The sequence below is a fragment of the Accipiter gentilis genome, chromosome 14 (assembly GCF_929443795.1).
Source record: "Accipiter gentilis chromosome 14, bAccGen1.1, whole genome shotgun sequence".
NCBI classification, from domain to species: Eukaryota; Metazoa; Chordata; class Aves; order Accipitriformes; family Accipitridae; genus Astur; species Astur gentilis.
Window position 1 is genome coordinate 14,816,734 of NC_064893.1, and position 230,827 is coordinate 15,047,560.

The 230,827-nt window shown below is 41.5% G+C and overlaps 1 protein-coding gene across 1 annotated transcript; it reads right to left on the minus strand.

The window, feature by feature from the left end:
* Positions 1-81,194: 81,194 nt before the first annotated feature.
* Positions 81,195-227,968, minus strand: BMPER (BMP binding endothelial regulator). The gene is made up of 15 exons (XM_049817188.1): positions 227,822-227,968; positions 226,840-226,925; positions 203,357-203,456; positions 193,096-193,178; positions 191,462-191,552; positions 190,556-190,638; positions 152,525-152,624; positions 149,072-149,181; positions 148,313-148,453; positions 145,949-146,053; positions 140,393-140,438; positions 131,051-131,380; positions 124,854-125,190; positions 87,839-87,969; positions 81,195-81,609 (listed from the first exon to the last, which is right to left on the minus strand). Exons 1-15 carry the CDS (start codon positions 227,931-227,933, stop codon positions 81,428-81,430), a joined length of 2,037 nt encoding a protein of 678 aa, XP_049673145.1. The 5' UTR covers positions 227,934-227,968; the 3' UTR covers positions 81,195-81,427.
* Positions 227,969-230,827: the final 2,859 nt, after the last annotated feature.

The window sequence follows — 230,827 nt, forward strand, 5'->3', positions numbered from 1 at the left end:
CCAGTAATAGCAGGGAATGGGGGCACAAGCAGTGAAATTCAGGTCTAGGGTTTGACTCTGAACCCTTCCAAGTTGGGACATGTCTGGATCTGGGGTTTTGGACCAGACTGCTGTAGGGACTGGAAAAACCTCTAAGTGTCTGAGCAATATTCAGACATCCCCAGGAGATGCTGGAGTCATTCAGAGGAGGGAATGGGTTCAGGCCCGTACAGATAATTAGTACCAGTCATGATGAGAAAGGATCAGCACTGATTCATGTGCACCAGTGAGCACTATTAAACAGCAGCAAACGATGCATAGGTTGGAGTGTCATCAGATAAAAAGAAATGTCCCAGAACCGCTATGTTTTGCTGAAAACCATTGGGAAAATGCTCAGTAATATATTATCCAAAAGACAGCAGGAAATATTTTTGAATTTTTTTCTGACTGATCATACAGGTTGATTCTGAACCTCTGCTATGCAGTATTTAGGTAGCATTCAAGCCTCTTATAAGCATCCTGCCAGGGTTTTTTTTGCTGCTCTTCTCTCTTTTTACCTTGCTTTCTGATATTTACAGGATTCTCTTTCTTAGAGTTAAGATGTATTACACTGACTGTTTTGGGTTTTCTGGCACTCTCATTCCTACAGAGCTCTTATGCTTGAGCATATTACAGGTATTAAGAAGCTTTTCAGTAGTTACATCACACACCACATCATGCATAGCTCTCAGAATAACCAAGAGTGACTTCTCTTGTGCCTTTGCTAGATACTTGCTCTCAGTAGTGCTTATGGTGCTGTAAAAGGCTATACCATGCCCCACTCCGGCACTTTGCAGTCTACAGAGGGGTAATTCAGCTCTTCCATTACTATTAGCTTTTCTGTCTTTGAGTATTGCTCAGTCACTGTCACTGCCCTGGTTTGTTGATGGCTGGTTTTGCTAAAATGCTGTTTTCTTTCCATTTAAGTCACAGAATTTGAAGCCATGGGCTGTCTATGGTACCACATCTAGAATTAACCTAATTCTCTAGGATACAACATTTTGTTTTTAAATCTCTACAAAGTCATGACAGCTCTCCAAAAATTGGTGTTTGGGGTTTGCTCCCCACCCCACTCCCCACCCTGAGATTAAGCAAGCTGTTTGAATACCTCTAAAATGAATGGCGAAATAAAAGACTTTAATGATTGAACCTCAAAAGCCTATAAAAGGCAAGATCAAATCCTAGCAATTCTTCTTTGGAGAAGGAATAGCTGATCGATTCCTACAACTGACTTTGTTGTTTTCCTCAGCTAGGACATTGAAAAGTCTCCGGGAACTTTCAGTGGTTGAAGAGATTAAGACAGTTTTACAGAAAGAAATTGAGTCTTCCCTCTGCTTTAATATAAAATGCTCTCAAATTATTATTCAAAGACAATTTTTTTTCTACTGCATAATAAAATGTGATGCTGCTTTCTTAACCTTTTTGAACTGCTCTTTTTTAAGTCACACTTTAGTATTGCACCACAGCATAAGCATGCTTCATAAGTAGGACAGATTAAGCAATTTTGAAAATAATTTTAAGCAAAAAGAATGGATTATCTGGAAGAAGAATAGAGAGGACCAGTTTTAGAGGCCACTTCATTGGCCATTCCCTTTATCTTGGTCTCAAAAGCTACACAAATTTAGTTTTCTTAAATAAAGCCTTGAACCAAAGGACCAGAAAACCTAAGAGCATAAATGGCTTCAGTGAAAGCTGAAGAGAATACTCTGCATTTGCAGCATGTAACAAAACTGATATCCTCCATGTGCAGGCACGTGGGGGAGACCTGCAACACATATCTTGTATCTCCCCACAGAGCTATATTTTTCCTGACTGGAAAGAAGAGGAAACCTTGTACAACTGCAGAAAGTGAAACCAGGACATTCATACAATGAGATAGATGAAGGTACCGCTGGAAAAAAAAGAAGCAATGAGTCAAAGTTTTTAAAGACCAGGTACAAAATAGTGATTTTGATTATTGAAGCCAGAAATTTCTCATGCGGAGACTCTGGTCTTTCCTGCACAGCAGCTGTGAAACACAATAGGTGGAGATGGGTCATTTTGTACACCACAGCGTGGACACTCCATGGCAAGCAGAGGTGCCGTCACAGCCATGATGGCCATTGCTCTCCAAAACCCAGCAGCAGTAGAAGGAGGGACTATGCAGGAATACACAGTTCCTCCTATGCTATGCATTTCCCTATTTTGTCTTCCCCAATAGAAAGAAACTGTTGTGTGGCAGCATTTGTTGTGCATGATAATTTGCCAAAAGTCAGCCAATCTAAATGTTCTGATGTGTCTGTTTAAAAGTTTAGGTACATCTGACATGGACAGAAAAAAGATCTGCTCAAGTATATTCTATTTTTACAGAGAATTTACAGTAGATTTCTCTTTGCTGCATTTAGTCAGTATTGGGAGTAAATTGGAAAAATATTTGGATTTTTGCTGTTTGGAGTTTCCTGCACCCTGGAGTAGTTGGGCATAATCATATTAAATGCAAACAAGAAATAATGCTATCAGACTGCAGGAAGAAAGAGATATTTCTTGCTTCTAGAAGAACAGCAAGTTAACTGCTTTTCTGTAAAAGACGCGCTTATCCAAATCTGTATATGCTGGCTTTGGAAGAGGAAGGTCAGTCTGCTCTTCCCAACGCACAGCCCTTCTCCCCAGAAGCTGAACATCTGAGCCCCGCAGCGGGGCTCAGCTCCCGACTCTGGCAGCGCAGGACCACTGTAGAGCTGCGTTCTCCCCTCCCCGCTGCACAGGAGAGCAGCAGAAATTAGACATTCCTGTTGACTGACGTAAGCTCATTTTCCTTTAACTTACAAGCCGCTTAGCATGCACGTAGTTTTCCTTTGGCGCCGTGCCTCCAGAGTAGTTCGTATCTGTTCAGCACAGGTAGGCAATACCCAAAGTGCTGCCCTCAGAACTGGAACTGACTGAGGCTGCAAGCGGCCCCAGAGCCTGGGCTGTGGCTGGGAAAGGTCACCTGTGTTTCTGGACCCTTCTAGGTCACTGCCGTGTGCGAAGCAGGGGGGATCCATATGTGCTTTAGCTAGGATGTAACTATTTCCACACCACATTTGCACTCACATTTTTACTTTTTTTTTTTTAGACCCTCCAGGTGAAGACGCCAAGTTTCTATATCTTCAAAGACTTGAAAGAGCGATGATCTTTTATGAGCTAAATATAGAGTTACTAGGTTTTCTTGACAGAAACCTCTAACTCCCATTCTCCACCTTTCTGAATGAAGTGGCTGTAACTTAGGATTTGAAGATTCAGGGGACACAGCAACATTTCAGAACCTGTTTACAACCTCACTCCCAAGCATTTTATTTCAGGATCTGTATCCCAAAGCAGAACCAAGAGGTGCTGCCTGGGAGTCTGGCAGCAGCATGCTGACACTGCCAATATCTCAGCCCTTCCCAGGCTGCTCTTTGCAAGTGTGTGAATCTCAGCTACACACTGCAGAGGGTCCCAGGTTGTGACTGTCCCAGCTGTGCCACGTGGGTCACCTCAGGCCACGGGGCCGACAGCCCACTGTGCTCACCAAATTTCTGAGTTCTGGCATTAGAGGCTGGCAGCTGGAGCTGAAGAGCCTTTCCCTTTTATGGAGAAATTTGTGTTTAATTTTCATCCAGAATCTGAACAAACTCAATTTTGAAATATTAGAAGTATCGCAGAATGAGATAACTGCTCTCTGCTGGACACCAGCCTGATCTCTGACCTGTCAGTGTCTATCCAGCTTTGAATCGGATCCCTAGACTGCCAGCAAGTAGATTCTTCCTATTAAGTTTTGGATCAGATCTTTTACAAAAATCTGATTTTACCCGTAGTAAAGCACTGGAGTTGTAGAAATCACAGAACATTTTTATAATAGCAATGATAAAATACGAGCATGTTATTTCTCTTCCATAGATAAACAAATTTAAAAAGGAGGAGATTTTTTGGCATCTTCATTACTGTTTGTAGTTTTAATTCAGATTGGTCCATTTTACAAAAAGGATACACAGCCATTTATCTGTTTTTGCTAAGAAACTCTTGCAGGAGAATAAGCAATCCTTAAGGAATTATCTTTGAAAAGAAGCAAGCAGATGAAGAAAACACATGGAGGACTGCCATTGAATATGAATAGCATGTTAGTGGAACTGTCAGACACCCTGAAATTTCAAATCCCTTTGCTCTGTTCCCCTCAATATAACCATCAAGAAAATCACATATTTTGCAAGGGCCTGATTCTCCATTCATTCAGTCTGTCGCAGAGCAGGATCCCTTCCTGCTTTGTGACTGGAATTGCAAGTAGCTTTAGCAAAAAAAGAGCCGAGCCCTGTGAACTGAAACAGACACCTGATAAATGTGCATTCCTATAAAATATTGAGTCAATCAACATAGTCACTTGCAGTATTCCTACTTTTAAGGAGCTGAGCAGGTAGCCAACATGTATGGCATCCATCAGGTCCTGGCAAGCAGTTATGCAGAGGGATGCCCATAGGTAGGGAGAATAAATTCACATCGTCACCAGAAAGATTTTTCCTTCAAAATCTTTTGCTTCCAACTGCCAAGGCACCGTCTGCCCTTCTCAAAGCACTGCAGCTGGAAAGCGAAAACAGCTCAGAAAGCAAGCTAGGCTGCCAAATGGGAAGGGTGGCTTCAGGTGAGCCCTGGCTGGCTCCCAGCCTGCCCGGCCGGCGCGCAGCCAGCCTGCCGGACTGCATCACCCAGCAGACTGTATGCTCATTAACAGGACAGCCGCAGAGAACAAAACACCAGCCATATGGATGTCCTGTCCTTCTCCTCCCTCCACTTAAGGTCCTAGTTAACTACAACGAGCACTAATGCACATTGAGAGGGGGGCAGAGAGGCTCTGCAGACACAGGTACTAGTTCCCATTTTGTCTACAACTGGCATCAGCAGCTTGTGCATTTACAGTGTTCTGAGCTACAAGCTAGAGCCTCAGCAGGGCCAGAGCTCTGTTTTGCACAGCACAGGAAGGCCATTGGAGGAAAATGGGGTTCAAGGTTTCCACAAGCCAACCTCTTGCAGTGTTTTGAACAGCAACCACCGACACATATTCCCTTTAACATACATAAATAGGAATTCTTTTCAATGCAGTTTTCCTATTGTTGCTTAAAAGCATTTTTCTTCCCTTTGCCCATGTTTAATTGCACTAACAGACAGTTGGACTAGATGATCATTGTAGGTCCCCTCCAACTGAAAATATTCTATTCTTCTATTCTATTCTATTCTATTCTATTCTATTCTATTCTTCTATTCTATTCTAACCAATTCTATTCTATTCTAACCAATTCTTAGTCCATCTTAGTCTGCAGTATATGGATATCACATCATATCCGCTTTCGGAGAGAAATACTTCTCTCCTCCTGTTCCTTATGCCCTTGTCTGCTACCTCTGGTGGTTGCGCACAAAGCATCATTTCCATTATTTCCATTCAAGCCTGCACTGGTTTAGGAATTGCTTCCCTGTTAGAGTGCAGATGATGCCTGGCACGGATAAACTTCTCTCCTCTTCCACAGGGGATGAAGAATAATCCAATGGCTAAGACACAGGCTTGGAGTTCAGGGAAGATATTAAGTTCCTTGCTTCTCTGCACATTCCCATTCTGACCTTGGCCAAGAGATCTCCTTTCCCATAGGGAAGAGCTTTTTACAATGAAGGTGTGACACAAACTCACACCCTTCTGACTGTCATTTCTTATCCACCTGGACTCTGCTGTCTGCATAGTTATCCCCAACTCTGGGCACACAGAACAGAGTATCTAGCTGGGTGTTCAACTGTGATTTTTGACAGAGCCTCTATAAACAGGGACGTAACCCTCTGTTTAAAGAAGGATGCACCCTTGCAGCACCATGGTCCCTGAGTGCCAAATCTGAACCAATGAAATCAGCAGTGAGCTAAGACTGTGCTGAGCTTCCTTTGCAAAGCAGGGGTAGGCAAACCCACACAGTGAGCAAGCTGTTCGTTTCACAGCAAGCTGAATTTTTGCTATGAATTTCTGTTGGGCAGAAGATTTAAAAAAATACAGTTCTAGGTAAAGTTTAAAATTAAAGTTCAAAACATGGCAAAAAAACATAATTAATACATTAGAACATGTTTTAAGACTATATCGCCAGCATTAGTCTCCAATTAAATAGTACTACAGATGCTACAGAGAGAGAAGAGGGTGATCTGGAGAAATTAGTCTAATGCATCAACACTAAGAGCTTTGGAAAAGACCAGCACAAACCACAATGTAGGTCAAAAAAATGGAGGAACTCTGTGCCCACAGGGAGGTAGGAGAATAAAAGAAAGTGTGGGAAGAAAGAATTTTAAATGCCTGCACCCCAGTTCTCCTTTCTATGGAAGAAGTTGTATCTGAAGTAATGAATACACTCTGTCTTTTGGTGATGAGCAGCGGAGTAGAAGTACAGATTTACAATGGAGGTGGAAAGCCGTTAGATGAATTGCAGAACTTTTTATTGCCAATTACAATTTCATGGCAGGGTTATTATTTATTAAATATAGAAGCAGCCAGTTGAATTCTAACTGCTGTTAGGCTTAATTCCAGTTACAAAAAGGCTGAAGAAATTATACAGAGCTAGAGGAAAAATCCTCTGCAGTAGCAGACCTGCTTCTGACTGCTTGCACATGGGGACACACACACACACAGAAATAAAAAAAGCCACTGTATTGAAGGGGAACAAGTTACACCTAATTTCCCTTTAATAAAGCCTAAAGTAGAGTAAAATAAATGTACTGCACTGCTACCACTAACAGGCACCTGAAGAACAGTTTTAAAATTGTAACTTCCTCAATTACTGAAGCTCAGTTTTTTAGGACCTCCAGAAAAGGAAAGACTTCACCCACTGCCCTCCCTTTCAAAAGCAGTTTGCAGACAGAAAAAAAAATAAAATGTTAGCAGGTGAAATGTGTCCCAGGTCAGAACTGGTATGTGGGGGGTCAGAAGATAATATTGGCCATAATATGTAATTGCGTCACAGGTCATTTCCCTAAAGTAGGATGATGAATATTTTCAGGCAGTAAGAGGGATAAGTTATTCAAATCCTAGCAGCTTTGTGCCAGCACTTAATTTGAATTCACTGGATTGCAGAGCAGGGGAAAGGGAGAGGGACCAGAGAGAAGTGAAGAAATACTCACCAAAGAAACTGGCTCAGCTTCATCAGAGAGCTTGTGTGGATAAAGTCATTATTCCTTTGTTCATGCTGATACGTGTCACTGCATCCTGCCACGAGCAATGTGTTTCATAACATACATTGGCCACAACAGCAATTCGGATCTGGTATACTATACAACTGGTTTTTAGTGTTACACAAATAATACAGAAAAATAGTCTTCTGCAAGCCAGCTCTTCCTAGAATAGAATTCCCAGACTAGAACACAGGTGGAAATTACTCAGTCTGGCATGATTCAAAACTTCATTTCCAAAATACCATAGTGTTTTGTTAACACATTTTTCAGGCATACTTCTTTGGCTCTTATCTGGAATTCTTTAGAATATCAAAGGCAGTACATTAATGTTGCCAATCACATTTAGTTACATTAAAAGTGGGGAAATGGACTGCATTTCTATTTCTGCACAAATAAAACCATTTGATTACGGTTCCAATTCAATGAATAAAGAGGAGTAAAACAGGACTGCTTCACATGATGATTTGGAAGCAGAAAGGACAGTTCAAGAAACAATGCTGTCTAAAGAAAAATACAAAATTTAGCAACTGACAAGGTTTTAGATACACTTGATGTAAGCGTTCACATCCCCTAGTGACCGAATGTGCAGCAAATGGTAACCAGGCAAATCAACCTAGTCCCGTATTTTTAGGTCCCCACGTTTTAATAGACTTTGTGGCTTTTCGACCACTGACATTTCAATAAGATGTGCACAATGATTTGGTTATCTTATGCTAATGATTCTTTGCTCACCATTGTAAATGTGAGTATTATGATACAAATGCTCAGAGAAATGTGAAATAGTTTGTTGTTTTCAGAATGGGTATAATTACCCCACTGATCATATTACCCCTAGGCAGCCTTTGCTAGCTAGCCAGAGATGACTGCTCTATTTGCAATAAGTTATGGACAGGCAGTCCCAGATCTTCATGGAAATAAATGGGCGCAGCTTTCTTCAGCTCACAGGCTGTGCCCAAGCATGTGAGTTGATGATCCGGCTTGCTGGTTCCACTTGGGAGTAGGTCATTGAGTTCTTCATGTTAGCAACTACATGCTTATATGTATAAACAGAGCTGATTTACTGTTTATACAGATGGAACAACATCTCCATTAGTTAGCCAAGAAATTTCCAGTCCTTGTCCAAACACACCTCTGAAACAGGTCATATTGTTCTTGTAATAAAGTTATACAGGATAAAATCGTAAGTATCATCTAGGAAACAGGACTGCAAAAGGTTTCCAGTGCGTAACAGTGGTGTGGGTGGAATACATAAAAGAGCAAATAAAATGCCTAATTTGTTAGGGTCATTAGAAACAAACCTGAAAGCAGTGTGGGAGATATTTGTCACTCCTGCTGCCCAGAGCCAAGTTTTCAGAACTTTTTAAAAGACCAAAATTGTTGAAGAGTTCCTTAGTTTTCCTCTTTGGAACAGAAAGATTGGGAGAAAAAAAATTATTGTTATGCATCTACATGTGTATCAAATCAGGGAGAGATTAAATGAAGGAAAAGCAAAACATCTCTGCACTTGAAGCATTCATACTTTTTGTAGCACAATTTGCTTTAAGAGAAAATAATGTTTTTTGTGGTTATGAACATGCAAAATTATTCTAGACTTTATATGAACTGCTGCTTGGGGATTAGATGAGGATTTAATATCTTTCTCAGAGAAAGGATTAATTAAAGTCTCTCTTTGTGAAGGTGATGGGCAAACCAATTTCATAAGTACATAGAGTTTTTGATTTATTTCTCTACAGAAATAAAACGCGTATGATGATTTCTCATTTCATACATTTCTCTTTAAAAAAAGGAATAATTTAAAATTTTTTTCATAGGAGTTGCTGAAGGGATTTTAACATGCTTTCAAAATGTCACAAGAAATTGAATCATGGGAGTGTCCTTTAGAAAACTTTGAAAATCTATTGTTAGGAGCTAAGTAAATACTGCTTAAACATCACTAAGAATCTATCCTTTTGTTTAATTTTTTCCCATGCATAACAGTGAAATTGGTTAGGAAGTCTATTGGTTAGCTGATAGACCTAACTGCATTTCCCATTTCCATGATTGTCTCACGAAAAGTTTTGCTACTCTTTTTATGAAAGTCCTCGATTGTTATAAAAAAAATGAAGAGTGCTCACACACAGTCTTTTTGTTGGTGAAAATTTTCAGGTTCTGACTTTTGTGATGTAATTTTTTTCTAATGCAAGCATTTGCCATGAAAAATGTGTTCTCATAAAAATTCCAATGCTACATCAAAATAATTTTCAGTAGGTTTTTTCTTTTGTCCATTTTTACTTGCTAATTCTAGGAATCTGCTGTTGGATTCTTTCAGACTCAAGTGCAATTTGGATTGTTTCATTGTTAATGTACAGCTGTTATTACCAGATCAGATTATTTGCTGAATCTGATCTGGAATGATGATATAAGAATGATGTGATGTTTTTCTGGACATGGCTGTGATTTCATTTCACCTGTAATAATGTATGGGATTAAATGTCCTATATTTAATAAACTCTGGAACAAGATTAGTGCCTAACATTATTTAACTCATTTATGTGTGCTGTACCTTTATTGTCTCTGCAGCAAACTGAAGACAACAGAAGCTCCTGATATTTGGACTGTAACATTGACCAAAAAAATAATGAAACTTTTATCCAAATGCAGGTACATTATCAGTGTCTGCTTTAAGGCATGGCTCACAAGTGAACTGATATCTCCCTTGTTTGACAGTACAAGTTTTTATGCTTATTTTTTAAGCAAACACCCTGGAAGGGTCATTCAAAGCCAGATATTCTAGATAGCTAGAGCCCATTTTCGGATGCTCGGATTTGGTCCACGTATTGATACTCAACTGTGATGACAAGGTATTTACCATCAGTCAAAGCCCCAAGCAATTACAAGAAGCATATCCACCTCTCATTTTCACAGTAGGATTTGTCTTGGCAAAGTACTGTTTACACACTCTCTCTAGCTGAATTATAACCCATTTACAGGTTAACTGGAACACTTTTATATGAATTGCTGTGGCTGCTCTGAATGCACAGCTGCAATGTGCAAGTGTTCAATATGTTTCAGTTAACTGAAGGCATGTGCAAGGGATGCTTGTCCTGAAATACTTAACAATTTAAAGGAACGCAAAAAGTAGTGATAGACATCAATAGGCTGCTGAGAAGAGGTGCTTCCTAATTTGCACTGATTTCTAGCATTTGTTGACTGTGACATTGATGGAAGAAAAAAACCAAGAATTTATTTCTGCGTTTACTCATTGCCCCTCTGTGCAGAGTTTCAGCTGTCCATGCTGCTGCTGTTTAAATGACTGAATGAACAAAAGAATGAAAGAAAATCAGTCTTTTTAGTAATCATAGGGAAATAATATGGGAAATTTTCTCTCCTTAACCCACATTTTCCATTCCAAAGATCTTAATACATGGCTTTCTAAGATGCATTTCCTGTTATCAGTCATCTTGCTATCAACTATCTGTCACCACAGTTAGCAGCAGGCGCTACAAATAGCATCTGAACTTTGGTGAAATCTGTTCAGGTAAAATGCCTTTCACCAGCTTCTGTTTAATTTACACGAAGATGCAAATCTGAGGATCTATGCTAAGTCACAGAAGAGTATGAAATTATATTTGCAGACCTTAGCAGCTGGTGTTTTAGAGAACTCAGATGAAAATCCAACTAATCTGGCCCTGCCTTAGGGTCTGAAAGTCTGGAAATGGCTTTCACCACCTTGTGTCGGGAATGACATAAATTAGAGCATCTCACAGGAAACCTGCCGGTGCCTGGCCCCCTCCATTCTCTCTCTCCACAAAGCAGCAATCAATGACAGTTGATGGGGGGGGGGGGGGGGGGGGGGGAGGGGGGGGGAGAAGAAAAGAGAATTTAAAATCCTCCATTATTTGTTTCATGATAAAAATGCCAACAGACACGTCTGAATTCCTCCAGCACTAATACAAAAGTCTAAAAGAAACAGATATTTTACTGAACAAATGGCATTTTAAAAAAATAAAATTATCCATTTTAAATCATCAAGACAAAAAATTCCAATTCTTAACTTCTTTTCAAAATTATTTGACCACAAACTAATTAATTTTTCTTAAAACAAACAAGCATTTTTGTGAAAGGTATTTTACAAGAATAATTTTTTATTATGCTTGTAAATATTATTCTATTTGATTAGTCATGTAACACCTTCCCTTTTATGAGTTCAACACCAGCAATCCTTAAATTGTATCCTTTTTTGGATGAATTATCTAGCAAATTTTATGCTCTTTCTTTCTATAGCTGGGAAGTAAGGAACCATCCTGCTTTCCCTGATTTATTTTTCTTTCTCAGTAGATATTTTAAATGGCTCAGGCCAAATTCCAGAGCTTCCTGCATATTCATTTGAAACCCAAGAAATGGATATGGGAAAGCAGAGTTAGTTTACAAAAAAAAAAATATAAAAAATTCTGTGCAATTGATGCATATCCCATACCAGCAGGGTAAAAAGTGATGAATGGCAAACTTAGAGTAAGATCAGAAGAAGCAATCAAGAATGAAGGCTCCAATGACAAACCTTACAAACTTTCCTGTACGGCCTCTCCCCATAAAAGCCCAGGACCTCAATTGGATTTTCGTGCCTTGCATCTGGCTCATCTCTTCAGTCCCAAAACACAGCATGTCTAAGGCAAAGTTTGTCAACTTCTGCTACCCTTTTTGATGAGCATCTCTGTCTCTTGCTCAGGGGGCCAAAATCTCTGTCCTGCAGCACAGCATAGGTAAGAAGAAAAAAGCAGGCAATACTCCTACCGATGAGCACACCTGAGGAATTACCAAATAGTTAGCATACCAGGCACAGAGTGGAGCACAGTATTGGATGATCTGGTCTACTGATTTAAACACCGCTCAACTTCAAGGAGTATTTGCCTGAACTTTATAAGGCAATCTTAGCCCATAATTTTATTATAGATCTTTTCCAAGGAGTTCAAGAAAGGATCGATGGCCTGCAATTTTACAGTCACTGCCATGGTCCTGTAAGATAAATATGGATTAACTGTCCCAGATTAAATATTTAATGTAGTAAAATGCTTTTTTAAAGGTATGGAAGTGTGACTTGGTCATGCATTTTAATTATGCTTAAAAAAAGTCATGTCAGCATCTAATTTGTTCTGTTCAAATCCTAAGATGATCCAAAGATAAATCTCTTCTGTTTGAAGAAGGTTAAGATAGTCAAGGGAGCAGATCAAATAATTAGGAATAGGTGAATTTAAAATCACTGTTCGAGGCTGTCAAATAGATTAGACTTCAAAGACTGAGCAGTAAATTATACATACATATATTATATATGTACAATTTCTCATCCCATTTTTTGTAATTGAAAAAAAAAAGAAGAATATATGTTTTATTAATTCATTCCAGAGTCTCTAGATACTCAGTCTTAGGTCACAATTACATTAAATAAGTTATAGTGAAATCTTTGGGGTACCTGTACAAAATAAACATGAGACTGTATAATGTCATAGCGTACCCATAGCTTAGTCTAGCTGAGACTAGGTACACGTATCCTTTCATACCTCTTCTTCTATGCTACCTTTTGGAACGATGAAGAGAGGAGGTGTGAGCTCACTAACGGAGTGAAATGAAAATAGAAATTTTCACCTTTGTTGCTTCAGGTCAGGTAACTTTTTTTAGTTTAATTAAGTGTAGATGAAGCTATCATGTTTCAAGACTTGCAAAATTAAGAGAATGAAATATACTGTGGGGAAGGTGCTGAAGTTGTAATTTCTCTGACCTTTTATTTCAGATGACACTCTGCTAAGTTGAACACTACTTCTGAAGGCAAAAAGCCATAAGGCTTTACTACGCTGGACTCCTACTGGTTCTTAGTGGTTTGCCTGCAGTCAAACCCAGATCTTAGCTGTGTGGCATTGTTCAGGAGCACCACCCTTCAGCTCAGGACAGAGGCAGACTGTTTTTTCTCCTCCCCTCTGTTCCTGGTATCAGCCGAGCTGGTGGGTAAGAAGAGCCAGGTAACCGCAAGGAGAACATGCTCCCGCCTCCCTCACCTGGGCTCAGCTCCTTTGCTCACAGTGTAAAAGGGCTCGTCTCCAGTCCTGGGTGTCCCCCGGCAGGGTCACGTTTTCCAGCCCAGGGAACACAGTCATGTAGGGTTAGGGACATGGTTCGAGTGGCAGGTAGGTTAAGGCTTTGACCACCATCTGCAGCACAAGCGTAGTGCCTGGGGTTTTAAATGCTTTTTTTACAGCATAGACCATTAAACCACACGGGACCGTCCCTCCTGAATGCTATAAAGTGGATAAATAATTTGTTGGGCGATCTGTGGTTTCTGCACCTGCACTTCTGCTTCTCAAACGGAACTGTTAACCCAACAATTTAGCACCAACAATTAAAATGAAAGAGGTGCGCAACAGTTAATTTCACAGCATGGAGCACCCCAAAGGCCACCCAAGGTAATACATGCTAGGGCAGCCAGCTTATGAAGTGACCGCACTGCCCAAGTGGCTGCGTCCTGATGATGGACTTACCGCCATAACGGCACCTCATTACTGAACACATTTGCATTTGATTGCTGCTAAGAGGGTTTCAGTTGCAGCAGGGCAGACACTCTGGGGACGGGGAACTTGCTTGTGGGTCCGAGCAAACCAAATCCACTTATGGAGGTGAATTGCCAAGCTTGCCCTGGTGCATCCCGTGTATCTGTGCAGTGAGGAAAAGGTAGCACTGTGTGACTTTAAAATGAAGCATCACACCCCTTGACACCTAACTTTCTTCTGGAGAACAAAGCAAACATGATTTTTTTTCCCCAGGTCACAGTGATAGCTCAGTGTGATCCCCAGCCTGAAGAGACAAGTCTAAATTTCATTTGCACACAATCGTTGTCCATAACTATATTTTAAAAAAATCAATAGCACAGCTGTTCTGTGGTGTGGGTTTTTCATAAGGTACATTGATGCTACCAAAACCAGACTTTCCCAGAAGCATACTGCCACAATCAGGTATAAGAAACTTTGAATACGGCAGCTTGCAAGCGGCTGACCGGATTCTAGCATTTTGCAGTATCGTGACCCTTTTTTTCCCCCAATAGCTTTTCAAAGACCACTTTAACACCATGCATTCTATGAAAATACAGCATGCAGTACAGGGCCCAGACTTTAAAAGGCAGGAATCAGCTGCTACCTGTGTGTGAGGCATCACACTTGTTTCCAAACGCAGGTGGAAGTTTGAGGACAAAGCCAGCATTTGGAACCCAGGTAAACTTTTACGGGTTGCCTTGCAAAATTAATAGGGGCTTGATAGAGCATCAGTGACTGCAGGGAGGATCTTGAGGAAGAGCTCATACTCCATGACTCTTACCACAGGAACCCGTGAAAAAGAGAAATGAAAACTAACTATGCTGTTGTGTAAAAATCAGGACCAGCACTTGGCTAGCCAGAGCCCAGCACCCCCGGCAGGAGCCCCAGGTACTGCCCATTGGAACCAGCAGAAAATTCCCTACCAATGCAGGAGGCAACAAGATGGGTTTCTCAAGGTGATTACAGGTGACTGACACTGCACTCCTGCCCACGCAGCTCCAGCAAAAAGTTGGAGGAAGGACACAACCGACAAATTACATAAAGCTCACTGCAGTATTAGTCAGACTACTGCAGTTTCCCTGTACCATTGAATTTTCCACTGTCTCATATCCATGAGTATACCCAGCTGCTGCACAGACACACTTCATTACCCCACGTTGAAATGGAGGAAGTTAAAAGGCAGGATTTCTAGCTCATGGAAACTTTCTCCCCTTCACTCCCACAATCCCTATTCTTCCACTTCACCTTTCCAAACTTTTGTACAAATTGACAAGCCAAAGGTGAAAGGGCTCTTCTCTGAGCAGCTGTCTGTTGAGAGCCAAAAATTAATGAGCTTTCAGTTTCCTAAGCTCAAACAGAGATGCTGCAAGCTCTGGTGTTGCTCTGCAGGAACTGCCCGGGATTCAGAAAAAACACACTAAGCCTGACGTGTGTGAGATCCACACTTCCATACTTCAAATAAATCACTGCCTTTTGATAAAAGAGAATCCTATCTCCTACTTTATCAGCAGCCGCTTTTTCAAGTTCTGCCTCTCAGTCAGTAATGATCCTCTTTACTGTCCATAACATCTCAATGCCATAAAAGGCAGTGTCTCCTAAATCAGGGGTTTACTGGTAACATCTGCTCATCTATAGATCCTACTCAGTGCAGCGATAAACCAACTTTGTCGGCGCAATTATGAATTCACAAGAGGACTTAGGCTTTGCACCGGTGTTCTCCATCACCCTATATGATGCCCAGATAGTAGAGCAGATAGCACTGATTTAGGCAGGTAAGTTCTGTATATAATGTGCCAGAAGAGTTAGATGCTTACAGCAAAGGTCTTAAAAGTCGACAAGCAGAATGAGGGAACACTGGAGCTAACTAAGAGGAAACACAGTGTTGCTTAAACCCCAGCTACATTTACAAATTCAGTATTCTCAGCTGCAAGAAACTTAAAATTTACAGCCCCTCCTCTAGCTGTAGATGGGCATCACAGCATTTCCACACAGCAAGGTGGGTTCTCCATCCAGAGAAGCTATGTAATAGCGAGGAGCAAAGCAAGACAAGCCCATCATCTCTTCAGTAAAAGCTCCAAACTTTAAAAGTCTGAAGCATTTGAAGCCATAAAGCAACTGCCCTCTTCAGTGTTTTCAAATAGCTATTGCAGCCATTCTTACTCAATAACACCTCTGTTATTGAGCAAAAGAGGAAAAACAATGCCAGTGAATAGAAGATATATGATACATAATGTGAACATTATTAAGTACCTTATTGAAGCATTAATCTTTAACTTTCACAAACATAGTGACAACATACAATGATATTTGCTGGAGGCAACTGTACTTTCATACTCACACAACAGCATTATTTATAGCAGCAGTGCATATCTGAACAAGAAAGGAGCACGAAAGGTAGCGATGAAAGATGCATCGTAACAAGCAATAAATCAGACAGCACTGAATTGTTGAATGCTGAAGAAAAGGAAGCCACCTGAAAATAACATTGTGATTTAGCAAAAACCCTTTAAAATATGCTTAATGCTAAGCACATATTTGTTTCTTACTGAAGCAGTGAAACTGAAGATTTTATTCAGAATTAAGTATGTTCTTAACTGCTTTGCTGAGTCAGGATCTAAAGGAGGATGACATTTATGATGATTCATCCCAGTCTACAGGATAAACAATGTTTTCAGGGAAACTGATAAAGCCATCAAACACATAGGCACATCTCAGTCGATAACAACAAATATCACTGACAGAATAAACTCTATTAGCATTCATTTCAGATTGAATTAGTGCCACTCCTGTAAATGTTCATATTTCACCTTCCACTAAAGTGTTTTTGCTCATGAAAAACTGCTTTAGGAGGCTTAAATACATCTAGGAGATGTTACAGGTAAACCTTTCTTCTTTACCCATCATTTTCATGCAGCACTAGGGCAACAATTCAAGAAACTCAGGAATGAAACACTGCATTCATATCTTTGGTCTCTATCTTTGCAGACTGTCTATGATTTTCATTTATGTGGGGTTCTTTAATATGTATATATATGTGAGTGTGCCTGCATATGTATTACCTTAAATAACAATTAAAAAATTTATCTAAAGAAATCTCCATATTCAGCACTTTCATTAAAAAAATGATGTTCATCAAGCCATTAGGATTTGGTCTTTCCAATATTTAGCACAACTATTTTATTAAAATAATTACTTTTTCACTGATTTTAAATAAAAACTTGCTACAGTAAAAATGATCAAAAGCTTAGGGTATGTGGCCTATGCAAAGACATGAAAGAACTGATTAATCAGGAGAGGAAATGAGTGAAGAAAGACATGGAGCCATTCTTCAAATCCATCAACATGGGATGGGACAAGACATGATGGACACAAATTGCAGCAAGGATTTTAAGGTGGACATTAGGAACAAAAATATTCTCTAATTGTAAGGCAAGGGAAATCTCTGAGACAGATTGCCTGGGGATGTAATGGAAGCCCAACCCAGGGGGGTTTCTAGTTACGTTAATGAAACATCCATCAAGAAGGGTTTAGGAATAAATTTGTCTTGCCATGAATAGTAGACAGGTCCCTTGACATGGCGTTCATCTGTATTTTTTTTTATTCTAGGGTAAAAGCTAAGTAGAAAGTATTAGAGAAAAGGACAACAGAGGAGAAATCATTCTAGTTTCTCTATGCCAAACTGAAAAGTCAGATGCTACATTGTTCTCTTACAGCTGTGGCTCCCCACAGTACCCCTCTGTGATGCATACATTTTTATCACCTCAGCAGTAGGAATCAGCTGCCTAGATGCCCCAAAGTCTACAAAACACCCCACAGAGCTGGCACAGGCTGAGATACTTCCCACAGACAACAGATGTCTAGAGCCACTAGGTAATTCCCATTTATTAAGATGAATGCAAATGCACCTGCTCTGTCTTAGTGGAAGTTTGCTCTTTGCTCAAGAGGGACCATAAATTTCATTCCCATTTTCATGTATGTACATGCTTTGGCTTAGCAAAACTAGCTCCTGCTATTGGTCTTTGGTGATATAAGGTAATATATCTGTCCATGGGAAGCAATCTTTGATACAAACAGAGAGCATCTTCATTCATTAAATTAGTTTCAGTCTGGGACTGTAATAATGCGACAGTGTCTTCACAATGAAATCTGTTTGACTCATACTCTCTCTTTAAATACTGAGAATCCGAGGAGCTGCAGAGGTCAGCATCAAAGTGTGAGTCATAAAATGAGTTTCAAACTCAGTTATGCAATGAATCTGAGCATATAGCCTCCTTTGCACAGAAATAAAGCAGAACTTTATGAATCAAATGAAAAATAGCCAGAAAGAAAAAACTGTTTTCTAGTCTTTGATGTAAGTTGCTGGTCTTTTTCAGTTTGAAGACCCCATAAAAGTTTTCCAGTGAAGCTGTGTGTTGTCTTCAGTGAATTTAAGCCTCTGCTGATAGCTTTGCTTTGCTTAGTACTCACACAGATCCCTTAGAAGTTGAAAAACACAGGCATATGTGAATTTCCTGAATCCAGTGAAGTTTAAAAGGGAATAAAAATTATGTTCTTCACAAGCCTGCCTGAAAATGTTTGCAATTACCTAGCTGTTCTGGTTGCAGTTAAGGAAAGTGCATCCTGCTTTGTGTAAATAATCTGAAATGAACAACCTTTCCCCTCAAAGACATGACACCAAAGGATGTTAAGAATTCAGAGCAGAAACAGGCTCCAAGTAAGGTTTCTGTTGACAGCTTTTCCAATGTCTTCATACTATATTAATTTCAGAAGGTTTTTAGGTGACCGTTCCAATATCAACTGAAGTCAATGACACTGATATTAATGAGGAATAAAGACCAACTAGTTGCAGTTTTAGCACGTTTTCAGTTTTCTGCGAACAAATAACTAAAGACCAATAAACACTGGCCAATTTTGCACATCTGCTCTATGCTAGGTACTTCTCCAGTTAACTCATTCCAGCTGCAATTAGAACTAGGCCAATTTTAAAATTATTTCAGCAAAGTTTGCTTAATTCAGTGTGCAGGACTTTCACCACTGATGCCTGGAACCTTGTCTGCAACTCTGGATACAATCCAACACAGCATTTGGAAGGGCTTTTGCAACAAACAGAAAAGTCCACAGTTCAAGTATCGACTTTATCTCTCTACCAGTTGGTGCTTTGATCAGTCCATTACACCGATGCTACAGAAGTGATGTAAAACACAGCCAGGACTGCATGCTAGCTATTTTTACATGCTCTGAACAGCTGCACAAAACAACACACTGCAAAGAGAAGACAATGAGATCTGCTGTATCCTCATCTGGGGCTTTTAACCACCCATTTATTATTTATTCCAAGCTGTAAAAATGATCTGTGCTTGGCAGTCCTAACAGGATTGAAATTATCTAGGTGAAGCAACACTGTTCTCAGCAGGTGACCTCCCTGCAAGTAGGGCATACCTGACAGATCCTGATTTTAGTTAAATAAATAGTGTTTTATTTTCCAGTAGGAAAAATGTCATAATAATTTTCTCCAGTTATATCTCAGGATACATTTTATATGTGGTGCCATTTTATTTAAATGTCACAACCTATGTACATATTTGACTTTTTTCACCCAGAAGCAGCACAGAAATATTAAAGATCATTACAGAACTATTTCATTTTTAGAGTGAATGATGTTAATATAGCAAAAATATGATGGGCTACTAATCCTTATTTATTGAATTTCTCTGTCTTCCACTGAAGGCGACGTGCTTTTCTAACCCTTCTTCCCTCTTTAGGGATTCACTTCAAATTTATTCAATTTAGAGCTTTTCCATTCACATATTGGGTCAGACTCTAAATGGAACAAACCATCAGGTTTATATCCAAGCCATAAATTCTACTCTTAAATCCTCCATCTTTCAATCTGTGTTTTATGCTATAGCAAATCACCTTCATAACCACTTCCTTTCCTCCTTTTAAAAAAAAAAAAAAAAAAAGCTATTTTAATCCATGGCACCATGTAGGTCTTTTCTGTTTAAGTAAACTGCCCCATCCTTCTTCTGGGTCTTTTCATCGGTAGGGTTTGGGGGCTTTTTTTGCTCTTCCTTATCTGCAACTTGTGGGAGATCTAGAATAAAAACATGAATTATCTTCTAAAAACAAAAAAATTTAAAGGGCCTTCTGAAATCTATGGAAAAATTCCCACCAAATTCAGTAGGGTGCAGATTTCATCCTCCAAAGACCAGCAGTTTTGCTAGTAGTCCCAGGTTTTAGACATACATATCCTTCTGCACATCTCCATGTACATATTATTTTAACTTAAAACAGTAACAGGCACTGGTCAGGGAAATATTAATCTCCTATGCCAGAAACCAAACAAAATCCACCATTAAAATATTTGGAAGCACCATTTAACACTAGTTAATGTACTGTTTACAGCAACAACTGTGCGTGTCACAAATTCCCTCTCCTTCCACCTGGTACAGTTACTGCAAAGTAATAACATAACACCTTCTCTGATGATACAGGGAATCCCGTCTTTCTGTACTTGGACAGCTGTAAAAGGCATCCTTATTGACTGGCCTGCTACCTCACTTTTTTTTTTTTTTGTAAGGGTAATCACATAGTCCGGACCCCCTTAAAGACCTTTGTATACTGCTGCATTGGCATCCATTATCCTTAGTGTGGGCACATCCCACACTGCAACATCTTGGCATGTTGGCCAACATCTTGGCCATCATCAGAATGTCCTAACTTCTAACCCTTGCCCTGCCATAACGTCATTATTATACAGTTGCTAGTGGTGAAAGACAGTTTTCCACGAGAGCAGTACAAGAGGCAGGTATAGGTTTTTGACTGGGGAAAGACAACTTCGGTAGCATTTTGGTTTCCCCAGAACTCACGTCAATTGTGTAAGCTGCAGAGCTCTTCATCAAAGACCATTCATTCGCCATGAAACTATAACAACACTGTTACAGCACCAGTATATTGCGTAGTCGTGCAGTAGTTGGTGTACAATTGCCGTCATAACTGGCAATCACCCAGTTACAAAGTACCACATACTGGCAATTAAAAAAAAAAAAAAGAAAAAAATTGAATACTTTTATAGCATTTCTTAAATTGTTTTTATTTTGCAATAGATTTTTGCACATTCCTGACAATTTTTCTCTGCCTATCTTTGTAGCCAGTGTGTAACTTTTCACACTTACCTTTCCCAAAGAACAAGATGTACGGTTATTCAGCTTCCATTTTCCTATTTTGTTCTTCTCTCCTTTCTGAAAAGTCAGAGAGAAAGAAAGAGCACAATGAAAACAGTATTGACAGAAAAAGGGACTGTATTTTTTTAGAAATAGAACTGCATTTCTGCCATTAATTTAAAAGCTACTTAGTCATAATTTTAAAATTTAATCTAAATCTAAAATCATGAAGCACTATCTTTTCACTAGTCTTCCTGACCAGTTCTTTTTACTGAGTTTCTTCAGAAGCTTAGAACTGGAAATCAATTTTAAGGTAAACTTATATAGCAATACCCTCCCGCAGCAAAGAAACAAAAAATACCCACATGGATTCTGTCTAATCACATTATATTTTCAGTATTTTTTTCAAACAAAGACTTGTTCCACCAGCTGTGTTGGGTTAAGAACATATTCAAGAAGCACCTTTTACTTTCAGGTTTTTACTGTTACATTAGTTTTGGAGGCATTTTATTTTCCCATTGTTTTCTCTTTCTCACTGCATTCCTGGTTCACTTGGGGTGGGGGGAACACTTTTTTTTTTTAATTAGTGTGTCACAGCAACTGTCCTGTTCCTATTATTTTATTTACTGAGCATCTTCATCAAATCAAGTATCCAGAAGTTTATTGCAAATATTTATTCTTTGTAAAAAAAAAAAAAAAAAGGGGGGGGTCGGGGGGGGGCAATTTTTAAAGTTAAACTGACATACCCAAATTACCTTGGGGTAAACCAAGCAAAACTCAGGAAATTCTGAGAGTTCAGTCCCTCAGATTGAATCACAAGACTTCTGGTTTCTTAAGTGCTTTGCTTAGTCCTGCTTCTAATGAAAGACAATGCTTTTTAATGAATGAGTAATAGGAATGACATTCAGAAAACTTCAACTGAGTAGCCATGGCATTGTAACTTTGGCTCAGTGTCGCTGTACAGTTTTAGACCTTAGCTGCTTAAAAGTTGATCTTCTCATGAAATGGTTAAGGTATATGCAGAGCATTCAAATTGCACTGTGTTGTCGTGCAAATTTAGCTTAGTTATAACTGAAACAATATTTTATTTAACTGTTATATAGTTTTCCCATTTTGTAAACCAAATGCAAAATAAATGTTTTGTCATTGTTCTCTTCTTTTCCATTTCCTTCAAATTCACTGATATAAGCTAATCAGTCAGTAGGTAGTTTATTTATATGTTCATGCAAAGGCGCAAGAGAGAGAAAAATCTTAACGCTCTGCACTCCTTGCTACATTTCAACTTCAGTTCTCTTTTAGCTCACAACTCTACTAAATATTTCCCAAAAGTTTTCAAATGAGGATTGCCTGAGAGGCAAGATAGCCCTCCTCTTCCTCTTGTGGAAGCTTTTAGGGTATTTATTTCCTCTGCCCACTCATTTTAAACTTCTAACATGGACACCCTCAGCTGCTGACACTGTCACCACTTAAAGTTCCTGAATTTTATCTCCCTTTTGATTCAAGGGGACATGTTTTTAATACAGCCCTAAATGCCACACTGATCCAATCTGAATTGACAGATGTAACTCATTTTCCTTTCAAGCAGCGCATTCCCACCAGTGGCAGAAAGAGAATGGTACATCGTTCCAACAGCTTTCCAAGGTCTGTTTCTAAATACTCTGCTCAGAGAGTATTCCAGCAGGATTTGCAGCCCATGGGGGACCCACCACACTGGAGCAGTCCGTTCCTGAAGAACTGAACCGTGTGTGAAGGTCCCACATTGGAACAGTTCGTGAAGGACTGTCTCCCGTGGGTAGGACCCCATGCTGGAGCAGGCGAAACGTGAGGAGGAAGGAGCAGCAGAGATGAAGGGTTATCAACTGACCACAACCCCCATCCCCACGTGACACTCGGGGAGTCGGGGGGAGGCAGAAGAGTGCGGAGTGAAGTTGACCCTGGGAAGAATGGGATGGGGAGTGGGGGAGGGTGGTTCTAGTGTATTTCTCACTATCCGCTGTTCCTGTCACTAAATTAAATTACTACTCCCCAAGTCAAGTCTGTTTTACCTGTGACAGTGATTGGTAAGTGATCTCCTTGTCCTTACCTCGACCCATGAGCTTTTTCATTGTATTTTGTGTTCCTGTTCTGCTGTGGGTGGGGAACAAGCGAGCGGCTTGGTAAGCAACTGGCAGCCTGGCAAGGTCAACCCACCACATGTAGACAAAGGAGTGGAGGGGTGGTAGAGGGATCCTGCTTTACCTGGAGAGTCATCTAGAGATGTGAGGGGCTCCTTTTCTCCTTTTTGCTGAGTGGTCCCGGTAAAGCTGTAAATGTGCTGGTGGGTCTTTTAAAACTTAGCTTGTTTGCTGTTCATTTCTTTAGACAGCAAAGTTAAAAAGATATAATCTAACCAAATTGATCTGAAACACAAATGGGCAAGTTCATTGAACAAACCTTTTGAACAAACTGGTAAAGATCAGATATTCTTAGTTAGCGTTCTTTATTTTTCTGTGAATTTCTTTATACATATACAAGTGTCCCTTAACACCAGGAGAAATATTTGACTATCCACCTGTGATGGAAAGGACAAATTCCTGGAAGGCAGCAAGAGCACATCAAATCCCAGCTCCACCCTGAGAGTTTGTGTAACACAGCACCTTGTGCCCTGTAGAGAGGCATAATAAAACCAGATGTGCTAAGCATTTCATAGCCTTGAAAGAGAAGCAAGGGTCCTCCCCGTGTTATGACAAGTATTTTTGGAAAAGAAATATAGTTAAAATAACCTTTAATTTTGTGAGAAGCAGCTGCACTTAAATTTTACAAGGAATTTGGTAGAGGCCACAGATTCGACCTCTACCTCACACATTGGTCTGCATGATTGAAGGGATGCAGGCTGGACCAGCTGGGAGGCATGCTGCACTCTTAGTTAATATGTGTTACTGTTGCCAAGTAACATAAATTCAGTGCAATAGTCAAATACTGCCGTAAGTCAACAGCTCCCCTCCAGCTAGCCATCAGTCTTGAAATAAGTTGCTGAGATGAAAACACAACCTTTTAATCATTTCTCTACAATGGAATATTGCTTTTTTCCTCCTATTTTCTCCCCTCTATTTCTTCTTCCTCTCACCCTATTATGGGCAAAAGAGTGTGACAAAAATGTTTGCTGGGCTGTCACCATTTCTTTAATATGAAGTCAACAGCTTGGTCCAATGTTTTGGCATGTTGCTCCCTAATCAGCTGGAAGAACCCAGAGTCAGGCCTTCCAAGAGTGTCCTTCCTTCTCCTGCCACAGTCTACCCAACCAGTTGTGCTTACACAATCTAGGGGCTGTGAGGTTTTGAGTCACTTGTCTCAGGTGTTCAGAGAGAAAGTGTCTCCATGCTCACAATGTACAATGAAGTTGGAGGGAAGAGGACAGGATGTCCTCCTGGACTGCAGAGCTCTGTAGCTTTCCAACCTAAGGGCCGTAAGCAAACCCAGATATAAAAAAAAAATAAAAATTAAAAAAATGGAAAAACAAGACCCTGTCACATACAGGGGTTTGGGATATGATTGAGTAAAGAACTTACATATATAGATTCTCACACAAAGGCCCATTGGGATCAGTGAAAATACAAAGACATGTCCATGCACCCTGACAAGGCAAGGCCTTTGTGAAAGTTACACAAGGTTTGCTAAGCGCTCCGAGAGCTTCATGTGGTGGCACTACAGAAGTGCAAGCCGCAGGCAACATCTTACCTCTGCTGAAGTCAATGACGCAGTTTCCACTGGAGAATGACAGATGTCAGGATGTCTTGAGCCAGGGTATCCAGAGGCTGGGCTTATAAAATGTGTCTTAGTCTCTCAGAAGGGAGGAAAGAGTTCAACTATTATTTATTTAGATTCAACTCAGGCTTTAGTTCATTCATATTTAGTGGTTCAGGTTCAGTCCCCATTCAACCCAGCAACAAAGACAGATAGAACTTAAAATGGAAATATTAGAGGTCTTTTGACTATTTTTAAATTTAATGAGTTACAAGACTTTTGCAACTAAAAATGTATTTGAGAAATTCATAGATAAATTAAGTAGCCTGACGCAACACATTTTTTTATTTGTTCAGTTGTTTGAGACCTCAGAAAGACTGAAACACTAGACACCAGCAACATGTATTTACATAGGTGGACTAGACAGAACAATTTTTGCTAGTTGATACAGCCGAGACATGTCATTTCAGTGATGGCCCCAGAGAGTTAGTGTGGTTTCTTGTTTATTGAGACTTGGTCCATCTCCAGCGCATTAGTCAGATTCTTCTTCAGAGCATTCCTCCATCCAGATCTCTGTAGAGTTCATGAAATCTTAAAATTGGAAGAAAGAAATTCCAGTTCTTCATCTGTACTTTCAAGGTCAGGTATGTTTAACATGGATTCTCTGATGTCATTATTTTTGTTTTCTGAGCAAAGGATGTCTCTCTATTTATGTGTGTATTAGACAAAACTTTATGCTACCATTGCTCAAATTTGAGAGTAGGACTACTATCTGTGACCACTATACGCATCTGAAGAATTACATATGTTCATACAGTGTTTGCTCTTCATCTTTTTTTCAATGACATTTATAAAGCTTCATGAGAAGAAACAACCCAATGGTTATAGCTGATCTTTTAATAAAATACCATGAGGGTCCCCCTGGCACTGCTCATATTGGAGAGTCTTTGTTGTTGTCTTAGCGGGTTTCAGCACTACAGTTTTTCCTTCAGTGACATCCCATGCTCATTTCTGTTTCAGGATAAGTATTTCCGGTCATTTTATGTGGCAGTTGACGTGGTGGCACAGGCTCAAAGAGTTCCTTATGCATAGTTTAAATTGAATGTCATTTGGTAGGACAAACTAAGACTTTTAGACTGCTTTTCTAAAATAACAAAACTTACATAATCACACTGTCTGTCTTTCAGATTCCCCTTAACTTTTGAGCCCACTGGCCACTTGCAGTAAAATGTGGCAGAGCACAAGACAACGTTCAAGACATTAAGCTCCTACATTTCATGAACATCAGCTGTAGAAAGCACTAGTGTCACTACAGAGGACCCACAAAGAAGAATGCTTTTTTTCTGCTGGTGTGATTTTCCATCTTCCTGGGCAACAGCAGGCCACCCAATATATACATACAGGCATGCACATACAGAAGCCACCAAAATGCATGGTACAGCCACTAAAATGCATGAACAATCCATTGCACATGGTTCCTTCTGTCCAGCCAAAGGTGCACAAAGACAGAAAAGAACATAGGAGACACTGTAGCCATTACAGTATGGCGTTTTGCAATTTTTTTTTTTAAGAAGACATACATATCATGCCTTAAGAATTATAGGAGAGATTGCACTAATTTTAACTTTGAAAAATAAAGGAAAAACACCTCCCTCTTATCTTAAATGTGTAATTTTTAATGTCCAGAGAACATTCTGTTCTGCAAGAACCCATTTGTGGCACCTTATTCCTTCTGGTCTTGAGGTAAAAATGCTCAAGCAGTAAAATTTGTCTTCCCTTAATTTTTCTTGATGGTAATGACTGTTGCCACTATTCCTATACATCTCAAGTCCTAGAAATTTTCAGCATTTACTCAAAGTTTCAAGTTCTAACAGTATAGGGCTAATTATTTTGCGGGATACTGGTTTGTAAACACTTAAGTGACCTTAGGAGAGGACATAGGAGGTCATTTGTTGCCCATTTTGTAGTAGTGACTGAAATCAAAGAAGAGACCACAAAATACAAAGCTTGTGTTGCAGTAGCCCTCCTGGATACGGATTTAACCGAGAATGTGTTGTTGAAGGAAGAAGTTACTTAGGATTTGAAAGCAAGGCAAGTGCAGCAAGTTTCTCAGGTTCACATATTTGAGTGAGTTCTCACACTGGCAGACTGCTGCTCTGGTTCCCTCACTTAACCATTTTATTTGCTTCTTTACTTTAGCACTGTCATATCTCAAAGAGCATTCCCAGGGAATGTTTTTATTCCATTCTCTCCTTGACTGCAGCTCAGCTGTTGCTATAACATACACCGCAAGTATCATTTTATGAATTAACCAGAGGCAGGAGAGATGTCTGCTTACATTTTCCCAGAACTGAATTAATGCTTTTTTTGAAAAATAACAGTAAGAGCTCTGAGACACTGCACAGCAGTCTTGATCTGTGCATGGTCCTTCCACTTCAAAACCCAATGCTGTACACAAGACTTCTCCCACTCTTGCATGGCCAAGGAAGTGGACTGAGGGAAAAATCCCCCTCCCAGCCCCCAGATGGCTAAGGGTGGCTATGTACTTTTCTACATCACCAGGGGCGGGGGTGATTCCAGTTGTCACTCCTCACGTAGCTGTATAAGTCACTCTTTACTAGATGTTATTACAAAAAAAATCCAAACAACAACAAAACCTGTACAAAAAAAAAATGCTTTCAAGCATAAAATAGTTTCAAGTGTTTTTTTTCAATGTGTCTGAGAGGTTCTTCCCTACACACACATGCACACATACACACACACTGCTCCTTTCTGGTTTGGATTTGGTAGATCTGCAGATTTTCTGCTTTAACCCCCTGCTGGACAGTAAGCTCAGGAGCATTTGATAACGACTTCTAATGCCATGACTCAATGAGCCCTGGATACAGGGTTGGTTTCAATTTCAGCAGCCTTACCAAGGTTATCTCAGGTGAGCAACCACCACCTGCCCAGGCACGTGGGAGCCCTGCAGGCAGCCTGCTCAGTGCCACTTTAAACTGCGGCACTCCAAACTCACCCTTTACTAAGCCATGCAGCATCTTACCTGCTCTGCTGGTAGTATGTATCCAGGTTTGCTGCCTAAACAGCCCTCATTTTCATATCCCTCAAAGGGCAGCCTAGACTCACTCCAACAGCCTGCTCAGAGCTATCTGCTGCTCTGCAGCACAGCAATTCCCCAAAAGGACCTGGGGTCGCACGAACACCCAGGATGGGAAGAGGCAGCACTCCCCTTTTGCCCTGCTGAGGACCCACGAACACGCACGCTCATCTGTCCCCCTGCCCTTGGCAAGCCTGAAGAGTGGGCTAAGCAGCCAGCATGCCCTTCTGTGGTTGTGACAGCTTGCAGAAGCCTCCCCCAGCTGATGCACTTGACAGCTCTGGCTGTCAACGTTCCTCCTGGCCCGGAGGCTCTTGGTACACCCCGACCTGTTCCCCAGCTGGATTTTGTTCCCTCTCTGGCTCCTCCAGCAACCTTCTGGGAATATAATCCCTCAGGTGACTTCTGCCCTTCACCTCAGGGAACGTCCCCCAGTCAAAAGACCACTGCAGTGTAACACTAATATTGTCAAAGTCCAACAGCTGCATTGACTCTGCTGGGACACCACCACATTCAAACTTGTACCTGTTGAGGTCCTGCACTATACTCATCTGAAACTAATATTGGACAAAAGCTTTGCATCTTTTTGTTTGCTTTTTACAAGCCATGCTGACCATTAAAATTTCCACATGATTACTTTACTGAGCAATTCTAATCAAAGGAGTGCTTTCATTAACAAGGTTACTGAGTTGGTTTGTGTTGTGCTTAAATCACTCAAGTCTTACCTGTGAGCAATGTAACATGCTAGACTGTATTTCCTCTACTGTCAGAGGTAAAGGCTATTATCCTGCTTCAAATAGTTATTTTTTCACTCTTTCCATGGTACTGATCATGGAAAGACCTCTCCAGTGTAGATTAATATTGTATAAGCTTCTCTGCACTGTATATGTGGTTTGAGTTACTCTTAGAACACTAAGAGTGCAAGATACTGCTGATATCTTGGAGGGGCAAGGAAAGACATCTTTTACAATAATCTACTCTTATTAAACTAAACACGTATTAAGATGTCCTTTTTAATGTGTATGTCTCTTCCACTGTGTCTCTTGGTGCTCTGGAGTCCTTGGAGCCAGAGAAGCTGCATAACGGGGGCTGTTCCACAAGCACTTACCCACTAGCCACAATTAGTAGACTAATTATCTGTCTCTCACTGACATGGGATCCTACATCCTCAGTCCCCTTTAATGACAGTCTTCTCTCAAGATCATCTTCACCTGTAAGACCTTGTCTGCACAACATCTTGCATGCTTGGTTGATCAAAGAGCATGTAGGATGGTCCAGCTGTAGCTACCCAACAGAGAAACCAGATTAGAGCTCCTGCCTGCACATATTTAATCAAATCTTCAAGCACTGCATCTTGTACTTTCCCATTAGTTAAAGTGCTTCATTTCATTAAGCACATGGTCCAGCCTCAGTCATTACCAGTGGCACGTGTTCAACTTAAACCATGTGTCTCTGATTGCTATATTTGGCCATTTCCAGCCTTCACATCCCCAGCGCACAACCCTGCAGGCATCTCGCATAGACCTCTTGGTTTTCTGACAGGCTACAAAATCTTGGCTGTTAGTTTGTTGTCTACCTGTTCACCAGTTGCTCTCCTGACAGTCACGCACCATTACCTCATCCATATTGCTATAATAATTAGCTTTCCTGTTTACAGGCATGCATAGCATTGCTACAGCATGTACTTATCTCAAGCAAAATTCCAGGCAAGTAAAAACGGGCGCAATATATCCAAACCTAATGCCCAGGCAAGAACATAATCATTTGACCTCTGTATTGGATAATGCATTTCTATCAATAAAGAATACATCACTGCCTTTACTTTGATGGTATCTGACATTTACAACATGATCCTAAGGAAGAACCTGAATTGATTTACTTATTTATTTATACAAATACATGGTTTTACATGAATTGAATTTTCCCTTTGTTTTCTTTAGTGTATTCCTACAGCTCGTGTCAGAATATAGAACTTGAAGGGACATCCTAAAGAGTCACTGTATCCTGTCCCTTCCTCTTGCACGCACAAGCATAATGATACTATCCCTTTCACGAAATATTATCCAGATCTGTCTTAGGCACGGTTTTTTTTGCCCCTGTTATTATCAGAAAGCCAGTCCAGAACCTCAGGCTTCTGAAGCTTGGAAATCCAATTTGCATATTAAGTTTATTCATGGCTTTTTACTATCCATTTGTTCATGTGCTACTGCTGTCACTTCACTTAGATTTGTCCTTCTGACTGGGATGTTGTCACTCTCAAGTATTTACAGACATCATGTTCCATGAAGCTATTTCATTTGGCTAACCAAACCATGCTCTTTTAATATCCTCTACATGGACATTAGGCTCCCCTCATCATCCCTCTGTGACTGCCCCAGTCTGACTTTGTCTTTCAAGAGGAAAGACTTTAAGTTTACACAGTTGTCCAGATAAGGTCTTACAGGGTCTTGTTCCACAACCCAAGCACCTTCTCTGTCTTTGTTGAAAAGCAATCCCTGAAACTAGATTAACTCAGTTGCTTCTTTTCCCAGCTAACTTGACCTTTTTCCCAAGTCACCATAGGGTGACTGAAGCCTCTACATTTTTGCATGAGATCCTGGCTTTACGGATGTCATTAGCAAAACCCTGCTGAACTTCCAGTAGGGAAATTACTTCACATTCTGAATCCTGATCGGTGGCTTCAGCTTCCTCCCGCCACCCAGACCACGGCACACAAGGAACACAACTTCTGTAATCATGCACGAAACTCCAGCAAGCTCAGCACAAAAACATTCATTCACCCTTGCAGCCCATTCACCTCCCTCAGCTCTTACACCTTTGAAAGACTGTTCTTCACATCTATTCACTTTCAGCTGGGGGGAAAAACCCCACAATATAAAACAGATGAAAGCTTCAGTCAAGAAATGCTAGTAGGTGTTTGAGCTTGTGCTTCTGCTCCACAGGAAAACACAGCTAAAGCTGATCCATTTGCTTCTGGATCACAGTTCCGTAAGACCCCCTTGGCAATTTAATTCCAGAAACAGGGCCATAGAAAACATAGGCCATAATTTTCCTCCTCTGGCAAATGTCATTAAATGCAGATTCTCTTCCCCATGTGCCTTAAGAAATTCCTTCAGTTTTCACATGTCCTTAATGATACTTGAATAAAAACAGTAAGTTTGCTTTCAAGCAACCTCTCTGTGTGGGCTGCTAGACTGTGGCAAATTGGCCTTTTTAAAATCCCCAACACACAGAGTGGGTTTTATTACCAGTTAAACAAACTACTTGAGCCATAACTGGACATCTAGCTTGGGAAAAATACCACCTTTGCCAGCACTGTGATAAGAAATAAATGTGAGCCCTCTGTAGGGCTTTCAGATTTGGGGAGCAGTTTCCTGAACCACTTTACTAGAAATCCAGGACAGACTGGAAAAGATGTCAGGGACATCTATGTTAGCCTTTTAGTTCAGATCAAGACTGCCCTCTTGAAGTGAACTTCCCAGTTGTTCCCACTTACCATGTTTTGGTTCACATGGCAGAACAGTCCCAGAAAACACAAACTGGATGCCCTTCAAATGAAACTTATCTGGAAGAAGCTTTCCACAACTGCCCCTATGGCACTCCAGTCGCTGACAGACATTGACTCCACAGGACCAAACTAGACTAATCCAAACTAAATCCCCCTGAAATGTGTGTATTTTGGTTGTTGGGTCTTCAGTGCCAGCTGTTTTGCTCTACAGATCCACTCCTACGGGTCCACTGTACTTACTGATGCAGGAAGACAGCCCAGGTCAACCCAGAAGTCATCCTTCTCAGGCACCTCCTTCTGCTGCTTAGTTTCATTGCTGTGAACTTTCAGAAGTTTCAGGGCTGGAATTCAGCTATGCCTCAAAACATCTGGATATTTCTTCAAATGCATCTGTGCCTCTTAAGGCAGCAAAAAGGGGCTAAAATATTGTATATATTTTCTCACTTGCCAGAAATGTGGTGTTTCTGCTGGAGGGAACATAATGCAGATTCTTCAGCAGTTTGAGCAATTCTTCTTCCACGACTGGCTGGAAATCAGTGAGGAAAAGGAATAAACACAAAGCAATAACCCAGAAATAACTAACATCCCTCAATCAACTAAACTGAACCTCTTTCGCTAGAATGAATCATAATACACAGTGAAGTTAGAGATGCATAAGCCTGCTCATGTTCTGGCCCCAGCTGAAAAATACATGGCCATGAAGTGCTAAAGATCAGCCTGAAGTCTTCAAATGCCAAGAAGACAGTGTCTATTTAAGTCAGCCAATTCACTTATGGACAACTCTGAGCATCCTTTTGGGTTGTGCTGTGTCACTTCTTGGACCGCAAGGCTCAGCGGGATAAATGTACCGTCTGGTGGGTGTAACACCATGGCAGGGACACTTTTATCAGAGATTGATGAGCAGCAGTTTCTGGGGTGAAGCAGTACAGCAGCTTAGTAGTGTACAGCAAAAGGCAACAGCTGGGAGCAAGCAGTACAGCCTGATAATCCTTAGACTTAGAAAGGCAGCATTATAAGGCACTTTCAATACTACCAATGTGCCAAATTCAATGCAAAAGTAAGGGCTTATTCATTTAAGCAAGAGAATACAAATATAACCACAAATAAGCAGCTCGCCACTATTTCATCCTGTCATGTCACACACTCACACGCACATACACACACACACACAGAGTATGGCTACACGCATCTATCCCCTGCCAAGAACAGTCTCCAAGGAGAGATTACCATGTGCTAGCATCCTGAAATGAATTAATTTGATCAAGGGAAGTTATTAATAGTGGCCAACTTCTTTAGCAAATTTCAACCTCGTTTATTGCCAGTATGTTACCCACAAACATCCATAAATCCTGAACTACTGATGGCTCTGTGAGCCTTGCTAACATTAGAGCTGCTGACAGGGCCGTGAGGGCATGAACAGCCCTTTGTGTCCTTGCCTGGCCTCCCCTGGGGACACCCCTACACCTGCCTATGGCCCAGGACCCCATTTTACCCCATGCCCCAGCGTGCAGCAGTACCAGTCTCCAGCTCCCCCCAGCCCTCCCCTGCCTGGCCACAGGACCTGCTGATCCTGTCCCCTACCCGTGGGCTGATGTCCCAGCCTGGCCTCAGCCCACCACCATCCCCAGGGAGGTGCCCGATGCCCAAGGCTGAAGCCCACTGTGATGCCCCAGCCCTGTGAGCAGCAGCCCTGGCAGCACATTGGGACCACTGCTGCATCCAGCACTCGTCACTCACAGTCAGGGACTCGCTCCAGATGGTTCATATGGGTGACTTCTGCTCCCTCTCAGGGTCCTCTGTGAATACAGCTGCTGTAAATGCATTTGTTAACACATCTTTGCAAGATTACTTGCACAGCAGGGCCATGTGTCTCTTTGTGCAGCATGTGATAAACTTTCTTAAAATAGCTGTGCTAAAAATAAATGTGTGGATTTATTTACAAAACACTGAAAATGCAAACAAAAACATAACAAGTCAAATTCAAGGCACTGGGTCCAACCAAATATCATCCAGCTGAAAAAAAGTATCCAAAAGACTGAAAAATAAAAATGTCTCTTTCACATCTTAGAAGCCACTGTGTAAGGACATGGCAGAGAGGAAAGCTTTCCACAAACGAAATCTGGATGTCAGTCTGAGAAACCTGTAGGAAACTGGATACTTCTGTTTTCCCTGTTCAGTCTGAGCTATCAGGGAACAGCCTAATTCTCCAAGAAGCGCTGCTAAATGTTGAGAATTAGGTCCTTTTAAAATGTCATCCTAAATTCAACCCACATCATTCAGAAAGCACTCATCAATTCTGAAAATCCTGGCTTTTAATCTGTGAACAAACAGTAACACATAGGGGACGCAAGCAAAGTTACCCTCTGGATGGCAGAACCATTAATTCAGAGATTTTTTTTTTATGGATGCCTAATCTTTTTTCAACTAATAACGTGAGTGGTGATGCGTAGTTCCAGGACTTGGTGAGACACAGGTAGGGTCACTGAGTAAAACTACTAAAACGGTGGCTCAGTAAAGGTTGTCCATTTGTATTTATTTTGAATAAAAGGAAGGATGTCTGCCAGAATGCTGCACACAAGCTTTGCCATAAAGCAAAGCTTTCTACAAATTCTGCAGCAGGATGCAGTCCAAGAAAACATATAGCTTAGGATCAAATTATCAGGTTCGGTAAGCGGTGAAACAGATGAACACACTAAAAGACTTTTTGGGAATCAAAGGCCAGCTAGCCTGTATTTAATTACCTCTCAAAATTTATATTTAGCCAATGCTCTTCATAATTCTGCTGTCGTAATTAGTGTATGTAATCAGGAAAAAAGGTAGGTAGGTCTTTATGAGAAGATATTTCTAAACTGCTGAGTATCAAAGCAATGATGTTTGGGTGAAAGAAAGAAGGGGACTTTTCCCATGCCAAGTCTGTGACCTCAGCGCAGAGGCAGCCAAATGCCCATGGACAGCTAGGATCTGCTGGACACACCACCTTTGACCTGTCACTTGGCCTTCTCCTCCACCCCCATCCCCCCCTCCTGCTTTTTGCAGGGAGTTCCTAGCAGTATCCCTGAAGGATATATCCATCAGCCCATTCTGAAGGCAAGAAAATAAGATGTCCCTTAAACTGCCAGCATCTGGCAGGATTATAGCAGCTGAAAAGGAGTCTTTAAACAGAAAGAGGAGAAACATTTCATGGAAGAGTTGTCTCCAAATTAATAATGTCTGCACTAAAAACCATACCTGAAAAAGAGAAAGTTAGCTTAAACCAGAACTGTATGCTGAGGAAAGCATGGCAGTCTCTGCTTTAACAACCCCATGCAGCTCCCGTGAAGCCATTCCCAACTGGATAAGGACCAGGCGCAGGTGTGTGGAGAAAAATTTCTTTTCCCACGTCCCTCCTCATCCCTGTCCAACCTCCAAGCCAACCCATGGTAGTCCAGAGAAACCTACATAGCACCCACCAGCCTGGTCCCCTCCTGCCCTGGGGATGAGGAGCGAAGAGGGTCACACCAGTGCCCTCTTTCCCTTGCCTTCCCTTTGGCAGCGAGTACCAATGCTCTTGTGCCCAGGAGCCGTAGCTCCCAAAGCACAGTGCCAGCCAGCACTGCCCTTCCTACGGGGCCCGTCCTGCGGGCTCTGGGTGTCAGCAAGGCGTGCAAACTGGTGCTCGGGGAGAAGTACATCAGTCAAGCAAGAATTCTGTCCCTATGGCATTCACATTCATATCAAATTTTACAAATAATTCAGGGTTTACAGAAGGTGAAACCACTTACCCGAGGCAGGATACCACAGACTCTGTACCTAAGCTTTGGCTCAAGCAGTGGAAAGAAACAGTCTCTCAGGGATTACTAATCAGACTCACTCTGTGCTTGATTCATTTAAAAATATATATCTCAGTCTTTGTCGTAAGCTCCCGCGATGAACATGAGAAGAGAGTATTTCCTCTTCCTATACAAAGTGTCATTAAAACTGAAATCAAATCTGCAAAGATTTAGTGTGCTAAACACAACATATTCTGTCCAAGGACAGAGTTGTATAAGAGTCTAAATTCACTGTGATGTTACCTTAGGCAGTAATTGTAACTAAGATACTTTACAGAGAGCCATACAATCATCCAGCTTATGTTCTCTGCATGCAAGGATGAATTACGTTTGCAGAAGTTACACGAACAGGGGTATACATGGAGGTATACAACTTCCTTGTTCATATTCTCCATAATCACTCATTCCCCTCTCATAACCAAGTCCATAAACTTAATAAACTGAAAAAAAGGACTGGTGCCGCATAATATAACTTTGCAGTCAACCAACAATGTACTGCACTTTGGATTCATTTTCATCAGAAGTGGTGGTCATTCCACAATGAGGCTAGATTAAGCAAAATATAAAATGTTATTGCTTCAGACTTGTCTTCACTGTTGTATTAACACCATTAATCCTGCCATTATTGCTACAGGAACTCCAACTCCTGCCCATGCTCTGAGATCTCAAATTTCCATTTAAACTCTGCCTCGCAAATCCTTCAGACAGGTAGAGGAAAAGCAAGCTGATAAAACTTGCAGGACTAGAGGCACAGGCCATGGCTTGTGTTAAGACTAATTAATCAGCTGCTAATACAAGTATTCTTCCTATTCCTTCCAAATGTAGCCCTTCTTTCTCAAGTCAGAGCACCTCAAGTATGGCAAGTGCAGGATCAGGTCTGGAGCACCGCAGTGAGATGAGCCCTGTTCTGCACCTCTCCAAACATAGGGACTGCAACCAAAGCTCACCTTGAACGAGATGAACAACCATCAGAAAGGTTAGCTGCTCCTTCTCCAATCTCTGGTAAATATATCTGACTAGAAGGCAGCTAACGAGTTTGTATGTTATTCCTTCTGATACAAGACAACATTTTTAAGCTAATAAGCAAGATTTAAAGACAAATCTTTAGGCTTACACCACCAAGGAAAGAAAAGTCAATATACTCAAATGCAGGGTTTAAATCTGCCGTATTAACTCAAGCCTTTAAATATTAATCCACCTATCTCAGTGTACGTTTTAGTAGTACAATAGTCTTCATCCCCAAATTGGTATTTATGAGTCAGTAGGTAACCAAGGGATACCATCCAAAGGCATCTGTTTCAAGGAGGTGAACGCATTGTTGATTCCTAATCTTGATTACCAGTGATGTGCTTCTGCGAGACTGCATTCATACACGGGAGGAACAGGCGGTTTGCCCTCCTCTGAGTAGTTTCGTCTGTTTGCCTAAAGGTAGGATAAACACTCTGTAGAGGATTACAGATGAATGCAGAGGTATTACAAGGGCAAAGGAAAGCTTTATGCAGGTATGATCCACCCATCCCACTCTCTCTGACAGCCAGGAAACAGGGGCAGAAGACAGCCTACATCTATAATAGCAAGTAATGTGAACCATGGGGGTAGACCTGTAGAGTGAAACACTTGGTGCTGAGAACCTAATTTCCAGACTGTACTGTGCTTGGGGTTTTTTTTCAGACTATTTCTAGTCTGGCCTCCTGGTCTGGATGCCCATTTGCGGCTGAAGTGCTGCACTCCAGTGTATCTTCCACCTTAATTTCCTCTTAAAACAACGCAGCTCGTGGGCTCTGAGACCATTCCACGGTACAAAATGAAGCACAGTAAGTGTGGGCAACCAGGAGTTTCACTTCAAACCTGCACTCTGATCCAAACAAAAACATTAATCTAAGCGTACCCGCAGCGTTTAATTGTTGCTACCAAAATGCAGCTTTAGTCCATGACACACAGTAAAACAGGGGAGAAAGGGTAGATAGAGAGTGAAGACAGAAAAGATGAATCCACTTAGAAGTCTGGCCAACTTGAAAATCCTTCTTGCCAAGAACTGAAGAACTAATCAAACAGGTAACAGTACCATGTATCTTTTCTTCCGCTGAGCTGTCCAACATTTTTCTCTTGTCATTTATTACACTGACTATTGGTTATGCTTTATATAGAAAAATCACACCTGATTTCAAGCATTTGAAGACTGTCGGGGCCCAGCTGGGAAGGAATAAGATTACTTTTGGTAATCACACTGGAGGAAAGGGACAGCTAATTCTCCACCAGAAACAAGAGCTTTTAAAGTAAAAGATGACACTGGGACTAGAGCAAAAGGACACAAAATGGCAACAAGTAAACAGAGTCTGGAAAAACAAGAGATTTATAATCATCAGGGAATTGGAAACGTGGAACTAGTTTCCAGCAGAACCCAGGAGACATTGCTAGACATTGCTGCCTACAATGCTCAACTACCACCAGAAAGTCCCTCCCAGTTCCATAAAGACCGCATCAAATCCCAAACACAGTAAAGACCGCAAGGGACCATTCACCCCCATGCAGAAAAACGCAAACTTCCTGCTTTCACAGCAGAAGGGTGGTGGGTTTGCATCCTGTCAGGATTAGCATTAAGGACACTCAAAGCAGCAGCATTATACAGAAGTAGGGCTCCACATCTCAAAAGTCATTGCCTGCACCCTTCTTTGGCATATATATAGATGATCATGTGCTCAACTCTAATTTTGCATATACATCTCTTAACTCACAGTTTATTGCTCCGGCTTGCCAAGCAGCAGAGCTTATTGTCTGGGTATGATGCTATTATCCTGTGAACACGCAAATGCCTTTCCTTCTGTTAAGTTTTAGACCAGCCTCCTGGTAATGTGAGTACATACCAGGTCAGTGATACACAATATCTCACAGCGTGTTCAAGCAATCCTGCCTGAAGTTTAATTCATCTCCAATGTCCCACTTGTTTTCAAATGCCCAGATTCTCAGGTTTTAACTATATGGAAAGCTACTAACTACTGTATATGAATTTATAAAAAACCAACCTTTTGTTAATGATTTGTTGCAGTGTTGCTTTGGAAATGGAAAGAGATGTGCCCTTGTGCTTGGAATTAAGGAGATGCACTGAACTGTTGTTATGGAAATCTTTTGCACTTCTTTTAAATGCCAATTATATGAAAACAAAAAGCAAGCAGAAAAAGTAGAAAATTATTTTCTGCATTGTACTATTTCAAAGGGATATATTGACAGTCCCTATGTATGCTCACACTTCAATCTTCTTTCAATACAGTTTGCTTTTAACTACCTTTCCTCCCCACTTCCATAACTGCTTATCATTTATCATTTGAAAAAACACTTATGCTTTTAAGAAGCCATAGCGTTTACTGGCATCATTATCAGCAGAGCTTTTTGGCTAGCATTAAATTTCATATTTACAGCCCAACATTTGTTTTACTTCCTGCAGTAGCGGAAATACCATATGCAAGGGAGCTCCCTGGGGAGAGAAAAGGATGTGTGCGTGTCTGTGTCTGTGTGTGCGTGTGAGCATAAAATGAACCATGAATACGGGTGAGGGCAGACAAATTTCTCACAGCCTCTGGTTACAGGGACATCCAGACCTCTCTGCCCCCTTTGGCTGACAATGTGTCTCTTTCTATAGACTACCTATTCTTGCTCCTGACCCATACACAGCTGGGCCCATATATTTGTGGCACACAGCTCACCATGTGAAGGTGACTCTTTACTAGTAGCTTCATGCACTGGGAGATCTCAAAATACCTTCCAAGGGAGAAGATGTTGGACGGGGAAGGTGCCTGCAGTCTAATGCCAGCTCAGGTGCTGGGGCTGAGCCCTGGTTCTCCTGGTGCCAAGTCCAGTGCCCCATGTGCTGAGCCACATTACACAGTGTTGCCTTCAGGCCACGGAGAGGAGACTCTTCAAACCTGAGGTCCACTTTTCCTCTGACAGCAGCACGAACGCACAGGTGGTCCCCACAGCTGTCTCGGAACGAACTCTGGTGTTTGTTGTTAAATGCTACAATATGCACTTCCCTTCCTCCTCACTCACACATATGCAGTTGCATAATACCAGCCCCTATCTGCAACATAATTATTTTTTCGGACAAACTAGAAAACCCTATTTTTTTCCAGATTGGCTATGCAATGAGAATGCCATAAGCACACTAAAAGGTCAAAGGCATCAATACAATCTACGGATCATTTTAATGTCAAATCAGTCTTGTAATGCTTAAATAATGAAGCCTCATTTTCAATAGTGACATCGTAGCAGATTTGTAAAGACCGTCCTGTGCTTTAAGCTTCACATATGTTCCTATCAGGCATCTTTGAAATAAGAAGGCACATAAGTCTCATTAAAAATAATTGGAGATGGGCATACAGCTAATCTGGAAAAAACTTGCAAGTACCTACCTGTATCTTTAAGCACCAAAGTACCTTTAAAATCTGGACTGAAGTGAACACAAGTCATTCACATTTTCTGCCAAGCACCATTTTTATTTTTAATTAAAGTGATGCTATTTCTGTTGATCCCACCAGTCCTTTCAGTGACCAAATGCCAGGAACAGCAAGTTCTAAATTAGCGCTGTGAAGGTGGGATGGAGCAGCACCAAAAACTTGCCTAATGAAAACTTGCCCAGCCCAATACCCTCGGGGCATGCTGCAATCAGCAAAGGCGGCAGACAGAGATCCGACCTTTCCCTCTGCCTCATTATCCTGCCTGAAGCAGCCCTGCAATATTCTGGGGTGTCATCTGAGCCCAAACCCACAGCCTTACAACCTGCCGATGGTCTACTTCTAATGTCTGAAGCGGGGCAGACTGCCTGGACTCCACTGATAATCTTATTAATTTTGCCTATGTATCTAATTATCAGCACTGACACATACCTTCACATTTTTTGATCAAATTACAGAAGGATGATTTGAGAAAGGTAGTTTACTTCTAATTTGCCTATGCTCAATTACACCAGCATATAGCCTTGACAAAGGAAGAGGAAAATCTTTTTCGGGGAGCAGATTTGCATTTATTTCTAATGAACAAAAACCACCTTGCTGCAACAAGGTTTCAGTGGGGTTGCCTGTAACACCTGAGTGTTGGTAACACATCTTGTCCCCAGGGCTATACTAATTTCTAGAGGCCCATCTTTCTAGGTTGACCCAGCAGCGTGCAAATAGCGCGCAATGCTCATATTACCTCATTTTAAAAGACCCCGAGTACAAATTCTTTAAGAGAAAGAAATACTAATAGGGTTTTTTATACTAATAGGTTAATCACATTGTTTAGGAAGGAAAGAGAAGAAAGTTTTAATCTTTAAGGAGCCAAGAGCTCAGCTTGCAGATGTCTGCTGCCGATGGCAGCTACTGCTCTGAGAGCGTGCTGTGCTGCTCCTGCACAACAGCTCCGGCTATGCCATACTGTGGCAGTGTAATTTTTTTAGGCAGTTGGTATTAGAAAACATCAACTTACCTTCCTGACGTGTTCCCAAAAAGTTGTCACTCTCCTCCCTGCCCCTGACATCAAAAGAACACTAGCATTTTTCCTAAGCAAACACTTCAGCACCAAACAATTCCATGGGGCTCAAAAACTTGGTAAATGCAAGAACAGCTCACACCGATGGCCACAATATTCCTACTTCAGAACTGTTACCAACAATATGCTGCTGTGGTGGTCAGAAGCACATATCCAGGTGAAAGCTTAGCCTTCTCACTGCACAACTGTTGCGGATAGTCTAGCTGGGAAAGGATCAGCCCAGTGAGTCGTGCCTAGAAGCATTAAGTATCTCCAATATTTGCACAGCTCCACTAGCTACCAAACAGCTTTGAGGCCGGACTCCTAAAAAATTATTTATCTCAGCTGTTGGAAGTGTATTAATAAGTAGGTTCAGATTTGTTCTCTGAACTTCCCAGTCAATTTAATCTTCTTGCAGTGCGATAAATTTAAAACTAACCTGATATCTATCCCTTCATCCTGGTTTTCTTACCTTTGCTGCAAATATCCTTCCCTGATTAGATAATGAATTTTGCAGGCTCAACTTCCTGTAATCAGTAAAGCATATGCCACAGTGTAAGCTGCAATGCAAAACAAAGCATGAATTCACCATATTCAGAAAAACAAATACATAAAATGAACATATGTTTCCTTTCAGAGACTTAGTAGCTTACTTGACTACCTCTGCATTTACCTTGGCTTTTAAAAACCATCCATCCGAGACATTCCAGTGCACATAGCTCACAGACTTCAGCAAATCCAAATCCACACCTCTTGGAGAGCTGTATAAACTATCTCCCTTTCACAAGTGGACACTATACACAAACAGATTTAAGTATTCACACTATACACAAACAGATTTAAGTATTCTTGTGCTGCACAATAGAAATGTGCAGCGTATCAGGGAACCAAATGAAAACCGCCATTGTGCCATGCAACTACTCGTTAAACTATGGCACATCTGCACCTCTGCTTGTACAGATCTCCTGGTTGTACAGATCTATGCTTAAAAACTCTTAGTCTCTTCTTTTACTCCACTGGCCTCGAGACTTCCCCTCTTCCACTGCTAACACTCCTGCTTTATACCAGTGCCATGTATGTCTGCAGCTCTCCTGTCAGAAGTACATTATTCCCAAAGCAACTTCTCCTATAATAGTTTAGCTTGAAATTTGTGGCTTTGAGAGTGAAAGAAGGGCTTGTGTGCCCAGAAGTCCTTTCCACTTTTTTTTCTCTTCACCTGTTCATACAAACCTTTCCTAGGGCCTTCATGACTGCAATGCAGCCACTAATCATTACAGTGTCTTCTACTGGGAGAAAAAGTTTGATCTGAAACCAAACATTGAGATCCCAAAAGTGAACTGCAGAAAGAAAACTAAGTCTAGAGTTGAACTCGGCATTTGTTCCTTCACCTCTGAGGTGGTCTGGACCCAAATCTCCAGCATGAAAGCACATGGAGAGAGCACCATGTAGCTGCCAAAGACATGAGGGCTGAATAAGCACTCTTTCCATGTCAATTCCGTATTTTAAATCCATCCCTGTTTTCCTGTCTCATAGCCCTGCATCACCATGTGGAAGTCTGCTGATTTGACTGAACTACTTATTTTTGTGTCTTCACAGCCAAGGAAGGCCTTTGTGCATCAGGATGACCTTGTCTCAAGAGTTCCATAAAGCAGCCTATCAGATTTACTGTTTTCATCTCTTATGTATTGTTGTTTTAACATTTTCTCAGCCTCAATCAATCTTTCTACTTTCTTGCAGATATCCCAGTCAGGAAATCCAATCCTCACACTCTATTAAACTAGCACTTTAACTTATCAGTAATACCTTAAAATGGTTTTTATTGTACAGTAAGAAAACTTCTGGAAAAAAAGAGAAAATCTTAACCCAGTGGATTTCTCATCTCTAATAGTCTGTGTTTGAATGTACAAACTTTGCTGAACTGTATTAATCCCCCAAAACTGTGGTAATAATTGAATACTAATACCTCCATTTAGGTAAGGAAAGAGCAAGGCTAAGAGCATTGAGCTGCAGGGATTTTTGTGATGCTGTTGCTGATGAGTTTATACAAACTCCCATTTTGATTGCACTGATGAAGGTAGTGGTGCAAATTCAAGAGAAACTTGAACTGAAAATCATGAACATTCCTTTTTTCTATCACTCTTTAATGTAATGCTTATTTTTCCACTACTAAGGTAGTCTCACTTATTTCTCTTTTCATTTCAGCTAGGGCAGATCTAGCCTAACAAGGCTTCACTTGAGGACTGCAGGAACCGAATAGGGTCATATTTCTATTTCCAGGAGATGCTGGCTCCTGAGCAGAACTTAATTCTGCTTAATTCTAGCCTGATAAGAAATGAAACCTCTAGACTAAGAAAACCAGTCATTCAGTTGGTTTTGAGTAAAGAGAAAGAAAGTTTTATAGACATTTTTCCCCCTCTTCTAGGATGCAGTGGAACACCCCTGAAATAGCCTTTCTCTGCCAAGCCAGGGGAGAGAGTCTAGATGACAACTCAAACTGGACATCCAGCTTTTAAATGCTAAACTGAAGAAGATTAGTCTGTTCCTTGGATTCACAACAACTCGTTCCTTCCAGGACAGCTAAAGAAATGAATAGCCACTGGGCATATCTCTCAGCTGCAGTGCTGGAAAAAAAAGGAGTGAAACTACCTACTAGAAGAAAGGCCACTTGACAGCTTGGCTGCCTTCTTGTTTTGTATTTGTTCTGAGACAATACTGACAGAGGGAGAGAAAAGAAAAATACTGTGGCCTGCTAAGCCAGAGAATGAGCAGGTATTTCACTGTTGTCAAAAGGAGAGCATGAAATAAAGAGAGCGAGCTGCAACAAAGAGAGGAATCTGATGACAGACAAGCAGGGTTCATGAAAAAATACACATTTAAAAAACTTTAACATTAAATCTAAATATGCGCACATTTCTGTTAATATTTTCTTTCACCGACAAGGATGCAGCTGCTCCACTGAAGCAAATCATCTGCCAAAGGAAACGGGCTATGGAAACCCTCTCCCAAAAGGCAGGTTTAAAATCAGAAAAGAAGAGCTGATGTCTAGCTGAAGTCCCTGATGAAGGGTCTGCTTCCCTAGTCTGAAGCGGCCATGGAGACCCAAGCACTAAGCCCAAACACTACAGCTGCCCACAAAGGCTGTCACCATACCTTAATTGCTCTGACAGCATGACTCCTTTCCCCCCATGCATACAGCAAGAACAACTGCCACCAGAGAAGAGCTCCACCAAAAAAATACTGGGTTGACTGGATCGCTTACCTCCTCCTGTGATTTTAACCTCACATTTTTGCAAATTGAGCAGAATCCTCTTGACTTCAGCAGGGACCAGATGAACCCCATTCGAGAGAACAGTATCCGAGTGTCAAACACCTGCCTTTCCCAAGTTAGCTTGATAAAATATAAAAGAGCGTAGGGACAATTTATTCAAGTAAAAAGTGTTTCTTTGGTTATAGATGTGCAGCTGCCTCAAGACTACCTAGAAATTAACTGTTCAGAATTTGGATGACATTAATTAGCCCTCCAGAAAGGAAATGTGTAATGTACCACCATGACCATGAATGGGAGACTTCAAGAAACAGCAATTTATACAGGGCTACAGCTGTAAACATAAAAGCATGAGCGGATGTACAACAAACAAACATTTGGGGTTTATATTTTAAGCCTTTGAACTTGGTGAAGACACACAAGCAGCAGAGAGAGACGTCAAACACCTTAGCTCAAATCGTTGCAGCTACTTAAATTGGTTTCAAGCGTCTGTTCAATTTGTTCTGAAATTACCTAACAATACATTGAATACTTAAAAATGACAGCTGAAGATGGGTCATCTCCTTCTCCTGATGTACATGGAGCAGTGAGCTGTTTTTAAAAGTTCCCGTGGACTTTGAGAAGATCCTTGTGGCAGGCAGAGACAGGGAAGAAAAGGACAGGAGTTCCCAGGGACCATGACTCAGGTGGGCCACGGGCAGGCTTGTTCCACAGTTTTGTTTCCCTTTGGATGTTCAATGTTATTAAGCTTTTTGTCAGGTGGACATTTCAGTGGAATTATCTTTATGCCATAATAAACAAGGCAAGGATGGGGAGCACAAACCCTACATATGTTTGGGAGCCAGAACTCTACCCACTGTGACTTAGGCGAGACAAAATCAGTAGTATTACTAAACTCTATTTTTCAAGACGACTCATGGGTTTTTTTGACATAAAACTTCACAGAGGTCTGGAAAGTGGGAACATTTGGAAATGGTAAAACCTAGGAAAGGAGTGCAGTTGTTAATTTCTGGTTCAGGTAATGATTCCAGGTCCTGGTCTCATTTCCAGACTTCGAATTTTATCATAATTTTTAAAATTGGCATTTTACTTCATCTGTAATTGTGATTTTCCTGTAATAACCTGCATCCAGCTTCTAGAACTTTAAAAATAACACAACAAAATACTACACCCAATACCACAAGACTAAAGGTTTTAAAAAGGAGACCCAAGTCAGTTTGCCATAGGGTACATTGGTTGCGTTCCTGACACAGCACTGTACACAGCACTGCTGCTGTATCAGGAGACCCCTCTGCCTTTCAGTCCCCAATCCTGGCTGAGAGGAGAAGTTTCTTGGTAAGAATGTGCCAGATGAAATTTCCTCTTCAAAAGAGATGTCTCTGCTGGACATAAGCAACTTTTTCATGACTGATCCACTGGGAAAATCTGTTTCAATAAGTTCCTGTTGTAAACTCTGAATTGTTATCTAGTCCAGGAAGGACATTAAGATTGCATTATAATGAGCTGTCACAAAATCCTTTTTCCTGAACTCAGAAACTCCTGGCAGCTCTAGATCTTAAATCCAGTTTTACAAAAGAGTTTCAGAACATCTATGAGTTAGACTGTTCGAAACACAAAATCCCCTCCACCCGCATTTCAAATAAATTTAATGTAAAAATTAACAAAATGTGGCACCTTTATCTTGTTCATATAGAAGCTAAGTCAAGGAAGGTATTTAAATCAGCATGATTACAAGTCAGTTTAGGACTGATCCTTCCCGTTATTATTGCACCTATGCAAACTGTTGGACTTCAGCAGAGTTAAATTAGTCTGTGGTTGATAACGCAAATTCCTTTCCAGAAGCTCCTAATATAAACAGTCTGGTGTCTGCCTTCCTATTCTCTACAGGTCCGAGTCACTCCTTATCAGGGACTGCTACCCTGAACTGCTTTATTGCAAGGATTCAAGGTTCAAAGCGGTAATGCTGAGCACAGGCAGATATTCAAAGCATGTAAAATCCACCTGGGAGCTGAGCATTCAACTCGTTAGTTCTTTTGCTCCCTCAAACATTCAGGGCTGCATTTCCTTCTTTTCAGAGTTCAAGGCAGAAGTTAATTTAGTAAGAAATCAAGGCATTACATTACCTACCTGCTACAAGCTACAGTGGTCCCAGGCTGCTCTGACTTGCACCAGGGGCAAGTGCCACCGGCCACCCCTGGCAGCAGGGAGCTCGTAAAAGGTGCCGAGAGCCACTTCTGCATCGGCTGACCGTCACATGCAACACATGCATGCTGATGTGTCTCCGGCACACTTGCCGGGTGATCCTCCAGCGATTATTGCTCGCTCAGATGCTGAAGTTTCTCGTACCACATTTTCAGTCGAAGGTGATCCGAGAGGAGGGGGGCTCATTCCTGCAATGTATTTCCCTGCAAGGTAGCAAAGGCTGTTTGCACTTTCACACCATCTGGAAAAGGCTTCTGGAGACTGAGCATGACCTTGTATGTTAATGATGGTTTGTAAGAACACTGAGCTGTGAAGTGTGAAAAGTAAACACACACATGCATGCAAAACCATGCCTGCACTTCAGGCTTCAAAAACATGGAGAGCGTTTAACAATTTATAGAGGAAACTTCAAAGATTAAACTGCATTTCTTTAAAGAATTACCAGAAGAAGGAAATAACAGATATAAGTAGTAAAATGTTTCCAACTGTCCGAATCGTCTCCAGCACCCTCTCTTTGCATGACATTGTACAACCTGGTATTTGCAAGCACTTCCAAAAACCTGGAGACACAGGTAAACACTGTTTACCTCCTGACTTCCCCCTAGTTCATTCTGCTCAATTTTCTGATTACCAAAACCACATTTGGGGTTTGATGCATTTCGCATGCACAGAAAGTCTTGCTGGAGCTGAAAGCACGTTCACTTAATTAAATCTGCCTGACAGATGTGATGCAGTGAGATAATGAATACGCAGTTGACAGATGTCTACGCTATGTACATACACATATTAGGAACCAAGGACACAGATTTCCTGCTATGGAAAACAGAGAGAGCGCTGCTCATTGGAGTTGAGCTCAGAGTTGTTGCAGATCTGTTTTATTTAAGATAATTACATAGTCTGAGGGAGAATTTGGGGGAAGTTCCAGACCACCAGCTGAATGAATTAATGCCATCAGATACCACTGCTGGAAAGGGCCTTTGCTTCCTGCTTGGGCCAGGCAGCCCTCCTGTCTCCCTTGCAGTGGTTCAGGGGCTCACTGCACCCCTCCAAGCCAGGGATCGGCAGGCAGCAGAGCCAGGGCAGGGTTTCCCTGCTGCCAAAAGCGGGGAACGATGCTGCATCCCCTTTATCGCACTCCAGCTCATCGCCTCCTGTGCCTGCCCAGACAGTCCCGCTTCCTCCCCAGCCTCGGCTCTGCCACTCCTCAGGCCCTTCCAGGAGCAAATTCAGCTCTTTACAACAGTATGCTTTACAAGGGTATGGCACATGGAATATGCCAGTCTGGCTGCAAACAGCAGCGATCATTTTATCACTCTGATTCTGTGCCAGTGAGCACTGATGGGGTGTTCTGCGATTAACACCAGAGCCAACAGAACAGCACAAGAGGGACTGATGGAGGATGTCACTACAGGTGATGGTGGCAATGGGAATTTGACTGGCAAGTGTTGCAAACCCAGCATTCCAGTCCCATATATCATTGCACAAACTGGAATAGCCATAGAACAGCCATAGGAACCAGGCTCAGGCAAGGACTGCAGATGAAAGTACTATTTTAAACATCACCAACAACAGAGTAGAGCCCCTGCTAATTTCATACAAATTTAAAAGCTTAAGATGAAAACTACCAATGGGAGTATGATTATCACAGTACCTGGTAATGAATTCCCCACCTGATTCCTAAACAGTGGTGTTTTGATTCTTGCTGTGCAAAAATTATGTCCACAGACTGGCAGTCCATACATCTTTTGGCTGTGTGCCAGCCCAGAATTTCCTCTTGGACTCTCCGCAGGACTCAGAGCCTAGGCCAGTTTATTGTGCCAATGTCAAAGGCATGAGAAACTTGGGAGCTTCTCCTGAAGTGCTAGTTTTCAACTGAAATTAGAAACTAATAAGAAATTCCAAGTGAAAAAAAACCCCAAACTTAGGTCTCCATCTGCAGCAAAACTGAAGATTATGTGAACAGAGGCTGTGATGGGCTGGTCTCTTTCCCATACACGTCACAAAGTGGATCTGAGTTGATGCCACCCATGTCTCAGCACTCCCAAGTGCCCACAGCGTCCATCAGCCTCACGAGGATCAGAGGCACGTCTCCTTTTTACCCCAGATCAGATGCTTGCCATGTGCCTTGCAGAAGCCACATAGAAAGCACGGGAGATTCTGGGGCCATTTGCCATGTGGTTTGAAGTCCCTGGCAGTGAAGGCAGTGAGGTGTAATGCAGTCATGGAACACCAAAACTGGGACTTGAGGGGCTTCTTGTGAGTCATATAACCAACTCCACCGCATGCAGGGAGGTAGCTGTGTGTTTCTCAAATATTAAAACCCAGGCACATAATTCTGTAAGGGGATACAAATCCCCCCAAAACAAGCAAATAAACAAAAGAGCAAAAGCAAGAGAAGCACACGATCTCCTTTTTTTAGATGGGAAACTGCAGCAGAAAGGTATTAGACCTGTATCAGGCCTTTTCGCACTACTAAATCCGTATCTCAGCCTCCTGCACAGTGCAATCCTTCCTCACACCTGTCTGTTTTGGAAGCTGTGAATCCCAAGGAAAACCAACACTAACCAAAGGAGAGAGCTGTCAGTGGGTGAGCAAGAGGTATAGCAGAATTCTATGGATTTTACCGCTTTCCCCATCTGGAGTGCAAATGGAGGTTGCTATTTACATGGCCCCATGTGAGGTAGGTGAGAAAAGCAGCCTCTCCTTGTTAACCTTGCTTCCTGCTGGTGTCTATGTCTTTTTGTCCTTTTGCATCTGTGGGTTAGAGGGAGACATTGCTTTGTGGGTTTATGGTCTTAGAAGATCCCTCTCTGTGGAACATTCCAGTGGGACATCATGCTATCTGAAGGACCCACACTAACTATGCATGGAGAAGCGTACACTTACTTGGCAGTACCATAGTAGGAACACAAGAGTTAACATCAGGACAAGGTACTGAGATACCTATATCTGTATCCACACTTACACACAGGCATATACATACATGTATACTTACACAGATAGACATATTTCTATTACAAAATTGGCCTAAACCCTTAATGTTTGTAAATTAATTTTGAATCTCAGTCATAATCTGAATCACAGATTATCAATTATTCAGTCACTAACACCTTCAGCTGCCAACTTTTTCCTATGGTTTTCCAGTTGAAACCAATACAAAAAGTTATACAAAATACTGATCAAAGTTTGATCATGTCTGATTAAAAATGGTTCTGTGCCAAGTTTGGCAAACCTATGCAAGAAACAGATCCAAGGCATGTCCAGAATGTCATACTGGACCATTAAGGCAATTAAAATGATATAGCTACATAAAATTAAATAGAAGCTCAAGCAAACTGGCAAACTCAATTCAAATTAAAGAAATGCTGAATTACACAAGCCCAGATCTACTTATTGAACAGCTGTGTAGCATCACTTTGTATTGTTTAATGACAGCATCACAGAGCAATTTCATGAAAGGCAAGGAATTTCCTCATACATCCCCAAAAATCTCAGTTTGGTGTGTCAGGCACTTTAACACCATAAATACAAGTAAGGCAATAATGACAGTAAAATGCACAGACCCTGACTGTAGTAGTTAACAAACATTTGCATACATAACTGCCATCTAAAATGTTTTTGGATGTGTTCGGAGATTAGAATGGAAAGATCTAAACTTGTACTTCGTATAATTGTTTTCAAAGCTTGGTAGCATCAGGAATTAACATTCTCCAAAACTTCATACTATTAACGTTTCTCAAGTTAAAATTTGATGGTAAAACAATACTATGTGTTAAAATGTAGATACCACAAGAAAACATACATGGGCCTTCCCTGTTGCATTTCTAGAAGGGACTTCAATCATGTTACCATATTTGCAATATGTGATAGGGTTTTTTTTAATTTGCCAAGGATCATTAGAATTCTTTCTATGAGCAAAGGACTTGCACTAAAACAGTTCTAATTAAATGTTTGGTGAATGTGAACTGTTAGAATAGTCACCAAGTATTAAAAGCCTTATAATTAGGATTTTGCAGGTGATAAGCGGACATGCCTTGGGGCTTTCTGGAAAAGTCAAATGATAGCGAAGCATAGATAGATGACATTTTCTCTCTCAGAACTGTCCCATTCTGACAAGAACCTGAGTCTTAAAAAGGGTTAGCCTAACTCCTCTCCTGTTGAATTTGACAGGCAATAGACAATCAAGACACCACCACAGAGAAGAAAAAAAGTGAAATTGGCAATAGCCAGACTTGGCAAACAGCAAGATGCCACCCAGAAGTTGCCTGTAGTGGCTAGCAGTAAATAACGAGTGGGCTCAGAGACAGAATTTCCAAAAGCACATGTCCCCATCTGTTTTTGCACATGCAGCACTGAAACAGCAGGTACCTTCCAGCTGTATTTCTTGGCAACCATTCAACTTGTCAACTGGAGGCTGTGCACCTGGTGCTAGAAGATCAATTAAAAATGCTGGCATGCTGTCAACTGCCAACTGTTTTCAGTTGTGAAAAATCCACCCAAAGTAATTATTTTTTCAATTAAAATTTCTATATATTGTTTAAAAAACCTACCATATTAGTGAATAGAAGAGAAGGAAATGCAGTTCAACAGCTACAGCATCCTTCCACCTCTCCCAATGCCTGCCTCTGCAATAGGCACAGACTTTCTACAATTCAGGGTTTCTTATATTTCAGATGAAATATCCAATTACAGAAATCACAGATCTATGAAAGCAATAATTATCATTACAGTTATGCCACTCAGAATACACGTTTATATGCAGTGATCACCCACTCCATAGATAATAATACAAAACACTCAAGTAGCTGATTGAAGGATACTACTTCTATATGAGACAGATGCTGCTGGGCTTGCTGCTCCCACAGCCTGGGAGGTGCTTTGAGGCAGCTGCCTATTTCATCTATGCCGAATGGCCTCAAGTATTTATGGACATGTAGTGAAATGACCTTGCTAATCATCTCTGGCATGGTACCCTTTCAGTACTCTGTGTCAGATCTTTGGCATGTAACACCATGGGTATGACAGAGATCTCATTTCTATGTCCCAGAACCAACAGAGAAAGGAATATACACGTTTTTGGCGATGGCGTGAGAGCTTAGCTGAGATTATGGATTAGACGAAAAGTCAGAAAAAGGAATTTTATACAAAGTTCTCCCAATAAGTAGGTAGAAATGCTCTTGCGGTAAAAATGCTACAGCTCTGCTAAGCAGTATTTTCTTACCTAAAAAGATACATTCAATGCATACGTCCTTTTCGCCTGGATATTATTATCATTTCTTTCTGTCTCTCCAGTAACTTTCAGGTTGCACAAAAATGAAAAGACATGGACACTATGTAGACAAACTTTCACATCATACATGGCTCCAAAGAACATTAGTCAAGCATATGAGTCTAGTCAGGCAGACTAGAAGTTATCACCACCTTAACTGCCAATTAATAACCATCCACAAGGTATTTTCATCATGAAGGCACCCTATAATCTATTTAATCTTCACAAACACCAGAAAAGAAAACACACACAAAAACAGTTTTGCTTGAAGAGTGAGGAAATTGCAGGAAGAATAAAGAATTCACTCGAAAGTCAGAAGGAAATCCACATAAGTTTTCTTGTAAGTGCCCCCTATTAAATTGATTTCTGGATATGAAAAGTTGGTACGTTACAGTCAGTTGGGCTACTGAAAATTTAGCAAAACACACAGAATCTTTTAACAGCTAGAGAACCAAGAGATGCTTAAACTGATCAGTATTTCAGAATGTTTAGATTTCCTCTTTCAACAAATCTCTTTAGCTGATGAATGAAACCCAGAAAAAAACCCAGTATCCACTATGATTCACATGGGTACAGGAAGGGCACCTGATTTACATCTCTTGTCTGCAGAAGCACCAAATGAAGCTTTGGCACCAAAGTCAAGAACAAAAATAGTGAAAAAGGTCAAGGGCAAAAGCAGGCAAAGTCTTCACTTCAGAATTTTTGTGTGTCAAATCATGTGCACAATCTCTATTAACAAAAAAAATCAACATCTGTTCATGCAGAGAAGGGTTAATGCTTAAGCCTGTGAAACCAGCTGTCAGCAAATGGGACAATAAACCCCTGCAACTCACTGGTAGCAAAACTATTTACTGATAAGATATATTTTTTACCCAAATACTGCAATATTTTGGACGCCACAACACAGCATTTCAATAAGCTGCTTGAGGGGAGGAAGCAACTCCCAAAAGACTGCAGTGCCAGAACAAAGAAATAAGCAAAAGAACATGGACTGGTTTGTGGTTAGAAATAGCATTTCTTGAAGCATTTCTTATGTGTAAGAGAAAAAACTTAATGAATTATAACATCATGAAAATTTACATTATGGTTTATTCATATTGCTTAACAATAATAACAATAGCTGTTATTATTAGTATTATCCAAGATAAAAGTGAAGATACATTTGGCTCAAACATCTTGTCAGAAGAGATGCTTGTCTCTTCCCAGAAGGTGTGCAAAATCCAGTGAAGCCCATGGTGTTGCACAAGGAAAACTGGCAGAAAGTCAGCTGTTTTCCACTATTATATCAATGTGCACAGGAGCACCCTCTGGCAATAAGGTCAATTAATGCAGAGCAGTCTGTACTTACACTCTCGATTTCCCCTACCCTCCAAAGCAAGGTAGCCCCATCTAAACTGCCTACTGAGCGTGGCCCATGGCCCAAGCTAGCTGCTGGCTCTCACTCAGGAACAGTTTAGGGGAGCTCCATTTCCCACCCACAGCTGTCAAGGACCTTTCTAAGAATTTAATAGTACCACAGTCAATCTACAGTGCCCAGGACTAATCCCTGGCACTATGCACTGGTAACCATCCTCCTTCCTGCATAATCAGTGTCTGATTATGAAATAAATCTGCAACTTCTGGGTTAGATGGTATTGATCTTAGAAGAGATGACCAGCAGTTTTAGAAGTATTAGTATAGACTCTACCACAGCTTTCACTGAAGGTCTCTTTCAGTTAATTTATGTCTCCAAAAATCATGTTCATGATGCCTTTGAATACAGGGTAAAAAAGTCTTCTGTAGGCATTTTATCAATGTTTTATAAAACAGAATTTACCTTATTTTTTCAATTAAGATTTGATAATATAGATCAAGTTTCAGCCCCTCTCCTTAGAAAAGTTTTTCAGATCTGCTTTGTTAATAAGGAATCAGATAAGTTGAGTGGAAATTCATACCTTGCTCTGGAGAGAGGTTCCCCCATGCTTTGATGGATAAGTTGAGCTAACCATTCAGGTGGTGAAGGGGGCTATCCAACCTGTCAAAAAGTTCCTATCACAACACCATTTACTCCTTCCTAATATAAATCTCAGATGTTAGCAGCTACAAAGCCCTTAGATAGTGATGGCTCTCACACTGAGAACTCTCCTTCCATGCCCAGCAGGTCTCATCCTCTCTGATCCCCACCCAATTTTCTACATCGGGAACAAACAGCTGTGTTCCCATACAGCAGGACACAGCACCTCTTCCATATGACATTTAACAGACATGTAATGGGAACACCAGCTTCAGCTGACAGGGGAGAGGGAAGTAAGTCTGGGGCATGTCTTCACCTTCTATGAAAGGAGGTATGTCACTCCTTTAATTGCCAAAGGTCCGTATTAAAATAAATTATCCTCTGATCTACCTAACTGTTAACATCTTTACCTCCTCAAATGTGTCTAACAGAAAACGAGAGATGTAATACTGTAATCAGTTGTTTTTCCTCCTTTAATAGCAATTACTTTTATTCAAGACACTATTAGAGGAAGATGACAATAATGGATGACTTTAGCAAATACAGACAAGATTTTTATGTTTCCAGCCAGTACATGGCAATACCCCAGTTTAACTGAAGGTAGCCTATTAAGCCTCTGGTAAGCCGTTTACTCTTCTGGACAGACTCCAGAATTCCTCTGCACTTAACATCTGAAACTACACAAATCAAAGATTTTCATTTTCCCTCCCCTCTTAGTCTGAGCTCATTAACAACCTTGTAGGATTGAGCTACCTCTGGTCCCATGATGAGCCAGCACAGTCCTAACAGAACAATAAACTATGCCCTCCACATCTGGCATAAGCTGATCTAGCCGCGAGTACTGCCAGCAAACTCATCCTAGGTAACTGAATTTGGTTTTGCAGCCAAGTTATCAATCAGATAACTAAAGGTATGAGCTGGGGGCAGTGCTGTGCAGCACAATTCAATGGTGCTTTCTTATGGTCTCAGTGTTAATTGTACCACAAGTCCCCACAAGCAGTGAGCTTGAGCCAGACGTGCTGGTGCTATAGACAAAACCCCTTCCAAGTGTAATGCAGAAAGCCAGACAGTCTGCTTCCACTTACTTCTATTTGCACACAAGTTGATACTACTAGCTCATAGAAACCCTAGAACTATTGTATTAGCTATCCTCTAATTAGCACTCATGCGTGTCAAGAGTAACCACCGAAACCACTTAAGTTGCACACGCACAAACTTTGCGTTAGGCAAAAGGTTAAGTGCTCTTGTTCAGCTTTTGAAATTGTATGAAGATATCAAGTTGTGGAGCATGTGCCCTGCAACATCCTGTATTAAAATCCTATTTGTACATGTAAGAAAAAAATCAGCGTCCTTTTTCCTTTCAGCATGGTTATTTATACTGCCTTTCGGGTGCTTTGCCGGCCTATTACTCTCCCCAAAAGAAAACAATCAACAAACACCTAGACCTGGTCGGACATATATCCAGTTTGTAAGACAATTCCTTTATTCTGGTAAATGTTCTACAATGCAGCAAGGACAGAGCAATAGCCAGTAAACACAGAGGAAAGCTGCATGTGTTCTCTGTGTTATATATTATTAATCATTTTAAGAGGATCAGGCAGTAAAGAAAGACTGTAGTACACCTAATCCTCATCTCATTGGTGTTAGATTTACACAAGTAAAAAAAAAAAATCACAATTAATTGCAAATGACATCATAATTACTTTACCTCTTGAGATTGGGAATTTGAGAATATAAACGCATGATCATTTAAGCCTTTCTGGTAGAAAATCCATTCTTCTGCATAAACTTTTTTCTTGTATTAGGGCTGAGAGACTAGACAGTACTTTTTCTCTCATTGTGCAAGAATAGCCTTCCCAGTGTTGCTTAGGTCATCAGTCACGTGTGAAACTTGCATTACCATGCAAGACTTACAGACCCAGCAGAGACAACCCCTGTCACTGCCCTCTTCCTCAACCAGAAATAAGGGAAAAGAACCTGAAACTGCTTGAAAAGCAGTGTGAATGAGTGCTTGAGAAATGTGCTCATTCAGCATACCTCTTCATATCCTTCAGGGTTATCTTCTTGGATCCAAAGTCAGACAAGAAATGTTATTCAGAAGCAACATAAATCAGGAGTCTTAAGCCTGATTTCTTCTTTCAGTATGAAAGGAAATGGTAAATTGACAGATCTGTAGATTTTTTTAGTACTCCTCTGCGAAAATTCATTTTTGTCACTTTGTTACCATTATTTAAAGTACTGTTGGAGACAAAAGGAGATAAAGATCTAACATGTATCTAAGACATATTTACTGCGTCTCATCACCACACACGGTGCAGTTTATACCTTTCACTACTGTCTATGGGGTATTTTACTATGCCTTAAAAAATGGTCTATTCTTAAATTAAGATGGCTGATAAATGTCAACTGGTATTTGGCAGAATTTTACTGACGTATTCTATAAACTCAAAACTCCAGTCTCATGGCATAACAGAGAGATATCAGTGGCCTTAAAAGGCTTATTTTAAATGTATTAACTCGTATGAGGAGAGAAGCAGGCCTCTGAGGTTCCTCCGGTAAGAAACTACAGTATCAGGGAAAACATATTTTTGTGATAAAGACAAACACGTTACACACGTTGCCAAGCGGAGATGCCACAGTGCATCTGTGCCGCACAGGTCCTCCAGCGGGGCAGGAGGCTGCTCTGGAAGGAAGGCTTTGGAAAGTCTTTACAAAGAACCAGCCAATGAAGAGAAGCTTTATAAAGGGCTGCAGAGAAATCTGGGGGAGAAAAAAGAGCAGCCACTTGTGTGCCTACAAGGATGAATGAAGAAAATTTTGCAAGCTGCTGGACTGTTTGGACATTCACTAATACACTCAATAGTTCAGACTGCATTTTTTCTTCATCAAAATAGTTACCTTTAGCAGAGTTTTTCATCTCATACCAGCTTCAAATTCATTTTTATTCAAAAGCATTCAAGACTTCAAGGAGACCATGACTAACAAATTATTGTTAGAATAGCAAGCCTCCTAAAGCTACCAAAAACTTTTAAAACATTCCTCCAGAAGGATGAGTGGAAAACAGTAATGAAATCTGCTGGGAAAGAAGAAAGCTACAACAGCAGGAATTTTAGTTTAAGCCCAAAGCATCAGTGTTAAACATTTGGTAAGTCTCATGGCTTTGTTCTGAAAATAGATGAGAAAGAGTGTTTTTGTGCATGACTAGCTCCACAGCAAATAAATTCATGCTTAAAAATATAGCTTATGCACAGATGGCTGCAGAACAATTACTATACATTAGTGTTTCTCATTCCGTATTAAAACTTCTCATGTACTAGGAACTCCCTCTTCTCCCACTCCAAAGATTTCTCAGAGAGATTTTATTGCATCATTAGTTCAATAATTATGACATGGTTGCATCGTATTTAACCTTTTTTTTATTTCTCCAAATATGTAATAATTGTCTTTCTTTTTAACCAGTTGTTTTCATCTAACAAAGTTAGAGTCGTCTTGTACTGATAAAAAACTAGGGAATCAGATGCCATCTGGCAATACAACAGCCTGCAACAAACTGAGAATAGCCAGGCTTTCTATCTGCAATTTAAATGGTAGATATTTCAAGATGCCATACATTAACAGCAGACTGTGTTTTTGGTACACGGACCATTCATTCAGCTTGACAAGGTATGCTCAGCCTGTAGTGAGGACATACCAGATACACTCCAAAAAGGATTCCACTTCTGAAAACAGATACAGTAATGCTGACAAAACACAGAGCTGACACTCAGATTACAGTCCCTTCAGCTCAGATTGGGTTTACAATCAGGGAACAATTAGTGACACAAGCAGGCTTGAATATATAGACTCATTTTCTCTTGTTCCCTTCTAGAACTGTGTGAAAAGTAACACTTTTTCTTTTAATGCTATAATGCCATTTAATTCTAGAACATTTCACTTTTTGTGTCACAATTTATATCTAGTTGCAAAAACATATGCTCGGTTATGGGATCTTTTTTTAAATTCATTTTTCACTTATCAGGACCATTCTGGGCACACAATCAATTTATGTCAATGATTTTGTTTCCATGTCTTCAAGTTATAACTATGCCTAACTACTGGTTTCCCCACCTGTCATGTTCTCTCCTTGTATGATTATAGGTCTTAGACATAGGAATGATGTTACGTACATTTAGAAAGGCACCTGGAAAACGGCATCCATTCATACCTTTTTTGAAAGCTACACAAACGCAGTTTATTCTCCAAGACAGCATTACCAAATAGTGTTTCAGTTTTGTAAAACTGAGTCATTTTTAGATCAAATTTTAAAATAAAATATCTATTTGGCTACTTATACCTCCATCACAATGCTGTCTTCCCTCTCCCATTTCTCATGGAAGTTGAGCATTAAACTCACTCTTGAGTACCACCTGACACAGCTCTTGTCTGACCCAACTGGGTATTGCCTGTTCACTCAGGCAACTCAACCTTTACCTGTGAGCAACCCAGACACCCTCCTGCCAGGGTATATATTCACATACCAGACTATGACATGCCACTCATACGTTGTGAAGTCCACAAATGACACCACACTGGGAGAGGAGGCAGTTCTGCCAGAGGAAAGAACCACCTCAGCAGCTTGAAAGAGCAGGCCAACGAGACCTGCCTGAGGTTTAACGAAATGTTAAATCCTGCACCTGGGATGCTGGAATCCCACACAGCAGTAGAAGGGATGTCTGACTGCCCGAGGCACAGCCTGGGGGGTCCTGATGGATGGCAACCTGAATGCGTTCCAGCAGTGCACCCTTGCACCAATGAAGGCAAACTTTGTCATGGGCTGCATCAACCAGAGTACAGCCAGCTAATCAAGGTCTGTGATTATTCCAGTCCATTTAGCACTTGTTAGGGCTTACCTCTAATACTAAGTCTAGGTTTGGTCTCCCCAGTTCAAGGGAAACACTAAAAAATTGCAGAGGGTCCACTGAAGGGTCACCAAGATAATGAGAGGGTTGGAGAACTTGACAGATGAAGAATGGTTGAAGGAACAGGGTTTGTTCAGCCTAGAGAAGGCTCGGGGAGATCTGCTCACACTTTACCAATACCTGAAATGTAATTACAGAGGAGAGGCAGGAACTCCCTTCACAAGGATGCACAGTGACAGAAAAGAAGCAATGGGTGCAAACAGCTTTAGAAGAAATTCCGTATGGATACGGAAAAAATTTGCACCATAAGAAAAAACAAAACATTGGAATAGGTTGCCCTTTGGCATCTCCCTTGCTGGAAATATCAAGACATGACAGGGACCTGGATAACTCAATTTAAGGCCCTGCTTTCAACAAAAGGTTGGACCATACAATCTCCAGAGGTCCCTGCCAACCTGGACTTTTATATGGTTCTGCGGTGCTGTGCATATATGCTGACTGGTCCATGTTCAACCCTGACAGAAGTAAACTTGAGGGATTAAAACTCTGCAAAGAAACAACTATCAAAAGCAAGAAGATGCTGCTCCCATCTCTAACAAGGAAGGTGAAGCTCCTTGGTATGATGAAATACTTACAGTTGCTATCTATGGCATTCAGCACCAGTAACTTGTGATACAGGGTTAGAAATAGACCAGTAACTATTTAGAAGTTGGCCCATATCTCAGAATAAAACATTTTATGAACTTAAGTACAAAAACCATTAGGACAAGCACTTTCCCACTTTCCCCGCCTGTGAAAATCTGTGTCTTACCTGCTTCTACTTCTGTGACTGCTACCTTCAAATTTCAGGGGTTTGGGATTGTTCTGAAACCAGTGTGGGGTACAGCATTTGCTGAGCATTGCACGAGTAGCACCACATCCCCTTCAGCTTGCCTGCACACCACCAGAGACAGAAATCCTAAGAGAGAAACAGAAGCTGGGGAGGTCACTTAAACAGGTTAAAGAGAGAGTTCCATACTGGTAAATCACTAGTTACACAGTTCCCCCTGTCTGCTAACTGTAGAAGAGCGGCCAAAGAAAGTACAGAAGTCTGTCTTGTGAAATCATTCATTGCTATTACTCAGGCTCAGCATTACACTGATAAATACACGAATAAAATTGTATTTCAGAGGGTTGGGATTATAAAGAGAAAAAGAAAGAACAGAAAACACTCAAATTAGCATTATAGCTGTGGGTACGTAAGATTCACACTTCACACAACCACCAAAAGATGGAGGGAGGGGAAAGAAGTGGAGTGAAATAAAAATTGGTTCGCAAAAATACCTCTTCCCAAATATGTTTACTGTGAGGTTTTCAACCAAGTGAAAAAAAGTATTGTGACAGCTACTCCTATGCCTTCCCACCAGCACTGTCCAGATGACTACATGCACTAAATGGTTCCTACTCAGTGCCCAAATTTTTACAGATACTGTTTGAATGCATCACTTCTTCCCCTAGCTGTATGTAGAGTGTAGGTACCCCCCACCAGATTGTCAGTTCTACCACAGGGCTGGATGCACACATAACCATCATAAATACTTAGGCATTGCAACGCCTAAGTCTCTTCATCAGTCCAGGCACTCTTCAGAAGCTGCCTAGGTTTTTCATCGACATCTTACTAACATTGAGCTGCTTGCTAAGAAAAAAAAAAAAAATCAAAATCAATTCAATTGAAAAGAACTATTTCACCCTGAGATACATTTTCTCCCTTCCAACTACAAATCATTTCAAGCCCAGAGAGAAAAAACTAAATATCTAACTGCCAACACAATTTTTAATTCCAAGTCCAGCTTAAAAAAACTGCTTCTGAAGATCAGGACAACATTTTTACATACAAATCTTACCCATGAAGGAAAAAACCCTTACATTCCATCCCTAAGTCACTCCTGGGAGCAACTAAAGCTCATTTTATCAACTGAAAATGCTCTTCAGTACAGTCTTTCAACAATGCAGTTATGTAAGTTAGAAAGGAAGCATCAGCTTTTCTTCAAGACCATTTTATCCGAAGTATTTCCAGAGCACTGAGAAACCCTCTGATTCCTCATTTAGTACATAATAAGGCTTTCAGAAAAGGCAGGAACCAACTCTTTTCTTAGTGCCCCAGATTTACACGAACGCTAGTAAAGCAATTTGTTTAGCATCTTCAACGTTAAAACATTATCACTACTCCCTCTAGTGGGTGTCCTAAGTGAAGCAAATACTCCCTGCTGACTTCCGAAGAAAATAAAGTTACTCTGAAATTAAGCATGTAAGCATTTGCAGCTATCAGAAAACAGGGCATTACAGAGTATCTCAGGACTTTTTGTTTCTGTAGAAGTTGCAGGGAGCCAGCAACAACCAATACTAGTCATTTCCTGGAACTGGTAGGAGCAAGCCACACAGAGAAGACCACCGTTCTGCAAGAAGCAGAACTCAGACTGGTTTCCTTTGGATGTGCATCCTGCATCCCTGCACAGCCCCTCGCAAAGCCGTCAGTGCTCTCTCTCATCACAAACACTCCTCCCTGCCTCGGTCCCTCCCAAACACCAGAGGCTGGGCTGGAGAAAGCATATGCTTTGGCTTGCCTTTTGGTTTATTTTCTCTTTTACTGGTATAACATGAAAAACAAACAGGAGGATGGAGAATATTTGAAGACCCCCAATGCCAAAATCTGAAGGTGGGAGATTTTAGGGAAAAAAATCACCTTCTCCCACCTCCCAGATGAACAGCAGGCACTATTCTTTGACAAGATTTACTGTCCATGGATGAAATTCTGACTGGTTTAACTGACCAAAGTAAATAGTAAAACTCTCACTGAAATCTTCGCTTTCTCGTTAAGAGCCAACGATGAGGAAAGTGATGCAAAACTAGAACGACTAATTGGAAGCCTAGTATTTATATGCTGAGTCAAAATTTACCTTATTTTTCCTTCTCTAATAGGAAAAGAATTAGAAAAGCACACCATGAACAGAGACCTTCTGCATGTAAATCACTACCAGACGAAGCAATGGCAGCTATTATTTATGAATACATTGCATTTTTCCCATGTTTTGTAAAACTATGGCTTAGACCAAAGTTCTGCTGAAAACATCTTTTCAGCTGATTGAATAGTTTGAAATGTCATCTCTAAAAGATGCTCAGTTTAAGAGGGTTTAATACATGCTTTTAGAATAGGAAAAATTACAGGCTACTTTTAAAAAAGAGCTGTAGAGAAAGAACATACTCATGTTCTACATTTCAGGGCTCGCATGGCATTATCTCATCATAGAAAACCCACTTAAACCTAAAGCAGTGTGTTCAAGAAGCTTACATATTTGTGTGATGTTAGTTTCTTTAGATTCCTTTCAAAATTTTGGGGGAAAAAATATGTCTGCATTTACTGATGAGGAAACAATCTTGTTTTCTCTGGGCTGCTACTAGTCTCTTTTTTGTTTACCTTGCACCCATCTGCTCACCTCTAAGGACTCTTTATTTAATAGCATGGTTTGCACAGCCACAGGCCCATTACAGATAAGACCCTAGGAGGGCACTGGTACTGGAACCTCCCTCACACTTCCTTTTTCTAAAAATGAGATGACAGAACTACAAATACAGATATTATCTTTTTTCTAGATGAGCTGCTAACATGGCTGCCTCAGCCACAATTTCAAATATAAACATAATGTCCTTCTCTTCCAGCACACCCTAAGGAAAAAAACAGCACAGTTTATCTGACCATGTAAAATGGGAGGACACCAAAATTAAAATGTAAACCCAAAAACCTTCGCTTTAGAAAGCTGATGAGCCTACACAGCAAATAGTCAGGCATACAAGGGGAAGGGAAGATCTACCATGAACTGCTGAAGAAAACTGCTGTGTTCGTTTATATGTTATAGAAATTGGAGGTAAAATGGCAAAACAGGAGATTAAAACCCTTAAGAGAGAAACCAAGTAAGTAAACAGAAGGAAAAAAACCATAGGAATGAATTATTTTGAATGTGAATGATTTCTAAAATCAGATCCAGAGTCTTTCACTCTTTAATTATCCCAATTATCTACGCATTCATCCTTCATTAGTCATTGGACCATTACCATAATACCTAGATCTTTTAGTTAGTTTTCAAGAATAACCATTTGATGCCAAAAGACATGAAAACTACTACTCTTTTGTACAAGTGCTTCTCAAATTCTGTTATACAGGTACCTGCACATGTTGAGCTACGAACAAGAAAATCAAAGGTATTGAAAACCAGACTTTTTAGTTCTGGCGTGGTTCTCTCTCTCCAGAGGCTACAGGGCCTGCTGCACCTCTCACCTGCATGAGGAAGGCACAACTGTGCCCATGTCCGAAACTGGAGAGAAGAACTGGTCTGATCATCATCATGGAGTTCCAGCAACTGCAACACCAGAAGAATGATTTATTTAAAATTCCAATAAGAGTGACTAAAAAAGGCCCAGTAACCTACTAACAAAGAAAATGCGATAGACCATTGAGAATCTTTTTCTAAGCCATATTTGTCCAAGCTGCGAAAAGGTATTTGCCATTTAAGCATGCACAGTCGAGATGCTAAGTTAGTGAAATGTTGTAAAACATATGTCAGCATGCTAGCACATCTGAATGTCAAGAATCAAGTAAAACCAGAACTGTTTCATGAGCAAAGTGGTGGCATTTATAGCATATCTCATTAATTACAGACCATGGGGCTCTTTGCTGAAGCTAAGTGTGGGAAATGCTAAGACAAATTTGAGGCCTTTGGTCACAGAAAACAAACTAAACAGATACAGCCTAAATAGAGTTTTTTACCTTTCCAAATGGCCATTCTTCTGACCTTTTAAAGACACCTATGCCGTTAAAGCAGATTCAAGACTGAAAAAAATAATTAAACCAACAAAACAGAAGCAGGGCACAGTCTCCATCAGGTCTCTGAATTATTTTTTTTAATTCTTCTTAATGATCCAGGAATTCACAGTGAGGGACAATCTGACTGTATGCTGGCATCTGAAAAAAGATGATTTGGAAGGGTTTCCCAACAAACAGGACAAAAAGACTGCTGGATATCAAGAACTGTGAGACAATGTGTGGGTATCCAGGTCCCTGAAGCCCACAAGAAACAAGTCACAGTCACTCAGAATTAACTCTACACCAAAATGTGAAGACACCATTCATTTCCCGAATCTGAGCATTTCCTGAAACTGAGCAAAACTCTGTGAAAAAAACCCAGTGAAATCAGTATGAAATTGTTTTAAATAAAAGGGCTGAGTAGTAAACTCAGGACTGAAAACCTGATTCACTAAAGGAAAGAATATCATGATCTGTCACTTACACTGAATAGGTAGAAAATACCTACATACAGCTATGAGTACACACATATATATACACTCACTTACACTTTTAATATTGGATGAAGACACTCCAGTGTAACCAGCATATACGCATATATTGTGAAAGAATTATCCAGTTTAATATTAAACCCTTTAAACTCGTATTTCTAAATGCTTTGTGCTTTTTGCTGTAAAAGCTAGACTACTTTTTTTAAAAAAAAAAAAGTTCCATGTTTAGGGATTTTTTTAAAAACAAAAAATAACTCTCTGTATCAAAATGATCGCAAATAGAATAAACTGTAATTCCAGATTGTGAATTTCTTGTGTTCTTGTAACAGCGATGAGTGATTTAATATTTAGGCGGTCTAGTATTTCTAGGGAACGCTTGTTATGTTTTCCTATATACTACGTATGTGCACACCTACTGTACATATTCCAACAGCTTTATATCAAACAGGAACACTTTATAAGCGGTGTTTTATTTACAACAGTGAGCAAGTCGGCCCAGACTTGAAAGACCAAGCTAAATAACCACAGCGAAGTTTAACTAGTTACCACTGACAAGTTATTCTAGTTATTCTTCATGTGCTTAATTGCCACTTAGAGCTATAGTTTCTGCGATACCACTTTTCTCCACTGGTGAGGAGGGTCATCATGCTGCTAAACCAGGGAAAACCTAGGTTAGCTACGTAGGAGACTTTGCCACAAGCACTGTTACAGCTGGAGAAAAGTATTGCAAGGCAGTAAGAAATCATTACTGAAAACATGGTTTAGAGAAGCCATCCCTAACAAAGTCCCTTGACACTATCTTTATGCACATGCATTTGCCAAAATAAATAAATACATAAAAATATATCCATACATGGTACCCATTTCATTCTGGAAACCATTTTTTTCTTTTACTTCAGACATTTTGCTGTTCATAGCAGCCCACCCCACTGGAGGCTTTTGACTGAAAATAAAATCAGTCACATTGAAATGCTGTAACATCCCTCCACCTCTACGGAAGCACTTAGGTAAAATCTGTCCATCTGTATACCACAACCTTTTCTTTTCGCCCTTAAAGAGAAGAACATTCAGCAACTCGCACTGCTACACATATTCACAGTGACCCCAAGGTGAAAGAAAATAAACACGTGCTGTAGCTGGTAGCTTTACAACTGCTGGTCAAAAGTCCCCAAAACTAAAACTGCAAGTATATTGTCTCTCTAGAAAGAGGTTCAGCTCAGTCTTCTCCCCTGTGAGGCGTCTGCTCAAGCGCCATATTTCAAACCTTAGCAGCAGTAGAAACCGGCAGAGACAGCTGGAAAAGCAGACCATGAGGCCTCTGTATACACGGGGAAATAAAATCTTATCGACCAAGAGAAAAGACAGAGTTTTATTCAACATAATCAGAATTTTTAAAATCTGCACTCCAGCTGAAAGAAGGAGGTTTTGTTAATTTCTTGCCAGAGCCTTCAAATAAAAACGGTTGAGCTCAACATGACCGAGGAATCCTAAGCAAGCTGGGAGAAACCGCTTGTATTTTCAGACCAGCAGGGGAAAATGAGCCCGGCAATTATTCTGCATGCCCTGATGGAGATCGCAGCAAAGCAGATCGCAGTCATTAAAAGAGAAAATGATGGATTTTAGCTCTGAGGACAGGTGGGGAAAAAAAAAGAAAAGCGTTAGCACAGCAGGAAGGAGCAGCTCAGTACGAAGAGACAGCGGAAACACAAACTCCTTTCTACGGAGATAACCGGTAAACCCAGCCCGCGTTGTTTCTCCGGGTGGATGTTTCTGTCGGCGTCGCTGGCCGCCGCCGCCGCCTCCGAGACCTCCCACGCACCCTGCCCCTGCCCCTGCCCCCGCCGCCTCCCCGGCCCAGCCAGCATTCCCCCAACGGCCGCGGCCCGGCGGGCAGGCCCCGGCCCCGGCCCCGCCGGCGGCGTGAGGGCTCCGCGCCCGGCTCCCCGCAGTGGAAAGATGCCACGGCGGATGGTTACCGGCCGCGGGCGCCGCCTCCGCCCCTCGACGAGTCGCCGCGGTGGCTGCGGGGTGCGGCCGCCCGCCGCCTCCGCCCACCCCTCCCGCGGCGGCGGCGGCCGTCCGCGGGCGCTGAGGCGACCGGAGGCCGTCGGGCTGCGCGGCCTCGACGCCGTCTTCGGGCGGCCGGAGCGGCTGCCTGCGGGTGTGGGAGCACTTGGCCTTCTGCCGGGTGGCGGGGCCGCGGTAGCGGCGGGCCGCGGGAGGCGCAGGCCCGCCTGGCCGCCGCCATGTGCTGGATGCTACGCGCCATCTCGCTGCTGTACGGCACGTACAAGCAAGCGCGCCGTCGGCCGGCAGCAGTCCCGCCGAGCCGGAGCCCTCCCCGCGGCGGGCCCGGGCCTGGCAGCGCCGCGGAGGGATGGCGACGCCCGTGGCACGCGGCCAGACGCCATCACGGGTTCCGTCCAACGGGGGAAACGTCTGCCCCTCGCCCGGGATGGCGGGGAGGCGAACGCCCTGCTCCACAACGGGCTTCTCCCCTGTCAGCCCCCGCGTTAAGAGCGCGGCTGAGGAGGGTGTTTCTGACCTGCTGTGCTGGGCGTAGCATCCAGCGTGTCCCTTCGGCAGGCTTACATCCCTTCTCCTGCTGGTAGACATGCCTGAGGGGAAATGCTTGCGGAACCGAGAGCTGCTGCAACTCGGGACGCGGCCGTCTTTGCCCGACAGTCCTCAAAGACAAAAAGCTTGGACGCTTGGTGTACAGCTGAGGATACAGACTTCAAAATGGAATAGCTGAGGATACAAAGTTCAGAATAGATGCCCTCAGCTTACTACTGTCAAAGCAAAATCCTTTTATGTATTCGCCTCTTGTGAATGAAGACATTCACACACAAAAAACCCACTCGAGTTTAGGCCTTAGAACTCTGTTAGCCGGTGGTATTACAATTTACCCCCCTTGACTGTTACCATTTGTTGAGAACTAACGGGTTTGTGAAGAATTTAAATTGCTTTGCAGTAGTCTGAGCAAAATCTCTGATAGAATTTTACAGCTGTTAAAGGCAGTTTGCATAGATACGGTCTTCAGTGTTACCCATTTAAAATTTTGTTTTGGTTATTTTTTCTATCTAGTGAGTAGAGGAATCCTTAAAACCGAATGCCTGGAGGAACTGTGTTCTAAAGATGCACTTTTACCCTACTCTAGTCAAACTTTCTGTACAACTAAATGCATGGGTTTGAAATTCTATGTATGATGTGACTTGTTTACAGCTCATGGAAACAATTTGCGAAGAGTAATTTGCAGAGTTGTTACTTGTCTCCAAAATAAGCAAAACCCCTTTAATTTTTGTTTTAAATGCTATAAATATATATAGCTTTTTAGAAATGTGCTATTGGTGTCTTACAGTCCAGGTAAGAATTGTTCTGGTTTATTTCCCACTAGTATAGGTAATTTATTAAAAGTTCCATAGAGCATGTTTACAAATTCTTACAAAACCCATAGTTGCTGTGTAGAGTTTCAGTTAAACTTGCCCATAGAATTACAGGAGGAAATACATTTGTAAGGTGTTTGTAGCCAATATTTCACATCACTCTGATAACATAATCATTATTCATTCCACTATGGAGATGAACATTCAGCATCGTCTTAGTTTTTCATCATTGCTTGTAATAAACTTGAGAAATCTCTTCTCATGGATTTACCCAGAATTATGAAAAGCCTTTTGTCCCTTCTTTCAGTAGGGGCTGATTTTTTACACCATCTAGAACTCCACTTTCTGGAGTTAAAATAGCTGAGTGTGGCTGCTGGGACGTACTGCAATGCAAGAATGACCGAACTTCCTGTAGAATATATTTTTTATGGCCAGTAAGTTAATATTTTTAATAAAGAGCTCAGCTTTACCAGGAATCTGGGGTTTGTGCTTTGCTTGTCCGTGGTATAGCAGCAGGGTATTAAAAAGCAAATGGACGCGTTAAGAGAGTGGCTTCAGAACTGGATGTAAACTTCCTGATATTGATTCAGTGCAGCCTATAGAAATTGTATGGAGTCAGTTCCACAGCAATATAAGCTGGATTTTTCCATTAAGTTCTCATCAGACTGGTGTCCAGGTCTGGCTCAGTTGTTTGAAGTTTATATCTGCTTTTTTATTTTACCTATTAGTCCTTAAGACGTTAGACACAACAAGAAGCTTTGCTTCTTAGAAGTGGTTGTGTAGGTCAGGTTTGTCCACCTGGAGTAAGGAGTTACTGGCTTTGATACTGTAGTCCTATTTACACACAAAGACAACAGAAAGTAGTTTTTCTAAACACAATTAGCGTGGATAAAGTCCTCCAAGAAGTCCCTAAGCACCACAAGCTTTTCTTACCCCTCTTCAGTCTCATTCTCACACTGTCTTCGCTTGCTGTTCACTCACTTTGGGATTCCTGTCACACACAACTGCAACGAAACCAGTGCCCCAGCCCCTGTGTTTGCTGCCAGTTTACAAGGACCCACAGCAGCATTCCTGCTCAGACCTTAATCATGCCACTCCATGCCTTGGGATGGTGATTTCTGTTGATCCAATTGACATTACACAAAGAAATGTAATTGCCTTTCTGTTTTCTCTGAATAAGAAGGACATGGCATACCTGTTAGGGTCAGTGGGAGCCAAGCTTGGATGTAGGTTGAATAGCCTTACAGGACACCTCAAGAGATAGTTCGGTGTTCAAAGCAGTAGATGTAAGAATTTATTTCTATATTATGTCTCCAAGCCAGCTGGAGCTTATGCTTGCTTAACTTCACTGATGTAAGTTGCTTTCTTTCAGTTCGATTGGTGCAGTTCACAGTGGTAGAGGTAAACCCAAAGGCAAAAATCAGCAACACTTAAGTCTTTAAATGATATAGCACAATAACTTCTGCTCCTAGGGGCAGCCTTATTGTACCCAACTCCAAGTTACCATTTTCACTTTTGAGAAAAGAGGGTAAACTTGTGAAATCTAGCCATATTTAGGCAAGCATAATGGAGACCTATCTTCTAAATTACAAAACCCCTTTTATACCTCCTTTCTAAATTTCATATGTAGCCAAGCAGTTTCCCCTCTCACAGTGTCTGAAGATACCTTTCCCTGGCTAAGGGGACAAGTTTTAGAGTGAAAGTGGCGCTGCAACCTAGTTTGGTTTCATTTTCAATTTTTCATCTTTTTCACTGAAAACTGTGGCAATGAACACACCTCCCTTTAGATGGATGGCAGCTTTGAAATTTTCTAAATATGCAATTTTACAGCACAAGTTCTGATCAGCTACTGGTAGATACAGCAGTAAAATTCAGTCCTTTCAGCTTCATCAGGGATTTGCTCAGTGTTTCTTCTAAAGTTATTTGAGTCTTAACCATCCCTTGAAGCAGGTCTGTGGAGCGCCAGAGCTACATTTCTGTTCAGCTCGCAGTAAGACATTGCTGACTGTGGTAGGGACAGAAGTGGGCAGGAGGACTTTGGCTCAAGGTGTGACTCTCTCCTGATTACCTTGGGAAGACTCAAGGTAGAGAAACACTGTCATTCTCCAAGGGATATTCTGATTTGGGGAGGAAAGGAGAAATTGCCTTCACCATTAAAATGGACAATGCATTCTGCGTCTATGATACAGTCATAGTGATCCTCCTTCTTTTGTGCCTTCCCCCCATCACACCTGCATACACACATGTGCGCGCACACACCTGACTCCATGCCCAAGAGCACACCCCTTCCAGGACTGGGTAAATCATGCTTTCTTACTGCATCCCATAAAAGATGGTTTTTTTCAGTCTGCTTTGGCATTTGCCCAGTACTCTGCAAAGTGGGACTGGTGAAAGGGGAGTAGATGCTATCCATTTGTGACAGATTAATGTATCAATGAATCTTTTTCCTACAGCTTTATAATTGTAATGAAGTTGCAACTTAAACAACACAGGCAAACTTCAAGATTAAACTTGGCTTTCTCAGCGGCAAGCGAGTTAAAATGAGAGCAGTATTGATTATTGCATCAGCAGCGCTGTGATCTGCTCACAGCGGCCTGTGGAGAATAGAAATTTAAACAAAGGGAGAAGGTGGGCCAGCAGCTGCAGATGGTGGTTAAACAGACACTCAGTTGCACACAGGCTCCCAACAATCTTGGCTGTAATTGCATACTCCTCAAAATGTTCTTAGGATCATTAAACAGAGGGTCCTTTAATTGTCTGTTGTTATAATGGTTTCAGAGAGGATTTGGCCATTTCTGTTTGGCTACGCCTCAGATAAATTCACATCATTTCCCATTGCCCGTAAACAATCATGCCGTCATATGCCAGAGAGAGCATTCTCATTCCCTCTTCAGCTCCAGAGCAAGGAACAAGGGCCCATTCACACAGCTTGCACATGTAAGGCCCTGGTAGATCTTCAGCCTCTTTGCTGAATTAGTGGCAGTTTTTCCACTGAGGTCTCAGGGGCTCTGAGTCATTAGTGGACTGCTCACCTTTGCTCTAAAACCTGGACTTTGGCTTGGTTTAATCAGCAAAGCTGATGGGTTTTTTTTTTCCCTATCTGGACTAGTAGGTATGATTCATAACATCTCATGGCACCATGTATTTTCAAAGTTAATCTGATCAGGCCCGTATTTGAAATCACTGGTTTTGAATCCTAGTAAATCTACTGCAGATGTGAGACTTCTGTATCCAAGTCCAACTGGCAGGTCATCATGTGCATCCCTATGCAGATGTGCTGGAAAAGCATCCGATTCATGTGTTCAAGGTCTTAAAGGAGTCTTAACACCAGCACTAGGCCTGCAGCTGCATTAACTTGACTTAAAGGCTGGCTTGCCTTTAAAATTGCTGTAGGCAAGGATGAGGACTGCATCCCCCACAGCCACCCTCAAGATGTATGCATTCCCCATCCCATGCCATGGATGACCAGTTGTCTCAGTTCTAATAGGGAATCAAGTTTTAACTCTAAATTAGAGAAATTGGGGCAGCACTGTGGCATGACTGGCTATTTAGCAGGCAAGTAGAGCATCTAAAAATGTTCTGTTCTTTTACATCAGTGCAACTCCAGAGTTTTTAGGCCAATTATGTGAGCATGAAAGGTCTTCTCAGTGGGTCCTGCATGGCCATCACTACAGCTTACAGTCTGCAGCTAAGTACCCTTCAGGGTTAGGAAGAGATCCAACAAGGTTGGGGTTGATACACCACTACTGAAGACTGGTGTAAATGTTTGTGTTCCCGCTGTTTATACCTTATAAATGTTTGTACAGGAGGAATTTCCCTCTCTGAGATGTTCATTGTGAGCCCTTTCATCAGTAATGAAAAAAATGCACTTTTATATAAAAAGAAATTATGGTTTTTTGGAAAAAAACCCAAGCCTCAAAAGGAATAAAGTTTAGTTAAAACTTTACTAAGCATGTCAGTAAATTCTCTTTAGCTTTCTGACTCATTGTCCCCCTTCGTATTTTTCTCTTGGCTCACAGTAGCTTATGCTTCTATATAATGACAGCTGCCTTATTACAGATAAATCTTGAGGTTTTGACACTGCAAAATGTAAATAGCACCTTGGAGTCACAGCACCTTTCTTATCTCGCTAATAAGATGCCAAAAGGGGAAACAGTGATGCAAGTTCTGGTTTAGTCCCAAGACAGGTCCCACCCACGCTGAAAAAGGATTGCCTGGAGCCACAGCACAGGCTTATCTCTTGGTGCCAGCAGAAGAAAAACTTCTTGCACTGACAGGTGTACAAATGGGAGTTCGGGGACATCAGACAAGGTCTCATCACATAATTTTCTTCATATTCTTTTGTCCATGTGGAAAGTATTACTTGGGAGCTTGGATCTTTCCCGTTAGTTAAGTGAACCATGATGACTCTGGAGGGAAGGGCAACAATCAAGAGAGAAACAATCCTGCTAATGCCTAATTCCTTTCCAAATGTATAGTTCCTGTTTTCAAAGAACTGTTGTTGTATCCCCATCCTTCAAACATTGTGCACATTGTGTATGTTGAAGTAAGTCAATCCTGTTGGGGGCCGTCCATTCAAATTTCTGTTTTTTCAATTAGAAAAGACCAGGAAGCATGATTAAAATCCAAATTGCCAGGCTTTGCTGTTTTCAGACATTGCTTGTAAAGCACATTTGTTAAGCACCATCTGCTGTACATTCAGAAAATAGCAATCAAAATTGCTATTCTCTTTGCAGCTTTTAAGTCAAATTAAAATTATTTAAATTCTGTCTACTACCAAATACATTATTTCAGCTCTGGAATGTTACAACTGCATTTATATAGTCCTCCAATTGCATTATCTATGTACAGTTACATACAGATCACAGACTGCAACAGACACTTGGGGGAGAAACTGCGTTACAAAACACTATGTCCTACAACAGGACAGTTGAAGGAGATGGGGAACTAATAGCAATGTTGAGCCTGATTTCCAGATGTACTAAATAAAACAGGATGAGCACAACTGAAGACAAATCATTGTCTTTCAAGGGCAAATTTAATGTGTGGTAACCACAGGACACGATGATAAAAACAGCAGCTGTGCATCAGTTCAAAATCCTAAATGGTCATTATTAGCTTTTCAGTATGGTTTAATTAGCAGAACAATTATTACCAATACTCCAAAGCATCACAGCTCTGTTGATGGTGAACTGTAAGCAAAGAAGAGAACTCCAATTAGCCTGAATTAAGTGAATAGCCCAAAAGGCATAAATAAACCTAGAGACCGTTTAAATAAAAAACAGCTATCAGACTTTTTTCTCAGCCTCCATCTAAGGCCTTCCTTCCGTATTTTTCTTAATGAAGACTTTTCTCTTTGAGAAATGAAAAAAAAAGGAGTTTCAGAAGCTGTCCAGCTCAGAATGGGTTGCACAGGAGCAGGGAGGGAAGGATTGCTGCTGTGATGTGCAAGTCACAGGCTGCCCAAATGAACAAGACAGCAGAAGCGGAGGAGGCTGAGCCTCAGAAGTGCTCTGCTGGAGGTCCTTGTCCTCTTTTCCTGTCCTCCCCGTCCCCTTCCTCATTGCCCTTGCAGCCCATCTGCCCATCATGCCTTAAGAGAGTTTCTCATTTTGTACCTCTGCTTCCATCTCAGGGCATTTATTGCCCAGCGGGATCTACCCAGTAGTGAATGTGAGCCTCGTAGGTTGGAGGCCGTCACAAGCAGGACCCATAAACCACATGTTGAAGGGGCCAGCAGGTGAGGGAGGGACTGCAGGACATGGTGTTTCAGGGACTGGGGCTGAATGCCATCCTGAAGCTGTGGATTGTAGCCTGGTCTTTTCCAGAGGTTTCCTCTGTAAAGCTGGACATCTTCATTATTTGTGTTGTTCAACCTTCGGTACTACATCCTAGACACTTGGGGTCAGAGCACCCCAAGTGCTCTGCTAGAGGTGCCCGTGGGACCTGTACTAGGTCTAGAGGTGCCAATGGGACCTATACTGTGCCTCCAGGAACAGTGCAAGTGCTCTGAAAAAGGTCAGTCTGTAAAGCCCTTATGTTGGGCAGACAAAAGGTTGACTGTTTTGGGGCTTAATCTTACCAAAGGCCAAGTGAAGTCTGGCAAGAGAGAAGTGAGGGGAAAGTCCATAAGTGCACCCTGCTGTGGAGGAGAATGAATATTGCAGCATTCTTGGTGACAAGGCTGCATCCAAAATGAGTAGGAAAAATAATACGGAATAATTGTGACCACCAAGTGGTTATTTGGGGTAGAAGTTACATGTGACCATGTAAGTAGTCACCAGGTACACTAGCATGCAGGGTGTGATCACCCAGCCTTTGAACTATAGACCTTGCCACCTCTGCCATGCCCTCACATCTCAGCAATGGAACAAAGACTGGTGAGACAAGCCTGCCCTCCCCAAAATGAACATTTAGTGTCTCATGATACCGAAGCAGCCTCTCACTGGGGCTTCGTATCCATATACTTAGTACAGACCAAACAAGGAGTCTCACAGCTACAGAGCTTGCAGCAGCAGTAGTCCTATGAATTTAAAGCAAACAAAGTCCTGAATCTCTTACCTTCTGTGGTCTCGTCATCTCGGTCCAGGAGGGACAGATCCACCAAACAAGGTCTTCTCCCTCAGCGCAGAGCAAGGCCTGCTGTCAGGCCTGGCCTTTTGGGTTCATGATCTACTTACCCTTTCAGAAGTAGGGCAGGTTCCTCTTTGCAAACAAATGTAAGTACTTGGCAGTTGTGAGGCCTGAGCCCAACGGACATTAACAGGAACCTTGCCCAAACACAGATCAGTGGATTTCTAACAAATTCACTGTTCCTAAAATTTCTGCGATTTTTGTAAAGCATTATCATTTCTGTTCCACCAGTGGGAAAACTACAGCCAATAGCAGTGAAGTAACTTGGCCAAGTGATACCACATAAACAAGCCACTAGCTGCACAAAGGGTCCCAAACTCCCTGCTCCCAAATCACAGGTAGAAGTAAAGGAAAACTTGCATGGCTTCTCCCTCCTCTCCCAAGAAATAACAGTATTTAACATCAGTTCTTTGGAGAATACAGTATCAATCATTGTGTTGGGAGACACTGCTTTTCTGATTCAGACCTTGCAAATCAGAACAGCAGTTTTCACTGATAGCTATGAAATAATCAGGCATCAATATTTATCTGCATAAAGATAATAAATATTAAGTTTATAAGGGAATAAATAATGTCTTTACAAACACACTCATCACAATCCTACTGTTACAAAATTATATTAGTACAATATTCTTGCAAAAACTGTATAGACACTCAAAGACAAGCCATGTCAAAGTTACTGCACGGTTTTGCAGTTCTGTGAGATACATTAGACTACATAATAATTTTAAATTCAACAAAGGTATAAATTGAGACATACTGAAGACAGAAATTTAGTAAAATTTAAAATAGATTCCATATTTACATGAATGCACCTCAGGTGAAATCTGTTTAAAATTTAGCATGAGTAAGCAAAGCAATTCTAAACATTCAAATGTAAACATTCTGCAGTGATGCTCTTGAAACTACAGAGCATTCTTGACAAATTGCATATAAAATATTTCAAGTGACCCATCCATACATTAATGGCTTCAAACATCTAATATATGTGATACACACTGTAATTTTCCCTGCAGCTTCTCTTCCCCTTTGTCATTTGCAGGGTAGCAGTCAATTATAATGAACAAGAAATTAAAAAAAAAAAAAAAGCACATCTTGTTGTTTGACATAAGTATTATTCTATGGGTTCCTATAGAGTTATTCTTGATGCACACCAACATGAAGAAGCTCAGGGCTCCATATCAGTCATGGTGGGGTTCAAACACCTGCATATTTACACCCCAAACTAGCAAACAAACATTCAGGTGCCTAAGATGGGAGAAATACTTTCCTCCAAACTCATTTATTTCAATCCCTTCAAAACAGAGTGAAATTTTAACTATAGAACTGCATCAGCACATACTCACTTCTGGGTTTTGATCCATATTCTGTAGAACCCAATCATGTTTTTTCTATGGGTTTTGAATGCCACTCAATGATACTCATTAAAGAAGTTGAATACTTGCAGTGAATATTAAAAAAAAATCTCTAGTTTCTAAATTCTCTTTTCTTCATCAGTTTCTATATTCACTCTTCCTTATTAATACCATTTATAAAAATTATTGTGAAATTAAGTACAACAAATTACTTTTTTTTTCCTCTTCATTTATAAACTGTGATCTCTTGTCACAAATCATTTATACTGATTTGGGCTGCAGATGCTTTTATTCTAATACAGTGTTATCAGAGTTTTGTAATGAACTATAGCTGGAAGCAATTACAAGTCTATGAGGGCAGCCACACCAAGACTGTGGATTACTTCCACAACTATAAAGCCAGGAAGGTGCTAGTATGATCTCAAACCAGTTTAAAACTAGTATAGCTAGCAACAGTTAACTCACTGAAATTGTCCCCTACTTTTACCAGTGCAAAAGAAAAAAAAATCAAGTCCAATATGTCCCTTTCTTTTAACAATAACAAGTAATAAAATAGGGTAGGAAATTACAATATAATGTAAGAAATTATATGTTGACATTGGAAATCAATAGAAAAAAATTCTCCAATCTTCTAAAGTCTTAAAAAAGAAAGCTTCAAAAAGCCTTGACTTCTATGATGTTCTAGCAGTAGATAGCAGCATGATCATAAAATAGATCTATGTATAGAAATCATGAAGAAATAGGAAATATCATGAGGTTTAATATTTGATCCTGCCAGATGCTGACCTCCCTGGCCCTAACCCAGCAAACGATTTAAGCATGTGGTTAGAAGTCACCGTGTATGTTGCCCCATTGAAGCAAACGAAGTTATTCAAAGTTTAAGCACATAGTTAAGTGCTTTGAACGATTGGGTCATTAAAGTACCAACCACTTACTGCCAGAGTATAAGGCTAAATTACCACTGTGAACAGGTTGTCACATAGCTGTCCATTACGAGGCTTACATACCTTGCAGCTTTGACGCATGCTTTGAAGCATTTCTTCACCACTGGATAAGAAAAAATGTGGGTCTGTCTGGGCAGGAAATGCCTACATTCCCATCATTTCACTTTCATGTGCAAAACCAAATTATATTGATGGCCAGGTATAAGCATCGCTTAGGGAAATACAAAGCACTATCAATGATAATGGTAATTATGCAATGCCACCCCCCTCCCACCACACATACACTCTCCATTAGAGCCAACTTCCTCCTGTGTGCAGGGCTAGCATTAACTCATAACTTGCAATGAAAAGGGTAAAGTCATGCAAATAGCCAATGCTGCATGTCATATTTAACATTGCTTCGTGTTTCTAAGATGCTGCTTGATGCTGAGCAACGTTGCTGCCTGGTAAAAGTGGTGTCAAAAAGAAAACTTGTGCCCTCCTAGTAGTAGGTAGGTAGAACTTGCAATTTTATCTCAAAGCCAGCAACAAGACTAGTTACAAAAGTACATTTGTAGCCTTTGTTCTGACAGTTGTAGACTGGGAAATGATGTGTATTCACTAAAACATATATCCTGGAAGAAACCAAACAGGTTTGTTGTGCTAGTGGAAGCATGAGAACCAAATTCTGCAGATGTTTGCCTCATCTCAGCCCAGGAAATAAGATCCCTTGCCTTAACTTTGGTGACTTCTTCTACTGTGATTTAAGGGTTATGAGAGAAGTAGGAATATAGGCTTATAACTTTATTTTAATTATGGATTTCTATACCTACCAATATACACCTGTTCTATTCAGCTCTCAACATACGATTCTGCTGTGGTTGGTTTGGGGTTTTGGGGTGGCTGGTGGGGGTGGTTTTTGCTCATAGCTGTACTTTGCCTTTGTCAGAGAACAGTTTCAGTTTAGTTCTTACCATTTGAAGGGAAAATATCCACAGAGAAAAAAAATCCTATTACTACTTTCTTCTTTCTCATTTGCCTCTTCCCCTTATTCTGTCATCCTGCCTCCTTATTTCCTCACATCATTGTACCATCTTCATTCAAACACCATGCCATGGCCATCTGACAGATCAAGAGCTACGTCATGTTCATAGGAGAACCTTATTTTGTTGTTATAGACTCTGGTGCTCAGATGTCATAGTGATTATTGCACTAGAAATCCTAAGCTGTGCAACCACCTTTACGCAGAGAAAGAAGGAATTCTGTAATGGCAGCACAGTTAGGCCTTTGTCCTGAAAAATTTGCAGGCACAGACTATAAATTTTTCTGTAAGGAAGCAGAAACATCTCTCTTGCCACAGGGCTTTCTACAATGGTAAAATCAGGGATAGCAGAACAAGCATTAGATCAGCGTTATGTAAAGTTGCTGTTTGTCAGATACTGAGACCTTGGCATAATGCCCCTTTATTCGGGACTGTTCCTGAAATACCTGAAACATCTCACCACTTCAGTGCTAAATGCTATTGACTGCCTCTCTTTCCAGTCTGTCCAGCTGCAAATGCATGGGCTGTTATTCTCATATCCATTAGTTCTGATATAACCTTGTCTGCTTTTAATGAAGGCAAAAAAAAAAGTATCTCTGTACAGTCATTCAAGATCAGTCCAGCTATTGCAAATGTCAGGTTCTGTTGGGGGAAGCCAAGCAATGTCAAACCGTATTTGAATCCTCTGTTCAAAAAAAAGCAGAAAGCCTCTGATGAGAACTTATGTATTTTAGGTTATCTACTGGAAACTGCTTACGTGATGCAAGGATGGGGTCACATTTGGGTAGGATATTAAGAATCTTTTCATTTTTTGCTCCAAGTGCATACCTTACTCTATAGAAGAAAGATGTTCTTGGAAAATGTGGAAGTACCTACAGAGTCTTGGGCTACAACTCAAATTGCTCTGCTTGGCTATGGCTTGTCTCCATTGTTTATAAAACTCAATATATATGACAAAAATAGACACAATTGAAAGTAAATGAGGAGGAAGTAAATGTATTTGACCTCCACATATGCCAGCTAAAAGCTGACTTTGAAGCAATGATGGTATGGGAGATATGGGACAACCTGATGCAAAGCAGACCTGAGTAGATTGGTAAAATACCATCTGACATTTCCCTGGTGATGTATGGCATTTTAGAGCATTTTCTATCTGTAAACTTAAAAAAGGTGCATAAACCCAGAGCCTCATTTGCCCAGTGAAGTATAGAATATTAAATGACTTGCCAGGGAACACATAGCAGGTTAATGGCAAAGCTATTGATCCAAGTCTTTCCTTCATCCTGCATTACAGAGCTGTTTCTTAGACTTTCGTTTTGGATCATTCTTTGGTTGGAACCTCTGCTCCTTCAAATATATTTCACCTTACAAATTGGCACAAAGTTATATGCACCAATTGACATAAGCATAATCAAGACCAAAACTTACACAACTATCAGTTTTGCATGGTGAATATACTATATGTATTATCAACCTTATGCTATTATTAAAAACACATTACTGCATACTAAACACATTTAGCATACTAAAATTGGATTATCAGTGAATTTTGTCAAAAATAAATCCCCAGTGATACGCAGGAAGTTTCCAGGTCTAGCATCCTAGGGATAATATTTCATGAGCTCTAGCATCCTAGGGGTAATATTTCATGAGCCAAGACAGCAGAATTAGAGAGAATGCTGCACTAAAGAGGAAGATGGGCTGCAACCCAAGCTGTATGAGGCCACTGGTAATGCTGTTATTGATGTCATTGGGCTAGACTTTCAACTTTTGAATAACCTGAAAGTAGAGAGGCAAACAGGAGAGCGGAGTGAGACAGCCCCAGCTGGGACTGATCTGGTCTGAATAGCTCGGCTGGGCACACCATAACTACAGATACAGATATAAAACCTGTGCCAAGTTGAAACTTGGGAGCAATTTCTAGAAAAGCAGAAATCCTTTACCTTAGACTGTACATGTGAACTGAGAAGATGATAGCCCTTACTGATGCCTTGAAAACTGCGGAGTTTGGAGGAAAAAGCTCTGCAGCACCAAAAGGGCACAATCAGACAGCTTAGAGATAAAACCACTTTCCTCTCTTCCTCAGTCTACATCACTAAAGCAAAAAGCAGGGGGCTACCCTTAATTAGGCAGATGTGAAAAAGCTAAACTGAGGAACAAGTGCTCATTTTGAGATGACCTGTAGGTCAGGTTTCAAACTGAACCATTTTAAGATTTAAAAATAGAGTCTGTCCTACAGATAGATGGAGTCACTTCTTCACCTGGCATCAATTAAGCATTGCTTGAATGCAGTCAGTAGGCTGAGAGATCTGGAGGGCTCTCCCTTCACCTTTCACTCACCTTTATCAGTCAGGAGAAGAAAAGGGAAGGACAGTTCTATACACGGTTCATGTATGCAATTGACTTTGCCTGTATTTTTATTTTGGAAACTCTGAGCAGTAGGTAATGAAAACCTATCGCTAATGAAAATCTATCCTAAACTAGAGCTAGGTAAATAACCTTTTTAATGGTTTAGACCCCGTATGTCAGCATCGAAAGCTCACAGGCTGAAATGTTCTTCAGTCTAACTGATGCTTTAAATTATTTTAATGACTACCATTTTATATTTTAACTCCTTGGACCAATTGCAAAATTGTTCTAAATTTCAGCTTCGCCATTCAATTATCACGAGCCACATAAAACTCTTCTAGTTTCCTGCTCTGATGGGATCTGCACATTTGCAATTCTCCTTCCCAGTGCACTTGTGTGTGCAGCTTTCAAACTCTCTCTGCCAGTAAAACCGAATTATTTGATTGTTCCAAGAAAACGAACACAAAGGGGACATAAAAAGATCAGGCTGAATTTATTTAAGATTTGGATAAACATCCGTGGAACGCTCTGGCATTATTTGCCAAGCTCTTTTTAGCGCTGTGGTGGTACAGCATTTTGGATAGTGTGATGCCTAAGCTAACCAGGCTCACTCAGCATCTTCCTCCAGGACAGGATTGCAGAGAGGTTGTATAACCCAAGTGTGTTGCACCCACTCACTCACTGTAAACTCAGACCCTGCAAAACTTCCTGGAGAATGAAGAATTAAAGGAGAAAATTGTTCAAAGCATTACAATGTGCAATTTCAATGGAAGGCATAATAGATGTAGCCGTGTAGGAGGATATTACTTCATTACAAACCTAAATCAGATGCCCAAAGATTTCTGTCATCTCCAGAGACCATTCCATCAGGCTTTACAAGAGGTTTTCCAGTGGAAGAAAAATAGCTCCCCCCTCCCTTCAGGCTTGAGAAAGTTGTATGGCTTTTTTAATGGTTTCTAATGAAATTCCGTATTATTGCTTCTCCCCTGGGAGACTTCAAAAGTCATGCAAACTTCACAGAGCCCACATGTTCGTAAACCTCAAGCAAAAGACCAGTAAGGAAATAAATTGCAGTTCTCCAATTAGCATTTGACATTCTCTACTGTTTTTTGCTGGGTGAATTTGTCTTTCTTTTAAACCATGCTGATAAATTAAATGAGTTACTAAACCCGACATTATTTCATGTTTTAAGGCACACTGAAATCAAACACTCCAATTCACAATGGGATTTGTTTTCTGCATAATATTTGGGGGAAATATGAAACAAACCCAGCAGTTTCCAACATGTTAAAGGGGCTAATATGTACATGAATATTTTCTTCAAGCTCCTTATTGTGTATTCACAGCTTCTGCCAAACACAACAACAGAGACAGGGCATTAGGATATGAAATGGGAAGTGGTCAAATTTTCAAAGTGAGCTGCTGGGTGCCAAACACTTTTGAAAATCTGGCCCCTGACTCTTTGGTGCTGTTCCAGAAAGAAATATCTCTATGTTGGCAGCTGGCCAACCAGCTTTGGAAATCGTTTTGCACAGTTATTTCAGTAAAGCATAAAAGCTGATCCTCAGCTTTCTCTGCCTGATTAAGCACTGTCACCAATCACTATGCAGCTCCAAGGTACGCATGAAATATTCCTAGATAAATCCTCCATCTCCAGAGAAATGTGTTTCCTGTACAACTGTAAATCCAGGTTCTGTGTTGAAACTAATCCAGTCTGGCAGTGCTATGGCCCTAGAAAAGTTTCCTCAGAAACAACAAACTTATGCAATGGCAAAGTCATCCAATCTTTTCATGCCACTATATTATATTAAAAACACCTGGTTTATTTATACAATGACTTACAGATCAGGGACCTAGAAATAATCATACATAAACTTTATAGCAAAAAATATACATATAATAATTCATCCTTCTATGATATATAGAAATGATGTATATTTGTGTGTGTGTACATATATATAAATATATGGGTTGTACTTACGTTTAGGGCACTTGTGTATAGACGTGTATCTACATACACACAGTATACATTTATATATCTTTCTAGGTGCCATGTGTGTATACATAAACACACATAAATACACACACAGGAGTATATTTACACTCTGTGAGTAGATGTGTACTTTGCAGAATCGGCACACAAACAGCTGGAGTCCTTCGCTGGCTGTGAGCATTAAAGGGGTCAGTGACCACCCACATCAATGTCCGCAGAAAGAGAACTAATGTCATCGCTGTGGGCACAGGACTGGCTTGATGCATCTTCCTTTGTGAAGAACTAAATTTGCTGGACAGTGGCACCCTGCAACGCAGGGCTTGTTGCATGGGCCAATCTCATTCCAGTTGTCACATGTTTTGACGCATCCTGGACCACAGGTATCATAAACTGCACCGTGTTTACACTGGGTTGCTGAAAGGCAGTTAAAAGGAAAAAAATATGCATATTACACAGAGTCACACAGGGAAAGTTACGTATCTCTTTGCTTGGTTTCTACTGCAAATATCGAAAAAGCACATTTTGGTATGATGCTCATTTAGAGGAAAAAATTACTTGTAAAGAGATTCCACTATATTAAATGCAGCACTACTTTACATCACAAATATAAAGGTAGCAAAATTTCTAATAAAAAAGGCATCAAGTTCCTAGCAGTCTTGAACTTTTTGAGAATTTTGACACAGCTGACGGTATATAAGGCTTTGGCAAGGTTTCTATCTACAAGCAGAACTATACTTTATATTTAAGGCTCAACTTTGTTTATGTATTTGTTACAATGCCTTTTATCAAAGATTCCTGAAACATTTACAAGGACAGACAGTTATTATCAGTCCCACTCCTACAGAAAGAAGAGGAGAAAGGAGAGTCATTCACCACATCAGACTTCCTATTCCTAAGATTATACATTAAATATTGCAGCAAATCAAAACAATGCTGTTAATTCAGTAGCACCATTTCAAAAGCAAAAAAATTTCTTAAAAAACCAATTATTTCAATGCTTTATGCTATTTTTACCAAGGGATCACTGAAAATAAGGATTCTTACACTTAATGATTCCAGTATCTATTCACTGATTTATGTAGTTGACAGTTCAATGCATTTCCAACACAAGAGACCACTGAGGCCTCAGCTAAAAGCACTATACCCCCTCCAGATCAATATTTAAACTCTTCACATTTTATATCCTGCCTTTTTAGTATGGAGAATAATATATGGTTTGATAGTGAATGAAAGTCTGTTATTCTCTCTAACGTCTGTGCTGATGGCAAAAACAAGTACTGATAAAATGGTTTATAGATGGTAAGGGACTCTCAAGCATCCAGAATCATCTCTTGCTATTTACAGAGAGGTGGTTGCATTGAGAAGGTTTCTTCCATTTCGAGAGAGATTGAAGGTCCAGATTTTTTAAGGAACAGTTCTGTTATGGATGGAAAAATGCTGTTTTGTTGTGAGGATTGGTCTTAGAGTACCATTACAGTACTGTTTGTATTCATAAAGAGAAAATAGGCAGAAATAAATTGATTAAATATGTATAAGAGTGCATCACAGAGGATGGAAGTCTTAGTGCTAAGGCATCATAAATTTAAGGGGTTCCTCTACACCAGTAACAAAGTGATCTTCAAAACAGCATCAGCTTCTTGCAAGTTTTACTTCTTATGCATTTTATCACATTTATATGTATGTGAAAAGTAGCCCTGAAGAAAGAAGTCTGGCAAGAATGCATACAAAGTTCTCAGGACACAGATATTAAATAAGCAAACAAAAAATTGGATAGTACAGCAGAAAATGACCCTGGAGTTACAGAGAATCAACAGCTGAGTATTAGATAGATATTAGATATTAGGAAAAAAAAGCTTTCTAGCTTTAAGCATGAGAAAGCACCAGAGCAAACTACCTAAAAACTCTGTGAGACATCTTTTACTGAACATCATTTTAGAATAGGTTTGAAAAAACATCTTTCAGCAATGTTCAAGATAGTCTTATTCAGCTTGTGGGTATAGATCTTTTGAGAACTTTTGTTCAGCTTTACATTTCTGTCTTGCTCGGCATGATAACTTTCATGCACATTGAAGAAGGAACAAACAAAAGGAGTAACTAAAATGAAATTTAAATGAAACAGGAAATTTAGAAGGTGGGAAAAACATGCAAGCAATATTGAGTGTACAGTAAAATGTTAGATTCACAACAAGCTCTGCACCTATGTTGTGTGTTAAGAATAGAGATTGAAACTCTGTAAGAGGGGAAATGAAAATGTGCAGAGCTCCCAGGAGCTTTGCAAACAATGTATTAACTGTCTAGAAAAGTAGACCAAGATGTTCAAAGATGGATAGCGACTGTCCACACACAGAGTGAATTACCTTGAGTGGGCTCTTTACTAGAAGCTTTCGTCCCTCTTCTGTGAGAATGAGTTTCCCTTAAAAGGATCTCTAATTGACCAACCACAAACTGAAACACTAGGCTTCAGTACATGCAGTTTCCACATAGAAAGGTCTGCAAACTTCAGTTTTTAGGCTGCACAGGTTTCATCCCACAAAGCTTTACTGTAGTAATAGCTGGCCTGTTTGTTCCACCTGAGCTCTGTTTGGTGCCTCAGCCAGTGGGTTTGAGGAAAGTTGGCCAAGGTCTCCTTTCCACTTCCTCATCTCTGCCCCAGAGCAAATGAGAATATATTACAGCCTGCCCTTGGCAGCCATGGCATCTGTAAGTACTCCCCAGCTCTGCTCTATCACACATGGATGTGGTATGTCAAAACACCTCCTTCTCCTTCAGATGATGCCATGTAAAAGATATGACTTTTATTTTCTGCTGTAGGCAGTCTATAATAGCATTATTAATTTGCTGTCAAGGGAAAAATTAGAAGAGTACAATGGCTGCTGTTTAAGTTCCTTGGATGGCTTTTATTGTTGAGTGCTTCAGTTGTTAACATGTGGTGTGATTGATCCAGAACATTCCACTTCATCAACAGTTTAAAAAATAAAAATAAAGACATTCTGCAGCAGGCTTCCCAGGGACTGCTGAAATGAATCAGTACCATGTAAACATGGAAAACAGAAGTGATGCCTTTGCACCCGTCTTTTAAGGCAAATTCCTCTCTTAAAGAACTGAGCTCTGTTAGTAATAACTTCCTTAGTGCACTACCAAAAAAAATCAAAAACCCAACCCCAAAGTACAAAAGTTACTAATAATACTGCATTTTGCAATGTTACCAGTCCCAACAGGATTTTTCCACTCTTCTTCTAGAACATGTGTTTGGCATGACAGATGTGAGCTTCCTCAGACCGCTTTCTGAGCTGGCAGGATGATAGCCAGCTTCAGTCCAGAAGCCATATAGTCACATAAATACAGCACTGTGCCTGAGTTAATAAACCCTGCCTAATAAGGCTATACAGTTTTCAGACCAGAGCTGGTGTATTCTAGCCAGTTTGGCAGTTTCACAGAGAAGGCTTGTATCTGTCTGCTCCTGTCTTTGTAGACATGGCTGTAATTATTTAGGAGGAATTCTTGTTCCACAATACAAAAGCCGAAATACCTAGCATGGAACTGCTGAAGGATTCCCTTGGTGAATGATATATCTGGTAAATCTGATTCCACAGAAATTTCTGAGCTAATATTTGTGCATCAATGAATCATCCTGCTGCTTCTGATGGTGTTGCACCATTTGGGCTTTTGAGGTGTTCTGTAGGACTTTCAAACTGAATGTCACTCATGGTGCTTGCAATTCAAAACATCTCTGTCTAGCACAGTAGAAGGCAATAGTTCTGGGCACTGACCTTCTAATGATACACTTGTGTTAATCTTTTCAACTTTCAATTTTTAATGAGTTTCCACAGAAAAGTCAGAATAGCCTTCTGACACATACTCACATGGAATAAAGCAATTAAACGAAAGCAGCATATAACAGGGAAAAAGAGTGACTTTGGCCAAACAATTCTACAGCAGAGAAAAGGGGACCCAGGAGAGAAGAATCAAAATCAGATATACACTCATCCTTCTCTAGTTCAACTGATCACGTAGCAAAAAGATAAAATTATTCAGTTTTTATGAGGCTGTTGGAGCATGTCAGCACATCAGTGCTACGATGTGAACCTTGCACTTTATTATAGTCCATATCTGCTTTTTCTTCTTGCCTGTGTAGTCATGCCCATGGCAGGGAGTTATTGCCCTCTGCCATCCTTGAGTCTTCTTTCTCTCAGTGCCCTCAGAAATTCAGTGTTAAATTACTATGGCCCAAGGCCTTTCACCACTTCAATTTACTTAATTTCATTTTATAAACTGCTTGCTTAACCTTTCTTGGGCTAAAAAGAAAAATCTTTTTTCTATCATCTCCTTTCCTTTTCAGACCTCTTCCTTCCATTTGTATCCTTTCATTTCCCTCTTGCATGTATCAATTTTTCCTATTTCTCCTTTCTCTCACACTGTCTCTCCTGGGTTTTTTTTCTTCTCCTTCACACATCATATTTCTTCCTGTGCCCATCCTAACAGGTCTCACTCCCCACTACTTCCCATGGAAACCCATATTACTTTCCAAACCTTCTCAGTTCAGGTGCAGATCTCACCAACCCTTTCCTACCCTAACCATTTTCCTTACTCGTTAGCTTCTTCTCTTCACCCCTCCAGTTAAATGACAGCTGACATTCCCCTTACCAAGCCATCCTCAAAAGACAGCAAACCTTGAGCAGCAGTATTTCACAGAGGACTTAAGAGGAGGGTACGCTGCCGCACTGGGGGAGGAGGAAGACCATGTAGGGAACACAACATGTAATTCAGCCTCCTGAGCATCTTGTTTGGCTGGGTCTCCAGACAACACAATCTTTCTAAAGATTATAAAAATGAACTAAAAGTGTACAGCAATCAGAGTAGAGGAACTGCTAACCACACAAGATCTGGTTTTATTACACACAAAAGAATAATTAAAACCTGACTTTACTAATAAGGATACTTCATTTGCATCAGAACACAGCTCTTCCAAGTATCAACAGCTATGAAATGTCAAGCAGGAAATGAAAGTCACAGAACACTGAAGTTTTATTACAGATATATTGTTTCATACCCAGGAACTTTCATCGGTAATTAGGACACAATAATTGTAACTACAAGTTTTGGGGAGAAAAAAGTAAGCTAAAGATTAAAATCTTGATGCTGGCTACTGGTAACATTGCAGTGGAAGCACTTAAATGCTTACTGTACAATTTACAGTAGAAGATGGTGCTACTTGTTTGACATTGGATGCTAAAGTAAGTGTTTTGAGACTACTAGACCATATACAGCTTATCTATATTTTCTGCTTAACAAGATTTCCCCTTTCCCTTTAGCAGTCTGCACTGAGATTAAAAACTCATGTAGATTTAAACACTTTTCATTAACTTTAATGGAGGATATATGTTTAAATTCCTTCGTAATGTTCTGTCAATGACTGGTTTTGCCTTAGAAACTTTTCTTGTCTTTGGTAAAATGCCAGAAAAAATTGTGAAAAGCCTCAGTTGGTTAAGTCGTGATATGCCAACTATAAACTCCTTAAAGCAGGGATTGGAGTTTTTATTCTTTTTACAGCATCTGCCACAGTGAGCTCTCAGTCTGAAGTGCTTTGGTCAAAAAAAAAAAAAAAAAAAAAGTTAGGATGCTTGTTTCAGGTTCTGCATGGATCTGCTATCAGCTCAATAGATTAAAATTACATACATTATTAGTGCTGTCTGAGACCACATCCTTGAATAGGGCTTTCACTTAGTGACACCCTGTTTGGATTGTTCTGTTCCTTTATAAGAAAAAAAAAATGAGCCTTTCAGGAACAGTCAATCAAATGCAATTTTCTCTGTCACTCACTGATCTCTGCTATTGTGCCTTCAACAGAAAAGGAAATTGAAGTTGAGAGAGTAGACCCTGAGCCACATGCAATCACCAAAATGGACCACAGAGTAATAGCTCTTTGACCAGCACTGAGTATCCTTCTCTCATTTTTTTTTCCAACTACTGTCAATTGCTTTACATAAATCTGAATACATTTCCAGGCAAACCGATGCCATTATAGAATGTCCTAAATTAATGAGACCATCATCAGGGGAAATATTCATCTGCAATATTGCATTTTATTTCAAGTGCCCATGACCACAGGCCACCACTTCTCATGGAAACAATTACTCACAGTTACTTGCAATTAATGCAGTCCTAATCACACAGGGAATCTAGTCCAAGTACCAAAATTAATGCAGGTTTGCATTTTAATATTCCCTTTAAATACATTGTCTCTTCTTCCCTTGTTGAACCTACTGCAGTGATATATGCATGTTGCCTCTGGAAATAAAACTGTGCTTTAACAGGAGGTCAAAGGAGTTTAAACATTATCTGTAATCAACTGTTTACATATCCTGAAAGAAAAACGCATTTACTTCTTCCTGGAAGTACATAAAATTAAGATAGGCATCATTAGAGGTGAAAAGTTTTTCAGTGAAATAAACATTTCTAGTATTTGATGGTTGAAAATCTTCCCTGGTAAGGTCTTTCTCTGTAACTCAGAATGCCACTTCCCCACTGGTGCAATCCCAGTCCTTTCTGGGCAGTTCATTTTTGATCTCCGCTGCCAGTAAAAGGATACTAGCCTATTAGCCTATGCACTGGCTTACAAAAAAGCAGTCCCAAAACACTTTACCTGCACAGTTCTGCTCCGGTACCCACTGGACTTTAAGCCCTTCCCTCTGACAGGCTCGGGTGTATGCCAGGAACGACTCACAGTAGCAGTTTTTATGGACTGGGCACTCACACATGTCTGTCACACAGGACCTGCAGAACAAAGCCCCAAAACAAATAAGTAAGGAAAGCTTTGGCAGATATCTGTCCAAGGTTTGGACTTGTCTACTTTCCGGTCACATGGAGTTCAATACCACAGCAACTTGTGCTAAACAGCAAGAAAGTTAAACATGTCTCTGCTGTCACATCCCAAGGACTCATCTCTTTTTTGATGTGCTGCTCAGATGCAGAGAAGTCTCAAGAGCACCGGGGAGAGAACCATGCAGAAATAGGGAGGTGAAAAGACCAAAGAAACATCAGGCAGAGAGGACCAAGACCACAGTAGGAGAAGGCAAACTCCGTTTTTGCAATGATTTTGTGTGAACACTTCTTTCTTATTCCCTGGAAAGTAATAATTTAATAATTTTACCAATAGTAATAGCAGCAGTGTTAAGTGGATGACTTCTGCAGGTAATGAGCACATGCCCTTCCATGCAACGGATGAGAAATGGTGCCTTCTCTCCAGGTTACCTCCAGCATCTCCCCACTTTGAAGGCCCCAAAATAGCTATATGCCTGTTTTCTCAGCAGCATCACTACTAAATACCTGACTGTAAGAGACTCCAAAGGAGCAAGGGTGATGCAGCATAACTGAGCAATTGTCATGCTAGGAAATCCCCCAGGCGCTTGTTCATACCACCATATTCTTCCATTGCATAAGATGGAATCACCACAAAACATGGCAAGGAGCAAAGCTGCTAGCATGGCCCTAAGTGAAACTGCTACTGCATATGTCACCACTGTATTTCAAGTTAGCTCATCCAGAATGTGTGCCCATTTGGCACAGACCTAAAATATAACTGGCAAGAGCTGGTGAATTTGCATTTGGCAGTTTCTACATATGCAAAGTGCTTAGAGGCTTCTGCAAATGCAGCAATGCAAATTCAGAAATGCCAAGTATCTACTGCTCTGAGTGGAATCATTAGAAGGCAGGGACAAAGGAGCAGGGAAGACATACTCGACCCTCTGAAAATCACGCCCTCAGTTCCTCTGCTTTCCACTGAGGGTGCTCTGTGCATGCACCTTGAGTGTCAATGGCCCCCCTGCTCCACGCACATTCAGGGACTTCTCCGTTCCTGAGAGGACAAGGCAACTTTTGTGGGAGGCATAAATCCTCCAGAAAGAACAAGGGCTGAAGTAAAAAATGAGCTCTCCATGTTAAGTGCTCTTGCTGTGGGCCAAAAATTCGATTGTCTATAGGAAAACGATGGATATAGGCTTAATTTCTCAGAAACTTTCCCCACAGCTGAATAGGTAACAGCTTGGAAAAGGTGTAAGCACCTTAGTCAAAGTAATCGGGAGCCCTAATGCCCATAAAATGCTTTAGAGTCATTGGGAACCCTTTATTCAAAACTAGGAGAGAGGATTAGTGATCCTTCAAACACAGACAAGCTTGGTTTTTGCATATCCACCAGTGCCCCTTAAGGAGGAGTATTTCACCTTGCCGAAGTCACTGGATATTTCAGCGACCATTCATATGGTTAAACCTGACAGTTCTGCTTGACATTTCCATGAGCTTTCAATCATTTTACTTTCAGTGGACCCGCAACATGAAATTACCTAAAAATTCACTGTGACAAATAAGCAACCTAAGTGCTAATGTAACAAGGTTACCTGTCCTGCATTTACTAATATATATGTACTGTGGATAAACAGAATTGCTTTGGATCAAATATATGATATGTTCATATTTACAGACCAGTGGTTTTCATCTGAAATAAGTTTACTTTCTAGGGACAATGTAATTTTATTTCACTTTAGTTCTGCGGTTGGTCCTTTTACATCTTTCCCAGTAACAGATGTTGCTGTATGGGTATCACAGCTGATAGGCTGCAAGGAACAGATTAGCACAACATCCTTGGCATTGTTTAATGTTGTTAGCTGATAAAACACCTTGTATAAGCACAAAGGGTCACCTTTTTACGTAACACACTCAATAACTTTACACTGTTTCCTTTGGCCACAACATGTTTGTGATCTTTTGCTAGCATCCCTGCAACAGGCATTGCTCCATATACCCCACACCGTTCAGGAGGTGTGTGTCTCATTTTACATTGAAGTAGATCCTTGTTTGCTGCTGCAGCAAATTATTATCACAGTCTGTAATAGTCTCCACAGATAGAGTCCATTATCAAGATACCATTTCATCATCTTTTTGTTTCTGTGCTAGCCTCCTTCATCAATCACATTTTACTGCTCTCCACTGAGATTTAGTTATTATTAATGCCTGCAGTGTTTAGGGATGCTTGCCAGTGCCAGGCTGGCTACATGTTCACTGACTTCCTGCCTTAGAAATTACAAAATCCTAAACCTGAGGTACTTCCTCTGCTTTTTAGAGCATAAATACATTTTTTTACCACTACTCAGAGGGGGACACCACCTCCTGCACTGAGTCAATGCACCTACAGCTACCTCAGGTTCTTGCATCAGGTCAGGAAATCTCCAGGCTCACTGTCAATCACCCAGCCTTTTTAATCATTAACATGTTCATGGCAAGGCTAGCACTCACTCTGACAAAGCCTGGGCATGATCTGGGAGATTAGGGAGGCCAGGGCACCGTTCCCAGTCTACAAGAGGGCAGCAATGCTCTTTGAGGGTGCAGAGAGTTTAGCCCCTACGTACACGTGAACAACACTACACCATTAACCCTGGGCATTGAAATGGCCTTGGACATCCAGACAGGCTCCAGAGTGAAACATCCCCACTTTGGCTGGGATCAGCACTATTTGCAACAGTGTTCAGCATGGGTGTCCACTAAGGAAGGTAGCATGCCACGTACAACACAAACAATCCTCTGATTCATTACACACCTAATTGCTTGTGTAACTTTTATTTTCCTGAAGTGTTTAATCCTGGTGACAGCTGCTGGGCTCAAGCCCTGGGCTTGGCTGAGGACCAATCATCAGACTGGAGTGGTTTTATTAATGAACTACAATTGCTAATGGTTTGTAAGGTTTAATTAATTAATTAATTAAGGATAAATGAAAGATGAGTGTAAAGGAAACTATATCCACAGCTGCCAAGCCTAGTCAATCAAAATAAAACCTTCTTTTTTTTTCCCAGTGAAATTCCTTGCTGGCAAGTTTAAGGCATTAATATTAATTGTAGTTAGATGGATTGGCAGTTGGGGGAGGGGGATTATTTTATATCACTTCTGAAATCAGCAGGGAGCAGGTATGCGGTTGGTTTGTTAGCCACTGCAAGAGTCAAAGGGCAGTTCTGGGAAAGGATGTGGAAGCAAAAATGTTTGTCCTCTGGGGGCTGGCTAGTGAGGAGAAGCTGCCCATGGCCCATGGGCAAGCTTTGACTTTGGGTCTGTATTTTTTTCAAAACTTCTTGCATTTAATTACATTTCTTACAGTTATTGTTGTTACAGTTGTATGAGAGGGCTATTACAGGATGCTTCACTAGGTAAATTTCAAAACTGATTCTTGTGTGCTGTCCTAATCCTTTCCCCTTGCAAAAATCTTTGGTATGCCCATAGCTTTTTTTTTTTTAACCCTTTCCAGTGATTGATACATTGCAAAAATTACTCTGCTACCTGATTCCGCCTCCTTTTCATTCCTCCTTTGAATCTGATAAATAGATTCGGTGGCACTAACTGCCTCTATGCAGAGGCTTACCTGTAGTCTAATCTGACTGGACTGTACAAGCAACAGAAAAATATACTTTTAGTAAAACTTTGGAGTTACACCGATAATGAAACCATACTGACAAGTTACCATACTGCACATTAACAGAGACTTCAGGTCTTCCAAGGTATTGTGACTCTACCAAGACCAAAACATTTGCTTAACTGAAGTAAAAACATATCGGAAGCTTAAACACCAAAACATTACAGTAATATAGAAATAATCCCACAGGAAAACTGCAGTGCAAGTTACTTATAAAATGAAGCCATTTTACCAGCTATGGAAATACAAGATACTTCAGGCAGCCTTTTGCTCTACCCTTAGTGAAATCATATAGAGATGCAATGATGTTGTGGTCCAAAAGAAAATTACATTTCTTTTAAGGACATATTTACATTTCTAAAAAATACCTGGCTGTGATGGTGCACTTTATCTGGAGTCTCTGCTCCGAGCACAGCCAACCTCTCAGTCCTCAACTGGTATATCAAGTGCCTCACTGTGATTCCTTCTGATGCTGTCTTATGCTGCCCGGAGGGTGCGTGTCAGAGATGGCACTAATTGGGTGTGTATAATCACAAACTGTTGCAAGGGGAAATCCATGAAAGTGAAGGCATCAGGCAGCTGTGGGACACACCCTTGAAGGAGACACACATACATACTCTGTTGCCACATCTTCAAAGCGAACTCTATGAGTACATTCCTTCAGCAACTGCCCTTTTTCACATTAAACCATGGAAAGTCTCCAAGTCCCACAAAGGGCAAAGAACTGAGTCCTGTGCTACATGCACTATTAAAAAGAAGAAGAAAAGTTCACAGTAACAAAGCCTACAGCCTTAGTCCATGCCACACAGGATTAAAATTGCAGATGTTCACTTGCTGAACATGAGCAGTTCCTTTTCCTTTGCAGCTCACACAAATCCAAAACCAGAATCAGCCATTTTAGAAAGGACTATTTCTTTTTGCCTTTTTTTTTTTTTTTCATATTTCAAAATAGGAGTGTTATACAGTGCATTTTTCAAACCTTTTGGTACTTTCAAGAAGTCGCTCTATGCTGATGGAAAACACTAACATCTTTCTCTTTCCACCAGTAAGTCTCAACAGGCTTTACAAAAGCAATTAGAGATACTGCATCACTACATCCATTTTATGTATGTGAAGAGGCCTAAGGTGGTGAAGGGGTTTGTCTTCTATACCTGGGATAAGCTGTACACTTGCAAACTGCAAAGTCTGAAGGATCACCTGCCTAGAGAGGAGGCTTAATTTCCAGCTCCATCATCCTGTGAGGCAGACTTCTTGTGGTAACTTCTTCTTGGGTATGCCAAATCAGAGTTTTTGTACAAGCTTGGCCTAATTCAGTTTTCCTGATCCAAAATTAGACCTCCTTTCTCTTCCTTTACAGGAAAAATAAAAGCCAATGGCTTTTGTCAGTATTTATATTGTTACAGGAAAGTTTGTTTAGGCTGTTTTTCCTACAAAGTTTCAATGACTTGCCATTATTTATGGCCGCAGCTAGAGAAGTCATTTCACAAGGTAAGAAGATGAGAAGATGAGCCACATTCCGATGTATAATGGAAAGGCTCATGCTGTTGCTATTGCAGGCTCTCTCTTGTCTGTATATGCATGTTTAATCTTACTGAAGTATTGAAGCATGGTATGTAGAGCTGGAGACTTTTTATGGCTTTGAGGCTTGGGATCATTCTCTCTTTCTCCACAATTTACTAGTATTAATGCAAAAGCAGCAAATAACTCAGGAGGAAGGTAATTTTGGAGGCTGCTGAAAACACAGAAGCCCTTACATCTATTGCATATTTGTTCAAAGCACTTGCCTGGGGAACAGACTGTTTCATGCAGCAAAGGCAGTAATTTTCAAGGATCATTTCTTCCAAGACCAGGTAACTTTATCTGTACTCTCTCTGTGCTCTTCCCACACATTATAACAATGGTAATATTGCCATTAATAAACTAGGGATCTGGTAAAGGCATCCATAACAAAGTTAAATCATCAGCGCCCTGACCTGTTTTTCTGGTAAGTGGGAAAATGCCCAGAAAAAGTGGCAAGCAGCATACATGCACTTTGTATGGAGACTCCCCCATGGTACAAGAACTCCCACACTGCTGAACTCGCTCAAAAAAAACCCTAAAAATGTGGGAGCAGAAAGGGAACTCACAGCTCATCTTCGGTGAGCAGTGCACAGCAAATCTACTGCAGGCATATGCTTTCCATGGGGAAATCTTGTTCCTATAAAGAGAGCATTGGCCATAAAGCTTGAGAATATCACAGTTGGTTCTGGCAGATTGCAGAAGAGGAGGTTGCAGTAGTAGGCATTTGAATCATGTGTTCAAATTTCACCCTGATCCCTAATTTTTGTGCAACTTTGAGTCAACCATGGACTGTATTGCCACATGGAGTCAAGCAGAAAGAAGTGATAAAATATGCAACTCCACCAAAGGGCAAGAGCTGGATGTGATCTAAGATTTCTAGGGCATAGCAGTCACGTTACACGCACATTGAAGAATCCTAATTCAACTCTGAGTGCCATTGTTCCCACTCCAGTTATTGACTTGGCACTCGGAGATAATTAAACAGAATCTTACAAGATATCTACATCCATCCCTGCTTTGCCAAGGCACCGTTCCAAAGCAGTTATTTAGAGTTCAGTCAACTTGGGAAAATGATACTTTAAATACAAGTTGTAATTATTGTTGGTAATTTCCAAAATAGCAGACAGACAGCAATTCAATTTTGATTTCTTTGCATATCCAGCTCCTTTAAAAAAAGTCAGAACCCATACTTTCCTCACAAAGGGTAAGCAAAAATGTTATTTTCCAGACACTGAATAAATGAAGGTCCGCATAGACCTCTGAAAAAGCATACTGTGCTGCACAATATCACCATAAGCCTATACTATGTACTGCTAAAAGTATTATCCCAAAGCCTTTGGATAAAGCCAAAAAGAGTGTTCTATGTGTATTTTTAACCTTTATATAAAGAACACGCTGTGCCAGAATTGTGTTTTACTGCCTTAACCAACATTACCCACAAGAATATGGTAAAATGAACAATGAAACGTTCTGGAACATTTTCTTAAACTGCATAAAATTAAAGTTCTTGGGACAGCACTACACTACCCTGACACCTATTTATAATCTCTCAGAGTATGTGGTAGCAGTGGTAAAGGCACTTAAAAGGAGGGAAGGAGGAAGAACCAAATAAAGAATGAAATAGCACAGCAACCTTCCCTACGTCTTTCTTCATGATAATTCTCCTACTAATCTGTCGAGTAAGCTTTTTGTATCTTGTGCTTGGATCCTTACAGGCATCTGTGGCTTTAAATGTTCTTTCTGGTCCTGAGAATGGAAAGGTTGGCTAAAATCCCTCCATGGGGAAATAGCTGAACTATGACTGAGGAAGACAATGAAGCCCCATGCTGGGGTCCAAGAAGCATCTGGTATGACTCAGAATATTTCCTAGAGCTGAAGGTTACAGTACAGTTGAGCAGCTGACTTGCCACCTTTAGAGAGAGTGTATTTTTGCTCAAGAAACTCCAGCGGAATCTGGAAACGCCACCCACATCCCTGGAAGAGCTCTATGGGTTTAATATTCAGAAAAAAGTGACCTCCTAAGGGATCTTCTACAAAAAATCCCATCTTTCATACACCCAGTGGTCTGAGTTCTACAGCCTACGTGCTCATCACTGATTTCCTATGGCAGAGTGTTTTGGCCAAATTGACCTACTTTGTGTCTCCAGAACCCCATCATTTCCCCTCAGAAGCCACAACCTAGAAAAATTCCTAAATTTCAGAACTTCCTGTTTTGAATTTCTTAAGCCAATAAGATTCCTTATTACAGATCCTGTTCTGACATAATGCAGCAGTATTCAAGCTACTTCAACAGACCACATCAGGTGTGTATACCAAGTCTTTCTTATAAGAGGAAAAGAAATGGAGGATGTCTTAGTGGAAATTCTTAATATCCACACTAGGATTCTACATTTCCATTCACTGCATCCACACACTTAGCTTAGCACTTACACTGCTCATATGAATTTGCCTTATGACAGAGACACTCCATTGTAATGGAATTTTCAGTGTCCTCTGGCATAGCTACTATGGAAAATCCATCATTATTTTGAGCTTTCATGTTATGTAATTGACATAAAATTTTATCTTTTTTCTCCATGTCTAGACTTGATTTTTAAAGAAGAGTCTACCCAGTCTCCACTTCTTCAGGCACAAGTGGAGACTGAACTGTCATATCTTTTTTAGAGAGAGGAAAAACCTGTCATTTCAATTCAATTTCAAAAAGACAGACATGTTTTAATATCTTTTACCCTTCAAGTGGTACTTTCAATCAATAGTTAAACTTTGTTATTATGTTTCATGCAGTGCAAATTAACATGGCATAGACTAAATGAATCGAATATGACTGCATCAACTTCCACTCTAGTAGACTGAGAGCCCATTAGTGTATTCGGTGTGATAGTCCTCATCTAAGAAAAGCCAGAGGTTTTTGAGGAGCTTATAAATATCCTGGACAGAACTTCAAAAATTATTGAGAAGTTTTGAAGTCATGGCCCTACAGAAACATAAACCATGTAGATATACCAATAGCATATTGCCATAGTCATGAGATAGACCTATAAAATAATACAAGATTTAAATCTTCTAAAATAAAACCAGATCATCTCCTTCTGTCTACTGACAAAATATATCGTGGCCCTGCTATGCTGTGTCATAAAAATATGTCATATCCAATAACAAGCACAATGAAAACATGAAGCAGGAAATATTTCTGAAGTGTAAACATAAGCTGAAGTTATCTTCAGCTTTTGATGATGATTCACTGTATATATTTCCAAGGAGGTCTTGTGATATAATAATAAACAGGCTGGCTAGTTTAGAAACTCACATTCTTAAACTCTGCAGAGCCCAATCCCTGGCTTAACCCATATAAAATTAACTCCAATCAAGCATATTTTTCCTCTAGGTGGCTGCAGAGCGTTTTAAAAGTTGCTGGCTCCAGATGGAATACGGAAGAAAGAGAGCAAGGAAAGAGGAGATAGGAGACCACTACTTAGAAAACAGCTCTCTTGCTCATCTTGCTCCCTTTACAAACCAAAAGCCAAAATCTCATTTCAGCAAAGTCAGGCTCACTGAGCATGCCACCTTCCAGCCTGTCACATGCTCACAGTGCATTTCATCTCAGAGGTCTCCCTGTTTGCTCTTCATCAAAGATAACTGCTAAAACTAGGACTTGCAAGAAGTAGCGTAAAAGCCAGCTTACCTGAATTGAAAAATTAAAAAAACCACTCTGTTCCTTCTTTTATGGCTTCCTGTGTGGTCCTGGCCCAGACCCATACAGACATAGGCACGTAAAGCATGATTTAGGCAGGATTCAAACACCTGAATGCAAAACTGCGGTCCTGGCTTTGTTGCCCTGAACCCCATGAGGCTGACCTTTTCATGCTAGATACTTAGTTCCTTCCTTTACATTTCCTCAGGCACTTCTGCTTTTGCTCTGCATGTTCTCAAGACCATGTGGGCACTGGCAGGCATAAGCCTGATTGGCACCCTGACAGTGAGCTCCTCCTGCCCACTGAGGAGGGCTGTCTTAAAACAGCGGCAGTGCTGCTGTGGTCCCATTCACAATTCAATAGACAAGGGGGAGAGGGTGAGTGTAACAGTTTGATAGTAATATAGGACTCAGCCAGGAGGCAGAGACCTGGTTTCTGGTCTGTGGTCAGTTTGACTTAGCCTGCTACTTCATATGCAGAAAGCTTCGGATAAAAGATGCTCTGTGTACTACCATGGCTCTTTAACCTTCCTGAGTGCAAGATCTTAATTGCAAAACACTGTACAGAGCCTGAAAATACAGTGGGTGAAACACTGGCTCCAGTAAAATGGATGAGGATTTTCCTACTGGCAACACAGGAGCCAAGACTCAGAACTGTCATCAGCCTTTTTTTGCAGTTCTGTACTTCAAGGCTTTGAAGGATCCAGACTCTTTCAGGACACAACTAAACATTAAATTCAAGGTTCCTGAATTAAAATGCCATGAATTAAAATTTTCTGTACTAGACATAGTGACTCCACGACATACCAGCCTGGCCTGGGAGCCACTGGAACCCACATGGATGTTGTAAAGTCAGAATGACCTAATTCTGGGTGAGGTGTGTTGAGATGATATGAGCAGATGGAGCCAAGGTTTGTTCTTCACGACAAACTTACCTTTCAGTATGTTGTTTTGGGCACAGTCATTTACTCGGCTAGATACAGAGAGCCCTGATGTGAATCAGCAGTCTCTAAAGAGAAATGCTGGCCACAAGCATGAGCAAACCCTACTTATCACAGAACGATCATGATCATGGGTTATTTTCCTCCTCATTTGTGGGTGATGCCCAGTGGCAAAGATGCTAAGATAAATTCTGGGCGTCATCTTGTAGACAAAATCCTAAACATCTGAATTTGACTTTGCGTCTTTTTGTTGGCTAGGCAGAGAGTCTATGGAGCAGATCAGTGCCCCATGTTAGCCACCTTGAGTGCACTGCCTGATGGAGCCATAAAGCCATTCATTCTCTCTCCATCACTGTTCACTCCATAAAATCTTCCTTGGCGTCCCTACAGAAGCAGTGGACAGATCTCAGAGCTGTACCAATTTGTTATGAAGCTTGCTGTCAAACTTGGCAGTGGTTGCAAGCTACTTTAAACTTTTCTCACCAGCAAAGTTTGCGGGTAGAAATTGTCAGTGCAGAGTGTGCCTTTCAGTCTTCAGGAAGAGGGAGGCGGCACAGCTGCAGCGAAGCAGCCCATACAGCTCGTCTCCTGAAGAAGCCCAGATGACAGGAGAGAGAAATCCCAGAAGGCAATACAGAAGGAAAAGCTGTTGCTGGAGGTTATGCAGGATTCATAGTTCATGTTCTCCATGGGTCCTCAGGAACCACAATGTTTACACTCTGTACCTCTGGGAGGCCACTGATTTCTTCCCTTTGAGGTGAGCATGTGGCACCCACTCAGTAGTTTTTCTTCTCCCATGGATCTTTCCACAGGTGGGGAGCCCGAGGGCCTGTATGAAAGCATGAGTGGATTAGCTCTGTCAAAGCAACAATCCTGTTTTTGTGCCAGTAAGGAAAAAAAGGAGGGAGAAGAGAAAGCATAAAAAAGAGCATATGATATATAGAAGGAAAATTAGTTTTTAATAGAATCTTTTCAAAGTTTTCCATTAAACTTTGGTCGCCTGCAGTGCAAGTTTTGGAATGCAACTCCCTCATCCCCTTAGGATGGTCTGCGTTTTATTACGTTCATAAGGAAGCCAAGCTTAGTCCTAGCAGAGCTACTGATGAAACATTTCAATCTCAAGCCAAAGTGGCAGGAGTAAAAGCCCCTCCTGATTGATTTTCAGCCACTATTCTGGGGCCAGTGATTTAGTGCAATTTTTATCAAGTGCAAAAGAAACTTCTGTTATCAAACAATAGTAAATCACAAATGATCACATCATAATGAATGAGATTATATGCATCCAAATGTTACCCATCTTATGACTACATTTCAGCTGAGATACCTAACTAGAATGAGCAAAGGAATACATCAGAAGAGGGGAGGAGGTATTGGTCATTAATCAGGGGAGATGAATGGAGTAATGAAAGAACATTAGAAGCTCTTCCTTCCCTCCCTCCTTCCTTATTCCCTTCCCTTCCTGCTCCCTCTGCCATTTCAGTGATGCAGGCCACATGAATATCAGAAATAGCTGCACTGAAAGAAGAGGAATGACTGCAGTACCAGCAGTGCAGGAGAAGAAAAGATGGGGATCTGGACAAGTGGTAGTACCATAAGTTTGTCCCCTTGGAGCAGGCAATGGTGGGAAGTAAGTTGGAGTAAATCCTGTTACACATACCTGTAGCAATTGTTACAGTTCAGAGACATTAGGGAGACAGAATGAAAGCTATGCCTACCAAGATGAACCCAGAGAAAGGATGAGACACTTCAGTAGGATCACAGGAGTATAAAGAAACTTGTATATATCTGCATGAGCTGTATCAGTTCTGCATATTAAAAGTAGCTATGGTCTCCAGGGATGTCATTTAGAAGATTTCATGAGCACTGACAAATTGTTACACACTTAAAAAATCAGGGGAAATGACCAAGTCTTTAAGATGAAATTCACCTCACAATATAGCCTTGTAGTCTTCTCAAGGTGTCTCACATTCAGATCTAACTTTCTTGGGTAAAGACTGAGCCTTCTGCTTTGATTCATGATGAATTCTGCAGAAAGTGCTACAGAAAGTGATGTGATATATCCTTTCTCTCTGAAGTTATTTGTCTGGATGCAGTCAGCTTTAAGCCTCTACTTTCTCACAGTATCTCCCAGAGGTATGTGGCCAGGGCTCATTCCTCTGAGTTGAAAGACAGTGGGTCTTGAATAAGCTGTCGAGAGAGATCTGTTCTTCAAAACACTTCAGAAGAAACACTCCAGTATATTGTACCAAATCTTATCCCTGTCTTCCATCTGAAACTTGTAAATAAGATCTATGTTAACCAGAACAGGTACCATTCTGCTGTACTTTCCTCCTTCTCTGTGTGTCTGCGTGTGTATATACAGATTTGCTCCATTTCTGTTCCTAGGTCAATAATGCAGTAGGCTATGCATTGGACTTCAAGTTAGACAGAAGTCTTGTATTGCACTGGATATCTTGCCATTTGCTAGAATTACAGCAAAACAAGAGGAACTTAAATTTTAACATTAGTTCCCTCACCAAATAGGTTGATGAAATCATATAGTACCTCCATGGAGATTTGCGCATGTTCAGCACACCCCACATGAATTTCAGCTGCAATCAGACCTTACCTCTCTCCACTTACAAGGAAAGAATAGCACCATACATGCAGAAATTAGAGTTTTGTCTTATCTTGAAATCTTCTCAGAGAGATTATATTATTGTGAATGGCAAGCCCAGCAGTTCTTAGAGATCCCTTTATGTAACAGTAGCAGCAGCCATGGAAAGAAAGAATCAAGAGGCAACAAAGTTCTTGATCCCATCTGGGTAAAGAGTACAAAGGGAATCGTCACATCTGCATGAAGAGAGTGATGGTGATGGAGTATTAACAGAAGAGGCAGAGTCCCCAGAGTCAAACACTGTGGGAACGAGTAAAAGCCACAGAAGGAAATAGAGGCTAAAGAGAAAGGCCCACAGTAAATATCTGCAGATGCTGTCATTTGCAATGGGGGCTGAACCAACAGGGACATACTCACACACTCACATAGCACCTACTAGCTTTAAAAAAAAAAAAAAAGAGAAAAAAACCCCCAGCCTCACCAGTGGAGGAATATTCTTTTCAAGATCAAAAGTCAAGCAGCAATAAAATCCGTGTCAAAAAACAAGGCAGAGGAGGTTGTGCATGCTCACTCGTGAACATCTGCACTAAGAAGCCACTTAAGTAACCATGCAACAGCATGGAAGAAACATCTGCAGTGTGTAGACCACCAGCTGTGCAGTAATAATACTTTGAATATCCAGAGTGCCTTTCATCTGAATACTGCAAACCATTTTCCAAACAAATTAAGCTTCACAACACCACTGTGAGCTTCTTATTTAATAGTAGGATTATTTCATCCTGCACCAAAATGCCGTTGCTGCCAGAATGAAAAGTAACACCTGTTTATCATCTCACAGAAATGTTGTACAATTTTCATGATGGGAAATGACAAAAATGGTGTAGTTAAGTTAAAGTGCAAGAAGACTTGAGGTGGTCAGAATTAAGTGTTTAGAAATGAAACTCAGAAATACAGAGTATTACCCCCCCTTTACTTTTTCTGCAAACTGTCACATTAATTTTTATGCCCACATGCTGTTACTCTTTGGTCTTTATTTCACATTGGGAAGGAAGAACTTCCTCAGGTATATACTTGTAGCAGACAAGTATATACAGACATGCTCAGAAGTACAGAAAAATACCTTTCTTGGTTGTGTATGCTCAATAAAATGTATCGCTGTGCATTGCAAATAGCTTTCCTTTGTAGTCCTTCAGATCTGTTTTTATAAGGCATCCTGATGATTATACTACAGCACTGCCTTCCAAGTCAGCATGCCATCTAGTAAGTCCTAAAACAAATTTCTTGCTGTGTGCACTTTCAGCCCCACAGGGTACTCCATGTAAGCAGCATTCTGATCTGACTGTACTGTGTTAGTAAGATCTGTCTGTATGTTTCTCAAGAGCAAGGAGAAAGGCTGGAGAACATGACACTTGAAGATAGGAAATACTGCAGACACCCCATTATGATTTCCTCTCTCTGCTTCTTAATATACCCACTTTCCAATCCCATTGAAAGGTTACTGGAGGAAGGAGTTTGATGGGGAAGCTGTAGCAGCAAAGCAGGCTGCTTCTTTATCAAATGAAGCTTAGTACTGGCAGAACAACATATAATACTGTATGAGACAGACTGTCCTGATCTCTTCAAAGCTAGATAAACATACATTTTTAAAACGGAAACTTTCTGAGGGCAGCAATGAGTTTCTGATCTGTGCTTGATAATAGCACCCTAGGATCTTCACCTGTGAGTAAGGCTTTTTGATGTTATGGTTAAATAAAAAGAGTAGCTAGGACTTGGAAATGGCTAATTGTATTTCTAAGAAATTGTTAAGGGTGTTTGGATATTAAGCAAATAACTCTAGCTTTGGCTAAGGAGTTCATTTTAAGCATTTCTACATTCACTATCCCTGAGCTGGTCCCAGCTGGGCATGTGGTGGTTAACCTTAGGCCAACTCCTCTCTTCTCCTGAAAAGCTGGTTACAGGACGACACAGCCTGGCTTGAGAAAAGAAGGCTCTTTCATGGTTAAGATTTTCCAGAAACACTTGGTGTTGGTATAACTCCATCCTTGTTGAAGCCCAGGGTAAAATTCTGTTTGTCTGTAATGCCAGGTATGGTTGGCCAGCACCAGCTGCTTTTGACGTCTCATCCTACACGACCAGCTCTGAAAACGTTCTCTCATACTCACATACTGACTTTTCTCCAGAAAGAGCTGTTTCTTTTCTCCATGGATGCAACCGAACACATGTGCCAAGTTGCTCACTATCCCGCCAGGACTGGCTACTTCATTTCAAATAAACCATAAAATGGCATGAATTACTTGAGGAGAATAAAATGTTCCCTTTCAGTATGTACGTTCATTAGTTTTTCTCTTCTATGCTGGTTTTGTCTGTTTGTTTCATATAGGACTTTCCTTAGCCATATTTCAAAATAGTGGATAGGAGGATTAAGTCTTAAAAAAAATATATGTCATTTTCAGTTCTATCACATGTAGGATAAGCAGTTCATCTACTTTTTGATATGTGACATTGAGCTGCCCACACAGTCTGACCCATTTAGAACAACAGCAGTAAAGTGTGAGGTACTTTGAAAGGTTTCTGTCCATAGGAGTATCAACATTTATTACCAAAATCTATTTCCATTTTGGTTTTCTGAGATCATAACATTTGAATTGTATTTTGTGTTTCAGTTCCGATAAACCTCAGAGCTTGGAGGGTAACAAAGCTGAGACCTAAGCCACACACCAGCTCCAGCTCTTCAGCTGAAATGATAGCATTGCATTGTTTCCACAAGACAAGGAGAAGAACCAAAATCTCCCATTCCAGATCCGACATCTGTTCCAATTTAGTAACAAACTAAACTCATTTTCCACCCCCCCACACCCCCCCATATGCACAATGGAACACTCAATTTTAAGGACATTTGCCTCTGGATCTGGATCCATGTTGGGCCACTTCTAGTTTCCAGACACAACCATAAATCAGTCCAGTCTTGCTAGAGAAAGCAGAGATTCACAGAGAGCCCCAGGCAAGGATTTCTACCCAACTTTCCTAGCCCCAAATCTGTCTCTGCAGTAATATATTATATTTGTTTTCAGCAGTGGAATGATATTACATATGATCATAGTCTCACCAGTGACAATTTATGAGATTGTTCCCCCTAACCATCCTACATCTGGTCCCTCACAAAGCTTGCATCCATCTTCAGAAATCACATGAAAACCATGCCTTTTCCCAACTCTGCTTTGAACCTCACCATTTTAGAAATATGGTAGCAAGGGGAACAAGAACTGTGAAGGACAGCAAGGTGGAACCTCTGCTCTGGGGACACAGGAGCCCATTAGCCTGCCTGAACACGTGCCTGGACTCAGTCCCTTGCAGCCCAGCTGTGGAGCAGCTTGGCCCAGCAGCACCAAGGAGCTGGGGTTGAAGCATCTTCGAACTAGGCAGCTGGTTGGTCAGTTTGGGAGGCTCCACAGGGAGCCATGGTGGTCTCATATTTAACTATCCTCAGGCCTCAACTTGACTGCTTTTGTGGTGATGCCAGATAAAGGAGTCCCCCTGCCCCCTTCTTGCCTCAGCTGCCCCTTCCCACCTCAGAAAGTGCTCTTCTTCCTTCTCATTACATCCAGATAGAATTTTCAAAAGTTGAGGAAATCGGAAATACATTGCTGATGTGCTCCAAAGATTGCAAACTGCAAGGCAGGGAGGGAGCTGGTCACCCACAAACATGTTGCTGTTTTGTACCATGAACTCCACGAGGGTAACAGCCAACTTACCACTTGGTGGTTTTTAGGCCAATCAGAAGCTGCAACGATAGCAAGCAGCCCTGAATGCCTGAGATCAGCAGGTAAGCCTCAGAAGCATTTCATTTTCCCATGGTCTGTTTTCATACTTCATTTCACACACAAGTACATGGGCAATTTGGAGCCTTGAAAGTGAATGTATAGCACAAGTCAATGCACTGTAAAAAATATTTACAGCCACAAAGTATAACTACATTAATGTGCTAATACAATAAATATTCTTAAAGTCAAAGTAGCTTGAAATGCCATTTTCCCCTGTATGTTTCCAGCTAAGCTTGTGCAGCTTGTATGCTTTTTAACTTCCGAAAAATCCTACATTTTGTATTTACAAAACACTGGCAGGGTGAGAGCCCTGGCATTAAAGTCTCCTATTTAACTAGAAATTAAGTGAAGCAATGTATTTCCACAGAGTATTGACAATGATCCTGCTGTACAGGTGGGGAAAGACTCCAGCATCTTTCCATAGCTTCTGCTGAGGATACTGCTTTGCTGCTAATTATTTATGTAAATGTCTGATAACAGAGGGAAGTCACTATCTCATTTAATGCAACTTGTGTACTACTCACTGAATGCAAACAGCTTTCAGCCCCAGGCTCTACTCAGTTGTTAAATTATTTGCATTGATGGTCAGATCTCACATCTGTGGGGATGGAAGAGAGAAATGATGCCAAGTCTTAAGTTTGTTCTTTGCAAGATCAAGGCAATAGGCAGATCCAACCAAGGAACCTCTACCTTCCCCTTAGGGACCCAGTGGGGAGGCAAAGGACTAGCAATAATTTGGGAAGTAATTTGTCCTACATAACACCCAAGTCATGTCTTCAGCAGGGGTAGAATGGCAGAGCTGGCTCTGACCCCATCTTCCATCCTCCCCATCGCTCTGGCTCGCAAGGTGCTTCATCACTATCAAGCCTACTTATTAGACCATCTCTGCATGGTACGCAGAGCCTCTTTCTCATTTTTTATTTTTACTTCCAGTGCGTTCCTGAGGATGAACAAAATGTAGAGATCACACCCTGTGACCACAGAGTGATATATAAATCATGTTTCTGGGATACACATGCTTCCTAGGGCTTCCTCTGATGCTGCCTGGAGCGCCACAGACATGTGCTATCTATCTGGCCTTTCCAAATCCGAACCGTCCGCAACGGCAAGTGTAGCACACAGTCTGCTGCATCTGACTTACAAATGCAGTGGGGAATATCTGCAGAGGTGGAAGACGCCCCCACCTCATCACTATTATCGTATTACTTGTCTAGTATTTACTATATTTTCTAGACATACACTCTCCTGGCACAAGGTCTTGGCTGCATCATTTTAGATTAATCAGGCCTGAGCTATCCAGGTCAAAAATGGGGTCATGAGGGGTGACATTCAAAATGGAGAATTTGTCTTGACAACAGAAGAAACAAGTGCTGTCCCATATTATAATCCAAAATAAAACAGCAGCAGTTTTCCAGCAACTTTGTGAAAAATCTGTTAAACTGACTACACTCCATCGGTCATGATGACAATCCCAGCATGTATTTTCTTTTTCCTGTTTTTTGTGCAATAAAGTGACCCAGAGATGTTTTTCCATTCATGAAACAAATAGGGAAATGTCAGGTTAAAGGCTGAAAAGAAAAACTAGGCTAAGAGCAATGCTTCTTTACTGTTATAATTATTTATAATTATTGTTAATATTACTGTATTACCAAACAAAATAGCTCTATTGTTTTATGCAGCAGAAGTCACAGGCCCTATGATTCATTGCGAGCAGTTGCACAGCACTCTATGGCAGGCTTAAAACACACTTCTGTATTAATCCTGAATAGACGTGTGAATCTGCACGTAAAATTTCCTGGGGTGGCCTCAAGAAAATCATCTCACCTGCAGTGAGACAGATGAAAACTGGGCCATTAAGGTCTGACCCTGAGCTGATGTAAAGTGGAGAAGAGCTATAGAAATTGCCATGCCTCAGCTTGGACTGAGAGCATCCCCTGGAGCCAGTAACAACCAGCAATACGTAGTCCTAGCTCTCTGCATGTACTGCACCACAAAGGGACAGTCCCTGTAAAGACATCCATTTACATAGCAACAGTCAAGATAAATTTCTCCATTTAGATAGCTCATTTGCACTGTCAGTCACACTCATGGTCTTATCTCTAGGGAACTTCCAACCGCTTCATATTCTGGTTGGAGTGCAAATTCCTATGACATGAAGCAAACACCTCTGGCCCCTGAAGCAGCCATTTTCCCAGAAACCTATGTAGGAAAACCCATGGCACTCTAAAAGACCACATGGCAGAACTGAACTTTTTCATTCTAAATCCACTTTTATTGCTGTTTCCAACCATCACAGGAATCGCACAGCATGTGAATCAGAAAATGCAGACACCAGAGATCAGCTAAGTGGCAGATACCTTTCACTTGTGAGTTGCAGATCAAGCACCCAGCTCCTGCCCTCAGCACTGGACTCTCTCCCCAGCTCATAGGGACTCTGAAATCTGGTGCTAACCTCACCACTCCAGTCATCAAACTGAAAAAGGTGCCAAATCTAACCTCTACAGCCTGCCTCTTCAACCTGTCTTCCATAAAACAGACTACCCAGCAACGCTGCCATAAGCTCAACAGAGAATATTGATGTTAGCAAAGCTGTTGGGTTCATTGGAGACCTAAACCCAGCAGAGCAAGCCCCTCCACAAGCACATTTCTGCTTTCTGCCCACTAATTGGGCAACAAAGACAAAGTGAAAACCCCAGCACTGAGCCAATGGATAAGCTGCCAGGAAATTTCAAACTACTCCAAGCATGATGGCCAACGGAAACCATGATGTAAAGTTCAGAATAAGGTCACTGCTTCAAAATCTCTTTCTAAAGAGAGATTTTGTTATGGTTTTTCTTTTGCAAGCATGCATCAACAGAGCTAGAGCACCAGAGAGAGATAGAGAAGAAGGGTGGATGTGTAAAAAAGATGCAAAATAAATTTTAAAGTACTTTTTGCCTGGGTGGTTCAGGCACATGTTTTCAGCCTTTGGTACAATGTCTGCATGTGCAAAACTCTGGACTGATGGGCATGGAAGTGGTTTAAATGGCTGCCCACATTCTGAACAGCTGATAACCCATCTGCACCATAAGGTCAGTGGAGTTGGATAGACTCTACAGTAGCACCTAACAACCATTTAAAAGGTTCTTTCTGAATTTGGAGGCTTTATCTTGCATACTCACATATTAAGACTTTGACTGAGGTATCCCTGGGTGGGTTCATATGTGACACAGGGCAGAGCTGGGACCAGACCTCACACATCCCATTCACTCAGCTCCAAAACACCAGCCACCTCCTGAAGGTGTCAAAAAAAATTTATGCTTACAAAAAAACTTTGGAGATTCAAAATGAAAGCCCTTGGCTACCTGAAGAAAAGGTATTACTTCCTTGCAATAGGACCCTGATCTTCTCTTGTCTAGCTGGGCTACAGCTGAGTGTATCACCACACTGCTTGCAGGTTTTCTGTTTAGTGTCATAATAACACAGAGAAATATTACATTAAAGTGGGTACTGCTCTCCTTCATTAGGACTGGATCACCTTTGTATTAAACAGGGGAAAAAAACCCCAACAACAAAAACCTCTGGGTTTTCTGCCAAAAGCTGTGTACTCTGCTTTGACTAAGGTCCTCCAGGAGCTCTGCACAAGCTAAGACAACAGATTTAAGGTATTTTATCTTGTGCAGTTTGGCTATAGACAAGTTCTTCGGTTGTAAAATAGAAACATGACACCAGTTCAGCCAGGTGTTTTCCTCTCTCCTCATGTTCTGTTTTATGGCAGCTTTCCATATATGAAGGCTATCACACATGGGCACCTGTCTCTTCTAACAACCCACAATCATTTCTGTGACTCTCCAGATCAAGCCAACATAAAAACCATGTGGACAGAGACAGAAAGCAGGTTCAGAGATGATCCAAACAACCAGCATGGCTACACTGCTGAGAGAGCTGTCAGTCTGAAGGTCGCTACTAATCCCACTGGCTCTAAATACATTAATCTGCTAACTGGCTGCTAAAGAGTTCTTGCTGGGCTGTCAAAATATTTGCCTGTAATCTGCTGTGTAGTCTGCAGTAGGGTCCACTTCTCACGAGGTGATCACTTGAAGCTTCTCTAAAATACAGAGCAAAAACATGCCATTGAGTGTTTTCAGAAAAATCAACTCAAAATGGAAACCCAGGAGGAGAGACCAGCAGATTGCTCCCTCATGCCCAGCACATGTGCACCTCCAATGTGGAGTCCTCTGATAAAGAATTAAATAACTCGTGGGTAGGAAATGACAAAGGGCAATTAAAATTATATTAAACTTCCTCATGGCTTTTCTCTGGTGTTTTCTGCAACACAAATGTCAGACGATTAATTTGTTTACTGTCCACAGACGCAACGATAACCACAATTGCATCCCGAGGAACATTCAGTACAGCAACACTCCAGGTCCCTCTCTGCCACCACAACATTTTTCCACAGCATCTACTGGGGACTGCCACCGCTGAGAATGCCAGTGCATGGTCCTGAAAGCACAAGGCACCCTGCCTGAGCTCAGAGAGCCAGGCCCACTATTGGTAGGGGAGGAGAAAACCCATGGTACCTGCTAGAAACAGACCAAGAGAGACATCGTGCAACCATAGGCTACAGTGCACCCTATGCCACTAAAAACAAAACTCTTGCTTCTCTGATTAAATCAGTATTAAACTCATGACACTATTCCTGACTTAAAAATATTATCAATGAAAGGAGAAGCAGGTTAACAAGATTAGCCGTAGAGATGTTGCCACACACTGAACTACATGACTGCATCCTTACACACGTGCATAAAAACTGACACAAGGGTTTTCACTGAAGCCCATCAGTGACTATTCACCCAAGCAGCTTTGTGTTGCTGCAGATAAAATGTTTATCACATGGCAGCCTGGCCCACTGCGTGTGAAGCACATTCAAGTGAGAAGGCAAGTGATTCATTTGGGTTACTTCCATTTTTGGGACACAACTTTGACCTCAGCCATTTGTCTGAGCTGTTCCCATTATGCTTCCCTTTTCTGAGCGACTATCAAAGTTCTCAGAGTAGCGGGAGGAAGATCTCCTCCCAGGCATCGCAGGAGCTTAGGATGTGTCAGATAAATGCATCAAAGAGGAGATTATTCCTGAACGCTAAAAAACCACTGGAAATATATATGACAGCCCCAAGGCAGTCTGACACTAGCATCCCTCAGCTGGGGCTGTTAAACAAACAGCTCATATTTTACCCAGAGTGAAAAAATCACACACATTATGGTTCTCTGACACTCTTTAATCTTAACACAGCTGCAAGCTTCTTGCAGCAGAGAAACCTTCTGGGTGAATGTGACCTTTGGATAAATCCTTGCATGTTCTCTGGTGATATTTATTGTTACGGTCAGGCTAATGACTCACTTTGTGAACAGCCCTGGGAGGGATCTTTTTTCCAGCAGCCCCACAGACCTGTAAACGTGTTCCTCCATCACTGTCACACCTATACTGCAAAAGGGGAAAACAAAGAGTCAAAAAAAAAAAAAAGGTATTCTTTCACACTTCCATTTGGATTACTGCACAGAAGACTGCATTCATGTTTACAAGATATATAAGGGAACACTAAAAATTTTTAACGTTGAGGCAACTGTCTTCTGGTAGACTCTGTAAGAAGTTATTACTGTTTTCTGAAAACACCAGCTACTAGGACATAATGCATTTTCCTGAGCCAAAAGCACAAGTAAGGCATCACTGCGCTTGCAAAACGTTGCCATTCAAAGCAGGCAGTGGACACTACAAGAGAGGAGGACAAAGCCAATACAAGCCTTGAAAACTAAATCATGTGTCTTTTTGCCAGCTTTCAGAAATACCATCTTAAGATAAAGCTAGTTTTCTTGGAGTTGACACCCAATATTACAAAAATTGTTTCTGTTCCTATTGCATATAAGCATAGTAATCCTCTCTTGGTCATTCCACACTCAGCTCACAACACAATCCTTTTGCTGAGCCACCAAGAAGCCTGAATTCAGTCTGACTGTGTAATTTGACAGGCTCCAAGCTGCCAAGGAGTCATACAAAACTCCTGGGTAAACTACTTCTCTGGGTCTAACTGTTGAGTGGGTTATTGGGCTACTTTGTGAAATACAATTCTGTCTAGAGCCCTGACAGCTGAACTAGCCCCACTCTTGCCCCTGACAAAAAATGAATCAAAGAGTTGGTTCATGTCAAAGTGGAAGGCTTTCTCACATCTGAACGGAAAGCAGACTTAAGAATTTTATTAGTACCTTAAGCTTGAAAATAAAGGATGCTGCCAGCCTCGAGCCAGCATCTGCAAGAGATTAATTTCATAGAGACTGTTAAAAAAATAGCAGTGTTCTGATCTTCAGCAATGTGTATAATTCAGGCAACAGTCAGAAGCAGGCAAAAATACATATGCTGTATATGTAGGAGTGATAGTCACATAATACGTTGGTTTATGAGCTCAGGCTCCGACCTCTGACTTTCCTGGCTCAAATTCTCCTCTTTCAGGCATCTGATGTTTTTAGATGATAAAACTTCGAACACAAAAGCAAGAGTAGTGGTGACTTGGAATGAGTTCAGCTGCATTTTCTTGCTTCCCAGGAAGCAGCAGTCTATGTCGCAAAAGTCACCAGATTGTTTGCAGTATTTCTGAGACAGTCAAGGACTGGATAGATACAGGGATGATACCAACTGTGGACTTCAGCAAGTGATGCTGTCACAGCCTGAGATGGAAACATAATGGTAGGACACTGCAAGAAGCTCCTGTTGCTGCTGTTCATGTTGTACTCACTCAACACACAATGCTCCATCCCTTAGGCTACCAATCCAGCATTTTCATGCACTCTACATAACCCCAACAACTGTATGTGAAAGGGGCATATCCACAATTAAAAGGCTCTTTAAAGCAACACTGTAATGCGAATTTCTTCAAAGCATTGTAACAAACATTATAACAAACTTCAGTGTCATTCTGAAAGTCAAAGAAACAAGTTCCTATCCATGGAAAAGGTTGCTATTGGATGTCTATACCATGCAACCATCTGTTTTCAGTCAACATCCAGACTTGGTAGGCCTTAGGGGAAAAATCAAGCTTAGTTTCCCCTCAGTCAATATTGGTTCTCAAGTCAATAAATCTCAATATTGACCACAACATAGAAACCAGTAACTATTTAATATCTTTTTCTGGGTTTTAATTATAAACACGGAGGAAATGTGTCAAGTCCTGACTTTCTAGTCATATGGAAAAGCTTTTAAACATTTTGGATAGACCACTGTCGATCAGGCCCATCACAATTATGGAACTCAAACATACTCCACCAACAAGTCTCTAAGAATGTACAAGGTCACGCAACCTTGGAATGACTTTCAACCCAGTGCCTGCATCTGCTGCAAGGACGGTAAAGATAACAAATAGCATCTTTTTATGTCACAAGAGTTATTATTTCCAGTGCCACAGTTAAATTTCCTTTGCCCATATAAAACTGTAACTTCCATAGATGGGGAATGTTTACAAAAATCCCTGTCGTATTCCATAATTAAATAGCATTCCTGGCCAAGTACTTTATCATTTGGAAAGAAATATGAAGGGCACTGAGAGACAAAGAGAAGTAAAAGAGACAGGTGAAGGAAATTCTGGGGGCTATGAGACAGCACACAGTTTGCACACGGCTGATAAACAGAACCACGCAGTGCAAATTCCTTGCCTCAAAAACCAGATGGGAATCCTGGACAGGGATATTGCCTGGCTACCCTGTAACACAGGCTATGGCTATCGAATAGATTATGTCAAGTCAGGCAGCAGTCTAGACATATTGGGAGAAAGCACAGGCTTGTGAGAGAATACCCTGCTGGAGAAGTTTGTTCCCTCATTGCCTCTCTGTCACCGTGTTTTGTGTGATCTCACCTGGCTGTGCCGAGTACACTTTTCACAGATGCCTGCTAACTGTGTTCTTCATCTGCAGGGAATGAATGGACACCAGTTTGAAATGACTGTCTAGAGATCAAGCTAACCAGAGAGACACACTATCTGGACATAAGCACAGGTGAGTTAAAGGAGGGCTGGAAGATGAACCAAATATCCCTTACTAATGGGCTGAAATGTCTGTGTACTGTATTTCAATTTTGTGCTCATGGGTATTTTTGAAATCAGATCTTTGCTGCTAATGATTGCAGTGAAGATCCGGATCTTCTGTAAAGTGAGGAATCACGATGCAAATAGTGGGAACTACGTATTTCAGATGGTGACAAAACACAGCCTAGTTAATGTAAAGTCTGAGGGCATGTTAACAACCTCAGTGGCAGATAAAATAGCTGCTCATTTGTGGGATCTGTGTGGTTCTCTGATTACAAATCAACCTTCAACCCCTTCAGGTGTATCTTGGTGATCCTTCTCTATATTGTCAAAAATCATCTTTGCCTTTGGAAACAAGGCCAAGTCTATTCCTCATGCCACATAGTTTATAAGCCTTTTTTGAAAAAGTTTTCTGTACCCACAGAAAATCTTGAAATCATTGAAAGTTTATGTCACCATTTGGGGACCTCTAGGGCATCTATGATCTATGTCATCACCTTGCCATGATGAAAAATATCTGTCCAGAGAATATGGGAACTTTTTTCATGAACAATGCACTGAGAAATCAGTACAACAGAGAAGAACCACATAGATAGATGAGCAAAACAACAAAAATGGGCTTTCAAATCTCAGCCAAATCCTTGATATCTGAAAACAGAGTATGGATTTTTTTCTTGCATATTGACTCCTCCTGCTCCAAAAGCAAGTCTTTTAAAGTCCATACCTCAATCCATTACTACGTTTTGACTTGTTTTAAGGTTCTTACTTGCCAATGACACATTGCTGGATGGATTATTAATGAGGTTGTCATCTAACTGGGCCTTACAGGAGCAAAGAAGATTTAGTACCTTCTTAAAAAGACTAGCAATACTTTCTTCTGAAAGTTTGAGAATAATTTGTGCTTTGACAAGACTAAGACAATACACTTCTTGTGCATGTGAAACCTCTTAAATTCCATCAGAAGGACTTGAGCTTGAGGCCAGGAACCAGGCACTTTCACATTTTAATCTCAACTCTGCTCTTGGCTTCCTGAACAGCAAAGAACCCTTTCTTCATTTCAACAACTTTAAATCAGGGTGCAGTGAGAATTAAATGTTTACACTGCAATTTGAAAATGTAAAGTGCTAAGAAGGAGCACTTAGGAAGTGAACTTTGTAAACTTTTTTTTGCTGCCATGGTATCCATCATCCTCAACAGCTTCTTACTTCGTGTACTCATAGACTACATAACCTTAAGCACTCTCTGTAAACTACATACCTCACTTGAGAGCTGATGTACAAAAATCAGCTGTCTGAATACCTTAACACTTACAACAGCTTCCTCTGGACTGATCATAAGAGAAATGACTTATTAATTTTCACATGCTGGATTTATTTTAGCTTTTATGTTTCAGGAATATTATATAAACAGAATATTAGTTATAGGAGTACCCAGGAATGCAAGAAAACATATGGCTCCAACTCCCTTCAGTATTCCCAGCACATTCCCCACCAATTTTAATTTCAACTGGCTTAAGTGAGGGAGTCAGGGAGAGACTTAAATGCCCTCACCCTGTGCATATCACGATGAAGAGGTGAAATCACAGCACCTGCTCTCACATATGTAGAGCCCTCCAACTAGGTGAAAATATAACCCTACCACTCCCTTTGGGTGAGGAAGAGACTGTTTATGGTGCATTTTGGATCCAGTGGCATTTTAATTCTACCCCTGCTCCAAGATGGCACTGGCAATGTCCAGTTTTGAGATGTCACCATGTTAGCATAAGTCTACACCTGCTCTGACGAGTCCACCAGAGACAGAGTTAATTATGAGAGCAGAGCCACTCAGGTGTGTTTCTAAGTGGCATCTCAACTGTTTAAAGGGTGGGTGAACCTGACACACATACCCATGCATCCAGCCTGTGCCACGTATCTTACCCAAGATTAGGTATTGTGATGGTAAATATTTGAGATGGATAAATACATATTCCTGTATAAGCACAAGTACCTCCACCCATTCTTACTTCCCACAAGTCTGCTCTTTGCTGTGGTGTTGTGATGCCCTAGGGTACAATAATCCTCAGTGCCAAGATTTGCCATGAGGTGTCATGAGCTTTTGCTGTCACGCCCCAAGCCCTCATCAGCACTGGCCCTGCCACATACAGCTGTGTAGGACCTGTGTGCTTGCAGTTAAATGAGGGCTGCTCCTGCCTCTCATCATGCTGGTGGTGCCTGGTGCTCAATCTGCTCTTGCTCTCAGTGCTCCACTGCCCAAGGAGCGAACATTTTGCAGGTTGAACAGCAGCAGTAGAGGCCTCCCAAAACAGCTTATGCCGCACTTATTTGTGAGGCTGCGTAAATTACCAGTAACGTGAGGTGCTGATTCCTTCACATGTTGTGAACACTAAAGGAAAAATTAGGCTTGAGTAATTAACAGAAGTTAATTGCTTTACATGCTAGCACTTTGCACACTTGAGAGAGCAAGTGTGGAGTACAGGACCTTCACATGCCTATCAATAGAGCAAGCCCTTACAGGAATGGACAGGAGACGAGCAGATTTGCCTTTACACCAGATTGCTACTTTATACCACAGAGAGCTACTAAAAAGCTGACAGAATGCAAAGGTCCCCAGAGGTCTCAAAGACTGGGAACACCCCAGATTTTTTGGATGCCCTGTGAGATTTAGGAAACAACAGCAAAACTGGAGGAAAAACCTTCAGCTATTAAAAACACCCACAAGAAAGCTTTCCGTTAAATCTAACCTATATAAAGCTTCTAGAAAGGACCCCTCACATGCAGCAAGTCAGGTCTCCGAATAACAGCATGAGCAAGCTCAATAAGCTGCTCAAAGCTGTCAAAACCTTCCTAAGGCAAACTTTCTACAGAAAAGTTTTTTGTGCTGGTCACAGCTCATGTCCTGCTTTGTCTGGTTATCCTGCCAGAAGCATAAATGAACTCATAAGAATAACAGGAGGATTAGGTTAAGCTTATTTTTAAAACATTTCCCACAAATTCGTCTCATTTGCCTGCTTATAAACACCCTCGTTCATCTTTGCTGTGTGTCTAATTAGGCAGGATATACTGCAGGTGGCTTTAAAAAGGAGCTGAAATATAGTAGCTTTGCAGTTATGCATGTTAAAGGAAAGGTAATTAAAATTTCATGCTATGAGATGTAAACTGATCATCTCAGAGGCCTGAAAGCGATTTCTCCACCATGTATGACATGGCACAGTTGGCCAGCTACAGTATGGGTGGGTTTCCTCTTCCTTGCGACAGTTAATAGCCTCTGCCCAAGGCAGAATGTGAGATCCAATGGGTTGGTTTCTTGCATTATTTATTCATTGAAATAGACATATTACCATCAGCTAAGTATCTCTGGATTTTATTTAAAATCAATACTGCAATAAATTTTAAAATGTAAGAAGCTAAAATTAAATTAAAACAAACTAGCAAAGAAAGCCCTGCTGTGAACATGTCTTAGAGGTTACTTAAAAAGAGATTGGACAGAGGTCTTGGATTTTGTAGCAGCTGTAGTTAAAATTCTGCGGTACCTGACAGGGACATAGGGTGGTTTCCTCTGATGATGCTGACAACTTTTCTGAATAGCATCTCTCCAAAAAATGGGATTTGTTTTCAGAGCTAAAAAGAATACTTCAGTGTTGCAAATATTTTTGCTTTGGCAATAGATCAAGCTGCACAAAATAGCGGGTGGCATCTTTTAAAACATTTCCACAAGGGAGGATATCACTCTGCTTTTCTACCAGTTCCTCCTCACACCTGCTCTCCTCTTCTTTTTAACAATCCTGCATTGTATTATATTACTGAAACATTAGGGGTGTTTTCCAGAATGTGAAAGGGCCCTTTCCAAAAATACATATTAGTGTATGCAACAGTGATGTGCTTGTATTTTGCCATAAAAGTCCTAGGGCACACTCGTGCTTACTGTGAAATAGTGGCATTTTAAGACTGCAGCTTTAATAAGGATATTTGAGATGGGGGTCTCTATATGAAAGAATTTATGCCTAGGGCATGTTGAAAAGCCTATCAGATAAGCTTTGAAAAATGTGAGGGACAGCAGACATAGCATTGCAAGTTTTTTCTACAATTTTTTTACAGCCAAGAAGAAAGATCTTGAGTGAACTCAAGTTAGCGAAACACAGAAAGGATCTCTCAGTTTCCTGTGGCCAAATTAGGTCTTCTGCCTTGGAAAGCCACTCCTTAGATTTCCCCTAGGAAAAAAAGTGGAAAGCAGACAGGATCTGGGAGCACCGATCTGAATGCATTTCATTTTGTCTACCCCAGTAAAGAATGGAACCGCTGTCTCTGAACCAGCTGAAGCGTTCTTAAATTGTCTGTGGTACAGCAAATAGTGGGAAGGCTAAGCAAAGATTACTAACTGATGTGAGAGATTAGCGTAATAAACCTGCATGGGACAGGAACAGTCACAATGATGAAAAACTGTCACCCAAATACAGCAAAATTCCCATCGACTTCAATTAATGAGGATTTTATCCAATGACTCCAAGGCACTGTAGAAAAACAAACCAAACCACCCTACCAAACTTCTGTTAAAGGTAGTCCAGGAACAAGAAGTTATAAGAATGCAGTTCATATTGATAAATGCGAAGGGCATTTATGGTACCCTGCTTTTCTGTTAGATGTTTCCCCTCTCCTCCCTTCTCCATAGTTCCTACCATCCTTCAGGATCATTTTTGTCTCAAACTGACCTTACATTTTCATACGCAGAGTCTCACATCTGTCAGACACTGGGCAATGAGGAAGACAGTATTTGGTTATGAAACACCTGACTTGAATTTCATTGAGCCAGGTAATAAACCAGAAAGAAATTAACTTTTACTAGGCAGAAGCAGGTTTTTGTAATAAGTCTCTATATACCTGCATGCATGATAATCACAAACTAAGTTCTTGCCTGGAAAAGAGAAAAGAAGCCTCATATTGCACTTGCAACCACTAGGAAATAACATTTCATTCAGTGTATAAGGACAGCGTCAGGTAGGCTTGTGATTAGGTAAGCAAAACAAACACATTCCAGACATGCCATCCTTTGAAGGAAAGGAAACTTCCCTGGGTTTTAATCGCAGAGTAGTATGTTGCTTCATCTGGTTTTCCTACAAAAAAATCTTTCCTTGTTAAAAAGAAGATCATTAACTTTCCATATAGGGAAGCACAAAGTGGGTCCTTGGGGAGGCATGCGCTTCTCGGCTGGAAGCAAGCCACGGACGGTCCCAGGTGAATGGTGTCTGTCCAACACCATTGTCTTGTCAGATTCTGGAGCTCTCCCCACCCTTATCCCCCCCTTTCCCAATACCTCAACAGGAAAGGAGACATCTGTGAATCCTCTGGCACTGCTTCAATGTTTTACAGCTGTAATAACCACTGATACAAAGAGAAGAATGTTTTCTAGCCCCAAATTCCTGAGGTACTTTTCTAAACAGATACAAGTGTATGGGGCTTGGTTACATGAAAAATACCCCACCAGGGGCAGGGGTGTGGGGAAAGATGATGAGGAACCATGATCTGCAGATAATTGAGCTCAGCATGGATTCAGATTTACCTTTTCTGACTACTCAATCTATTTGTCCAAATCCAAACTTCTAATCCTTAAATCTAAGCAGTATTCTTCTGGCAACTTGCACTCACTCTTGGCTACATCAGATGAAAAACACTTCAGGGAAAAGGCTTAAAACAGTGGTGATCTATAGACTTACATACATGTGGCATTTTTGCAGTACTCCTTACCATCAGCGTATAGGTAGCAAAGTTTGATGCTTGCTGCTAGAAATCCCAAAGTGCATCAGAGACTACAAAGTTCATTTTCTCTCATTTGTTAGCACTGTCAGTCACCAGCAGCGTAAGTCACGGTGCCTCTTACCTGTTATGTTGGTGAGTTCATCACAGCCTTACACAAGATGCACAGGCTGAGATTTAGAAGTGGTTTGGGTAACCATGTCAATTTGTATAGGGGCATAAAGTATAGGCAGCAGGCAGCCTGGCCAGATATGCGTGGAGAATGTGTTCCCAAGCACCAGTGCTCTTGTAAGTGTTGGGAACACCAACTCCCTCAGTGCTTATGCATTTAGGCACATTTCTCCAATGCAGATCTGCAAAGAATCACCTTGTATAAGTAGAATGATATAAAACAGAGTATTTCTGGACAGAATGCCTGAATTAAGCAGCACATAACAATGCAAGCAACTAAAGCTCCAGTGGTAACTTCAAATGGATGGAAGACTCAAAGTTGCTGAATGGAGCAGACTGGAAAGTGGAGCATCTAGCTCATAGGAAATTCAAGTCCTAGTGCAGATTTGCTTAAAAAAATACAATTATTATTTCAAATATTTTTTAATTCCTTTCTAACCAGAAGCTCCCTGGGTTGTACAGCTGCTCAGTGACAATTGGCCCAAGAAGCTGAGTAAATTGTTTCAACCTGAGCTCCTCTCTGTTGTGGTTACACTGCTGCTAGTACCCAGACTGAGGGCCAGCTTCAGACTGGCAGTCTGATAGGCACAGGAACATCCCTACCTTAGCATAAGGGCAAGTGGGAGCAATGGCCCCTGCTCTGTGCCAGGTCTGCAAGGGGACCAGCCATGGCTTTATGCCATCAGTCCTTTTCTCAAGCCAACACCACTGGCACTGTCTGGGGGACAGACAAGCTCTGCCCTGGGGTGGGTGGAAAGACAGATGTGGAGGTTGGTGCAGAGGCAGGAGCTGGGACAGCTGGAGTCACCCTGGTGAGCAGTCAGAGCTACAGCCACCCTTCGGCTATACCACAGACAAGCCCTAGAGCAGCTAAGCCTCAGCTGGAGCAGCGCAGACAACTGCTGCACCCACATGCACAGCCAGGACCAGAAAACCTTGCAGTGATAATTTTGCAATACGCACCCTTGGCGGCAAACAGAGGGCTTCAGAGATCCCAGTTCCACCCACCCTTTTAACTCTTGAAAGAGGCTTTTCTGAAGTCAGTCTTCAGCCTACATTCCATAGAATCATAGAATCATTTAGGTTGGAAAAGACCTTCAAGATCATCGAGTCCAACTGTCAACTATGCCAACTAAACCATGTCCTGAAGTGCCTTGTCTACGCGCTTTTTAAATACCTCCAGTCATGGTGACTCAACCACTTCCCTGGGCAGCCTGTTCCAATATCTGACAACCTCTTCAGTAAAGAAATTTATCCTAATATACAACCTAAACCTCCCCTGCTGCAACTTGAGGCCATTTCTTTTTGTCCTATCTCCAGCCACCCGACAGAAGAGGCCAGCACCCACCTCACTACAACCCCCCTTCAGGTAGTTGTAGAGAGCGATAAGGTCTCCCCTCAGCCTCCTCTTTTCTAGACTAAACAGCCCCAGCTCCCTCAGCCGCTCCTCATAAGACTTGTGCTCCAGGCCCCTCACCGACTTGGTTACCCTTCTCTGGACACGTTCTGGCACCTCAATGTTTTTCCTGTAGTGAGGGGCCCAAAACTGAACACAGTACTCGAGGCGCGGCCTCACCAGTGCCGAGTACAGGGGAACGATCACTTCCCTGCTCCTGCTGGCCACACTATTTCTGATACAGGCCAGGATGCCGTTGGCCTTCTTGGCCACCTGGGCACACTGCTGGCTCATATTCAGCCGGCTGTCAACCAGCACCCCCAGGTCTTTTTCTGCCAGGCAGCTTTCCAGTCACTCTTCCCCAGGCCTGTAGCGCTGCATGGGGTTGTTGTGACCAAAGCGCAGGACCCGGCACTTGGCCTTGTTGAACCTCATACAATTGGCCTCAGCCCATCCATCCAGCCTGTCCAGATCCCTCTGTAGAGCCTTCCTACCCTATTTCTTTCGCACCATCCTGCTGAGTGAACATAGGGGCATAACTAGATGAATTTTACAGCTGTAGGACATCATTGTTAACAGGGAAAAAAACCTTCAAACCTTCTGCTTCGAAGTCACAAACCCTTGGTCCCCATCTTTTATATAGAGCTCTTAATTAACTTAGCAATGCTACAGCTCACATGCTCTCTGCAGTCATTCATGGCGTATCTGTCAAACTTAACAGGGAGCTGATGGACTACACAACATTGTGATTTATGCTCTTACTCTAAACAATAATATTTTCTCTAGTTAAGTGGAAAAATTGCAAGGCTGCAGCAGTTAACTGCATAAAGTTAATTGGTTAACTGAAACAAACTCATTAACTGATTAACTGGGAGCTAAGATGGAGGAATGTCAGCACAGTCACAAGGAACATTTGAGACAAGAATTGCAATAGATTTGCAATTCCTGATCATATTTGATTAGCAGATGAGGCTATTACTACATTAATTACTGCTTGCCATGAAATACTGAATATAATTAAATTTGAGTGTTCGAGAGAAAAACATACCTCTTAGGACAATTACAAAAGAGAAAAAGAGTAACTAATTATTTGGTATGCTGTTATCTGTTAAAAAAGTCGTAGTAAGAATAATAATAATAATAGCAACAATAACAAAAATATATAATAATAATAATAATAACAGTTATAATAATAGGAAGAGTAATAACAATAAAAATATTTGTCTCAAGAGTTACGAGCACAAACTTCCCAATCTCAAATGGGGAAATCTACTGCATGGCAAAAACAAGGCATTGAATATTTTTCCAAAGTTATGGCAGTAGTAAGTGTCTTGAGCAATGTCTAACTAGTCATTTATGAACTCAGCTGCTGTGTAGGTGTATTAGAGATGGGTGATATACTGATATCACATTGATGTCATGTTCCAAATCTGTTGGTGATACCAAACTATCAAAAAAAAACCTACTAGAAAGCCAGGGATGCTAATGAGCGCAGGTGTTACTAAGAGCATTCCTGTGCCTTCCTTTATGGTGTCTCCTGTAGCTCAACTTGCCCCTGTATGGAGCAGCACTGCTATGCCTCTCTCACTGCAGTCCCCACACCCCTCTTTGGGGCTGCCTGCTCCTGTGCCTTCCAAGGAGGCTCCTGAGAGGCGTCAGCCATGGCCAAACAAAGCAGGCATGGGGGCACACTGGGGACCTGCCCCCATGCCACGTTGCTCCCTGGCCTCACCAGGGCTGGAGTTGCCTCCAGGCCCCTGCTCCAGCACAGCTCAAAGATATACGAGATCAGCCATAAGGTAGGGCTTGGTGAGCACAGAAAGTCCTTTTCTTCCCTCAAGTCCCCTAAGCTCCCCAAATCCTCATCCAGGCGCTTAAATAGTACCATAATATTTCTTGATAATGTGATAGAGCTTTTTCTGGTAATAGCAGCAGGAGAAATTCAGATGGTATCACCTATCTTTAGTGCTGCTTATATTCAAGAGCAGCTTCAGGAGTCTGAGTGCAAGCTTTATTTCATACATGGTCAAAGTATTCCCTCTAAAAACCTGCTACTGAATAACCTTGATAACTTTTTCTTTTTTTTGGCAAGGACTAATCCAGGATGCTTGGCCATATTAAAATATCAAAATAGACAAGTGTCAATGGTGATGACTGTCGCTGCTAAATCTCTTCTTCACCCAGACTTCACCAAAATTTCATGGAAATTCAAAATTGTTTCCCTGCTTAATGAACTTGCCTCCCTAAAGTTCAGTCCTAAGCTTTATTTTTAGAGCATTACTCATGAGTACTGAACAACTAGCAATGCATTAAAGACAAACAAAAAATACCAACCCAAAACTAAACAAAACAAACCACAATTAAAAGCCCATAAAATGTGTCTAGTTACAAAACAAAGAATTATAAGGCTGGTGTAAAATTAGATGCTAAAATTGTTAGTTTGCAGTCTGGAGTATTTCAAAATGCTTTCTTGTTCGCTTATATTGTGCTTTCTTCTACCATATCCTTTGCATAGAAACAGAAGTCACCAAAGTCACAACATCAAAAAAAGGGTTAAGGGCAAGGTGCACAACCATTTCTCCCAAGGTGTCACAGATCTATCAACGTGAAGCTCAGGAGTTAGCTGTTCTTCACCCCATAACCATGCAGCTAAACCTCTACTCTTTAAAACATTAACCATATCCTTTTCACCTAACAATCATGACAATCTTGCTGTATGTATATGGTTTTTGGATAGCTAACAAAAGGAGAAACTACAGCTGTAAAAAGAATGAGACTTCAAATTAATTTGAGATGTCTTCACAGAAATCTCCTCAGTAACACAATGTCAGACAAAGGTTTCTAATGCATTGTTTGCTGCCTTTTTTGGTATTTGGAGAAAACACACCCTACTTCGTAATGTTCCTGCTGAGTTTATTTCTATTTCTGAGAATTCTTATTAACAGCAGGTCACTACCAAAGCAGCATAATGAAAATGAGGCAATGTTGATAATACAGGCAAGAATGACCAAGAAAGGTTAACTCTTGAGAATGGAGTATTTCAAATGGAAAAATTCCATAATACATGATGTTGGAGGGTAAAAACTGAGAAGCTAGTCAATTCAAAGAGGAAATTAATAGAAAAATTAAAGAACCTGACTCTACCATTCTGCCTCTTCACTTCTCTTAATGCTAGAAGCTTGTTCATAGTTAGAAAAGCAGAATTGGAAAAATTTTAGTTAAACCTAGCCTGAAATTAGAAAACATTGACTAAATATTCTTTTCTAAAAGACCTCAGTAAAAAGCTGCAAATGTTAATTTAAATTTCTTTTAATGGTAATTTAAATTTTCCGCAGAAGTACACCACCAGCAATGGGTTCTTTGAAAAAAAAAAAAAGAAAAATACAAATCTCTTAAGTACTCATATTTATACTTATGTACACACACACACACACGTATTTATATATACAAAGATTTATGTTAGAAGGGTTCCCAGAACTTTCTTGAATGTATGTCCCATAATCATTACCTCCTTGCAGGAATTTCCTAGTATGAAAAATGGCCATGGTCATTGAACAAATTGCTTGTTACAACATTGTCAGTTTCTAACAAGACGTAGCATCTACTAAATACCATTATTTAATTTTAATTTATATTTTATCTTTGATTCCTCTAGCTGAGCATTCTAACAGCTAGCAACATCTAAATGGAAGCAAACGAACAGCTACTTCTGACACAATATAACAGTCATTTCAAAATAAAGTTTCCTTAGTGAAAAATAAACTTTTCTACAAAAGGACCTAATCAAGTAAAACACTTGCTTGATTTCATTGTCTTTCCAGGAGAAACAGAAGACATCATTTTAAAGGAACAGAAATGCTCTACGGTAATTCTTGTGTACAAGCACATAGAGCTTTTTTTTCTGGCTGCTGTAGCCAAAATATAAATCATTTTCTGCTGTGGTGTCAGGAAGTATATTGCACTAAATTAATCACAAGCTACTTTAAAAAAGGGACTAAAAATCCACTGCAAAATGAAACAAAACTCTCTGTGCCTGTTTTCCATTTGCATTGTCATCACTTACCTTTAAAGGACCATGGAAGTGAGATGGGAATGTTGCTAAAATGCATTCAACAGACCCTATGTGTGTGTGTTAGCATCCCTAGTGCTCTCTGCTGTGCCTCCAGCCATTGGAAAAGACCAAGTATTATAACCTGCACACAACATGATCTTCACTCTTTGCCAGGCTCCTAGCACAGGGATACACTATAGCAAACTAAATGCAGAAGCACACAGACTCCAAGCCAAGCTGCGTGTCTTCTAGCATTTCCCAGTCCCAGACGTATTCTGCTGGGGTAGATAAAAGTCTTTCTGTCTCATAAAAGAGGAGGAAGGGCAATTCATAAGGGAAATTGAGTCATTTTAGAAACCTTTTCCTAATAAGCCCAATAGTTCAGCAGATGTGTGCAAGTGGGGAAAGCTGGGAGCGCAGAGATCAGGCAGCTCCATCCGCCATCATACAACTGTGACTCAGCTTGCTTTTATCTTTTATGTCAGGCAATCAAAAGAAAAGCCAATTTTATTTACTGAGTGAGGGGCAAATAAACTCATGCCAATTAAAGAACAGAAATGATGTCTCTGTGGTTTAGACTGGAAGCATTTTAAAGATAAAAAATCTTAAATAATTCACTCAGACAAGGCTTCTAATCCTCGTCTGTCTTCCTTTGCTCCCAGGGCAGGATGGGCATGCACTGAACTTTTTCTTAACTCCTTCCTTTCAAACTCTCAACCCACAAACTACACCATCCAAGAGGCACTAGTAATATTTAATATCCCTGCTTTAATAAAGTCATTTTCAAAATGCTTCTGGGAAGACACACTTCTCTAGACCACAAGCAACAGCAATTAGTCAGCCTCAACTTTACAGCTGACTTTGAAATCAGAAAGATCCTACCAAAATGTTTTGAAGGCTCTTCCCCCTCTCTCCTCAGTCTCCAAAAGTACTTTTTCTCTAGGTGATCACAAGCCTGCCTGCCTGCCTTTCTCACTGTTGGCTGCTCGGGTCTTTATTAGCTCAGGACCATCTTCTTCTGATTCCTGACTCAGAAAAGCTCATCATAATGTAACTCTGTATATTAATTATTAGCAAAAGAAGCTCAAAGCATGTGCTCAAATGCTACTGAAATTGGGCCGTGTGGTTTTTCACCTCGCACAGTAACTTACTCTCGCCTTCCACAGCAAGCCATGCTTACCGGTAAAATGTGGTATAATCCACCCTTGAATGACAGCTCCGAAACTCCCATGCTTTGAGTTTCTGGCATTCCCGGTGAGCTCGGAGTTTCACCCTGACCGTCCCATGACAGAGCTCAGGCACAGGTTTTCTCTGTGGGCGGCTGCAGAACTCGTTGGACTCCACGCGCCAGGATTCGGCAAAGTCATCCACATCAAACTTAAAATTCCCGTCCCCCCCAATCAGGTCATCTCGCTTGTGCCCATTGTAATTGCCACACAGACCACAGAGTTTGCTTTTCAGATGTGGCGCAGCCATGACTTCCACAAAACTGTCTCCATCCCATGAGATTTCCAAGCCTAATAAAGAGAAGAGACAAAAACTCACACACAAAAAAAAAAGAGAAGAAGAAATCAAGGATAACAAATTGTGCCTTATGTTTGTGAAACAGTGTTCATGGGAACCTAAACAAAGCCATTGGCTTCATTCTGATAATGTTGTTAGATTTCTATATATGTCCCATTAAGGGCCTCTGACAAGCATAGTGTTTCCTAAATCACAGTCAATTACAATACACTCATGCCTGTCTCTGTTTATTTTTGTTCCTCCTTGCTAATGAATGGGGTTATCCTAAGAAATCTGGAGCCAAGGCAGAACTACTCTCAACATTGAAAGAGGGCACTTGCAAAATTCTGAAAATTGAATTTGCTGGGGCAAATTTCTAGCTGGTTCTGCAGGTGGCCCAGAATTTCAGCCACTGTCACCCATTGCACAGGTCATGGGCATACAAAGGTGTTCAGGCCCCATGAGACTCCCCCAGTGACCACCGTATGGAAAAACATCCTTTTCTTGCCTGCAAAGCTGACACTGATAACTCATTTGGGTGAACATAACAGCTCCAATACAAGTACCTTATTTTGTGCAGGTAAAGAGAGTTAAAAAGATGACCTCAAATGTATGTCAGATGGATAAAACTGTTGTAGGAAGGCATTCTGAACTGGATTCAAACTGTTCATTCAAAAGGTGTTAATTACCAACCTTTTGAAGTTGTCTTCATATGTCAGCAACACTGAGGAATGATGGTAAACACCTAACCTTCATCTAGTGGCTGGGATGTAAGTGCTCTGCTACAATCTGTTTTACAGTAAGGTTTTGCGCTTCCAGTACATCAAAATCAAAATTGTTTTCTGTGGATGAAGTCCATTTTATCTCTCTACCCATCTAAAAGCTAGGTGTCTAGCTTAAGTCAGCTGTCTGGGCCCTCTCTTTGATGGAGAGAAATAGGCAGCTCTAGGTCACAGAATGGGTGTCTAATGCAGAGGGAATAAATGACTTTCTGAATGCCTTTCTGTTTCCAGTGATACTCTAGGGGGCCCAGAGGTCAGGTGGAGACTAAACTTCTAGTGTTTACCTGGGTGATTGCAAATTAAATGAATTCCATCCTTTGAGGAGTAAAAATGTATTTCATAAGAGAAAGCAATTTTGGTATCATATGGCATAAAAACAACACCAAGAATCACTGCTGCTTAACTTCTAACTATCCACTTCTGATGAGTGCTACTACTTCACATCTCTGCAGTAACCCTGCATCTGAAGATCACAAATAATTTTGCTGATGTTAATTTATTTCCATAAAGTACCTGTGTGCAGCAGTTAGTTAAGGATAAACACAGGAACCTGCTTTTAAACAGGATAATCCAGATTTTACCCTCTTCTCCCTACCTGGCCAAGAATACCAAACAGCATCACTCTGCGGTGCAGGACCAGGGCTTTGCTCCAGCTTTCTGCATTTGCTGTGTGGGCTGGCTTAGCACCACCCTTTCCTCTTGTAAATCAGTGCTTGTCACTATGTGATCCAAATCCTGCCCTATCCTCATGTAAGTAATTAACATACCAGTGACTCAGTTCAAAGCTGGAACCCTTCCTCTAGCAACACATCCCATTGTCTCCTATGACAACTCCTACCCGCACCGCAGAGAAACAGGATGAGGCTCAAACAGCAATTATGGCTGTAGAAGGGGTGTTTTGTCCTCAGTACGTACTGTCCTGGTGCTAATGTGGTTTACACCATGTCACCAAGAGTTTGGGGAACGATTTACCCAGCAAGGTTGTACTGACAATTCTGCATCACTAGTCACTACAGTCTATTGCATCATGTTTTCTTATCACTACAGGTTAGCAATGATAGCACAAATATGTCCTGAGCTGGCTATGCCTGAAAGCAGTTTCAAATTATCTAAAAACCCAGCAGGGACAGAGCGACTATGTCCTCCTCCAAAGGCACTTTACAACCAGCCAACTGAGAAATTGTGCAAGACTACAATTGTTAACGAGGCCAGCACAGTGGCAAGGGGGGAAAGCTGCCTTTTAAGCTGCTTCATACATTATCATTGCTGGACAAATTCAAATTCCAGCTGTCTCTGCTTCTGACAACGCTGAACAAAACAAAACACAGCTTGATTTGCAGACACCAGATTAATACTGCTGTGCTGGCATTTAGAAAAACGTTGCCATTAATTTATAAACTAAGATTTCTTCAGACTTGAGAATCATATAAACTTTTCAAAGCTTGAAGCATCAAGATCCAAATTCTCAGACAGTTATCTTCAGACAATAATTCCATTTTTTAAGGCAGTGTTCAACTTCTTCCCCAAACGAGCTCCCTCAGAAGCTGCTGACTTAAAGCAAAGTCACAAAAGACTGGCTAATTATTCTATCTTAATTTTCCTTTTTCAGCTTTTTGTCTCAAGCCAAGACTTACTGACTTTCAGTGAAACCAGTCACATTCACTACAAAAGGTTAACTCTAAAATTATCCTGAATATTTGTGTGTACTTTGTGAGAGTTAAGTTAATCTACTTGCTACATGTTGCTCTGTGAACTCTAGGTTTGCAGATAAGAACAACATAAAATTATGACTTTTCATCTCAGCATATAAAAATGCACAATTTTAAATCCAGAGAGTTCTGCTTTGATTACTGGATTTGATTCAAGAGACTCACAGTTTAACTACCACAAAATGATGTACTTTCCTCTACCTGGGTATTGTTTAATTGCACTATATTCTGCTGTAATTGCTCAGATGGAAGGGTAATTTCTAGGTTTGATGAACAGCCTAAAGGTTTCTGTCCATAACGGAGCTTACTCCCTTTTGGGGTAATGAGGAAGGGTACTTACTCCTACATGCATGATAATTTTGTCAGAGCCTGATCACACTGTGCAGTGTGTGCCTTTGTTGTTTCTTCACAAGCAGAAAATTCAGTTGGTTTCTGTAAACCAATGAGAGCTGTGACAGACAGGATTATGCTACTGACCAATGTTTGAAATGGTCTCCTTCGCAGACAGAAATTGTTTGGAAGAGTTTCTTGGTGCCTATACCCCCTTTTCCTCCCCTCTCTCCCCTCCCCCCCAATGGATGAGTTTCCCATTCACTTGGACAAGAATCAGAATCCAAGAGATGTGAAGCCAAAGGATGCAGCTTCTGTCCCATCTGTGGATGTGCAGAAAACGAATATTCTGAGTTACTTTTTAGGGTTTTCCAATCTTCCCCTTCCTTTGAAGAATGCTTATCCAACTGATTACTTGATTTCTTAACTTGGCACACTATGTGCTCTGCTGCATTTTAAAAAATTTCTTCTGGATTTATGCATATCACATACTGAGTTCCCCACACTGGGAACTCCCATCAGTTGTTCTGTGTGATTTTTCATAGTAAAGGCATCCTCAAGAACTGGCAGACCACTCTTCCCTAAAGATTTAGTGCCAAAGTGGTACAGAAAACCTCAGCAAAGCAGCTTTGTGCAAAAGATCAGCACAGAAACAACAATAGCAAATGCTCCTGCACTAGAAGGACAGGTAAGTAACACCAGCCCTGTGATCTTCCGCTCTCTTGTCTTTTTAACACACAAATTTTAGACAAGGACTCAACACCATCCCAACCACACCCGTGATGAAGTAGCTGCAAGTGCAGGGTGCCAGAATTGCTGCTGCATGGCATTCAGGGGTACAGCTGGTGAGGAATTTAGCAACAAAACAGGTTTTCACTGAAAAATGCCAATTCATCAGAACTGAAATGCTTCAGGGAGACATATCAGATTCAATGAACTTCCAACACAGCACAGGCAAGGCTCCAAGCTGGTTTCCTGCCAGCTTGCCTGGTGGGCTGCCTGGAACCCTGGACTCTCAGGGTATGCAACTCCAGGACAGCCCTGCCATGCAGATTGCCCAGAAGCCACGGACCACAAGGCTTCCCGAAGCTTTGGGCTCCCCTGTTTTATCCAGGGCTCAGCTCCTAGCTCTGCAAAAGGAAAACCAAAAGCCGTGGGAATGCTGGCTAAGCTGTAAGCAGCAGACCCTGCATTTCCCAGTCCAATTTTACTTTGAATTTTGCTTCTAGTGCAGCATTTTTCATTACTTCCTCCCTCCCCTTCTGTTTTCATCCTACACTGGGAAAGCATATATTTTTACAAAAATCTATATTTCATTCTGAAACAGAGAAAATTCTCTGATTTTCCCCCCAGAACTTGGAATTTCCTGTGGAACAAAAGGTTTGTCTTTCAACCAGTTCTACTCAACACATTCCTCTTCTCTCCAGCCTCTCTGCTGTTTGTCCTCTCCCAGCAAAATGGAGCCATGCCATTCTGCTGCTTTCCAGGCCTTATGTGCCTAGGAAAAGAGGACTTGGCCCATCGTGCTGCATTCAGTGAGAGAAACCTGATCCTGCTCCATTAAGGGGAGGAATTATTTAGGCTATAATTTGCAGTGATTACACACTGTTTGGTATGTTGTCATATGCCATGTTTGCACTCCCTCTGCCAACACATGGACAAAGATGTGTGTAGTCATTTATTAGGCTTGCACCAGAGACAAATGGAATAGCAGCAGGATTAGCTGTCATTCATCTTCGATTGAAAACCTTTCCTTGGCCTGTGGTTGGCTAATGAAATCCACATCGCCAGAATTCGTAGCATTCAGCTGGCTGCAAAGAGAAACCCTCAAGATGCTTTTAATTAGAAGTTGTGAATAATGGTCAACTTGTGTGCATTTTACAGACAGCCACAAAAATCTGCATTGCCACTTTGAGGAATGAGCCCGGAGCTGGGATCCACATTATGCAGACTTACATTTCCAGGGGCTATATGAACAGGTGTCTAAATTCTCAGCTCAACAGTGGGTGCTAGTGTCGCCCTTGAAAAAAAATGATGCTAGATAATGAGTATGACTATGCATCGCGCCTGTGACCATATCACTCCATAAGAAAGATTGGTTTCACTGCTTTCACATGGCATTTAATTGAATTAACAGTAAATAGTATTCTCACTGAAACAGTACTTCACTGTGTAAGTGAAATCTCTCAGGACTACAGTAGTACCTAACACATGCTAATGAGAAAGTTTTAAACTTCCCCTCAGTATTTATCTATGCAAGGATACTATGTTTCAGAACAGTTTATCAAAACAAATGTAAGTCCTCTGGTTTAGCTTTTTGACAATTAATGTATTTTCTAGGACTCCAAAGACCTGAGAGTCTGCTATGTCCCTTCCCTCTTTCTACAAATAAGGTACCAGATTCTCTGAAGTTTTTTATTTCCTTTTGCTTCTGGTGCTCTGGACTCTCTGTTCTTCGGAGACAAACTCTTACTTGGGCACAAAGCAAGCCCAACAAGATGGCACTGAACAGCAAATTAGGCCTTGGTTTTCAAACTAGGATCTCCATTTTGCTGGGTAGCCCCAGTGAAATGTTTCCATAATTTGACAACTTAAACTCATTCCAGCTACTAGTAACTATGATTTTATATAATTGATGACTTAGACTGTACAGTATGTTGCTGCAACTGGGAAAAAAAAATGAATGTTATGTTTAAGAACTGATCTCTCTGTTCTTATCTGTAAGTATCAAAATGATGACCCTGCATAAGCCACTCTTAAGTTACTGGAAGTGAAAGTCATGGCACATTCATCTACGCAGGCAGTTAACTGTCAGCTGCAGAATGAAACATAGCTTAGCAAATGTTCTGCAAAGACTTCAAACTCATAGCTGAGATCTCTGACTGCTTGTAGGCTGCAGGGATTTTGAAAGCACTTTGGGTTTCTCAGATCTCTAAAGAGTTATAACTACATTTATTACTGCTTTCATGCTTTTTTACTGACTGCTGTTCATGTTGTACTTTAGAAGTTCTTCAGGGAGATCACTCACACACACAAACACACCCGTGCCCCACCTGCTTTGGTTGTCACTTTCAGCAAATAACCATCCAAATCGATCTGAAATTGTGGTGTCTCGCAAGGTAGTGAGATGCGGGTCCCATTCCACTTCACTGTGAGGTGCTGCTGGAGGCTGATAGTGCTTCTGCCCAACACAAGGTCCACTGACTTTGTCCAGGAGAAAGAACGGGTCCGACGGGCATCATTTTTTACCAGCACCTGAAAGGGCGAGGCAGAGGAGGAGCAGTCTTTCGTCAAAACGTACTGACATGTTCCCTGAAAGTTAAATGTCCGTCCATCAAAAGTGTTGTAGTGAGGATCTCCAAATACAGTGCAAACTCCAGGCTCTGCAGGTGAGTAAGAAACAAAAGCGCCATATCAGGATCAATCAAATTTTGAAAAAAGCAGTTGATAAGAACACAGAGTACACCGCTTTCACCTAATCTATCCACCCTACAGGTCAGATTTGGCTGATACCCACTAGGAATATATATTTTTGATAAACTGAAGCTTCATGGCTTTAGTGGAAGTCTTTCCCAAAGTGGGTGGGAATCAAAAGCCAACTGATCCTTGGGGCAGCATAGGAAGACTAACCTGTAGCTAGGAACCAAAGACACATCTTCCAACCTATATGTTTGTCCCTTAAACATAATGTTCCACCTGAACAGTTTAGGTTATTACAATGCCTGTGAAATTTTTCAAATTATTTCATTTCCAGAAAAAACAAGCCCAACTCATGATATCAGAGCAGGCAGAACCCGGGGCTTGCAGAGCCCACATGTCTCTGCAGATGTGATGGGAGCCTTCCTACCTAGCTTCAGCTTTCCAAACATGAAATGTCTAGTCTAATGAATTCATCTAGTCTCCCTCTCACTGACAGAGAGAAACAGACATGACTAGAAAGTGTTTCATCTCACCAGTTTTAGACATCTCTTTTAATACATGGGGAATTACTCTCTGGAGGAGCCTGTTTCTCTGCTGCCAGCTCTGGGAGCACAAACAAGTATCTAAGACTACAGGCATTCCTCTCAGACAGTCAAATTCCCTCGGGATGAGCTCCCACCCTTAAGTTGTGTTGTGGGAGCAAAGCCTAATCCACTAACAGAAGCAGAATTCAAAACATCATATGTGTATTTTTGAGGCTAATTTTAATGTCCCCAGTTAGGCAGGGGTGATCCCCTGAAATTAAAAGCCATCAGACCACTTTAGCAGGACCTGGTTCTGTCCGTATTTTACATAGGCACACTTATAAATATTGTACATTTAGAAACTGTGTATATTTATGGTTTTTTTTTTCCCAAATTATCTGTAGAACCAGGATCTTTATTCAGTATTACAAGCTATTATATTTGTTGTTTACACACAACTGACTTGTAGTAGTTATTGTTGTCATGCTACCAACTAAAAGTTAGTACTATGTGAGAAACATGACACAATGACTATCTAATGGCATGGTACCTCTACCAATCATTTGCATCATTACAAATGGAGGGAGATTTCTTATTGATGTTTGCAGCCATACACTGGTCAGAGAAGACGCAGCACAAAGGCAGAATGTTTCCACACTCATATCAATGATGCTGAGTTACCCTGCAGTTACCCAGCAACTGATTGAATTGCCTCGCAATCAAGGAGAGCAGCAAATTTATTTGCATTGCAGCCTCCTGGCATAACAGTAGGTCCTAACCACGTCTCATTGCTGCTGTTCCTGCAAGAAGTCTCAAGGCAGAGAAACACACACTGCTACTGCCAGCTGGATACCCATGGGCTGAGGCTGCTTTTGAAAGATGATGCCTGTTTTAGGAGGAGGGCTTGGTGCAGTAACAAAATTTGACTCAGTAATCAGAGAGCTATGAACAGCATCAATCAAAAAAAAACCCCAACCAACCCCAAAACTCTACAAAGGAGGGGAGAATAATAAGGAATACAAGTTATTCACTGAAAAAAACCCTATCCAACTAACAATGACTCACCTGAAAAGGTAGCTAAAAAAAGGCAAATTCAAACCTACAAAAAAGAAGGATACATGGGTGTTATGGAGAAGGGGCAGGGAATTCCTTCAGTGGAGTGCAATGCAGCTCTGACTATGCAATGCAGCTCTGACTATGCAACACACCTTTCTCAGCAGGGTTTTTCAGCCTAGGCAGAGTGCTATGCTAAAGTAGCTATAATGTTTCTGGCGTTTTCCTAGCTGTAGTTAAATAGTGTCCAAGGATACCTACATAAAGACACACAAAATGGGGCTGAAGGGGATCCCGGGAGACATTACCTTTTCCTTCTCCAGCTGTAATGCAGAATCACCTGTACCTATGTTATTCCTGACAGACGTTTTTCTAACCTGCTCTTAAAAAACAGTAGTAACAGCAACTCCACAGCTGCCTCCAGCAACCTGTTGCAGTGCTCCACTGCCCTTACTGCAAGTGAGGTCTTCCTAAAGTCTAACCTCAGTCTCCCGCACCACGTGGTGCAGTGCCATCACAGAGCTGGTACATGGGAGATTTGTACTTCGCCCCTAATTTGCCACATGCATGCTTCTTTAGCTAAGCCAGTAACTAGTCTTGGATTCATTATTATGCCTCTTTACTATGTCTGGTAACTAGGCACCAAAAGTTCTGATTTCTCAAGGACATCATATTGACACTGCTATTAGAAGTCAAAACGAACCACATTTGATCAACACCTCTGGAAATCAAGCCCGATGGACTTTAAGCAGAGCCTGAAAACCAAGACACTTAGATTAAGAGAGTGCTTTTAAAAACATGCACTTCTGTGAGTCTCATTTTCCTCACTGATAGCAATGAGGATATCAATAAGTCCATAAAAAGATTAATTGATTTGCAGGAACCATACAGGTTTTAATCACCAGTATAATTTTTACCAATGAGAAAAATATCCATAGATTTTATATGGAGACCATCTGACTTTACCGTTACTAAATCCTACTAACATGCTTCTGATTTCCTTACGTACTCATCTAATTATCTGCATGAATAATATTAAGATACATTTTATTACCTGCTCAGATTCCATTTAATTTTTTCAGGCTGTAATTTTTCTTTAAACGTAATAACAACTTTTATGAAAACAAGGAAACTATCAACAAAGAAATCAGCCCAAACATCAAGATTTCAGAGGAGAGAACTGTTTTTTGTCTGTGTTTCTAGAGGCCAAGAACGTGGACATGTTATACATGTTATTAACTAACATATTGGGAGAGGGAGGCTGATTCTTCACCTAAGCAAGTGGCTAAGAGGCAAGACATGAGAGGAACAAACATAATTTAGAGATGTGCAAGTAAAATTGGTAGTACCAATGGGATCCAAAGGAAATATTTATTTTTAATTTCTAATGTGTTATGCGGAGTACTGTTGTTTTATGTTATGTTACATCGTGTCACGTCATATGTCAACTTGATGCAGTGCAGTTAAAATAAAAAAGAATGTATTTTGGACTGGATAGCTGAATGTCTGATCCAAATTTTGCTGTTTTCTTTAATAACCAAGGAAATGGGGGAGGGAAAAATCTACCTAAAAACAGCCTAAATAATTGATTCTCTGATAGCACTGTGTAAAACATTCTTGAAAGGTTTGCTAAAATTGTGGGTTAAAAAAAAAAAAAATTCCACACCCTGCAAGAGTGTGTGCAATAACTCAGGCACTGCCAGTAAGAAGAACTGGTTGGCCTAGAAACAAACCTTAAATACCGGGTGTAACAAGACTGCAAAAGACAGGCAAGAGTTCCTGCCATTTTTAGGTTTTGGGCTGTTGTTTATTTCCTTTTGGGAGAGTTTCAATCACATCATGCTTTATGGTTTGCTGCTTTTTTTCCCCCCTTCTGAAACAAACCAGTCTCTCTGCTTGGCTGTTTTTGAAATCTATTGGAAGCACTGGTTCTCTAGTTTGGATCACGTGTGACTTGCTCTTCTGTTGGGACGTAACGGATGGAGAAGGGACGTAACGGATGGAGAAGTGTTGCCGCATCACCGAAGCTACATTCTCCATTCTGAAGTATGAATTTTGCTATCTTGTGCTAACAAGGCATAGGGTCATGGGTGAAGATCCTTCCCTTTTTTTCCTACAGTAAGTTGTTCCCAGCTTATTGTGGACACTCCTTGTCTCTATCAGCTGTCTAGGGTAGAGTTAGAAAAGGGCAAGTATATGCTATACTTCCCCCTAAGGCTCCATCAGCCTCCCACTATTTTCAGCTTAGGGGCTTTCTGAGCTAGACATGGTTTCTCTTTATCTGATAGTCTTCCTTTCTGTGAATTTTTCCAGTCTCCTCCTGAGCCCCAAAATGTTTTTAGTATCCACAACATCCTTGGGCAAAGTGCATGATGAACCACTGCCTCTTGCTTGTTTTGAACCTGTCATTCATGATCTTTGATGTCTTCTTTTGCTCATCTACACATGCACATGAAGTCAAACATACCCATTCCCTCTCTGTCCCTGAAAAACACAGATTTTTCAAAGGAGGGCCCCAGACCTATGTTCAGGAGGCTGTGATTTTCAGAGCGCTTTAGGCACTCAACTCTGATTAAACATTATTGGGAGCTGGCTGCAAACACTTCTAAACCTCTTTTGGAAATCTTGCATTGAGGATCCCAAATCAGTATTCAAAACTTCTGGCTTTCATAAAAGCTTCTGGGAGCTCAGCAGTCTTCACATTTGTTTTTTAAGCAACTAAATATGGACTTCATGCGTTTACATTTGACAATCTTAAACTACACGTGTGATTAATGCAGTTCACTCCGCTCCCACCTAAGACTCTACAGCTTACTTGCAAACTAGTAATAATAGTATTTAGTTGCTAAAGTGAATACTATAGAACTCTTGGCACGCTTTCCTTGTATTTACAAATCATGCGCCCAATTCAAACGAAATAGTGACTTTCATTAGAAAAGGTAACGGGGAAGGTAATGGTGGGCAAGGAGCATGGGTTTTGAAAACACATTTATCTGTACAAAAAGAAGAAGCTGAAAAAGCAACAGCAAGGTAAAAAACATTTTAGCATTCCCCAAGTTTTAACACACTCTCATAAGGAAAAAAAAAAGTTTATGAAATCACAACCTGTTTTGGCCTATACAGAGGGATAAAAGTCTGAAAGACAACTCACTTCTAGTAAATAGTATGCTGAGTAAAGGCAACAACCACTTATTGAAATAAGCGGTTGCCAAAAAGTACCTTTCTGCCTTCTACCCAATGCCCCCACTCCCCCAGACAGTATTTAGCCTTTATAGAAAGTCAAGATACATATACTGCTTGGTGGAGGCCAGTGAGTCAGCACAAACATCCTGACCAGCCAGAGAGCACAAGCGTATTGGCTGGGCAATTAGCACACTTGTAGCTCCAGAGCAGCCACAGGATATATTGTCTCTAGCTGGGTTTATTATTTGTTGGGATATAAAGGAAATGGGACACAAAACCATAGGAAACCAGGCTCTGTTAGCTCTGGTGCTCATGGAATAGCTTGTTGTATTTTTTCAGGAGATCAGAGCAGTCAATTGAAGTCCAAGATGTCCAGATGTCTGGTCACACTCTTCTGGGCTTGTAGCTAGTTAAGAGTGGCCAAGAAAAATATACTTTAAATTATAACTAAAATTGGTTTGGACACTTTCGAAGTAAGGAGAGGGAGGACAAAATACAAGTTTACCAGTTAAGGGGGTGCTGGTTGCACATCTGTAATTCAAAAAGATCTCAGCTTTTAAAAAATAAAATGAAACTTTGAAGGCAATTAGCCCATATGCTGAATTAAGCCCTAAATCAAACAGAACACATCATTAACTTTTGAAAACTAGATACAGAACAAGCATAATAGAATTTCATTAGCTTTTCTGTAAATATGCATAGCCATAGAGTACTTTCCTCATAACTGCTGCATAGTGCAGCTTGATATAATACACATTACAAGGTGTGGTGTCAAAAACTCCACAGGAGTCTTTATGGTCTATTTCATAAATAAAATATCTATTCTAATTTGTCCAAATACATATTTATACAGTAGACCATCACGGCTGAGACAGCTGAGGAGGTAAATCATGAACAGCATTCCAGTATGAATAAACAATTGCAGTCTTTTTTTTGATATATTTCTCCATGGCAAGGAAATAACACAAGAAGCAGGACCAGCAGGGGCCTATGTCATCCTTTAGTCCCAATCCCTGCTCTCACAGGTACCTACAATGCATAACCCCACCTTTTTTCTCTCTTTTTGGTTTTTTTTTTTTTTTTATGCTTTGAAGAATCAGCACTTTTTTCAGTATGTCTATAAAAACTTATAAAAAGTATGTAGGACCAGGTGAAAATACCAACCTTTTACCCCTAAGGCTGGGTCCAAATGACCCTGAGTTTGGTTTAGCTTCATTGGTCATTTTGTCAATTAAAAAAGCTTCAGAATGATTTGTGATGAATGAAATTTTCTGCCCCCAAAAGGGTCTTTACTGCAAAATTAATCATGTGTATTGCTAGACCTAGATGACTGCAGTCCACTTTGAAAAAACTTCATCCATGAAGCCTCACAATGACTTGGGTAAGACTGTGTTAGGATTACTGATCAGATTAAAATATATCTACATGGTTGCAGTAGGAAGCTTTCATACTGCATGCTGTAATTGCAGCAAGGCCTATCAATTCTTCTTTGTCAAGAACAGAGATTCAACCTCCACTGCAAATTCCCATCTTTGTCTGGAGTTGAGAGCAGTCTGTTAATGTTATTTGAACTCAGGTTTAGTGTTTTCTTTTTTTAATAAGAAAATGACCTTGGTCTAACATAGGATTACTAATTTATGGAATTGACGTCAGTGGTGATTTTTCTAAATCAAGCCCAAAAGAGTACATTTCATTACATTTTTACAGCAGCATAAACTAAACTGTTGAATTTTCCACTGGTATGACCACTGTGTTTAATTAGTGATAACTGAACGCCAGCCATGGAGCTTAAACAGCAACATGCCAAAACTAACCATAGTTAACTTCAGCAACAGCAGACAAAAGAGACTCTCCAGCCCTTTAGGAGATGAGGTACTCTTTCTCTCTGCAACAAAATGCTTTGAAAATAATCCTTTGATTTTTTAATTTTTTTTTCCAGTTTAAAGTTTATCCTTTAACAACGTGACTGGTTTTGACTCACTTCATAGAAGTTGGCTGCATTTAAACTGTACTCAAAGCTCTCCTGTGTACAGTATGTTCTTGTACCTCCTAAGTTGTTTTTACTTTGGAAAATTAATATCTGCTGGACTGCCAGAAATGTCTGGTGTGTTAATATGTGGAGAGTGGATCAACATGAGTGGGTGGGTGAGGGAAAGGGCTGTGCATGTACATCTTATCTCATCAGAAATTGGCTGAATTAGCAAAGTTTCTAATTACTATCTGAGATAGTGATCATCACTGAAATCCTTATGCCTTTTGCCTATCTTATGTCATGATGAGATTTACAGCATTTCTGGCGCAAAGGTGGAATTAGTTCCTTCCAAATGGCAACGTTAAAATGCTAATGTTAAAACAGCTAGTGGTAGCCACCACTGCTGTATGACAGTGGGTATTTAAGCTCTTTGATTACATTACCTGATAAAAGCTGGGAATGGCCTTTTAATCGTAAAAGCTTAGAATCAGCTCAGCATCAGCTCTCCTCCAAATACTAAATGGGTCCACAGTATGACACCTCTCCAAAAAAAGGACACCTCTGTTTCATGTGCAAGAGGAGCATGCCACTGCAGGACAGTGCAACGAGCCTCCCAGCCTCACATACACCCAGTGCAATGCAGACGGGACCCATAAGAAGAGGCTAAGGGAATAAGGTCATTTATCCTGAAGGCTTTGTGGTGACCTAAGAGCAGTCTGCCAGCATCTGGCAAGAGGTTACTGGAAGATGGGTCTTTACAGATCTGCATGGCAGGACAAGCAACAATCATCTGCCCTTAATTTTACATGTCTTACAGTCATGACCATTCCCTTCTTATATCACCAAGAAGTTCTGACTTTTTAGGTAACCTAAAAGTTCCTAGATGAGTTATTTTTACTTTGAAGAAATCTATTTTTTGCCTCCTTCTCCATGAGACAATTATCATCATTCTCTGGCAGCATTTCTGAAGGAGTCACTGTACTGTCTTCTTTTTAACCCTTTACAGTAAAAGGTCTCTAGTGCTTTGAGGCAATGTCTGGCCCCATTATTTTCCTCGCCCTCTCATATTACAAAAGAACACATGAGAAAGGTTAGATGAGACTGAAACATAAGAACAGAGGCAAGATAGAGATTGATAAATTCATGACACTAATGGCATCATGTTCGAGCAGAGGTCTATGCAGATTTCTCCCTTGAAACTGAGATAACATAAAATAAACTGCTGCTCAGTTGAATCCTCTTTCATTTCTCCCTCTGTTCAGTATTTTTTCAAGTGTTTCTGAGATTACCACTTGTTTTTAATTTCAATTTGATACTGAAGACTTGCAAGCTAGATTTATTTTATCACAAGTTACATGTTTCAAAATAATTGAGCTGTAGAGTGGAAAAACAGGTATTTAGCATATGGGATTTGTGCAATCCAAAAGCACCCAGAATTCAGTTGATCAGCAAAACCAATTTGATTTTAGACAAAAGACTAGGAAACACTCTCCTTAAAAACCTGTTCCTTCTTTCAGAAGCCTTCCTATAAATCATAAAACCCCATTTTAGCAGTCTGTCCCTATCTGGTAAAATACTTAAACATGTCCTGAAGGAAATACGTAACTGTATCCTGTTAACTTCAGTGAAGAAAGGTCTCCCTGTTGACTTAAATAGCTTAAAGATAAGTATTTGTGTAAGTGCTTTCCTGATTAGGAGAGAACATAAGTGATATCATAAGATGACCATTCCTGAAGTGAAGAGTAAAGGGATAAAAAGGTGATGGTTGAGCTAAACACCATACAGACAGAAGGATAGCTTTCTACTGTACTTTCCACTGCTGCCCCAGACTGTGTCTCAGATTTCTGCACACCTTTTTTTAACTCTCACAAATCATCTGCAAAGGTGTTGGATTATATATACACATAGCCAGGCTCTTCTTTACAGGTATAAAAGGCACCCAGTCCTAAAAGTTACAGTTCTATTCATTTGCTTATTTTATTACCTACAAATTTCACACGACAACTATACCTTTCAAAAAGCAGCACCTCAGATTTGACAAAAAATTGTGTCATTTGGAAAAATTAAAATAAAATAAAAATAAAATACCCAGGCATTTTGATAGGAGGCAAAATCTGTGGCCAGCAATAAACACCTGTCCTTTAGCCACCTCTAAAAAGAAAGCAGAAAAGCAAACATTCTTCTATATTTATTTTCTCTGAAAGAATAAAAAAGAATTTAAAGAATGTGGAGACAGAACTTACTTTCAGTGCAAATAGGACAGCATCCTTTTCTGTTCAGGATTTTACCCTAATTGGGAGAAAGACAGGCTGATTTAATGGAAGAGTTTTTGGAGCAATGACTGTGTTATGTTGTAAGGCTGGATAAGCCTGTGAAAATAGTTCAAGTTGTGTTTGAACTCAATGCCCTACTTACAGCTTCAAATATCAGGTGCTAAAACCAGACAGAACTATTCAAAGAGCTTCCTGGCAGTCTTATAAGAAATGAAATACTAAAAGGGTTCTTTCTCTGTTACCACTTTTCTCTTTAGAGAGAGTGTGAGAGAATCTTGGACTCGTATTTACAGATATCTAAAGCAGACTAGTCATTGGTTTAACAAGATTGCTACCTTTTCCCCCACCTCCCAAAATATACACAATACATTTCCTATGCACACCCTTTTAGTCACCCACCATAGAGAGGCAATCTGCTCCACACCCACCCCCACACTCCCCCCAAATCATCCATTTTTCCTACAAAAATGAAGGAAGGAGGCACTGACAGAGATCTAGTTTGGCCAGATTTCCTTTATGGCTAAATCTTGTGGTATCTCTCACCAAATCATATTACCAATCATGGACCAATCTCCCCAGTGAAGTAAATGGGCATGCATCCAAGGATGTGCAACTTCTAAAAGCAAACGATTTGGTTTAGTCATAGTAATGTGGACAAAAGGTTTGAGTCTTTATTTACCACTCTGCCCAGGTCAATTTTATTTATGGTTGTGTCTTATACAAGGCTGGCTAGAAGCATGACTCCGTGTACATATATTCATGTTCCTTTTCATTCTTCATCAAATTAAAAGATGTTCTATCTGATTTTACTTAAATTCTCTAAGGCTAACCATCAAGCTACAGGATAAGCCTGGAAAATTTCAGACTGAATGATGTGTTTTCCAAGCAAAAACTGGCATGGGTTATAACAGAACTTATGGTGATATTGGAGCTCACCTGCATTCCCATACAGGGAACAAAGAGGCATATGGGGCTGTGCTACTCCCCAGCACTGACCCTTTGCTCCAACAATGGTTGAACACAGAGAAAGTCCCCTTTGTGGGACAACTGCTCCTGTTCCCCACCAAGCAAGTGAGCAATGAGTGGCCAGCAAGAGTGAGCAAATGGAGCTGTGCTATTCTGCCCACTCAACAGTGCAGAAAAGCTCGTGAAAACAGACAAGAAATAGGTAACAGGTTTATGGAGAGAGTGGGGTAGCAGGTTTATGGAGAGAGTGGGGAAGCGGGCACAGGCAGCAAGCCCTATTGCTGTCTGCCTTGCTTTCTGCCTACAGCGCTGCCAAGATTTGACAAGGTGCATGGGCAGAAATTAACTCCCAATTATGTTGGCAGACTGGAGTGGAGCACACTCTGTCCTGCTTGTGGTTGATGTACCTGGATGGCATGAATGAGCTCGGTGATGAGTGCGCATGGGCTTATCATCCACAGGGCATAAAAGTTCAGTGTAATCTTGTCTTTGAATATGCAACTGCAGGTGAACAAACTTGAGGCACATCTGGACCTGAGAAAAGGGCTGAATCAGTGTTTCACTGGCAGTGTGGGCAATGCTTAGATGTCTGTGTTACCAGGCCCCACAGCAAAGAGAATAGGTGAGGACCAGGCTGCAACAGGGAGACCTACCAAGCACCTGCTAGGATGAAACCCCTTAAAGGAGGAACCGTTAAAACTGTGCAGAAATAGGGAGCTTGGCAACACTTCTTTATACGAACGGAAGACGTGCAGCTGAATGCCACACACTGCACAGCCTTACCTCTCTGTTTCAATAAAAGAGTTGAAATCATCAGCCAAGCTGGAAGTGGCAAGAATTCAAGTGAAACTGGAATCTCCAAGGCAGCCTGCTGAGGCTGGTTACTTGAGCCACCATGTTGGCCCAAGATTCTGTTTTTGTCTTGTAGAATAAGGAAACCCATTATTGCTAACATGTGCTGCAAGAGTTCGTTAGCATTGAGGGTTCCCTTAGGAGTGGGCTAAGTGATATGATCCCATCTTTCCCTATGAATATTTATAAGCAGACCACATTTGAGTCTATTTATTTTCTGGGATTTTTCTTCCTTTTTATGAGGTTTTCAATTTTATGTCTGAGGGGTTTTTTTCTATTTTTTTAAGGCAAGACTAATTGTGGGGGGGGAAGGGGGTTGTTTGGTTGTGCAATAGCAACAGCTGTTGGGTTTTTGTGCCTCATTTGGCACTAGAGTAAAAACAGCAACTTTTTGTTTGTAATAATAACAGATGTGTATAACATTAAAAGCAGTCTGTGCTAGAGATGGGAGAACGTGTTCTGAATAAATTTTCAACTCACTTGAAGTTCACGGGTTCAAAATTTACCCACAGAATCGAACTCCTTCACATGCCGTGAATTTAATTCTATTAACTTTTGCACAGCCTTGGAGCTCAGAAAAGGCTGCATGGTGTAAAATTCACCAGGCTCTCCTTCAGCAGTACAGAGACATGTCCATGACCACTGACCATTATCACAGGCTTACATTGTTAGTGGCGAATGCAAAGGCGTAAGGAGAGGAGGTGAGGCAGAAAATGATAAGGATGGGTAATTGGAAAGGGGATGGCACAAAGCAAGAAAGAGGCTGGAGAAGGGCTAGGGCAAGTAAATAACAAATTAGGTGAGAAAAGGTCTAAAAGATCTCTGAAACTCAGTCTTGCCAAGTGTGGCGATTACTCCCTTTCTATAAAGTATTTAAGCATGTGTTTAAATTTAAGCACACATGGAGGGCCTACTAACTTCAGCAGTACTGGACACATGTTTAATAGCTTGCTGGATGGGGGCCAGCGTGTACCGCACCTTGCAGGCTGACACTCCAGGTAACTGAGAGAGGGAATATCTACGTGGAGTCAGCAGTCAGAAAGTAAGAAACAGAAACCACAAGCCACAAGGATCACTAGAAGCCCAAGGAGGACTGATTTTACTATAAATGTGACAGGAGGGATTGAATTTGCAGGATGTATTGCCTCCACTGCAGATGGAAAGAAGCTAAGAAAGACACTTCCTGTAATTACTGATACAGGATTAAATGCTCCAAAAAGAAAAGAATAAAAGAAACAGAAAAATGTGCCTAGCCCTATGAAGAAAATGCAAGAAATGGCAGAAACAGTCTTCAAAAATATGTCAGTCTGCCACCAATACATTGAATAATACAAATGGTTGCACAGTATTGGAAATTCTGCAGAATTATCACTTTGAAGCCCATCCTTTCACGAAATAATTGGCTGAAATCTATGTTGATAAATTAAATAATATTCCATCACCAAAAAACCCCACAGCATCATGCAAAGAGTATTAAGACTGCATGGTAAATCATTTAAGTCAAGGAATAATATTGTAAGTTCCTTGTGAATCTTCAATCCTTTCACACTTGGTTGTGTGTATAATAACACAGTTTTAATGAGATAACTTTATGTGGCCTGACACCCTAAGGGACACTAAACGGCATTTTATACCACAGCAGTCTTCAGTAGTCAGTAGAGACTGCTTACGGCCAGAAATATTGTGAAGAGAGAAAAGAAATGGAGTTCACACCTCTACAGTCTGCAGAGACAGCAGCATAACTCTATGTATGATATCCAGACTTCCAGTATCAGAATCACTGATATATCTTTATCTTTAATAATGTGGTGTTTTTAATTAATGTTTATAGATTCGTGACAGAATAGCTCATCAAAGAGAGTGGAGCACAGATAAAAAGTAGAAGACTTAAATCCATTAGCATACATTATTTGCTTTAAAATTACTTGGTACTCACTTGGAATAGGAAAATAAATTTCACTCTAGAGTTTACATTCTTTCTCCTACTTGTCCCTCCAATTTCGCTTAGAAGAGCAGAAATGTAACATGTTTCTGTGGAGGAGGGTGAGTTTGAATGCAGCTTGCTGTACACTCCATTTTAAGGTGGGGAGCAGGCTGACTGGTTAGATACTGGAGGGAATGGTGCTGCAGGGTAACAAAGCTGGTTTTTTCAGCCCTAAGGAACTGGCCCTTGTCTGAGGACTCAACACGGAGGTCTAGGGCAGTTTAGGACTTCATGTTAACCTTGGAGCAGATTGTGTAGCAGCACCAAACAAGTTCATCAGTCAGTCAGTTATGCTGCCGCAGGACTGCGGATGGTGAATTTCTACCCACTGCTATTTTCATTTTAGAAGCCACTTCAACTGATCATGTCAATGCTCAAATTTATATATGGGTACTGCTGAAGTGGTGTATTTCACTTAAGATTTATATTAAGACATATTAGTTATTTGATCTCAGAAGCATCTTAAACATTTGAAATGCATCAGCACAGGGAAAATATAAATGAGATGCAGCGTGTGACAGGTTCTTGACCAACAAAAAATTTGAAGAGACCTGATGAGTCCAAGCTCTCACCTCCTGCTTATCCTGTGAATGGCCTGAAGGGAGCAAACCTGATTGCCATGAGCCACATCACATTCCCAGAAAAGCAGCTCCATTTGTTCACACTTCCCAAGATGTATGCAACATCTCATGAGAGGCCCATTAACAGGAGAACTTCCCTCTGCAGTGAGTGCCAGAGTGACAGGAAAAGGATGTCCCCTCTTCTGAGGATGAAGGTATCACTCTTGCAGCCCACTGTCACAGCAGAACAGGGAGCACCAAGGTACAGGCTTTCTATTCTACTGCTGCTTTTGGCTGTCAAAAGTTTACACATATAAAATTTTACAAACTAGAGTTTGTCATTTAAAATTTTATACCTAGGTGTCTGTGACTCATATTTTCCCCACTGGCTTCCAGGATGGAGAAGGAAACACTGAGAAGGTGTAATGCTAACAACTTGGCTCTCTCTTCCGCAGCTCTGTTCGAAGATCTGCCCCTACATGAGGTGCTATTTAGAGCTCCCTCTTCTGAAAGCCTGGGCCATTAAAACAAAATAATTTGTCAGTGATAGAAATCCAAGAAACAAAGGCTGACTTTAGCTCGAGGTTTCAAGTAATGCTAATTTTTGAGGCAACTAAGTAAAGTTACAGTTACATTACTCTTTGGGTTCACTTCAGACTTTCAAATAAAAAGTACTCAGGCTGCAACCTTAGAGAAAGAGGCATGGCTTGATTTAAATAATTTGCTTTGCTTTGTCTAATTTACATTTTCAACCAAGTATTAAGCGTCATATGCACTGAGAAATGCAAGTACAACAACCTCCTCCTGTGGCTTGCCTTAACAATAAACATGCTCTTGAAATACTAACATAGTCATCTCACCACTCTAAAAAGCTATTAAATATAAGTGAAAGAGATGTTCCAGTGCAGATACTTGGGACAGAGAAAGTTAAAGGGAGGAGGAGAAACAGAGCACAGAGTCTTCAGAGCAAGGACAGAGGCAGGAAGCCCATATTCAGGGTATCAGTAGAACACTTGGGGAACACCAGACTAAATTTATATGCCAGAGGATCCCTTCTTTCCAATCTGCACGTCCCACTGCCATGCACACACTTCCAAGAAACACTGAAAAAGACAATGGTGGAGAAATACAGAGAAGAAAGCTCTGTGCTTTTAAAAAACTCACATGAGGACAGCTGCTGACTGGAATGCATTGTTTCTTGCGACACTCTGTCTTGCCTTTCACACAAGCACAGATGGTGCAGTTCACAGAGGACCACATCTCTCCTTCCTGCAAGAGGCAACATGATATAGTATCAGCTGGGGTGGCAACAGGAAGCTATTTCAGCAATGTATCATTGCACAAGAAAGGATGACTTTCCCTGTTGGCATTGTGTCATTGTTTAGTCTAAATTATTTTGAGGTGTCTGTCCATGGCCAGTAGGATTAAAGACAAAGATCAAATTCAGCAGGGTTTTCTTCCCTTTGGCCCTCTAGGTCAGAAATTCATTTTATCAAGGCTAACCAAATCACATTTGCATTTTTCATCAGTGTCCTGATTATCTGAATTGTTTTCTCTCCAGTATGTGTCTGAGATGTGATCACACACCTACCACAAATTTTCATTTAAGCTCACATAATTAGAAAAACATGATTCATTGGGCTGAGTGATGTCTTTAAGTTGTTGCACATGAAAGTATTTGATTAAGATGTCAGCATATAGTGAATTTATTCCCAGATGCAGCATCATTTTGACTTAGGGCAGGAATGGTTGAATAATGAATTCTAATTCAGATTACTTACAGCACTTTCACAGATACTTGATCTGCTAAACATCTGAAAATGTTTAGAAGAGATACAATGCTGCACTTCTCAAATGCAGAGTAGGTAAGACAGTCTATGTACGGCTCTTAAAGTATTAGGTGCAGAGCATAATATGCCTCACGGTCTTGTCCCCACTTACTGGGGAAAGATTGCTTGTGGAACTGCTCTGGCTCCTTTTTACACAGTGATGTATTTGCCAAGTGTGGTTCCTAAAACATTCTGTCTCAACCACTTACAGTCTTGTGCTAGCCCATTTAGAGCCAAAATGTGCATGTTTTCTGTTTACAGGGCTGCTGTGAAGGAAGGGTGAGGATAGACCTGACAGGAACAGGCAGTCCAAACAGACAGCTGTGAACAATTACGTGCCCACCTCAACATGATGTTCTGACCAGAGAGGAAAACAGACTAAATCTGAAATGCCAAGGAGCCTAACTTATTCAGTGCAGCATGCTTAGCCAAAGGCTGTCTCTTCCCTATCTTTTGTTTCCAGGCCATGTTACAATTGCCTGGTGTTCCTGGTAAAGCACATGTTCTCCAAGCGTCTGCTAAGGTACCAGAATATATCACAGCTGACTGCAGGCAGCTACCCTGATTTTTTGTCTCACAGCTGTTTTTGCACAGGAGTGCAAAAACACATTTGCTGGGCCCATTCTACCTGTGTTAGACCATTAAATTCAACAGAGCGACACTGGATTTACCTTTTTGCACACGAGGCCAGAAATGGGTGTACTGTCTCATTATTTTTTCTTGCTCCATATAATACTTAGTAATATAATAAAATCTTCACAAGAAGCAGAATATTTTAGTTGGGTGCCTAAGAAGCAGGCATTTGTTCCTGAAGCACAATAGCACCAGTGTGAAAGTGCCAATCAGATGGAGTATAGTCTCAGCGTACAGTAGGTTCACATGTAATTTCCAGAATAAACACTTCAGCTATGTACACAAAAGATGGAATAAATGGGAAGCAGTTCTGGCTGAGCAAACCAAGTATTCACAAAGGATTTAACATTTGATCTGATTCAAGGGTCTCTTACTTCACAGATGGCCCATGAGGTGACAGAATCTTTTTCTGACACAGTGTGAAAAAAGCCACACCACTTGGAAAAACAAACAGGGTCTCAGCAATAGCAGAAGTGTTCTGCAGGGAATCCCTAGTGATTTGAAAACATTGGGTGAAAGTGCAGTAGGTAACAGTTATTACATGGCTATCCCAATATAAAATGTCAGGGGTTCTGTCCTTAGCAGGGACATGAAATGTAGTAAATCAAGATGAGTAACTTTCAGCCAGGACGAACTTTGCAAAGCTCCTGTTGGCTCAGCTATGGAAGAGACTCTTTGGCTCAGCAGATGAAGCCTACATACCACTCAGAATATCTTCTCCATGAATATCAGTGTTTGTCTGGGAAAGCAGAGTATTATGATCTCTTACTAAAAATGCATTACTTGTCATGAAACATCAGCTTGAATCTCTGCGTACGGAGAGGGAAACATGTCACATCAAGGAGGAACTTATCTTTAACTGCTGTGTATCAGCAGAATTTACACAAACTCAAAACAGAAAATAGCAGTGGCAAATTTTGCAAAGCTTTGCCTCTGAGTTGTTCCATCATTAACCAGGTAGTGAGGATTCTGCTAAAAACCAAGCCACAATACTAATTTACAGTAAACTCATGCTGTTTCAGCTGTTACAATGGCATCTATTCTTGAGCCACACCTGAAACCTTACCTGGAAGATCTTATTGCCAAACTTGCACACTTTTACTTCCTCAGCAGAGATATATGAGACACACTCCTTGCAGCAGTGGTCTTTGTTTTTATTGCATGCACCAGGAAGTAAGCACCTCTTCTTACATATCACTGTTGAATCCTAGGTAAAAGGACAAAAGGAAATAATGAAATCATCACCAAGATGTTTGTGCTCCTGTTTGTCCTTACTATAACATTTCTGCTTGCTCAGTCATTGCATCCACCCAAGCTACCGCCCAACTGCTTTGAATAGGTCAGCTCAGAGAAAATAAAAATTATTTACTGGATTAAGGGAATCTTTCATGGTCTGTGAAGCTAAAGCCCAGCTTGTACTTTTGCTGGCCTACAAAATCTTACTGATTTCGTGACACTCATTTTTTTGCCTAGGTGCAAAAGTGCAAGTGATCACAGTCATGTTAGAGGAACTAAGAAAAATCCCTGCCCTTCAGCAGAGACGTAATTCACCATGTAGAAACTGCTCTTCCACTGTAATGCAAACTTAAAGCGGATCACATCATCTGAGTAACTTCATTTTGCATCACACGGAGTCAGACGTCATGTCTCAGCTAAGGCAGTAACTTTTTAAACTTTCCTATCACAGCTGCAAGTCCTCTTCAGATCAGATTCTCAGGGACCACATAAGATGCCAAGGAAGAACAGTATCAGGGCTTTCAGCCCTACAAATTACTGCTAAGCCAGACAACAAGCAGCACACCATACCAAAGCACTGTGGACTTACCTTGCATGTACACATTGTGCAGTTGTCATAAATAAATGAGGACCCATTATCATACACATTGCTGTGAAAGAGGCAGCTTCCAAATGGGAGGTCAAACACTTTCCTCTGCCCTGAATATAAATAAACAGTAATAGAAACAGAATGTAGTTGAAAAGATGCCATATTGTCAACAAAAATAGTAGGGCTTATTGTCACCAGACCAAATTCATGTGCAATGTGTCATTTGCTATGTGTTTCCATTTTGGTGTGAAAAAAATATGTACTTTTAGCAGTTCACCGTTCTTCTAGCACACATTCATCTGTACAAATTCTACCATGGGAGGGAATATAAATATGATTTATGTCATGTTTATATTGGAAAAATCTTTCTTCTCCTTCTCATCATAAAGTGCACAGTGCAGCTAAAGGAATAAAAAGTAAGCACTGCAAACTGTTCGGGTAGATACACTTAAACTAGTTTAAACAGTCTTTAACTTAATGCAATAACTTATCAAATAAAGCAGCCTTAACTGGTTTTAGCATATCTACCTCAGGGGTTCACAGCAGCCAAACTAAATCAACTCAGTGACAGTGATGCAAAAAAACCATAGGTGTTGTCCAGTCTCATTAAGGTAGCTTGGTGTACCATATTTAGACAAGGTTGCAAGAAATACAGGTATTTGCATTGTTCATGAGCAGAATGAGGGCAACACAAGCTATTTAGTTTACATAACCCATAAAATATTTGGGTGTCATGAAAGCAAGGCAAGTTTTAGAGCACTATACAGGAAAGGCAGCATTAATATTAAATCTTTTCGGAAGTCCTACAACCCTGCAAGAACTTTCAGATCCAAGTTGCAACCGCAACTTGCAACTTGTGGTTCTGCAAGCTTCTCTTATTCCTCAGCTTCTTTCCTAGTAGGTCATTTTAAACAAGTGACGATTATTATATATAAACATGAGCTCTTTACAAAAACACTATACTTAACTTCCTGGTTTTGAATATCTTCCCCTGTTTACTTTTGGTGGCAGCCAACTAATAAGTTCTTTTATGAGTGGCTGCCATTCTCCCAGCTTATCATTGCAGAGGTCTGATGTTAAACAGGCATCAATTCCAAGGTAGGGAATGGCCACTATAACTACATACAAGAATGCACTAAGTACTAGGCCAATACTTTAGCTCTCGAACCACCAGGTCTTGGCACACTGCAATTCCTTTCCTTTTCAATAATTCTTGATAAATGTACAGCAGCTTTAAACAAAAAAAGTTCCATTTTCCTCTGAGATATAAGTGAACAAAAGGATAAGTACACAGAAAAATCCATTGGATTAGCCTTGAGGTTTTACAAATCTAATGTTAAAATAACTATTAAATGAAAGTTAAGAAATAATTACTATTGCTCAGTTAGACACAATTAAAACATCTCTGTCTTGCACATTAGCTGCCTTGGACTAATCTGTGCTTGCATAACCAGCCTTCCATTTACTGAGTGTGTGTCTTTCTGAAAAGGCTTAATTTCTCTTGCAGGACTGACATATGAAATCAGTTGAGGATGCTCAGTAGCCCTGAAAGGAACTGCTCCGCATCCATGCACCACTTAAGCACAAAGGCCTATTACAGCCCCGCCTGTAACAATACTTCTACTGCTTTATGTGGGGCCAAGACTTCAATCACATAACTTATGTCAACAAGTGAACAAAAGTCCAGTTCTCTCTCACACCCTTTTTCCATGCCTTGCAAACCACCCAGTGCAATTCCGGGTGGCCAACCTAGTTCAAATAGTTGGTAAAAACCCACTGACAAAGGAACTACCACTTTAAAAGATGTGGTGGTGAAGATATTGGCTTAATGGTTGGCTGTTCTGGCTCATAACCACTAGTTAAACTAATAATTCAAGTCCCAGTAGAGTCCATAGCATTCTTCTAAGCTATATACGCTGAGTATCAGGAATTCAATTGCAGGGAGGTCCTCCACAGGATACTTGAAAAGCCATGCCTCAGCATCCCTGAAAACATTTCTCTTTCCCAACTGCCATGCAGTATGCTACACATCCCTTGGATCTACCTTGCTCCAAAACTTTCAACACTTCCCTGTGAATAGATGAGATACTTATTCAGGTATATGACATGCTTTAGAGCAAAGACCAGACAAAATGAAAAATTCTTATTATTAGTGAACTCATTTATAGACATTTCTAAGAGGGAAAAAAGAATCTGTAGAAAAATCCTTATGAAACAGTCAAAAATTAAAGCTTCATTTTGAATGCCTAGATGAAGGAGGGAAAGGTTCAGTTGGGAAAAGCATAGGGTGGAGAGGACAAGGGGAGTTTACAGAAGGAAAGGAAAAATGTCCTAAGCCAAGACAGAAGCTCAGCATTTGGACTGTTCTCCTCTCCATTTCATTCCTCTACTGTATTACTCTCTGGTGCTGCAGTTAAATGTTCCAGGCAGATATTTATCTGTAGCACTTCTCAATTAGTAATTAAATAAATAAATCCTAGTTTGTTTCAAGCAGTCAAAAATGTTAAGTATTATGAGAAGCTGGAACTTTCTATGGCTTGCTGCCTCCAAGGCCTCACCTCTCCGTACCCCTAACGTAGCCTTGGAAACAGACTTTGGATAGCAGTTAAAGATACAGTTGAAATGACAAAAAGTTGCCGTTGCAGAACCAGGAGTTATCAGCTCAGAAAATTTTCCAAAACTAGTTATAACCTCATAGACCAAATTAAAGCTAATTTACTTGGTAGGATGTAAGTGCTCCTTGTTTAAGAAATAGAGGGACATGTGCTGAGGAACATTAACCTGTGGGATTTGTGGACATGGTAAGAGCAAAATATGGACTCTCAAAAGTCACTGCCTTCCTTGGCACGACTTGGAAGAACTAGCCCTTTTAAGAGGCCTCTGATTTACTCCTTTAAAATGTGTTGGAAAGACGTAATTGAAAATATTGCTGGCTGAAACTGTGAATCCACCTTAAGAAGGTAACCATGAGGCAGACTCCTGGGTCCCTGGCCTCTCTGACAACAGCTTCTAAGAATGCAATTTCAGTCCAGAAGTTTCCTCTGACCTGCATTTCCTCAAAACCAAAAATGCAAATGCACACTTGAATAAAAATATGAGAGGGTGGGACCTTTTTCTTGTGGCAAAGTCCAACGAACCATTTCCTCCTGTCTTAACTTCCTTTATAAAACATGTGTAATGAAGGTGGGAAACATCTCTATATTTCTCTCTCTAAGCAAGCCAACTGGTCTATGCTCAAATGCTCTTCTGCGGCTGCTTGCTTAGTACCACCCATGACAACACTACACACTGACCCTGAGTACCTGTTTAAACCTGTAGATTATAAACTCCACTGAGCAATACTGTCTCTTCCACCTCCTAGATTTTACCAGTATTGTGAAATACTGGTATAAAAGATGCTATGCAGAAATGTATTATATTAATTACAAAATTCCAAGGAAAAAAACCACTCACCTAAGCATTTGGGGCAACACTGTCCAGCAGGAACATGACTGAGGTGCTGGGGACATGAGAGAATGGGGCAGACTTCTTGGATGCACTGTGTCCTGCCATCCTGAAGGAAAATAGGCTCAGTTAGAAAAAAAAAAAAAAAGCAAAATGTCAAGTAGATATCCACACACCCACACAGACTGGTAACAAGTCTTGAAAAGCCTTAGCCAAAGCAGTATTTGCCAACAGAAATTTCTGCTTGCATATGGCATACAAGGAACATGTACAGCTGTCCAACACTTTCTATATTGCTTGCAGAGACCTCGGAATATTTGTATTTTTTCATTCTCTCAAGCGATGAATGTAATAGTTGAAGAAACAGTGTCTTTCTATCTTATTTCTTGGTGTGGATATGAGAAAACCAGGGAGAATAAAATCATTACCCATGAACGTTTCTGGATGTTCAAAAAAGTTATTGTGCAATTTTTTATATTACTCTTCACCTCCTGTGCCATGCCCTTCTAGGCTTGTCTGGGACAGGGATTAAAGGCTAAAGCAAGATGAGAGCAGGTGTTCCTCCACTATGTCCATGACCTCAGAAACCAAATAAGCCAAAATCACTTAAGAAAGCACATTCTTGTTAGTCTCTGAGTCCAACTATGTTTTCTTCAGAGGACTGAAAACCAAGAGGGTATATGAAATTTTGAGAATGAATGTAGCACGCACCCCCCTCCCCCCAACCTGGACCAGATATATCCTGGTGTATCAATGAGTATCAGAGAGAGGCAAAAAGCACAGCAAAGACAAAAGCACAGAATATATGTCTAAGATTAAGTCAGTCAAAAGAGATCTTTGTTCTCATTCTGCTGTTGCCTGATTACTTCACCATGCTTATAGAATACTGGACCCTCTACCAACATGTGCTCTGTACGCTCATGAGAGGTCCAGGTTGTTAAACTTTAAAAATCAGTCCACCTTTGTCTTAGCAAGGGAAGTCAGCCCTTTTCATCGAACTGCCCTGCCTTATTTATCACTCAGAGCTGCAGGATCATCCCAACAATAAGCTTTGTGTTCCTGGATGCTGTGATGGAAGACTTATGAACAGTCTCCTCTCACCTACATGCTGGATGCCTCTCAGGCCCCCCTGGGGAAAGTTGGAAAAAGCTGTTCATTTTGAAAAACTCTGTGCCTGAAATGATGATATGCCATTCCACTTCTAATGGCCTCAGTGAATCATGTAAAAGCTTTTACATCCAGGCAGACCCACATACACACTATTATACAGAAAATAACATACTGACTGTACCCCCGTTCTATAATAAGTTTTCAGGCACTGAAGTCTACCTGTCCCATGGGGCTACCAAAGCATCCTGAATGCACATGGCAAAGGACTGCTCGTAATTCTTTCACTGCAGCATGCAGGAACACAGAGTTTATTGTAGACTGAAATGACTGCTTTAAATTAAGGGTCAGACCAGAAACTTGACAAAACGAAATGAGTTCTTCACTGATGTTCCTTATGATGCTCAGGGAATAGGTCTGTGAGAAGAGACACAGGTGCAGAATGAAAAAGAAAATACCAAAGGGCTCTCTGAAGCAGTGTCATCATTCAGCCCAGGGAAAAAGGCTAAGAGAAGACAAAGTTCAAACTTTGGTGCCAATTCAGCAAATGCGAAAGTAGGGCATGGAGACCTCAGCCAGCCTGGTGACAGTATCAGGGATACATCCATGGAAGATAAAGCAATGCTCCAACACATGGTGAGCACAGGTCCTTCCTTGCAACCTTGCTTCTGTATTTAATACTCACATATCCTATGCCTCTGCAGAACTGCTCTTGAGTCTTGCTTCTCTGGAAGATTGAATCAAAGCTCAGGCTTAGCACATTATTGAGACATTGCCTTTGCAGCCTGTTGTATAGATATTTTTTAAAATACAAAATGCTATGGATAATATGAAATATTTCTTCATTTCAGCCTTTTGTTTATAGCTCCTTTTTTATCTTTTGTGCTGGCCCCTCTGCACAAAACGAAGTCCAGTTGCATCTCTCTCTCTTTACCCCACTGCTACTCCTGTTTCCAGCTGTAATGCTGCTTTTTAACACCACACTATTTTCTAAATGCTGCTGTCCCAGACAGGCTCTTCCAGGCTTGAATATCATGCTAGGGTGCAAGTTCAAAAACAGTCTGAAACAAATCAACCTGTACCATTTAAAGTAAGAATAATTCTACTCGCCCTACAGAGCTTAGAGACAGCTCGTTGGGCACTATAAGGAAATGACAAAACCTACACAATATTTCTATTTTCTTAAAAGCCTCAGTCATCACAATTCAAAACTCACGAAGCACTCAGAATACCAACTTTCAAAGCAGTATTAGCTAGTACTGCCATTGCTTTAAATTGCATGGAATAGAGCCATGTAGAAAGAACAGTGCAACAAAAGTTCAACAAAAAAATCAAGGGAAAAAATAACTCCAGAGAGCAAAAAGATTGGCTGTAGATGGCTTAAGCCTAGCTGAGAACTGCACAGTAAACACCTTGCCTCCTCCACCTCCCAGTTACATCTAAAGCTTTTAGCTCACATTTCCCTGTTAAGCATAACATCTCCCAGGCAGCCAGAATATTCCAGGTCTGAAGCAAAACCTTCCAGTAAAACCAAACCTGAACTGGAAGCCAGCACAGTGCAAGCGACATCTGCTTCCTGTGAGAAATGCTATTCAAGAGCTAGGCAAATAAATCCTTGAGCGATAGTTACTTGAAGCCTTAATCAAGAGATGCTGCTGCAGTCCACAGGCCTCTGGAGGTAACAGATTTTGTAAGAAAACTACAGTCTACAATGAAAAGAGTCACTTTCCACCTCAGAGACAGACAAAACCACTGTAACTCCTGCTGCCACCTCGTATCTGCAAAACAAAGCAAGAGGCTCCCTGACATCGGCTCAGAGGGAGTTATGGACTGAGGTATCGTCTGGTCTCAGCAGCTTTCTCAAAAGACAGAAGAGAGGGGAAGATGAAATAGCACTTTCTAACTCCCCCACAACAGGTCCATCTTTGAGAAAGACAGACAACGAGGCTTTCCTAAAACGAAAGCATGGAGCTAGTCTAGCTACACATCCATCCATTCCTGCTAAGCTCCTACCTCGACTATGATACTTCACTGTTCAATAAGGACACAGAAACTTGGCAGAGTTGAGAGATGTACCCATCCAGGCTGCAGCTGACTTTGCTGGAGACACTGGATGAAAGACAGAGTGCAGTTTCTGGGCAGGCTACCCACATGCCTGGTGCACTGCATGCATGCAGCCTGTGTGCTAGGACAGATGGAGAGAAAAATGTCTGCAGAAAAAACTATCTATCCAAAAACTCCCCAAAGGTTGGGAGCCTGCTGCAATTAATCTCCAATAGCCTTGGGCTTCATCTACCTTGAGAGTGAGAACAGAGACCATCACCAGCAGAGCTGCCCTTGACATAAGTAGATTTTGAAAGCACTCAGGAAATCTCAGGAGGACAGAGGTTTCCATATTCCCAATTTGTTTGCTACTGATAACGAGCATGTCTAAACTTAATAATATTTTATATACATGTTATTTAATGTTAAAGCTTAACTTCAGTTGAAAGTTTCACATAGTGAAGCTATGAATCATCTAAAAAAGATTCCTCCCTAGTTTTGCCCTATGTTCACCTTGTGCTTGAAAGACTCTGCTAATACTCCAACAGAAGTAAAATTTCCACTGATTTTGCAGAATATTTTTTCTTAAGTGCTGGCATTAGGATTCAGCCTATAGTGGATTATAGGCATTTATTTTTAACTTTCATTCTAGAAGTGTGAAAGGTTTCATTTGCTACCAGTGAGGCTATCCTTACAGGGAAGAAAAAAAATTATAGAGAAATATCAAAATTACATTTCACTCAACTCCAGGATACATATTCCAGACATTTAGAGCAAGGTCAGACACACACTGTAGCCTCAGCAGGGGTTGCTGTAAGAACCAAGACAGATGTTCAAGGTTGTCTCCAGCTATGAATAAAGATTTTATGCCACCAGCATGAAAAATACCTTTGAAAGTTCAACAGGGTCACTACTGAGCAAGTCTGCCCCATGCCAGTGGCATGAGAAGCCAAACAAACACACAACTGTATGACTGTTTGTCTTCAACTGCTCTAGCACAGTGCAGGTGACTACAGCCACTGTGAACATATTGAGACATCATCATTTTTGTGACAGCAATGGCATAAAGGCAATGAATAGAAATCTGCTGATAAAGAGATAGACATATCATTTGAGATTCAAATAATGATGAATATTACCATTCTGGAAAAAAAAGATTAGGGCATACCAGGACTCCTTTTCACTACATGACATTTGCTGATGTGTATAAGGCTTCCTATGTGAATTGGATAGCATATTGGCTTGCATACACTCGTTGGTCACCAGGAGCTCTGTCTGACATATTAACTACTGTGTGATGGTAAAGACTTCCACTACCTCCCAAATATGTACTAAATACATAAAACAGGTCAGCAACATGTACTATGCAAAAGTCTTCAAAACGCCCCTGGAATCACATGCTTGTAAACCCATACCTTGAGTTTACAATCAGATGTACAGTCCCTGATGTGTCATCTAAGTAGACTTCAGACACAGAAGTGAGAAGATACCGTATTTAGAGTGTGGTTTTAATCTGGAAGTAAAATAGCTGTTCTCTCCCAAATCAGATGAAAGACACTCTGGTTCTTATAAGAATGCTGGTGCAGTATATGGCAGACAGCCTCTGGGAGTAACTTCATCCTTACACAGTATTTCAGGGTCCCTGAAACAGCTGTGTCATGCACAGTGAGAGTTCCCTGGAAGGGTCATGGGAGGGAGAAGGTTTTTAGGAAATGCACAAAGTAGCAGAACAGTTCTCAGCATAAAAGCAAACAGCACATCAATCAGTTCAGCAAACAGACAGACAGACAAGCCACAGCTTCCCACATACCTGCAGCCTGATCTATTGTCTAGACTAGGATTTTAAAAATGCCTCTTTAGAAAGTATTAGATAAAATTCAAAATAGGCGGGTCTTGAACTTCAGTTCAAAACAGCAGGTATTTACACTGCCTTGTGTGTGCTAGATTTTTAAACTCTGGATCTAGATCTCAAACCCTATTTGCTGAGATATCACTGCTATAGGAAGGCTATAGAAAGTGGTCCTAGTGACAGTTTAAAGTGGTGTCCTAAGAACTGCATGTGCAGCAAAGGCTCTAAAGAGGTCACCTTCATTTTAATACCAGATCATGCAGGTAAGTGTGGATATAAATTACTGTGTTAAATGCCTTAAAAATTACCTAAAATCTATACAGACTAGAAATGGTAACCTGAAAGACTCTTACAAATAAATTTCTAGAGCAATCTCTAGGGCAAAGTAAAGGCACAATTCTTAAACTATTCTTTCCCACTGTTTTCACTCAGTCTGATGCAAAGGCATTCCTTTACACAGTCAACAGAAGCCTAAAGAACTCCATAAATTTCTAGCAGGTAAGAGTTTGACTCTACCACCTCTCCCTCCATGTGCACCCTTATGATACAAGTAGTTAGGTGCAGTGTTTGTGTCATCAACAATATGTATTAATAAGAAAGTTCAATTAGTTGTCTCCACTTAATGTAAATTCATGTCCCCAAGCTCTTAGCAAATTGTAAGTGCAGTTGCAAAGTGTCACAGAGTTAGAACATCTTGACCCAAAACCAGGAACCAAAAAGCCTCCCTCTTTTGGAAGTTAATCTGTATGTGGTTGTATCCAGCTGCTGAGGAATTAACTAAATTATCCATTAGTTAGTAATTTAGGGTAGGATGAAGCCTCTAAATACTGTCATGCTTTCCACCAACCAAATACCATGTGTACAAAGTGACTTGTGTTAAGTGCCAAGCCAACTCTGTCTTGCCATCTATTCCACTTCTCGAGAGCCACGTTTCCTGGGATTGCTTAGATGAAGAAAAGCAATTTTCTGTTTATCAGAGGGAAGTGGCGTGCTGTGTTTATTTGCGGAAATATCACAGCATCCTCCTACAGAGTGAAGTACACTGTTCTGGGGTATAGCTCTCCACTTTGAAATCAGGCTGCTGGGGAGCTGCTGGTCCTGGTTCTTTCAAGTTTTGAAACATGATTTGCACCAACTCTCCTGTGGGAGGAGGTGGAGGACCAGGGTATTTATTGCCTTGGGTGAAAGGGAACATTCTGGAAAATGAAATCTTGGGTTGCACAGTAGCTTTCTTTAAGTATGTACAAGCAGAGACACTGCTCCTAAAATTTCACAGTTGCTGGAAGTGCAGAAGGGCTCCTTGGGGAAGGTCACGCGGCACTCTGCTCTCAGCTGGGGGACTCAGCACAACCAGCACTTGGTCATATTTCTCCAGTCTAATAGTGCTGTGCAGAAGTGTTGCTGGGATTATATTGCATCTGGCTTCACAATCTGGCTGAAATCACTCACTGACCCAACAGCCTAGCTGCAGAGTCTAGCAGCTATACAGCCAGCATTTCTCTCCCCTCCAGGGCTTACGTACTGAGCTCTTGGCTCTGTTCAAAGTGATGTTGTAAATAGCCCCTCTTCACTTGGAAGCCTTGAAAGGTTTAATAGCAGTGTGTACTTTTCCCCTTTCAGGCTGATTTCCTAAGGAAAGAAGGCTTATGCAGGCACAAACCAGGCACACCTGTAGCTTATGAATCCTTAATCAGCTCTAGCTACAAATGATCAAGGGACACCTCTAAAAAGGTGTATAGACATAAAATAGCAAAAATCAAAATGACATTAAGATCTCAAGGCCATTAAGTTCCTACAAGTTTTGCCAAAACCAGACTGCTGCAGAGAGTAGAAAGCCCACAGTTTCTTTCCCAGAAGGGATACCACAAAGCATCCCGCAGTGTTAGGCAGCAGCTGGCCATCCAGGCAGCATCTCCCAGACCTCCTGCCTTTTGCTTGGTGCTTGTGCCCTGGAGGTGCTGGAGGAAAGCTCAGACTATCGCAGTTAGGGCAGATAAAGGAGCAAGGGCCACACATCTTAGAAACAGAGCTTTGTTACTGCTGCTGCTTCTGGAACGGTATCTCTATTCCTAGGTTAGCAGGGGCAATGGGACATAAGACAGGTCTGTGTCCCATACCTATTGCACCATTCCCATGAGATGAGGCATTTTTCTTCCTGTCTTTCCCGTGTTTGGGGTTTTTTTTCCCCCAGTACCTACATGGATTCATGATACCTGTGTTCCAGACTGGCCTGCAACTACGCTGAGTGCTGGATGCTTTCAGCTGGAGCCCACATACTTGCTCTGCTTTGGGAGCTGTTATTGATCCTTCTCCTGGACAGTTCAATAACTCAGGCTTTTTCCAGGGGTAGACTGTTTGTCTCAACAAATCTCTCCTGCAAGCAGAAATAATGTATCCCACAAATCACTGTCTTTCATTAGGTACTCTTTAATGTCTCTGAAGTCATATGCAGAAGGTAGAGCTTTCAACTCTGTAATGTAGGTGCCTATTCCTTCTTCTGCCAGTTGATAGTTTAAAAAACCAACAGATTCTCTCTACAGCTCAGAGATGTCTGGATTCACACTGCACCTCAAACACCTTTGTGGGCTGTTTACTTATCCCAGGCACTACTCCCAGCAACAGAGCATCACTTCTCAGAATTTTTTTCCCATCAAGAGAGTATCTAAAACATTATCTTCACTTTCTCAACTTTACCAACAATGCTCAATGCTACATAGCAGGTTAGTTCTTGCTTTCAGCATGGACATCATTGGCCAGCATCTCAGATCCAGCTTCTCCTCTAGTCTGAATCCTTTCACATCACCGCCATCACTTGCTGCCATTTCACACTCTTACTAATCAAACTCTCTTCCTTGCTGCAGATCTCATTAAACTGATTGCTGCCACTGCACCTTATATAGTCCATGCTGGGGAGTAGTATCAAAAGGCTTCAGATTTCTGAAATTAAAACTAGCTCTTTATTAGTAGAGAGCTACTTAACAAAAATTCCGCAACCACAGGTACCACTGCGTGTACCCTCCACAGGTCTTGGTGTTTCCTATAAACGAGACATCCTTCTGTAGGCTATGCTTCCCCCTCTAATCTCCCTGCCAGATGCAGAACAGGGCACACTTTAAACAGTGCTAAGTCATGTCTCTGAATGCTGTTAGGTAAAACAGGGATAGGGATCTAGCACTGTACAGCAATCACTATAGCACAATGCCTTTCTATAATGCTGGAGGTTAGAAGACATACACCTGGTGGAACAGGCAGATTTTAAGGCAGGATGTAGGCAAGGACTGCATCAGAGGTCATACAAATCAGTGGGAGTCTTTCCACTGATTTTCAGTCTGCTTTGGATGACAGCATTCTGAACAAAAGTCCCAGAAGTTGCACAGGGCAATGGTGAAAAATGAGCTAAGACAACCACATAAGCAGGAATGGGCCAGGAGGACAGAAAAGGGCAGGGTTCTCCACCACCTTGGGGGTAAAGAGCAGAAGCTTCATGGGGACAGCAGAAGGGAAGCAAAGACATTGGCAAGGAAACAATTCTGGCATGCCACTGCAGGGGAGTTCAGCTATTTGTGATTAATTTAGCTGTTACAGAAGAGGTCTCCAGTGACTATGGAAGCTTTGCCATGAGCCACATGATTATTTATTTCTCTTCTAAAAAGAACTGTTTCTATGAAAAATAGCAATAAAACATGTTATGCTGGAAAGTGTCTGTGGCCAGAAAAACTATTAACAACCACTAACAAGCTTCTTCAGCTTATTCATGTCCCTTCCCAGATAATAAGAAAGTTAGGGTTAAATCCAAAGGACTTTCCTAACTTCAGTTATTAGAAGCAGAGCAGTAGCTCTGTAAAGCAGGTCCTGTCTTCTTGCAGCCATGACTTTTCCCCTGAATCAGTTGGAGGCTGCTTTGCTTTCATTGGCATCAAGAACACATGAAGCACAGTCCAGTGGGTGTACAGTTGCATATACACCACCAGTGCATTTGCTTAACATTTCAAAGTCCTAACCCAATGCTTGCAAAATGATAGTCCCTGCCACAATCTATTTATATAAGTAGCACTTGTTTTTCATAAGATGAACTTGCACAAAGGTTTTCCTTTTTTTTTTTTCCTTTTTCTGTAGCATAAGCTTTGTGATACTACCTTACAAGCTTTTCTTGCTATGTTCTACAGTAAACGGTACTCCTCAAAACCCCACACTTTGGCAGCTATCAGTAACTACCCCCACTTCCAATTCCCACATTACAGTGCAATACTGGCCTCCCTTCTGAGAACAGCTTTTCCTTCTGAACAGTCTGTTTGCAGAGATACAGTTATTAAATCCCCCCCATGTCCCCAGCGTGTTTCTTGCGCACACAGAATACTAGTACCATTGTGGTCCTGAGAAAGGTGACAATTCTGACTCTCACTTCATCATCATTCTTTAAAATACTTGGTCACGACAAGAAACTCTACAGATGTATCTGTACAGCTTTGCCTTAGAGCATTAGTTTTAAATAATTTGCCTTAAGTTATCTGCAGGACTAAATTGCAAGACTCAAGTGAATTAAATTTCCAAATGCCCAAATTCTGATATCTGGCATTTAGATACAAAAGGGCGGCTTTATTTTCAGTGGTGCGGGTACATTTTTGTAGACAATATGAACTTCATTTCATCGCATGGTTTGAAGCTTCATTTTTTGGAGGTGCAAATGTGTAAACAAGGTCATGAATAAAAGCAACTAGGGTTGTTCTTGGAAGAGGGAAAAAGCACACAATTTAGAAGAAGGTGCCTACACACCTGAATTTGGAAAAGTTGTTACTAGGTCAAAACCTGCCAGAATAGCCCACACCAAGTCACTGTTCCATTCACAAGCAAAGAGAACAAATCTCCTTCAGTGATTCAGGGCAATGATATATTGGAGAGGTTGAGAAAGTCCTTCACCAGCTGTTTCTACAATTTATGGATGCCCTTGCTTGAAGGTTTGATGATAAAGCACACTGATACCTGTAGAACAACCACAGTAAAATAAATCATACTGTCATTGTAGTAGTAAGGACACTACTTCTAGCTTTTTACAAGACCTTTATACGTGCACATACCCTCCTTAAATGTTATGCTCCATGTATACTGCTGAGGTAACGCTCAGGAAATACAGGATTACATACACTCTGCTTCCTTAATGCATCCATCAAAGATTTTTGTTAACAGGAGATCCTGTTTGTCCTAAGCAGTTAGCAAAGAGAGTTAAAAATAAACTTTAAAGTCCTATGCGGACTTCAGCAAAAGAAAGCACTAAACTGCAGCTCGTTCAGAGGATTTCTTGGAAATAAAGTTTTAGAGAAACTAGGCTACCTTTATGAAACCAGTAGGTTATGAAACTGTTCCTACAGTGAAACAGCCACAGGGGTAGCTTCAGTCTACCTGAAGTGGTGGAGGATTAGACTCACTGTAGGCCAATGGTACTCATCTATAGTAACATGCCAAATACCACAGTGCACAATTCCACCACTTTGTACTACCTTGAGCTGTCCCTCCCCGGAGATATGGCTTGGCTTTACTCCAGGGTAGGGCACACTCCGGCTTGTGATCAAGGCAAAGTAACATATTTTAGTCTTAGACACAAGCCTGAGCAAGGGGTGCTGAGGAATCTGCAGGTCTCCGGGAATAGCCTTGGGAAGAACTTTGATTAGGAATCATTTACAAGTCATGGTTCCTCTACCACTTCCTCCTTCCTCCAGGGGTAATGACTTACAGAAGCATCATCAGCAAATTCTGACATTTCCCACTCCTGGCTAGCAAGACTGTTAGGGGAATCTCAGTTTTTTTCCCTCCTTCCTAGCTTGCAAACCATCTACACATGCATGGGGAGAAGGTGGATGAACCCTAAGAAGTCTGTTCCTCCTTCACACCCCTGCATGCAGCATTACATACACTCAGGTCTCCCCTGTCTTTTCTTCCATTTTTTTCCCCAATAAAGTTCATATCTAGCTACTGCTGTTAATTTATGGGTGGGATCCTGTTGCTAATTACCGGCTTCTTTTTGGAAGGAATGCATCTGTAAAAGGCTGATGCCCAGATCTATAAAGATCATAGATTCCTCAGGGACAGCTTAGGCATGATGTAGAACCTACAGAAATGTGGGTTTAAACATTTATGCACCTATAGCACACCACAGCTGGCTATATTTTGGCCAGAACAGCTCTTCTGGCACCTGCCTCAAGGCCTGCTCTTGTTCTTGCTCTGGATCAGCACCATTACAGCAAGCCAGCCAGCTTGGCACTTATCTCCAAGCTAAGCTCATGTGACATTCACAAACTGGATAGTCTTATATCTGAATTCTTTGCAAGGCCTGTATACAGATGGGTTAAAAGATAGGATTTTGGTCCGTGGATGAACACTCGGGGAGAGGTAGATAGCAGAGGCAAACGCAGTCAGCACAGAAAATGGATGGTTTGTTGCCTGTTGCTTGGAATGCTGACCACGGAGATAAGACAGCTGAGCAATACTGGGGGAGGACGAGCAGCAGGCTGTTGCACAGCACAGCTGTGTGCATGATTGGTGCGTGACTGCTGGATGATGACAATATGACGCATGTACAAAGTCCATGAACCAATAGACAGGGTGGCTATGGCTCATGCAGCACACCTGGCCAGTGAGCACATGCGTCATAGGCTCCCTGTGTTACAATCAAGGCGTGTTTTGGCACCCACTGGCCACGTGTGCTGAAACCCATTCCTCTGCAAATGTATAAATACCGGGATTTTTTCAAAGAGCATTGGGCTGGTGTACGGCGAGGCCCACGTAAAGCTGGCACCTACCGATTGCTGGGCTGAGCTCGCAGCGCAAGATGGCACAAGAATGTATGGATGGTCCATCTTTCTTACAGTCCTCGGGTCGGTATGTTAACTTGCTTTACAAGATACCCTTAGCACAATGCACATCTGTAGTTAATAAATGCTTGCTTTTTCCCCTTATAGTCAGCGTGTGTGTGTTTGCCTTCTCAGGAATCCTCAAAACCACCCTAAAACAAGGCCATATACATAGGCTACGTTCAGGCCACAGCATACGGCCAACTTCATTCAAAAAGACTGCCAGAGGAGTTGGAAATACTCATATCTACCTTTCCAATAACATCCTGCTAACCAAAGCATTTCAGAATAAAGGCGCACCCTGAGGCAAAGGCACTCCATTGTCGTCTTGATAAAGCACACCACCAGGTAGTCGAAAATGAAAAGATCCATATGAAACCATGTCATGGTTTCAGCCCAGCCGGTAACAAAGCACCATGCAGCCACTCGCTCACTCCTCCCCCCACTCCCAGCCATGGTGGGATGAGGAGAAAATATCAAGGCAGGCTCGTGGGTCCAGATAAGGACTGGGAGGGATCACTCACCACTTATGGTCATGGGCAAAAGGCAGGCTCAGCTTGGTGAAGAAAACAAAATCAGTTTAATTTACTACAAGTCAAAACAAAACAAGGATATTTGGAAGTGAACCCCAACCTTAGAACACCTTCCCCCCAGCCCTCCCTCCTTCCCGCCTCAACCCCACTCCCGGTTCTCTCCACCTCCTCCCCTGGTGGCCCAGGGGAACAGGGGACGGGGGTCGGGGTCAGCTCGACACGCCTTGTCTCTGCCGCTCCTTCCTCCTCAGGGAGAGGACTCCTCAGCCGTCCCCTGCTCCACCGTGGGGTCCCTCCCACAGGAAACAGTCCTTCACGAACATCTCCAACGTGGGTCCTTTCCGCGGGTCGATCTCCAGCACGGGCTGTCACATGGAGTCATGGCCATCTTCAGGGGCCTCTGCTCCCCCACTCCCCTCCATGGGCTGCAGGGGGACAGCTCGCCACCTCACCATGGGCTGCAGGGGCATCCACCTCCTCTGTCCTCCCCCTCCTTCTTCACTGACCTCGGTATCTGCATCGCTGTTCCTCTCACATTCCCATCACACTACTCACTGCCCGTTCCTCTTCTTAAATCTGTTCTCCCAGAGATGCTACCGCCATCGCTGATGGGCTCAGCCTTGGCCAGCGGCGGGTCCGACTTGGAGCCCTGGAAGCTTCCAGCAGCTTCTCACAGGAGCCACTCCTGTGGCCCCCTCCCCTGCTACCAAAATACCACGCCACACAACCCCATGACAAACTATTAGGTTATCTAGAAAGAAGGATTATGTTTCTAGGGCCTAATGAAGAGGGCACATACCCCAAAGAAGGAATTTTTCACATTCTGGGACTTCTCACACAGGAAGATCATTCTGCATTTTACATTTCAGAAAACACATCATATTGACTAAGAATGGGGGTCACAACACATGCAACTGGAAATGCAAATTACAATGCATTCTTATATTTGGCTTACTGCCTCATCATCAAAAGCCATTAGTAGTCCCTAACAGAAATAATAAGCTAGCAAATAAAATCTGGTTTTGGTTGCAAGTGGAGGTCTCTCCTTGGCCCTGTTAAGTCTCTTTGTACCTGTCTAATGATGTAAAATGGTCTTAAAATCAGTGTAAAATGACTCATTAAAGATTCCCATAGGAAACAGAATCATACATTTTTGTGCATAGGATTTGTTGAACTACTGGGAAGAAGTAAGTTAATTAGCAGAGCAAAGACATTTGAAAAAAAAATGTGAATTATTTATATTGTAACCCTCATCCCAAAGGCAGAGAACTTTGATAATCTACTTCTGCAAAATTTCTTGTCTTTTTTTCCCTACTCTTCTTTTTTTTTTTTACACGCTCCTGAGATTACAATCCAGAACTCTCTCCTCAGCAAGTTTTCAGCATTTGCAGTGTTCTCAGCTGCATGCACTTCCAGTTATTGACCTTCCCTCTACTCATGCTGGCCTTGCAGGAAGGTTCTCTGATAATGTGAGAAAGTGTCATTTTAAATTATTATAAAGCAGAGAACAGCTACACACTCCAACCTATTATTGTAAGTTAACACTTCTGGCAGCTATACTTTTCAAAATTACACAATATTTTTTACTATTTAAAAAACATACCCATCATATAAAACAGTTGCCATGTTTATTTAGATAAGTGCTCCTCCATTCTTGTAAGTGGAGGCTGATGACAGATGTGTTTTTAAGGCAAAAATATTAACTCTAGAAATGTCAGCATCTGCTTCTTTTCAGTCTAGCCTTACAGATTCACACATCATTTTTCATCCACAAGGAGAGTTTCTTCTTTCATAGAGAGAATCTACAAACATGGGTGTAAATTACTGGTCCTGAGGGCCTGACAGTTTTATTAGCATGTCACTGGTGCTACATGTGTTAGGTCTGATCAGACATAGAGATGGCTAGTTTCCACGCCCTGTTCCTCATGGGATGAGGAAGGCTTGTACTTCCCTGACAGGAGTTTTCCACCTGACTGTTCTATTTCTGTGAATTGGTATTTGCTGAAGTTACAAGATGCCATACAAAAGTGCTGTATGTAGTTCCTGGGGTTACTGGAGAGAGAGAGATTTAAAAAAAAAAACACAAATCAAGATTTTCTACCAAATTCAAGAAGGAGTCCAGCCTCCTGGCTCACGCAGCTAGCATGCTGTAACACATTTTCATGTATTTAGTATAGTAGTTGTTGTTCTTTTCATCATGTACATAGTACTGTTAGTAGATACAGCAGATGAAGCCCTATATCTTACTCACTACATGCACGCAAACACCTCCTACATCTTTGCACTACATCACAGAGGACCTCTGCAGTACTCACATTGCCTCCAAGAGAAATGAGTGCCAAAAGAAAACATCACTCAAGGATAATTATGTACAATCAAACCATGAACAGACATATGAGCAAATGGCAATTAGAAGGTGGCTGCTACCCATCAGCAAGTCAAGACAAACCATCTTCCAATTAGTGACCAGTAAGAGCAAATTAGAGGTGTAAGAATGGACCACACTAGCTAAAGAATTCCTTCTGGGCAAAATCTGTGTACATGTCACTAGCCTGTGCCACCTCAGACCCGGTGACTATCCAAGACATTTCCATAGCACTAGTAGACATGATAAAGGATTTACCACTGGAGATCCATACCTTCCTGGCACAAGAGCGAGCAGCCAAGTGCACTACTCAACAGCACAAAAATGCTCATGTTGAATAACCAAAAGCTGTCCTACCCTGAATGGTAGCTGTTCTCCACAGACGGTTATCTTCACTTCAGACTATGCTCAGGTTGTTACCCTAGATGTTTTAGTTACAGTAAGACCTCTCCAGCATGGCTGCACAGAAAGGTGCTGACAAATCTCCTTATTTCAGTGTTTTGAGCTGGCCAGAGATAAGACATCACTCCTGGCTTGCCTGCAGGCCACAGCAACCTCTTAGCATGGCTGTACCTGTACCTAGGTAATACATCCCAGAAAAGGCAGGTCATGAGCTAAGAACTTGAAGCTGCCCACATCCATTGGAGGTGCTTTTATGAAGCACTATCGCTGAATGACTTAACAAATTTTTCCCAGTTTTCCTTGGAGTGGGGCAGTGCAGTTCTTATCCTGTAAGAGTAAATAATGTATTTACATAGGTACAAACAATGTGCTGCGGGCTTTAAGCATAAACAAAAAAGCCAAAAGACCAAGTTCTTGCCTGGGCAGCTGTATGATCTAAATAGATAACACAAAGCCAAGGAATGAATGGGAAGCAGCTTAACAAAACTGCAACTGTGACTGTCCTGTAAGCTTTGCGATTTCTTTGTTTGCTTACACGCTTTCTGCAATTTATCCTGCCTTTGCTCCTTGGCAAAAACATATTTTTACAGATGGGGCTAAAAATAGCAATGGATGATAGAAACAGAGGACCAAAAAGGTAAGTGTTGCCAAGTGAGCCTGCATGAGGTCTCTGCAATTCTGCGTCCAAGTTAAATTGATATTAGAGTAGCCATTGCTAAGGGTTTTCTATTTTTCTCTTTTCTGTGTGTGATAAGCACTTCTGTTATTGGCTATGCTTAATATTCCTGAATGCTTAATTTTTAGGATCGATCAAGCATTTAATTTAAAAAAAAAGTTCTTTTGACTGACATTAAGCTGGTATTTTTTCAATAACACCAGGGGAGTCTGATTGGCAACTCCATTTTGTTTGTAGTTCAAAGACTCTACAGGGACTTTATTTTCAAAATAATTTTATGATTTCTTTAGGAGAAAATGTTTTTCCTCTCATGCATTTTCAGCTTACAGAAAAAAGATAGGTTTGAATTTTTAGGAAGTATGAGCACAACTCTGCCAAATCCTGTACACTTTTAAGTCCTGTTTAGGATTTGCAAAACATTGTATTTTGAGAAGATGAGACAAAAAGGTTATTTTTTACTTTGAGATTTCCATTTTTCCCAAGGCCTCTGTAAAAATCATGCAATAAAGTTGTCCAGATGGTAATCTGCAAGTGCAAACTGTCTTCCCCAGAACTAATTAGGACTCACGCAAAGGGAAAAACAAATCAAATCTACTTAGAAGTCTACTCTTTTTTTCAAGAAAGGAGAGTTTAGCAAACATTTTCAGTGGTTGAAGATGGCTACCAAATTCTGCGTGCCAGGTGTTCTCCAGGTGGCATTAGCAAGAGAGGTGTCCTAGGAGAGGCAGCATAGGGCTCTTGATTTGGCCCAGGCCTGACACAGTTTATTTCTTAGACATAAATGAAACAGAAGCAGCAAAATAAGGCTGAATAGAAATTCCTACCGGAAGCATCCCTCAAAATACTGCGTACTCTTCCCATGTCATGTAAGAAAGTGCATGTACCAGAAGCAAGTGAGAATTGTCTAAGTGAAGACACAGAAGAAAATGCATCACTCTCTAGATAACAACACTATGATTTGTGTGTGTGTGTGAGACCTTCCCCCTCAACTCACTTCTGTTTTAAACGATCTGGAGCAACCAAAGTAAATGTAAAGAAAAAGGGATTATTTTGCAATTTCATCCTCTTCCAGCCCTCCTCCCAAATGTGAAACACTTGCTTAGGAAGGGCTCCTCTTCAAAGCTAAATGAAATCTTCTCTGTATTATCCCTTCCATCCATAGCCCTCTCAAACTTTCTTAATTAATTTTACTGCTGGTTTCAAAGAGCTCTCCAAGTTGGCTCAAATCCCTTTAGATCACATATCAGCATTAGCAACAGAAGATATATTGCTGCTCTTTCTTTTTCTCCCCCTCTTTCTAAGAGGAAGCAAGGAAGTATGATCAGTCACGTTGTCACTCTAGAGTATGAGGCAACTACTGCATCTGAGGCAAACTCTGGACTCCTCGTGTAACTTTTATACACACTACTAAATTGATAGACTCTATATTTGGGGTTTCTTTTTTTTTTCCTGTAGCTTTTTTTTCCCCTGTTTTTTTCTGGCAAGTCCTAAAGGAATCAGTCTATTCCATAATAGTCTCATTAAGTCAAGACAGGCCTGAATTATGTTTCTTTTTTCTTCCTTTTTTCCAGCTTTACTGCAAAGCTCAGAAAAATTTAAGTTAGATTTTCAAAAGCACTGGAACTCTTCTGTAGATACAATGGACCCTGTGTAAGTAAGACTATGGACAGGATATTTCCTAACACAAGGATTTCTCAAGAAAGGTCCAGGAGCTTTCCAGAGTAGTCAGGTAAGGTTTTACAGCCAAATGCACACACAACATAAGGTAATGCCACTCTAGTAAAGGCAGTTAGAACACAGTGAAATGGCAGTGCCTTATACCAAAGCTGAATTTGACAGAAGTGATTTTAATGGATTCTTTTTCTGAAGTAATTATTCACTCTTAAAGAGTGAAAGAGAGGGAGGGAGAAAAAAACCTGTACAGATGTCAGACACTCATAAAGAGGGATTCTTTTATTTTGGTGTAAATTCTTTGGAGATTGCACCATGCATTTGTCCCATTTGCAAATTCATTAAAAGAGAGGAAGAAAAAGCACACACACACACACACACGAGCGAAACTTTTAATTACAAGCAGGGTTTCAGAGTGGTATTAGAGTGACGTATAATGAAGCAGAAATCCAGTATTTGTAGCTATTTTTAAATGCAGCAAAATAAAGAAAAAAATTTGCCTGCAGTATATGAAGAGAATTACTAAAGCTTCTCTCCATCAAAAATCAGAACCAAGAGCACCATAAAATCAACGGTTAACGTATTTTTAAAGCAACACTTTGCTTGTGAAATTTCAAAGGAAAAGCAGCAGTTCCTCCCTTTTCTTGCTCCTGCTCCTAATGCTCAAAAAGAAATCTGCAGCTTCCACTTCTCCATGTTTCTAATCCACCAAGACTTTAAAAAATAGTTCTTTTATATGGAGCATATAATCAGATGGAAGTGAAATAAATGGAATGGAAAGGATGGAAAACCCTGAGTAAACTCTTCTCTAAATAATGTTTATTTGGACTTGAAATTTAAAAATTAAGAGTTGAATTGAGACACGCTGTTGAGAATCTGTTGTGGAACAGCCTGTGTGGCACTTCATTGTTAGGAATCTCCAGCACTGGCAAAAATTCCTCTCTGATTCATCCTTGCTGCTTTTCTGTTAGTTGAGAAGAGAATTTCTAATCAACCCTTCTGTTTCTCTGATCCCTCTTGGAAATCCAAAGGCCATAAAGACCCCTCACCACTGCAAACCTGGAAGGAGAAATTTTGCCTCCTGTACACAGTCCTGAGAACATAGTTCACAGAAACACAAGAGCAACGGAAAGCTCACACAGGTCACGTCTGCTGGTAAAGAATAACCATCCAAGCAGAAACACAGGGCTGTGCTAGCACTGTGTGGACACTTAAAAGCTGAGATTCATCAAGATGACATGACTTCAACACCAACTACAATGCTGTGATTCTCTCCTTTACCCTCACTCAGTACCTGAGTATTTTCTCTCCTCATCATCATCTTTGGGGACTGGTGTTTTTCAGAGAAATGTTTTTCACAGAAATATTTTTCTTCACAGAAATATTTTTCTTCTGCAAATTGCCATTTTAATGTCATGTCACAGAACCAACCTCCTCGCTTGGCTTGCCTCCCGCCCTCCCCCCCCCCCCCCCCCCCGCAGTTGCACCACACACTATGAAGCTGTTCATCCATCAGTGAGCCCAAGCAACCTGCCCCAGCATCATGTCTGGCAGCGGTATCACCATGGGGCTGTCGCCAGTGGGTTCACTGGAGCTTTCCTCAGCAAAAGATGGCTGAGGACTGAGCCATGTGCAGCTTTGTGAGCCAGCCCCAGCCCAGTTCTCCCACCATGATGCCACACCAGACCTCTTTTGTGTTCTTTCACTCAGCTGCTTGTTCCCCAGGAGCCAAATTGGACAAGATGGCTAGACAGCTTCACAAAGGTGGGTGAAATCTGTAGGATTAATTAGAAAAAACCTCCCTGTACACAGGAGATTTCTGCTGGAAACCTCCAAATGCCTACAGTGATGAGCCACAATCTGGTAACCTTCTGCCCAGTCTTTTCCAGGAGGCAGGTACCCACTCCACTCGAGGGGAGGCTGCGCATAGGTGATTTTGGATCATGCATCACTCAGGTGGAGAATTCATAACATCAAACACTGCAAGCAAACCCAGGCCCTTCAAAGAGCCTACCACTACAACAAGGTCCTCCACACTTAGTGCTGGGCCAGCTTAGGGTTTCCAGGCCAGGTTTGCTTTGAGTGCTGGAAGTAGGGAACAAACAAGAACCTAATTTTAATCTTACAGAGGGGCATAAGAAACAGGAAATAAGTTAGAAAAACCCTGAGTGAGATTCGTTACCAGAACAAGGCCTCCAGCAATTCAAAACCATAAGGACCTTAAAGATGGTTTAAAACATTTACCTCATTCCTGACCAACACAGGGAAATGGATAAGCATGAATAAGGGCGGCAGTTGTGACTCTAAGACCACCAGCTGATGGTTGCCTTCCAGATCTTAGCATTGCCAACTGGAGGCTATCCCACACTCAGACATTTGCCAAGAAGGGTTGCATGAGCTTCAGGCAAAGGCAGTCAGGTTATCTCAAGCCACCTGTACCAGCTGCTCGAGCTTATACAGCTGACTTTGCCTGAAGCCCATTTAGCAAGTGCTTCCTGGCTTCTTTCCACTGGCGGAGCTCAGGAGACAGGAATGTATGCAAGATGGGAGTATCGAACATCTGGGGATGGTAACATCTTAGCGAGCACAGCTGCCAGCAAAGTGAACATCTGTCTGTTGCCCAGGTCTCCTTTCGGAAAGGAAAATGCTCTCTCCCACAGGCTCATCTGCAGACAATACAAATATCTGCTCCCTCACTAATTTACACTGTCTACAGTGTAAATTAGCCGATGCAATGGTCTGTGTTGCCGCAGCTAGATTGCTTTGAATATCAAAGATAACTTGAGTATACTGCAGCGTCAAGCACACCTAACTTTTTTATTGCATGTTTTCATATAAATGAGCCAGATAAAACTGAGAGGAAACAGCACCGAGAATGTTGTCTATGACTTCTTAGCATGACCAGTACTACATCTATGTTGAATAATAATGATGCAATTCCCTCAGACTACTTTCTTTCCTAAAGAACAATGACACATGGGTCAGTTCCTAATGTTTAAACTTTTTTCCACCTAGTAATTAAGTAAGTTGTCAAGCAGTTCTCCCATATGCAGGCAAAGCCACTGTTTATGAACTGTCTAGGGCCCACTCTGAAGCACCGTTAAGAATTTGGCAAGCCTCTTAAGACCTGACTAACAGTGTCATGTACACCCCATCTGCATTGACCCATGCATCATGCAGAACGAAATGCTACCACAGTTGAAGGACGTTTGTTAAGACACAGAGAATTCCAGATTTAGGAAATTCAGAGCCCCAGAGCAGATCTTAAGTCTCATGCCAATCCCACCCAAAAATGCAAACCATGTTACAGTGTTGCTACAGCAAGAGCAGTGTCAGGCAGGAGGGAAACACTTACCACCCAGTGTTTATCAGGAATCTTTCTGGTCTGGAAATATCCTGTTCTCATGCCTCCCAGGCACTGCTGGCTTCACCCAGCATGAAATCACTGCTAACACTGCCTGTCTCTCACAGTAGTTTATTTCACTCCAAGGTGCAATCAGTTCTTATTTTACTCCAACTCGCACATTCCTACTGGTGATGTCTTTAGACTCTCGTGATTCTCATGACATCAACGAGAGACTGTCTTGCTCTAATTAGCCAACGAGTTTTCAAAGAACTGTGTCTGGAGGGGGAATTCCTGCCTGAGAACACAAGAAGCCACTTCTCTTTCTGGCTGCTTCACTACTATTTCTATCAAATCCTGATCAGCTTCTCAAGCAAATGCACTTCTGCTCGTTCACCTCCTGCCTGTTCTGCTTCCCCTACAGCTCAGTATGGCATAGCTCAGGGCATCTCTCGGTTTCCTTTCCACTGTTGCAAACTACACAGAAATGATGTGCTTTCTACCAACAGAGAAAGATAAACACATCTGCGCTCTGTTTTCTTCCATGCTTGGCTAAATACAGCTCTGCTATTGCTCCTGAGGGTCTGCATTGCAGGAGAAGCAGCAGGGAAAAAAGTAACCATTCTTTTACCAAATTCCTCAGTATAATGATTTGTTCTTCTAATACATTTCCTGTGTTTTGAGAATTTTCCGAGTTTTAGGGGAAGGTAAATAAATCCTGCAACTCACATGAGTGTTCTATTTTTGACAGTTCTCAAGGATATCAGATTAATGGGCAACGTTCAGCATCATGAAAATACCGTGCAAGAAAAGAGAAAAGCCACGATCCCTGGGAAAATCCGTAGAGATGAAGTGTTCCAGCATGAAACGTATTTCGCTGCTCTCTCCTGCTGGCTCTTTGCCTGCCTTCGAGTGGGGAGAAAGGATAAGGTGTGAAGCCAGATCAAGCTTCCTCCTCTGTCTCCAACAGGACAAGCCACAGCGAAGGAAAGAGCACTGCAAATAAGCCCTGCGTGCAGATGCTTTTCAAGAAAGCAGGACAGGCAGTCCCAGTGGAAGGTGAGCTCATACTTAAGCTTGGCTGGCCACATGCCCATTTTCTCCAGAGAAGGTGTTACCAGTCCAGGGATATAGCTGTAGTTGAAGTCATATGGATGTTTCCCTACTTCCTAAAATTCTTCTTCATTAGGGCTATCACTAAAGTAACACAAAAACATTTATCTCATTTTTAACAGCCACAAATAATGTGTTCCACCATCCACAGTTAAACTCAAGAAAATTCAGGTATAATTTTTAATCCCGTTCCTCTTGCAACTGGCATATCTGCTAGGACATTTCCTGCAATGTGAGTCAAAGCTCTTCTCACAGGATGCAAACGCCCAGAACTTGTCATGTTTGTCCAGTTTTCATCTGTAGCTATTTAATGCTAGCCCAACATCTGTATGTCACATTCTCTCCTTAAAACCATAAGCGCTTTTCAAAGCCTTCCACATGCCAGAGTTTTCTCAGTTATTGCTAGTCACTGGAAGACATTTCTTGCTCTCCTAGTTTTGGGAACATCATCTCTGTAAGTGACCCAAGAAGGTACTGTGGAGGCAAACACTGCCATGCTCCGGCTACCCTGCAGTAGGTCACTGGAGAGGTGGCACTTACTGAGAGCATCCCATTATCCCAGTTAAAGGATCCCCTACTGTACAGTAAATGTGTGCCACGTCACTCAGAACCAGCCTGATCAGCAAGAGAAAACAAAGGTTAAAAGAGTATGTTTACTTAAAAGCACAGACTAGCAGTAGTGGAGTAAAGATACAAAAAAATCAACCCTAATACATGATTAAGCTTTTACTAAATACCAAACAATCCCCCTCAGCTGCCCTAACAGCTCAGGCACCTTCCGCTTCTCCTAAATTAAGCCAGTCTCCCTCTGCATCCTGAAGACAGACTCTGGAGTTTCTGCTGCCTGAGACAGCACTGGCTTCCTCCACCTCTCCGCCTTCTACTGTGCTCTCTCAGAGGAGCAGGAAGGCCTAGAGCAAAACCTGTGACACTTCTAACTACATCCAAAGCTAAAACACCTTCGACCCTCTGACTTCTTGTAACTGCCTGATAAGGCTCTACATAATGCTGCAGGGATTAAGTCAATCTGGCCTACCCAAGGTTTTATAGTTGATATTTCTTCTATGGTTTTTAATCAGTACATTCCTGGCCTCAGCATGTCTTACAGTCATCTGAAGAAACTGTGGTAAAACTTTATATATCGTATTAGGAGGAATATTAAATTAACATCTCCTTATAGCAACTGCTGGAAACAAGCCACTGGGCCCGATGAACCTTTCTGCTGCCTCAGTCTGCAGATCCTTATGTCTGAACAAGCAAACAGAGGATTCAGATATACAAAGCACTGGAACAGGTTAACATAGCAACATGCACAATGGAAAGGCGTCTGTAAGAGTCTCAGTGAACACAAAGACACTGATTAAGTAGCCCAAGATATTTCTTTTTAAATAGTCAGTTGTGAATGAATCAGTGAAGACTCAAAGAAAACAATCTTCTTGTCTCCCTATGAGAAGTCAAGCACACAGAAGCCAGGGTTGCCCCAACAGAAACTCAGGCAGGTAGCTTCTTCCCAGGATTAGCAAGTCATTCTCTGCTAGAGGGAAAAGGAGAGAAAGGAAAGGGAAAATGGAATAAAATGTCTACATTTTATTCTACATGTCTACTACACCATCCCCAGGCCCTTCCTATCAGAGATGAGAGAAATAAAATGTGAATGGGAATTATTAGGGCATAGACTACTTCTCCGTCTAAATTACAATAGTACTTTGCACAGGCCCTCCTAGTTATTTACTTCATGGGGTGGATCCTCCTGCTAGCTAGCCTAGAAGAACATGGGTTGTAGATGCCTACTGGCCCTGCTACACCTTAGGTCTAAAAGAGGAAGCCCCATCACCTGAGAACCTATTTTCTGTTTACTGGGGTGGTTACAAACATCTCCAGTCCCTTACGTCCTTCCCAGCCTTGCAAAAGGGTGTTAGCAAGTTCAGAGTTGTCCCCTACATGCTGTGGCAATATGACCCATGCAGGACTGTGGCTACTGACCAGCCACCACCTCCTAAAGCACTCGTCCCATGCTGTTGTCAGCTTGCTTCACTGCGTGGGTATGCCTTCCACATCAAATTAGCTGAAGAGAAGGCAAGTTGAGTGTGGATAACCCTGCAGCAAAGCCACTGCATCCTGTTAACTGCTGCGAGTTAACAGAGGCTGCACTAAGCAGTGCTAGCTGCAGTGGCCGCTTGGGAGTCTGCCATGTGTGCAAAGATACTTCAAAGCTCTTTACACATTGTGCACTAATGACTGGTGATTTCATTTAACTTCATTCTGATAATAAATAACAACTTGAACCTAGCACTTGCAGCTGACTGGACTCCGACTCAATGCTGCCTTTTTTAACTCCTCAGTGGAGTGCAACTGTTTAGATTTCCTTCCTTTGTATTCTCTTATCATTTTAATTAGGCTGAAACCCAAAAGCCTTATATTAACGCCTGTCCTTCCAGTATTGCAAATTTTTATCAATCTATATATGCAAAAGTTTATTTCAAAAACTGCACTGTCACCAGAAATCAAATCTAACCATTTTACCCTGCTGACCCGAACTTCATTACCAGAGAAATTATTATGGGAAGAGGTGGAAGCAAAGAACAGGAGCAGGAGTAAAAGGCCTCACTCAAGCAAATTCATACAAACACATGCATGGTAATGCCACCAGCTAGGAAGTCAGCTCAAACACAAAATAAGGTCAAGTACTTTCAGATTCTAGAGAACTGTATTTAAACTAGGTCTTCACTGCATGCAGAAATGGAGTTGCCGGAATCTCCGAATGTGGCTCTTATTAAATGTCTGTTATTAGGATTAATTGTCCAGTTAGTAATAGTTGGCCATTTCTCTGCTTAGGAGTTTCTGAACTTGGGGACAGCCTGTCAGGCTGCTTGTAGCACTTCACAGCACCTTTCTACTGGTAAGTTATCACCACATGGGGTAACTTAACTTCTTTTTTATCACTCTGAATTAAATTTCACTTTCTGCAGCCCCACATGCTGCTGGAAACAGGCAAGCAAACTGCCTTTGGCCAGGCTTGGTGGCCGGCAAGGGTAAACCTCTCTGCTCCCCACAGAGCCCAGCGTTGCCCTGCCAGTGGCTCCACAGGCCCAGGGGATAATTTGGCAGCCGTTTCCCCCGCCGCCTGCCTACCTGCTTTTTGGTGATGGACCTTCTCCGTGCCTTGATGCAACAGTTCGCCTCGTAAGGCCTGACTAGGACTGAGCCCTGCAAGGCAAGGCTGAGGTAAGCCCCCAGATCCCGACGTTAAGAAGGTCAGCCATTTTAACAATTCGTTCTTCACTTCAGAAGTTTTAGCTGTCTGACTGCCTTCTGACTTTATGGCTCCCGGTATTTTAAAAAATAAAATAAAATCCGGAATCACAAACCTATTTCCACACTGTTTTTAAGGCGACCGCTTAAAAAGGGTCTGCGACAACGCGGTAGGGCGCCCTCACCCCCACCTCGCCCCAGGAGTGCTCCTCCCCCCCGCAGCCGCCAGGTGGCGCTGGGCAACAGCGCGGAGCTCCCGCGCGCCCGGCGGGGCCGCGCCTAGCAGCGCCGCCCCGCGGCGGGGTGGGGGCGCGTGGGGTCACGGGGGGTTGGGGGGACATGGGGGGACACTCATACAGAGCCAGGCAGGCGAGGGCATCGGGACACGGGCACGGGCACGGGCACACGCACACGCACGCACAGGCGCGCACGCACACAGACACAAGCGAGCACGAGCAAGGGCAGAAGCGCTCGCGCTCATGCGCACGCGTGTAGGGGTACCCACGCACACTCACCCTCTTCCATTTCACCGGGGATGTTCCAGTTTAAATAAAATTTAAAAAAAAAAAAATAAAATCCATCTGTCATCCCCCCCATCATATTACTTTTTTGCAATACGGCAAAACAATCCCTTTAGACTAAATTTTCCATTCAGCCTCCAAGCCATTATGCAAGGTGCTACGGCAAAGTTTGCCAGTATTTGCTCTTGAGCATCAAAACAGTAAGTTACAAACACAGGACTCAAGCTATTCCCGAGTTAACACCACTGAAATGAACCTAATTAAACCAGGAAATCATGGGTTGTGCGGGATTACATGAAAAACAGCTTTGTTTTTCAAAATTTAGAGATGGCGCATAGCGATCTCCAAAGGCAGCAGTCTGCTGTTTTGACACTGCTCTAGCAACAGGTGATAAAATTATGCAGTGGACATAACTAGTTTCTCATTTTTATACTACGCAACTCAGCTCCTGGATTCCATTTTTATGAACAAAGTTATCTCAATTTTATCATAGAAAACCACATTCATTTTAATATTTGTAACCTTTAAAGTTCTGCATTGTTGAATTCAGATAAAAGGAGGAGACATCAAGTCTAAATGAAATCAGATTTAAAAGGGCTACAACAAACTTCTTCCTTAGGGCCAGGGTTTCAAAGCCAGTGCTGTTAAGAGTTTCTCACTCTTATGGAGTATGAGGTGTGGTATTCAGTACTGTCTCATTCTAGGCTGTTAGGATTTTTGGAACCGAAAGGCAAAACTAAGAGAACAATCATCATCTACCACGTTTGAAAATTTCCAACCTGCTTCTTTCCAGTGCTTTCCTTTCTGCATTGAAATGTTGAAACACTGAGTCCTCAAAAAAAAAAATAAATTCTGTCAATAGACTGGAGAGAAACATCTTGATCATATTACATAGAGCTGATGTCCTCATGCTGGTGTTCTGGCTGTTGAAGACAATTTGTCACACTCCTACACATTTTCAATGTATTGATTCTGATTTATTAAACCAGTAATTTTGCAGGCTATTATAGAAAACTAAATTTTATCCAAATTACTGTTCAGCACTGGGGAAATGGGGAATCAGAGTTTGATATATTCGATACTATACACTACCCAGAGATTGTGTGTGCTTAAATCATTTTTAATTAATGATATAAAATTGTTATTTATTCTGTAGCTGAACCACAAATATGCTTTTGGGCATTCTAGATATGAATATTTCAGGCTCTTCTGACTAGGCATGTGCGGTATGATACATTTTATTTTATTTTTCCTTCCGTGGGCAAGCGTCATCCCTAAGAGAAAGTCTTCCATCTGATAAAAGTTGACATGAATTTCAAATGAGATTTTAGAAATTATTTTTGTGATACAGACTTAAAGCTCGTACTCCCAGTATGACTGGTTTACTTTGTTTGCAGGAGCACAAATACTGTATAAATCCTGTACACCAGAAATTATGAATATTTTTTTTTTGCCTTTGCTCTCATCTGCCCACTTCCAGGACATAACTTATGCATGCTTCCCCACTTTAATCCATAAGGATTTAGAAAAAGATAGAGTTCAAAATGAATGAGAGATGAAGGAATTTGTGGAGAGCTGGAAATTGCAGATTTTTATCTCTGTAACATCTGCATACTCCTGGGTTTTCATCGGCAAGTTGGCACCTTCCCTTGCTGTAGCAACTCCAGGGTCCCAGTGAGTTTGAGCCCTGCTTGCTCCCCTTGGAGCACTGTGCGCTTTACACGTTGTTTTGCAACCACTACATCATGAAGGAAAAAATTATTCCCTAAGCATGACTTGGCTACCCTCCACTAAACCTTGCCACATCCTGAGAAGGGAACATCGTCTCTGTTCGAAACCCATTGCCCTACATGAAAAATCAGACAGGAGTCAAAAATGTATTATAATCACAGTATACCAGGCTACTCACTGAAGTCTGAAGAGCAGTTATCAGGGAACAAGCAAGCCAAATCCAAGTCTACTTTGGGAACTTTGCCACCTTCTCTTTCTGTAAGCTTGAAGGAAGACTGAGATAAAGGATTTCCCGGAGACTGACAGCAATGAGAGGCAGCCTGATAAGATACTTAGGAATAGAAATACAGGCACTCAGTATGAAAACTGCAAAAAGTACTTTTGGTCATTAGATGTATTAATAGTGTCCTTATTAGCCTCTTACCTGACTCAGAGAAATACTACAAAAACAGTCTGAGGGGAACAGCAGCAAACATGCTACACAGGTTGATGATCTTTCTGTTGATGTACAAGCATGTTTCTTCTCCTCCAGGCCCCTCGGCCCTCAAATTAGCCTGTAACTTACTCCTCATTCTATATAATTGTTTGCTGTTAGCTCTGCTGCACTGAATACTCAGGAAGCAAGAATGTGTCCTTCAAATACCATAAATGCTAAAGCTTCAAGTGATGCCCATTTGAACACAGAGTAAAACCCCACAGCCCATACTTCAGGAGGCAGACCTATTACTGCTGACCACGAGGAATGTAACAACACCATGGGGAAAGAAAATGCCTCCCTGGCTTGGTTTCCACCAGGTGTAAACTTTTATGGGTCCTATTCCCATTTAGCTACTTTATAAAATGTTCACTGTGTTAGAATCAGGTTCACAGTCAAAAAGACAAAGTTGTAGTAGCAAATGCTGTGCAAGTACTACCGATAAGAGATTTTACATGTGTATGTCAACTACAAAGAGCAGTGCATAGTAGAAGATATAATAAACGTAGGATTTTCTCTCCCTGCATGGTCCCAGACATGTACGTACCCACACATGCTTAAGTGCAGCACTAAAAAAACTAGATGGGGGGTAGGGTAATTGCAGTAACCTTGGAGAATTAAAAAACTGACCTCAAAAGACAGAAAGCAGGGCAGTTCAGCTGGCTGCTGAAAGAATAAATAGTGCATCAGCAACTGAGATTGCTAGGAAGAATTGCTACTCAGCTGCATCCAGAAGGAAAGTTGTTATGCTGCAACTAGGAGAGGGGGCAGAAAAGAGACTGAGTGCTGAAAAGCACAAAATCCTTAGACTTCTTGAAATTAATTATTTTCACATACATTGTCTTATTTTCAAATTTTTGTTCAGCATATTGAATATTTGGGTGCAAGGCAGAGGATCGTAGAAGGAACAAGACTCTCTTCATCGTTATGCTCTCAGAGCTGAGGCCAACTCTGCTTTTTCCTGTGAAGAAAGATAGTATTGGCAAGGGCACATTAGCTTCTGTCCTACTCTCCTACTCCTGCTGCTGTGTTATGGAGAAAGAAAAGAAAAAAGGGAGAAGAAACCACACAAAGCATGCAAGCTACTCAAATCATTTTGGGCTCAGATGCCTCAAACATCAGATCTGAGCCTGCTGGAAATCTGGACTTTGCACTTTCAATTGCATTGGCTCTGACACCCAACCAGGGGACATAAAGAAATTTCCATTTCAATGATTTTAGCACAAAATATTGAGTAATACTGCTAAATTCCAGTTTAAAACAAAAACAAAACCAAAAAAAAACCCCAACAACAACCCAAACCAGAAATCAAATAACAACAAAAAACCCCCCACACATCTGCTTTCTGTAGAAAATCTCAATGGTTCGTTACGAAGCTTCTGGCAGAGAGCTGAAAACTGCTTGGGTTTTCAATGAAGCTTGGGATTGTCAAGTTTAATAGTGTTCTAGTCATGTTTGGGACAAAGTTTAGATACCGTTGGAGCACAACTTCGTGGAAGAAAGTTAAGACATCCAGGCCATTTCTATCACTAGAGTTAGAAAGCATTTTTAAGGACTCACCTTTTGTATTCAAGCACCTACAGTGGAAGCTGGGAGCTTACATCCCACTGCTGACTCTAACTCCACACCTTCTGCAAGGATTCCTGCATCTTTCCTTCAGATGGATGTACCCACAGCAGAGTGCCAAAGATGTTATGATAGTTTGGCTCCTAGTCAAATTTTATTTCTGACAGGTTAAAGGCAGAACAAGTAAACCACTGGCACGTCTCAAAGCACTTTTTTTTCCCCTTTCTCTTTCCCATATATATTTTGACAGCCAATAAATTAATTTTGCCTATCCTACTCTCAGCCTGAGAGGATGAGTTGTATAAAAAAGTTACGGCTTGTCACAATCCTGAAAATAATTCTCTGGGTATCATTTTCCTCCCCTTGACTACCCAATGTATCTGTCTCTCATGATTAAATAAGGCAACAAAAGTAATAAATATGTTCATGAACATTTAAAAAGATGATGGAATCCAAGGAGACTTTCTATATGACTAGCTTTTTATAAGAAATGTTAATTTATCACATATCCCAGCTGGAGAATAGTTTATCAGGCAGGGTTGGAAACTTGCTCCTTTATCAAAACAAAATGCTTCCAGGGCAGAAAACAAAAGTAATGCTGTAGGAGGCAGTGGAAAGAGGAAGGAGAATTTAGGCAGACTAATAGCAAGTCAAGACGGAATTTGGCAATCACACTAGATCTCAACAGCAATTCAAACTTAATGATCCCAAGTTTCACTTCACATCTTCTACAAAAGACCTTGAATATGAACAAAGTCAATGGCTACCGCATGATTAAGTAAAAAAAATATGGTACCCACAGTGATGCAGAGGTCAGACTTGAGAGAGGGGAAAAAACTAAAACCTGAAGCCCCACATGTAGCAATGTATTGCCTCCGATCTTTAATCTTTTTCTTTGCTTTTCTTTTGAAAATCGGATAAAGGAAAACAAGTAGGTGTTACGCAGTTCGTTAAGATCTCTTGTGGAAATTCATTTAGCAGTATTGTGCATATTAAGACACCTTGGCTCGGGACACAGAGGGCTGTGTGCAAGTTTAAAATCATTAACTATTGTTATCCTGTAACAACCCACAAACCTGTCACATTCAAGTTTATTTAAACTGAAAGGGTGACAAACATGAAAGCCAAGCACTCCTGCTCTTCTCAGCCTTTCCTTCATTGTAACACCAGCCAGAAGGGTCTTGGACTCTTCATAAAATGTTTGGCAAACAAAGGCCCTGTTAATTGACAAGCTATTGCTTTTACTGCTTCTTACCACAACTTGTGGGAATCTTTTAGACCCAAATTAATTCTGCACACAAGCATTCCCATGAGATGCCACACGCATTCCTATTTGAAGCCACCGACAAGAAGTGCTACAGCCATCTCACATAAAACCTTTGTCTTCACCAGGCACTTCTGAAACCACGTGCAACCCTTTCATCCCCTGCTGGCCAGCAGGTTCTTTGTTTGTTTGTTTGCTTACTTTAACCAGGTTCTTTGTTTTCTGCAGTCTTACTGCTCTGTTTTCCCTCCAAGATCATTCTTTGCCTTTGCATGGAGTGGGTTACAGCAGAGATGTTTGCAGGCTTCATTGCAGCCCAATGCCAATAAAAAAAGTCCCCTTATCAGAGACTGCCTGTTAACAAGTCTCCTTTATTGTTAAAGCTCTGTGTACTTAATTCTTCTTTGTCAAAAAGAACAATCAATCTCAGCCTGTTAATTAGGAAAAGTTTAACAAGACAGGGGGCAGACACCTGACAGTATATGCTCTGTTCCTTTGGTCTCAAGAACTACAGCAACCTACACTTGAGGTATAAGCCTTTATTATCACCATTTAAAAGTGGTCAACCTGCATTATTTTTTTCTTTATATACTTTAGGAGTGCAAAAATCCACCCTCCTCTGTGCATTCATTTCCTTTACATGATAAGAAGTCCTGGACACTTTTTCTCTGTACTGTAAGAGATTGTTCATGCAATGCACAGATGCAGAGAGGTTGTTAATCAGCATCTACTTAGGCCCTTCAGGTACCTATGAAGTTTTAAGTCTTTCATGGCTTCTAGTATCTCTTAATTCATTAATTATCACAGTACCATCTCAGATAATCAAACTGGAAAGACAGTCTCTGTCTAAACAAGAGCCTTATAAAGGCAGAACTCCTTCCTCCAACTCCGCAGCATTTCCACCCTTCTTTTTCAGCAGGAAAAATTCCCCAGAGAAATCTGCCAAATCACCCTTTTATCTTTCTCCACATTCTTTTTCCACACTCTCTTCTCTTGTTGACAGGAATGCATGTCCTTATGATATAAAGCACAATGGGCACTCATCTTTGACTGGTGGCCATAGATGCCATCTCAGAAATAACAACTGGGTAGTGCTACCTATGTAAAATGATGGAGAAGAATGTAGAAGAACAGATACAGGTAGACCCCTCTGACTGCACAGCCTGAGGAGCATGGGCTATGCTGAAGCACGGAAGGTAAATTTGAACTGAATCCTGAAGGGCAGGAGGGGCAAGCAAAGAGCTCTGAGGAAGGAAGGGATATGAGAAAGATGCTGCATGTTTCAGGCTCACAATCCTTCAAGAGCCACCTAGACCTTCACGGAGCTGCTCAATACCTCTGCTCCCCTAGAAATGTGCCCAAACTGGGCACAGTCTCTCGCTGCACAGGAAGACCCCTTTGATCCTGACCGAAATTAAAAGTATGATGAAAGGTTTCTGCAGCCTGCGCTGGGAACACACTCAGACTAGGTGAGCTAGGAAGTTCTGCAAGTAGGAGAGGTGCAGGACAAAATTCAAATATCCACAGGGGGAGGAAATGAGACCTCGCTACAAAAAGACACTTTCAAAAGTCTGAGATTTGAAGTGATTATGAATACGAATCATTTACAGGGAATAATTATGCTGAATTATGCCCATTTGCATTGCTATTCCAGATACTACTGTATTTCAGAAAAAAACTGTGATTAATTTTATTTTTAACTTTACTCCATGACTTTTATTAAAATTATTTTTAACTTTTTTCTCAAAGACACATTTTTTGAGAATTTTTTTGAGAGAAATTAAAAGAAAGATTAAAAATGGCTACATGTCAATGAGAGAAAAGAAAAAAACCTCACATTGTTTTCTAACCAATATTTTTCTTAAATGTCCAAACTATTTTTTTTTTAATTTTGATATTTCCAAAATCAAAGGAATTTAATATTTCAGACATGGCTCATGTAGTACACAATCCATAGGGAAGTGGGTATGATTTCTGAAGTCTGAAGAAAACCTGACAAAGAAAGAATAAATAACAGGACACTGTCTATGTCTCTATGCTGCATTACTTTTCTTGGGTTCATCACATACCAAGTCCTTGCTCTTCCATACCTACCTGCACAGCCATACTTCTTCACCTAGCTGGAAGATTGTGTTTTTATTAGGCTAGTCAGAAAACCAAATTTTCTAGCCTCACAAAAAATCTGCAAACCTAGGGGGGGTTCTGAGAGAGATACAGTGAGCACCCCTCCATATCCCATTTCTGAATGCTTACTGCTCTCCTTTTGCATCCACCCGTAAGCCAACCACTTCTGCTTATGTCACTAGCTTTGAGAAAGTGAACGCTCCTCCTACCAAAAGACCAACTCTTCGCTTTTCCACCCATGACTACAACTCTTTCTCTCCATTTCTTAGCCCCCAAAGTGGGGGCAGACAGTGTCTGCTGGAGTTTGGAGCTGAATCAAAGCAGCTGGAGTACATGGAAATTTGGGAAGATCAGCATTTGGCACTGCCCTGAGGATCGAAATTTGAAGTTGGACGTAGCTTCTGCTACCAGCATTCACCAAGGATACTTTTAATTGTGTGTTCTCCTGAGTTTCCCGGTAGACTGGAGTACCTCCCCCACAGTCCATTGCGGTGGGAATGTATTTCAGCAGCTCCCAGTATCTGTTAAAGCCAAGCCTTTAAAGCAGTATCAGGGTGCTTTATCACCCAGCTGCCTGCAAGGGCGGGATCCATCTGAGCTATCTTCAGCCATCTCAGAGGCCGGGGAGCCGGGTAGGCTTCCCCCTGTAGTTAGTGGAGGAAGATAGGCATCTGTAGAGAGTAATCCATCCCACCTCTCTCTCCATTAACTGAAGAGGAGCCCAGATAAGTAGTTCAGACCAACCACATTACTTCTGAATAGCGTCCAAAACACTAACATATGTAGTTTCTCATTACTTATCACAGTTGCAACACCTGTTACACATTGATTTAGAAGCAGATTTTCTTGGTGCGATTTCCTTTTCTTTGTGCAAAACTTTCATTATGCACGTTTTGCACCCTAGCACTCAGGAACACGAGCGACAAGACATTTCCTGCACAGACCCACAAGTACACCTGCAGACCAGGAGCTGTGTGCATCTTGAGTCCCTGTGAGCATGCCTGAGCAGCGGTGTAAAAGCCCCCAGTGATGCAAAGGACATTGAGCAGAGGCTGCTTTTAAATTCAGCTCTCCAAGGGCCCCAAATCCCCATGCTCTGCTTCCAGCCATTAGGGTTTCACTTGTTTTGAATCATTTTGGAAGAGCAGCTAAGAAGCCAACATTGCTTTTGTGAAATGATGCTGCTTGGGGACCAAACACGCATGACCACCCTGCCGGTGGTCATCGCAGTGACATGCCTCCCTGCAGGACAGACAGATGGGGCAACCCTTCCCAATCCCAGCCCTTGGCCATCCCAGCAATGCCATAATCCAGCCTCCAACCATTTCCTGAGTGAGTTCACTCCCCTTCTCCCCTTCTCCCTTATCCCAGCAATGCCATAATCCAGCCTCCAACCATTTCCTGAGTGAGTTCACTCCCCTTCTCCCCGTCGGGGTGTGGAGGAAGATGGGTCCCAGGCTGCAGCGTCTCCATAGTGCTGTGCGCTCTCAGCATGGTGGTACCTCATACCACTGCATGCCTCACATGCCGAAACGCACAGTGCCCATGGTCTGGGTAACAGCAGTGTGAGCCAAAAGAGGCTAGTTATGAGTTTGGATACTACCATTTAAAGATGAGCTTCTCCATGGTTACTGCTCTCACGCAAGGTCACTTTCCTGCCAAACCTCTTCTCCTCCCTCCCCGTCTCTCTCTCCTTCCCCCTCCACTATTTTTTTTTCCCCCAAATGTGCTACATCAAAAGAGAAAATGAAAACATTTAAGATAATCACAGTCTGACTATTTTAATGCAGGCTGTAGGAAAGGAAACATGTAAGCCAAGTGCTCTCACTGTGCAAGCAGAAACACACTCTCGACCTCATAAAAGTAGTATCTGAGAAATAACACTTGATTAAAGCAGCCAGTCCTTCATTTAAGTAGGTACTTATGGTAGGGAAAATATCCAAGGTTTCTCTAGAACAGACTGCTGGCCTATCACGAAAAGCAGGAACAGGCCAGACAGATGAATTATTGCGAGACAGCTGGGTTTCAGCCGGGGCGGGAAGAGATCCCTATTATCCTGTCCACTTTTCTTACACAAGTGCCTATCCCCAGAGAAACTGAGTCATTAAAAGCCAGCTTGTTTGCTCCTGACAGGCAATATGTATTGAGTGAGAGGTGATACATTTTCATTTTCAGCAAGAAATAGTTGCCCCAAGGAGCGGCTCGCTTAGGAGAGCAGTAATGGAATACAGGGCCTTTCATCTCCACCTCACCGCCGTGAGCATGGCCTGGCTCGGTAGCAACCCAAAAGTTATTACCAAATAGGTTGTTTTGGTGACCTTCATGAAATGCGTTTGGTGGGTTTGGTCTGGTTTTCAGTAGACAATAACTAGAACCACAAGTGGTGTTAAAGAGAAACCATATTAATGAGCGGAGCACACGGTGGGTAAGGACCGAGTGAATCACCCATACGTAGACCCTTTGGGGCTGGGGAGCGCAAGGGAAGCCCTGCCAGTCAGCCAGCCTGCTCCACCGAGACAGGGATCCCCAACTCCTAAGATCCCGTTTTGTCCTCATTTGCACAAGCAACGCATGTTAAAAACAACAACAAACCATCTTAATAACCATTTTGCATTCTTTAGGAGCTCAGTAGTATTTAGTAGGCACCACTTTGAGCTGAAAATACCACAAATTTGAACTACCAAAGAGCTTTCCAAAGATTGAGCCCCACAGTCCAGGCCTGCTGATGTACGATGACTTTTGAGTGCATCATTTTGCAACAGCAAAATTCCTTTTTTGTAAGTAATTCCTCATTTTAATACATTTAGTGAGTGCGGGACAACCTTATATCTCTCCAGGAAAACAAACCACAGTCATCCCTCTTTACTTTCTTCCTGTTCAACGCTGCCTGCAGTCCCATCCCTGGGACAGTGATGGCCTATGGAGTCCAGAATAATCCACTGTTAGAAAAGCTTGCTCCCAAGTAAAAGGCAGAATTCACCCTCAAGTAAGAGTGGCTTGAATCCTTACATCACCCCCTCCCAAATACCTTGGGAACAATTTGTACCACTTCCTCTGCCCCATTTCTACAAAAGACTCATTGAATAGTTACAATCTGAAATCCCAGAAGAAATCTAATTTGGGCTGAGGAGCTACCTTTCATCTGTTAAAGCCTGCACAAGTTACAGCACATCACACACAAGCCTGTTCCCATCACATCACATGACTAGATAGGTATCTTTAAATAAGACATCCACCAACCGCTCAGACATGAGATTTACTGGGCACCCATTCCCAAAAGAGAATGGATGTAAAGAAGGTAGCAAACCCTTATCACAGCCCTGAGGATGCCCCCATTATTTGCTTCAAATTTAAATTACATAGGAATTAGCATGGGCCCAAGTTCTGAAGGAAACAGGCAAAACGGTAAAAAAAGGCATTGCAGAGAAGAAGGGAGGTCAGATGGGGCTTACACATAGATAGCATTTCTTTTGCTGTCAGTAAGATTCAGAATTAGAGTTGGGCATTTTATACAGATGCCATTAACATCCAATACCGTCGTACCGTCTTTCTCGGAAGGGATCATTAAGCCTCTTGCTTGAGGTTTTGACTGTCTTACTATCAGTAGCTGATGTGTTTCCTTCTCTAACGTAGCCGAAACTGGTAACTGTCAAGGAAAGACCCTCAGGTCTGACCCTATATTCTTATATTTCTTTATATTGCTCTCCCTAAATATCTCCCACCACCCATGCTCTTCTCAGCACAGTTGTTTTTGTTATTTAGGGAACAAAGGGAAGTTGATCAAGGGGATATTGGCACACCAACAACTGGGCAATAGGCAATATCTGTACAGTACTTACAAAAGAGCAAAGCACAGCCAGAAAAGACTCAAGCATGTCTCCACAGATTTCTCAACCATTCGGACCTGCTTTTCCCGGAGGAACATGACTAAGGAAAGCCTGATTGTAAAGCTACTGCTTTACAGCTGAAGCTGAAGTGAGACAGGGACCCACTGAGTACAGAGAGAGCAATGTTCCTCAGCCTGAGACAGGAGGCGTTCAGCAGAACAGGAGCCCAGGGCATATGTCACTGTGACATGTGTGATGGCATATTTTCATTATTACAGGATTAAAATTAAAAAAAAAAAAACAAAAAAACAAACAAACAAACAAACAAAAACGAAACCAAACAAAATGACCTGAGCAGCTTAATTCTCCACAGGAACAGTAACGATTTAGTGTAAATTAATTTTGCAGATTACCAGAATTTTTTTCCCACAAAACAATCCAATTTCTCTGCAGCAGCTTCATTAAATATGTGTGTGTCTGTGTATAAATACATAATAATTTTTTAATTCTATCCTTCTCTCCTCCATTTTTTATTTTATTTCCATGATGCAGGAGATCTGTGTCTGGAACTGACAAAACTCATGGCATTCTACTGTAACGTAAAGTTCCGTGGCCTTGCACTTTCTGCTGCTAACCAGCCCACCAATTGCAACAAAATCAGTGATTTGAACTTTGCATTTTACTGGTCTCACAGATCACACCAATGAAGTCAAAGTTATCTGCCCCAACTCATACAGCATTGTCTTTTAACTTAATGGAAGTGAAAGAGAAGCCTGTGCTCATTACCCAAAGGATGCAATTATTACTTCCTCTCTATATTCTTGCTAGTCAAGGATAAAATCCAGAATATGACCTTTTCATTAAGCGTCAAGCCAAAATCCACCTGGGACAGCCTAAGGACGCTACCCGCATCCTTTCACTCAGTAATTCAGAGCAAAGGCCCGTGTCACATACAGCTGAAAGGAATCCTTGCAAAAGATCGGTTTAAGGAAACTTCTAATAAATATTGATCAATAGATGAAACCCAAAAAGCTTTCTGTCTCCACCTGCATGATCCCATCACAAAAAAAGCATCACCAGTTTAACACATTTACTCTCTCCCAAATATCCAGCTCAATCTGCATACAGTGTAAGGTCCCCCAAAAGATGATGAACTCAGAATATGAGTGATACAATGTATTAGTGCAGTAAAATCTTCAATAGAAACCTGAATTCCAAGAGCAGAGTGCATAATAGTGTTGAATTCCTTATATATTTTGCTTTGTTATGGCAATAATAATGTGCCTTTTGAAGTTCATACAGGGAGATACAATGCCAAAAGGCAAATACTTACAATACAAGAGCACTTGGTACATTTATTTCCTTCAGGCCTAAATTCTTCTCCTTCATTGTAAAGTCTCCCTTCAAATATACAACCTGGAAAACAGCATTTGAATAAGTTTAGCTCAGGATAGCACGCTGCCTTTTCTCTATAACACACCCCCAACATAGGACAACATGAAGAGTAAATCATACCATCCTCTCTGACACAAATCACTTCAGAAGCCTTTACAAAGGCCTTGAGAACCCCCAGACATCTTTTGGGGAAAAGAAATCATCCTTCTACAACAGATAAATTGGTACTAATGAAGTCAAGGCTAAGTCAGGTCTTCCGTTAAAAGTGGCTTTGAAACATTTTTCTAGGCTGTTTGCTTTTTACTACTCATTCTTACTCCCTGAGTTTATCTTAGATGTTGACAGAAATTATAACTAATTAGAATATAATAAACCCATTATATCACAACTGGAGCAGTGCTTACCTACAAGACCTCTGTTAAAATCAAATTAGCCTATAAAACCTTGTCAATTTGCCACTGTGCTTCACGAAGGCAACCCATTCCCACTCCCCTTCAAAAAGTGAGTCTCCTTTTTTAGGGTTACTTTTATACTTCCCCTCTTAACAAAATCCCAGTCATCAGCCAGGCAAACCCGGCTGACAGACCCTCTGAAAAATGACATAAATACATCTGTAGATATTGCCACAGGCTATTGCCTATGCATCCCCCAGTCTGCATGTCCTCTACTGAAAAATATTAAGCATGTTCTTCTTCGGTCATTTAGTGCATTGCCAGCCACTGGCCCACATTTTAGTAACTTGCCAAGTATAACACAGAATTTAGAGGCAACCTCCCAGGTAATGATGGTTATCATTAGAAATACAGTTGCACATGTCGAACAGTATCTTCCCATGAAATCTCACCTGGACACACAGGACAACACATTCCCATGAGTTTGGAAGGATTTTTGCAGTGAACAACACACTGTACATCTGACTCTACTATCACTCCTTCCTGAAAAAAGAAGCAGATCAGACATGTTCATTCTTAGCATTGTGGTTGCTTTAACAAGCAAAAATCCACAATTACTAGTGGTACAATTAAAGCCCCGCACATGCTGCGTAGCACTGGATTTCAAAACCTCTTTTCTTTCTGCACCTGCTGCCTGGTATCAGGATTCAGGTTAATCAACAGTCAAAAGATCTACTTGAGTCTCCCTGACTCCAGACACAGGATTTGCCTTAAAAATGCATCAGGTAAGAAACCAAGCACCTTCTTAGGAAAAGGAATCCTGCTTTATCAGGAATCCTTAGCCTCAGGAATCTGCCATGCAGCTCTGGTGAAAACAGGCCAGACACAAGGCAATCTCATCCCTTTCCCCTTGGAGGAAAAAAGACTTAGAAAGCAGATAAAAGCATCTTGTTCTGTAGAGGGGAGACGCTTATCTTTGATACTTTGCCTGATAAGTATTAGTAAATTAACATTTCCCGTGCTTCTTGTTGGAGAAGTCAAGAGCCCTCCTGAACAAATCTGGGTGTGAGGATCTCTGCACAAAAGGCTGCTACTTTTTTTTGTCCCTTGCGGCTTTGCAGTTGGAAGCAAGGGAAACCTGGTTTTTAAATGGCTGGATCTAGGGTAAACAGGATCTACCAGTTTTGCATTTAGACAATGAAACAGGCAATAAAGAATTGCTCATTTCATGTAGCCAGTAGTGATAAGAGTATCTAAATTCACATTATGAATATCTTTTCATTAAGTGCAAGGATACAGAATACTGCTGCTGCAACTTCATTCTTCTCAGTGTACTTGTCTTTAAAAATGTGGGCAGGTTTCATAGAGCAGAAGTATCACAAAAAAAGGGAAAAGTCTTGAAACTCTCTTCTCCTGTTTGTAGAAGCTCTTCATACTCATTCATCTCTCCTCTTTCCAACAGTTGCAATTCTTAATAGCTGCCTGAGTGTTATTATTAAAAACCAGATCAAATTGTCAGCAATAATGGGAGACCTGTTCACAGACAGAAACTAAAATTCCCTACATAAATACTTGGTTTGTGCCTGAAAATGGACAATCTTGCAAATGTTGTGGATGCAGATAGGCAAGCTACCAAAAATACCACTGTGTTAACAGCGCAGGAGCCCAGGAGAAGAAAATTTGGTTGTGGGTTTCTCTTAAAGAACATCCCAGGTAAAACCCATGGGCACATACACACAAAAGTGTCCAATTACTAAAATAATAATTTGTATCTCACAAAAGGCTTAGCATGCTGAAATAAAGAGGATTTATTTTAAGGTCAAGACAGCGGGAAATGGCATGGCTGCATACCTCTCCTTCAGCAATGTTTGGGTATCATGGTACTCAAGTCATATAAAACCTATCCTTCTGGACGCTTGGTTATCGCTGGCCACATCTGAGTGGGTTTAAACTACGTTAAATGCAAAGTCCGTATTGTGCTTTGGGCATAGAATATTTCAGGTGATTTGGATTAGATAAAAAAAGGCTCAGAATTTCATGGGAAAAGCCCACAACTCAATTAGTACAATGCTGATGTCATCCTTACCTGGCACTGGTATGTAACACAGGGATTGCTAGGGAGGTGCCACTTCATAGAGCTGTTGTACGTATTTCCTCCAAAACTGCAATCTAGAGGAAGAGACAGAAACAGGTCAGTTCAGCTGAACGCAATGATCTCGTGGGAGGCTGCTGCTGAGGACCACAGAGCAGCATCCTAAATGTGACCCGTCCTCTCCCTTGGGTTAACAGAAGAGGTAGAGCTGAGAGCTGGGGCTGACAAGAAGGATCGTGTCCTGGGAGGGCTGGCAGCACCACTGCCATGGACATCTGCTACTGATGCGTGACTGGCCAAACTACAACCATTCAAGACAAACCAAAGTCTGTGACAATTTACCTAAAAATGGATGTCAGTGCTTATTCTGCAGTCCGTTCAGGAGCTGCTCAGCCACTCATGCACTGGAGAGGGGAAAGAGAGGAGAGAGGGTAAGAGAAGAGCTGGAAATACTCATCATCCAGCCTGGCCATGCTATCCTCATCCATTAACCAAAACCCCTGGGAAAGCTCTTCAGCCAGCACAGCTCAGCATGGATGAACTGACATTGGCAGAGCTGCTCCTCCTTTATATCTTTTCACTTTCATGACAGAAGGGATCAACATCCACATAAACTAAAAGCCATCAAGCTCATCTGTGGGGGTGGGGAATCTCTGAGTGGGGACATTTTGGAGTCCCACGGGGTTTGGCTTCATATGTCTTTGTGTGTTATATGACAACTTTGTTAACAGAAAATAGGTTGGTTTGACCATGCACAGGATCAGCATGCATTTTTTTGTGCAAAATGAAGTTTCATTGAGCCATTTGGAAAAAAACCCCAAACATTAATTTTCACATTTTTTTATTACATGTTCCTACTAGTTTCCCTTCCTACTCTTTCACTATTTTTCTGGTATTTTGCAAAAGGTAAAACCAAGAAGGAACACAAAGTAAAGAATAAAATAACTCACGAGAAAAACAAAACTAGAAAAGACATACTAAGTGGAAATAAAATATTTGTTTTAAAAGAGTTAATCTATTAATACCAAATTGTTTCAATTAAAAAAATTCATTCTTTCGAGAGCTAAAGTGTTTCTGAAAAAAAAACTTTAGAAGCAACGCATACCCCATGTTCTGCAGGAAAAAATGCCCATTTTCCATTTACTGCTCTGAGGGTTTTTTCCTAGTCTATTTTATTCAAAATTAGCTTGATCAAAGAGCCCATGAAACCAACAGGAGTCTTGCCAGAGACTCCGAAACACAGACATATACATAGAGTCACCAAGCACAAAATTACAATCAGTCAAACAATGCCCACGGCACCATTCTCTTTCCACACCCTAGCTCAGCATCTACTCTAAGTCATTCTCTGCTGTGTAGGGTGCACTATCCTGAACTGCTTTGGGCTACATTTTATGGCCTTCTAAAAATAAAGGCAAGTTATCAGCCCTACACCAGCAAATTTTTGAGCCCACTGTATAAGAAAACTTGAGGGTGACAGTTCTGAACTGCTGAGGAACTTACAATCCCCACAAAATCATTTTGAATTCAAACTAAAATTTAAAGGAAACCTGATATATAAAGATCATTTACAAATGTGTTAACTGCCTCCAGTTCAGATCTTAAACAACAAAAGACTTGTATTTCAGAATTTGCAGTATTCAGAGATTTTTTTCAAGGCTAAATACAGAGCAACACAGGAGAAATTTGCAGATGCTATGGCTATTTCACTTACCTAGCTGGGTATGTTTTTCAGGTATGTTTTTGAAAGAGTTGATCAGTAGTCTAAGAGCTGGCTGTGATAATTTAATCTTCGACAAATATTGAAAGGTACAAAGTATACATCTGAATCTCACTTTTTTTTAATTAGCAAAGCCTATGAACCAATTTTGAATTATAAAGGAAAGCTCAGATTCTCAGCGTCTTAGATACAGTTCTGTGTGAGCTCTCACACATGCAGACCAACGTGTCGAGAGGATCATGAAGACCCATATTCCTCTTATGCATTTTGAAGTCCCACTCTGAAAAACACAGAGCTAATCTTGTAGCACAGTCTCACTTACTGCTTACTGCAAACACTGATGAATAACAGAGCCTGCTCAATGTGTTTTAGCATCCTGAAGTTGCAGAAGCTCAGGCCATACTGGCATACTGGTCCCAGTCCAAGAAAGAGTTTACACATGTGCTGGACAGTCAAGATGGAATGAGCTGTGTTGTTAAATATCTGTGTGCGTGTTTTACCAGATGGGTCTGGTATCTTCAGCACTATGCATAATCAAGGGCCAGGTTGGAAACTTAGCACAATCACTTTAAATGCCAGCCACTTAATTCTGCCTGAATACATACTTAAACCAAAACTTTAAAAGAGAAGGCTACAGAGGAAGTTTTCAAGAGCGGAACCTGAAAAACCTGAGAATGTTCTGAGTACATGAAAAGTAACATATTCAACATTAATAGGTAAATTTGATCCCTGGACATATACCCCATAAGGAAAAGCTTTAGGATTCCATATACAAAAGTTAACTATCAGTGGTATATTCCAATTTTAATGGAGCTAAGGTGATTCATATCAGTCAAGGAGTGCGTCCTAATTTTTTAGTTCTTCCTGCTTCTTCCTTCAGGAATAGCTGGTGTTTTATTAATGTAAAATATTAACTTTCAGTTAGTTGTACATTTTGTTCCTACTACCTACTTCAGCCCAAATAGTTCAGATAAGTCCTGGATAAACATGGAAACTGAAAGTTGCTTATCTGAATCAAACCAAACCACTAAATACTTTGAAGTTGGTCAATTGTTGTATATGCAGTGGAAACTGCTAATTACCTTCTACACCTCATCAAGGCAAAATGGTCCTCTAGACTTCAGTCATTCTGCATAAAAAATTATGATAAAATAGTTAAATCACTTCTAATTTACTAATTTAGCTACTTTTTTCAATGTTATGCATGCCTTACTTGAGCACCTTGGTTTCAAACATAATAAACCAACCTTTGGCTGATTTAATTTGAAAGAGAGCAATTTAATTCCAAAACAAGCATCCTCACATGGAATTGGACTGGAATAACAAAAGAGGCAAATTATAGCAGATTTTGTTATTGGCATGTGGACAAGCTGACAATCAGGAAGCCAATTGTCTTTCCAAATCCAGTAACACTCCTTTTTTTCTTCCCCAGACACCCCAGCACAGAGCAGTATCATGAAGACAGGGAAATTGACTGTAAGAGACAGTTTAGTAGTGCTAAAGCTCAACCAGTGTCCTCAGGAGTTCATTAAAAAGAAGCCTTTATTACTCAAATTGGCATTGCCTAATAGGATTCCAGAAGAGATTTTTGCTTATTTTTAGGATAATGAGAATTTTATAGACAAGTCATTTCCTTATTCTCCCAAGAGAAAGTGATAGATTGGTGCACAACAGACTGGCTCCGCATCCCTCATTTCTTCACCATCTTTCTTCTCCTATTAAGTCTTTTTTTTTTTGCTTTCCCTTCATTTTCTATTTAAAAAAAGTAACCTCTCTATTGGCATTGAAAATAAACATTAGGAAAAAGAAAACAGTCAGAAGACATGTTTTATTTAGTGTTTGATAAATTAATCCTCAGGGAGGTATCCAGGCATGCTAACACTAAATACCAGTTCTAGCCAAACCGCCCCCTCCCCCCCCACCTCCAAAAAAAAAAACCCCAAACAATAACTTGCACATGCTGCAGTATTTCCCTGGCATGAAATCTGTTGGCCAAAATAAAAGAACTGTGAATCACACATACATCTATTATAAATATATTTTCATATGTCTTAATGATTGTAAAGCCATTGACAGCTACTGGAAAATTAAACTTCCTATTGGGTAACCCTGGTCTTCATTTGTCAACACAGAAGCATGAAAATGTATGCAAAATCTCCCATGCTTGTTAAGTCTAACTCTAAACAGTGAAAATCCAACTCTTTCCTCTGTAACTGAGTACAATCAAACCTATCTGCAGCTGAGCCATCGCAATTACAATACCCAAGGGATGCAACGCGCAGGGGCCGTCTAAAGGGCATACAACACAGCAGAGTGAAGTGGCCATGGGGGCGAGCTGTGCTGGGACTGCAAGTTCACAGGCATATGATGCAAAGCATCTTATAGTCACTGAGCAAACAGCAGCAGAAACAAAGACATCAACTCCTCCCAGTGCTATTTTTTGCCCCCTGCACCTTACTGGAATGGAATTTCTCCTTCCCAAATGCCTTGTGTTTCACAAATATATATATATAGGGGGGAAAAAGTCTCTCTGCAGGGTCCGTAAGAACCTCGTGATCCAAAATGCCATACAGTTAGAGCTACCATTGAATCTTGAGCTCATACTTGATGTACTTGCCAAGCCTGGCAGCTGGAGAACTGTGACCTCTCATGGTTACAAGGGATGTCATGAATGATGTTGCTTGGTGACACAACTACTTGCCATGTATACCCAATTTCTTCACACCAGCAAAATCATTCATGATCAGTACAGCTTACAGCTTGAAAGTTAAACAAACAGTAAAAGAAATTCTTATTCCAGTATTAAGTGTCCTAAGATGTTTATCATGTTGTGGGAAGCCTCTAGCCCGGTCTTCAGTTTCCTTTTACTTTGCTGCACGGACACAATGTCCACACACAAGGTACAAAAGCATCCACATATCACCACGGAAGTCTTGTGCTATTTTCTAATACAAGTGTCTTGAACAACTTCTCTGTGATTGTACAAGTCTGGGTAACTGAATGTTTGACATGGCAAAAGTATTTATGACAACAGGACAAGACAGTTCATTAAAAGCTTCTTACATAAATGGAAAATTATATTAACCAAGGTAATAAGAAAATCTGAAATTTGAGGTGCTACTGTACACGACAGTATACACCAGATATTCAAAGGATGAAATGTATGTGCTAAGACCTTTGTAAGAGATTTAACTCAAAGGAAGGATGGAGAGACAAAGACCTTTTCTTTAGGCATAACCAGAAGTAATCAAAGCTGGTGCCATGATGACGCTGGATGACACTGTCCTTAGTGGCTATACGTTCCTGCTTCAAAAGCCCTGCCTTTACTTGAAATACAAAGCTAGAAACTGAATGAATGTTGAGACAAACCTGCACCTCCAGCCTCAAGAAACAGGCCTCCTGGTTCAGAGCTGGAGCACATTATGAAGAGACTGAAAGGCCAAGAGAAAAGGTAAACTTGATTATATCCCCAGACCATCTCTTTCCTTAACCAGTGTCCGATAGATGCCAGGACTAGATAATGCAGATGAAGGTGAAAGAGGTTTTAGTAGGAAGATACATAACTATCTTCCCAACCCATCCTCCTCCATGTATTAGGTTGCACCCTTGTGTCTGAAAGCTTGCCTTAGAGCATGTGAGGACGGGCTGCAAGTCACAGTGCCCCATGAGGGCCCCACACAAAGGCCCCCCAATCTGTCTTACAGCAGAGCACCAAACTGGTATCGGGTATCTCATACTAGGAGTGTCCACATGCGAACAAAGTTCCACGTGTATGTATGGCTCCTGCAGGGCGTTAGTAGAGTAGCCGAACACTGATAAACTCATAACCTCCCTCTAACTTCCTTTCCAAGCCAGCCCTAATAGTTGAAATTGGCTGCAATCCTCAACCATAATATTTGACATCCTTTCCAAGAAATGCGCAATTAACTACGATAGCTTTGGATAGTCAATATTCAGGGGAACTAGCACTGCTGTTGCCTGGGCTGTGATTCTATTCTCTGGTAGACTCCAGATCAGTCGAGCATAGCACATGAACCTCTAAGATCATTAATTAATTAAAAAAAAACCCAACACACAACAAAAAACTCCACAGTAACTCTCAAAAGTTAGCAAGGGCAGAAAAAGCAAAATTGCACATGGCAAGTGAAAGAAACTTCAGAACAAATCTTATCTGTTGTAACAAATACCCACTAATTTTGTCTTTGCACAGCCACAGAAAAATCAGATTCTTAGGATAAGAGAGTAGACTATGGTGCACAATTTTAGAAATGCAAACTTTATGCAGCCCTGAGCCAGTAATACCACCTCTTCAGAGAGCAAATAACTTATTATTAGAGGTGTAGAGAGCTCTATATCCAAGTGACAGGTCTCCATCCAACTAAATAAGAAAATGCTGTCAAATCTATTTCTATAATTTCAATCATCTCATATGTTTTCATTAAACATATTAAATAAAATGAGAGATGAAAAGTGGCCTATTTATCCTATCCTAAAGTAATAAGAGGGCTTAATTTTTTAATATTTTCAAAGTGAATAGTATGCTAAAGGAATATAGTATGTTTTATAAACTACAGTAAGTATCTGTCAGAAGAATAATCTCACTGAAAATTTTCAGTATTATACTTACTTGTTTGCATTCTCCTTGCAGCAGGGGGCCATAATTATGGGCCCACATCTCTCTGTTCTAGACTTTGCACAAACACACAGCAAGAGACAGCCTTGCCCCACCGACTTTACTATCCAAGGTCCTAAGGGCCTAAAGTCAAGAATAGTGTTAAAACACATTGCTAGTCTGGAGTATTAAAATCTTAAGTAAAGCCAAATCTTTTAATATGTGAGGGATAATGTATTGTTTCCACCACAGTAAATTTTCTGATGGCAAAAGCTGTTGCTGCTGTTTCTTACTTTTTTATTTATTAAGAAAAATAAAAAAAGTGCTAGAAATTATCTAAGTAGCATACAAATACACAAATGGAATCAAGGGAGTTATGCTCAGCACACAACCATTTGCAGGAAAAATTCTCTACCAACAATTCCATTTCTCCTATATGCAAAGCTCTAAACATGGGAGTTCAGCTGGATGCACCATTGCAGGCATATAGTATTTCTTCATTTCAGACTACTTCTTTGCTGTCAGGGATACTTAGCCTACATACCCAGTCCTTGTACACTCCTCATAATAGAATAAAATATCCTGGCAGCAATGTCACAAATGACTCATGAGTGGTACTTTCCTTCATACACAAGCTGGTTCTGGGAACATACCCTCTGGTCTTGATGTTATCCTCCTGATGACTCACATGACAGCAGCCATTCATCCATTCATCCATTCATTTCTTCACAAGATAATGGGAAGATGTGAAGCTATCAAGAGAGCTGGCAAGAGCCTGTAAGGCCTGATTAAGCTTTTTCTAGGCTTTGGGAATGAAGCCAAGAAAAAAGCCACCAGGTTCTGATGTCTTTTCTTTGTAACATTTTGTTCATGTTTACATGAAATGCAACCAGTAAAAAAAAAATAATTTAAAAATCCCTGGTTTCCTTTTCCTGCTTGCATTCCCTATGGGCACTCTGGCAGCTTGACAAAATAGTAACTGAGAACAAGCGCTGCAGGGCCAAGTCCTGGCTGCAGCTGAACTCCGTGCAGGGAGTGCTGGGGAGCTGCTGGGACACCAAAGGCAGCAGCTGAAGTGCTGCGCAGCCAGGCTGGTGTTTGCACCCTTGATTCCCCAAATACTGCACATGGGACACTCACTTCAGATTTTGAACAGAACAGAGCAGGAGCTTCAGCAGCGTTCAGAGCAGCAGGAGAGAAAGCAGCCTCCCCACCCCAGGGTCAGAGATGGCTCCACCAGCCTCTCTTCCCATGGAACTAGAACAACCTGGTGACAATGTGTGGTGTCGGGACTGCTATAGTTATACGGGTGTATATTTTGATTTACCTTTCAGAAAGAGCAGAACAACTTATTCAGAAATTTCACATTTACTTTGAAAATTAAGCCCTCAGGAGCCTTTTTTAAAAAAAAAAAATCTGAAATTTAAAGCTTTTCTTGCATCTTAAGCGCATAGAAAGTGCCATCTTAGATCAGACCAAACATCCTTCTAGCCAAATACCCTATCTCTGATAGCAGCCAATAACAGACACCCAGAGGAAAGTAAAAAACACAGGGCAAACTCCACAGCTATACTTTAGCCTCCAGAGGAGCAAGATTAAGCACCCTACCTGGTATTCCCACAGTGAGCACACCACAGACTCACACAGAGGGATAACTGGACATTTTGGGTTGTACCCTGCTCCTCTCCTAATAAACCCAACATCCAGTTTTCCCTTTGGAGAGCTACTGGGGTTTGAGCTGATTCTGCCACAGAAGTATCTTTTGTAACACTGAGAAACAGTTGTTAATCAGTAATTGTCAACGCAGAGCCCAGTATTATATTTGTAAAGTTAGGACTGTTTTGTCCCTTGTCCACCCGTTCACTCCCATCCACGTTAACTTCCTTTGCCACTTTGTCATCAGTTGTTCGGTGTCCTAAGAACCTCCTGCAACTGCTCGTAGGCAGCCCTCCTCCTTTACTATGCTAAAGAGATCAGTTTATTATCAGCAAACTTTCTATCCCTGTTCACCCCTTTTCTAGATCATTTCTGAGCATGTTGACAGGTCTAAGATATTTGCAAGGATCTGCTGGTAACCTTTTTCCATTACAAAAATAACCATTCATTGTCACCACCTGTTAGTTATTTGTTGATGAGAAGAGTTTCTCTACAAACTCAGGGCTGCTTAGTTTCTTCAGTAGCTTTTGGTGAGGGATCTTGTTGGATGCCTATTAGTTGGATCTCTCTGTCCGTATACTTATTGATACATTCAAAGGACTCTAACATCTTTGTAAGACGTAACTCTTCCCCCTTATATTGCAAATATCCATGTGCCCCCTAATTCTATTTTTGATCTGTTTCTATTAATTTTCCCATTGGAGATGTCAGGCATACCAATTTGCAGATGCCAGGCTCAATCCTATTAATAATGTTCTGTAGGTGCTCACCCCAGTTCAGGATAAACCGAAAAACTTACAAGTAGTCTGAATTAAAATAACATATTAAAATAATGTCTGTATCCTCAACTTTGAAACATTAATTTTCTTTTAGTGTAGAATCATTTTGTATGCATACATGCGTATACGCATATATATATGTATATAAAATTTTCAGTCCATTGACCAATGACACATCCCATTAAGGAAATGAAAAATCAACCTCCAGCCTAATCAAACCAACACTTAGGAATCTTTTGCTATAAAGCTGACACTAAACACAATTTGACAAAAGAAATAAATTACATTTAATTTATGTAAAACCTGTAACTACAAATTCTTACTGTTTTAGTAATGCTTTAAATTTTTTTTCCCAGTTCATTTCCTTTTCAAGTGTCAGACTTCTAGATAAATCTTCGAATTGGGGCTTGCCAAACCTATTCCAAAGTTGCAGCACAGAAGCAAATCATGAGCACAGCAGCTAACACACCTCTGCAACCATCCAGGAAAAACACATATCCATCATATGTCTCCTCCATCTGAATTTCAGCATAATCCTTTTTCCTGCATTTGTATTTCCTCTGGGAAAGCAATAATGCTTACATTTCCCAACAATTTATCCTATCCTATCTCCCTCTCAAAACCACTCTATTACCACTGGGGAATTAAACAACAGCGAAAAATAAAGAAAAGTAAAGCTGTCTGAATCTGACATTCTCCACCTCATTGATTGCATCAGCAGTCCCTCAGCAAAATTAGTGCATATTACTTACTGCATTGATATAAAAAAAAGACTAGTTTTCAACCTCATCTACTTACACATTTTTCATGTGGATAAGCATGGTAGTAACATGCCATGCATGCTTATACTATTTATTTATTAATTTTTTTATATTTGATAATTATCTCATTCTAAAGAGCTTGGAAGCTGTGTTGGTCAATAAATAAATGTATAATGGTCAGATAGCTGCCCATTTTGGCATTAATAAAAACATCCACAATATTGTTATTTAAATCAGAAAATATTTAGTAAAATGAATAGAATTTGATTGGTTTGTTTCTACTACGAGAAGAAGTAGAAGTAGTCATGAATAATTACTCTGCTGTTTATTACTCAGAAGCATTATTTGTATTCTGTCCAACCACACAAAAAGTTTAAGGAATTCCTGTTGACTGGTGACTACTAGCAGATTGATGGTGACCTAAAATATTTCTGATAAAGTTAGAACAGGAGATATCTCTCAAAAGACTGACAACATACCAATGAAGTACAATAAATATGTATTTCTAAAGGACTGTCACTGCACAAGAACCAATAATTACAAGATGAGTATGTGAATTTTTGCATCTTCACCAGCTTTGTAAATGTATTTATTTTAATTATTGTTACTACCCTTTTCTAGCCTCTAGTCCCAGCTGAGAAGCTCCCAACTTTGTCCTATCTCTGGCAACATAAATGTGAACTGATAACATTTTAAAAAGAGGGAAATAACAGGAAGGAAACCGCACCTTTGCAATGCTCACAGCAAGCTCCTCTCTGTTTAATGACGAGAGCGCAGTCCTTGGAGAGCATCGGACACTTCTCCCTTTTGCAGGTCACTTCCTTATTCTGGAAAAAAAAAAAAAAAATTAAACAAAAGCTATTGCAAGCAAGCCAAATCCACAGCTACCGTTTCTTGCAATTCAGAAAATAAAATGTGAAGCTAGTAATCTGCTTTTTTGCTTCAGGAGAGGTCTTTGTGATTCAAAACATCTTTTTCCCCTTGAAGGAACGCAGTACAAAACAGTCTCTGAATTATCCAGGAGCCCAAGTAAATGGTGTTTAAACTCCACTTAGGTGGTAATTCATGACCGCTACCCACCATAGTACAGAAAATGTGCCCCACTGAAGAAATCCACTTAAATGAACAAGTAGCTACACGACACTCTTGTTAAAATATCCTCGGGGTCTTGAGGTGCTGCCCCATGAACCACACAGCTCAGGAATCATTTCTCATGGTGACAAAATGACAGACGGCTGAGGAAGAGGTGGTGACCTCAGAGAAAACAAAACTCTCTGCCACTGCTGAAAGTAATTTTTAGCTAGCAGTATTACCTAGCTAGCCAGAGATCCTTCAAAAGAGTTTACTATGTACTATACTGGAAAAGAGACTACCATATCCCCAAGATGCTGAGAATCAATGAAACACCACAAGCAGGTGGAATCACTGTACATTATAGTGTCATCTTTCTATGGCAAAAAGCCAGCAATGGCCACAGCCAAAGAGCACACTGATCACATTAAGGAATGTCAATAGAGGATGTGTGACAGCAGACAGGAGAAATATTCTATTTATAGCCTGCCTTGCCCCTGTGGTGTCAACCTTCTGGTTATCCCTGCCTTTAAAAAAGGGCAGAAAACAAATACTTCAGGCGTTTCTTTCAGTAAAATTTTGCTACTTTAAATTCCTGACTGAAAGTAGCTCTCTGAAGTCACCTCCACCTATAATTAGTAGCTCAGTTCATTAAGTGACACAGGTGGCCATCTCGTAGATGCAAGGACCCACCTCACCCAATCTTATGACTTAATTAGAGACCAAAAAACCAAAGTGCTAGAAAAATGTAAATCATAAAACTTAAGGAAAAGAAGCTGTGCTTTCCAGTCTTTTCCTTTTGCTCCCTGTGGTGTTATTCAAGGTGCCTGTGAAGGATAACACACAACTTTTATTACACTCCAGCTCTTTGTCTAAAAGCAGAGGTTTATTTTCTTCAAAGTCACTGCCTGATCTGATGGGAGCTATAAAGGCACTTCAATCTTATCAGTGTAAATGAGGACTCACTCTCACCAAGCCAGTGTGAAATCAGCACGTGAGAATCAGGCCCTAAAGCCCAGCTGCAGTGACACAAACGACTACTGTAAAAAGCCATGTCAACCCACTGCTAGTCACTGCTACGTGCTGGCTGCTTTGCATCACTCCAGCATTGCAAAGCAGCCATAAATGCAATTTAACTGGCAAGTTAAGCTGAACTTACGGCAGGTCTGTAGGTCTGGACTACCACAAAGCAGCCATGGCACGGCAGTGCCGCTGGCTCAACAGCTTCTTTTTAGAGCGCAGGGCGAAATCTTGGTTCCCTTTATGTGAACATAGTGCTCCCTGACTTTGCCTCCATAAAGCCTGTTGAAAGGCAGCAGAATCAAGTTTACCAAATCAGCTACAAATAGTCTGTATTTTAAAGGGTTCTGCTAAGATCCGATTCTCTTTAATGAGAGTTTGCTCAAGGGAAGATTTAATAAGCCTAGTGGCCCCATTACCTTTATCTGTGGGAAAGTGGGTTTGAAGGAAGGGCAAGATCCAGTTTAGAGTACGTTCCTTTGGAGAACATCATTTACCCAGCTGCAGCATGCATCGTGGACCTCTACAAGATGCATGGTGCCCTTCTGGGACAACCTAGCTAGGCTGGAACCCCATCAGGGGGCTACAAATGGAATATTTCTCCTGCATGCTGTCACACAGCAGGCACCTACCCATCGGACTCCCTCTTCAAAAGAAGACATTATTATCACGGATGGCAGCAAGAGGGATGAGAAGTAAAACACAGCTCCGTATGTTTTTTTGTTCCCTGATTCCCAGGGGACTCCTGGGGAAAAATGTCTCATGCAGCCCAGCTTCCCCAGGCAGCTTCTCATCCTCTCCCCTGAGCACCGGCTGCCTCCCTCTGCCCTCAGGTACATCCTGACGTGGTTGTTTCTTGTTGGTGATGCAAAATGTTCCTAAGGATGACCCCAACACACATATTTCAAACAGGAGATACTTGCTAGTTACTTTTCGCAAGTAAAAGCCTCCTGTTTGCCCCACACCACTTAAATCAGAAATCTTCTCTGCCGGTGATGAGTTTGGTACCATTGAGCCAACACGAGGGGGGTGCCAAATTTGGATCTTGCTCTTCTTCCCTTATCATCAGCAATGCTGGTGGGTCAACCCCAAACTCAGGACCTGCATTACAGGCTAGGATGGAAGTAACTGGAAAGAGAAAGCAAAACTGAGCCAGGGTGTACATCTTATCAGCAGGAGGTTTTCTGGGAGGGAAGATTTTGGAGTTCATGTCCTGGTGCCAAGGGCTGTTTCACATTAAGCGGATGTTCCACCTAAAGAACATGAGCTGCCCACAGTGCAGTGAGGGGAGCTGAAAGGTCCTTCCCCCTTGGAGGGTGTCTTAAGCAGTACGCTACAGATTCATATTTCCTTTTTCTATCCCCGTAGACCTTGAACTACTTGCTGCTCAGTGTCCCAGCTTGAGCAGAAGAGGGGCATGTTCCTTGTGCTCCCAAAAGCTACCAGTCCTGACAGTGAAGATGTTTGTGGGGAAAGCAGGAGATGAATCTTTGAACTGCCTCTGGACATGGAGGGCACTGACCCTGGATCACCATCTCAAAGATGAGTTGTTACAGCACGGTGCTAAAAGGTGGGCAGGAGGTGGCACATTCACCACCATCCCCCTGCTTGCTTTTTTTTTTTTTTTTTTTAAAGGAAAGAGCAAGAACAGCTCTGTCCCTTGGAGGACAAGCTGCATTCTCCTGCCTGCAGGGACAGGTCTGTGTATCCCAGGTAAATAGAGCCAATATTTGCCAGCATGAGAAGGTCAGCTAAGCACTTAAGTGGGGTGGGATTTGCAAAGCTCATGTTCCTCCTCTCTAGCTGGTACTACAGGCAAGCCCCAGACGGCTCGGAAAGTGGCTGTTTCAGATGCCACCCCAAGGTGCCTAACTCCCTGCCATTGGGGCTGGGCCGCTCTTCCAAGGTGCGAGGTACAGCATCACTCAGGGCTGCAGCCCTCACCGGTCCTTTAGGGGCTTTTTGCTGAACAAACTTATGGTAGAGCCACAATTGTAGCACACTGCCCTGGCGTAGTCTTCACAGCAAAATCCCTCTTGTACTACGAAGAGATGAGCATAGCTCTGGGGAAGTGCATCCAAGTGCCTCTTGCTGCTTCTAGGTCCGGGTTTAATCCCAGCATTCTTCCCAAAATCCTGTTGGTTTATCTCATTGCTGCATCTTGTGGAAAACTAGGCAAGCAGATGTAGAGGAAAGGGTTAATGTACCATGCTGATCAATCATAGGACAGCAGCAGATAAAACAGGGCTGGTAAATCATTGTTTAGTCTACTGCAGTCAGGCATTATCCAGTGCAGATCTCCTAGCCCCACTGGGTGTAAAAGTACAAAGATAAAGAGCAATTGTCATTGGGAGCTTTTTTTTTCCTTCACCCTGTCGCCCAAAACACTGCTCTTAATGTCTACTGTTCATCTGCTTCTTTCAATTCTGCTGCCTCCTTCCCTCCCATTCCACAAGGACAAAGCAGAGGACAAGAGCAAATGGACTTTAGCAACAAATCCTTTACTTCCAAATATGTCCCCTCCTACCCCCAGTAATCACAACATTTCATTACTTGTCCCAGCCATACATTTAAAAAGTCGCTAAGTAGCTGCATGCAAGAGAGCTGTATAACCAAACTTCCATCTCTGTTGTCAACAGCATCTCTGGAGTTGTTGAAAGCTCTCAGATACTTTGATTTTTGCTGTTATTAAGAGAAAACTTCTTAGACGGCAACATTCAGAAGCCAACAGTTATGGGAGGGTAGGGGATTTTTTTCCTTTTGTTTAAAGGACATGCACTCTGGCACCAAGAAGTGCGGAAGAGACACATGGCTCATAAATACATAAACCATTTGCTAAATCAGAAACCTGGGAGTCAGTCAAATCCATAATAGGATCCCAAGATTCATAATAAATAACTTTTAATTATAGTCCTGAACAATAGTTATTTTAAACAGACGGTTTATAGATTCACATCTGGAATATTTTTTTTTTTTTCTAATTTAGTGCTCAGGCACACACACAGAAAGGGAGAGAACTTCAGCTAAGGTTTTTGTTAGTGTTGGAAAAATACATATTTTTTTAAAAGAGGTCAGGCTGATCCAGAACAATGCTGCCAGAGCTGACGCAACTCCCCAGTCAGCGCCTAGCTCGGCAAAGGGTTCACACTGGAATCCCAGACTCCCTCGGAAAGGAAAATTTGGAGAAGTGCTGGAGGATCATCCCAGACTCCTCTCCTGTGCTCACCAAGCCCGACTCCTGCAGAACGCATGTTTTAATGCTTTTGGGGAAAGATCAGAAAGTTTTGTTGGGTGCCTATGTTTCTCCCCTCTCCCATGCTTTGCCAGTGGAACCCAAAGGTCTCTTTAACTTGGCATGCAAAGGTGATGTCAAATTCCCATACAGGAGAGATACACTAACCAGACCTAATACCAGTGTTACTGCTTCATGTTACCTTTATTACAACCTCCCCTCAACACAATTTGTTCACCTTCTACATACACCTCGTATTTTTACCTTCCATCAAAGAACTCCACACAAAATAGCCCATTCTGGTGACAAAGTATACCAAACTAATGGCCTTAAACTCATGTGGTACAGTTAAATAAAATGCCAACATGAAAAGAAAAAGAAAAAAAAAAAACCACTAAAAAGAAATCTGAATATTTGGCAGAGGTCTTGGAGAGGATGTGTGCCAAACCACAGCTTGGAAGCCACAGCCAACTTTCTACAGGGTTCCCCACTGGGCTCCTGCTGGCTCACAGCAGCCACCAGGAGGATGGCTCTTTTCAACCTAGATTTAGCTTGGAAGAGGACAAAAAACCTCTGAGTCCACTTCATTTCTTCAGGGCTATACCAAGGCGTGCCTCCATCAGTGGTACCCTGAGCCCACTGTTGTGCTGTCACAGCTGGCTGCTGAAGTCCTTGCAGATGCAGGTCCTCAGGGGGACAGATTTCCATGGTGAGAGTCTGTTGTTTTTTTCTTTTTTTTTTTTTTTCTTTTTATGTATTGAAAATGCTTTTAGGAGGCTCACATTGCATTTCTGATATCCTGAGGTTATTAACTATTTATATCAAATAGGAAAAATGTAGCTTAAACTTTCCTTTAACCAAAAAAGGCTGTGGACAGGAAAAAAAAAAAAAGGCAACAGAGACAGATTAGGTAGAAATATGGCTAATCCTGAAAACATTCATTTTTTACCATTCTTCATCACAGTCCCACTAGTAACTCTGATAGGACTCCTCACCAAGTAGTTCAGAGTGTCCTTAAGTTTCTGCCAGGAGAAGCTTGTGGGATCATCCACCAAAACAACAACAATTTTCAAACAATGGCAAAAGTTACCCCCGGGGAATTTGGGATGCAGCTTTCAAATATGTAGATATGCCCTTAGGAGAAGAAAAAGCCATTTAAAATTAATGAAACAAGTGCACTCAAGTGCACGGAGCCTCACTCAGACCACGCAGGCCACATGAGCAAAGGTTTGGGCCAGCACTGGCCAAAGGCTCTGTCCCTCAGCAAAGCTTGGGAGCAGCCAGCTCCCAAGCATGTGCCTGCACCTAGGGTTACGTGCAGACAACCCCGATGTTGGGCCAACTTGTACTTGAGAACAGGCTCAGACACGTGCATAACTCATGGTCTAGACAAATCCTGAGGTGCTTTCTGAAAATAGTACCCTTGCTTCTTTGGCACTCCTGCCTGGAACTTGCTGTCTCAGGTCCGATTTACAAACTTCCCTTTAACTGGTGGAGTTGATACAAGCAAGCAATACTTGCTAATACTGTGGGACTGCTGTCTTCCATGAACATTCCTCTGCCTGAGCAAGGGCCGCACAATTTGGCTTCAGGGAGGATACACCACTACCCAAGGAGAGATGTTTGCAGACATTTTGAACCACTGTCAAGGGAGATGAGAAAAAGGTCTCATTTCCCTTGTGCCCCTCCAATTATCTGTTGGGTTTTTTTCCCTTTGCAAAAATAAATTTTGTGGGTACAATAACAAAAACGATTTAGCACACTAGGTGTGTGTTTAAATTCCAGGTGGAAAAAATATTTCCCTATGAAACAACGTCTGTTCTCTGCAAAATGATACAGTTCTCTCTGTTTACCCACATACACCTACAAACACCAAGGCATATGCTTAACCCCACAGAGAGAAAAGTCCTATTATTTTAAGAGTGTCTTCAATTTCAACGGGACAACTCACTGGAGTGAAGCCAAAGATATGCTTCAGTACTTTCAGCATTAGGTCCTTGCCCATGGCCCAACAGGACTGCGAGTTCAGCATGAATTGCATTAGATGCAAATGACGGTATTTCGTGAGGAACAAAATATGCCAGTTCAGTCCACAAGTCTCTCTTTCCTTTTTTTGAGCAGAGCACTCAGTAGCCTCCAATTTAGCTTCTCAACCCTGTAATTTCTTTAGCTTCTCTGGCCATTCTGAGGGCAAGCAGGGACGAGGTTGCAGGTCTCCCTGCAGTGGTGCTCAGCCAGCATCAACCACCCCCCTCATGATTCAAGCTCTCCCCACTTCCTAGGAAAGATGATTAAAACAATGACGCTGCTGAAAGATGACACTGAATTTCACTGCAAATGGGTATTCCCCACTGCTGTAAGGAAGACGTGAGTATGTGCAAGTCATTCGGGACACATCACTCACAACCCATTATAGACTGAACAGATTATTTTTTTTTTCCACTGTGCTTAATGACGTGCACCAGCATGAGGAAAGTGACCTCGGTGGCCCACTGCAATCCTGACACTCCCTGACAGCAGCCCGCTGCACTACTATATGGTGAAAAGAAAGTGCTTTCTTCCTTTTGTATTTGTTTGCATTAATGCAACTGCTAAAGCTGCAGCTGAGATCAGGGTCCCATTACATCAGATGTCATGTAAGCACATGCAAGGAGTACATCCCTGCACCAGTGAGCTTATCAACAAAGTAGACACAGCCAGACAAAATGACCATAATTGCAGATTAAGTCAGCGGGAAAGCCAGAGCAGGATCCAGACCGCCTAGCTCTCAGTCTCCCTGCCTCTATCTCAACCTCCAAGTGCTGCTTTGGATTACAGTTCTTCAGCTGTTAAAGACAAAACTCTTTACCTGTCAACAGAATAGCATGATGGTCTTCTAGCAATAAGAGACACATTCTTCACAGGTTCCCACCAGTTTGTGCTGTAGTCAAAAAAACTACCTTTAGTAATCTAGGAGCCAGGTTTCAGAGAAGGGGTTTGCACTGGGCTTCTTGTGGGAGACCACACCTTTTCATTTCACAAGACGCGTGCATTTAAAATTCACAGCTTTTTCTGTGAATTTTAAATACGGTTTTAAACAAACAATTAATGTTTTTTCTACGTGTCAATAAATAATTAGTATTAATTATCAGTCACCTAAATCTGATGCCAATACCTAAGAAAACAGTAGTGACAGGCAATACCTGTCAATTTGAAGCTCAGGGTGCAAACCTGCATCTGTGCTGCTGGAAAAGGTTACAGGTCACTGACCCAACCCTATGAGCTTACGATCTACCCCTTGCTGGATTTTCCCAGTCACTCAGATCAGCCAGCAAAACTTTTCAGATGATCACTGCCCAACTCATTTTGAGCTAATTGAGTGACCTTGAAAGCGTGATCCAGCCTAGCCTGGTTTACCCTGACTGAAGCTGATGCAGCAAAGTCCATTCTCCCAGAGAACAGATGAGCAGCTAAGAGCCCTAAAATCTTCCACTACCTTAGTTTGATCCAGAGGCCACCCGCACACAGCTGAAGTCAGCAGATGAAGACAGCATCGCTGTCCCGGGTGTATTAGCTCCTGGAGCATGCTGCTCTGCTGACCCCCCTTAAGTGCCATAGGATGGCCTGGAGAAGTAGAAGTTTGCTCATATCATCCCCAAGCCAAATTAGTCTGAAAACTCTCTAAGTAAATTCTAGCCCAAAAAAACATTGAAGATGGCACTGATGAATTATGAAGCTGATTTCACAGAGGGTAAAGCAGATTGTGCCAAAGGTTTAAAATAAATTATTAAATCATTTGAATACAACAAGTTTTAGATCAAGCCACGGTGTCACATTCTGTCCCATCGCAAAAATTAACTCAGTCCCATCAAAAAACTGTCCTAAAAATACTCTACTTTTGTTTCTTAACTACTGCCATTCTGGTCCTATAGACTGTGTTCAGCTTACTTCCCAGCAGACATTGTCAATGAGAGAAAAACAAAACCATGAAAACAATAAAAAAGAGTACATCAAACCCTGAGTCCATCAGTTCAGAAACCCTATTTTTGGATGAGACAACTATATCTTCTATTACAGACTGAATACTGACCAACAGCAATTTTTCTTCTACTGATGTGAATTAAAACTTCATTTGACATTTACTTAAAAGAAGTGCATTGACTGTTTCTTTATAAATATAATTTCATCACATTTTGATAGGCTAAATCTAAAAATATATTATCCAAACAATAGTTACCTGTCATTGCATCTTTATTGCCTTTTCTGTCTGAAGTCTGTTTAATCAACCATTACACTAGAGATTTAGGCAGTGGCAAATGCTCAAATTTTGGGCTTGAGCCTGTTCTAAAAACTTTGAACAAAGCAGCCCTTGAGGCCATGTACTTCTTAAAGAGTTTAAAAAGCCCAATGGGCCTCCTAACTTACTCTGCAACAAGTCATATCCCATGAAGAAACTCACTTCTGTACAACACAAAAACAGGGCTAGATTAAAGAAAAGGGAAGAAAAAAAAGCAAGGTCCCCTGCTGCTCTGTCTGGCCAGAATCATGTCTTTTAATGCCTATATCCTCTAAAGAAACGATGCTCTCATGATATATTACCCTAATACATCACCAAGTGACAGTTTTCTCATGATACTGTATCCTCAAAGATGTGATGCATGCCAGAAGCAGCAACAGGAGAGCTCAGCTGGGGGAGGGAAGGGGGAGGGTTTTCTATTTTCTTCCAAACTTTTAATCTACACATTGTTTTTTTTAATGTTATTTCATCAGAAAAATCCCTGTCAATCCTAGTTTTCATAATTCAGAGATCTCCTAGAACTTTTGCAGTAGTAGCACAGCTTTTAAACTGGAAAGCACCAAAAAAAAAATCCCCTCTTCATTTAATTGGAGCAAGTTTTGAAATAGGACCAAAACACTTGAGGAACAACAACCAAATAAAAATAGTAGCCCAAAAGAGAGCAACAAGAGTCTGTTTTCTATTATAAAATTATTTAGGCAAGAGGCCTCCAGACACTGCTGTTTTAATGAACTTGCAAGAAAACTGAGCACTGACCCCACATTGGTTTTCTTACGTGATCTTGCCTGTGCTACACAGTGGTATTAGAAAAAAAAGAGGGGGTTATTCATGGCGGTCTGCAGAGACAAGGGGCAGCCCCCAGCTTGTCAGCTTCTATAGAGAAGAGTAGGAAGAGGCAAGGACCAAGAGCATTTCAGGCAGGACTCCTTGAAGGGGGCAAGAGCTTTCGAGGTCTTTTAATGCCACCTTCAACTCACAGGGGCTCACTTCTTTTTGCTGCAACTGCTCCGTGCTAGTAAAATCTTGGAGGGGCAGCCAGGAATCCTAGCTGATGGACAGACAGCTCGTGGCAGCAGTCATCCTCAAGCAGGCTTCATCCAGCTGGTGCCAGCAAGAGAAGGCTCAAGGTCACGGGAGAATTTAGTCAGAAAAAACTATGCCACAATGATGTTTTATTTGACACATCTCATTTCTATGTGTTTCTACTTCATATCTGCTCAAACTTCTGATGGATGCAAAGCTTCCATGAGATGCAAAGAAGGAAGGTGGAATAAGCTTTCCTTTGTTGCAATCAACCGGCAAATTAAGTTAGATTGTGACTTCTAAAACTTCAGCCAACACTGTAGCTACTAGGAGAAAAAGCATATTCTGACTTGTGAACTAAGCAAAAGCGATGTGGAAGTCATTGAGAAAAAACTAAAAGCCAAAACTGTCAAAGTCACTTTCACAGTCCTTGAGCTGACTTTGACCATACTTTGTGGCCTGGCTCTCACTGCTTTTGGGTGAGATGTAGCAGCCCTCATTCATAGCAGTGATCACTTAGCCACATGACAATACCAATGCAGTCAATGAAACCACCCACACGAGTTCAGAGGTTTGAGCTGAGCTCTTCAGCGCAGACACATGCACAATGCCCTATGTACTGGGTAGACCCACAGTTAATTAAACAGTTATTTTTGAATGTTGCTCTGGAAAGAAGTTTGCTGTCCAAAATAAGAAAATAATATTGCACAACCACTTTCTGCTTGAAAAATCCAGTGGTTAAAACATATTTTTGCATAATCGTAGCCCTGCAGGGACAGTTCTCACTTCTGAAAAGCAAATTCCCTTCTTTCTGTTTTGCACATGTAAAAACAAACAGATTCTGTTATGTCCAAAGCTTGCAAATCTCAACTATAATAATACATTGGATAGAAGCCATACAAGCAGATTTTTCCTCCGTCTATGTTCCCTTCCCTCCTTCTTTTCCCCTGCCCTATTTGCACTGCTGGAAGTAAAAAAAATACCTGTTTCTGACAAGTAAATGGAGCTGACATTAGAGCGAAGCTCTAAGGTGAACAGGGTATGCACAAGCCATTTGTCATCTTGACAAAGTGATTTTCGGTCACCAGTGGGACACTTTAAAGACATCTGAATGGTTGGCCTTGACCACCAGCATTTCTTACGGCTTATAAAGGGACCCACGGGACTGAGAACACAACCTGCTTTTGGAAGTGACTCCTGCAGTGGTACCTTTTGATAGATGTAAAGGCAGCGTGATATATCAGGTGCCATTGAGATCTTTGCAAGCAGGTTATATTTACGTAAGTATCGAGTGCAGATAGCATCTTGTTAACCCAATTAATGAGACTCAAATTTCAGAAAAGGGATTATACCTGGCTCGAAGTCCACAGCACTCACGAGGCAGCCAGAGATGATTTCATTGTGTGGGACAGCACTGTTCTCTTTGAAGAGCAAGAAATCAGGCAGCAATGCTACTACACAGGCAGCCGAGGGGGGGAAACACAGGGGAGGGAGAAAGATGGTCTGAAATCCAAAGGTTTCACACCTTTAGCATAAGAAGGGCTCTTTATGATGAGAGACTCAAGTGCCATGTAACAATGAGAACCTGGGGCTGAACTGAAGAAAACTAAAAAGTATCCACTTGAGGTCTTGGAAACTATTTTTTTATTACCTGTACCTTCCTCTGCAATTAGAGAAAGCCCTCATTGCCAAGACACAGCCCGATCTGGGCTGGAAGAGGAACAATGCTCCATCCAGCCAGTCCACACTGCTGTGCTTGACATGGGCAATTGAAACACACTTCTCTAGCCTAGAGAAGAGCAGGAGATTTCCTGACCAAGATGAGATCATTAATGTCTGCATCAATGACTCTTGATATACTTGACAGTAAACTGCTTTTCTCCCACAGCCTCCATACTAAGCTATATGACATAAGAGGAGACGCTCCTGTCACCCAGGCCAGAGCAGTGAACCCTGAATGGCACAGCATGAGGTATTCAGCCCCAAAACAGAGAGAGGGGTTTAGGGTAAGGCCTCATACTCAGCAACTCCTCTCAGCTCTCTGCTCGGCATGTCAGCTGTAAGAAATCCCTGTTCTGTGTTGTCTTCTCCATGGAGGAGATGAGACAGTTAGCATGGGCTACTTGGGCCGACAGCCCAACCTAAGCACTACTCAGTGGGTTAACCTAAATCCTTTGATGGTAACAGTACCTTATGGCCACAGTCACAAGTTATCCACAAACACACAGTAGTAATATTAAGTCTCTATAAGATGCTTAAAATCCTTTTAGACCTCTGGTTCCACAGTCATATATAACTTTTCTGGAGTCACATCACATCTACATCCTCTCAACTAAAGCTCTGTCTCACCAGTAGTTTTTGTGCTGTCTTATATGTAAGAGGTAATGCCCAGTGAACAGGCTGGAGCTGCCTACTCATCTCTCCAGATGGCTGCCTTCCAGCAAACCTCCCTTTTGTTGTAGGTGATTTGCTTCCTTTTTCCCTTTTTGGCTCCCACCTTTGTATGTTTCCATATGCACACTGGTTCAATTATGGAGAGAAACCTGATGACATCAAAGATACTAATTTTATACTAAAATTGTTATATACAGTTCCAGTCACCAAATATGTACCCTTCATGTAACAAGTACATAAAATCACTCAAATTTCTTACTATCATGGCCTAGAGTTCTAGATATTTTTTAAATTTCTGCTTCAGATTGATTTGGGGGTCAAATAGTTTTGCTTGAGGATTGGAAATCTTGCCAAGTTAAATCAGACATATACATTTTTCCAGAAGCTATACAAATTGCATGCTGCTTCTGTTTCCCCCGCATTTTCATGTTGAACAAGCTCTGGTTCAGTATCAGTGCACAATTCTGCATGTTAAATGTCAACATCAGCAAGTTTCTCCAGAAATATTTAATGCATTTAGATCATAGACAAACTATGCCTCAAGCATGCATCTGTTAAAAAGGTTTCTAACGCTACTGCACCATCAACATTTTAATGTGAAATGATTTTAATTGTCCAGAATTTTTTATCCACTGCATTTACAAACAACCCATCCACCAACCCTTGGTTTACAGGCTAAAAAGCTTGCATGCTTTGCATTCTGTCTGCCAGCATAATTTCTTTCATGTATTTTAATCAGAAGCATTTGCCAGATTGAATCACCAGTCCACCTAACCCAGTTAAATGCTCCACCTCACCCCAGAACTGAGTATTTGGGGGGGGGGTGTTAAGTGCTAAATATGATCAGCTGTGCACTGCCACATACAGAAAAAAAATATTCTCTGTTACAAGCAAATAATCAATAGTCTCCCTGTCATAGGAGAGCCTGCTGCTCTTATCAGTATTTTAGGTCCCACAGGCAATCCTTCAGCTAATAGCCTTATCTCAAGCCCAGCCACCCTGCCTGGCTCCTTCCTGCCCCAACCATTTCCAAGCAGCACAACCTGGAGGTGTTTCACTAACTGGCACAATCAGATTGTAGCCACTACGTAGCCTTAGAGCAGTTGTTTATCAGCTCTTCCCCATCTCTCCCAAACCATGCCTCAACTGCACATCACCACCCAGACAGAAAAAAGGAGGAGACAACCTCAGGACAATCAAGGTCTGTTATTCTTCAGCCACTAATAAATCATAAGACAAACCAGAAAAACAGATGCAAATGTATGACTCTAGCTGGCCATCAGAATACATTTCGATGGTTCCAAACCTTAGGGAGGATCCAATTCCCATTGAAGCCACTTAATATAATTGAATATAAAGATGTCAGGAGCAGCTAAAGAAAAACGAAACAAGAAAACAAAACCCAAACCACACAACTTTTAGCCTATCTGATTTTCCTGGCCAGGGCTCTGCAACATGTTGGCTTGCATCCCCCCCCCCCCCCCCCGGGTAAGGAGGAGTGCAGAGCTTCTGCTTCCATGCCTCAAGCGAGATCTTTAGCCACAAAAGAGGAGGTAAGCCGTACCATGGCCATCTGGAGAAAGCAACAGCTGGCCCTGCAGCCAACAGGGGAGCCTGGGGTTACTGGCTGAGCACCTTAGCAGCCCAGGGCTGAGCACTGTTTTTGGTATGAAGTAGTAGAAATGGCAGTCTTCAACTTCTCAAGTCTGGCGCAGCTCCGGACATTGAAGCCAACGCAGTGCTCGGCATGGAGAAATTTAAACTGAAATTAAAGTGTCTATGTAGTTGAGGAATTTGCCCTAAATATCAGATTTACAGGAAGCTTCAACACTGCAGGTTGGGGTTTACGCATGAATAAGGCAGCATTGCTACCATGCGACCGACTGCAGGTGCCCTGTGTGAACCAGGCCTGCTCCGGAGCAAATACAGTGTAACAATGCAAGCATAGCTCTAAGGCAGAGTGGAAGAAGACCTGATTCGATCTTTAACATTGAAGCTTTGCAAAAAGCTTTACTTAAAACAGGGACTCGGAAAAAACAGGGCCTCAATTTGTCAGGCAAAACATCAGATCTTTTGCATCATTTTTCTAAATGGCATTTTACCACATTTCCATCTTTCGTGCTCACATGAACAAATAGATCTCCAACTCTACTGCTATTTCATAGTACTGCCTTTTGCTGTAGCACTTTACAGCACAAACACACAAAGCTTGCGTCTCTGAAAAATCTACAATACAGAAAATGAAAACTACAGCCAGGAGGTTGATGTGTAGAATGGATGAGGAAACAAGTAAAGAGGATGCAGATCACAGACGATGCATGAAGACGTGTTATTTTTTCAGTGAGGTGGTGGACATGGTCCTAGCTTAACAGCCCATTTCGGACTACTATCTAGACCAAGTGGATTCCAGACACAAGGAAAATGAGGAAAAAAAAGCAGGGGAAAAAGTCTAATAAATAATGGGAGAGACAGACAAAAAGTATATGAAATCCAGATCTCAGCACACAAGGTCAGCGCCTGGAGATGACAAGGGATAGGGTCCATGCTGTACTTGGACCCAGACCATGCACAGCACTTGATTCAGCTGGATGCAAAACCCTGCACAGAGCTCAATCGGACAAATAGTCAGACTAGGAATTTTTTAGCTGCAGCTTAATGCATAAGATGAAGAGGCCAAGAGACCTCAGAGGAAGTAATTACAGCAGTTATTAGGTACAATATGAGCAAGTACCGGTATGATTGTCACTTTAATAGTAGTATTACAGGTAAAAGCTTTTATACAATAGTGTTTTTTCTTCACAATGGCCTTTTATTTGACTATAAGCTCAATGTAAAAAGGTTGCATTTTCATTTGATTTTTTGGTTGTTGCTTAATATTTTTCTTCCCTCAAAAATTTCTATTAAAACATGATGGGGAAATAAAACCAGATATTTGGTGGAGAAAAAATATCTATTTTTATATAGCAGCACAAAGCAGAACAGCAGAAGTACTGACACTGTGAGCCATTCACTTACAGGACCATAATTCTTAAAAAGACCATTAACAACTCAATGGAAGAAACTTGAAAGCTAATAAAAACTATATACAGGTAACCGTATGCTTTTAAAATGCCATTTTGATATTGGACCAGCTCTTTAAAAATGTTTTTCTTATTGGCAATAGAAAAGTGCCTTAACTTAGACTGATCCATTTTGCACTTATTGTAGACACATTCCAAAAACATTTGAAACTTATATTACATTTTTCCATTTAGTTTATGGCATTTTTGTGCCCCTCATATTTTTCCACATATTATTTATACATTTTAAATATGTTCTTTTGTATTTGAGTTCTCTGATCCTTTAATTACGCCAAAGAGAATCTCATTTCCATACTTGATGGATTGGATCTTCATCATTGTTACAGTGACATATCACCAGCTCTCTTCCAGGAGGATTTTGCCAAGACCTATAATCAGTTCAGCATTATGTGCATATGTATGTTTGCTCAATACGGCTGATTCTATGTTAGAAATGTGCAAGTAGTGAACTCTTCACTATCCCATGTGGTCTGAGAACGTGAAATAGCTTCTTCAAACCTGCAGATTTCCAGAAAGGCTTCACCATAAGCTGCCATTATGACTGTGCACCATGTCTCCAAACTAACTGTCATGATAAAGCATAGCAAACTGAAGGCAAACATACCTGTGTAGGGATGTGCCACACTCTCAGGCAGCTCTGGGATGTGAAGCAAAGTGCAGAAAGTGGACTTCGAAAGGTCCACGGATGGCACAGACACAAAACCCAGCTATACGATCACGGTCATTCCTCACAGGAGAAAATTAGATGAGATGTTGCACATGGTACTACTTCACCAGGGTGGCCATATCTGTATATGGGACTAAAGTGACTTGAACATTGCCTCAACACCGCTGTTAAAAACTTAGAGAATGAAGCTAGAGTAACCATCTTCTACCATAGGTAGTTTGTGTTTCATTCTCAGACAGGCCAAAGTCTTGTCTTATGGATGTTGCTTGAATTAAGAACAAGTACAACTGAACCTACCTGAATCATCCTTCAGGAGAGCCTACCAAAGCAATCACCTCCACAACAGGTAATTAACCAGCTCTGGGCTCTTTATTCAATTCACTTCTCACTTGCAAAACCATCTTCATACACACACCTATTGCTCTTTGCTCTCCATGACAAAGCACATATGGGACACCCAGCTGCACCAGACATGGAGTTATGACTGGATTTTGTTTTGGGGATTTCTTTTAGGGGTGTGGGGTGTTGGTTGTTTGGGGTTTTTTTTCATTTAAGAGACGGCATATACATCTGTATCTTTTTTAAATTAGATAAAAACTAATAAAGCTTTCATCATGTTGGAGCATGTTCGTGTTCCAGGAATCCTTCATACACCGATTAAAACAACATTCTCTTTTGCAGTACTATGGGAATGAAAACTACCAGTACCCTACTGTCCCATAGGCTTTTCTGTCTCTTTGTTTGCTATTTTTGTGGGTGAAGAGAAAGCTGATTATATTATATAGTAATAAAGACCAAGAATATTTAAATTGAAAGAAGATGCAGTCTTGGTAGATTCTGTAGTTGATGTATGTAAACTATTGAAATTAAATTAAATAAAATAGGTATGAAAGAATTGTTTGATGATTTGATTTTATTTTTTTTTAATATGCACTACTCCACTGAAAATCATCTGGGCCACATTATACCTTGACGCAACAACAATTGAATCCTGATGTACTAAAACACTCCCATCTTCACAGAACATGTGTCAAACACTTGTTCTCAGGCTAGCTATGCACTTTCAGTTTGTGTATTGTGCCACAGAAATCAACTGTGCTACAGGTAAGGAACCCCAGCAAATCTAGTAGCTTTCTTGCTTTAGACTGCAATGAGGAGATGGGGGGTGGGGGGGGGGGGGTGGGGGTGTGTGCAGGGAGGACTATGGGATGAGGTTATTTCACCAATTTTTTGGTTTGCTTGCACTTAGTTTCACTACTCTGTCGTTCAAGCTAGGCAGAACACTAGGTCTTATAATGACAAATTTAACGTAATTTTATGAGCAAAGGTCAAATTCTACATTGCACATTTGGATTTAAAAGCGGAAATTTAACCTACAGAATGATGTTTCATGCTGAATAAAACTTATGCCAAGCAAAGCTCTGATTTCTAGTTTCCTGAGCTCCTGTCTCCAAACTTTTCTCAGGTTTCCAACACTTGGTTACACTTTCTGGCTCACATTTACTTCCTTCTGTTCTGGATTTAGGTGATAAAAGGTTGAGACATATGATTACCACTCCTCAGGTGCAGTTGGCAAGTTTGAGGCGCAGGCATGAGGGAAGGGGGGAGGAAAAAAGGTGGGGGAAATGGCACTGGTTTAGATGTGGTTTGTCAAGATCACTGCTGGCTTTTATCAGCTGTTTCTTGACACGAGTCACTTTGTTCTAAAGTATTTTGGAAAAATAAAAAAAAAATAATAAAAGACCTTTTCTCCCCACAAAAAAACCACACTGAAAATAAAACCTTTCATTCTCTTGAAAAAATAATAAAAAAAAAGCTGTTGCAATGTGAAGGCCACTGTTAGGTGAGGTATACTTATCTGTTTCCTTGTAGTTCCTGGCTTCTCACCTGTCCCCTTCAGCTGGCATTTTTGGTACGTTCATTTTAAAACTACATACACCACTGGCCAATGGATAGGTTATTCTTGGATCTCTGTTTGCTTCTGGCAAGGTGTTCGGGGTCCACACAGATGATGATAAACGAGCATGAAATGACATGGCTCTCCTCACCACCACTGGCAACACCACCTGTCATCGTTGTCACTGCTGAGCTCATCTCACCTTCAAAAAACTCAGCACTCGGAAGTTTAATTCAGGCTAAGTTAATTCTGTGGTGTTTTTACATTCTCGTCCTATAATTATACACAGGTTCTCATTTCACCTATTTCCAACAGACTGTAGCATTTTTATGTCTTTTCCACGCATATGTTGAAGTATATATTTCTTGAAAGCAAATGCCATAATATCAGGTGTGAGCCTACTTCTATTTTGAGTTTTAGATACCTTCCAGCCAAAAAGCTCCACCAATGAAAACTCTGCTTTACTTGATCATTTACCATACTCGTACCAGAGTTGAACTTAAATATTTCATGCCTATTTTATACGCTGACACCCATGTAAAAGAAATCTAATCAAAAGTTCCCCCAATATTCAGTTAATAGCATTTCCCCCCCTAACATTTTAAAATCCTCAACATACAAAAAGTCCAAAACTTCCCAAAACATGGTAATTTTTCATATTGATGAAGTTTTGTTTCTACTAACAGAAATTTACTCATGCCTCCACTACCCTCAGCCCAAAACTTTCACATGTGAAATATAAAGATCTGAAGCCGTCATACATGACATGTTTGTGTTCCTCAAACCACGCAAGGTGTGTGAAATGCTCCCATGAATTGAATAAACTCATTTTTTCCACAGATGTGGGAGAATATTTTTAGAAAAGAATTTTTGCATTAGGTACTGTAGTTATAACCGCTTGCAGTCTTAAAGCATTTAATAACTGGAATAAAAGAATCAATTTCTCAAACTGAATTGATATCATTCCATTATGAATACCATCAAGATTATATATTTTTACCTATAACCATAATTGCCAATTCAGACAAGTTCTTTAAAAGGCAAACCTTTTTCAGTTGACTTGATAACCCACCACTTCAATACTTTGATTTTCAGAAGCCAGCAGGACATGAGATTTTTTTACTATTGACCACTAAGGAGAAAATAGTTTCACAGTCATACGTTCTCTAACATATTTTTTTTTGGTACAGTCATGGGCCACATCATTATCTGAAATAATAGTTTCCCTTTTTTTGACAACAATATTTTTTCTTCATAGAGTTGGTTGACTTGGAACTTGTTACTGCCCATCACATCCAGCATTTCCTTGCAGTTGTTCACCTTCCCCTGATACAGAGCTTGCGGCAGCTTAGAGCATTTTGCATCCTTTCATCAGAAAAGTCTTTAGCCATAAACACGGTTGCAATGGGATGCTCAGCCACGGCACTTCACAAGTAGGCCATTCTGCATTTTACGTGACGTAGCTTCAATAAAAACAATTTTCCGGTGCAACTTCTCTATATCTGTTTTACCCATTGGCTCTAAGTACTAAGGATGCCAGTGCTTTCTCCAGTTTCTGTGTTTAACAGCATGTAAGGTGAAAGCACAAGAAAGCAGGTACTTTCAATTGCCTTTAGCCTGCTTTGCATTATTCCAGTATCTCAAACCCTATGGAAAGCCAGGTGGCATGATAGTTTTCCAGAGATAGCGTATCTCCTCAGAGATACGGAACCACAGACATTTGAAGTGGAAGGGAGCGGAAGACCAAAGCACACTAGCTCTAACAGCATTTTGCAGATAGCAACAGCAAGTCATAAATCATAGTTCTCAAAACCTCTGGATCATGAAGTCAGCTTTAATTTGCCTTTGCCCACCCATGCCTCAGAACAAGCTCAGGAGAGCAGACACACCAAAAACCTGGCATATGCGCAGCCTGCCCATTGTCACAAAGACAAAAAAGAAAATGAGTGTGTTCATACCGTGACCATAACACCCACATCCACTTGTAAAGTGGAAGTGCATGAAGTGAGAAGGGATGGCTTTGTAGTCAAACCATTAGACCAGGAGTTAGGTGACCTGAGCTTTCATCACAGCCCTACAAGAAATTCCTTGTGGATAAACCACAGTCTTTCTTTGACTTTCACGTTTTTTTCTTAAAAAAAAATTTTAAAAATGGCCACTTCTTGCAGTCAGCCATAATAATGACCAGTTCTTTGGAGATCACATTAAGCACTTAGTAAACACGGATGGGAGATGATTAGTTGGACAGCAATATACCATTGCTGAAGTGTAATTGTAAAAGCTCCCATTAAAATTATTGTCTTACAGATGTTAAAAATGACCATTTGTATGGGTGTTATTAAGACCATAAAGTAGAGACATATAAATTACAAATCAGGGAACTCTAGATTTTAGCCATAGTAGCTTGTTCGGCTGGTAGTTCTTGCATACAGAGCTAAAGTGTACATTTACACACGCACATACACACTCTTAGTCTTACCTGTTCCCTTATATTAAGGGCAAGCAACAGTGCTGTTCTGTGCACTCCACCAGATTTCATTTCAACAAGTAGGGAAGTCCAAAACAGAGTTATCCCATGGTGGGTGCAGTGCCTTTTTATTAGAAAAGCATTACCTATACTTTAGAAGTGAGTGACTCACTGTGTACCATATACGAAATCTCCAGCACATGTCGCCCAGTCTGAATTCCCATAACACCACAACTTCTCTTTCCACATGTTACAGCAGATGCTCCAGAATGAACTCATCTTGTTTGGTAGCCAGACTTGGCTGTCTCTAGGAGATCCCCACCAGTGTCCCTTTTGTATTCAAGATTCAGGGGTTTGTGTTACCAGTAACCCTAAAACAAGAGCTAGAAGCTTTATTAAAGCAGTACCCCCAGAAGCCTGTGTCTGCTCTATCTGCCTTGTTCCTGCTCATGTTCCTGTCATGAAAATCACTCTGCCCTGTCTCCGCTAATCAATGAGGAAAGACAACGGTTGGTTTTGGTCTTCCTACCAAGACTTTTCAGCGGTGTATAAGGAATTGCATTTGTAATTGCTCTTTGCAGTCTTTGTCACATTATTTCAATTAGTAAATAACCTATGAATTTCCCGTTTTTACCACATTTGCTCTTCTGGTACTACCTGTCACTTTGCCCTTCCAGCTGATTGAGCCTGTTAAGAGAAAGCTGGACACTGCTTTGCTTATGCTGCCTCCCTCTTTCCCCCTTGCTGGGATGCATCCCCCTGCTCCGCAGGACACAACCTGCAGAGTCAGTTCTGTCAAACACTTGATGACTCGGTTCCTGCATTTTGGTTCTGTCTCCTCTCATTTGTGAGATGGGAGAACTCCTGGAAGGGAGTTATTTAGATATTCCTCTTCTTCCCAGAGCCATTCAGATTTCTGTAACTTGTGCGGTTATTTATGGCAGCTCGCAGTCATGGACATGTGTCACTGCTAGGGGAGACCTGCCATAATCCAATCCAGTATTTCAGTTACTCGCTTTACTGGTGTTTTTAACACAAGTGCCTTCTGTTGAACTTTCTGTCCTCTCCTGGACAGCTATTGCTTCCTTCCTGGAACAGCTGATTAAGCTCTCATTTTAGTCACTTACTTCTTACAATATGAACATCCATCAGGTTTGCCCTTGAAGAGTATGATCAGTCTTCCAGAGAAAGTTCCTCACTGAATCACTATTAAGCAATCAATATTTCTAGTTGGATGTAAGGAAACCTGGTTCTCTCTTCCCTCCTGGTCACAAATCACCACATCATTTCTTCTGTTTCTGCTCTCCCCAGACCTCTTAAAATTGATCTTTTCCCTTGTGGCAGGCCTGAACAAAGATTTTCAGCAACAGGCTGTCCAATAAGTCATTGCTTTGGATGCTGCACAGCATTAAAGTCAGTATCTCCAGACTGGTTTCCTTCTCCTCAACCAGGTCTCCCAGCTCCCAACTCAAGAAACAGAGATCACATCTATCCTTTGACAGAAATAAAACAGAGTATATCCAGCGCAGGTAACTTCAGTAACTCGTTAGATATCTGTACTCTTCATAAAACGTAGTGTCCTCCTTGCATAGCAGGGAGCCAAATGCCCTCAGCTGCCATTTCACTAAAGTAAGCCCTACAAACCGCAGAGATTTAGAGTTCTTACATCCAATGTTTTCTGCAGTTCTTCATGTTCATACGCTAAAAGGGTGCTCATTGATCTAATAAAGCCAAGGTCTAGAGAGATCTATAAATACAAGTATTTTACCCTGATGCATTATTGCCCTGATGCCCAAGACTGAACTTCTGCTCTTTCACAGATAAATTGCTTCCTCGCTGGTTAACACCAGCTTCCATTAGCAAGAGTGGTGGCAGACATATTTGGGAAGGTGATCCATGATAAAACACAGCTTCGTCTCTTTTTTTGTTTTTCCCTTTGATTTCTTTACTCACCACATCCCACGCTCCTCCTTTCCCCATCCCCTCTACTCAGAAGAATCAATAACTTACTCTTTATCACTACTAGCTAAGAAGTTATCACTGAGCCTCACTTAAAATCTTTTGAACTCAGTGCAGCGATATACATCAATCTCAGGGGGCTCAAGATCAGGGTCTTACAGTTGCCAAAATTGCCTTCTAAAAGGCAATCTGAAACAATTCTTCAAGTCTTTTACAGACTTATAATAATGCTGGCTAATGCTAATAATATTAATCGCAGTAATAGAAGGGGGGGGAGAGGGTGTCTGGATATTTCAGTCCTGAAGTAGCACGCATTCTGTACCTTCAGCTACTCTATAACTTCCAAAATGTAAAACGCAGTGCTTTCTGGTCTATACTTTTCTTTGCATTCAACAGCAAATGAAGGTTTATGGCTTTCTTTTAAATATATTGTAGGAAGTTTCATTTAGAACAACTGTTTTTCAATATCCCCTAAGCCTTGGCTTGTCCAGCTGAATTGCTCCCAAAAATGCTTAACTCTGAAGTAGAGTTACAAGGAAAAAGAACATTTCTCCCCAAAAGGTGTATCAGCTACTGACATTATTAACCACTGAATTCCCAGCACAGCAGGCAGCGTCATCCTTGGAACAAAGCACTCCAACAAAAGCATCACTTGTACTTTCGCTATCATCTTACCACACCACGTATAGTCACGTTGCAGCCTTCACCTTGCACCCTTGTGCAGCTCCTCAGCCAGTGGCGTGTGAAACTAAGCACACGGGAGCTCGAAGCAGCACCATTTCCAAACCTTACCTTTCGCGCTCTCTGCTGAGCTATGCACAAAGGCTTTTGTGTGCACCCCTGACTTTGTGAAAACAGTTCTGCCTCCAAATTCACATGGTAAATGCGGTTTCACAATGTCATATTAAAGTCACGTACAACTTTGTGCCTGAGAGTTTTAAAGTCAAAGAAATGATTGCCAGATCATGGATTGGATTACTTTCCATTAGCTCAGCTCTGAGATAACCTTGTTACATAAGGGCGACAGAGGCACCCAAGATTTGATTATGTGAAATATTCCCCTCTCTGTGCAGCTACTTTTAGTACAGGCCTGAATATTCTTACTATCTGAAATCCAAACTTACCAGGCAAACACACATTATACAAGGGTTGTCTGTGATAAACGGTATCTGCAGAATTTCCCCTTCATTTTCACATTTTGCAACAGATCCTGAAATAGAAATAAAAAAATTAAAATACTGACATATTTAAATTCCCCCAGCTGGTTTTGGAAACCGTCCTTGTCCCACTCACGTTTAACCCCTGCCCCGTTCCTAGCCTTCAATTTAAAATCTTGCCTTAATTTGCCCGTTTTAAGCAAGCAGGGATGTTCAGAGTTTCTGTAAGATTCCAAAGGCAACTGTGAAATGACTGGCCTTTTGTTGCCGCACAAACCTAGACTTTCTTTGTGCCCCAGTTACAGCAAAGAAGGACGCTTTTTCTCTTCCCAGATGATGTGTGGAGAATAACGAGTACTCCGCGCAAAGCAGGATACTTCTACAACGATAGATCCAGAGCTCACTGAAATCAGTAGAAAGCTGTCTGCTACACTCCGAGGACTTGGACCGGGAGTACAGCATGAGCCCTAAACCAAGCATCCTTTCAATGCATGACAGCCAAGTGGCAAATGAGTCAAAATTAGCAGGCTGACTGTCAAACGGAATCAAATTAGAAATCCCTTTATGGCCCTAGCGCTGCTTAGCCGGCATTGTGTCATGTTGGAATCGCTTCTTGAAACCTAATAGCTCCTCACTTGCACTAGAAGTTGATTCAGCGTTTCCCTCCGTGCCCCAGAGAGCAGGAAAATAGAACCCTCGAGGGGAAGTGGGGGGAAAAAAGGGGGGAAAAAAGAAAATTAAAAAAAAAAAAAGGGGGGGGGGGGGGAACGGGGGACGACACCATAGCTCCTGTGATCACCTGCCCCAAACCACGCAGTTACACCTCCAGCCCTCCGCCCTTCCCCGAAATGCCGGGCAGCCCCCGCGCTCGACGGCGGCGGCAGGTGGGCACCGCACAGCCTGCGAGCCAGCGCGCCCCCCACCCCCCCCCCACCCCGCGCCCGCGTACCTGTGAGCAGGGAGGAGGCCAGCGCCCCGGGGAGGCAAAGGGCTCCCAGGAAGACGGCGGCGGCCGGGACGAAGCGCGGCGTCCCCAGCCAGCCCCCGCCGAGCTGGGGCATCGTCCCGGGGCTGCCGCTGCCCGCCGGCTGCGGGGCAGCGGACGGGACGCGCCGTCGAGCGGCGGAGCCCGGCCGCCCCCCGTACGCCCGCCTCAGCACGGACCCCCGGCGCCGGGCAGCAGCGGCGACGGGGTGGTGGGGGCGGAGGGGGAGCAGGACGGGAGACAGTGGCCCGCCGGGGAGTCCCACCCCACGGCGGCACCGGAGGAGGGGACTGCGGGTGCGGGGAAGGCAGCTGTCAGCGCCTGCCCCTCGGCCCCGCACCCCCTCTTTCCATCACCCCCTCCCCTGCCTGCATCCCTTCTTATACCTTCCTTCCTCTCCCCATAGTCCCTCCTCCGGCACCCCCCGGCCCCCACGGCTCCATGCCTCCCGCCCCCCCCCCCCCCCCCCGGCGCACACACGCACAGACAGGCTGCCAGCCCCGGACCCCGTCTCCCTGCCGGCAGATGCCCGGCCACTCCCTCCCGCGGCCCCGCCGAGCACCGCCCGGGCCGGCCGCGGCGTCGGGGGGCTGCGCCCGCGGCCGCTCGGCGGGGCGGGGGGCGGGGAGCAAGGGAGAGGATCGAGGAGAAGAGCAGGAAAGAAGAAAAGGAAGAGGAGAAGGTAAGAGAGGAGTAGGAGGGGAGGAGGCGTGGATCCTCAGATAGGTCCGCTGCGGCGCAAGCCCCGGTACCTGGGCGGAGAGCGGCGGCCCCGGCTGCCTCTGGCGGGCTCGTCCCTGGCACGTGCCGGTGCCGTTGGTGCTCGCGGGCAGGTTTTCCCGGCCGTCGGCGAGGGGGGAAGAGGGAAGGAGGGGAGAGCGGGAGGGAGCCGGGGGCAGGGAAGGGAGGGAGGCTGCCGGCGGGGAACGCCGCGGCGGGGCTCCGCTCCTCCGGCTGCCCGCCCGGCCGGGGCCGCCGAGATCCCCTCCGTCCCCAGTGCTGCCCCCTCTCTCACGGCAACCGCAGCACAAACTCCGGCAGCCGGAGCCGGCCGCTTCCCGGGGCCGCTGCCCCGCGAAGGCGCTTTCTCCGGCCCTCCCCGCCCAGCCCCGGGGGCTCGGCAGGGCTCCTCGGCAGGGCTCTCGGCAGGGCTCGGGGTCCCCCCGCCCGAGGGGCTGGGGAGCGGCGGGGCGGCTGCTACCGGGGCCCGGCCCGCCGTGCGGGTCCCTCGCTGGAGCCTGGGCAGCTTCTCCTTTACACTCACGCTTTGCAGGTCCGCGCTTTGCTGTCCTAGGTATAAACACAGGCGATATTAGCCACGGGCATCACCGAAACCGGGCTTTGGCAGGCACAAATCCACGCGTGGACTGGACGTGATGACACTGCGGGGGTGTGGCGGGAGGTTCTTCTGGGACAGATCTTCTTCCAAATCGTTTGCCCTCCGAGTGTGATGTTTCACTTGGGGACGCGTAGGCTCCCTGAAATAAACTAGTCTGACGACAAGCTGAAAACCATTTCTGGATTTACACACGTTGTTCTTTTCTTTCTTTGCGGGGGGTGGGTGTGAGCTGCTATTTCAAAAAAAGCTTACAGTAGTGGCAAATCAGGTGCATGGCAGGCTGGTGTGTACAGGACTACTCTAAATACATTTCACTTCCCAGTCAGGCGCAAGACGATTAGATTTGCATGTTCATTTTAAGAATAAAACCCAAAAGCCAAGACCTCTGAAAGCCTGCATCTTTGTTTTAAAAAGTAAGATATGTATACCTCCTTTCCAACACAATTTGTCACCTACCTTTAGGGTAGGAAGCAAAAGTCTTAAAATAGCTAAAATCGCACCTATGATAGGGACTATGGAAAACCGATACTGGTAAACTTGTGGACATCACTAGCAAAATCCCTCTCTATGAGAAAAGAGAGCCTACTTTTTTTCTCACCTCCCAACCTCAACTTGTACAGGTTGAAGCTGCATAGGCAAACATGATCATTTAGATGCCATTAAAAGAGGTTTATATTCCCTAAACGTACAAGTGGGATACAAAATTTGCTCCACATTATGTAGAATACGTAACAAACTCAGTACGTAAATATGTGTGTCACCTGGATATATTTTTTTCCCTGGGAAATGTCATCTTCACGATTCCCTGCATTTTAAAAACAGATGAGCCTGTAGAGATATGTATTATTATGCGCTACTCCAGCAGAGATTTTCACATGTCTGAATGTTTTTTCCATTGGAAAGATATACTGAATGTTTTGGCAAGCTGGCTTTTTCTTACTTCTCTATCTGTAATCAGTGGCTACATTTCCCTTTTCTAATTCCAGTGCAGCCACAGCCCTTCTAAAGCAACAGCCATAGGAAATAAAAATCTACCCTAATAATTTCTCAAGTGACAACTACCACAGGAGAGTACTTATAGCATTATGTGCATTGAATCATCTCTTCGTGATGGTCTAAAATTCATTAAATATTAACGTCACCCGGTGTGAGAAACATACAAACCACAATGAGGGCATCAAATAGCAATTCAGGCATCCAAACAGCAGCAGGGAACTTGCTAAAATACTATGAAAATGCAAAAAGCTTCATCTCCTTTATAAAATGAAGACAAAAGGCGGCAGCAACTGAACTTCACACTCAATCCCTGCCATAACTCATTCAGTTAACAAGAATACCTAATGAAATCATACCTAAGGCAAGGCAGTTACAGAACAACACACCCAGACTTGTTACACAGTTTTACTTTTCCAATGCAAAAAAAAAAAAAAAAAGTGTGATCATCACTAAAGCACCTTCAATACACTGATTAGGCCTAAAACTTACCCTGAAACAATACCTGCGGCATGAAAATATTGTCCATGGCGTGAGCTCCCTGGGTCCATTCCTCTTCCATGGTAGCACCAGTGCTGGGGTGAGGAATGTGCCCGTCTTTCTGGCTTGCAACACCTGCTGAAATGGGACTCCAAGCC

What these genes read in the sequence shown, in the direction of transcription:
- BMPER (XM_049817188.1), bottom strand. Translation starts at nt 227,933, where the DNA reads ATGCCCCAGCTCGGCGGGGGCTGGCTGGGGACGCCGCGCTTCGTCCCG. An exon ending in GTGTTACATACCAGTGCCAG is followed by an intron (nt 191,553 to 193,095) that starts GTAAGGATGACA and finishes TTCTTTTTTCAG; the next exon opens with GAAGGAGTGATAGTAGAGTC. An exon ending in CTGTCCTATTTGCACTGAAA is followed by an intron (nt 131,381 to 140,392) that starts GTAAGTTCTGTC and finishes ACTCACCTGCAG; the next exon opens with AGCCTGGAGTTTGCACTGTA.